This window comes from Aphidius gifuensis, linkage group LG1 (assembly GCF_014905175.1).
Source record: "Aphidius gifuensis isolate YNYX2018 linkage group LG1, ASM1490517v1, whole genome shotgun sequence".
NCBI classification, from domain to species: Eukaryota; Metazoa; Arthropoda; class Insecta; order Hymenoptera; family Braconidae; genus Aphidius; species Aphidius gifuensis.
In genome coordinates, this window is record NC_057788.1 from 22,168,100 (window position 1) to 22,446,860 (window position 278,761).

A 278,761-nucleotide genomic window follows, 5' to 3' on the forward strand; every position below is an offset into this window, starting at 1 on the left:
AATTTTTAATTAATTAAATTTTTTGTTTTTTAAATTTTATCAATCATTTTAATATTATTTTTTTTAAATATCACTTTTAAATCATAAGCCAATGTGATTTTTGTTTTTTTTTTTAAATCAAATTTTGTTGTTGCTAAACATAATTTTTTTAATTAATTTTTGTTAAATAATTTATATAGTTCCCAAGTGGATATTTTTATTAAGTTTTTAAAAAATTTTAATTTTATTATTAATACATTTTAAACGGAAAAAAAAAAATTTTGTCTTTCGAATATACATCGAAATAACATCGAATATAAATTTAAAAGTTCAAAGCTCATATTAGTTTTTTTTTTTTTATTAATAAAAATTTCAAATAATAAAAAGAAATATTTAAAATATTGAATGATAATTATTAAATTATTTATTATTTAATATTTAAATGTTATTTTGTTGAAATAATTAGTAAACAATTAATTAATTATAATAGTCATATTACTGGATGATTTTACTAATTCAAATCCCGAAAATTTCTTAATGTCAAATTATTATTATCATTCAATAAAACCTATATCACCGTAATTCATTAATATTTGCACATTACACATTGTGTCAAGTATCTGTCAATATATTTGACCATTTAAACAATTAAACAATAGCCATTAAAAAAAACTCCATACTGCAGAAATAAAAAAAAAAATAAAAAAAACAATAAAAATATATATAATAGTTAAATTACGTCTATCCGGATTAGATTATAAGTAAGTAATAATGATACGATGTTCTTAATTGATCATTGTCGTCATTAAATGTATCAAGATAAAAGAGGCACACACTAGATAAGATAAATTCGATTTAACAATACTCGGATGCGAATCTTAGGGCATACATTGAACGCTTGACGAGTCATTATATTAATTTTTTGGATAATTAATTTTATAAAATATTATTAGCTTAATCAATTTAAATGAAAAATTATTAATAAATTTAGAAGAATATAAATTAAAATTTGCTAAAAACAAAATTCATTTTTAAAAGTAAAATTCACTCTGGAAAATAAATATAAATTCATTTTGAAAATTAAAATTAATTTACAATTTATTTAAAAAAATTATCATACTTTTAAAATCTATAAAAAAAAATTTATTTAAAATTTAAAAATTTACACTTTTCAAGCGTTCAAATACATGTAATTCCAATTTTCCCAAAAAACCTAATAAATTTCTCTAAGTCATTTCTAATGTATGCAAAGACTTTTGAGTTAACTTCACTTATTATTATTTCTATACAAATACAAATTTTGCAAAAATAAAAAATAAACAAGCAGTAAAAGAAAAATTAAAAAACAAAATTATGGTTAATCAAATACAGATATACCCCAGCAGAAAGTAACGATTGACAGTTGAAGTTCATATATTTAAAAGACTAATAGAAAAGCTCGAGGAAATTTTCAACTTGACCGAGTTCACATATAATACGTAAAATAACAATATACATTTACAAGATTCAAAAAAAATAATAACACATTAATGGCATTCATTTCAACATTAAAAGGTCCAAATTAAAAACGACAATATCCAAGGAAGTTGATAAACAAAAAAAATAAATAATCTGCTATGAAAATTAAGTAAAATAATAATTTTTAATTTCGTTATTGATAAAATTTTTATACTCTGCAATACGTATAATGATTGAAAATATAAAAAAATTCTTTTTGGCCAACTTTTTGACATATCAACTTATAAATTATATTAAAAATATAATAATCAGATAAATATATCAACCACTCCTCAAAGACAAGGCCTGTTAAAAGTGAAAAAAAAAAAACTGAATTTCAAGATAAAAATAATTTGCATTAATCGAAATTTAATTCTAGTCAATAATGGTACAAAGCCAATAGAAAAAAAAAAGGCAAAATCGGTACTTATGATTTGAAGATGATTCTTCAGAAAATTTGAGATTAATAAATAACAAAAATGTGATTGTGAAATGGCAGAAATTATGATAATGCAAAATGAAAAATATAAAAATAAAAAAAAAGCTTGATGAATCAAAATTTTAAAAGAAAAACAAACAAAAAAATTTAATAGCCATAAAATTTACTATATGGACCAAATAGATTTTTAAATAATTTGGTTATTATTATTTTTGATCAATCTCTATTACGAATTAATCAATATTTAACATGACCTATGTAAAAAAAAAAATTACAGGACTTTAAAATGTAAATTAATGCCAAAATGAATCAAAGTATGATGTGCATTATTATACTGTGAGTTGGTAAAAAAATATTTAGTTGATAAACGTGTTAATAATGTGGCAATAAAGTCATATAATTAAACACGATACCAGCCAAGAATCAGTATTTAATTTCTACTCACACGCAGACTATTTCTTTGCCATTACAACAAAACGTATATGTGAAAAAGGGTTGAGTAGTTAATCCTACTTCTGTTATATTTCTTAGAAGAGCTACCAGTAATATCGAAGAGTTAACAAACTATACGTTTACTTAAAAAAAAAAAAAAAAAGTTGAGTAAACAATTGTATAGTTATAAAAAGACGGAAATTGAGTTTAATACTTTCTCAACTTTTGAACTGCAATCTACAATGATTATCAACAATTGAAATGACTCTAAAATTGTTCTAATTTTTGGTGAAAAAAAAATAAAATAGAATGATGATAAAAAAAAAAAAAAATACAAGATCAAAAGTTACAATTAAATTTTAAATTAAAAAAAATTAATAAACGAGAAGTCCCATTTAAAAAAAAATAATAAATTCATTGTTTTACAATACATATATTTTATTTATAAAAGAAAAAAAAAACAAACAAACAAACGAACAAACAAACCCTTGTGTAGACTGAAAACAAAAACAAATAATGATAATTACAAGAAGATATGAAATTATTTTCTTATGATTTTTTTTTTTGTTCAATTTTCGTTGTTTTATTTGTTTAAAATTTTTTTTTTATTATTAATAATAAGTTCTTAGGCATTTATATATTTGTTGTTGTTTTAACCTTAACCTTGAGTTATGGTTTATAATGTGGTTCTTAATAATCAAAAAAAAAATACTAACAATAATAATTTAATAATTAATGAATGAGTATGATGTAATAATTTTGAATATAATACGTTAATAATTTAAATTTATCGTTTATTATTATTAATATTATTAATTTTTATTATTAATTATTAATTAAATTCATAGAATTATGTTTGCTAGTCACAATTGGTTAAAACACGGAATAAAAGCAAGCTATTCTCATTCAAAAAAAAAAAAAAAACATTTAAACTTGTAATAATGAAGATTTTTTAATTGTAGACTTATTATTTAAAGGGAGTACAATCGTTTTTAAATATTCTATTAATTTTTTAAAAAATATTTTATGAACAATATATAGCTTCTTTTTTTTATTAATTAAATTTATTTACGATTTTTTTTTGACCTGTTGTAATGGATATTATTAAAAGTTAAAAATTGTTTTTTGTTTTTCTAATTCTATATTTTTGAATTGTGAATAGAGCTATTGAAAAATATTTTAATAAAATATTGAAAATTATTTATTTGATCAAAGGGAAATTGAAGTATAAATTGCATTTTTTTTCAATTGTTTAGAAGGTCAAACAATGGGATAAAATAATAAATAAAATATAATTAAATTCATATGAAAATTCTATTTTTTAATAAATCAAATCTTTCTTTTTTTTCTAGCTTTGTAAAATTATATGTAAAAGGGGAATATAAATTTATATTCGCGTATGTACTCCCTCAACAAAATTAAAAAACATTAAATTAACTTCATTTTTTAACTAATTTGAAATCTTTTCTATTTTTTCATTCAAATATTTATTTTTTATTATTATTTTTTGACCGATTTTAATAATTATTATCTGACCTAATTATTATTATTATTCATATTGTCATTATTACGTTTTAGAATAGAGTTCCATGTTACTTTAATCGTTTTTGTTTACATGTGATTGTCTCTTATGTTATTCATTTTTTTTTTTTGTTGTATTTTTTTTTAATTTTTGTTATCGATTGTAGTTTATTTTCGTGTTTTGTGATAATTAAAAAGAATATACATTCAATAAATTTGAAAGCATATTCAAATTGTTACATGAAATATAAAAAAAAAAAAGAAACAATCGTAACAAAAATAAAATCAAATGAAAAATAAAAAAAAAAATGAATAAACAAAGAATATTTGTTATTACGATTATCTTAGGTTCTAACATTTTTATCGTTGAGTTAATTTATATACTTCTATGAAAATGTCAATAATGTTCCATGAAATAATATTCATCTGATGAAAATAAAAAAGACAAGGGAAACATAAATTTAGTAAAAAGAGTAATAAAATTTACTAGTAAATCAGTTTATTTAAATTTCATAACGCATTTATAAATTATATTATTTTTTTTTTTTTTAAATATAAAACGGTATTTCGTAAGTTTTTATCCAGTCTTTCAAAAATATAATAAATAAATGAATTTATGCAATAATAATGGGGTAGTTCTCAGTAGTAAAAAATATGCGGATTTATAGTTAAATAACGAGAAGTAAATTTTCCAAAATCGAAATACTTATAGTTTTATTCAATTTCCGTACAAACAAGAGTTTTTTTATACTCGAATAAAATGAACAACACTACACAACAACAATACAAAATCATGATTTGATCCTTAAATTCCATTAACAAGGGGACAAATAGAATAAATAAAATAACAAAATATATAAGGTATTATCACGATCCATTTATGGATACAAAAAAAGAAAAATTAAAAATTTTCGATATAAAATAATTGCGTATAGCTCGTAATAATAATAGACTTTTCGATGTTTGGAAAGCCTTGGCGTATGTTGCAATTTGTAGATAAGTACTTGAAAATCAGAAAAAAAAAAATAATAAATCAAATAAACAATTAACATGTTAATTGATCATTTGGAAGAGAAAAAAATAAAATTCTTTATTAGAAATGTCAATAAAAAAAAAAATACTGAATTGTCAAAGCCATCCCATGACTTTATAATAAAAATTTTTGAACTAGTATGATTATGGTGTACATTGAGACTAAAATTTAGAAATAAAAAACAAAAAGTGAATCTAAGTTTTTCCAGCAATAAATCACCCGTGTGAAAAATTAATAATAAAAAATGTAATTATAAAAAATATTTCAAATGAAAAAAAAATTTTTTAAATTGACCGATTAATAATTTTGTAAATAATAAAAAAAATACTATTGGATTATAAAAAATAAACATAAAAAAAAATGTATGGTCAATTATGTGTCTGTTCGCGGAATAAATAAAAACAGGCAGTGCCTGCAAGCTGGATTGGCTTAGATTCAAAAAAAAAAATGTAAATTAAGATCTAAATTAATATGGAAGGCTACCTGTTAAGGACAATTTTTTAAATGAAAGTTTGAAACTTGGAAAAAAATAATACAAGTATATATGTGTAAAAAAAAATATTAATTATGTCCAAAAAAAAAAAATTTGTATAAGTGAGAATGAATATAAGAAAAAATGAGTCAGATGAAAAAAAAAAATTTTTACTACTAACTAAAATTGCAATCAATGGGCATTATCAGATTTAAAAAAAAAAATGAAAAAATCTAAGCAAAAAAAAAATAAATAGAAATTTTCTATACATTTTTTTTTTTGTTTTTTAAATGATGGAAAAAAAAACTAGATATCTAAAAAGTGCGTCCAAAATTGTACCTATTTTAATTTTATAAATTATTACGAGAATATATTTATGTGACAACGATAACAACCACACACGTTGCAATTAAAGGATATATATAAATATATATATTTATATATGCAATACATATATACATATATATAAATAATATATATTTAAAAAATAAAAAACTGGTAATTTAGGCATACGTATGTACTTGTAAAAAAAAAAAGAAAAATAAGGGTGTTGTATCTATATACGGAAGTGATGATATAATGTATTCGAGTCGTGATTATGTATAGTTAAAACTTATGTCGATAATTTTAAGAAATAAAAAAGATAAAAAATAATTATTATTAAAAAAAAAAAAAAAACAGACACACACAAGAGTTTGAAAGAAAAACGAAATTGTTATTATCATCAGTAACTTATAACTGAGAAAAAAATAAATCTGAAAATGATTTAATCTCAGTGTAATCATTGTAAATTGTATGTTGTCGAGAACTATTTCTTGAAAAATAAATAAATTTCTCAACAAGTTTCAGAAAGAAAGAATAGATTAATCAATAAAGTCTGATTTGAAATGAGTAGCATAAAAAGTAATGAGTAAAAAAAAAAAAAAAAACAAACAGAAAACAGAAGAATTGATTAAATAAATAAAAAAAAAAAAAAAGAATTATTGCCTGAATATCGGTAAAACTTCTGTGAGGGAAGAACCCATTATTAAAAAAAACATCCGATGACGTAACTCATTTGAAGATATGTTTTGTTCGCATTTTGTTCCATAATATATAAATATATTTTCTTTTGTAAACTGTATGAGGCGATCAAATCGTCAACATCGATGTTCCTCTTTATCCTTTTTTCGTATTACATGAAAGAAAAAATGAAAAAAAAACTACATCTAGAAAACAAAAAAAAAAAAAAAAAAAACAAAAAATACAAACGAAAAAAAATTTATGAATGAAAAATAAAGCTTTTAATATGTAAAATTTTGATTTTAATTTTGAATATCCTTGATTAAAAAATCCAAGTACAAAAAAATATAATCCTGTTTACTATGTTTAATAATTTTTTCAATTTTTAAATAATTTTTTAATTTTTCAGGCTCAAAATGAAACGAGACGAGGCAATACTTTTCGATTAATATTGTTTTGGCTACTTCGTAAAATTCGAAATATATATTTTATTTACCCTCTTATCTATTTGGATTAAAAAAAAAAATTATTACCCTTTTTTTATTAATGTTGAGTAAGTATGGTCTTTTTTATCTATCAATAATTTTCATTAAATTTTTTCAAAAATATAGAAAAATTTGTAATTAAAATCTTAAAATTAAAAAAAAACAAAATCAAAAATAGAAATGTTTTAAGAACAAATTATTATTTTAACCCAATGTTGTTCTATCTTGAATATTATTTCATATTTTAATTAGTTTTATAAAAAAAAATAATAATTTTAATGTTTATTTAATTTTTTTTGTAGTACTTTTAAAATTAATTCAAAAATTAGAAAAAATATAAATAGTCAAATTTATATTCAACAACACCTGACACCAATAATGAAGAAAAAAAAAAAAACAACACAGACTAATCACGGCGCCAAAACATTTCAAATTGAAAAAAAAAAATGGCCGACTTGTTGATTTTTTTTTTCATGCGCGAGAGATATGTGCAGTTAACTGAGACTAGCAAAAAAAAAAAAAACGACAAACCGGTAAAACTGACCATCTCACTAATATCCCTTATGATTTATCCCTCATGATTCAACCAATCCATCGAAAATTTATGTAAATTCTAAAAGCCTCAACAATGGGGAACATTATTTTCAATATATTTATGCATTGTTGTAACTAATAAATACGACAACCTACTCCAAAATTCAATATTTTTTGATGGCGTCATTTTTTTTCCTCCGAAATTTCATTAAATTTACATAAAAAAATTGACATAAATAATTATTAATTAATGATGTTTTGAAGAAAAATATAAACTTCTTACCTTGAAGCAAGCATCAGCCTCAACATGTCGTGAAGAAAGCCAAATTTTGTCACCCAATTTACTCATAATTTGCACCAAAATTGTCCAATTTTTTATCCTTTTTTTTACACAATTTTAGCCACTTTTTATTTATTTTACAACAATCACTTGTACTTATAATTATTTAATTAAATCACTGGATAAATGTCATTAAATAAAATGGAGTAAATATAAATAAATAACAGCATACACTAGACCGCGACCTTCCTCTATAGATTCACAAAAAACTCTGATGAAAAACAACCGACGACCCCCGCAAAGAGAGCAGGTTCAGTGACGCCGGGGCCCCCGCAATCTCAACATGGCGGCTGCTCTATTAGCCAATCAAAATAAATGACGTATTATGAATTTTATAAATTAATTTAAATACATTTCCACTATAAATAAATACAATATATTATTTTTTAAAAATGTTTTTTAATTAATTATTAATATTGTTATAAAAATAAACGCTAAAATTAATATTTAATCAATAAAAAAGTCAATAAATAATACCAAAAATTACCACTGATTAGAAAAGGGGGCGCATTATATTATGAATAATTACACAGATGGTGCTAATTAGCATTTCTATAGAAAAAAAAAATAAATAAACAAGCAATCAACATGGCGTTGATCTTATATGTTTATCCAGTTTTATTGACAATAAATTAATTGATCAATTAATTCACCAATTGTTTAAACAAATAAACATCTAAATAATAATTAAATTTCATTGTTTATTATATTTATAAATAAAATTGATTATCAAAAAGAACATCAACATGAGTGAAAAAGAATTGTCTCTTGAAAAAAAAGTGAACTTTGACAACATCATCAATGAATCATCAGAAACATCAACTGCTTTGATTAACAACCTTCCTTCTGAATGTCTTGCAGGAATATTTATGTGTCTTGGCATATTTGATAGAATTGAAATTAGAAAAAGTAAGTTATTATCAACTATTTGTTATGTTTATTTTAATGACACACATTATTTATTTTTTTTTTTTAAAAAACTTGACATTTTACGACAACAAATCATTTTCTTTTTATTTTTATTTGTTTCGAGTGTACATTATATTTTTTCTATTCATTTAATAAAGCATCAAATGATAACAATAAATAATCTTACTACATTAAAATTTAAAACAATAAAAATCTAATACTTTATGATTAAAAAAAACTATTTAACTTGCATCATTAATATTTTACATTTGCATTTGACAAATGATTATAAAACCATTAAATATGTTTATTGTTTAAACATTTAATACAATACATATTGGTTTTTATTTATCGCAAATAACAGAAAATTAGATCGTAAAATTTATCTTATTACTCAATAAAATCATTCATCGATAAAAATACTTATCACAATATTAATGTCTTTATTTGTAATACCTATTTTACTAAATTTTTTCAAGTCTTTCAACATTGTGTTTTGAACAATGAACAGTACATGAATAACTTTATAAAAATTAATAAACATATTGTTTTTTTCATTTGAAAATCATAACTAAATTCATTTCTTACAATATATATATAAAAAAAAAAATATCTAAAAGACTAAACAAAATAATAAAAGAGTCTCATTAAATATTGTAAATCATGAAAAATATTTTTGTTGGTATTTTTTTTATTTTTATAACAGATCATACACAAGCTCTTGACGTAGTTTCTCTAAAATTTGGTATTCCATATTTCGAGTATGGATATATACCAACTCAATTTTTAGATGAACCAATGTATGCATGTGTCGAGGCTGAATTAGAAGATGGTGAATCTCTCGGGTACTGGGTAATTATAAAATTTTAGAATTTTAAAATTAATTTTTTCATTTTAAAATAATAAAATTACTCATGGTAAATAACATAGATATTTAATTTTATTGATTGAAATTTAAAATTAATGAAAAAATTGATTTTTTACATCAATTACTTAGATTGATTATGCAGAGCATTCTGTGCTAAATCTAAGCTATGAAACATTGCGATTATTATGGACGAAAACATACCTCGATAGTGGTGTTGATGAGGCATGTTTTTCTATTCCAAAACCACAGCAACGATTTACAATGTACTTGAATGCAACAACAAATTCAATCGGTATGTAAAATTCATAAAACAAATATATATATTATTTATATCATTACTTATATCATTTAAATTGTTACAGGCGAATTAAGAAACAATAGAACTTCCGATGTATTTCATGGAATATATATTGGAGATTTAAGGTAAATTTTTCTTTTGATTATTGAATTAATAATAATAATAATTTATTTATCCATTAGAGACTTTTTCACAAGTGAAAACCATGAACAAATTTGGCCTGATCCAAATCGAGTGCCAGGATATCTTCAGAGTGATTATCAATGCAGTGACGTATATACTATTGCTGCAAATGATACAGTTACGATTCGTTATAACATCGATTATAGGCGTCATTATATTCACAAACTCACAGTATAAAATTTGACTTTATTCATTTGTATATAATTAATTTTTCAGCTAAAAAAATATAGTATCGATTTTAATTTTCAATTTTCAGGTACAAGAAGATACTGACTTATATCCACTTTCTAATTGGGAACCATTTAGTCCAGACTATATCATTAATGAAGAATTAACTAAGGATGGACCATCACTTGCCACATTTCAAGCTTCGAAAGATTTAAAAATACGAATTTTTTATTATACTTTCGCCAGTGAATGTAAGTTATTGATACGAATCTTTTTACTATTATAATATCATTTTTTCTTTATAAAAACAGATAAAGATTAATTCATTTGAGTTATTGTAAACTTTAGGTTTTGTATTTTTTGATGTTTCAGATATTCATGAACCTGTAACGTTCAATTTTCAATTTACAGTTAGTACCCACCGTATTGATGATGGATTAACAAGTCCTGAAACTATTATTGAACCAGTTTCAGGTCGTTTGTCAACTTCAATTCTTTGTCCACGTCCATAAATTAAATATTATTTTATCAGTGTCGAATATAAAATAACGATTATACTTAAAAATATTAATTTAAACATTTATTTTCATCTGAATAAAAAACAACAGTTGGTCTTTGAATTTATTCTTTATTTCAATTATTAATTAATATGTTCCAATAAATATGAATAAGTTTTTCAATTAAGAAAGAAAAATACCAATGAAGACATTTATTATTTGATACAATATAATTTTTTAAGTGAAATTATTAATTGAAATGATATGTAGTTTTGTAGAAAATTATAATAGTATATTATATAACAAGTACGTGAAGTAGGTGATTCTTGCACGATTTTGAAGGTGTCAATGACAGTTTCAAAGTTGTGGAGGACCACTTTCTTCACGTACGAGTTATATACAATATTTTTTGACACGAGGTTTGTAATATGGACGCAATTTTGCAATAGTGCAGAAGAAGATACTTTTACGCCCGATTTCTTGTTAAAAAATCGTGCGTAAAAGTATTTTTTTACGCACTATAATTGGTGCGTAATGGCGTCTTTTACAAACAGAGTGTCAAAAAAATTATTTCAATTATACAATAAAAAAAAAAAAACTTGCATCATTAATATATTACATTTGTCATTTGACAAATGATTATAAAGCCATTAAATATGTCTATTAATTGAACATTCAATTGCAACAATACATATTAATTTTTGTTTCATGAAAATAAAAGAAAATTCAATCGTAAAATTTATCTCGGTACTCAATAAAATCATTCGACGATAAAAATTCTAATCACAATAATAATGTCTCTATTTATAATACCTATTTTATTAAATTTTTTCAAGTCTTTCAACATTGTGTTTTGAACAATGAACAGTACACGAATAACTCTATAAAAATTAATAAACATTTTTTTTTTTTATTTGAAAATCATAACTAAGTTCATTTAATACAATATATATATATAAAAAAAAAAAAATCTAAAAGACTGTAAACAAAAAAAAAAATAATAAAAGAGTCTCATTAAATATTGTAAATCATGAAAAATATTTTTGTTGGTATTTTTTTTATTTTTATAACAGATCATACACAAGCTCTTGACGTAGTTTCTCTCAAAATTGGTATTCCATATTTTGAGTATGGATATATACCAACTCAATTTTTAGATAAACCAATGTATGCATGTGTCCAGGCTGATTTAGAATATGGTGAATCTCTCTGGTACTGGGTAATTATAAAATTTTAGAATTTTAAAATTAATTTTTTCATTTTAAAATAATAAAATTACTCATGGTAAATAACATAGATATTTAATTTTATTGATTGAAATTTAAAATTAATGAAACAAATTGATTTTTTACATCAATTATTTAGATTGATTTTGAACAGCGTTCTCCGCTATATCAAGACTATAACGAATGGGTATTATTATGGACGAAAGGATTTCTCCGAGATGATCTTGTTGACACATGTTTTACTATTCCAGAACCACAACAACGATTCACAATGTACTTGAATGCAACATCAAATATGACCTGTATGAAAAATTCATAAAAAAAAATTATATATCAATATTTATCATTCAAATTGTTACAGCCGAATTAAATAAACATAGAGCTTTCGATACAATTCATGGAATATATGTTGGAAATATAGAGTAAATTTTTCTTTTAATTATTGGATCAACAATAATTATAATTTATAATTTTTTATAATTTATTTTTCAATTAGAGATTTTGATGCAAGTCCAAATAATAAAAAAATTTGGCCTGATTCAAATCGAGTGCCAGGATATCTTCAGAGTGATTATCAATGCACTGACGTGTATACTATTGCTGCAAATGATATAGTTACGATTTATTATGGCATAGTTAATATAACTGGTTATATTCACAAACTCACGGTATAAAATTTGACTTTATTTAGTTGTATATAATCAACTTTTTAGCTGAACAAATATATGATGGTTTTCTAAATTTTCATTTTCAGATACAAGAAAATAGTATAGAATATCCACTTTCTAATTGGGAACAAGATCGTCCAGAATATATAGTTAATGAAGAATTAATTGCAGAAGGAGAATCAGCATTTCTCCAATTTACAGCTCCAAAAAATATGGATATACGAATTTTTTTTTATACTTTTGCTAAGGAGGGTAAGTTATCGATACGAATCTTTTTATTATTATAATATCATTTTTTTTTTATATATAAAAAGAAAAAGATAACGATTTCAATTATTGTAAACTTTATGTTTTGTATTTTTTGATGTTTTAGATTTTTTTACACCCTTAACGAAGAAATATGGATTCACAGTTACTACCCACCGAATTATTGATGCTGAATCAAAATCTGAAACTCCTAAAACTGTAATTGAACCATCTGAACGTACATATCCAGCTTCAATTCTTTGTCCACGTTAATAATATAAATATTATTTTATCAGTGTCGAATATAAAATAACGATTATACTTAAAAATATCAATTTAAACATTTTTGTCTGAATAAAAAACAACAGTTGGTCTTTAAATTTATTTTTAACTTTATTTATTAATTAATATCCCTGGTAGAAATAATCTCTCCGGATTTTCTACGTAATTGAGACTTCCGGAGATATTTACGGAGTAATCTCTAGACTATTTCTATAATATCTCCGGATTTTTTCCGGAATTTTGACTTAAAAAAACAAACACAAAAAAATGGAAAAATTAATAAGAAAAAGTAGAAATAAGAGTTCACATACGAAAAATAAAAAAGAAATTTTTTCTGAAAAAATCCGGAGAAAATCCGGAGATAACCCGAAAAAACTCCGAAATAATATCTCCGGAAGTCTCAATTGCGTAGAAAATCCGGAGAGATTCGGAGAAATCTGTAAAAATTCGGAGATAATCCGGAGAAAATCCGGAGAGACTATATCCGGGATGTTTCAATAAATATGAATGAATTTATCAATAAAGAAACAATGATACAAAGTAATTTTTTTTAGTGAAATTATTAATTTGAATGATACGTAGTATTATAGAAAATTATAAAAATTATTGTGATTATTTTTCTTCTATTATACAATGAAAAAAAAGTATATTTTAGTCTAAATTACGCCCTCAAAAGATCTTAAAAATCTCGCAAAGAACTCTGCCTTTTTCTTTTTCCAATTCTTTAAATCTATTGCTGGCAGCAACTTCTGGCATGTGAGATTTGATAAACGCTAATGTTTTATGTTTTAAATTTTGAGCATTGTATTTATCAGAAAATATAAATACGTCTGCTGCATTTTCGATATCAATAGAACGAAAAACATCAGTTGGATCATCTTAAGAACAAGTGTGAGACATTATTATTATTATTATTTATTATTATTATTATTTTTCAGCTGCAATAAGTAAATCCATTGGCATATCCTGAATATTCTTTACCTCACCTGTGTCAATGAAATACAACAGTTCTTCGAAAACATCTTCATCAATGTCGTCAATTATAATTTCATTTTTTGTATTTTCTTTAGTCTCCTTGTGAGTAAACATGGCTCTGAATACTGGGCTATGAGCAGCAAGAATTCCTTTAATTGCTTTAAATGATTTTGTTTTGACTTTAGTCATGACATCACTAAATTCACCACTTTCCAAAAGCTCAGCATAACCATCTTTTCGAGCTCTCGCAGCATTATCTGCATTTTCACAATTGGCCATAATTGGTTGATTTTCAACTGGTTCATTTGGTGTTATGACAATCGTAAGATGACACATTCAGACGTGGTTAATATATTATTTTATTGTGGTCGATATTTACGAGACTTGAATCTATCTGAGATTGTTGACCCAAGTATTATGCCAATTGTTGGTGACACCTGTAAAAATCTTACTCACTTGGAGATTAAACTGGGGAATATTTATGAGCCAATTGATGAAAATTATTATATCGAGGCATTCAACAAGTTGACTAATTTACGTAGTATTAAAATTGAATATTATCGTGAAAATGCATTACAACCAGACTTTCCAACACAAGTATTGGATAGTCTTTCAAAAGAAGCCCTGGTAGAAATAATCTCTCCGGATTTCTCCGGATTTTTCCGGACTTACTCCGGATTTTCTACGTAATTGAGATTTCCGGAGATATTTACGGAGTAATCTCCAGACTATTTCTATAATATCTCCGGATTTTTTCCGGAATTTTGACTTAAAAAAACAAACACAAAAAAATGGAAAAATTAATAAGAAAAAGTAGAAATAAGAGTTTACATACGAAAAATAAAAAAGAAATTTTTTCTGAAAAAATCCGGAGAAAATCCGGAGAAAACCCGAAAAAACTCCGGAATGATATCTCCGAAAGTCTCAATTGCGTAGAAAATCCGGAGAAATCCGGAGATAATCCGGAGAGAATCCGAAGAGATTATTTCTATCAGGGAGTTGATGAGATTAGAGATATCTCTTCTTATCTTTGATTGTCAACTACACGAATTGATTTACAGTCCATTTTATCCTGTAAGTTATAAAAATAGTTTTATAAATAACAAAATGATAAGACAATTGTAATATATACCAGATAATTAATTCATATTTGTACTTTTAGACTCTTGAAAAATTCCATAGATTTTGTACTCTTTATCTCAAAAAATTATCACTCAACAAAAATACAATGCAAGAAATTGCTAAAAAAACAACGATGGTTAAATTATCACTACATTCATGTCGTATTGATAATGAAGATGCAGCATTAATTCATAATCCAATAAATTTGGAAACTTTACATCTAAAAGACAGTCAAATTAGTAAAGAATGCGTCATTCGTACAGTAAAGAATTGTAAAACTATTAAAAGTTTAGAGATCGATTGTGATTTAATGTCATTTGCTGTTGAAAAAATTAGAGATGCACACGAGACGAGACCAGTGTCGGCACTTTCTCGTCTTGTCTCGCGAACTCGAGACGAGACCGAGACGATACTAGCATTAGTCCGAGACTTCTCGCGAGACTCTATATAATAACTATAAACAAACAAAAAAATATATAAAATGAATAAAAATTAAACTGAAATCCAGCTTAATTTAAAAAAATAATGGTAAATTATATTTTGATTTAGACGTACGAAATAAATAAAGAACATCTTCATTATATATGTTAAATCAAAGTATAAATAAGCCTTTTTTTTTTTTAATTTAAACTTGATTTATTTATTATTAATTTATATTCATTTTTTATATTTTTTTTGTTTGTTGTTCAGTACAATCGATACGTAATTTTTGAGTTAAAATAAATGCAATATTCATTGTTAATTAATAATTGAAAAAAAACTAATAAAGTACTCATACGTTATAAAAGAATAAAAAAGAAAAAAAAAATATTTTATATGCATATATTACAAGAATGTATATATTTAAAAATGTATTGATAATAAAAAAAAAATGTTTGTTTTCTTTTGTTCACTTTATATTTATACAGCCGAGACCGAGACGAGACTCTGATTTTTTCAGCCGAGACGAGACTGTTGTTTTGGTCATTTTTCGAGACCGAGACGAGACGAGATTTGATCGAGTGCATCTCTAGAAAAAATAACTCATTTGGATACATTAGAATGTCTAAATGTGCGTTATGTTGAAGATCTGTCTGTTGTTCGTATTGTAAACTCTTTGAAAAATCTAACAGGATTGTATATGAGTTGTGAAAATATATCAAATTATATTTTGCCAGATATTGGACAATTGAAAGAACTTGAATATTTATTTTTAACTGAAGGTAATAATGTTGACAATGGTGTTATTATTTCAATTTCTAATAATTACAAGAAACTTAAACGTTTCGAATTATCTGGCTGTGGTGATGCAACTTCTTCTGCTCTGCGTAAATTAGCAAAGCTTGAAAATCTCGAAGTCTTGGCTTTAGAGAATGTAGAAAATTTTCATGATCATGCAATCACTCGTATTGTAAATAAGTGCAAAAATAAAAAACTTTACAGCTATCTTCATGTTATAAATTAACAGAAGTTGGTCTTCAAAACATTGTGAAAATGGAAAATTTAGAAGCCTTGCATTTACATGGTGTTGACGATATCTCAGATACTATATTCAACGGAATTTACAAACTCAAATCATTATCATCTACGTTAGCTGTTAATTTTACTGTTCAAGGTTTGATAAAGTTGTTAAAAAATCGTTCAAATCTTGAGGAATTATCAATTTATCCACATCCATTTAATGATGAAGTTTTATCATGTGCTGTTGGAGAAACATGTCGTCGTATAAATAATAATTTGCTTACCATCAGTATGTGGGCACAACCAAATGAAGAATTAAAACATATTGCAAGTTTATCCCCTCTGCTAGAATTTATAGATTGTTAAGTTCAACATCATATGTAAACATTCAATTATTTTTTTAAAAAACTTGACATTTTACGACAACAAATCATTTTCTTTTTATTTTTATTTGTTTCGAGTGTACATTATATTTTTTCTATTCATTTAATAAAGCATCAAATGATAACAATAAATAATCTTACTACATTAAAATTTAAAACAATAAAAATCTAATACTTTATGATTAAAAAAAACTATTTAACTTGCATCATCAATATTTTACATTTGCATTTAACAAATGATTATAAAACCATTAAATATGTCTATTGTTTAAACATTTAATACAATACATATTGGTTTTTATTTATCGCAAATAACAGAAAATTAGATGGTAAAATTTATCTTATTACTCAATAAAATCATTCATCGATGAAAATACTTATCACAATATTAATGTCTTTATTTGTAATACCTATTTTACTAAATTTTTTCAAGTCTTTCAACATTGTGTTTTGAACAATGAACAGTACATGAATAACTTTATAAAAATTAATAAACATATTGTTTTTTTCGTTCGAAAATCATAACTAAATTCATTTATTACAATATATATATAAAAAAAAAAAATATCTAAAAGACTAAACGAAATAATAAAAGAGTCTCATTAAATATTGTAAATCATGAAAAATATTTTTGTTGGTATTTTTTTTATTTTTATAACAGATCATACACAAGCTCTTGACGTAGTTCCTCTAGAAATTGGTGTTCAATATTTTGAGTATGGATATATACCAACTAAATTTTTAGATAAACCATTGTATGCATGTGTCGAGGCTAATTTAGGAGATGGTGAATCTCTTTGGTACTGGGTATTTATAAATTTTAGCATTTTAAAATTAATTTATGCATTTTAAAATAATAAAATTACTCATGGTAAATAACATAGATATTTAATTTTATTGATTGAAATTTAAAATTAATTAAACAAATCGATTTTTTACATCAATTATTTAGATTGATTATGCAGAGCATTCTGTGCTAAATCTAAACTATGAAACATGGCAATCATTATGGACGAAAACACACCTCAAAAGTAATGTTGATGACTCATGTTTTTCTCTTCCAAAACCACAGCAACGATTTACAATGTACTTGAATGCAACAACAAATTTAACCGGTATGTAAAATTCATAAAAAAAATATATATATTATTTATATCATTACTTATATCATTTAAATTGTTGCAGACGAATTAAGTAAACATAGAACTTTCGATGTATTTCATGGAATATATATTGGAGATTTGAGGTAAATTTTTCTTTTAATTATTGAATTAATAATAATTATAATTTATTTATCCATTAGAGACTTTCACACAAATAAAAACAATGAACAAATTTGGCCTGATCCAAATCGAGTGCCAGGATATCTTCAGAGTGATTATCAATGCAGTGACGTATATACTATTGCTGCAAATGATATAGTTACGATTCGTTATAACATCGATTATAGGCGTGATTATATTCACAAACTCACAGTATAAAATTTGACTTTATTCAATTGTATATAATTAATTTTTCAGCTAAAAAAATATAGTATCGATTTTAAATTCTAATTTTCAGGTACAAGAAGATACTTACCTATATCCACTTTCTAATTGGGAACCATTTAGTCCAGACTATATCATTAATGAAGAATTAACTAAGGATGGACCATCACTTGCCACATTTAAAGCTTCGAAAAATTTAAAAATACGAATTTTTCATTATACTTTCGTTAGGGATTGTAAGCTATTGATACGAATCTTTTTACTATTATAATATCTTTTTTTCTTTATAAAAACAGATAAAGATTAATTCATTTGAGTTATTGTAAACTTTAGGTTTTGTATTTTTTGATGTTTCAGATAATTATGAACCTGTAACGTTCAATTTTCAATTTACAGTTAGTACCCACCGTATTGATGATGGATTAACAAGTCCTGAAACTATTATTGAACCAGTTTCAGGTCGTTTGTCAACTTCAATTCTTTGTCCACGTCCATAAATTAAATATTATTTTATCATTGTCGAATATAAAATAACGATTATACTTTAAAATATTAATTTAAACATTTATTTTTGTCTGAATAAAAAACAACAGTTGGTCTTTAAATTTATTTTTTATTTCAATTATTAATTAATATGTTCCAATAAATATGAATAAGTTTTTCAATTAAGAAAAAAATAATTCAAAAAAAAAAATATCAATGGAGACATTTATTATTTGATACAATATAATTTTTTGAATGAAATTAGTAATTTGAATGTTATGTAGTTTTGTAGAAAATTATAAAAATTATTTCAATTATACAATGAAAAAAAAAAAGGATATTTTACTTTAAAAAAAATTCTTCAATTAATACCTTCAACAGCTTGAAGTATTTCCAAAAGAACACTGCTGTTACCTTATTTTAATTCTCTAAAACTTTTGCTAGCAAGCACGTCTCGCAGATGAGATGTAATAAATATTAATGATCCATGTTTTAAGATATCAGCAAATACAAAAAATTCTGTTGCTTTTTCAATATTAATAGAACTGAGAAGAGCTTTCTCACACTGCTCTTGAGATGATCTAACTGATATTTATCAGCTGCAGTAAGTAAATCCATTGGCATTACCTGAATATTCTTTACCTCACCTGTGTAAATGTAATACAACAGTTTTTCAAAAACATCTTCATCAATATCTTCAATAATTACTTCATTTTCTTTATTTTCTTTTAGTTCATTATGATTAAACATGGCACTAAATACTGGACTATGAGCAGCAAGAATTCCTTTAATTGCTTTGAATGATTTTGTTTTGACTTTGATAATGACATCACTAGATTTACCACTTTCTAAGAGGTCAGCATAATCACCTTTCAGGTGTGTTTCAGCAATATCAACATTTTCACTAATATCGGCCATAATAGGTTGATTTACAACTGGTTTATTTTTTGATATCTCCAACTCACACGAAATTAATAAAGTGTTATTTGATGAATAACGTACCAAATCTGAACGATTATGTTAACAACTAACTTCTCTCTTATCAATTGAAAAAAACTATTTAACTTGCATCATTAATATTTTACATTTGTCATTTGAAAAATGATTATAAAGCCATTAAATATGTCTATTGTTTAAACTCTTAATTGCAACAATACATATTGATTTTTATTTATCGCAAATAAAAGAAAATTAGATCGTAAAATTTATCTCAGTACTCAATAAAATTATTCATCGATAAAAATACTTATCACAATAATAATGTCTCTATTTGTAATACCTATTTATTAAATTTTTTCAAGTCTTTCAACAAGGTGTTTTGAACAATGAACAGTAAACGAATAACTTTATAAAAATTAATAAACATATTGTTTTTGTCGATTTGAGAATCGAAATTAAATTCATTTAATACAATATAGATATATAAAAAAAAAAATATCTAAAACATTGTAAACAAAAAAATCATAATAAAAGCGGCTTATTAAATATTATAAATCATGAAAAATATTTTTGTTGGTATTTTTTTTATTTTTATAACAGATCATACACAAGCTCTTGACGTAGTTTCTCTAAAAATTGGTATTCCATATTTTGAGTATGGATATATACCAACTCAATTTTTAGATAAACCAATGTATGCATGTATCCAGCCTGAATTAAAATATGGTGAATCTCTCTGGTACTGGGTAATTATAAAACTTTATAATTTTAAAATTAATTTTTTCATTTTAAAATAATGAAATGACTCATGGTAAATAACATAGATACTCAATTGTGCCTTATTCTTTTTGATTGAAATTGGAAACTAATAAAAAAAATTAATTTTTTACATCAATTATTTAGATTGATTTTGAACAGCGTTCTCCGCTATATCAAGACTATGACAAATGGGTATTATTATGGACGAAAGAACTCCTCAAAGAAGATATTGTTGACTCATGTTTTACTATTCCAGAACCACAACAACGATTCACAATGTACATGAATGCAACATCAAATTCAACCGGTATGTAAAATTCATAAAAAAAATTATATTATTGTATATCAATATTTATCATTTAAATCGTTACAGCCGATCTAAATAAACATAGAGCTTTCGATGTATCTCATGGATTATATACTGGAACTATAGAGTAAATTTTTCTTTTAATTATTGGATTAATAATAATTATAATTTATAATTTTATATAATTTATTTTTCAATTAGCGAATTCACCGCAAGTCCAAATGATAAAAAAATTTGGCCTGATCCAAATCGAGTGCCAGGATATCTTCAGAGTGATTATCAATGCACTGACGTGTATACTGTTGCTGCAAATGATATAGTTACGGTTAATTATGGCATAGCTACAATACCTGGTTATATTCACAAACTCACGGTATAAAATTTGACATTATTTATTTGTATATAATCAATTTTTTAGCTGAAAAATTTATGATGATTTTCTAAATTTCAATTTTCAGATACAAGAAGATAGTATGGAATTTCCACTTTCTAATTGGGAACAAGATCGTCCAGAATATATAGTTAATGAAGAATTACTTGCAGAGGGAGAATCATTTCTCGAATTTACAGCTCCAAAAAATATGGATATGCGAATTTTTTTTTATACTTTTGCTAGGGAGGGTAAGTTATTGATACGAATCTTTTTATTATGATAATATCATTTTCTTTTATATAAAAAGAAAAAGATAAAGATTAATTCATTTCAATTATTGTAAACTTTATGTTTTGTAATTTTTGATGTTTCAGATCTTTTTACACCTTTAAGGAGGACATATGGATTTAATGTTACTACCCACCGAATTATTGACGCTGGAAAATCAGAAACTCCAGTAACTCTGATTAAACCATCTGAACGTACATATCCAGCTTCAATTCTTTGTCCTCGTTATTAAATTAAATATTATTTTATCAGTGTCGAATATAAAGAAACGATTATACCTAAAAATATTAATTTGAAAATTTATTTTTGTCTGAATAAAAAACAACAGTTGGTCTTTGAATTTATTTTTAATTTTGATTATTAATTAATATGTTAACATGTAATTTCAATAATTAAGGGTAAGTTTTTCAATTAAGAAAAAAATAATTCAAAACAAAAATACCAATGGAGACATTTATTGCTTGATACGATATAATTTTTTAAGTGAAATTATTAATTTGAATGATTAGTACGTAGTATTATAGAAAATTATAAAAGAAGTCAGCATAATCATCTTTTAGATGTCTTTCAGCAATATCAACATTTTCACAAATATTGGCCATAATAGGTTGATTGACAACTGGTTTATTTGTTGATATTTTCAACTCACACGAAATTAACAAAGTGTTATTTGTGTTATTTGATAAATAACGTACCAAATCTGAACGATAATGTAAACAACTAACTTCTCTCTTATCAATTGGAAAAAACTATTTAACTTGCATCATTAATATTTTACATTTGTCATTTGACAAATGATTATAAAGCCATTAAATATCTCTATTGATCAAACATTTAATTGCAACAATACATATTGACTTTTATTTCATGCAAATAAAAGAAAATTAGATCGTAAAATTTATCTCAGTACTCAATAAAATCATTCATCGATAAAAATACTTATCACAATATTAATGTCTTTATTTGTAATACCTATTTATTAAGTTTTTCAAGTCTTTCAACATTGTGTTTTGAACAATGAACAGTACACGAATAACTTTATAAAAATTAATATACATATTGTTTTTTTCATTTGAAAATCAAAATTAAATTCATTTATTACAATATATATATAAAAAAAAAAATGTCTAAAACATTGTAACCAAAAAAAAAATAATAAAAAAATCTCATTAAATATTGTAAATCATGAAAAATATTTTTGTTGGTATTTTTTTTATTTTTATAACAGATCATACACAAGCTCTTGATGTAGTTCCTCTAAAAATTGGTATTCCATATTTTGAGTATGGATATATACCAACTCAATTTTTAGATAAACCAATGTATGCATGTGTCCAGGCTAAATTAGAATATGGTGAATCTCTCTGGTACTGGGTAATTATAAAATTTTAGAATTTTAAAATTAATTTTTTCATTTTAAAATAATGAAATGACTCATGGTAAATAACATAGATATTCAATTGTGCTTTATTCTTATTGATTGAAATTTAAAATTTATGAAACAAATTGATTTTTTACATCAATTATTTAGATTGATTTTGAACAGCGTTCTCCGCTATATCAAGACTATGAAAAATGGGTATTATTATGGACGAAAGAACACCTCCGAGGTGATATGGTTGACTCATGTTTTACTATTCCAGAACCACAACAACGATTCACAATGTACTTGAATGCAACATCAAATTCAACCGGTATGTAAAATTCATAAAAAAAATTATATTATTGTATATCAATATTTATCATTTAAATTGTTACAGCCGATTTAAATAAACATAGAGCTTTCAATGTAATTCATGGAATATATGTTGGAACTATAGAGTAAATTTTTCTTTTAATTATTGGATTAATAATAATTATAATTTATAATTTTTTATAATTTATTTTTCAATTAGCGAATTTGACCCAAGTCGAAATAATAAAATAATTTGGCCTGATTCAAATCGAGTGCCAGGATATCTTCAGAGTGATTATCAATGCAGTGACGTGTATACTGTTGCTGAAAATGATATAGTTACGATTCATTATCTGATATCTAACGTATCTGGTTTTATTCACAAAATCACGGTATAAAATTTGACATTATTTATTTGTATATAATCAATTTTATAGCTGAAAAAATATATGATGGTTTTCTAAATTTCAATTTTCAGATACAAGAAGATAGTATAGAATTTCCACTTTCTAATTGGGAACAAGATCGTCCAGAATATATAGTTAATGAAGAATTAATTGCCGAAGGAAAATCGTATCTCGAATTTACAGCTGCAAAAAATATGGATATACGAATTTTTTTTTATATTTTCGCTAAGGAAGGTAAGTTATTGATACAAATCTTTTTATTATTATAATATCAATTTTTTTTTTTTATATGAAAAGATAAAGATTAATTTATTTCAATTATTGTAAACTTTGTTTTGTATTTTTTGATGTTTCAGAATTTTATTCACCTTCAGTGAGGGGCTATGGGGGAAAGTTCACAGTTACTACCCACCGAATTATTGATGCTGAATCAAATTCTGAAACTCCTAAAACTAGAATTATACCATATGAACGGACATATCCAGCTTCAATTCTTTGTCCACCTATTCATTAATTTATTCTTCAATAAATTAAATATCATTTCATCAGTGTTGAATATTAAATTAAATGTTATTAAAATAATATTTATTTTTGTGTGAATAAAAAACAACAGTTGGTCTTTAAATTCATTTTTAAATTTATTTATTCATTAATATATTCCAATAAATATGAATAAGTTTTTCAATCAAGAAGAAAAAATCCAATGAAAACATTTGTTATTTGATACAATGTAATTTTTTAAGTGAAATGATTAATTTAAATGATACGTAGTAATATAGAAAATTATAAAAATTATTTTAATTATTTTTTTTTTAATTATACAATAAACAGAAAAAAAAAGGATAATTAACTTCAAAAAATAATATTTAATCACTACCACTTCTTGCAGATGAGATTTAATAAACATTATTGCTCCATGTTTCAAGTTTTTAGCTTTATATTTATCAGCAATTATAAAAAATTCTGATGCTTTTTCAATATCAATAGAACTGTCAAGAGCTTTTTCATACTGGTTCTTGAGATATCTATTTTAACCAATCTAAAATTAATTGATACATAGAGTTTACAACATTAAAAAAAGTATTGCTCTACATTATCATTAAATAATGACCAAAAAAAGAATTATTATAATTTTTTTTTTTTAATAAGCTTAAACATGTAACAAAATGAACTTTGGTCTATTGAAAGTTAACAAGTGGAACAAACGAATCCATCAAAAATCGTTTGTCTTGTATTTTTAAATTTACAACATGAGACTTTTCAGTAGTGAAATATTGCTCATAAAAAAATTTCATATTATACAATAAAATTCGTATGTTTTAATGTTGGTAAATTTAATTTTTAATATTTAGCTTATCTTGTAACAGTAAGTAATGTTTAATATATATAAATTCATTACTATTTATTTTATAAAAATATTATCGTTGTAATTTATATTGTTTAAATAACTATCTTTCAAAGATTTTAGAAGTTTAGAGAAAATTGATAAACAAAAAAAAAAAAAATATAGTCAAGTTTACAAAATTTGCATTTAAATTTTCATACCATTTTTATTTTTTACTTGTTGTTTGATTTGTTTTTCATTTTAAATTGTAAAATAAATGACTATTTTTTCTGTTTTGTTTTATTTTCTAATGTTGTTTTATTTCTGTTGTTTAATAAAAAATAAAGCCCAAAAATTCAAAAATAATAGAAAGAAAACAGGTGTATATATCAATGAAAAATGCCAATCGATCTGTCAATATTTGAAATTGGCCCTATCGAAAATAAGAATATTAAATCTAATAAGGCCCAAAAGTGGAAACAAATATGATAATTTATTGGGAAAAAAAGAAACATAAATTTCATTTAACATCAGCAATTAATTCGGTTTGGCGGTTCAAAATATCTTGCAAAACAAATTCTGACACTACATTTTGTTTAATAAAAAATAAACGACCAAAAAATTTCAAAAATAAAATGAGTCTACAGATGAAGCGTCGTCAATTGAATCATTGCCGGTCATTGCGTCATATTTGAAATATGGCTATAGAAACATAGCACTATCACCATTGATAAGGGCCAAAATTGAAAATAAATATGATAATTTGCTTTTGGAAAAAAAAATCATAAATTTCATTTAACATCAAGTAATTCGGTTCAGCGGTTCAAAAAATATCTTGCAAAAACAAATTCTGACACTACACTTTGTTTAATAAAAAAAAAAATAAACGACCAAACAATTTCAAAAAAATATCGTAGAGTCTACAGGTGAAGCGTCGTCGATTGAATCATTGCCGGAATCGATCTGTCAATATTTGAAATTCGGCCCTATCGAAAAATGGGAATATTAAATCTGATAAGGCCTAAAAATTGAAAATAAATATGATGATTGCTTTTGGGAAAAAAAAAAAACATAAATTTCATTTAACATCAAGTAATTCGGTTCAGTTTCTAAAATATCTTTGCAAAAACATGACATTACACTTTGTTTAATAAAAAATAAACGACCAAACAATTTCAAAAATATCGTAGAGTCTACAAATTGAAGCGTCTTCGATTGGTCATACTGCCGGAATTGATCTGTCAATATTTGAAATTCGGCCCTATCGAAAAATAAGATAATGCAAATCTGATAAGGCCTAAAATTGAAAATAAATGATGATTGCTTTTTGGGAAAAAAAAAAAAAACATAAATTTCATTTAACATCAAAATAATTCGATTCAGCGGTTCAAAAATATCTTGCAAAAACAAATTTGACACTACACTTTGTTTAATAAAAAATAAACGACAAACAATTTCAAAAATATCGAGTCTACGGAAGCGTCGTCGATTGGATCATTGCCGGATCCGATCCGTCAATATTTGAATGGGCCTGTAAAACATGGCACTAACTGATAAGGGCCAAATTGAAAATAAATATGATATTGATTGCTTTTGGGAAAAATGGAACCTATGGGCTTCGTAGAAGCCAGTTCGATCATTATGTATATATGTTAACATTCAATTATTTTTTTTGAAAAACTTGACATTTTACGACAACAAATCATTTTCTTTTCATTTTTATTTGTTTCGAGTGTACATTATATTTTTTCTATTCATTTAATAAAGCATCAAATGATAACAATAAATAATCTTACTACATTAAAATTCAAAACAATAAAAATCTAATACTTTATGATTAAAAAAAACTATTTAACTTGCTGTAGCGTGTCAAAATAGATACACCCATATTGTAAATATAAAATGTATATATGTATGTATTGGTGCCTCCGTGACACCAGTATAATTGTTGTATTTATTGAGTGATGTATGTATGAGGGGAAATGTGTGTCTGCGTGTCGTAGGGACGACGTAGAAAAACTAGAAAAATATAAACGGCACTTCTTGTCCGGCCACCATCGAGTGCGTCCGAAAAACATTGAAAATATTAATTAAAAATTGTCTTTGTGATTTGGCTCTGCCATATCACAATTATTAAAATATATACATATTGTGTCTTGTTAAATTGTCATATTACATATTCTACTTGTTAAACAAATTGTTCCATTATTATTAATATTAAATATAAATCTCGTGTCTATCTTTTAAATTATTGTTTGAAATTAAATTAAATTACAAAATAAGTAAAGTGAGGAATCCACACCTTACATTGCATTATTAATATTTTACATTTGCATTTGACAAATGATTATGAAACTATAAAATATGTCTATTGTTTAAACATTTAATTGCAACAATACATATTGATTTTTATTTATCACAAATAACAGAAAATTAGATCGTAAAATTTATCTTATTACTCAATAAAATCATTTATCGATAAAAAAACTTATCACAATATTAATGTCTTTATTTGTAATACCTATTTTATTAAATTTTTTCAAGTTTTTCAACATTATGTTTTGAACCATGAACAGTACCAAATAACTTTATGAAAATTAAAAATTATAACTAAATTTGAAAGTCATAACTAAATTCATTTATTACAATATAAATATATAAAAAAAAAAAAAAATATCTAAAAGACTGTAAATAAAAACATCATAATAAAAGCGGCTTATTAAATATTATAAATCATGAAAAATATTTTTGTTGGTATTTTTTTTATTTTAATAACAAATCATACAGAAGCTCTTGACGTAGTTTCTCTAAAAATTGGTGTTCAATATTTTGAGTATGGATATATACCAACTAAGTTTTTAGATAAACCATTGTATTCATGTGTCCAGGCTAATTTAGCAGATGGTGAATCTCTTTGGTACTGGGTATTTATGAAATTTGAGCATTTTAAAATTAATTATTGCTTTTTGAAATAATAAAATTACCCATGGTAAATAACATAGATATTTAATTTTAATATTTTATTGATTGAAATTTAAGTAAGTAAGAACAAAGAAAAAATTTGGCCTGATTCAAATCGAGTGCCAGGATATCTTCAGAGTGATTATCGATGCACCGACGTGTATAAAATTTCTGAAAATGATATAGTTACGATTCGTTATAACATAGATCATATGCCTGATTATATTTACAAACTCACAGTAAAAAATTTGACTTTATATTTCTTTGTATATTAATAATTTTTCAGCTAAAAAAATATAGTATTGATTTTAAATTTTAATTTTCAGGTACAAGAAGATACTCACCTATATCCACTTTCTAATTGGGAACCATTTAGTCCAGAATATATCATTAATGAAGAATTAACTACAGATGGACCATCAGTTGCCACATTTAAATCTTGGAAAAATTTAAAAATACGAATTTTTTCATTATACTTTTGTTAAGAATCGTAAGTTATTGATACGAATCTTTTTATTATTATAATACCGTTTTTTCCATATAAAAAAAGATGAAGATTAATTCATTTGAGTTATTGTAAACTTTATGTTTTGTATTTTTTGATTTTTCAGATATTGATGAACCTGTAACGTTTAATTTTCAATTCACAGTTAGTACCCACTATATTGATGCTGGATTAACAAGTCCTGAAACTATTATTGAACCAGTTCCAGATCGTTTGTCAACTTCAATTCTTTGTCCACGTAAATAAATCAAATATTATTTTATCAGTGTCGAATATTAAATAACGATTGTACCTAAAAATATTAATTTAAACATTTATTTTTGTCTGAATAAAATCAACGGTTGGTCTTTAAATTTATTTTCAATTTCAATATTCATTGATATGTTCCAATAAATATGAATAAGTTAATCAATTGAGAAAAAAGTGATTCAAAACAAAAATACCAATGGAGACATTTATTACTCAATAAAATATAATTTTTTAAGTGAAATTATTAATTTAAATGTTATGTAGTTTTGTAGAAAATTATAAAAATTATTTCAATTAGACAAAGAAAAAAAAAGGATATTTTATATAAAAAATAATATTTAATTGCCACTTCCAACAGCATGAAGAATCTTGCAAAGTACACTGCCTTCATCTTTTTCTAATTTTCTATATGTATTGCTAGCAAGCACTTCGTGCAGATGAGATTTAATAAACATTAATGCTCAATGTTTCAAGTTTTTAGCATTATTTTTATTAGCAATTACAAAAAATTCTGTTGCTTTGTCAATATCAGTAGAACTGAGAAGAGCTTTCTCACACTGATTATTGAGATGATCCAACTGATACTTACCAGCTTGTGTACATGTAATACAACAGCTCTTAAAAAACATCTTCATCAATATCTTCAATAATAACTTCATTTTCTGTATTTTCGGCGGCAAGAATTCCTTTAATTGCTTTGAATTATTTTGTTTTGACTTTGATAATCACATCACTAGATTTACCACTTTCTAAGAGGTCAGCATAAACATCTTCCAGATGTCTTTCAGCAGTATATCAACATTTTCACAAATATTGGCCATAATAGGTTGATTTTCATCTGGTTTATTTGTTGATATCATCAACTCACACGAAATTAATAAAGTGTTATTTGATAAATAACGTACCAAATCTGAACAATAAAGTAAACAACTAACTTCTCTCTTATCAATTGAAAAAAACTATTTAACTTGCATCATTAATATTTTACATTCGTCATTTGACGAATGATTACAAAGCAATTGGAATATGTCTATTGTTTTAATTGTAACATTTAATTGCAACGATACATATTGATTTTTATTTCATGCAAATGAAATAAAATTAGATCGTTAAATTTATCTCAGTACTCAATAAAATCATTCATCGATAAAAATACTTACTTATTATCACAATAATAATGTCTCTATTTCTAATACCTATTTTATTAAATTTTTCAAGTCTTTCAACATTGTGTTTTAAACAATGAACAGTACACGAATAACTTTATAAAAATTAATTGTTTTTTTCATTTGAAAATCAGAATTAAAGTCATTTATTACAATAAAAGAAAAATATCTAAAACATTACAAACAAAAAAAAAAAATAAAAGTGGCTTATTAAATATTATAAATCATGAAAAATATTTTTGTTGGTATTTTTTTTGTTTTTATAACAGATCATACACAAGCTCTTGACGTAGTTCCTCTAAAAATTGGTATTCCATATTTTGAGTATGGATATATACCAACTCAATTTTTAGATCAACCATTGTATGCATGTGTCGAGGCTGAATTAGAATATGGTGAATCTCTCTGGTACTGGGTAATTATAAAATTTTAGCATTTTAAAATTAAATTGATCACTTCAAAATAATAAAATTACTCATGGTAAATAACATAGATATTTAATTTTATTGATTGAAATTTAAAATTAATGAAACAAATTGATTTTTTACATCAATTATTTAGATTGATTTTGAACAGCGTTCTCCGCTATATCAAGACTATAACGAATGGGTATTATTATGGACGAAAGGATTTCTCCGAGATGATCTTGTTGACACATGTTTTACTATTCCAGAACCACAACAACGATTCACAATGTACTTGAATGCAACATCAAATATGACCTGTATGAAAAATTCATAAAAAAAAATTATATATCAATATTTATCATTCAAATTGTTACAGCTGAAATAAATAAACATAGGACTTTCGATACAATTCATGGAATATATGTTGGAAATATAGAGTAAATTTTACTTTTAATTATTGGATTAATATGATAAATATAATTTATAATTTTTTATAATTTATTTTACAATTAGAGAATATAAATCTAACGAAAGTCTAATTATCGGAAAACTTTGGCCTGATTTAAATCGAGTGCCAGGATATCTTCAGAGTGATTATCAATGCACTGACGTGTATACTGTTGCTGCAAATGATATAGTTACGATTAATTATGGCATACAAAATATATCTGGTTATATTCACAAACTCACGGTATAAAATTCGACTTTATTTATTTGTTTATAATCGATTGTTTAGCTGAAAAAATTTGTGATGGTTTTCTAAATTTTTATTTTAAGATACAAGAAAATAGTTTAGAATATCCACTTTCTAATTGGGAACAAGATCGTCCAGAATATATAGTTAATGAAGAATTACTTATAGAAGGAAGATCGTATCTCCAATTTACAGCTCCAAAAAATATGGATATACGAATTTTTTTTTATACTTTTGCTAAGCAGGGTAAGTTATTGATACGAATCTTTTTATCATTATAATATAATTTTTTATTTTTATATAAAAAGAAAGAGATAAGGATTAATTTATTTCAATTATTGTAAACTTTATGTTTTTGATGTTTCAGAAATTTATACACCTTTGATGGGTTTATATTGGCATACAGTTACTACCCACCGAATTATTAAGACTGGATCACAATCTGAAACTCCTAAAACTGTAATTAAACCAACTGAACGTACATATCCAGCTTCAATTCTTTGTCCACGTTCATAAATGAAGTATTATTTTATCAGTATCGAATATAAAATAACGATTATACTAACAATATTAATTTAAACATTTATTTTTGTCTGAATAAAAAACAACAGTTAGTCTTTAAATTTATTTTTAATTTTGATTATTAATTAATATGTTAACATGTAATTTCAATAATTAAGAGTAAGTTTTTCAATTAAGAAAAAAATGATTCAAAACAAAAATACCAATGGAGACATTTATGATTTGATACAATATAATTTTTTTATTGAAATTATAAAGTCAAATAATAAGTACGTAGTAGTATATACAATTATGAAAATTACTTTTCTTTAATTAAAAAAAAAATATGTTTTATTTTTTAAAAAAATTTTCAATGAACACTTGAAAAGTAACATAAGCCAACTCCATAAGAACACTCAAGTTTTGTTTTCTCAATTTGGAAAATTTTCTGCTGCTAAGCACTGGGTGCCGATGACTTCTACGGAACTGTAACGTTCCACATTTTAATTTTTTAGTATTATTTTTATAAACAAAAACAAAAAAATCTGCTGCTTTTCCAATATCAATAGAACTGAGAAGAGTTGTCTCACACTGATTCTTGAGATAATTCAACTGATATTTATCAGCTGCAATGAGTAAATCCATTGTCATTTCCTGGATATTCTTTAACTCACCTGTGCAAATGTAATACAACAGTTTTTCAAAAACATCTTCATTAATAAATCGAATATTTCTCCGAATTTTTCCAAATTTCTCTGCGATTACTCCAAATTTCTCCACGGTTACACTGAACGGTCACTGGCCTCGGCACACACCACTTGCAAAATTCAAAAAGCAAAAATCAAAATTTATATTGCGTTGCAATATCAATTTAAAAATAAAATTCATAAAGTTTTGAATATTGTTATCAAATAAAATAATAAAATGATTTAAATTATAATTCACTAATAAATTTATTATTTAAATTTTTTTTTTCTTGGAAAAAGAAATTTTGAACAGGAACATTGAATTAACGAAGAGGTATTTTACATATTTCAAAGCTTTTCTCTTCTAAATTATAATTTCCTAAGGCACGTCGAATAAACGTATTTCAAATCGTGATAGAATGAGGTAAGTAAAATCACGATGGGCTCCATAACTATTAAATATGACTATTGTTTAAACATTAAATTGCAACAATACAAATTAATTTTTATTTCATGCAAATAAAAGAAAATTAGATCGTAAAATATTATTATCTCAGTACTCAATAAAATCGATAAATTACTTATCACAATAATAATGTCTCTATTGAACAATGAGCAGTACACTAATAACTTTATAAAAATTAATTGTAAATCGGAATTAAAGTCATTTATTACAATAAAAGAAAAATATCTAAAACATTGTGAACGAAAAAAAAAAATAATAAAAGATTCTCATTAAATATTGTAAATCATGAAAAACATTTTTGTTGGTATTTTTTTAATTTTTATAACAGATTATACACAAGCTCTTGACGTAGTTCCTTTAAAAATTGGTATTCCATATTTTGAGTATGGATATATACCAACTCAATTTTTAGATAAACCAATGTATGCATGTGTCCAGGCTCTATTAGAATATGGTGAATCTCTCTGGTACTGGGTAATTATAAAATTTTAGAATTTTAAAATTAATTTTTTCATTTTAAAATAATGAAATGACTCATGGTAAATAACATAGATATTCAATTGTGCTTTATTCTTATTGATTGAAATTTAAAATTTATGAAACAAATTGATTTTTTACATCAATTATTTAGATTGATTTTGAACAGCGTTCTCCGCTATATCAAGACTATGAAAAATGGGTATTATTATGGACGAAAGAACACCTCCGAGGTGATATGGTTGACTCATGTTTTACTATTCCAGAACCACAACAACGATTCACAATGTACTTGAATGCAACATCAAATGTGACTTGTATGTAAAATTCATAAAAAAAATTATATTATTGTATATCAATATTTATCATTTAAATTGTTACAGCCGATTTAAATAAACATAGAGCTTTCAATGTAATTCATGGAATATATGTTGGAACTATAGAGTAAATTTTTCTTTTAATTATTGGATTAATAATAATTATAATTTATAATTTTTTATAATTTATTTTTCAATTAGCGAATTTGACCCAAGTCGAAATAATAAAATAATTTGGCCTGATTCAAATCGAGTGCCAGGATATCTTCAGAGTGATTATCAATGCAGTGACGTGTATACTGTTGCTGAAAATGATATAGTTACGATTCATTATCTGATATCTAACGTATCTGGTTATATTCACAAAATCACGGTATAAAATTTGACATTATTTATTTGTATATAATCAATTTTATAGCTGAAAAAATATATGATGGTTTTCTAAATTTCAATTTTCAGATACAAGAAGATAGTATAGAATTTCCACTTTCTAATTGGGAACAAGATCGTCCAGAATATATAGTTAATGAAGAATTACTTGATGAAGGAGAATCATTTTTCCAATTTACAGCTGCAAAAAATATGGATATACGAATTTTTTTTTATACTTTTGCTAAGGAAGGTAAGTTATTGATACAAATCTTTTTATTATTATAATATCATTTTTTTTTTATATAAAAAGAAAAAGATAAAGATTAATTTATTTCAATTATTGTAAACTTTGTTTTGTATTTTTTGATGTTTCAGAATTTTATTCACCTTCAGTGGGGGAATATGGGGGAATATTCATAGTTACTACCCACCAAATTATTGATGCTGAATCAAATTCTGAAACTCCTAAAACTAGAATTGAATCATCTGAAGGGACATATCCAGCTTCAATTCTTTGTCCACCTATTTATTAATTTATTCTTCAATAAATTAAATATTATTTTATCAGTGTTGAATATTAAATAACGATTATACTTAAAAATTTTAATTTAAACTTTTGTCTGAATAAAAAACAACAGTTGGTCTTTAAATTCATTTTTAATTTTATTTATTAATTAATATGTTCCAATAAATATGAATAAGTTTTTCAATTAAGAAGAAAAAATCCAATGAAAACATTTGTTATTTGATACAATGTAATTTTTTAAGTGAAATGATTAATTTAAATGATACGTAGTAATATAGAAAATTATAAAAATTATTTTAATTATTTTTTTTTTAATTATACAATAAACAGAAAAAAAAAGGATAATTAACTTCACAAAATAATATTTAATCACTACCACATCTTGCAGATGAGATTTAATAAACATTATTGCTCCATGTTTCAAGTTTTTAGCTTTATATTTATTAGCAATTATAAAAAATTCTGATGCTTTTAATGCATACCATTTTAAATAAATAAAATAAAAAAATTAAAATTTTTTTAGACTCTTATAATGATGTATAAAAACAAGAAAAAAAAATCGATTACTTTAGTTTTTGTTTATTATCTTGGCTGGTAGTATCTCTAGTAAAAATTTTCATTGAAATATAGCCCAAAAAAATGATCGAAAAAAATAGAAAAAGAAAACCAGGTGTATATTCACCAAATAAAATTAATGTAACAATACCAATTAATTGAAATGCCAATAAAATTGGTGCAAGATAAACAGCTAATATAATAAGTAATGAATTTTCTTATGTATATATGTTAACATTCAATTATTTTTTTTGAAAAACTTGACATTTTACGACAACAAATCATTTTCTTTTCATTTTTATTTGTTTCGAGTGTACATTATATTTTTTCTATTCATTTTATAAAGCATCAAGTGATAACAATAAATAATCTTACTACATTAAAATTTAAAACAATAAAAATCTAATACTTTATGATTAAAAAAAACTATTTAACTTGCATTATTAATATTTTACATTTGCATTTGACAAATGATTATAAAACTATTAAATATGTCTATTGTTTAAACATTTAATTGCAACAATACATATTGATTTTTATTTATCGCAAATGAAAGAAAATTAGATCGTAAAATTTGTCTTATTACTCAATAAAATCATTCATCGATGAAAATACTTATCACAATATTAATGTCTTTATTTGTAATACCTATTTTATTAAATTTTTTCAAGTCTTTCAACATTATGTTTTGAACAATGAACAGTACCAAATAACTTTATGAAAATTAAAAATTATAACTAAATTTGAAAATCATAACTAAATTCATTTATTACAATATATATATAAAAAAAAAAAAAAATATCTAAAAGACTGTAAATAAAAACATCATAATAAAAGCAGCTTATTAAATATTATAAATCATGAAAAATATTTTTGTTGGTATTTTTTTTATTTTTATAACAGATCATACACAAGCTCTTGACGTAGTTTCTCTAAAAATTGGTGTTCAATATTTTGAGTATGGATATATACCAACTAAATTTTTAGATAAACCATTGTATTCATGTGTCCAGGCTAATTTAGCAGATGGTGAATCTCTTTGGTACTGGGTATTTATGAAATTTTAGCATTTTAAAATTAATTTATGCTTTTTAAAATAATAAAATTACTCATGGTAAATAACATAGATATTTAATTTTAATATTTTATTGATTGAAATTTAAAATAAATGAAACAAATACAATGAAATAATACAATTACTTACGGTAAATAACAAAAATATTTAATTGTGCTTTATTCTTATTGATTGAAATCTGAAATTAATGAAAAAATTGATTTTTTACATCAATTATTTAGATTGATTATGCAAAGCACTCTGTGCTAAATCTAAAATATGAAACATGGAAATTGTTATGGACGAAAACACACCTCGATAGTGATGTTGTTGACTCATGTTTTTCTCTTCCAGAACCACAGCAACGATTTACAATGTACTTGAATGCAACAACAAATTTAACCGGTATGTAAAATTCATTAAAAAAAAATATATTATTGTATATCAATATTTATCATTTAAATTGTTACAGCCGATTTAAATAAACATAGAGCTTTCGATGTAATTCCTGGAATATATATTGGAGATTTAAGGTAAATTTTTCTTTTAATTATTGAATTAATAAAAATTATAATTTGTTTTTCTATTAGAGACTTTCACGTAAGTAAGAACAAAGAAAAAATTTGGCCTGATTCAAATCGAGTGCCAGGATATCTTCAGAGTGATTATCGATGCACCGACGTGTATAAAATTGCTGAAAATGATATAGTTACGATTCGTTATAACATAGATCATATGCCTGATTATATTCACAAACTCACAGTAAAAAATTTGACTTTATAATTATTTGTATATAATAAATTTTTCAGCGAAAAATATATAGTATTGATTTTAAATTTTAATTTCCAGGTACAAGAAGATACCCACCTATATCCACTTTCTAATTGGGAACCATTTAGTCCAGAATATATCATTAATGAAGAATTAACTACAGATGGACCATCAGTTGCCACATTTAAAGCTTGGAAAGATTTAAAAATACGAATTTTTTATTATACTTTTGTTAAGAATCGTAAGTTATTGATACGAATCTTTTTATTATTATAATACCGTTTTTTCCATATAAAAAAAGATGAAGATTAATCCATTTGAGTTATTGTAAACTTTATGTTTTGTATTTTTTGATTTTTCAGATATTTATGAACCTGTAACGTTTAATTTTCAATTCACAGTTAGTACCCACTATATTGATACTGGATTAACAAGTCCTGAAACTATTATTGAACCAGTTGTAGATCGTTTGACAACATCAATTCTTTGTCCACGTCAATAAATCAAATATTATTTTATCAGTGTCGAATATTAAATAACGATTATACCTAAAAATATTAATTTAAACATTTATTTTTGTCTGAATAAAACCAACGGTTGGTCTTTAAATTTATTTTTAATTTCAATATTCATTGATATGTTCCAATAAATATGAATAAGTTTATCAATTGAGAAAAAAATGATTCAAAACAAAAATACCAATGGAGACATTTATTACTCAATACAATATAATTTTTTAAGTGAAATTATTAATTTAAATGATATGTGGTTTTGTAAAAAATTATAAAAATTATTCCAATTAGACAAAGAAAAAAAGAAGGATATTTTACTTTAAAACATAATATTTAATTGCCACCTCCAACAGCATGAAGAATCTTGCAAAGAACACTGCCTTCACCTTTTTCTAATTTTCTAAATGTATTGCTAGCAAGCACTTCTTGCAGATGAGATTTAATAAAAATTAATGCTCGATGTTTTAAGTTTTTAGCATTATTTTTATTAGCAAATACAAAAAATTCTGTTGCTTTCTCAATATTAATAGAACTGAGAAGAGCTTTCTCACACTGGTTCTTGAGATGATCCAACTGATACTTATAAGCTGCAGTATATCCATTGGCATTTCTTGAATATTTTTCGCCTCACCTGTATACATGTGATACAACAGTTCTTCAAAAACATCTTCATCAATATCTTCAACAATTACTTCATTTTCTGCATTTTCTTTAAGTTCATTATGATTAAACATGGCACTCAATACGAGCAGCAAGAGTTCCTTTGCTTTGAATGATTTTGTTTCAACTCTGATAATGACATCATTAGATTTACCACTTTCTAAGAGGTCAGCATAATCATCTTCCAGATGTCTTTCAGCAGTATCAACATTTTCACAAATATTGGCCATAATAGGTTGATTGACAACTGGTTTATTTTTTGATATTTTCAACTCACACGAAATTAATAAAGTGTTATTTGATAAATAACGTACCAAATCTAAACGATAACGTAAAGAACTAACTTCTCTCTTATCAACTGAAAAAAACTATTTAACTTGCATCATTAATATTTTACATTTGTCATTTGACAAATGATTATAAAGCCATTAAATATGTCTATTGTTTTAATTGTAACATTTAATTGCAACAATACATATTGATTTTTATTTCATGCAAACAAAAGAAAATTATTCAACAATCAGTCAATTCAAGCTTATTTAGAATATGGTGAATTTCTCTGGTACGTACTGGGTAATTATAAAATATTAACGATTAACGGTAATTAACGATTATACTTAAAAATATTGAATATTTATTTTCGTCTAAATAAAAAACAACAGTTGGTCTTTGAATTTATTTTTAATTTCAACGTTAATTAATATTTTCGATGTGATGATAAAACTATTTCGATTATTTTTTTTCAATTATACAATAAAAAAAAAAGGATAATTAACTTTAAAAAATAATATTTATTCACTACCATCAAAGTACTGAAGCAGCCTGCAAAGAAAACGGCTTTCTTCTTTTTGCATTTTTGTAAATGTTTTGCTAGTCATCGATTTCTGCAGATGAGATTTAATAAACTTTATCGTTCCATGTTTCAAGTTTTCAGCATTATTTTTTTCAGCAAATACAAAAAATTCTGCTGCTTTTTCAGTATCAATAGAACTGAGAAGAGTTTCCTCACACTGGTTCTTGAGATGATCCAACTGATATTTATCAGCTGCAATAAGTAAATCCATTGGCATATCCTGAATATTCTTTACCTCACCTGTGTACATGTAATACAACAGTTGTTCAAAAACATCTTCATCAATATCTTCAACAATAACTTTATTTTCTGTATTTTCTTTGACCTCATCATGATTAAACATGGCACTGAATACTGGACTATGAGCAACAAGAATTCCTTTAATTGCTTTAAATGATTTTGTCTTGACTTTGATAATGACATCACTAGATATACCACTTTTCAAAAGCTCAGCATAAGTATCTTTCAAATGTCTTTCAGCAATATCAACATTTTCACAAATATTGGCCATTATTGGTTGATTTACAACTGGTTCATTTGTTGATGTCTTCAACTCACATGAAATTAACAAAGTGTCATTTGATGAATAATCTTTTAAAGTTGAACGTTGAAATGAACAACTAACTTCTGTATAATCAATTATTGAAAATTTAACAGCCTCCGGACTTTCAAAAAAGGTGTGCTTTTTTTGCTTAGTTTCATAACTTAGAATCGACACGTTATACACGGCAAGGAAATTAGGATTATTTTCCAATGACTTGAGTTTTAACAATATTTTTACGTCATCGGTATCCGGTTGTGGACGTAAATCCATTTGAAGAGTCCATTCATCTTGAATTTCAGCCATTCCAGATGAAAAAGTTGAAGATTCTAATACTTCGTTACCATAAAAACTGTAGTCTTTAATTAACCACTCATATTTTACTGATCGTGTTTTTCGTTCAGTAACATAACGATAAATACGACCAACTGAATTAGTCATCTTGTTGAGTATATCTAAAATAGAAAACAGTTTACAAATTTTAGTTTAGGAAGTCTATTGCAACGTGGTGCCACCGTGGTGTCTTACGTGGTAACCTTACTTTTTCAAGACTATGTATTGAAACTTTAGTGCAAAATATATACCTGTGCGATAATTAAGAATTGGTTGATATGTTTGATAAGTCAAGCTTTTCTTGATATGGTGAAAAATTGAAGATCAGTGAAGATAGATTTTTGTCTAATACTCGATATGACTTCTTAGGAATCTTATTAAAAGTTAGAACAATGCAAATTGCAAACTGATTTCAACCAAGGTTTGTAGAATGACAGGAAATAGGAATGTAAACCATGTAAACTGTATATTTATAATGTATGTATTCTGTCACCAATATGCACCAATATATATGTTTTAAACACCCTCATTTGTATAAAACATGTAAAACATCATCCTCTAGCGGTAAAACTTGGAACTATCATCAAAAGTAACAATTCGGCACCCGATACGTATTCTCTCAGGGGCAGCGTTCTTTCGTCAATTTTTGAAGAAAAACAGCCAATAATAATAACAAAAATAAATATAGTATTACATATATGCTTTTCAGTATGAATAATTTAGTAGTGAAATAATCCTAACAAAATAATTTCATATTATACAATAAAATTCATATGCTTTAATGTTGGTAAATTTAATTTTTAACATTTATTTTTTCTTAGTAAGTAATAGTAAGTAATGTTTAATATACATAAAATTAGTATAAATTTAATATTACTATTTATTCTATAAAACTATTGTCGTTGTAATTTTTATTTTTTTAAATAATTATCTTTCAAAGAATTAAATGAGCTTAAAATTTATAATTTATGATATGGCATGTTTAGAGAAAATTGCTTAACATAAAAAAAATTATAATAAACACAATAAATGCTGATGAATAATGCATACTATTTTAAATGACAAATGAGCAAATTAAAATTTCTTTCAGACTCTTATAATGATGTAGAAAAAAAAATGATTATTTTAGTTTTTGTTTATTATCTTGGCTTGTAGTATCTCTAGTAAAAATTTTCATTGAAATATAGCCCAAAAAAATGATAGAAAAAAATAGAAAAAGAAAACCAGGTGTATATTCACCAAATAAAATTAATGTAACAATACCAATTAATTGAAATGCCAATAAAATTGGTGCAAGATAAACAGCTAATATAATAAGTAATGAATTTTCTTTACGTTTTTCAATTTGAAATTTTGAAAATTTTTGTATTACACATTTTTTACTACTACTTTGGCTATCTGATTGAATTTTTTTACTATCAGATATTAATCGTAAACCATATAAATTATGCTGACGTATATTGACATAAAAAAGAAATATTCTTTCACTAATTATTCGAAATAATTGACCAAAATTAAGTTGATTATTTTTGGCATTTTCAAGTGAATAAAGTAGATATGGAAATAAATTAAGATTTTGACAGCAATGACGTAATTTTTCCATTGATGAATGATTAAATAATCGTGGTGATCCACTGTTGTTTTTTTCTAAAACAAAATAATTAATAAAAAATTAATAAATTGTATTTTAAAATTATATTATTGAGAAAAAAATTAATTTACCTCTGAATAAATCAGAAACTCGACGAACTAAAGTCATTCTCGTTGACTTTTGATCACTCTTCATGATTTTCTTTTGCCCTTACTTGATTATCAAGAATAAACTTGAGTTGATAAACTCAAAAATGCAGATATGTCTTCTGAAATTAAGCAGTCATTTTTATTATAAGATTGGTAAATAAATTAATCAATGCATATAAATAAAAGTGTTATAAATGAATTAAAAAACTGACGTAAATTTTTTTTATTATTTACGATTTAAATAATATATAGAGACGTATATGGTTTTTAAATAATTAAGCTGTACTTGACAGCAAAATATTTTGCTCATTACATTGATAGTTTGAATTTTTCGATAGCCTTTTGAACTTATTTTTATATTGCAGGAGATAAATACGATACATAAACGTTAAAGTAATAAATTTTTATTTATAATATTTCCAAAATAAGTGACACCAATAAAGAACCCCTTGCTATAATTATATATTGTGTATAAACGACTCACCAAAATAGCTATAACTTAATTAAGTTCACGATAATCATACATTTTTTTTTTACTATCTTTGGATGAAGGAAAAACTCGGAGAAATATTTCCACGACCGGTCTTTAGTATATCAAATTTATTCTTTACCAGGATTTAATTTTTGAGCTCACTGGATGAAAAGTTATACCATTGAAAATTTTTGCTTACTGAGCTCAAGAATCAAGTTCCTTGATGTGTTCATTCAGGCTTCACGGTAAATGGAAACTTTTCATGGTCGTAATTATTAGCCAACAATTTATCAGTCGACAAATGACCTGTTGTACTCAATCAAGGACAAACGATGCGTACAGTTTGGAATAAAAGTTTACTACACATCAACTATTATTATTTATATAAATAAAAAAAAAAAACAGTAAATTGTTTTACTTTTTACTGGCTAATCAACTGTTATAAATCTAAACTGATGTTTAACTTTAAATTCTGTCTAGTGCAAATCAACGAACAATCTATATGACCATATACGTACTTCTTCTTAATTAATAAATATTCTGGTTCATTAAAAAATATAAAATACAATATTTATTATAATTTATAAAGTATGTTTAACAAAAAAAATATTCTTACCAAACAATATGCAGAAGTAATTTAAATTCCACCCAAATCACTTTGAAATAACATCAAATGTAAATCACAAATTAAATTAAATTTCAACGTAACGATATTTTTTTATAATAATTAAAAACAATTAAAAATTTATGAAATATTCCCATAATATATTAATATATATATTTTTTTTAATTTATTCAAAATAAAATTATTTATATGATAAATAATAAATATTGATTGACACTGATGTGAACAGAACGTCAACTACTGTCTTAATGATAATGCTACCAACAAGCACCTGACAACAACACTCAACACACTCGTCGTTACTATATTTCGATGTCGAAAAAAAAATAATAAAAATACAATATTGTCTACTGTGGTGACATCTGAGTGCATCTGAGATTATGCATTTATTTAATTAATATATATTTTAAATGTCATGATAAATATATTGACAAGTAATGAGTAATAAATTTGTCTGAATCTTATTTTTAAAAATAATTAAAATCTCACTTCAACAAGTGTAATTGAATAAATAAAAAAAAAAATGATAATAACCATGATGAAATGCTCTCAGTACATATACCAGACTTAAATAATTATTATGTTTGCAAAGCTAGGTGATCACGCAGTATACATCTTGTGTTCACGTGCTGGTATCATCATAATATTTCTGTAAAATTTTCCCTTCTCTCTCTCGCTCTTAATATAGTATTAAGTCCACAGCATGATTCCAGACGTTCATCATTCGAGAAACAGTAGGTTATCAATTGATTCTTGTCCTTTGGATTATGTTTATATAAAAATCTTGGACTATCATCGTTTGTTTTTTTTTTTTCTTTTCAAGTTAAAAAGAAACATTCGAAATCCGTCATTCAAATAATATGATATTACAACCATTTAATTATTTTTTTTTTCACAAATATTTATATACATTTGGCCTCGTAATGTTTGAAATATTTTTTATCAAATTAAATGATTATTTTTTCGCTTGCTTATCAACATTGCTCATAAACATTTCCGGGTTATCTTTTTTTTTTAACATATGCGATGTTACTATTTATATCCCATTTCATCATTTAATTTTTTTTAATATTTTTTTTTATTTTTGTAATTAGATAAATAATCAAAGAAAAAAAATTTGTACGTAATAAGCATTTATCGATTGATAACCAGTAATTTAAATATAAATAGAAAATTAATCGTATGATTTTATTTTTATGATTTAATTTAATATACATAAAAAACTAGAATGAATTGTTCATTTTTATTATGCATAAAATTAACTTTTTTAAATGCCAATTAATTATTGTGTAATTGTTTTGTTTTTTTTTTCCTATTATAATATATTAATATATAATTAGTTAACACTCTTATAGACATCTTAAATTCTTGATGAGAAAACTCTCATTGATTTTTTTATCGACGATAAAAAAATATAACTCTGACATAAAAAATGAGAGTATATTATTTTATTTACAATAGGTAACATTTTTTTTTTTTTTTTGTACAATTAAATTTAAATCACATTATTTATCAAGTGACAAAGGCACACTTTTAAATATATAAATTTTGTTGTTTTTTAAATTTTAGAAAAATAATTATGGAGATGTTACAATATTGTTTCGATAAAGCGAAAAAGAATTTCGATTGTGATTTTTAATTGTACTTTTTTAACTTTTTAACACAGGGGACATATGCTTTTTTTAATATTAACAATTTCAAAAACCCCGAGGAAGAATAGACAAGTAATTTGCCAGTTTAATGATAAAAAAAAATTCAAAAAATAATATTAAAGCTTCTTTACTTTGAGTACGACAATATGTATAATTAAATTTGAAAAAATAAAAAAAAAAGAAATGAATTATGCTTAATAGTCTTCAAGTCCCCAAGGCAGCATGTCCAGTTTGATTTTATTTTGGTATTATTGAAGACATGTAGTCATTCAAAAATCAATAGACGAGGAAAAAAAAATAAAATACTCAGCTGCTTTGAATAATTATCTTGATGATTAGCTGATTTCAGCATTGAGTTGGTGAAGAACTGACATAACGACATCTCGCAGAGTCTAATAGATATTAATAAATATTTATAAAGCACTTGTTAAATATTTAAATGATTATGTAAATAATTTAAGTTAAAAGAAAGCATAAAACAGCGAGTAGGCAAATCAACAAGGGCATTTGTAATTGTTTAAAAAATCATACAAGCAAAAAACTTGGATTAAACTTAATTAAAATTTAATTGGATCAATAAAAAGTTTTATGTTTTTTAGCTGCGAGTGGCAAATAAAAATTAGAAATCATAAAAAAATGTTCTCAATAGCTTATTACTCGATAAAACTTACCTGAGGTTTGCAATGTTCCTCTAACCAGCTGAACACACATCCAGATAATTCAGCAAAATTTGCAACTGATATACTATTAAAAGTCTGAAAAAGACGATCCATTATTGCTTGAAACTGTAATTTAAAAAAAAGAACAAAGTGTTACACAAATTCTCATAGAAAAACAAAAAAGAAATTTCGTTCTACTTGTGTGATTAAAATTACCACTTGAAATTTAGTCTCATCAGAAACTCTCATTTCAGAATGTCCAGGTTGTGTTTGATGTGCTTTAACAATTTGTTCATAATTTGTCTGCATTATTTGTAATGCAACAACTTCTTTACGTAAAGAATTTCTTTCATCTTCTTGTTTTTTTTTTTGTTGTAATAAAAATTGTATATAATCTATGGATTTTTGTAGTACAGTTGCTTTTGATAATTTATAACCAGAAGCATCAGTATGTTGACATGTTGGCACTAAATCTTGTAATGAATCATATCCTTTTTTAATAGCATCTCTACGTTTTTGTTCAGCTTGTGTATGAGCTTCACGTCGACGTTCCTTATAGCTTATAGTGGAGTTTTGATTATCACTATCGTCATCTTCTGCAATAATAGAATTATATATATTTTTTTTGTTCAATTTAAATTACTCATTGGATTACAGCTTGGAGTAATGTTTTTTTTTTTTTAATTTAAATATTATAAAAGATTCATTTGAAGAACTTGAATGCATTGTGTTTGTAAAAATTGTTGTCACAGCTGTGTAAATATAACAAGCTATCAACTCTTTGAGAGATAAATGTTTTTATTTTTCAGTTGATAAATAATATAAAAAAAAAATCCTTAAATACTTAATTTCTTTGACGACTGTGTCAACGATTTGACTATGGATTGTACCCATTCGTATCAACAATTTCTGATATTTTGATGATTTATTATGCATACCAGAATTATGCGCTGATGATCCAGGAGTATTTAATGAGCCAGTGCTGTTACATCTTGGAAATAAATATTTTTCAGTAGGACTTAATGGCTCTAGTTTCATATCATTATCGTTGATTCCACTTCGACTCAGCATGTCTACAATTAAAATATTTATTATTAAATTTTACTGAAGATAGAAATCTACTTGACTCTTTAAATATATTTTACTATTTAAAAAAACTTACGGGTTTCAGTTTTTTCGTTACTCAATAACTCAGCCATGTGAATGCAGTAATAAAACTTGACTTGTATTTTTTTAATTTTTTTTTTTTTATTATGGTTATAAACGTTATGTAAGTCACGTGATTACAACAAAGAAGACAAAAGATAATACACTTGTTCAATTTCAATTGCTATATCTTCCCATTATTTGTTTTTATTGTAAAACTTTGATATCAAATGTCAATATTGACACATCTTGAAAGAGTGCCATTGCTTAGGTGCATTTCTAAACTATCTAATAATATTTACAAATTTTAGAAAAACGACCTTGATCATGCTCTTAAATGTCAGAGTTGTACAAGTGATTTTATAGTTTTTTACAATTATTTGTAAATTACACACACAAACAGTAAATTACTGTACAAAAATTTAACAGATTATTTTTATTGTATGTCAGAATTATTAATAATTTTTCATTATTATCATAAACAAATTATTTATTTATCATTGATAATTAGTTTAAAACAATCTAGTTATATTTAATTGCATTTTTAATCAAAGAAAAATTATCTTTTGCGCATGACACTGCGCCATGTCTAAAACTCCTAATTATCGCGGTCAGTTAACTATCTTATGATGGTTAATTAACTGCATTATTATTATCACAATTTAAAGTGCATTTAACGGTATTTTGACTGACACTAGTTGACGCCTCCCCCCCCCCTCCACTTTACAGATGTTTATTTTAATTAAATTATAAACAAATTGAAATTACAATTAATTTTAAATAATTATCCATTTTTTTTCAACAACCTTATAAATTAAATGTAAAATAAATAAATTATTAAAAAAATAAAATGTGGCTTTAATGATAAATTTAAATAAATAAATCTGTGATTTAATTAATTTTCAAGTTATTATACACATATAATGCTATGCAAAATGTCAATGAATATCTATAGAAGCAACACGTACATGATAATTGGTATATGTTTAGGATTAAGCCTAAGTTTTTTATTCTCACCAGAAGATATTATTCATCAATATCATCAACAACAAATCGATAATCAATATCAACAAAATGTACAATCAGAAAAATCAACTCTATATGCAACTGGATCAATTTCAAATTCACCAGATGAATATATTCCACATCTTAATGTTGAGGAAAAACCACGTAGAGCACAAAAATTTCCAAAAACAATAGTAAGACCTAGATATTATTCAACAGAGCTTGGTATTCGTGATAAATTATTTGTTGGTATTTTAACAAGTAAAGAACGTTTATATAGTTATGGTGTTGCTTATAATAAAACAGTATCACATCTTGTTGATAAAGTTAGATATTTTATAACAATACCTGAAGGTGGTAAACCAAATGTCAGTCTTCCTGGTATTGTTGGTTTTACTGATACAAGAATTATTCTTAAACCATTTCATGTTATTAAATATATAACTGATAATTATCTTGAAGAATATGATTATTATTTTATAACAAAAGATATTAATTATATAAATGCTCGTGGACTTGTTGATTTAGTTAATAAAATTTCAATAAGTCGAGATGTACATATGGGAAATTTGATTGATAATTCAAATGAATTTTGTTCTCTTGATGGTGGAATATTACTTAGTAATGAAATTGTTAAAAAAATGAAAACAAGTTTAGATTGGTGTGTTAAAAATACATTTTCAACTTATGATGATATTAATTTTGGAAGATGTATTTATCATGCAACAAAAATACCATGTTCTTCATCAATTGACAGTACAACATTTAGATCAATTCACATTTCGACCAATGATAATTATATTGATCATTTGAGAGATATTAAAAGCTCAAATGATTTTATATCTTTATATCCAATTGATAATTATAATAATATTTATAAAATTCATGCACATTTTGCATTGAAAAAAATTCAAATGTCTGATAAACATATTGATATGATAAATAATGAAATTTTAATTAGTACAAATGATTCAACATGGCCAATTGGTAATCAACAAGAAAATAAAGCACCAGGAAGATTTGATATTCTTCAATGGAATTATTTTAATACGAGTCATATATTTATGTCAAGTGATTTACAAAATGTACGTTATTTAATTGGTAGTTTAAAAATTGAAATTGAACAAGCAATTGAAACAGCAAAATATAAAATTCATGATAAATATAATAATAAATATGAATTTGTTAAATTAGAAAATGGCTGGAGAAAATCTGATGCATCAAGAGGACTTGATTATATTTTAGATATAATATTTTTTGATAAGATAAAAAGTAAAAATATATTAAAAAGAATTCATGTTTGTAAATTATTGGGTAAAGCTGAAATATTATCAATACCATATGTCACTGAAAATACAAGAATTAATATTATTTTACCAATTAAAATTAATAAAATTGAAGAATCATTAATGTTTATAGATAATTATTCAAATGTGTGTATGAAAAATAAAGACAAAACATCACTAATGTTGGTTAGTATCAAATAGCTTAAATATAAATTTATAAAAATAATATTAATTAATGTTTTTTAATTGTTATCTAGGTTTTATTGTACAATTTCGATTCACCATCAAAAGGAGCAACTGATATTTTCTACAAAATAAAACAAATGGCATTAAGTTTAACTGAAAAGTACAAACGTAATCAATCAAAAATAACATGGCTTTCTATAAGGCTACCAACAAATTCAACATTGCTTGAAGCTGATACTGTGCCACAAGTTATTATTGGAGATTTAATAACAAAAAAATATTCACCAGAAAGTCTTATATTATTTATCGAAACAAATGTTTTATTGGAACCAGAATATTTAAATAGAGTTCGTATGAATACAATAAGTCAATGGCAAATATTTAGTCCAATTCCTTTTGTTGAATTTCAACCAAATATAACATATTTTAATAAAAAAAATAATGATAAAATTGATGTTAATAGAAAAGATGGTAGATATGATCATTTAAATTATGAAAGTATATCATTTTATGTAAAAGATTATCAAAATATTAGAAAATTAAGTCAATATGATATACCAATAATTAATAATGATAAAGATATAGTTAAAAATTATAAATTTTTACAACAAAATCATGAATCAATATTTAACCTATTTATTTTATATAGTAAATTGCATCCATTTAGAGCTGTTGAGCCAGCTTTAAAAATATTATATTCTCATTTAAATTGTCAATATTTAAATATTAAAAAAAATTCAACTTGTAATGAAAGAAAATTACAACAACTTGGTCAACGTAGACAATTAGCAAATTTAATATTAGATTATCAAAAAATATAAATACCATTATTATATTTGTAAAATATTTTATTAAAATTAATTTTAGTTTATGATTCATTTGCAATATACAATAATTTTAATAGTAATTTATTTTTTAAATAAAGTACTTTATGAATTAATTATTATTATGTATCAACAGTATAAATAAAAATTGATACAAAACAATAAAATTAACAATCATACTTTTATCTTGATCTCTCGTAAAAGGTGCCGCAAAATAATCATTGAAATTATGACAATTGAAATTTCAAGTAATATTATTTTTCAACTTTGTTAATGTGTGTAAATTTAAAAAATAATTACACATTAATTTAAGATTATGAATATAAATAAATCTCAATGAAAAAAATTCATTTCTCAATGTAGCAACAATATAATATTATAAACATAATTTTTAACACTGTAATATTTTTATCGTTTTAATTACTATCAGATTCTGATTCAGATAGTTGAAGATCTTGATTAAGAAGATTATTGTTTAATGTTGCTGATTGAATATTACCATTAGTGCGTTCTAAAAATAAAAAGAAAAAAATAAATATATTATTAATAATAATTACAGATGAAAATATAAGCTAATAGTTATATTATTGTATCTTACCATTAATAATCGTAGGATTAGATATATTTTCTTCTTCTGAATCACTGTCTGAGCTATCAGAACCTGAGCTATTTGAGCTGGATTCACTGAGATCACCAATTTTGCTAGTACTTGTTGTTTGTGTTGGAAGATTCAATGAAGTATTTATAATTGTATGTGTTGGAATATTTGATGGTGTTGTTGGAGCTGCTGATGTTGATAAAAAATCATCAAAATCACCTCCAATCATTGGTAAACTTGCAAATGATGGAGTTCCTAAATTTGTTGATTGTCTTGGTGATGAATTATTATTCATTATACTAGGTGGACTTTTACCATGATATGGTGATACACGACGTGGACTTGGTTGTTGTTTTGGAGCTGGATGAAGTTGTACAGTTGGCTCTCTTTTTTTACCACTTGTTACTTTTGTTCTACTAGATGTTCTTCCATGTGTTGGACTACGTTTTTGTTGTTCAGTTGGTTGTGTTGGTAATAATGAGTTTGTATTATTACTATTATTTGACGATGTTGAATTTGGAATATTTGATGATGAATGAATTTTTTGTTCTACTCTTGTTTTTTTAACTTGTATATTTGATGATAATTTTTCAAGTGTTATTTCACCACTTACATGATCAATTATTAAAACACATTCTTTACTATAAGGTCTTTGTGAACCTTTAAAAACTGTATGAGGTATTCCAGCTCCATCAAGATGTGGTACTGTAACAGTCATTGTATTATTTGAGCCAACTTCAACAGTCGCCATTTTAGAATCATCAACACTTGCTGGCTTAAAATCATCTGTAAAAGAAAAAACAATTAAAAAATTAATTATTAACATTTTTTATAAATATAAACAATTAAAATTCTATATAATAATAATTAATTTATTACATTTTACTGTATGATAAGCTGATCTTCTATTACTGTTAAATGTTGAGCCAAGTTTAAGTTCTTTAACTTCATTTCCTAAGCAAAGTCGTTCAGCCATATTCAAATAATTTTTTTTTCATATATTAATTATTTTATAATTATTTATTTTGTATTTTAGCTCATTTGATATTTATCCCAGTCTTTTAAGACTGTTAATATTATTAACATTAACTAATTTTTATCATAAAATCTGTTTTCATTTTTCAATTCAATTAAAAACCTTTTAACTAAGGAATTTTTGCGTTCAAGTTTACTTGAAGTTAACTTGTTATAATCAAGTTATTAATTTTGATATAATATTGTTTAAAATAATCTGATATTATGAAATTGAGCAATGACAGTTGTAGCAGCTGGTTGAACATTCGATGAATAACTGATGATATATTCCACAGTTCACAGTCCAATTTAAAGCACAATTAATACACCAATTTTTTTCAACTTAATGATAACAGTATCATTATATATTTACTATTTTTAATATCACTTAAAATCATAATATCATATGGAATCATCAATTGCAATTATGGATCTTGTAAACTGGACACCTCTGTGCAAAAACGTATACAGGTATTTACGCGCAAGCGCACATTTCAATACACCACCACTAAAAAAAAGATAAATTATTATCAGTATTTAATAAAAATATTATTATTCAACATACTGAAAATACAACTTGTCTTTATGCATAAATATTTATACGTTTATTAATGAATAATATTGTATGATAAGATTACTATCATAAAGATTTTATCATAATATTTCAGTGGACAAAAAAAATGAAAAATCAAGAGATATTTTTCTCTCAGCCAAAAATAGTCTTATTTATTTTTTGTGAAAGTTAAAATCGACGTTCGTGATCGTACTTATATTATAGTATTTTGATGACCTCGATTTAAAAAAATAATTTTTTTATATTTACGCAATCTCAGGCAACACGTTTATATATACCTATATATTTCATGACTACCACCAACCTGTACCAGGTGCACCACAAATACATAAAGGTACTGTTTCCAACTTACACACAAAAAAAAAAAATAAGTAACGTTTACAAAGTAGATGTTTATTTACATCAACAAAAATAATTTCATCGTTTATTAATCTTTTTTTGAACAAGAAAATCAATTTAAATGATAGTTTTGTTAATGATTAAATAATTAAAATAATAAATTGCATGATTGATATAAATTATTAAATATTATTTTGATTATTTTGTGACAATAATTTGTAGTGTGTAAAGAAACTTTAAGTGTCGCCATGTTGAAAAATAAAAAACATGGCTGACTTGTAATATGGCGGGAATAATTTAAACAACATATTTAATTTAAATAAAATAAAAGTTTATTTTTCTATTTATGTTTTATTCTCGAGTAATTACAGTGATGATTGTTTCAATGATTTTTCTATTATTTTGATTATTAATTAAATTTAAAAGTGGTTCTTGCATTTTTTTTTCAAGTAGCTTAACAAGTTCATCTTTCATTTGTTGTAATAATTGAGCAACAGTATGTGATTCAACAGCTAATAGGATCCATCCATCAGCTAATGATAAAATAAAATTACCATTATGTTGTTCAATATTAACACCATAACCAGAAAATAATATTAATGGTAACATTGATACCATTGATATTTCACGTATAAATGTTTTAGTTGTTTTAATTTTTTCTTGATAAACAATATATGGACTTGGAAAATGTTGTACACTAAAATTAACAGATGAAGGATGTATAAATACAAAACCATCATTTTTAGTTTGAAAACTTAATTCTTCTGGTCTTGGTTGACGTGGTATTGCACCAGTTGCTTGTATTTGAAATGATTTTTCTGGTGTAAATACTTTAACAACATTTGGATATAATGCACCACATAATAAACCTTGTAATAACTTTAAATTATCATTATTAGCATTTAAATCAAAACCAGTCATTTCTAATACTTTATCAATACCCATTTTTCTTTTATATGTATTAACTGGAACAAATCCAATTGACACAAGAAGATCTAATAATTGATGTTTAATATCAGCAAGTGTTTGAAGAATTTTAATTGATAAATAATTTTCATAAGCAAATGTTTGTCCAGCTAATGTACTTATTTGACTCATTTCAATATATTTATTATATGCTTTAAGTGTTGTTAATTGATCTGAAAATGCTGTTGTATATTCTTTTTTTTTAGATTCAATTAAATGACGTTTATCAAATATTGTTGTAAATGGACTTTTATATGATAAACATGCAGCAATTGTTAATGATGAATCAAGACAACAAAATATTGCACCATATATTATTAATTTACCAATTCTAACATCAACTGGTAATGCAGCTAAATGATGACCAAGTGGTGTTAAATTACATTCAGAATTAAATGCACCAACATCTTCAAGTCTTGATATTGAATCAAATATATTTTGATCTTCTGGTGGTTCAATTAAATTTTTTAATACTGATACTGAATCAATATTATCACCATACATCATATGAATTTTTAATAATAATGGCTCAAGTGAAATTCTAAATATTTCTGGTATTGGTTCAGCTAATAAATGATGTTGAAATCTATGTGATGTAAATAAATTTATACATACACCTGGTCTAACTCTACCAGCTCTTCCTTTTCTTTGCATTGAATTTGCACGTGATACCCAACATGTTTCTAAACTTGACATATTTTGAATTGAATTAAATCTTGTTTCTTTCATTCTTCCACTATCAATAACAAATACACAATCATCAATTGTCACTGATGTTTCAGCAATATTTGTACTTATTATTATTTTACGTACACCATTACCAAATTTTTGAAATACTAAATTTTGTTCTTCACTTGTTAATGTTGAATGTAATTGTATTATTTTATATTTTCCATTATTTGATGAAAATAATTTATTACCTTTTAATAATTCACGTAATGTTGATATTTCTGATAAACCTGGAAGAAATATTAATATTGAACCTTCATTTGGATAATTATGTTGACCATCAACAATCCATTCAAGTATTTTTTCAATTAATTCATAATTAATTTTTTCATGATCCATAAGATATAAATTTTTCCATGTTAATGTTGAATATTTTGGATATCTTCCCATTATTTGTGATAAATTAAGATTATTATCTAGTATATTTTTTTTAGGTTCAATTTCAGTTAAACATGTAACATCAGCTGTTTCTAATTCAATTTCTAATTGTTCTAATCCACCTCGTACTCTTTTTGTATATCTTGAACCTTCTTCAAATACAAAATTAATTGTTTCAATAATATCTTCAAGATATAATGATTCAACTGGAAATGTTCTACCTGGTATATTTATAATTGGTGTACCATTAAAATACGTTGAAAATGATTCAGCTTTTAATGTTGCTGACATTAATATTATTTTTAAATCATTACGTTTATATAATAATTCACGTAATAACATTAATAAAAAATCACTTTCAGCACTTCTTTCATGTACTTCATCAACAATAATATGTGTTACCATATTTAATGTTGGATCACTTGTTAAACGTTGTAATAATATACCAATTGTACAAAATGTTAATCTTGTCCAATTTGATAATTTACTTTCTAAATGTATTTGATAACCAACAGTATTACCAATACGTTCATCACGTTCAGCAGATACTCTTTCAGCAACACCAATTGCACTTATTCTTCTTGGTTGTGTACAAATTATTTCAACATGTTCTTTTTTATCTGTTCTATTTAATATCCAACTATCAAGTATAAATTGTGGTACTTGAGTAGATTTACCACATCCAGTTTCACCAGATATTATTGTTACTTGATTATCATCAATTGTATCAATTATTTCATTCATCATTGACCATGCTGGTAAATTACGTCTTGATAATTTCATATTTAAATATTGTTTATTTGTTTGTTTATCCTTAAATTTTTGATAAATCATATCATCTAATTTTTCAATTTCTTCAATTGTTATATTTTTATTATTTGAACGATTTGTTGAACCTTTTATATTATGACTTGGTAATAATTCAAATTCATTTTCAAGTTCTTTCATAAATAATGATTCATTTCTATCAATAAAATTTGGCTCTGCTGTTGTTAAATATTTCATCATTTCTTCTTCATTTTCTAGCATTGATATTATCTCAAATAAATATGGATTTCCATTCTTTGATAATTCTTTTGATGTATCATATAGCTTTTTTGCAATCATTAAATATTGTACATTTGGAATAAATGATTCTTCTTTATAAAAATAAATATATGGTGGCTCATATGGATATTTTAACTTTTCTGGAAATCTTATTTCAAGAATAAAATAACTATCTTTTTTTTTATTAGCACTATTATCATTTAGCATTGTTGTTTCTTTTTTTTCATGACGAAATTTACATTTTTCTCCATATCTACATTTTTTTCCACTTGCAAAAAAACTACAAATATTAACTTTATTTACTGGTTTTATCAATTTTTTCTTATCATTATTTTTATTTTGATCAGTTATTAAATAATCCAATCTTAATTTAATACACCATAATTGATTTTTTAGCTTTTCTTCAAATGCTTCATTATATATTGCTTCAAGTGTTAATTTTTCATCTTCAATTACTTCTAAAAGCATATCATTTGTTATTTTTTCATTGCTAAATTTTTTATCATCATCAACACAATAATATTTTTCAAATAGTATCTCAATTGCTCGTCCATAATCACCATCTGTATGTGCTAATGCTTCATTACAATGATTTGGATGAAAACTGAACAAAAAAAAACATAAATCATGACAATATAAAAAAACTAGAAAACAATAATTTATTATTATTTAATTTACCTGTAACTTTCAAGTTTTGATTTTGCAAATTGTTTTGTTATTTCTTTTTGAGTTTTTTTAGTTGGATTTTTTACTGAATAATCAAATACTCCTTTAATAACTAAATTACCTCTTTCCATCCAATATTTACTGTGTAATTGTGAATTTTTATTTTTATATTCTGATACATCACATAGTTTAAATGAAGAACCATAAATATGCTTTAAAGTATCATAAAGTAATTTTTCAGATTCTAATGATACTCGAAGTGTTTGTAATTCACTTTTTCTTTTTAATTTAGGTTTAACAGGTACAACTGATGATGATGGATTTGTTGTTTTTCGTTGATCTACTTCAGTCTTTTTATTGACATTAGATTTAACAGGCACAGCTGATGATGAATTTGTTGATTTAAATGATTCTCCTTTTTTATTCTTATTATTTGAATTTCTTCTAAATAAATAATTTTAATTAAAATTTAATTATATAAATATTAATAAATAAAAATAAAATTGAGGTTATATATTTACGATTTATTATTTTCACTATTTTTTCCAACTACTGCATAGTCTTCCATCAAATCATAGCTTCGACGATCCATTATTAATTTAACTAATTATTTTTTTTACAAAATATATTAACTATAAACTTTTAAAAAACATAAATTAAAGTTTATATACATATGGTGAAACCAGCCAAACATTTGGCAGCTGTCTCTGTCAGATGAGTTTATATAGCAAACATAATAATCATATCGAAAACATGCGCTCTAAAAACTTGATGAATTTCTATCAGCTATAACTTATAAAATTTACTCCAAAAATTAATAAATGATTTTTTTTTGAGTACACAACAAAGACAATCAACTAACAGTAAAAAAAAGTAACAATTTTTCAATAAAATCATTATTTTTTGAAATCGAAATATTGGTTTTGCTTTTCATGAATTATAAAAGTTTGAAGAAACAATTTAAATGATGTTGTGCTAAGATCCTTATTTTCGATTCTCTAAAAAATTGTAATAAAGATAAAAAAACATACATTGAGATACAAATTAGATAGAAATAAAAATGGAGCTAGACTAAAAATTTATAAGTAGCATGAAGCTGTTCTAAATTTAAAACGACAAAAATATCTTATTCATATAACGAGTCAAGTAATGTGATATGTAAAATGATAGAAAAAACATACTTCATTTTTTAATTTGATTTGAATATGTATTACACAAATTTTACATTATAATATACAATTATAATTTACAATTTGTCCATAAACCAAGGATTACCATCCTTAGTACGTCTTTTTGTAAGAATTTCACAGCCATCATTAGTTACAAGAAGAGTTTGTTCAAATTGAGCTGACCATTTACCATCTGCTGTAACTGCTGTCCAGTCATCTGGCCACGTTTCATCACGCCAAGTTCCTTGTGATATCATTGGCTCAATAGTAAAACAATGACCAGGTTTCATTATTCCAACAGCTTTATTTTCTAAAATTAAAATAATAGTATTTTAAATATAAATAATAACTTATAATAATTTAATTGTCATTTTAATTTTTTCTTACTTGCATAATGTGGAACATTTGGTGCTGTATGAAATAGTCTATGTATTCCATGACCACAATAACTTCGTACAACAGATAAACCTGCACTTTGTGCATGTTTTTGTACAACATTACCAATTTCTTTATATTTTTCACCAGGTCTAACAATGTCAATTGCTTTTGATAGGCACTCATAAGTAACTTGGACTAGTTTTTTTATTTCTGGTTGAACATCACCAACAAAAAATGTTTCATTCAAATCACCATGAAAACCTCTGTGAAACACTGTCACATCAACTGCAAATAATAATTTATTTTATAAATAATTATAAACATAAGAAAAAAAGAATTAAAAAACTCGAATTTGTTTTGAATTAATATTATGTTATTACCATTACAAAGATCTCCATTTTCTAGAGGTCTAGTGTCTGGTATACCATGACAAATAACTTCATTAACTGATGTACAACAACTTGCTGGAAATTGATGATAATTTAATGGTGATGGATAACAATCTCTATCAATGCATGCTTCATGAACAATACGATCAATTTCAGCAGTTGTCACACCAACATCACATACTTTAGCTGCTTCATCAAGTACTTCACGTCCAAGTTTACAAGCAACTCTCATTGCTTCAATTTCATCATCATCTAATATTTTAATTTGTGATGATCCACGAACTTCTTGTTCACTTAATGGTACACCTTCTGGATGATCAGCATAATCTGGACGCATTATTGATCTTGGAACATCTCTTTTTGGTACAGCTGGATATGGACGTAATTTTCCAGTATAATGATATGAAGGCCATGGATTATATTCATCTGAAATTCCTCGTTTGTTGCTTTCTCCTTCTACAAAGTAATAGTAATGGTTAATATCAATTTCTTTTTTTTTTTTCATTTAATAATATTACTTACTAGCAATTTCGTGAATCACTTTGTGAGATTTCCAGTTTCCTTTGAAGCAAGTCTAGAACAATTGAATTTATCATGATCTGGGTTTTTATTTTCTCCTCTCTTTCAGCTACTGGGAAACTACATATGAGTTTTTGATAGTTGAAAGTATTTGATAATGAATTTAAAAGTTTTTATTGTTATTTAAAAATGTATTATACCGGTTATTTATATTTATTAATAACCTAGAATTTTTTTACTCACTTGACTGCAAAAATATGAGCCTTGAATGCCAATTTTTAAACATGTTGGACATTGTAGAGTAGCAGCTACGTTACATCCAGGAGTTTCACACATTCCCAATACTGAAGACATTTTAATTTATCTACTTAAATTGTGTTGCTTTGTTTTCTTCAATTAATTGATATAAAATTTAATATCAACTTGTGGTTTTTTTTTTTTTTGTTGTTTGTCGATTAATTTCTTAGAAAACCTTTAAGGTGTAATTACATTGTACGAAAATTCACACAAATTCACAAAAAAAAAAAAATCGTCGCAGAGTTTCTGCTCATGTCGTAGTGTCATGCGCAAATTACAATTTTTTTTTTGAACTTATTCGATTTATGAGGTGGTAAGTATTAATTAATTCGCAAAATAATATTACTCATAAGTCATAACATCATTATAAAACGATTAAATTGTAATTGTGAAAATAACGCCTCAATATTGTTTTTCAGTATATAGCAAATAAACTCAACAGCAGACTGATTATGCACCTTTTTTAAAATTCAGTAAACATTTATGATTCTATATATTTATAATTTTTATCAGTAAAACAATAAAGACTGTTATCTTGTAAATTATTATCATTTTAAATTCAAAGAAATGACTTATTTTTTTATTGTTTAAATGCCAGCTTATACTGTTAAACTTTTAATTTTTTAAATCAGATTTCGATTCCATTATAGTATAATCACAGTATAGGGATTTCGATTTAGAAAATATAGTAAATTAAAATTATTTCTACCGCAACAACTATTCCAGAAAAAATTGATGTGATTATGTAATAATTAAATATACCTCTTTGTATTATTTACAATGAATATTTTAAATAATTCTTTGTAACATAAATGCAAGTTGAAATTTAATAAATATTTCGATTAATAAATGAGACATAATGTGTATTTTTTTCTATAAATTTTATAATATAAAAATAATATTATTAATATTCAAATAAAATTAAAATACTAATTATTTTATTTACATATATATTTAATAATTATTGTATTTTATTTTTTATTGTATTCAATTTTATACTTTCTAATATTGCGAATAATTAATTTCTGTTGTGTTTATTTTATTTTTAAATTAATCAATTAATTCAAATAGAATAAATTAACAGATCAAATAGAAACGTGTTACACAGTTGACAGTAAGTATTTTTTAATTTATCGTTTTATTATCTCGTAAGCGACAATTTTATTGTCACTTTATCCTCAAGATCCCCCACCTAAAGAAATCTCGTATAGAAACTACAAGCAATTACACATCATTATTATTTTATGAGCATTTAATATGTGTTTGCTTTTTTTTTTCGTAGTTTATATGAGAAATTTTTGAGTGGGAGATAAATTGCAAGACTAAAAAATTGTGACGTCAACTTGATAAAAAATTCCTTTTGCACAAACTGCACCTGCATTTACAAATTAACGTTTTATTATGCTACACGTATACAAGCATTTTTTTAAAATAAAAATAAATATAAATTTTATTATTCTTATATTATACAAAATAATTTTTTTTTTTCTCGTATTTATTTGTCAAGTAAAATTAATAAAAGTGACGTGAATGTGCATTCAAAGAGTCACATTATACTGGAATTACATTGATTGATTTTTTCATTTATCAATTGAGGATTCATAAATTAAAAAAAAAATTATCTGTAAAGTAAGTTATTATTTATTGTAAGTTATTATAAAAAGTAAGTTATTTATTAATTTTTTTGATTTTTATTTGATAAATTTATAAAAGAAAAGATAATATAAAACCTAGCCTTCGTAAAATTTGGTTTTACCCAAGAAGACTCTCTAGACCTCTAATCTTTCTGGTTTTACTCACATTAAAAATGCGTAAAAAATAATTAGATTATTAAAAGATTATTAACGAACAAGGGAAAGCTTTAATAAAGTATATCTTATCTTATCATTTATAAACGTGAAAAAATATACTTTATATTAATTTTATTTTTTAGTACTTTGTTATAAAGCAACTTGAAATGGCACCAATACAAGAAATCCGATGGACCGTGTTATTATTTATTCTATCGAGTGGTATATTTTTTAAGGCACTATTAAGTGTTCAATCATTCAAACTAAATATTATACACACGAATGATATGCACTCTAGGTATGAAAAAAAATGTTTTATTACAAATTTAATAATATAAAATTATAATAGAATATAATACCTTTTTTTTAGATTTTTAGAAACTTGTACAAATAAAAATACATCGAATGAAAAATGCTACGGTGGATTTCCCCGTCTGGCAACTCTCATAAAGCAAGAAAGGAAATCTGATAATACCACAATATTTTTAAATGCTGGTGATACATATCAAGGTACTTATTGGTTTACAAAATACAAATGGGAAATTGTCGCAAGAGGCTTGAATATTTTAAAACCCGATGCAATGGTAAGTAATTATTAAAACAATATTATTACTACAACGATTGATAATTTAAAAAAATATATTTTCAGTGTCTTGGAAATCATGAATTTGACAAAGGTCTAGAGGGACTTATTCCTTTTCTTAAAAATGCATCATACCCTGTACTTGCAGCAAACTTGGATTTAACAGAAGAACCTGAATTAGCTGCAACAGGAATAAAAAATAGTACAATCTTGACAGTAAATGGTTATAAAATTGGCATTATCGGTTATCTAACAAACGAAACAAAAATAACTTCTTTTTCTGGAAATGTCAAGTTTCTTGATGAAGTTACAGTGATTCAAGAAGAAGCTAATAAACTTAAAGCTGATGGTATAGATATCCTGATAGCATTGGGCCACTCTGGCTACGATCTGGACAAAATAATTGCTGAACAAGTTGATGGTATTGATCTTGTAATTGGTGGCCACTCACATACTTTTTTATACAGTGGAAATCAGTCAAATTATGATACACCTGAAGGACCTTATCCAACTGAAATCAAACAAAAAAGTGGTAAAATTGTTTATGTTGTCCAGGCTTCAGCTTACACCAAGTACATGGGACATGTCGTCGTTAATTATGATGAGAAAGAAAAAAAAGTAATGAATATTACAGGAAGTCCAATTTTAGTTGATGATAGCATTGAAAATGACAAAGATGCTGTGGATGAGTTTGAAGAATTTCGATTGGCATTAATAGATATAGAAGCGAAAGTTGTTGGTAATAGTCTAGTTCTACTTGATGGTGACTCTAAAAATTGTAGAGTTAAAGAGTGCAACTTTGGAAATCTTATAACCGATGCTATGATTGATTATGTACGTATTTAATGATAGTAGATTTTTTTTTCATTGAAATAAGTTTAAAGTTGATTATTTATTTTATTGATAGGCACATAGACAATTTAATTTAACTGGCAAATGGAAACAACCTTCAGTTGCTTTTGTAGGAGGTGGCAATATTCGTGGTTCAATTGATCAGCATCCAAGTTACAATGTATATATTATCGTTAATTTAATATTTAAATAATTATTCAATTGATTTAATAATAATTATCGCAATCGTTTTGTAGATAACAATGGGTGAACTTTTATCAGTTTTGCCATTTGATGACCCAGTTATACTTATTGATGTTCCTGGAAAAATACTTTTTGACGTACTTGAATGGAGTGTAAACAAGGGTAATCAATCAAGTGGTGCATTTCTGCAGTTGTCAGGCATAAAGGTAACAATTTATCCAATATTATTATTAAACGAATTATTATATCTCTGTGAAAATAAAAAAAAAATGTATATTTATTTTTCAGGTGACATATAATTTAGAAAACCCCTTTGGTTCGAGAGTCATGTCAGCACAGATTCGTTGTTCTCAATGTAGAGTTCCTCATTTTGAAGACATTAATCAGGATAAAAATTATACAGTGATGACTACTGCGTATTTTGGTGCTGGTGGTGATGGCTACACGATGTTTTATAGCTTGGAATCGATGTCATTAAATATAATAAATGCTGAAATACTTGGTCAATTCTTACGGATACACAGCCCTGTGTATCCAGGTATTGAATCGAGAATCGCTTTTGTTTCGACTCAGAAATCAACTTCATCCTCGGCTTCGTCAATTGATAATACTTACTCAAAACGATGTGTGTTCAATATTGCCATAATTACAGCATTTTTTATACGTTTAATTTTTTAAAAATGGCATAACTATATGTAAAGAAAATTATAGAAGATTAGAATGATATTAGAATATAAAATTTACAACTTATTTTTTTTAATGAGGCCTCGTTTGTGAACTTACTTAATGATAAATTGAAATTATTTCCAAAACACCGAATACCTCATTAGTCATGCTATGTTCCTGATACAATAATTCAGGTGTGTCGAAGAACTTTAGAAGGTAAAGAACCTCTTTGCCTATTATATGTTCCTAATATAAACCTATATATATTGTTCAATAAATTTTAAAGAAATTTTGAAATAACTGAAGAAACGTAAGTTATAAAATGTAAGAAATAATAAAACATAGAATTTTCTTTGGTTGTTCTATACACCTGATCGAAAGCTATTATTTTACAGAAAATTTCAAAGTGAAAACATAGAATACCTTCTTGCATGTTCTATATTCCTGATCAAAAACGATATTTAAAAAAAAAAAAAAATTTAAGTGATACATAAAATAAATCAAATAAAATAAGCAATGACAAAAATAAAAAAAAAACAACTTAAGATCCCTCCTTAAAATTCGAAATTTTCTTTCCACAAATTTTTTATAATATAGATAAAAAAAATTTTTTTGAAAATACCTCCTTGCTCATTCTATATTCCTGATACTTGAAAATTTTTTTTTCTTATAAATTTCGAAAAATTTGTGGAAAAAAATATATCGAGTATCAGGAACATAGAATGAGCAAAGAGGTATTTTTAAAAATATCGAAATACTTCTTCGGTCATTCTATGTTCCTGATACTCGGAAATTTTTTTTTTCTATCAAATTTCAAAAAATTTGTGAGAAAATCTCAGATTTGTATCAGGAACATAGAATGAGCAAGGAGGTATTTTCAAAAATATCAAAATACCTCTTCGGTCATTCTATGTTCCTGATACAAATCTTGAAAAAAATTTTCAAGTATCAGGAACATAGAATGAGCAAGGAGGTGTTTCAAAAATATCAAAATACCTCTTCGGTCATTCTATGTTCCTGATACAAATCTTGAAAAAAATTTTCAAGTATCAGGAACATAGAATGAGCAAGGAGGTATTTTCAAAAATATCAAAATACCTCTTCGGTCATTCTATGTTCCTGATACTTGAAAATTTTTTTTTCTTATAAATTTCTAAAAATTTGTGGAAAAAAAATTTTCAAGTATCAGGAATATAGAATGAGCAAGGAGGTATTTTCAAAAATATGGAATACCTCTTTGCTCATTCTAACTAAAAGATGGCGCTGAACTTGTTAACTCAAAAAATACCTCTTTGCCTGTTCTATAACCCTAATAAAACAGCCCTTTTCTAATTATTGAATTTAAATGTGTTACCCCTATAGTTCCTATTAAAAACACCAGGTGGCGCTAAACTTGTTAACTCAAAAAATACTTCTTTTCATGTTCTACAACCCTGATAAAACAGCCCTCTTCTATCTATTGAATTTAAATGTGTTACCCCTATAGTTCCTATTAAAAATACCAGGTGGCGCTAAACTTGTTAACTCAAAAAATACCTCTTTGCCTGTTCTATAACCCTGATAAAACAGCCCTTTTCTAACTATTGAATTTAAATGTGTTACCCTTATAGTTCCTATTAAAAACACCAGGTGGCGCTAAACTTGTTAACTCAAAAAATACCTCTTTTCATGTTCTACAACCCTGATAAAACAGCCCTCTTCTATCGATTGAATTTAAATGTGTTACCCCTATAGTTCCTATTGAAAACACCAGGTGGCGCTGAACTTGTCAACTCAAAAAATACCTCTTTTCTCGTTCTACAACCCTGATAAAACAGCCCTATTCTATCTATTGAATTTAAATTGTTACCCCTATAGTTCCTATTAAAAATACCAGGTGGCGCTAAACTTGTTAACTCACAAAATACTTCTTTTCATGTTCTACAACCCTGATAAAACAGCCCTCTTCTATCGATTGAATTTGAATGTGTTACCCCTATAGTTCCTATTGAAAACACCAGGTGGTGCTGGACTTGTCAACTCAAAAAATACCTCTTTTCTCGTTCTACAACCCTGATAAAACAGTCCTATTCTATCTATGATATTTCAATGTTTTTACCTTATAGTTCCAAAGAAAAATAATAGATGGCGCTGAACTTGTTAACTCAAAAAATACCTCTTTCCATGTTCTACAACCCTGATAAAACAGCCTTCTTCTATCTATAATATTTCAATGTTTTTACCATATAGTTCTTAAGAAAAACAATAGATGGCGCTGAACTTGTTAATTAAAAAAATACCTCTTTGCCTGTTCTTTAACCCTGATAAAACAGCCCCCTTCTATCTATGATATTTAATAGTGTTTATCCTATACTTTCTGAAAAAAACAATAGATGGCGCTGAACTTGTTGACTCAAAAAATACCTCTGTTCTTGTTCTATAACCCTGATAAAACAGCTTTTTGCTATCTATGATATATCAATGTGTTTACGCTATAGTTCCTTAAAAAAATAATAGATGGCGCTGAACTAGTTGACTCAAAAAATACCTCTTTGCCTGTTCTATAACCCTGATAAAACAGCCCTCTTCTATCTATTGAATTTGAGTGTGTTGCCCTTATAGTTTCTATTAAAAACACCAGATGGCGCTAAACTTGTTAACTCAAAAAATAGCTCTTTTCATGTTCTACAACCCTGATAAAACAGCCTTCTTCTATCTATAATATTTCAATGTTTTTACCATATAGTTCTAAAGAAAAACAATAGATGGCGCTGAACTTGTTAATTAAAAAAATACCTCTTTGCCTGTTCTATAACCCTGATAAAACAGCCCTTTGCTATCTATGATATTTCAATGTGTTTACGCTATAGTTCCTTAAAAAAATAATAGATGGCGCTGAACTTGTTGACTTAAAAAATACCTCTTTGCCTGTTCTATAACCCTAATAAAACAGCCCTCTCCTATCTATGATATTTAAATGTGTTTACCCTATAGTTCTTTAAAAAAATGATAGATGGCGCTACTAGTTAAAAAAATTTCAAAAAATATCAAATACCTCTTTGCTCATTCTATGTTCCTGATACTCGAAAATTTTTTTTTCTCTCAAATTTCAAAAAAAATTTCAAAATATTTGTGGAAAAATAATTTTCGAGTATCAGGAACATAGAATGAGCAAAGAGGTATTTCATATTTTTGAAAATACCTCCTTGCTCTTTCTATGTTCCGGATACTCAAAAAATTTTTTTTCTATTAAATTTCAAAAAATTTGTGAAAAAATTTTAGATTTGTATTAGGAACATAGAATGAGCAAGGAGGTATTTTCAAAAATATGAAATACCTCTTTGCTCATTCTATGTTCCTGATACTCGAAAATTAATTTTCCACAAATATTTTGAAATTTTATAGAAAAAAAAAATTTTAAATTATCAGTTTTAATAGGAACTATAGGAGTAACACATTTAAATTCAATAGATAGAAGAGGGCTGTTTTATCAGGGTTGTAGAACATGAAAAGAAGTATTTTTTGAGTTATCTAGTCCAGGGCCATCTATTATTTTTCTTAAGAACTTTAGGGTAAACACATTCAAATATAATAGATAGAAGAGGGCTGTTTTATCAGGGTTATAGAACAGGCAAAGAGGTATTTTTTGAGTTAACAATTTCAGCGCCACCTGGTGTTTTTCATAGGAACTGTAGTGTAAACACATTGAAATATCATAGATAGAAGAAGGATGTTTTATCAGGGTTATAGAACATGAAAAGAGGTATTTTTTGAGACAACAAGTTTAGCGCCATCTATTTTTTTTTTTAAGAACTATAAGGTAAACACATTGAAATATCATAGATAGAAGAGGGTTGTTTTATCAGGGTTGTAGAACAGGAAGAGAGGTATTCTTTGAGTTAACGAGTTCAGCGCCATCTATTATTTTTTTTAGGAACTATAGGGTAAACACATTGAAATATCATAGACAGAAGAGGGCTGTTTTATCAGGAGTATAGAACATGAAAAGAGGTATTTTTTGAGTTACCAAGTTTAGCGCCACCCGGTGTTTTTAATAGGAACTATAGGAGTAACACATTTAAATTCAATAGATAGAAGAGGGCTGTTTTATCAGGGTTGTAGAACATGAAAAGAAGTATTTTTTGAGTTAACAAGTTTAGCGCCACCTGGTGTTTTTAATAAGAACTATAGGGGTAACACATTTAAATATCATAGATAGAAGAGGGCTGTTTTATCAGGGTTATAGAACAGGCAAAGAGGTATTTTTTGAGTTAACAAGTTCAGCGCCACCTGGTGTTTTTCATAGGAACTGTAGTGTAAACACATTGAAATATCATAGATAGAAGAAGGCTGTTTTATCAGGGTTATAGAACAAGCAAAGAGGTATTTTTTGAGGCAACAAGTTTAGCGCCATCCATTGATTTTGAATTTGTTTTTTGAAATTAAAAAAAAAAAAAAAATTTCGAAAATACCTTCTTGCTCATTCTATGTTCCTGATACTCGAAAACTTTTATTTCCACAAATTTTTCAAAATTTTATAAAAAAAAAAATTCTTGAGTATCAGGAACATAGAATGAGCAAAGAGGTATTTGATATTTTCAAAAATACCTCTTTGCCTATTCTATGTTCTTGATACTTAAAAAATTTTTTTTTCCACAAATTTTTCTTAAGTTTATAAGAAAAAAAAAATTTCCAAGTATCAGGAACATAGAATGAGCAAGGAGGTATTCTTAATTTTTTGAAAATTAAAAAAAAAAAATTTCTGATTTTATTAGGAGTATAGAATATGCAAAGAGGTATCCTAAATATTTTGAAAAAGTTTTCGAAATAATTTAGATTTGTATTAGGAACATAAAATGAGCGAGGAGGTATTCGATCATTAACAATTTTTTTTTTTTATATTATTAACTAACGGGGACTGGGTAAATAAAAAGAAACCAAATAATTATCATTTCTTATCTAGAAATTTTTAATTTAATATTTTTAAAACTAGTACATAGCAGTCGAATATTATTTTCTTATCATCTTTCATAAACAATTTTTCTTTTTTTATATTAATATTCTTTATAGATGTAGTCGACGATTTTAAATAAGAAAACTCAATACATTTAGAATCAAAAATAAAAATTCCATTCAAATAATAATTTGTCTCCTCGTAAACTGCTTTCCGAAATATAAATAGTCTATCATATTTTTTCTTGTATTTTAATCTATTCAATTGTTATTATTGCATTAATTAATCCACATCGTTTGTTTAATAAAAAACAAAGGTATTTGTATGTTAGTAACAATAATTTCTTAAAATATTGTCACAACCCAGTTGATCGACTTGTTGCAATTCATTCGGTGAAATATTGTTACTACGCAAAACATCCATAGCCCTGTTATAATTATCTTTTGAAATCGTTTTTTCTCTCGAGAGTATCCACACAGTTAACATATATCTGTTGAGATTCAAAAAGAAAACATTTAGTTTGATATATTTAAAATTGAAACTACAATAAAATAAATAACTAACCCAGAATTTCTATCTTTTTTTTGTTGAACCAAAGTCTTAATCGCATAATTAACATAATCAGTATCTAAAATTGAAGTAATACCATTACTTTCTTGGAGATTTGCTGGGTAACGAAAATCCCATCTGGCTAAATGTTGTCCTAATGGAGTATCTGATGCAGGTAATCTACTAATCTCTCCAGTTCTAAATAATTTTTTAAAACAACAAAAAAATTGAGTTACATGATTGCCTTAATTATCCAATGTAAATATATTAATTATAACTTACGTTTTATCTTTTGAAAGAATAAAAGCAATTAGTGGTAGATTTGGAATTAATTTGTAGCCAATTATTGAACATTTTTGATTGATTTCATTTTGATTCGGAGTTCTTTCAATTTCATACCAAGTACCAAGAAACTAATGAGTATTATTTGAAAAAATTATTATCATTAAGGATACATTTTTAAAATTTTTGAAAACGATATTTACCCTTGTTGTATTGAAATTTGTTAATGCTCTCAATGAAGGATACTTTGACCGGTCAATTTGTGCCAAAGAATGAGACGCAATTGTTGATGTTAATAATAAAAATAACAGCATCATCTTCAAAAATTCAAATTCAAATTTTAAAAAGTAACGAGAAATTCGTTGATACTTTTATAATATTTATTTAGATAATTAATAATTCTTTAAATGATTTTTTTTCCTATATAAATTTAAAGATAAAAATTTCAGGATAAAATAATTTTTCTATATTTTTATCGAGACATTTAAAAGAATTATTCTTTATTGATTTTTTTTAAATAAAATTTATATTGTATTATTTTACCTTTCAATGTGCTTTACCAGACAGTCGTTGTTTTTATAAAAATGTAATTTTTGTATCTACTAAAAGTTGATGGCACTCGGCTATTTATATTACGATTTTACTAATGACTTTCCGATATTTAAAGTCAAATGGGAGAAGCTGTCCTATTTATAAAGTCATTTGGTAATCAATAATAATATTTATAATAATATATCAGGTGATATCCTCACACGAAAACAAAATTTTGTTTACGTTTACTTTTATATTTTAAACTGATAAACTAGCACCTCTTCAATTTTTTAATCTTGAATCTTTTTTAAATTGCTTGGAGAATAATTATATAAATATCACCTGATGTTTTTCTATATATTTTTAACAAAAATAAAATACAAGATAATAGCTCTATAGACAAAAAAAAAAAAAAAAAAGATAAAATGTGTCTATACATATCTATCATTAAACGTTATCTTTAAACATCGTTTTTTTAAAATAATAGTCTTATGTTCGTTTAATAATCACTCGTCATAATAAAATCAGACTTATATAAATATTTCAACTAAATTATTTTTTATTTTATCAAATACCCCAGTAAATAAAAAATAAAACTTTTTTGTTTTTATCAGAAGGTAATTTTATTTCAGTGATAATAAATTAAAAATAATTTATCACTCAAATTTAAATTGTACTAATTCATATTAATAAATGCACCAGGTTCAATAAAAATTATATTATTATATTGCAGATATAACTTTGTTATTTAAAGAATTATTTAAAAAAATATATAAGTAATTTGCCAAAAACGCTACGAAAAGCAACAAAGTTCTATTTTGTCCGGTAGATATTGCTCTGCTGCAAGTCTTGGACCATGGTAGAAGTACTATGTATACTAAGTATTTCTACCATGGTAGTTACGTACGTGTGATAATATATATGAAACCGTATCTTTACATGTATAGATTCTCTATTCTTCATGATCAAGAATTAGACGGTTAGACTTAGACTGGGTTAGACCAAAGCCTATTTTCACTAATCTTCAAGTTTTCACCATATGAGGGAAAGCTTGACTTATCAAACACATCAACCATTTCTTAATCATTACACTGGTATGTATATATTTTGCACTAAAGTTTTAATACGCATAGTCTTGAAAAAGTTAGGTTACTATTATGTAAGATATCACGTTGCAATAAAATTAATTTTGGTAAATTGCATTTTATTTTAGAAACAACAAAATGACTACTAATTCAGTTGATCAAACATATTCTTTATGTGTGACTAAAAAGATTAATACACGCTCATTAAGACATGATTGGGAAATTCGAGATTTTTATTTCATTCCGGTTGGGGTAAAATTATTGTCTTCAGTTTTTTCATCTGGTTCAACTGAAATTCAAGATATATGGACCCTTCAGATGGATCTACATCCACAACCGGATACCGATGACGTAAAAATATTGTTAAAACTTGAGTCATTTAATAGGAATTCTAATTTCCTTGCCATGTATGACGTGTCGATTCTAAATTATGAAACTAAGCAAAAAGAGTACACCTTTTTTAAAAGTCCAGTGCCTGTTAAATTTTCAAGGGATTATACAGAAGTTAGTTGTTCACTTCAACGTTCAACTTTAATAAATTATTTATCAAATGACAATTTGTTAATTTCATGTAAGTTGAAGATATCAACAAATGAACCAGTTGCAAATCAATTTGTTATGGCTACTATTAATACTACTAAACAAGTTTTGAAAAATGATTATGCTAAACTTTTAAAAAGTGGTGAATTCAGTGATGTCAATATCATAGTAAAAACAAAATCATTCAAAGCAAGCAAATTCATGCTCGCTGTACGTAGTCCAGTATTTCGTGCCATGTTTACTCACAAGGAGACTAAAGAAAATACAGAAAATGAAATTATAATTGAAGATATTGATGAAGATGTTTTTGAAAAACTGTTGTATTACATTTACACAGGTGAGGTAAAGAATATTCAGGAAATGACAATGGATTTATTTATTGCAGCTGATAAATATCAGTTGGATTATCTCAAGAACCAGTGTGAGAAAGCTCTTGTCAGTTCTATTGATATTGAAAAAGCAGCAGAACTTTATGTATTTGCTGATAAAAATAATGCTAAAGACTTGAAACATGAAACATTAATGTTCATTAAATCTCATCTGCAGGAAGTGCTTGCTAGCGAAACATTTAGAAAATTGGAAAAAGATAAAGGCAGTGTTCTTAGCAAGATTCTTCGTGCCTTTGATGGTAGTGAATAAATATTATTTTTTAAAGTGAACCATCCTTTTTTTTTTCATTGTATAATTATTAATTAAAGAAAAATAATTATAATAATTTTTATAATTACATGAAAAAATATTAATTAACATTAAAATTAACTTCGAATTTAAAGACCAACTGTTTTTTATTTTATTATTTTGATTTGCATAATCAATAATTTATTTAATGATTTTTTTTTTCTATATAATTTAAAGATAAAAATTTCAGGATAAAATAGTTTTTCTCTATTTTTATCGACCACACATAAACGAATTATTCTTCATTGATTTTTTCAACAAAAATAAAATACAAGGTAAGCTCTAGACAAAAAAAAAAAAAAGATAAAATGTGTCTATAACTATTATTAAACGTTATCTAAATACACTGCTTTAAAAAAATAAATTTATGTTCGTTTAATAATCACTCTTCAAAATAAAATCAAACTCACATAAATATTTCCACTAAGTAATTTTTTATTTTATTAAATAATGCAGTAAATAAAAAATAAAACGTTTTTTTTTTTTTGTTTTTATCAGAAGGTAATGGTATTTATTCTTTACAATAGTTTTTAAATGTTTATTATATTTATGTTCTATTTTTTATTGCTTCAAAATCCAAGAAAAAAAAAAGAATTTAATCCTGAAAATTAAACAAATTATACAATTAGTTATAAGTATATCATGTAAAAATTTATTTAGAAAAAAATAATCATAATTAGCTTTTGTATTTAGTTTGTAAACACACCTTTTTCTTTTTACTCATTTTCAATTTCCATTGGATAAAGTGTTGTTGAATTTGAAAGTTCCCATTTATCGAAATTATTTTTATTAAATATTTCTTTATCCATACATTTTCCATAGAAATTTATCGTCGAAATTGTCGAGTTTCTAAAAGCCCCATCATTAATTTTTTCAAGCAAACAATTGTTTGATAAATCAAGTCCATCATTGACACCAGTCCATTTATTTTTTCTCTGCATTATTTTCATTCCATTGAATGTTTCAATTTCAATAATTTTTAATTTATTATCACTCAAATTTAAATCGTACAAATTCATATTAATAAATGCACCAGGTTCAATGAAATTTATATTATTATATTGCAGATATAACTTTGTTATTCTTTTATTAAAAATATTGAAATGATAAATTTTTGAAATATTATTGCATGATAAATCCAGTGTGCCATTAATATCCAATCCATCGAATGCCAATTCATTTATATATTCTAATTTATTGTTACTCAAATCAAGCTCCTTAACAAAAAGTCCAAAAAATGCTTGATCTTCAATATTATAAATAAAATTATTATTTAATTTTAAACTCGATAACTTTGTGTTATTTTTAATACCAAAATTTTTTATTTCCATCAATTTATTGTGTGATAAATTTAAGCTTCCATCTATTATCATTCCTTCAAACGCTGTGTCATTAATTTTTTTAATTTCGTTAAAACTTAAATTTAAATTTTCAATTGTTACATTTTCGAAAATATTTTTTTGTATCTCTCCCAGTTTATTGTGACTTAAATCGAAATTTTTTATATTTAAATCTGCAAATGCTTCATTAATAATGTTTGTGATATAATTATTATTTAAATAAATATTTATTGAATATTTATTTGTCATTAAACCGGAGTTTCTAATAACAACAAGTTCGTTATTTGATAAATCCAAAGTTCCCTTAATATCAAGTCCAATAAATGCCTTGCTAGCAATTACAAAAATTTTGTTATTACTCAAATTTATATTTTCAATTTTTGAATTAATAAATGTTTCATTTTGAATGACATATATTTTATTATCATTCAAAGCAAGATTTTTTAAGGTCAATTCTGAGAAACTCTTTGGCTCAATTGAATAAATTGAATTGTTTTGTAAATAAATATTTGAACAATTAATTTTAAATATATTTTCATGTTCAATTTTTGCAATTTTATTTGATGATAAATTTATTGTTTTATGTACTTTTAAACCTTTGAATATATTTTCCTGAATATTTTTTATGTTATTGTTACTCAAATCGAGATTTCGTAAATTTAAACCAACAAATGTATTATTTTCAATTTCTGATATTTTATTATCTTCCAAATTTAATGTTTTCAATGTTTTATTTAGATTATTAAATATTCCATAACTAATAAGTGTTAAGTTATTATGATGCAAAGAAATTTTTGTTATATTTTTTCCTTTAAATGCAGCTAATTCAATTTTAGTAATATTTTTTCTTGCAAGATTAAGCTCAGTTACATTTTTATTCCATTGTTTTACGCTTGTTAATGTATTATTTAATATGTTTATACTATAATCTTCAGTGGCAACTATGGACACAGTATCAGTAAAAATAATTGAAATACTCAAATTAATAACACAAAGAAATATAAACTCAGTGAGTTTCATTTTTTCGACCTTAACTCAACAACGTTCAAGACAACAACTGGTGGTTTTTTTATTTTACAAGTAAAGCGTTAAATAGATAATAAAATGTATAAAAAAATGTTAATACTTCCTAGTTTTATTTTAAGCACAACTGATAAAAAATAAAAAATATTTTTTTTAAATTATCAAAGTTGGTGATAATATATTTGGGTTTTTTTCTACTCGTCACTTGAGGTCATTGTACCTTTATAAATTTTTAATTTATTTTTTTAAATAAAGTTTATTCAACCTCTAATTTACAGTGGCCTTGAAATTATTTTTAAAATATTAATTAAGACTCAGTCTATAACTAATTACTGTCTGGAAATAACTCAGTTTTTTTTCCATTGGATTATTTGAAGAAATATATTTGTTAAATTTCCATGTCCCCATGCAACTTTATTAATTAAATTATTTGCAATTACAATATACACTTAATGTAAATTAATTCGAATGATTCATTTAACTGTAACAAAGTCCAATTATTTTATATTTTTAATCATAAAAAAACAATTAGCCTGAAGCTAATTTCAATATCAATTTATATATTTTTAAAACTATTAATTTATCATTAAAACTAGGTAAAAAAAATAAACTTGACAATAAATAAATGAAAAATTATTTTTTATTAAAAATGATTTCCAACAAATAATTGTAAATAATTTTATTACAACTTTTCAAATGGTACTATTGAAACTACAATGACGTGTGAGTATGTAAATTTTTTTCTTTTAGTTTTTCTTCATCATCCTGGTTGTTTTTTTTCATGATGAAAAAATCAGCTAAAAAAAATATATATATCATATTATTAATTAACCTTTATTTAAATAGCAAAAAAAAAATTATTATTACTTAACATACCAATTAATGTGGGTATATTTCTGTTGATGTCGAAATGCCCCAAAAATCTTTATTAATTAAAACATATTTACTGACACCATACAAATTAATTGTTGTAATCATTGATCGTCTAAATGCATCATTATAAATTTTAGTGAGATTATTATTTGAAAGAGTTAAACCTTCTTCCATGTCACCTTCCCACAATCCTCTATGTAAATCAACAGTTGCAAGTCCCTCAAATGTTCCACTTTCAATTTTAGTTAATAAATTAGAACTCAAATCTAAACGACGAACTTTCATACCATAAAATGATCCCTTCTCAATAGATTTAATTTGATTATTTTGTAAAAATAGACATGATATATTTTTATTAAAAACATTCAAATGGCTAATTGTTGTAATTTTATTGAATGATAAATTTAATACTCCATTAATAATTAATCCATCAAACATATTATTATCAATATATGATAAATTATTATTGCTTAAATCAAGTTTCTTGAGTGCAAGTTTAAAAAATGCACCTTGATTAATTTGTTCAATTTCATTACTTTGTAAATTAATTATTTTTACATTGGTATTGTAAAAAGTCATATTTTTAATTATTTTTAATTTATTATTTTGTAAATTAATTTTAGTAAATGTTGTATTTTCAAATGATCTTTCTGCAATGTTTTCAATACCATTATTTCCAAGATTAATTGTATCAATATTATTGTCATGTTGAACAACATATGCCAACTCATTTTCATATTGATAAAGTGAATAATTTCCTCGATCAATTACTGTTAAATAATCATTTTTAGCTTCAACGAGTATTATTAAAATACTCAAAATAATTTTGCAAATAGCTAACAACTTGATAACTTTCATTTTCTTTTTTATTTTTACTCAGTTACATAAAATTTTTTTAAGTGCTTTTAATAACGTTTGATTTTGATGTATCGACTACTTAACGACACGAGAGATCAGTGACTAATTCTCGATCAGAATTAGTCTCACTTCAACATAACATTTTTTAAAATATTTTTTTTATCATATTTTTTATCCACGAGACGTGGATTATTTTTTTTTTTTTTTATTTTATTTTATCATTTTTAAATATAGACAAGTTTTAAAAAAAAAATTCTTTTTTCTTAGATTATTTTATTTTTTATGATAAAAATTAATAATAATTATTATTTTATAAACCTCAGTGTGTAAATGAGGCCAAATTTTGTTGGAAGAAAAAAAACTTATATTATTTTTATTATTATTACTTTATAAGATAATTTTTTTTTTATTATTTTTAATTTTTTTCATAAAACTTTTTTCAATTAATCAATTTTTTTTCTCTTATTTTGATAGCTAATATTGATTATTAATTAAAAATATATAATATTTAAATCCCTCTAAAATTTGCACATTACTTCTTGTTTTATTTGTTTGTAAAAAATTGTAAAAAAATATATGGAAATACTAAAATTTGATCATGTAAATAATTAAATTATTGAAGTTTTTTAAGAATTTAATTATGTTGATAAAATATATCTGTACTTTAATAATTAGAAATAAATTTAAAAACTTAATTTTAGTAATAATATTTATTTTCAAAAAATGCTCAATGACACTGTGATAAACTCATGATTTTTTTCTCTTGGTAAATACAAAAAAAAAAAATAATAATAAATTCATCAATGTCACTTATCTTATTAAAACACGAAATTGTTTTAATCTTACAAATTTAGCAATTAAAAAATAGAAAATATTTTATTTGTATTTTTATTGTTTTTTTTTTTTTTAATCTTTTATGAATGATGGAGTTTTACTTATGATTTCATGTAATCATAAGTGTATTCTCTAAGTGGTACAAATGTTTCTTTAATTGATTGTGGTGATGCCCAACGAAGTGCATAATGTGGTCCTCCAGCTTTATCATTAGTTCCAGACATACGACTTCCTCCAAAAGGTTGTTGTCCAACAACTGATCCAGTTGATTTATCATTGATATAAAAATTACCAGCAGTATATTTTAATTCTTCCATAGCTTTAATTGCCCATTCTTTATCATTAGCAAATATTGCACCAGTAAGTGCATAAGGAGTTGAAGTTTCAACTAATTTTAATGTATCATCTAAATCTTTATCTTTATAAACATATATAGCCAATACAGGACCAAATATTTCTTCAGTCATAATTTTATCTTTTGGATCTTTTGATACAATAATTGTTGGTTCAATAAAATATCCAACTGAATCATCATAATTACCACCACCAATAATTTCAAGTTTATCTGATGATTTAGCATGTTTAATATATCCAGTTATTCTTTTAAATGCTGCAGCATCAATAACAGCTGATGAAAATACAGTAAAATCTTTAACATCACCAATTTTTAATTGTTTTCTAATTTCCAAAAGATTATCTTTAATTTTTGGCCATAATGATTCTGGTATATACATTCTACTACATGCTGAACATTTTTGTCCATTATATTCAAATGAACTTCTTATTGTTCCCATAACAACACTATCAACATCAGCACTTGGATGTACAAAATGATAATTTTTACCACCACATTCACCAATTAATTTTGGATAATTTTTATATATATTTATATTTTTACCAACTTGACTCCATAATCTATTAAATGTTGGTACTGAACCAGTAAAATTAATACCAGCAAGATATGGTGATGATGTTATTGTATCACCAAAATCAGGACCATGGGCTGGTACAAAATTAACAACACCAGCTGGTACACCAGCTTCACGACATATTTTAAATATTATCCAATTTGATAATATTGCTGTATCAGATGGTTTCCATAATACACCATTACCCATTAATGCTGGTGTATAACTTAAATTACCACCAATTGCTGTAAAATTAAATGGTGATACTGCTGCAATAAAACCATCCATACCACGATATCTCATTGAATTTAATGTTTCATTTGGATTTGGTGATATTGGCTGATATTTTAATGCTTCTTTTATAAAATATGAATGAATTCTAAAAAAATCAACTAATTCAGCAGCACTATCAATTTCAGCTTGTATAACTGTTTTACTTTGTCCTAACATTGTTGATACATTTAATTGTTGACGATATTTATCAGCCATTAAATCAGCAGCTTTACTCCAAATTTTTAAACGTTCTTCAATTGGTACTTTTTCCCATTCACGTTGACTTTTAACTGCTGTTTTTATTGCTTTTTCAATAAGTTTAGGTGTTGCATAATAATATTTTGCTATTTTAGCTTGATGATTATGTGGCATTACTTGATATTTTACAATATCAGTACGTATTTCTTCATTACCAATAACTAATGGTACATCAACACAGTCGGATGACATTTCTGATAATACTTTTTCAAGATCAGAACGTTCTTTGCTACCTTTTTTGTATGTTAATACAGGCTCATTTATAAGTGGTAGCTCTGGAAGATTTGGAACTGGAACAATACTTCCTAGACATCTTGAGCCAACTCTGAAAAATTTAATTAATATTATCTGGTTAGTTATTTCAATCTTGGTTTCTGTTTACAATTGAGTTTGAGATAAATTTTATCTTAAAGTTGCATGAACTTTATATATCAAAATTCTTTTCAAGGTCTTTTAAAAATACTACAAGATATATCTTATCATACTACAACTTTATGAATGAACATTTTACTGTCTTTATATTAAATAAATAGAATTTATTTATCTTTCAAGAGATTGGAGTTATACAATCCATACTTAACACAAATATGACATTATCAAAATATTTTTTTAAATAGACTCTTATTTTAAAAAACACGTCATCTATTATTAGCATATTTTTCTTTTAATATTGTTGTTGATTATGATTGTTATTGAAGTTTTAAAATACAAGACAAATATGAGTATTTTTAGTTTGACAAATGGGTGATTAGATAGTTGAAAAATATTGTATTGTTTTTTTTGTTGATAAATAGACATGTAAGAAAATTAGTAAAACAAGATCATGCAAATTTACGATTGTGATTTATCAGTTTTAAAAATAACAAAAAAACAAGTGCAATATTTTTGTTTATCATTTATAACATACGGAAAATGTTTGGCGATAAGGATATAAAATAACGACAATTTTTATTTGATAAAAAAATATTTAGAAAATAATGTTGAAATAAAAATTTAACATTTATTTTCTTGGTATAAAAAAAAATCTTTTGATGTGGTTGTTTTCTTGAAACTTTAAAAAAAAAAAACGGAAACATAATATACCTATAAAAAAAAAAATATAAATATATTTTTTTTAGTATGAAATGACGACTTATTTATAGCCTATAAAATATGTTTTTAACACGTCTAAATAACAATATTTTTTTGCCTCATGTTAATTTTATATATTTTTAAAATTCTATAAATACGTCCTTGCTTTTTTAATAATTAAAATAATATATAAAATATCAAAACCAAGTTAATGGAAAAAAAAAAAACAATTAAAAACAGAAAAATTTCGTCATTTTTTTTTTTTTTTTTTTTAATACTTACTTAGGAGTGTTAGCGATGATCGCTTGCCGGCACAGACCCAACATGATGACAATTAATTTTTTGAGTTAATTGATAATATAAGTGACACAATGCTGTTTTTTAATTATAAAATATAATTTGTTGATAAAAATTTAATTAAACTGTGACCTACAAAACTATGAAAGTCAACTTAATGTGATTTTTACAACAAAAAAAATAATAAGACTGCCAAAGACTGACAAAAAAAATCTGATGATTTAGAAGCGTCAACCGGTCAACCCTGTTCGGCCATTGCACCCTCTCTTTCTCTCTCTCTTCCACCACTTTCTTATAACTCCTCTCTTTTGTGTATACTCAATTCTTTTTCCCCTCTCAAAAAATGCTCCAAAACATCCATCCATACCAACATGTAATACTCAAAAATCCCAAGTTTTTAATATGCAACAACGCGAGAAGAAAAATGTATTTATTTTTATATATAATTCAATAATTATTTTGTTATATTTACATTTAATAATACAAAATAAAAATTTATTTTTTTTATTAAATCATTTTATGTTTTTTAAACTGTTTAATTATTATTATTTATTGTATGTTTATTTAAATGAAAATAAGACAACATTGCAGTTGTCTATTGTCTATTGAATTAGGCTGATTTTTTTCATCTAAAATATATATATTTTTTCTTTTTATTTTTTAAACATCAATACTTAAAGCACATGAGCAAATGTTAAAAGTTGTGCTTTAATATTGTTGAGTGTTTAAAAAAGTATGATTAATAATCAACAAATGAAAAAAATCAGTTTAAAAAAAAAGTAAAGTATATATATATAAAATATTCAATTGTCTTCTTGTTGCATTTGTAACTCATGAAGTAGTTGAGCTCGTTGTTTTTCCAACTCATCTTCAGATAGTTCCTGTTGTTCACCAGGTTGTTCAGCATGTTGTTCACCATTTGCTGATGCTTCACTGTGTCCTGATGCACGACGATGTTTTTCTTCTTTTCTTTTTCTATCTGGTGATTCTTCTGATGATGGTAAACGTGAATCAGAATGCTAAATAAATCAAAAAAATTGTTATTTAATATTTAAAACAAAAAAACAATACATTTTTAAATAATAAATTTAATTGACTACTTACTGAATGACTACGAATACTCTTTTTTTTATTTTTTTTCTTTTTTAATTTTTTACTTTCTGATTCTGAACTTTCTGATTTACTATGAACACTTGGACTACGTGATTTATGTTTTTTTTTTCTTCCTTTATCATCAGTTTCAGAATCACTGTGTGATTTTGATCTTGATTTACGTTTTGGTTTTTTAGTTTTTTTTTTTTTACTTCTAATATGATGATGAGCACAACTTTCTTCTAAATCATGTTGATATTCTTTAAATATTTTAATTCTATCACTTTCTGATTTAATTGCTTGATAATCATTTTCATTTTCAATTTTTAATTTAACATCATCCCAATTTGCTTGATAATCAACATCAATATTTTTTAATAATTGTTTTAAGCCTGTTTCTAATTTTTTCATTTTTTTATTTTCTTCTTTAATTCTTTCTTTTTCGTTTGATTCAACACCTTAAGTAATAAATTATTTGTTAATTGATCATTACCAGTATCAAGTAAAGCTGATTTTTCATCTTTACAAATAATTGTTGCAAATTTTTCAAATGTTGTACTTCTTTTTACTTCAAATTTTATCTTTTAATATTTCACGTATTGCTTTTTTTTCATCATGAAAACGTGATTTTAAATCTTCAACATAATATTTAAATAAATCAAGTGGTGTTGAACCAGGTTGTCCAAGCATTGCTGAGAAACGTAAATCAGCTGATAACATTGGATACAATTCAACCCAAAGACTCATTGATGTTAATTTACCTTGTACATGTAATTCATCCAATAAACTACCAAAACCATCACGATTTTTACGTTCAAGTCTTTTTCGTCTTTTATTTTTACTTTTTATTGCTTCTTTATTTTTTTCAAGTTGTCTTATATGATTTTCAAATATAAATAATGCATCTTCTTTATCCATTTCTAATAAATCAGAATCTTCAGCAAATGATGAATGTTGAAGTAACAATGCTTGTGCTTCTTGCCATGTTGTTTGATATGTTACTTCAGTCATTGTATCTAATATTTGTGTTAATCTTTTTGTATTACGTTTTTTTAATTGTTTTGCATCTTCTTTTTCACGTTTAGCTAAATTAAATATAACATCTTCATATATATCACGACGATCTGGATCAGCAACAGCACGCCAAATTTCTAAATTACCATAAATTTCTTCACATTTATAATATTTTGTTGTACTTGTCATTCTATCATGATTTAATAAAAATTTTTCAAGATCTTCTTTAGCTTTTTTTAAACGTAATCTTTCTTGTTCACGTTCTTCTTTTAATTTTTGTGTTTTATATGCATTAAATGCTTGTTTACGTTCATTTAATTTTTTCATTGATGGATAACGTGGATCATTTTGTATTGTTTTAACAGCTTGTTCCCATGTTGCATTTGATGGTACATCACGTTCTTTTAATAATTCTTTAAATGCTTCAATAGCTTCTTTTTTATCTTTAAATTGTATTTTTGGTTCTGGAGTACTTGTACGACTATCATTTGCACTACCTTTACCAGAATTACTATCATCATCTGGTTTTGATGGTGGTGTTGGAATATTTATTGCTGCTAATGTTGCTGCCATAGCTTGTTCAATTGCTGATTTTCCACTATTTAATTCACTCGATTGTGTTGTTATTTGTTGTGGTGGAGGTAAAATTGTTGATGGTGGAGGATTTACTGAATTTGTTGTATTTATTTGTTGTATTATTGATGATGTTGAACCTTCAGCAATTATTTTATTTTTAAGTTGTTCAAGTTCTAATGGTACTGTCCAACGTGATTCTTTTGTATTTAAATTATGATAATATACTTTTCCATTTTCTGATTTATATTCTTTCCATGGACATTGTGATAATAATAATTCAGTTGGTGTTTTTAAATCATCTGGTTTTTCCCATAATGATTGTTTTGTTGTTATATTATAATAATATATACGTCCATCAGGTGCTTTATGTTCACTCCATTCACTTTTTTTTTCACTAATTGTTGATGATGATGAATTTTCATTTATTGGTAATGATGGACTTGATGCTGATTCAGGATTTACTGAATGTACTGCTCCAATTATTTGTGGTGGTGCCACTATAAATATATAAATATATAAATAATTTTTTTAAATACTTTAAACAATAATTAAATTCAATTATAATACTTTTAGCTTTTGGGTGTTTTTATTTAATGAGCCTTAAACCTTTTTAAATAAATAAATTAATGAATTTTCTGAAGTTTATATTTTTAAAAATGAAATATAAGACATTTCATTGTTTCAATTGTAAAAAAAATTTTTTACCAATAACTCCTGGTTCTGGAATTTGTCCAGCATTGATTGAAAATCCAAATCCTGGAGGGGGAATTGTAAATGGCTGTTGGATAATACCTGTGGGTCCTGGTGGCAATCCAGGAGGTGGTATAAATGGTGCAGTTGGAATAATTGGAGCTCCAAAAGTTGATGTTCCAGTTGGAGTTACAGGTGGATACCCGGGAACTGTTGGTTGAGGAAATCCATCAGTTGATTCCTTTAAATAAACAAACAATTAATTAATGAAAAGTATACAATCAACTTTTGATATATTTATAAACACAAATTATAAATCTTTGATGTATCAATTACAAAGTAAACAACCATTGTTGTTGTTTATAATATAAATTATGAAAGATGCATCACTTGTTTTGGTGGTACAAAAACAACAAAAAAAAAGAGATAATTAGGTTACAATTATTGCTGTCTTAAATGTTAAACTGTCATGTTTTTATTTACACACATAAATTACATACCATTATTTAAAGACAAATCAAGTATTTGTTTAACTTGTAATTAATTCATTTGAAATTAAAAATATACTCGAGATTAATTGTCAAATATATTTATTTACTAATTTATTATTAAACAAGTCTTTTTGCTAAAAAAAAAAATTTGCCGGTGTCTAGAATTACGGCCATAGACTTGAGAGAGGGAGAGACAGACAAACTCATCATCAGTAAATTTAAATTCTTTAAAAAACAATAGATGACGTAAGTTTATAAAACCGAAATAATCTAGTTTTGTTTTTTTTCTAGGGAAAATAACCACATGTTATTTTTGTTGTACAAGAGGCTTAATGTAAACAGAGAAAAGAGAAAACAAGAGAAAATATCCTTTTGTTCTTGACCCTTGGGTTTTTTCTCTTGAGTCATAGTCAATAACAATTAATAATCATTAATCAATCATTATTATGTCAATAAATTAATTATCTAAGTTTAATTGTCTATCATAAGTAACATCAGCAAAAACGAATTAAGTATGATTGATTCATCAGATATAATTTTTGATGAGGTAAATATATTGTTAAATGTCAATCAATTGTTTGTTAAAATTTGTAATTATAAAATGATTATAAAATTAAATAATACTTTCAGGACTTTTGGAGTGATATTGAGAATAAAGAAGAAACTTATTTTTCTCAAATTATTCCAACTGAAAAAGAAACTCCATTGAAGCGTAGAAAATTATCACCTGAAAAATCAGTATGTACATCATCATCATCTGGAAATACCACTACAAATATCAAAGAATTATCAAATAGAAAAAATCGAGTATTAGATATATTTGCATCAAGTGATTCACAAGGATTTGAAATGAACATTGAAAATCATAATGAACAACAACAAGTTACCAAAAAACAATACCAAACAAGTACACAAAAAAATTATGAAAAAGAATCAACAAAATTGGAATTGACATCTGAACAAAAGGCTTCAAATAAAATGAAAAATATAAAAGCAATTATAAATAATAAATCAATTACACCTCGTAAAAATTATATTAATGTCAAGAAAAATTTAGATATTAAATCTCCATTAAATAACATTGCCAAATCACCACCACAAGAATTACAAGCAATGAAACGACAATTTCCAGGACCAGCAGGCTTACTACCAGACAAACTTGATGTATCAACAAGAAATTTAAATTATCTTCATATTCGTGATGCAAATGAGACAAAAAATTCTACAACATTAAATGACAGTAGATCTAAAGATTTTTGTACACAAGATACAAAAGAATTATTTTCTCATGGTGCTTGGCAAATAATGATTAATGATTTACCAAAAAATTTATTACAAAATCATGATATTATGTCAACAAAATTATCTGGTGTTAAGACAGTATCAATTCTTGCTGGTGTTATACAAAAAATTGATTATAATACAGAAGCTCCTCGTGTTATTCTAAAAGACATAAGTGATACTATTGAAGGACTCATGAGTCGTGAAGTACCAATTAAATTTCCAAATATATTACAGCCTGGTGTTGTTATTATATTAAGAGGTGCCAATTGTTTTACATTTAAAGGAAAAAATTGGAGAAGAAATAAGCTACTTATGATAACAACAAAATCATTAATTGGAATTTATGGTGAAAATTCAAGGCTTGTTTCAACACCAATACTTGATGCAATATTAAAAGGTGATAGTATTATTGATGATGATGATAATAATAGTAATAACTTTAATGATGAAATTATTGAAAATTTTTTTGATGAAGAAGAGATGAATATTGAAGAAGATAAATTTAAAAATTCTACTCCTAATATTATGTCATTAAGTCAAAGTATCAGGAATAAACGTAAAAAAAATTCACAAGATAAATTTAATGATGATAATTTAACAAAACCAATTAAACGTGTAACTAAAAATTGTGATGACATTTGTAATTTTGAATTTAATATTGATGATTTTGATAAAAATCCACTTGATGATTGTGATATAAATCCACTTGATGATTCACAAATTATAACAAATTCTAATGATAAAAATTCACCTGATAAATTAAATGAATCAAATAATAAAAATACATCTTTATCATCTGGATCAAGTGGAGAAAAATCATCATTAAATAATTTGCCATCAAGTTTTGCAAATGATTTATTATTGAATGATGAATCTGATGATGAAATATTGTCTCAAATTGATGTTGATGCAATAGCAGAAGCTTACAACTCCAAAAGGTGACTAAATCATTCAATTTTTTTTTTTATATTTAAATATATATTTATAAATTTTTTTTGTTCATTATTAAACTTTATTTAAGTATAAACAACTAATTAAGAATTAGTTTAATGTTTTTTTTCTATATAACTTGATGCAGTAAACAAAAAAATCTGTTATGTAAATAAAATCAGTTATAATTAATTTATGATATTGTTATTTTTATTAATCTCTTATTATTTCAATTCAAAGATTTTGTTTATTTGTTCAGCTCAGTTCAACTGATGAAAGATAATTTAGTAATAACTTGATTTAAAGTAGCAGTAACTTTGCAACAGATGGTTTTTTTTTTTTTTTCTAAAATCATCTACAATTTATTGGGTACACTTGAGCCATAGATTAAAGATGAATAAAGTGTTTTGAGGCATTACTTCCTCCAAGTTCTTTAATCTATTGGGTAATTTCAATGTAAATTATTCGTATCAAGTGTGATAGTCGTCAGACACCCTCTATCTTTTTAATGCTACTCGTTATGTTTCAGTGCGTGAGACAAAAATAATACATAAATTTATTATAGAGTGTCATTAAATTAATTAATAATCAATCTACATCATATGTATTTCAAGCTGGAATCAACGTTTATCGAATAATTGGTATTTTTAACTAATTTAAATTCACAAACATTGCTTATTCATTGTCTTGATTGGTAGCCAATACTTGAAGACATAATACTTTCCAATACATTACAATTAATTAATCAATTTGTACTATTGCTTGACTCCTGTCTTGTATTTGTTTTAGTATAAAAAATAAATACAAGCAAATGGCAATACATTTAACAAAATTTTCCATATAGAACTTTTAATTACAAATCATTAATTTTGTCATAAAAAAATAAGTTGTAATATATTTATTGCCTAGTTTTTTGTGTATATCGTTGAAAATTTAATACCTCCAACTTTTAGACTCATATTTCCCTCACTTATTCGTCCCCTTATTTTTTTTTTAAATTTTATGTTTAGCTAGTAAAGCTTATTCTCAGCTTGATAAACATATGAACCTGGCACAGACAAAGCTCATTTCTCAGCAGCACTCAACAGTATGAAACGGACTCTTGATGTGGGTAGAACGTGACAAATGTCTTAATATATATTATAATTATGACAATAAAAGTATTTTTATGAAAAAAATTTATATCTATCAAACGTTAACGGAAGTTGTTATTCATAAATAATTAATATTGTTATTATAAAATGAAAAAATTTTTAAATTATATTATTATTTCATTTGTAATTTTTTGTGCAACAAAATTAGTGTATTGTTTAACAGAAGGTATTATTTTATAAATAATTAATAGTAATTTGATTATTATTTCTTTGTATTGCTGTTTATTTTTTATTTCTTAATATATAAATACATGAATATATATATATATGGAAAATAAAATTAAAAAAAAATTCATTGAACTCCGAGTCACGTTAGTGTCGTCGGAATGCATGTATAAAATGTTTCTATATATTTCTATATAACATATACACTAACGACAGCTTCCCGCCACATGTGCCGTCGCCACTTTAATGTCTATCTCACAAATATATATTATCATATATCACATGTACTTGCGGAGGCGGAGCATCCTCAATTTTTTTTTTAACATTTTCATGGTAAAATTTTACTGCATTTATATTGAAAATTTTTTCATTTTTTTAAATTTTTTTAGAGGATCAAATTGTTGCAGAAAATAGTAGAATAATAAGTTAATTTTTCAAGTAACAATATTATTATAAATTTCAAAAAATTATATTTCTTCAAGAATTTTCGTTTCGATTCATGTAATAAATTAAATTCGACAAATTCTTTTTTAAAAATTACATTAAAAATATAGCAATTATATAGAAATTTTGCTGATAGAAATTATTTGATCGTTTTTGGACTTGAAGAATGATTTTTTAAATTAATTTTTGCGCTAAATAATATTATCTACATATGCAGAAGAAAATTTCCAAAGACAAAATAAAACTTGGTATTAAAAAAAAAAAGGAAGAAAAGTTATTTTAAATTATATTCATGTAGAGAGAGAGTTTATTTATGAAAACAAAATAAAATAAAATCATCAAGAAAATGTAATTTTAAAATATTAAAAATACTTATGTTGGTGCATTTGATGCATCAAGAAATATAAAAAAATATTGTCGTTGACTGTCATCTATTAAATTATATTATTAGTTATATTAGTACCCTCATCAAAAACTCGCCATCTGATTTTAAAGACAGCCCACATACACGTATACATATATCATTTATTTATGTGTATTAAAGTGATACAATACAATTATTATCAGTGAATTGAGAAATAAAAAAAATATAATATAATCTCAATTGGGATAAACTTGGGAGTCACTATAACTTTTTAGAATTTATAACATAAATAAAACCCAGTGCATCTGCCAGTTAAGTATCAAATTTAGGCTTCAAGACCTCTGTTAATATTATGAATACAAATTTTCGAAAAGGAATAATCAATTTTTACATTTTTAAATGTTAAAATATTTTTTAAAATTTAATTTACAAATTATCCGGAAGTCACATATACATATTACCAGAAAGCTGAAGTAATTTTTTTGGATTCTTATGTAAAAAAAAAAAATATCTTCGTGATGAATTTATAATGAAAATATTATTCTTTAGTTAAAAAAATTTATCACAAAAGTAAGCTGGCTTTTTAACTTACCCAAAGAAAAAACAATCAATCGAAAAAATTAATTTGTAAATTGTTATTTTGATCATTATTTAAATATTATTATTTGTTTTATTTAAATTTAAATAGATGAAGACAAACATGATGATTGGATTGGTAGAAATTGTTGTCATCTTGCTCAATATTCAAGATGTAAAACATTTTGTCATAAATCTGAATCAACTGAGGATTTACAAGGTTTTTGTCGACTAAGTGATGAGCCAGAACTTTATACTTGTCTTGAACGTAAAGAAGATGGTGAACGTTGCTGTAGAAATATTGTCAATGAATCATGTAAAACATTGTGTCAAGATTTTTTTGATAAACCAGGAAATTCAAGTAGCACAAAGATCCACAATATTAAAGATTGTTTTCATCAAATTCCAAAATGTCTTAAAAATATTGCTGAAAATTTAGGAGCTGAAAATTCAAAACAATGTATGTAATTTATTTGATATAATTAATCAAAAACAATTTTTTTAATATAACATAATTAAACTTGATATAATATTCTATAAATTTTCATTGTATTACTAGATGTACATTGTTGCAATGAGGCAAAAACATTAGTCTGTCTTGATGCATGTAGAAAGACTTTACATTCATCAACAACAATCAAAGAAATACTTGATGAACTTGAAAATAAATGTGAACCAGTATTTCCTCATTCACCATTGTGGACTTGTATTCTTCAATCAGAACAAACTAAAACACCAAATTTACCACTTGATATTGGTAAACTTAGTTGTTGTTCTCGTGCACAAAATTCTAATTGTCAAGATATTTGTTTACGAGCATTTCAATCTGACTGGGAAGTTGCATGGAATCAATTAGAATCAATTTGTTTGTCATCACCAAATGGAGAAGAATTACGAAGATGTTTAGAAGAAGCTGATGATCCTTGTGAAATTGGATGTTCTGGTTTGTCTTATTGTGGAAAATTCAATGACAGATCAACGACATTATTTAGGTAATTATAAACATTAAAATGTCAAACAATAATACTTGTTCCATTTTTTATCTGACATTAATGATAATAATTTTTCTTTTCTAGAACTTGTTCAGCCAATGCTGATAGCATTGCAAAATGGGAATCAGAAAAATGGCTACAAGGTGGTTTAATTTCAGGATTTGGAACTTCAATACGTGTTCATCCATCATGTCCAACTGAAATTTTACAAGCTGTTGCATGTTTTTTTCAAATAAGACCTTGTGAATCAACAATACATGAATCTCGTCTTTGTCGTGATGATTGTATTCATTTAATGACAAATTGTATTGATTGGTCAATAACAAATTCATCTGAATCTGTAAATTCTTTGTGCTCAAAACTTTCACCATCACGACCAGACGTGCCTTGTGTGTCATTTAGAAATTTCATTGAATCATCTGAAACAGATATTTATTTGAAAAATGATATAACAACACCTTGTAAAAATAATCCATGTGGTAACAATGAAGTTTGTATTGTTGAGCCAAATATTGATAGTAAATTTTATTCATGTGTACCATCATGTTCACTTGGTAAAATGTCAAAATTATCTGTACCTATAAAAACTTGGATTCAAGTACCAAGAATAGATCAATTTGGTTGTTTAAGAATTTGTCAATGTACACTAAAAGGATTAGAAAAATGTCAAACTTTAAATTGTTATAATCAAAATTCATGCTGGGTTCAAGATCGTTTTGTTGCACATAGAACAAATTTTTATCTTGATTGTCAATCATGTCATTGTTTTGAAGGTGAAATTACTTGTTCTAAAAAAAATTGTTTAGAATTAAAAAATTCTGGATTACCATGTGCTTGTTCTAGTTATTATAAACCAGTTTGTGGAAGAACAGGTATAACATATGCATCAGCTTGTTTAGCTAAATGTTCTGGTCTTACACAAGATGACATAACACTTGGAAGTTGTTCATCAAAAGATCCTTGTAAGCCAAATCCTTGTAATAATAGAGAAAGATGTTTTAAAAAAACTCGTGTATGTCTTTCATCAATTTACAAACCTTGTAAACAATTTGAGTGTATACCTGAAAATTGTAAACATAAAGAAATATATTCTGGACCTGTTTGTGATAGCAACAATAAAGAGCATTCATCAATTTGTTCATTAATTAAATCACGTGCAACTTTATCATACAGAGGACATTGTCTAAAAAATTGTAGTCTTCAAGGTCCTGTTTGTGGAATTAATGGTGAAGTTTACATGTCAGAGTGTGCTGCATGGGCTGAAAAAACAGTTGTTGATTATTATGGTAATTGTGTTGCTGTTGGATTTAATAGAGATGAGACAAAACAAGTATGTGGTAATATTGTTAAATGTCCAAGCTTAAAAACATCTAGATGCATTGGAACAATACCACCTGGAGCTTGTTGTCCTGTTTGTGGTGGAGCTGGTAGAATTTCTTATTCAAAAAAACAGGTAAATTAACTTATCTTAATAATTTACAAGGTGATTATAAATTAACAATTATTATATTTTACAGTTGGATAGAATTTATTATATGATGGAAGAAGAAGCTGATAGAGATACTGTTACACTTGATGCATTATTAAGTGCTCTTGGACGTCAGCTTGAAATTCTTCAGTGTAGTTTACGTGGAAGTGTTACTATTGAAGGTGATATATTTATATTAACACAACCAACAACAATGTATCCTTCAAAACTACAGCAAAAAGCTTGTATAATTGAAATGGAAAAAATCATCACTAGAATATCAGAAAGAAGTCCAAAAATTATATCAGAAGTACCACTAAGTTCACTGAGAAGAGCAGAAAATATTCACGGTTATATTTCATCAGCAATTCATTGGAAATCAACAACACCAGTCTTGTTGTTATTGTTATTTTTTTTAGTCTTGTATAATTAGTAAAAAAAAAGAAAAAATTAGAATACAAATTGTTTGTTCAAGTCTGTGATTGAATTTTACTTAATTAATAAATTGATTTTTAGTATTTCCATATTTAGGAACAGTATTATAATCTGACTTTGACAAATCACACAGTACTTTGAATTTGAATAATTTTTTAATGATTTATCTTGTAAAAATATACAAATATTAAAAACGTGTAAATGACATTTATTGATTTAAGATAATTTGAGCACAATAATCTTGACAAGTTGATAAAACTTTTAGATTATGTTTATGAAATAATTTATACATGATTGATTGCCTTTGATAATTGCTCAAATTAATAATTTTTAGCACGTTGATAAATTGATAATAATAAAAATCTTAAAAGTTGATTAAAAAATTATTTAAAAATTCATTTTACAACGATATTAATTGAAAAATTAAATAATTACTTTACTCTTTAGTTTAATGATGCTTTGGAAAAAAAATTAATTGATTATTTTTTAAACAGTCTAATAATGTATTATGCTCAAATTTTTACTATCTAAATTGATTCACTATCAAAACGATACTACAATGACTGAACTTCTTTCTTCAATATGAACGTCAAATAAATGTAAATTGTACAAAAACTTAGCTGAATAAGGTCTCGATAGTAAGTGAAAAAAATATTTTAAAATTCGGATCAATTTATAATTTTATTAACTATACATTATGACGATTTGTTTTTTGTTTTTTTTGTTTTTGAAAAAAATATCTTTAGACCATAAAAAAGTTAAATTATTTCTAAATAATTTACAAAACTTTGTACCGTCCACGTGATCCCGAATGAGTACCAGATGATTGAAGTTTAATAAGTTCTTCTTTAATTAATCTAGATACTTCGGCTTTAGCTTTGCTAACAGCAAGTTCACTTGTTGATTCAATAGCAAGATAAAGTTTTCTTTCACCTTCTGGTGGTGCTTTACCATTAAGAATATATGTACCTCTAACAGTTAAACCAGCTTCTGAATATTCAGATATTTGTGCTAATGCTTCTTTACTTGTTACTCGCCATCTAGCTTGTTGTGGAAAATCATTAATTTCTAATTCTTCTTCATATTTTCTAAATGTTTGTTCACCAGTTTCAGAATCTCCTTCAATAAGATCTTCTTCACGTGGTTGATAATTTAATTTTGTATTTAATTTTGCTGCTAATTGTTCAGCAACTGTTTTAGCTGTTATAAGATTTGTTGGTCCAGCACCTTTTAATATAGCTTCAGCAGCTTGTTGAGTTGCACCTTTAGCTTCAGCACCTAAATTTTTAGCAATATTTATTTTAGATGCAAGTTTTTTAGCTAATTCAAGTTTATCTGTTGCACTTGCAACTGGTTGTCCTGGTATTGTTATATTAGCAGCAGCAGCAACAGGTCTTGTTATTTCTCTAACTGTTCTTTTTGGTGCAAGCATACTTTCAATTTTTTGATCAATATCATTTTCAACATCTTCATCATCAGAATCCTGTAGACCAAGTGCTGCTTTTTGAAATTTCTTTTTTTCATTTGCAAGAGCTGCTTCACTTTCATCAAATTTAAATCCTTTACCACTAAAACCACCTCCAGTATGTACTTTTTTACCATCTGCTGCTTGACGAGCTCTATAACGATCCCACAATCTTCTTAAAGCATCTGGAACAGCAACACTAGCAAGCTCATGAGCTCTAACAATTTCACCAGCATAACGTTCTTGTTCAGGTGTAATAAATGTATATGCATATCCTTTATTTCCTGCACGTCCAGTTCTACCACATCTATGAACATAATCTTCATAATGATTTGGACAATCATAATTAACAACTAATACTAATTGTTTAACATCTAATCCACGTGCAGCAACAGATGTTGCTATAAGAAGTTTTGTTCTTCCAGCTTTAAAATCTAATATTGTTGAATCACGATCACACTGATCAATTCCACCATGTAATGACATACATGAATAACTTGCTTTCATAAGATCTTTTAATAATGTATCAGCATTTTCTTGTTTATCAACAAATACAATTATTGAACCTTTAGCTTGATAATGACCAAGAATTTCTAATAATTTATAAAATTTTTGATCTTCTTCAAGTACAATAACATGTTGTTCAACTTCTTTACATACAATTGATCTACCACCAACTTGTACTTCAACTGGTCGTGTTAATATTCTTCTAGCAAGTGCTTCCATTTGTCGTGGAAATGTTGCTGAAAATAATACTGTTTGTCTATCTGGTCTAACATTTTCCATAATACGCATAACTTGTGGTTCAAAACCCATGTCAAACATTCTATCAGCTTCATCTAATACAATATATGTAACTCTTTTTAAATTTGTAACTCTTCCACTATTTGCTGCAAGCATATCAATCATTCTACCTGGTGTACATACAATAATTTCAGCTCCACGTTTAAGTTCAGCAATTTGTTTTGATATTTCAGTACCACCATATACACAAACATGACTTAATCCAAGTTGTTTTGTAAATTTTTTAGAATCTCTACCAATTTGCATACATAGTTCTCTTGTTGGTGTCATTATAACAGCAATTGGTCCATCACCATCTACTAATGATGGTTGATCTAATATATGTCTAAACATTGGTAATAAAAATGCAAGTGTTTTACCACTTCCTGTTTTTGCAATTCCAATTAAATCTCTACCTGACATTATTGCTGGTATTGCTTGACATTGAATTGGCGTTGGTTTTTCATAATTTAATTTTTTTAATATTTCTAATTCTTTTTTAGTAACACCACATTGTGCCCATGATTTAATTGGTTTTGGACAACCTTTACCTTTAACTCTAATACCTTCAAGTTCTTCTTTATAAAGATCAACTTCATCTTGTGTCATACGACTTATTTCTGGTACTTCAACATAAAATGATTTTCTAAGTGGCATATAATCAGTTGTTGAATGATCAACTTTAGCAAGTTCTCTTTTTTGTTTATTAGCAATACCAGCAGCAGTTTCATGTAGATTTTCACCTTCTTCTTCACTTGAATACTCAAGACCATCTTGATTTTGTTCAATTAATTCACCTTTTTCTTTTTGAATTTTTTTTTTAGCAACACCTGTTACAATAACAACACCACCACTTTGTGATGTACCAGCTGTACCACTACCATTACCAGTAGTTCCATTTGTTGATCCAATTTTTCCTTTACCCTCGACATTATTAAATTTTCTAACTTCTTCTTGTACACCAGCCATAAATGCATCAAGTGGATCAATTTCATTTTCTTCAGTTTCTTTATTTGTATCATTTTTTTCTTCTCCAACTTCTTCTTCTATTTCATCTTTTTCTTTATTTATTGTTGTATCATTTATTATTGATAATGGCTCTTCATCACTATCATTTTCTAATGTCCATTTTCTTGGTATTTGAAGATTAGCTAATATCATAGTTTTATTCTCATTTTTTTTTCTTTCAACTTGCCATCTTTCAATTCTTTCTTTTCTTTTTTGCATTTCTAATTCTAAACGTTTTTGTTCTTCTTCTTTATCAAGTTTTGTATGATCAAATGGTAATTCTTCATTTTCAATTTTTTCTTTTTCTTTTTTTTCACGTGATCTTGAACGTTTACGTTCTTTTCCAGATCTTGATGATTTTGATGATGATGATTCTACACGTTTTTCTTTACTATCACTAGGTTTTCTATCTCTATCACGTTCACGTTCACGTTCAGAACGTTCACTACGACGATCACGATCTCGTTCACGAGATCTACTGTGTCTATCTCGATGACGTGATATTTTTTCACGATCACGAGAACGAGATCTAGTCCTTGAACGACGTCTATGATGTCTATCTCTGAAACAATTCAAGTAAAGCTATTAGTATATCAAATTTTTATATTATCAATAGCAGAGCTATAACAAAACATAACCTTTTTTTTTATATAAATTTATATTTATTAATGATACTTACTTGTCATTGCTTCGAACCATTGTTTTGATTCTGGAGTTTGTTACTCAAGTATCCAGAAACTTAATTTAAGATAAATTATTTACAATTTATTGAGAATGAATCAATTAATTTTTATATTGATATCGTACACTCACTCGTACAGTAATTCTATTTTAATGAATGTCAACGTTGAGCATTGCAAACGTTAAACGTATTATTTACGTTGAAAAACAAGAATGCCTGTTTACACTGGCAATATTTCTGTAAACATTATTATTTATTATTCACCGGCAATTAACCGTTACTTACCGGTCAATAACTAGAAGAGAGGGAGTACTTCATACACATGCGCAGAATCATCATAGAAATAATAAATAATTATTTTAAAATATAAAACAACTAATTAATTAATACAAAAATTAAATTTTAATGTCGTTTTTATTATTATTTTTCAAGCAAAGTACAAAATATTACCAAATCAGTAATGAGGTAGTTAAATTAATATTAATAATACATTTATAGAAAAGTAACAGAGTATAAAAAAAAAAAAAGAAAAACTTAATAATTATTGTAATTACATTATTATAATAAAAAAATATTATTTCCTTTATTTTATAAAGGACTTGAAGAATAATTCATTATTCAATCTTTTTTTTTTTGTTATTTTTTTTCCAAACAAGTCGTGAATTAATATGTAAAAAAGCATTTAATGTTTTTTTTTTTTTTTTTTTGGAAAATTATCCTTATTAAATAAAAGGATACATGTATTTTGATGAATAAAAGAGAATTTAATCTACTTATTATTATTTTTTTTTTTTAAATAATCAAATTTTTTAAGAAAAAAAAAAAAAAAGTTTAACTGGCAATTTGATTTTTTAAAAATCAAAATCATTAATTATTAATATAATAATAATAATAATAATAATAATAATAATAATAATAATAAAGAAATATTATTGATACATAAATATTTAAAAAAAAAGAAAAATATGAAAATAAAAAATTGTTTGAAACCAGTCAAATATTTCAAGAGTATATATCATCATGCTTTTTTTTTTGTAATATAATTTACAAAAAGTAAAGTAATGAATCAAGATGACTGCTTGGTGCACTATGAATTGATTGTGATACCAAAAATGCAAGTTTATGAGCAAATTGTACAGGTGCAGGAACTTTAACAGTACCAGACCAATTAAAGTACATGTGCATTAATCGATATGTTAATTGTTGCATTCTATCTGGTGGAAGACCAACATTATCATCAATAACACTGAATGATGTTGGTGCAACAGAACCTTGTCTAACAGCTTGTGCAACAACAAAGAAATCATATTTTGTTGGACATGTTATAACATCATCAACAATTGTACCAGGTGGTGGATTACCAATTTGTCCACGATTATCAGCAAATAAACGTGTATTTAATCTCTTGGTAACAACAACATAAGCCATTTGAATTTCAGTTGGTCCTTTTTGATAAAAATTAGCAACACGTGAACGAATATTTTGAACTTCATGCTCAAATACATATGGTACTTGTCCTTCACCAACACCATCTCTGTAGATGACAATTTGTTGTGGAAGAGCATTATTATATTCACGATATTTATGAAGTGCTTTTGTTATATTAACAGCAAGATCATTTGATAATTCTTCATTACTTGAGTGGAATGAAACTGCTGAGAAATAACGTCCAAAGCTTGAATCAAGTGATGCTACCATTGCACCAAAATCTTTTCCTTTTTGATTTGTATCATGACAAACATCAAAACCAATAACCATCAAGCCTTTCATTGGTATTGCAATTGACCAAGGATAACCACCAATTTTACAATTCATTTGTATTGCAACTTTTGTTGCAATTGACATCATTCTTTTTGGATTAAAACATTTTGATGTTACAACTTGTGATGGTACTGGACGATCAACACAACATTTTTTTTTAATTGCTGAATAAATATCACCACGTTGTTTAAAGACAATACAAAATACAATTTGTGGATTTGATTGACTCAATACTTTGTCAAGTTCATTGGTAAATGATTGAGCTGAATCATTGCGCATTTCAATATAACGTGGATCTCGCATTTGAAAGTTTTTAAGAGAGCGTTGCATGTTTTGAACAAAACTCTGTAACAAATAATTATATTGTAATTAGATAAAGAGCAACTTGATTGAATTTTTTTTATTTTTTATTATTGTTGATGAATAATTAATTGACAAACTTACTCTTGCATCTCTTGCGAGTTTTTCAGGCACAAGTACAACCCAGTCATTCAATGGTGCAGGTTGTAATAATCCATTATTTCTAAATGCATTTGTCCAATCAGCACCTTGACCAGCACCAACAGAATTATTATTAGCAAAAATAATTTTTGCTTCATCCAAAACACGAGCTGGAACAGTGATCAATTCTTTTTCCAATTGTAAATTCCATTGACGGAATTCACTGACAACAAGTGGTTCACCATAAAGACGTTTATTAAATGCATTTAATTTTTGAACACGTTGTTGTGCATTAATACGTGTATGCTGAGCCATAGCATCCATGAGCCTAAAGTCATTTCTCATTGCATCAGTAATACCTGAATAAAAATTATCACAATTAAGCACCAAATATTTTAACTAGATTTTTAATTAAAAAAAAAAAAAAGAATGATTGATTTTTAAATCAACTGACCTGTTGCACGACAAAGTTCAGGAACTAAATAAACAATTTCAGCTTGACCAGATCGACGATCTTTATCAGTTGTACGTGTTACCAACATTGGCTGTGTCATGTTGCGAATATTGATGTTGTATTTGTTACGATAATATTCAGCATAAGAAATTTCACGATTTTCTTTTTTCAAATGGAATGTTGATGATGGTTTAGTTTGAAAATCAATATCTTCAACTCTATATGTGTTGTTGTTGTATTCTGTCAATACAGTTGTTCCAATGACATCAGCTTTACATGCAGCCTAAAAATAAATATAAAAACAAATATTAATACTATTTTAATAAATATAATATTTATAAAATTTTACAAGATTAATAAATAATTTAAATGAGAGTAATTAAAACAAGACAATGTAATAAAAATATATACCTGAAAATCTCCACCACCTTTTTCTTCTCTAATACGATTCATGATGTTAAGTAAATTTTCTTGTCTCATAACTTTGTGTGTTATTTCACAACACATCAAAAGATCTTGTTCATGCTGACGAATTGATGTTATATATCCTGGCCACAGCTCAAAATGATGTTCACGAATTTCAACTTTAGCATGTGGATCAAAAAAGTTTCTTCCAACAAGTTGTAATTTCAAATGTGACAAACATTTTCTCATTAAAACATTGTAAAATTGAAGATAATGAGGATCTCCTTTTTCCAATGTACCAGTTAATTTAACAATTATACGCATTTGTACACCATCTGATTGACGTGTACTTGTAAATTCAGAAACATCATTTGCCAAACGAGCACACAAATAAAGTGATGTTCCATCAAACATGTAACCACCCAATTTTTCTCTGTGAAGACCCAATAAACCTTTTCTAACAAATGTACGGTCTTCTTCTGGTTGAATATCAACGTGGTACTGATAAAGGCACCAGTCTGGTGCTGCTGTCAGCTTGAAATAATTTGAACGGAAATTAAAAGGTTTTCCAGATGAACCTTTTTTTGATTCCAGCCATTGTGATGGACGAGTAACTGGATCCAATTGACGTCTACCACGCATTGCACCACGTCCAGGTGGTGCTCCAGCAGCTGCACCACTATCTTCTGGTGTTCCTGACACTTGAATTGATCGTTGAGCTTCTGTTGACAATGTACTGTCAATTGAAGTTGAACGTTGATAAATTGGTGGTCCAGCTGCTCTGACTGAACGTCCAATACTAGCTCTTGGAGCCATTGCTGGATATTGTTCAGTTGATGATGCTGCTGCTGCTGCTGGTGGTTCTGCTCCTGGACGACGAGCAGCCCATTGTCCTTGAAGAGCTGGTCCTGGTGCAGCATGAGGACCTGATTGTGGTGGACCTTGTCTTGGTGCTTCGGTCTGAGGGGGACGAGTACGTGCACGTCCTCTGCTTCTACCTCTTCCAGTATCCATGTCTTTTTTTTTTACTTTTCAAGACTTGACAAAATCTATCATAAAAAAAAAAAAAATTATTGGTTGGATTTTTTTTTTTTATGTGATGCGTGAAAACAAAGGAAACACATCAAGACCATTAAATAATTTTTAATTCAAGTGTACCCCTTTTGCCTTTGTATATATTTTGTTTTGAAAAAAAAAAAAAAATAAAAAAAATAAAAGAAATAACGAAAAAATGTTTACACTAAGATAAAGTAAGAAATAAACTCTTAAAATATATATTTTTTTTTCTGAGAAATTCAAGTCTGTGAGATTAATATATATATATATTTTTTTTTTCTTTTTTTTCTCTCGAGACAAAGGAAAGAAGAAATGTGACTTATACCCAACAAAATTAAAATCAGATAAAATAGAAAAATCACTATTAAAAACAGCCTAAAATTCTACACAATGATTTTTTTTTTTAATAATAAATTAATGAGTCAATTATATAATAAATTAATTAATAAAAAATAAAAACTCTTGTTAAGACCTGTTGAAGCACGTTGTCAACCCGGCGAACCAATTTGCGCGTCACTTGTTAACCGGCTTTTTTTTGTCTTAAAACTTTTTAATTATATTAATCACACAATTTATTTTAATTCTACAATATATAATTAATTTATTATAAATAATAAAATTAATAATTATGCTGTTAAACTATTTTTTTTCTTTGATTTATTTTAATTATGACGGGGGGTTGACGCGCTCGTAGAAGACAAAAGAAATTTTATACGAAAAATTAACCATCAAACTGAATGAAAAATTATCAATAAAATAAAACAATAATAATTGATATTACTTACCAATTAATTGATGATAATTATTCAATAATTTAATTGACTTGTTTGCTATTTTTTAACCGCGATTTAATTAGATTTACGAGTGCGAAATGATAGGCGACGAAGAGCGACCATCATCGATCAAAAGCCACGGTAAAAAGAACGGGAGAGGCGATAAGGGGAAACAAAGAGGGACAAAATAATAGAGGGGGCAAGAAAGAGAAAACACGGGGAACAACGGGGAAGCTAATTATCGGAAAAATCCGTTAATCATCGACTTTATTCGGCTAATAATAATAACAGTAATATTAAAATAAATTAAATAAATAATCGTAAATAATTATTTATCATTTGATTTTTATAAAAAAATAATAATTGATAATATGTCATTTACATCAAGGTTAATATTAATCCTAGAAAATAGATTAAAAATAGCTGATAAGATTATAAGTATTTTGATAATAAAATATACCTGAATTGTTAGTTGCACTTTTAAAAAACAATAACAAAAAATATTAATAATGCAATTATTTGAATTATTTATATTTTTAATAATTTTTAAAACAACAATTTGTACTGATTGTCAAGAATCAGTAGGTGAGTTAAAAAATAAATTAATAATTTTTATTTTTTTATAATTAATGTATATATTTATTATTTTAGGTATCAATGAAAACTGCAAATGTTCAAAGTGTCTTCCAGGATTAATTTGTTCACCGGATGATATTTGTGTTATTGATAAAGGTATTTGTTAATATATAGCATCAACAAATTTATTTTTTATAAAAGAATATTGATGATGTTTTGACTTCAGGTACTTGTGAGTCACAAAAATGGGAAGAACCAAGAGGATTATGGACACCTTGCTGTGATAAGGATACAGGTGATTATTGTCCAAGACAATGTAAAGGAGAATACAGAACAGGACGTTGCTTTTGTTATAATTCAAAAGGTTCAAGAATTTTTGGATCAGCATGGTGGAAAGATGCTGCCAATATGACATGTGGTATGATAAATTAAACAACGAAAAATATAATTAAAATGCTAATGTGTTAATTATTTTATCATAAGCTTGTAGCAGAAAAAGAGAAGAGTTAAAAAATTCAAGACCAGATTTATCAATTCATTGTACTGAAAATGGTAATTATGATGAGCTCCAATGTGATAATGGATTATGCTGGTGTGTTGTACCTGAAACTGGAAAACTTGTTGAAAAAGTTTATCCAGAATCTATGATGAAATTACTTCCATGTTGTAAGCTTTAAAATATTCAAAATATTATTTAACAATTTATAAATTTTAATTGTTTTACATTTAGATAATGAGACAAAAGTTGGTAGTCAATATTTACGACAATGTGAAAGTAAAAAAATTTCAAGAGCTGAAATACTTGATAAATTAAAAAAACATGGTAGACCTTTTGCACATATTGATGATGCTTTTTGTGATGGTGATGGAAGCTATGGTGTCTACAAGCTCAGTAAAAAAGTGTAAAATATAAATTACTTATATTATTTATTACAACCCAGAAAATTATTTAATATTTTTTAAAATTAATTACAGTGTTTTTTGTACTTGGAAAGATTCAAGTAGACTTGATAATTACCAAAGTACAACTGCAAATATTCTCTCCATGAATTGTAGTAAGTATTTATTAATTTTTTTTGATAATTAATTATTAAAAATTGAATTAATTAAATTATGTATTGACAGATTGTGCACGAGACATGAGAATATATCAAGAAAATAAAATGAGCTTGTTGTTGAGCTGTGAAGGAAATGGAAATTATGAAAAATTACAAACAAGTAATGGTTATCCTTTTTGTGTGGATGACGATGGTTATGCAACAACTCCTCTTGGACCTTTTGGAGAAACATGTGACTGTAATAGAAGAAATTGTTCACTATCATAATTAAGGTACATAAATAATTTATTAACAAAATTTTAATGTTCTAGTTATTTCGATACTCGTGTCAATGTCAAGCAATGATAAATCTATATACTTTTACCTTGAATTTATAAATTTCCTTTTAAAGTAATTGCTGATACGATAATTAAAAATTAATGATGTTAAAATTTCGTTTGTTGATTTTTTTAAATATTAAAGGATCGTAATTAAGTTAGTGTATAGCATAACAAGTGCATATACAAAGAGACAAAATAAACATACGTCCTTGTTTTATAATTAGTTTATTCAGGTGATACAATACATTAACATCCTTATTTATAATTTATATATGCGTAGGAAATATAACGCAATTACTAACGTTCTTTGGCCACAAAGTGGTCTATGTACCAACATTAATTACATCAATATCACTCAAATTTTCTACAAGATAATTTAATAATCTGTAAACTATATAGAAACTCATTTTCTCTCATTTTTTTTCTAATGAAAATTTCAAGGATTTTTCGTTATACTCATGCAATTGAAATAACAAGAATTTTTCTTTTCAAGTTTTTTGATATATTGCCCATTTATTTTCCATAAATACAGATTGTTTTTTAACATTTTTCATATAATTTTTTCATTAACATACATTTATTTCATAAATATTTGATATATATTTTTATTTTGAATTAATGAATTTAAAATATAATTTCACAATAACATTTATCATAAACATTTTATATATATTTTTCTTTTAACATCAATTTTTCAACGCACATATATATTGATTAAATCATCATTAATTTTCATAATATATTTTTTAAATTACATTTATTATTAATTTCCAAAATCAGAAAAAAATAAAAATACATATAATTAATAATTTAAAAAAAATAAATAAACATAAAACAAACATATAAATAAACAAAAAATGCAAAAATTAAATAAACATAAACAACAATATAACATATATGTATCTAGTGTTAATATCAATTCTCATATGATTCAACATGAAGATCATGCATTTGTATAAAATGCATAACTTGTGATTTTAATGTTTCAGCATTACTACAATGTGCAGTTATCAATATTTTAGCAGCATTTGTTATTGTTAATTTATCTAAAATCATCATTTCACATATATATTTAAGTTCCATCAAACGATATTTATCAGCAGCAATAATTAAATCATCAAGATTATCATTGATACGAGGTGCATTATTTGTATAAATATATTCCAATAACTGATTAAATACATTGACTTTAATATCAGTTATTTGAATGACATATTCACGACTATTTTCAATCAATTGATTTTCAAAAATTTGTTGAAATATTGATGAACGTGAACCAAGAATAAATTTATGTGCATGAATAATAATACCATCAACATTAAATACAACATCAGTAAATTTTCTTTCACATTTTAGTGCATGGTTATTATTACTTGCAGCATAATGTTGTGATGTTAAAGGATGTATCATAAGTGTTTGTTGATGTATTATTGCCTTGATGACAATATTGCAATTAATAATGAGTATATTTTGTGGAAATATCTCATGTGGTGCTTCACATAAATCATACAGAGTCATGATTCTAATGTAATTATTATTGTCAGGATAACATTCTTCAATGCAAATATCATCAAGATGAATTGGTCTTCTTCTACCAATAAATACATTCATGGAAATAATACCAGATAAAAAATCCATTGGCATTTCATCGTATGATTTTTGAGTTAATTTGATAGCCATCAACATAAATGTCGGTTTATGCATATCACCACGAGGATATAATTCAAGATACCATTGGTCCTGTTGATCATCACGAAATGAAAAACGTGATGATTCAAGAATACAACCAGTACGACTGGTATTAAACATTTCACGAAAATTTAAAATTTTCCATTCGTAATGAAGATGAATTTCTTGAAATGATGTTTCACCAGATATATGCATTGAGCTTGATGGTGGATGCTCCAATTGAACAGCCATTATTACGAATAATCTTAAAAATTAAAATTTAATTTTTCTTTATATTTTTTTTATTTAAAAAATAATGACAAAATATTTTTTTTTTTTGATTAATTAGTAATTTTTAGTTTTAGAAATTTAATTATATTTTTGTAAATAAATAGTACTGCTATTAGGATTGAAAATAAATTAATAATAAAAAATTATTTACCTTCTTAGCAGGTGATGAATTACAGGAACAATTTTCACTTGATTAAATTACTAATTATTTAGCTAAATATTGATTATAATAAATAAATTATTTTAATATTGATAAATTGGTTTATTTTTAAATACTTAAATAATATTTTTAAATAAGAATTATTATTATTTTTGATAATTAACAATGCTTTTATATTTTATGTTTAATTTTAAAATCAATCTTTTAAATTGGCTATGAATTGTTAGAAGCTTGCACGAGCTTGAACGATGCTGAAGCAGATTTGAATTGAAGCCTGATGAAGCTCATCATCAAGACCGAAAATTTTTTAAATGGTTTATTATTATTATTATTTTATTATTGTTGCCAACAAGATAACAAAAAATATCTAGATGCTGCCTTTGCCAGTGTTACCAAACTGCAAACATAAAAAAACCGTTGGCTGGAGAGAAAAAGAGAGAGAGAGACGAGAAAGAGAGAACAAAAAAAGTTTACACACGAGACACGGCACACATTATTTACGTTATTATAAAATAAATAATAACAAAATAAAATATCCAATTAATTTGACAATGTCAATGATTGATGCTCAATATTTTTTAAAACAATTATTCAATCGTTGTACAAGTGTCAAATTACCAGCAATGAGTTTATCAAAATCCCAAAAGGTAAATAAATCATTTTAACAAATCTAAATAAAGGTTAGAATATAATATATTTTTTATCAACAATAGTATTTATTTATGAATGAAATAGTAATAATTATTTAATAATTTTAGATTGTTATAATATGCTTGGCAAGTGGAACATTATTGCTAAGTGGATTAGCACAATATTTAAAAAGAAAACGACGACCACCACATCCAACAAATCGTAAATTTACTCGTGATTTGAGACAACGTTTATTAAGTGCTAAACCATCAAATTTTGGTTAATATTTATAATATTAATATTGATTAATTGTCTTTTTAGTATTGTTAATTATTTTTTGTTAAATAATTTAGATGCAGTGTCACAAGTATCCTGGGCAAAAAGAAGTGAGGCAAGTTCTAGGAGTCATGTCAGTGACAGAGCCAGTCTTGCTTCATCAATATCTGGAGGACCTGATGGTGATGTAAGACTGACACCACAACAATATGGCGTTTTAGGTGAGTTAATATTTATATTTTTTAATTGACAACTTGTTATAATCATCAATTCAACATTTGCAATCATTTAACAATCGAAATAATTACTAAAACATTTTATTCAATTGAATTTAATTAAAAAAATAGTATTATTTTATTTTTTATTGACTATAAAAAGACAAGATAAACTTGAATAATTAATATCTCGGTATTGTCAATGAGAAAATTTAATTTTTTTTGATAGTTTAAAATAAAACACATGATTTATTTAGCATAGCTTTTATTATCATCAATAACATAAACGACAAATGATAAAAAAAATAATAATTTTTGAAAGCGAATATTAATTATTTTTGAATAATAACTCAGTCAATTAAATTGCATAGTAGGTACACATAGATATCATTGAAATTATTGCTGAAAAAATGATTATGTTTTTTTTTTTTTTGAAAATAATTAACTCAATTGAGTTAAATTTTTGTCATAATAATATTTAGATATTTTTTTTTCCTAAAATTTTAAGGATAAAAAGCTCGTTAGACATTCCCAGCAAATTTTTAATTAAGCACTAATTGTTAATTGTACTGGATAATGTAATTTTTTTTTTTTTTCTTTCATCGCTCCTTAACACACCCAAAATCAACATATTTATTTCAATTACAATTATCTTTTTATAATGTGCATTAGCATGGCTAACATGTCAATAATAGCTTGACATTAATTAAATAATAATTAAATACCAACAAAGAAAAAAAAAAAATTATTAATACATCAGTAAATATAATTATCAACATAAATTTAAAAAAATAATTATTCACAATAATATTACGTAAATTAAAAAAATTAATTAAATTAGGTTCACTAGCCCCAATTTAATTTTACAAATTTAATTAATTCTTTTTTTCAATCTTACATTCTAATGTTCATTATTATTTTTATTTTTTTATCTTTTCTATAAATATTACAAGTCTTGATTGTATTCCAATCTCCAAAAATATAATGTAGCATTTTTTTTTTTTCTTTTATACTTACATAGCTTTTTTTTTTTTTTTGTCTCATTATTTTTTTTTTTTTGTTAATAAATCATTTCTCTTTTACGTAGCTTTTATAATTTACATTCTTGGAAATATATATATTATACATTTTTATAATCCAAGATTAAAAATACTTGCTGGCAATAATGAGAAATTAAAAAAAAATAAATATATATATTTTTATTAATTATTATAAATGCTAAATAATTTGTCATTTTTTTTTCTTTTTAAATTGATTGATTATCGGTATTTAAAAGTACAATCAAATCGTCAATATATATTTTTTCTAAATGGAATATTTTTTTTTTTTTTTTGAATTTATATATGTTAATTTAATTCTCTTCAGTATTTTTTAAACGTGGAACATATATTATCTGGCTCTTGTACTCAACGTTCAGTAAAGACTAGCTCAATATATTATTTATTTTCTTACTGTGCTATTATTTTTTTTATTATTTTTTTCTTCTCGTCATAAAAATTGAAAATACATTAAACCATGAGAGGGCATAAATTATTTTTTAAAGAGGCCACCTTATCGAAAGGCAAGCTGGACATGACTGTGGTTATTAAATTTAATATAATCACATTTCCAATAATTATCATTGTGTCATAAACCTTGGCAATACCACGTATACAATATTATAATAATTTTTTTTATCAATCTTTCTAAATAAACAAATAGGTTTTTTTTTGGGAAAAGAAATGTCTAGACTGTCGGTTTACATCGAATAAATTTTTTCTACATTTTTTTGTTGTTTTTTTTTTTTTTTTTAATTAAATAGATAATATTCACGTAATTCTGTAAAGACTAAGAAAAATCATTGACAATAAAATAATAGGAAGACAAAGTGTCATATTATTACCAGCTGAATCATCATCATTATTTTTATATGGCGATGGAGGTTCATTGTTACTCTGGGGATTGGGATTATTGTTATGTACTGAATTTTCATCAGTATCAACTTTGAGTGTTGTTGATGATGATGATGATGATAATGGTCTTATTGTTGGTGGTGTAATAACACTTGATTGTTTAGTTGTTTTGATTGTTGTTGGTATTGTTGTTGGAATTGTTGTTGGTGGTGGTAATGTTGTTGGTACAATACTCATATTACTTAAATAATATCTTGGACCAGCTTCAGGTATAAAATTCATTAATGTTTCTTCTCTACGTATACCACTTATTTCACGTGTTGTAGTTTCACCATCTTCATAGTGTGACACTAGTTGTCCAGTATAAGGTATCTCGTAGTCTGTATAATTTGCTTTCAATGTTAAATTAACAGCTGTACCTGGTTCCAAATAAATTTCAACCCTGTTGATAAAAAAAAAAAAAAATATTATCATTATTATTATCATTTTATTTTTGTTTAAATTAAATTTTTATTATTGTTGTTTTTAATATTACTTGTAAACATCTTCACGTTCTTTTTTTTCTTCCATTCCCCATGATATTTCACCAATTTGTGTATTATTTTTTAAAAATAAATATGTATTTAATGCTTTTAACATTTCTGGACGATGTCCCCAATAACTTGAATAATTATATTTATATTCAAGTTCTTGTGCAAAATTTGCTGCTTTATGTCTTGTATTTTTAATAATTTCTTGTGCAATTATTATTTCTTTATTTTTTAATATTTTTTTTCTACCATTATTAAATACAATATCAGTTAAATTATAATAATTTGGTTCTGTTTCAGTAAGAAGTTCACCACTTTTTACTGATACTTCTTTGCCTTCCTAAAATGAAAAACAAAAATTAAATTAATCATAAATCAAACAATAAATTGAATAATAAAAATATTATTATTGTTTATTAAAACTGACATCGTCAACATATGTTATTTGTCCAAATGTTTCCTCTTTATTAAGTGTTGCAATATAGTGGGTGTATGATGATTTTTTTGTTGTATTATTATTGTTGTTATCATCATTATTTGTTGATGGATAACGTGCAACATAAAATGTATCTGTTAATACAGCACCAGCTGGTAGTAAATCAGATTTACCCCAACGTCGCCAACTTAAACGTGCTGAATTTTCAACATTTTCAAGTAAATCATAATTATTATATTTTTTTACTGATTGTAAAAATGTAACTGTACAATATTTTTCTCCTTTTAATTGACTACCAGCAACATAAACACCATTATGACGTACTCGACAAACATACATTGGTTTTTGTATTTTAACTTGATTATTATCGCTCATTTCGTTATCTAAATTTTTTAATTAAAAACAAAACAAAAATAAAATTATTTTTATCAGTTAAATTTAATAAATATTAATAAAAAAAATTTTATTATTATTATTTTTTTTCTTAAATAAATACTGTTATTATATATTATCAAAAAAATAATCATTTTTGTCATTACATTTTATCTTGAATTTAAAAATTTATTATTATTATTTTTTTTAATATACAATGATGTTATTGTTTATTTGATAGTTAAAAATAATACTACTAGAATGTTTAAATTTTTATGAATCATAAAAAAAAGATGTAAATTAATTAGTTAATTTATTTTTATTATTATTTAATCTTGAGGTTATTTAATTTTCTATAAAAAGCTAATTGATTTTTTATTTTTACTCTGTATATTTAATTATAGAATTTTATGTATAATTTTAATTAAAATTATTTACCTTGATCTTTGATGATCTCGTAAAAACCTCCAATTACTGGAACTTTTGTTTTATCATAATGTCCAATTGGTAACCAATTAAGTGTACTTGATGTTACAGTTTGTTTAAATTTACCCAAAATATGTACACTGTTGTCAGCAATTGTCATGCAAGTTGATGTTAATATAACAATTAATGACAATAATTTACGATTTATTTTATTGACCCTCATTTTAATCTGCAATTAAACAATATTTATAATATTTTAATCATGTGAAAATATTTCCTGTAAAAGAAAAAACATTAGAAAAGTTTTTCATTTTTTAATTATCATAATCATTAAACAACCGTTATTTTCAAAGTAGAAAAAAAAAAAAAAGTAACTTATTTAAATTACTTAATAATAATAATTATTACTATTAAAAAAAATTCTTTTTTATTACCAAAAAAAAAAAATGAAATACAACTAATTAATCTAGAAATCTTTGTATATTATCTGATGGATTTTTTTTGTGAAAAAATAATGTTTTTCTTGACCAACGGAAACCGGAAACGGAAGACAAGTTTTGTTGATTTGTTACGATTTGCAAATTCACTTGCCAGTGGCAATCGTAATGGTCACGGTATTGCACCCATGTCTGGTTATTCATTGTAACGGTGCTATGTTCCGTGGCACCGTTTACAACCGCAACAAACTATTTCTAACATCAATAATAATATATTCATGTTCATGTCTATATGCATATGCATAGCATCACTGACCAAACCATTGATAAACAAAAAAAAATAAATAAAATAGAAGCAAATCCTTGACCGAATATTTTGTATGTAGGTGTTGCCTAGAACAATCCTTGATTGATCATTATAAATTGCACTGATGACCCATGTGCAAATGCAATTTAATCAATGCTTAATTAAAAAAAATATTAATTAAATTTTCATCTCAAAGCAATTAAAAATTATTAATATATTTTTTTGACATCTATGTTTTATTAAAAAAATATTCATTTCTGTTTATGATATGTTTGATTGATATTCTATTAATTTAAAGCCTTGAATAAGGGATTAAATTTTATTTTACAAGTAACAGGATATATTTGATGAAGAAAAAAAAATATATATATTATGTAATATTTACTAAAGTATTGAATGAATAGATTAGAAAATAAAAAAAAAAAGGTAGATGAGGTTGTAAGAAGCAAAGCCATTCGCCAAAAGGAATATCGATTTTCATTGGGGACCCAAGCTGACTAGTAGAAAATAAAACGTCCAACGTTGCCATGATAACCCAACACAGTATGATAATCTATCTCTCTCAGTTTCAATGTCATTTTGTACCCTCTATCTTACTCATTACAATCTTGATTAATATCTTATTGCCCAGTATGTCGTATACTGACTGACGTATATTAAAATAACAAACTATCAAACAAACTGTTGATCAAATCTCAATATTATATTCAAAGATATATTGATGCTTAATTTAATATGAAATAAGATATTAAAGTTATATATTATTGTTATGAGATTTATTCATAAATTTAAATACAATTTCCTATTTCATTTGAATTTTAATTATCAATTCGAAATCAATTTCGAATTATCCATTCGTACATCTATTGTTTCCAATCGAAAAACAATTAATCCCCATGGGTGTTAGTAATATTTCGATTTAAAATTTATTTCTCAAACTGGTATACATGTTTAATATTATATTTTTTAAACTTTTTTATTTAAAAATATTTATTCATTTTGCTTATTTTAAATGACCTTCATGTTATTTCATCATGAATACAAAAAATTCTCTGTGAATATACAAAACTACTTGACTCAACTTGATTTGTATGTTGAAAAAAAAAAAAATTTGTGAAATTTTTAAGTATCACTATTTGAATGGTCGAGTTGGCATAAAAAAAATAAATATACTTTTGTATATATGAAAAAAAAAATTATGAATTTTTTAAGTATTTGAATATGGTCAAGCTGGCATAAAAAAAAAAAAAAACAAAATATACTTTTGTAAATATGATAATAAATGAAAAAGGTTAAACAAAATAAATAAATGTAAAAATAAAAAATAATTAAATTATATATTTAAATTAAAAATCAAAAAACAATTTGATATTTATATTTAAAAAATAAATTAACATATATAAAATTAAAACGTTAAAGAAAAATATATTGTTAAAATTAAAATTCCAAGTTTATTAATTATTTGACCTATGTTTAATAATTGACATTGACTATTATAAATTTAATGAGCACTAGTCATGCTGGGTCACACACATAAACATTTTTCTTTTAATTTTATATTAACACACTACTTGTCTCCCCTTGATGCTGATGTTGATGACGATCACGATGATGACAGCAGGGAAACGAGTGGCCTGGTCGATTTAACAATTTTATGTAGGCGAATATTACAACATGCAATTTTTCATAATACATTTATATATTTGCCCCTTGTTATTATACCTAGGATACTTAATTTTTTTTTTTTTATTTCTGTGTCAGTTCTATCAAGCACTATATCTCATCAAAAAAATATATATGATAAATCTAGTTGAGTTTTTTTTTAAATTGAATTTATTTTTTTAGGTAGGTCATGAATTTAATTTTTCTGATTTAAAAATGTCATTTATTTATTTGACCATTGTGTGCATGCATACTTTTTTTTTTCTTTTTTTTCGAATTCATTTCCTATGTAATTTTTTCTAGAGATTGTATTTTATCGATTTTCGTGAGGTCAATTGCGTGTTAGTTCACGAGGATGAGGTACTTCCTCTCAATCAATTTATTTATTTTTTTTTTGTTCCACTTGTTTTTATTTTTTTCTCGATAAATAAATGTAAGGTTTTCAAGTAATTTACTGATTTCTCTTGGTAAACTAGTTACTATCTATTTTTATAAATATTTATAGTAGATAATTATTCAAGTATTCAATAGTCTAGTTGATGGCAATTAATAAATTCCAGATAGTATGTAAAAGTGTTATTTTAAAATTGAAAAAAAAACAATTTTCTAGCTAGTTTTGTTGATGATAATAATTGAAGAAAAGTGAGGGTAATGGTTGGAAATGAAAAGCAAAGGTTGGTATATTATTTGTATCGATCCTTCCGGCAAAAGTACATAGCCCCAAGTTAAGGGGAATCAAACACACGGCCTCCGCACGCGCCCAACTCAAGGTCAGGCCCTGACAATCAAAAATCCAAACATCAATAAAAGCCAAAAAAAAAATTTATATAAATTATATCAATTGGTTCATCAACAATTTTAAAATTCAAATTTAAAAATTAGCCAAAATTTAAATTTGTTTTTATTTTGAGCAAATTGCAGTAAACATTTGACGTAATTTTGAGGTGTCAACTGGTTGCGCAACTTGACACATTTTTTTTTCTTTTAAATTATTTATTTTTTAAAAAATGATTTCTTCTTGACATGTTAGCCTTGATATTATCATTTCCTCATGCCATTTTAATCAGATATAAATTACAGTGGGAATTTAATTTAAATTTTATATATATTATCTCGTTAAATTGTTTTATTTTTATAAATTAATTTTTCCTGAGGGAAAAAAATATATAATCAAGGCAATACGTTGTTGTAAATATTGTAAACAAGTTAAATTATTATACTTGATTGTTTTCATAATGATGAAAATTAAATTTAACAGTTAAAATATTATTTTTATTTTAAAAATCACAATATTTTTGTTGTATTTTGACTATTATTTTTATAATAGTCAAAATAAATTCATATAAATTATTTGGAAAATTACAAGATGATATATATTTAGTGAATGATTTATATTTGTTATTCATGACTCATCTTATTTTTTAAATTACAAAAGACATCAACAGATTTGTTTTTTTTTTCTTTTTCTTTTCTTCCTGTTTGTTTTTTTTCATTTTATTTTTCATTATCATCATCATCAACAGCAGCATCATCATCACATAGCTTAATCTTATTTTCTACAAATTTTTTTAAAATTTTTAATTTCATTCAATTGACTTAGTCATTCGTCTGAAAATTCTTCAAAAGGCTCCAAGAATCTTTATTCATTAACTCTGCGTCACAATAATAAATACGAATGACAAAAAAAAAATAAATGACTAATAATAAAATAAAAATAATTTAGAAAGAATAACAAAATAATGGCCAAAATATCAAGTCAATTTTGTTGATTGAAATTTCAAGGTTTCAAAATGAAATAGCTTAAATACTCACAATTTTATAATTTTTCAATTATCCTCTTCAATAATCCATGAAATTAATAAAATTAATCAACAAAACATAATAAATAATAACAAAATTATTATCACTTGTATTAAATTAACATCAAATTAATTTTCATGTAAAACAAAATATTAACAACTTAATCATAACATAATATATAAAATAGAAAAGAAAAAAAAAAATAAGAAAAATATGTAAATTTTAAAAACTTGACACAAATTATTATTTATTTGATATTTTTAATTTATATAAAGTATATATTATTAAATAACTATTTATTGATATGTTTTAATAGTAATAAAATAAAGAGCACGATTAACATTCACTGAATGCCGAAAGCCGACTGACGCGTTTGATATTTTGTAACGAATGTGGTGGTGCGCCAGAGATTCAACTTATGAAAGCCACACAATTTTCAACTAAGAGTAGTTTATTTTTTTTTTTTTTTTCAACCGTTATTATATTATATTTTTTTTTTCTTTTTGAAAAATAAAAACTTGTATATTATATTCCCCTCTCTTATCTACCTTTTACTTTAATATATAATATATATTTTAGTTTCTTCAACCGGCACGAGTTCTCCGACCCTTTTGATTATCCTCCAAGTATTTAAATTTTTTTTTGCTCCAAAAATGAAAAATTTCATTCAAACAAAAAAACAAGTAATTGTCAATTTATAAATATTTATTTAATTTAAATAAAATAATGTCAATGTTTTTACAATGAAGCCCCAAGTGTTATAGATATATAATTTTTGTTGATTTTATTATTGCGAAAAATATAGAGACTGCGCAAAAAAAAAAAAAAAATATAATAAAAATTCACCCTCTCTTGTGTTACAACATACAGACATGTTGAGGGTTGTTGGTTTGTATGTGTGTTATCGACCCCTTCTAGGTCGCACCACTGAATGACACATCCTCCAATGCGAATTTTCAAATAATGTTACGTCAGAGAAATATATATATGTTGATGAAAATCATGTAAGTTTAAGCTTGTGTTATTGATGCCTTGACGACCAACAACTCCAACAGATAGTCTACATAGAAATTTTTATTATTTTTTTCTTCATGTATTATTGAAGTATTTAGACCAAGAAATTTTATTTCACTGCAGGGTTGGAACTTGGAAAGGTCTATTTATTTTTTTATTTCTTCTCTCCCTACTTATTTTACCACCCTTATTTTGGTTCCTTTTTCAGGTCGACCTGATTTTTTCCTATGTGCTTTTGCTACTACTTCTTCTTCTTTTTCTTTTGCTACTTGTTTTTTTTATTTTTTTTTTTTTTTTTGGGGAGAATAGGAAAAATCTTCCCTTTTTTTTTCGTGAATTGTGAGTTGTACCCTCCCAGGTACCCACCTGGGAGACTTTAAGGGGGAGGGACAGATGTTTTTTTTTTCTTTTTTGTAATTTTACCATTGTTGATGGATTTAATTCTTTTTTTTATTTTTCAATTTTATTTGTACAGTTTTGTTGAATTTAAACGTATTTGTTTGTCTCAATAAATTAATGAAAATTCGAATTTTTATAAAAGAGCAATAAAAAATAATACTTGTCATCAATTGCCATGTAGATCGATATAGCAAATAGTTTAAAATAGATTTCTATTCATAGAAAAAATATATAATAATCTTGCTATTGTTGACGAGATTATAATATATAAAAAAAACCATTAATTACAGTAAAAAAAAAATGTATTTTTTCTGTACTGAAAGTTGACATTTAAAAGAAAAAAAAGTTGGCAACAAAAACTAGATTAATTTATGAAATGTCATTAACTGTATTTTGTTTATTTTTTTGAATTTTAAAAAGCTTCTTTTTTTGATTTATTTAATTGACTAATTTTGCTTATTTTTGTTGAAGGTCTTGAAGCATTGGAAAAAGCATTATATTGTTGGGAAGATGCATTAACAGCATTCAGTTGTGCACTTGGTACCAATGCACTTGCATTACCATCAAAAGCCGATGCTGCATTTACTCGTGATGTACAAGAACTTCTCGACCTTGGTTATCAAATTCAAAGTACTGCAGAGTTACTATTTATTGATCAGGTAAAATAATAAATTTAAATTCATTAACTATTTATAAATTCAACTAAATTTATTACAACTTTATCCAATAATTTTCATTAATAAATAAATTTATAAGTATATTAAAAGTTTATACAATTTATAATGGCTTTTAAAACTTATCAAAAATTCAATTAAACAAAATTAATTGTTAAATATTATTTATACAAATAATTTTAATAATATTATCAGCAATTTTATTGTTAAATTTTGTTTTTATTTTATTTACAAATACATTAGAGTAATATAATATTTTATTGAACATTTAAATTGAAAATGTCACGTACAAAAAACGTGTGTTTAATTTTATGATTTATTTACATAAATTTATTGTTATTTGTATTTCACAGCACTCGGTATTATTTTGCAATGACAGCGATGGAAGTGAAGCAAGTTATAAGAGAGCTTCAACAGCAAGATCTGGCAAAGAAAAGGATAAAGCTGACGCAGCTTCGTCACCTGAGTCTTTTGCTTCAGCAAAGGATGGAGTAATAAAAATTTTTTTATTTTATTTTAAAACATTTTTTTTAAACACGACGCATTCATATGCTAATTATATATATTTTTTATTTATATTTTTAAACAGGTCGCAGACCTCAAGGAGTTTGAAGAATTCTCAGAATTTTTTCCACACTTTGAAAAACAAAAATTATATCATACTGCATTGCAATTACATGAAGATCAAGGTATTGAATGTAGAAAATTACACAGTGAAATGGTTAGATGTGGTTCAGATGTTGAATATTTAGCTAAGGTACATTGTTTGAGACAAGCATATTCAAGATTATTTAGTTTACCTGGTACTGCTAATTGGATATCTGATATTGGTCGTCAAGTTATAAGTGATCTTATTATATTTGCTGATCGTGTATGTATTTTAATTATTCATCAATCAATATATTCATTAAATTAATATATTATATTTTTTATGCTCAACAGGATCCAAAAGATTTTATTACTGCTTATGATAAAATGTTAATATTTCTTGCTGATACTAATAATCAAAAAGTCATGCAAGAAGAACTTGGTGGTCGTGGTGTTAAATGTATGAATTTTTATGATGTTCTTATTGATTTTATGCTTCTTGATGCATTTGATGAAGTTGAAAGACCACCAACATCAATCAAAGCTATTCTACAAAATCGTTGGATATCTGCCAGTTTTCGTGAAACTGTAATAATAAAAATCAATACTTTTTTTTATCTTAATAATTAGCTTATATTATCAAGATGATTGTTAATTATATTTTCATATTTTTTAGGCAATTGGAACAGCTGTTTGGTCAGTATTAATGGGAAAACGTCAAATGTTAAAATATAATAATGGATTTTTATCACATTTTTATTCAATATCTGAACAAATATCACCAGTACTTGTATGGGGTTTTCTTGGTCCAGATGGAAATTTAAAAACAACTTGTACATATTTTAGAGATCAAATTATTGAATTTTTAATTGATATATTTAATTTTTTTAAAGTTAGATATACTAATGTTGATAATCTTGCTGAAGATATACTAAATGAAATGAGAATTAGAGTTGAAAATATTAATCAACGTCTTTCACTAGAAGGTTGTTAGTATAATTATTTATTATATAAAGTAGAAAACGTAATTAAAATAACACACAAAAAGGGAATTTTTTATAAACTAATTCTTGATAAATTAAATCACAAAATTTTGATATATCATGCACTTGTCTTTTGTACAATTAATCTTTGTGTTTTTTATTTTTTAAACACAATTTTTTTTTTTATTCAACTGGATTATTTATTAATTGATTAAGTATTTATTATTATTTTTTTTCTCATTTGACAGTGATAAGTTTATTTAATTATTGTCTTTGTATATATCCATGTACAGAATTAATAGTAAAAATAATTTCAATACAAACAATTGAGTAATTTTTTTTTTAATTTTATGAAATTTATTTATAATTATTATTTGACAATTAACACTGTTAAATTATAGAATTTTTTAAACATAAATTCATGGCTTTTTTTATCAAATATTTAACATATTATTTGGAATTAATTTAAATATAATTAAGAACAATATAAAATATAAAAAAACAAATTAGATTTAATTATTGTTAGAAGAACAAATTAATTAATCTTCGATGAGATTGAATCTCTCGTCGTCTGATGACTCACCATCTGAAGATGGAACATCAGGCATGATATTTAAATTATTTATTCTTTTATACTCATTCCAATCAGTCCATTCTAAAATAAAAATAAAACAAGTTGATAATTATAACTAATTATTTGATGATTTTATTGGTTTTATTTATTTATTTACCATGTTTGATAGTTGGTTTTTTTAATTTCCATTGTTCAATTTCAACCTTATCAAGATCCATTGATATTTGAGGAATTTTTTCTCTGTTCAATACAAGTCTGCTCCATTTCAAGACTAAAAGCATAAAGAGTACAAGAGAATTTCAGTAACAAGTTTATAATTTATTTGATCAAGTTCAGCTTAAAATATTTTGTCAATTTGTAACTTACATCGATGAGCTTTTGGCAATTCAATTCGCAATTCTCTTCCAAGATTTTTGTGAAAAGTTTTTTCAGGTATAACAGCACCAAAGAGATTCAAAATGAGATAATAATTTTTGTTGTTGTTGATTGTGCTGAAAGAAAGCAAAAATAATATTTATTTTATAATTTATATCATGAAAAATACATTAACTATCAATGTACCGGTAATGAAAGAATATTATTATTGTTTTAATTTACCTGAATCGTAGCTGATTGTAGTCAACAGCCAAAAAATAATCATCAACATCAATCAGCATTACTCGCAAAACAACACGATCATCATTTTGATACCAAACAACATTTGGAGTGATAACATTTGAGTTTTTTAAGCTTGGCATATCCATACTTGAATAATTAATAAAACTAATTATAAATTTTATAATTTTTAGTCAACAATGGTCAACAACAATTATGAAAATTCATTAACGACAATTTCGTTTGATTTCGTTGTAAATCAACCAACAGCCTTAAGGCTGATTCAGTGTTGTTCAGTGTCCTAAAGGTTGGGTTTGTGTTTTTTTTTTTTTTCTCTGACTCAGTGTGTGAATAATCAAGTACTATCAAAACCGACACGTCAAATTGTTAAATAAAACAACAATTAATACTCAAGTTAAATTATTAAATAATTAAAAATGTCACGAATTGATGATAAAAAAGATATGGGTACGAGTTTTCGTAAATTTGACGTTGATGAATTTAGTGAAAATAATTTTAAAGAAGAAGATGGTGATGGTGGTCTTGTTGGTTCAACTGGTCCAGATGAAAATGAAATTCTAAATTTACTTAGCCAATATCCTTTACAAAATCAATATTTATTATAAATAAATTTCATTAATTTAAATGTTTATAAAATTACTATTACTTTCCTTAACAAATAGATACAGGTAAAAATGCAGAGGCTTTAATATCAGCTCTAAAATCAGCACCACTTGAATGTAAAAATCAACAAGTCAAGGTAAATATTTATAAAAAAAAAAGCCATTAATTGTTTATAAATTATTTATATTAATTATTATTATTTATTATTATTATCAGGATTATGCAAGAAACGTAACTCAAAAAATACTTTTGAGTATTAAATCAAATCAAATTGATGAAGTATTGGCACAAATGGACAGAGATATGATTGATGTACTTATGAAATATATTTATCGTGGTTTTGAAATACCAATCAAGGACAGTAGTTCACATTTATTAACATGGCATGAAAAAGTATATGGTATCAATGGAATTGGAAGTATTGTTCGAGTATTAACTGACAGCAAACGAGCATAACTGCTCCAACATCATTCATCATGATCATCAATATAATAACAATAAAATTTATTAAAACTTATTATTTCCTGTTAAAAAAAAACATAACTATTACATTTTTCTAATTAAACTAAAAGAAAAGTATATATATATAGCTGAAAAACTAAAGATACAAGGAAAGCAATAAAGTGTTCAATTTTGTTTTTTTGTTAACATCATTATTTGTATTTTTTTCTTTTTTCTTTAATTTTTATTATAGATAAATATTTATATAATTAAAACAACGATTACATAGGAAACAACGTGACAATGTTTTAAGCAAAAGTACAAATTAATTACCCTGAAAATTTAGCTTATGTTTGACTTTTTTTCTTTGAATTATTGTAAAAATTTGATGAAAAAATTTCTCCACTTTTTTTGTTATTTCTCTCGTCTTTGAGGAAGCCAGGTGACACATTAATTAACATTTTTTTTTTCTCTTGTTATTATTCAATTAATTGTGATAAAAAAATGTTACGTATGTTTCATTTTATTAATATTATATTATGATTATTTTTTTTTTGTTTAGAATTTGGGCCACTATGGTTTATCTTCTTTTTTTTTTAAATTTACTTTAATCTTAGTTTTGTTTTTTAAACTTTTTTAGTATCCTAGATAACTAGGTTGGCTGTTAATTTGTAAATAAGGCAGTTATTTATTCACACTTGCTTTTAACTGTAACCATAATCATATTTGTCTGTCGAATCAAAAACAATGCACTTATAAAAACTGCTTTTGCTCTGAAAAAAAATAATAAGTAATTAAAGTTTTTTATATTTAACAATAAATCGTTATGATTATTTATAAATTAAACTTACTGTCCTTCTTTGAAATACTCTTTTAATGTATTACTAAATCTTTTGCTGTATTTAACAAATTCTCTTTTTCTTTGATCCAATGCTTGCTTACCAGCAATACCAGGAATAAAGGCAGTTATTTCATTCACAGCATCAAGTAATTTTTTAATAGCACTTGCAATTTCCCTAAATAATAACAAAATAATTAATAAACAATTTACGAAATATCATAAATCAATTGTTAAAACATACTTAATTGTTTCTAAAAATGTTTTACGATCAGTTATTTCATCTGGAATTCTGCTGAGTATTCTTTTTAATGCAGTTGATTTACGATTTAATTCTTGAAATGCATCTTCAGATCTTGATGAACGATATTCAATTGCTGTAATTTAAATGATTTTTATATATTAATTAAATTAGACACATTGATAATCAAGATGTTTAAATAAAAGATTCATATTTACCATCACAATCAGAAGCAACACCTTGAAGACGTAGTACACTTGCATTCATATCAAGATTAAGATCAGCTTTTCTAATAATACCAGATATTAAATCATATGTTATACCAGGATGATTACTTTCAGCTTTTGAAAATGCTGATCTCAGTGTTTGTGCAGCAACCATATTATGTGACTCCAACTTTAATATAAAAATACATTGTTGACATCTTATTATTAGCAGCTACTTATTATCAATAAGTCAATAAAAAAAAAATATATAAATACCTTTGATAAAAGAGGTCTTAATATCACAGGAAGAACGAGTGATGTAACTGGTGTCTCATCTCCCATTGTCATCGTTTATTATCTTAATATTTTTTGTCAATAATTATTTGGGTTTTTTTTATTGTTAATTGATGTACAGTTTAACTGGAAGACGCTTTGATTTTTTGTTTAACAATACACACGTATTGTCAAATGATTTTAACAAATAATTTTTTTTTTCTTTTTTCTAGTAAGAATCAGCTGTTGTTGTTTAATGTTTATTATATTATTTAATAACAGTAAAAAAAAAAAAAAGCAATTTATTTAACAGACTAACGACACATTATTAATCAATTATTGTTATTTTTTTTTTTTTCTAATAAATAAATTAGAAATCTGGCAGCTGTCACAAGAAGTATAGGTGTTTACTCGTGTGTATATACAAAACTGCAAAAAATGAGGTTGCACTAGCATAGATGACTTTGTATGGGTGTGTAATAAGTTGTTTTTTTTTTTCTAACTGAATATTTTTTTTTTTTTTTTTTACTGATTAACAGGTAAACCAAGGTAAACACACGGTACAGGTAAAACAACAGTACATAATTTAACATACTGATGGCGCTTGTTGTTTCTTTTGGATTTTTATTTTTTGTTTTTGATTATAAACAATAAATATAAATAAACAATAAGTAAAATAGGATAGACAGTTGATAGATAAGATTATTATTAACAATAATGAAATATAATTTAATAATTATTAGTTTAAATGAAGAGTGAAAGGCAGCATGATAAATCATGCTCGAATCCAAAAACTCCAAAAAGTCAAAATAATTTTAAACAATAAACATTGATATATTTATAATAAAAAATATTATTCAAAAACGTATAACAACACGCAGGTATAGTTTATAATATTTACTTTAAAAAAGAGCATTAAAATAATATTAATTTCAACGTTAAACTTTGACAACAAGCCGGTGCATATCAACAAGTGTTTGACAAGATTTTAGTTGGAGTTATTTTCATTGATTGATGAAAAAGAAAATAAACATCACCAATGGATTTTGTTGTGTTATTATTTTTTGTAATATACTGCTTGTCAACATCATCAAGTGAACAACATGACAACAAAAAGATTGATCCAAGCAAGACCATTGCCTGGGGTCCAGGTTTATCACCATCAAGAATCACAATGAGAAGTAGATATTTCTTCCTTCAACTTATTCATACAGATGGAACAAAGTAAGTGCCATTTCTTCAAACACCATGAAAATTCAATTGGTCATTCATGCAGAATATGGAAGAATATTTTGGACTGCAAAGATGGAAGTTTTATTATTCGTTATCGTGTGTATGAGACGTGCTATGATCTCTCTATCAAAGTCAGGGTGAAGAATCAAATCATCCATTCAGCCTCGAGCCTTTCAAAAGGTAACTATTATCAACAAACTTACCTAAATAAATTGTCTATTTACAAAAGAAGATTGTTTGATGATTTTTAGGTCCAGTTTATGAGGAAGAGTGTTACTGTCCTGTTGCCTCAATAAGTGACTGGAAAAATCAAGCAGAATGTCAAGATAATTATCCAAAAATAATTGATGATATGAAGTCATTTGCTAGTATTGATTTTGATGTAGTTAGAAATCAAGTTATCAAGGAATTTGATAGACCAACAAGTGTCAGCATTTGTCACTATGTCATCAAAAATAATAGGGTAATTATTAAGCCAGATTATTGTGTTTAATTATTGATGTTTTTAAGACTTTTTAATGATGATGTTGATGATTGTTAATAGATTTATCGTAAATGTTATGGACAACATGTAGGATTTAAAATGTTTTCCGACTCAATTCTCTTGTCACTGGCAAGAAAAGTTGTTCTACCTGATGTGGAATTCTTCATGAACCTTGGTGATTGGCCCTTGGTCAAAAAAACAAAGACACCGTATCCAATATTTTCTTGGTGTGGATCAGAAGACACTGGTGATATTATTTTTCCAACTTATGATATCACTGAGTCATCAATTGAAAATATGGGCAGGTAAATTTATTTAATTTTTAATTTATTCTGCAATTTTATTTACTGCTATTTTATTCAGGGTAATGCTGGATATGCTATCGGTGCAGGGCAACACTAAAGTCCCTTGGGAAAAAAAAATAAACAAAGTATTTTGGCGAGGAAGAGACTCGAGAAGAGAAAGACTTGATTTGATTGATATTGCCAGGAAAAATCCAGATTTATTTAATGTTTCGATAACAAATTTCTTCTTTTTTCGTGATGAAATTGACAAGTATGGACCTGGTGAACGTCATGTGTCTTTTTTTGATTTTTTTAAGGTAATTATTATTTTTTAAAATAATTTTAGATAGATCCTTAATTTATTTTGATGTTATTTGGTGTTTTAGTATAAATATCAGCTGAATATTGATGGAACAGTTGCTGCATATCGTTTTCCTTATCTTCTTGCTGGTGATTCTCTGGTTTTTAAACAAGAGTCTGGCTACCATGAGTTTTTCTATGATCAAGTAAAACCGTACGAGCATTATGTTCCAGTCAAACATGACTTGAGTGATCTTGTTGAAAAAATAAACTGGGCTATTGATAATGATGATGAAGCTAGAAAAATTTCGAAAGCTGGAAGAGATTTGATGAGGAATATTGCTCTTCCTCGAGATATTTTTTGTTATCATTTGTCACTTCTTCATGTAAGTAGTCTCGAAGATTTATTAAATTATTAATGTTATTAATTTTCAAATTACTTGCTTAATTTTCAGGAGTGGAGTAGGAGGATTAAAAGTGAAATAAGAGTGCTGAAAGGAATGGAAGAAGTTCCTCAACCAGAACATAATTGTCCTTGTGTAAAAACTCGAGAGAGCAGTAAGGATAATGTTCAAACCAAAGATGAGTTATAGAATAGACTTTAATTCTTGTTTGTAAATTTTATTTTTTATGGGGAGGGCCAGTTATAAAAGCTGATGGATTAAGTCGTTTGAGTAATTAAATGAGGGTGTAATTATTTATAGTATAATAGAGGGAAAATACGTGTTTCCAACACCAGGTGTCGAAAGGTATTTTTTTTTTTTCAAAGGAAGTTTTATTACAAGAGTTAACATACTTGAACTTGTTAAAGATCGCGATGCAATATTCAGTGTTAATATTATCCATATTAACTAATTTTTATTGGATGCTAATTTCTATTTTATAAAGTTAGATTATAACTCATTGCAGGTCATTTAATATTTGCAGTTAAATACAAATAGTAACTTATTAAAAAGAGTTTTATTACACTGATGCAGATTAACAATATAGAATATGATGAATGATTATGATATCTCATGTATATCAAATATTAGATATTATACAATATTATCAGTTATAGCAGTGTGACTTATGTAGCAAGAATATCTATTCATTTTTATTTGTCTGATACACAAGTTAATCAACGATTAAAATATACAACATACATTCTGTCCATCACGATTAATACAAGAAAAACCAATTTATAAATACTCGTCAATGAAAACCTATTGTAAATATGAAATGCATATTCCACGTTCATCAGTGATTTGATTGTAAAGAAAATTCACCCTGTACTATCCTCTGAAAAAAATACAATTATGTAAATAGATTACAATACAGAAAAATGTCATAGACTGTTTATATTTCGGAAAGAATGATAGAAGTTTATCAGAAGACAAATTATTATTTAAATAGAATTTTTGATTCTAAATGTATTCAGTTTTCTTATTTAAAATCGTCGACTACATCTATAATGCATATTAATACAAAAAAAGAAAAATTGTTTATAAAAGATGATAAGAAAATAATATTCAACTGCTATGTACTAGTTTAAAGAATATTAAATTAAAGTTTTCTAGATTAAAAATAGTTATTAGTTGATTTCTTTTCATTTAACCAGTTCCAGTTAGTTAATAATATATAAAAAAAAAAAGTATGGTAATTGAGCGAGACCTTCTTTGCTCATTCTATATTCCTAATACAAATCTAAATTTTTTCTAAGAATTTTTCAAAATATTTAGAATACCTCTTTGCTCATTCTATACTCCTAATAAAATTGGAATTTTTTTTTTTTTAATTTTCAAAAAAATAAGAATACCTCTTTGCTCATTCTATGTTCCTGATACTCAAAATTTTTTTTTTCCACAAATATTTTGAAATTTTATAGAAAAAAAAATTTTCGAGTATCAGGAACATAGAATGAGCAAAGAGGTATTTCATATTTTTGAAAATACCTCCTTGCCAATTCTATGTTCCTGATACTCGAATATTTTTTTTTCCACAAATATTTTGAAATTTTATAGAAAAAAAAAATTTCGAGTATCAGGAACATAGAATGAGCAAGGAGGTATTTTCAAAAAAAAATTTTTTTTTTTAAATTTCAAAAAATTTTGAAGTATCAGGAACATAGAATGAGCGAAGAGGTATTTCACATTTTTTGAAAATACCTCCTCGCTTATTCTCTATTCCTGATACTCAAGAAATTTTTTTTTAGTATTTTTAAAATTTTTTTGAAATTTGATGGAAAAAAAAATTTTCGAGTATCAGGAACATAGAATGAGCGAAGAGGTATTTCATATTTCTCGAAATTTTTTCGAACAAGTGGCGCCATTTATTGATTTTTCAGAAACCATAGGGTAAAAACATTTAATTATCATAGATCGAAGAGGGCTGTTTGATCAGGGTTATAGAACAGGCAAAGAGGTATTTTTTGAGTTAACAAGTTCAGCGCATTATGTTTTTTTCCAGAACTATCCCATAAAATCATTCAAATTTCATATAAGAAAATAGTGTATTGTATCAGGAATAGAGAACAGGCAAGGAGGTATTTTGAGTTGTTTTTTTTCAATAATTATTATACAGCTTATATTATCTTGAATATTTTATGTTTTTGAAACTTTCTGGAGAATTAATGGCTTTTGATCAGGAATATAGAACAGGCAAGGAGGTATTCTGAGTTTTATTATTGAATAATTTTTATAACTTATATTATCCTTATTAATTGAGTTATCACTTCGAAAATTTCTTTAAAAATCATGGCTTTTAGACAGGAATATAGAACAGGTAAAAAGGTATCCATTATTTTATAAGACACACTTCTGATGCCTTATGCTCTCTTTAATTATCTTGAAGTTTTCCTCAAAGTTCAATAGAAAAATTGTAGTTCCCTATTAGGAACATAGAAGAGGCAATAAGGTATTCTTTATGCTATAAGACACACTTCTTTCACTTCAGATTTTAAATACAAATCGATTTTTTTTCTGGAAAATCATTAGGCAAATAGCAAATGAATTGATGAATTTACAAAATTACATATTTATTGCTATTCAATCGAAATCATTTAATAAATAAGTATATTTAAAATTTTATTAACATAACTAATGTTGTAAATTATTTCAATATAAAAAACCCTTATAAAAACTAAATCGTCAAAATAAAAAAATAGTTACTTCTTTCTAATCACCAACTTGTGCAATCAAACACAATAGCAGTTTTTCCATGTAAATCAATAAACAGTCAGCTTTAAATTCCATAGTAAATCCATTATTTAAAATGTTAATATCCATGCCTAAAACTGATACTACAAGTTGTTGAATTACTCCAACGAAATATTTCTCAAGTTTATCGATACTTATTGCAGGCTGACTCGTACCTACCTTCCATTTGTCCATCACCAACAGCTCCAATATAAAAAAAAAAAAAAAAACAATTTATAAACACTCGTCATTAAAAACCTATTGCAAATATAAAAATGAATATTTCACACTCATCAGTGATTTAATAGTTAAAACAATACACCCTGTACTATCCTCTATAAAAAACAATTAAATAAATTAAAGTACAGAAAAATATAATATAGTATTTGTATTTCGAAAAGAATAATAAAAAGTTACTTGTTCTTGTGGAGGCAAATTTTAATTTGAATGAAGTTTTAAACTTTGATTTTAAATGGTTTAATTTAATGCGAGGGTGGATTTGAATTGTCGAGGCTGTTGAAGTATATTTTGAGTTTATTGAAGTTTAAGGTTTTTATTTATGGGATTTTTTTTTTAATTGGGGAAAAAGGTCATCGTTTAAGTTGGCCGATAGATGGTGAAGGTTTAAAAATTTTTTTCGATGGTGGGTTAAGGGAGTTGTGGGGTAATAGATGAAATTGGTGGGTTCAAGTGTTGCAATATTCAGTGTTAATATTATCCATATTAACTAATTTTTGGATGATGGACATAGTGTTTGTTCCCGTTTAATTAATTAAATTATAAATACTAATGATATTAAAATAAATAACTCACAAATTGTTTACACCATATAGACATATTATTTTCCACTCATACATCGTACAATCAAATTACAAATTACTTAATCTAACTTGGACTTTTCACAAAAAAAGAAAAACAAAAAAAAAAAAATTCATTACGTTCTTATATTATTAATTAAAAAAGTACCCGCACAATTTACTATCATACATAAATCGAACTAAAAAAAAAAAAATAAAAATAAAAAATGATAATCCATTTCACACGTAATTCCAGCACAATCAGAAAATAAATTGTCATTAGAAAATTAATAAAACAATTATAAAAAAATTATTCGTCACAAAAACGGTTGTTGCTCAGTAATCTTATTATAAAAGTTCTCATAAAAAAAACTATTTCTTTATATATAAAAAAAAAAAAAATAAAAAAACAAATGGAATCTAAACTTAAAATTTCAACTTCACAATTCACATTTCTTTTTTTTTTTGTCTTCTTGAATGATTTAAATCAAAAGAGTAATTCCAATTTTTCATATTTAAATAAAATAATGTATATAAAATGAGCCAACATTTTAATTTATCATTATAATATTTAAATATCTTTGTAAGATCATTGAGGTGGTTGTTGATAGCCATAACCACCGTATTGATTGGGTTGTGGTTGTCCCTGAGGTGGTGGTGGCATATGTCCAGGTGGTCCTCTTGGCGGATACTGTGGATATCCTTGTCCAGTTGGTGGTGGTGGATGAGGTGGATAATTTTGTGGTGGATATTGAGGATGACCATAATGACCACCAGGTCCTTGACTTGATGGATGTGGTGGATAACCTTGTGGTGGTCCCTGTCCAGCTGGACCAGGTGGTGCATATGCTTGACCACTTGATGGATGATTTTGTGGTGGTCCATATCCACTTGGTGGTTGTTGAGATGGTGGTGGACCTTGTGATGGATGTCCTTGATTTTGTGGTGGAGGACCAGCCCCCGTTGGAAAATTACTTGGCACAGGACTTGGTGATTGTTGATGTGGTGGACCAGGTTGTTGGCCTTGTTGTTGTGGTGGTACTTGAGGTGGTTGCTGTGATCCAGGTGGTCCAGAATTTGGTGGTGGTGGACCTTGACCTTGTCCTTGGCCTGGTGGTGGAGGTCCCTGACCAGGTGGTGCTTGATTACCAGGTTGATTTTGATTTGGTGGAGGACCATGCTGTGGACCACCTGGTGGACCTTGATGTGGTCCTGGAGGACCTTGATGAGGACCAGGTGGACCTTGATGTGGCCCTGGTGGTCCCTGATGAGGTCCAGGTGGCCCTTGATGTGGACCTGGAGGACCTTGATGAGGGCCTGGTGGTCCTTGATGTCCTGGTGGACCTTGATGAACTTGATGTGGGCCTGAATGTGGTCCTTGATGAGGTGGACCATGTGGTGGCTGATGTGGTGGTTGATGAGGACCTTGATGTGGACCTGGATGAGGTCCTGGATGATTTTGTTGATGTCCAGGCTGATGACCAGGTTGATGACCAGGATAACCAGATGGTGTTGGTCCTGGAGGTGGATAATTACCAGCCTGTGATGTTACTGGTGGTGGTCCTGAATTTGGATAAGTTTGTGTTGATGCTGTGGGAGTACTTGATGCTTGTGAACTTTGTGGATAAGTATTAGCACCACTAACAGATGATGTATTGAATGGTGGTGATGTTGATGTTGGCCCATAGGGTGTTGGACCTCCACCAGGACTTGGCTGAGATGAATAATTTGATTGTGGTGGTCCAGAATTTGGTTGTTGAGGTGGACCTGTTTGATTTGGTTGAGGAACATTATTGGGTGTTGATGGTGGTGGATAATTTTGAGGTGGTCCATTTGGATATGCTTGAGAACCTTGTGGAGGTGGTGGATAATTACCAGGAGTTTGATTTGAGCCATATGCATTTTGTGTTGGTGGCTGAGGTTGAGGTGGTGGTTGATAATTTGGCTGAGGAGATGGACTTCCATATTGACCTGGTTGAGGCTGTTGTTGCGGTTGTTGTTGCTGTTGTTGTTGTTGCTGCTGGGGCTGAGGTTGTTGTTGTTGTGGTTGTCCTGGATTTGCATTTTGATTGAAATTTTGTTGTGCTGGTGATGGAGGAGGATAGCCTTGTTGATTTGGTGGTGGTGGACCATAATTACCACCTGGTTGAGCACTACCTGGAGGTGGATAGCCACCTGGTTGACCACCATAACTATTGACAGTTGTTGGTGGGCCATAATTTTGTTGATTAGCTGCTGGATAGCCTTGTTGTTGTGGAGTATTTGGAGGACCATATTGATTTTGATTTGGATTTGGACCATAACCAGCTGCTTGAGGATTTTGATAATTTGGTCCAGGATTCTGACCACCGTATGCAGCAGGATAGCCTTGTTGAGCAGGTTGTTGTGGATAGCCTTGTGGTCCACCTCGATATTGCTGAGGGCCTGGACCTGGACCTGAATTACCAGGGCCACCTTAATTACAAATTAATCAATTAATTTAACACTTTCTTGTTGAAGAAAATAAAAAAGTAAATATACCTATATTTTTAAACTTACGATTCATTGCTGGACCTTGAACAGGCATAGGAGGACCACGATAGCCAGGCTGACCCATTGGTTGTCCCTGAGGAAAACCTGACATTGGCAATGGCTGTTGTGCATTAGGTGGCATTTCACCAGGTGGTACAGCTGCACCAGGAGGAACTCCTGGACCACCTGGAGGTCCCTGAGGTCCCATCATTGATGGATGTTGAGGTCCATTAGCCATTGGTGGCATTCCTTGTGGAGGCTATTAATTTAATTATTAATTAAATTCAAATATATAAATAAATTGTGTTTATTTTTTTTGAATTCTTACCGGTAATAATGCTCCAATATTTTGATTAGCATCAGCAATTGATGCTAAATAAACCAAATTTCTATGCAATATTTGCTGATATTGAATACAGTCTTGAGGTTTTCCTTTATTCTGACATTCTTGAATTGTTTGTATCAGGTGGCTGTTTTCATCAAGCATCTGTTACAATAATAATAATTAAAAAAATATATATAAATTATAAAATAAAATTAAACGTCATCATGTGATTAAAATGTTTTTAAACTTTTAAAATTATATATCAAAAAGATAAACAATGTATAATTGATTTATTTAATAAATAAAAGTAAAAAACTATTAGGTGAAAACAGGAGCCGGCTTTATTAAATAATACTTAAATAAAAAAACATTAAAATAAGAGTAAGTACATAAGAAGCAACTATTAATGTATATGTAACTATTTGTTGACAAAAATATATTATTGAATGATTAAATATAAAAATAACTATACCTTTTGTATTTGAGCATGACTCGGCGGAGGCCTACTGCGTTGGGCAAAAGACACCGACATCCTGGTTGATATATTTAATTACCAAAATAACTGAGCAACAAAAATTCACTTCTCACACTGTTCACAATGATTTTTATTACTCCAAAACACCTTAAAAAAAAAACCAAATAAAATATTAAATTATCATCAAGATAACACATAAATAAATAACGACAGTATAAACAATTTAGTAACGCAGATATTAAAAAAAATTTAACACACAAAGGACCCAGACTCTAAAAATGCTTCCATTAAAAAAAAAATGAAAGTTAAACTTCAACAACACTTTAACACCAAAAAAAAAAGCAACAATTTCTTCAATAGAAAACGATTACTATTGACAAACAATTATCAAACATACCTTGATAAATATTTATGTTAATAAATTATTGCTGTAGTTTCCAAAATTAATGAAAGTGTGTGTGTGTCTCTCTCACACATGACAAACATCCACGAAAAACGACCATTTGTAATTTATTTTTCGCTTGGGAATGCAGTGCCTCTTTCCGAGCTTCATCCATGTTTCTCTCTCTAATTCTCTCTCTCTAAAAAATATCCAAAATATTTACCCCTCTTGCCCCTTGAAAAAAAAAACGTCATATATTTTTGACACATATATTTTTCATGATTAAAATTTATAAAGTTTTATACCTATATTATTATAAAACAACAATGTTAAAATTGACAAACACTGCTGACAATTATCTGTCAATTATTGTTCAATAGTTTATATTTTTTTTTTTTTACCAACAAAACGACAATAACCTGTCAAATGTATGACATAAAAAATATATAATATTTATACATATGATTGTTGATAATTTAATAAATTATAATAAAAAAAATTTCTAACAAAAAATGGATGTTTCGGAGTCAATGATAAATTGTCAATTTAATGATGAAAATAATCAAATAATGGAATATCATATTGATGATTTACCAGATGAAATATTGGAGTATATATTAAATTTAATACCACCATACAAGTGTCTCAAGGAATGTAAATTTGTTTGTAAACGTTGGAGTAATTCTGTAAAACGTAATTATATTTTTTCTATCATTAAAAATAATATATTTCTTATTTATTGATACATCATGAATAATGCAATGAATTTTATCTTTCTTTTTAGGTGTTATTGATCATAAAAATGCATATTTTAATAAATCAATATTATCTGGATCATTAGAATGGAGTAGATCATTAACATCATCAACAAATCATAAAAATGTATTAATAAGTAATCGTCATTCTCATTCAACATGTACATATGGTAATAGTATGTATGTATTTGGTGGTTGTACTGGAACAAGTACAACATTTAATGATTTATGGAGATTTGATTTAGATACACATAAATGGAATAGACCAATGCCAATTGGTAATTATCCATCACCAAAAGCATGTGCAACAATGGTTTATTATAAAGAATCATTTGTATTATTTGGTGGTTGGTCATATCCATCAACATATCCACCACATCAAAGAAGAAAATTATTTAAAGAATTACATGTTTATTGTATTAAAAATAATAGATGGAATGTTATTAATTGTTCGGGTGAACCACCACCAACATCAGCACATTCAGCAACTGTACATGGTAATACGATGATTGTATTTGGTGGTGTCAGCGTTAATTACAGGTACAATTACTTGAAGAATTTATACCTTTCTTTCTATTATTATGTAAAAACAAAATAGTTATATTATTTCTTGTTTTTAAATTTAAAATTTTAGCAGTAACAATGACGTTTGGTGTATTGATTTGGATACTTATACTTGGCATAAACAAGCAACATCTGATATTAAACCACAGCCAAGATATGGTCATTCACAAATTGAACTTGATGAAAAAAATTTAATGATTATTGGTGGTTGTACTGGGCCAAATGCAGCTATGAATGATGCCTGGTTATTAAACATGGATGGACCAATATGGACATGGAAAAATGTCACAATGAATCACTCGGAATTTGCACCAACAAGAATATGGTGTCATCAAGCTTGCAAAGTAATTTTTTATTATTAAATTATCCTTGTTTTATGTAAAAAGAAATGTTTATTTGGTTTTCTTTTTCAGGTTGGTAATCATATAATTGTATTGGGTGAAAAAAAACAAACAACTCGTCCAAAAGACATGAGTATATCAGCTAAAATATTATATCAACCAACAGCACCATTACGTGTTAATCCAGTAGCACCACAATTACGACGTAAACCAGATATAAAAATTGACAGAGATGAAAATGTTAATGGTAAACAAGGAAGATTTACAGATAAAAGTGGACCATCAAAAAATATATCTGGTCATCATAGTCGTTCACCAATGGATAATTCAATTGATCAAAAATGGAAAAATGGATTAAATCATGATAATAATCATCATAAAAATAAAATAACAAATCGTCAACGACAATTAGAATCATTACGTAGAATGGAAGAAAGAATACATAATAAAAATGCAATACAAAAATTATTAAAACGTCGTAAAGATAGATTTTCAATATTTTGTTTAAATATTAATACAATATTTGATGATAAATCAACTGCCAATTGGATTAAATATCCTGATTTTCCAAATATTGGTCCAGAAGTACGTATACTTTATTCACTTGTACTTGGTAAAGGTGAACTTATTGTATTTGGTGGTATAAGAAAAGAATTAATGTCTGTACCAGGACAAACTGATGACAACGATTCAGAAGTATACAATGAAGTACTTTTTATAAAACCACCACAATATGCAATTTAACAACAGCTTTTTTTTAATATATATATTAATTTTTTTTTAAATACTAAATCAAAATAAAATTACGTGCAAAATTATTATTTAAAAAAAAAAAAAAAAAAAAAAACAAATTCTATTTATTAACAAATAAATAAATTTCATTAGTCAAATAAAAATGATTACACAAAATACAAATTTAATTATTTAAAAAGGAAAACTTATTTATTAAATTGATATATGTATATATACATTGTATATATAAATTAATTTTCTTCTGTATTTTCTTGTGGTTCTGGTAGTTTAAGACCACCAAAAACTTTTGATGGAATTGTTTGTTTTTCAATTGGAAGTTCTTCATCATCTTCAGCTTCAGCGTCATCATCATCATCGTCATCATCCATGTCAATTTGCAATTCATCTGGATTAATAACTTGGCCATCTTTTGTCGTACCACCTTCAGTAACACCTCTGACAAAACTGATGTTTCTTTTTAATGCAGATGTTTGCGTTGGCTCAATTGGTGCTGCTCTACTATCAAGAAGTGTCATTGCATCTGGTGCATCTTGATTTGTTGTTGTACTGTTTATTATTTGTGCAGTCATCATGTCAACATGTGTATTATACATTGCTCCTACACTACGTTTTATTCTTAACATTTCTCTTACTGTATCTTCATTACCATGACGTACTTCAAATTCTTTCCATACTTGCCAGAAATTAGCAGTAACTCTTGGATCACATATTTGACTACAATGAGCATAAATTGCTCTTGCTCTATCAATTTCACCAAGTTTTGTTTCCATTTCAGCAAATCTAAGACACATTTCTCTTGTTTTTTCATCATCAAGTACTTCAATTGCTTTTTCATATATTTCTCTTGTTTTTGGTACACCATGTATACCAGCAGCTTTTGTAATATATATATTAAACATTTCGAATTTTTCTTCTGGTAGCACAGCATTTGTTGCACGTTCATAAACAGTCATTGCATGACGTGATAAACCATGTTCTTCTTCTAATTTTGCATAAAGAAGATATAATGCTTTTGCATATTTTGCTGGACATTTTTCAAGACACTGTTCAAATAAATCTCTTGTTCTTTCCAATTTACTACCACCATATCTATTAAGAAATTTAGTCAAATATGTATTCCAAATGTCATAAACATTTGGCCAATGAAATAGACTAACACCTTTTTCATATGCTCTAAATGCTTCCTCAAAGTAATTATTTTCTTCCAAAAATAATCCATAATTAATGATAATTTGTGGCGTTGCAATTTTAAGATCAATAATTTTATCATAAACAGCTTTACATGTCTGTGAAATAAAAAATAAATCAATAACAATGATAGGTTATCATAAATAAATATTTTAAATATTAAATACATGGATTTTATTTACCTGAAATGTGCCAAAACTTTCTTCTAAATCAGCATACATTGACCAAACTTTAAGAGATTTATAAAGACGCATTTGAACAGTTTCAGCATCATCATGATAAGCAACTTTTCTTGAAGGCATTGCTGTTGCACGATGCATTAATTTTAATGCATCAATACAATTACCATGACGTATTTCCATTTCTGCCCATTCACACCAAACTGATGCTAAATCTTCTGGTTTCATATAAGCAACATGAGTTGCTTTTTCAAATACAACTCTTGCATCTTGTAGTTGATCATTAACTTCATAAAATTTTGCAAACTCAACCCAAAGAGTATGTAATTTACCAACAGCTAATTGTGGTTGTACTGTTTGTACAGCTTCTGTATATGTATTTATAATTTCATGTGGTTGACCTTCATACAATTTAACACGCTTATGCCACTCTTGAACATTATGAGGATTTTGTCTAAGTAAAACTGAATTTAACAGCAACAATCTTCGTTCCATGAGATCTTCAAATCTAGCTAGTTTTAATTCAATGTCAATGTCATCATCATCAGTTGGTTTACTTTCAGCTAGTTCCATTCTTTTTTTTAAACTTAATTCTTCAAATTGTGCATAAGCATCAAAAACCTGACCAAAATCTCTAACAGTTGTAACTGTTTGAATAGCTTCTTCATAAATATCACGTGCACGTTCAAATAAACCACTACGTATATAATAATCAGCTAATGAATTCCATAATGGTCCAAGTTGATCAGTATAACGTCTTAAACCACCTCTAATAATAGCATCAACATTTAATGATTTTATTCTCATTGGATTTTTAGATATTAAATCACATAATTCATTCCAAAGTTGATGATTTGATTTACCATGTTTTGATACAAAATCATCTTGATTAACAATGTGGGCTAATTTTAGTGCTGCTTCATCAAGTCTACCAATTAATATAAGATACTCAATGTAATCCTCAGTATCTTCTGGTGCTAATTTTAAATATCTTCTAAATACTCTAACTGCTGTTTCTGGTATATCATGTGATTTAACAAAATCAAGATAAAGTGGCCAAATTCTATGATGCTGAGTTATTGGAAGAGCACGTAGAGCTCTGTCAAATACATGACGTGTTCTGGTTATCAATGATTGTTCAGTCATTAATAAACAATAATCCATCCATATTCTTGGCATTTTATGCATAAATACTAAAGCTCTTTCATATGCATTGTTGACATCATCATAAAGAGGATCATCAATACGACGTGTCTTTAATTGTTTACGACGATGACATAAATATTGATACCATAATTTATAACTTCCTGGTAATTCTTTTAATGCACGTTCGAATACAATATTTAAATTTGGACTTTTTGAAGTTTTTAAATAATCAATATAACGACTCCAGTGTTTAACTGAATATGGATTTCTCAATATCTCCTCTTCATATGGCAAATCATCATCTTTCTGTTTACAAGAAAAAAAATATTAAAATATTAAATTAAATTTATCATATTATATTTTAATTTTTATATAATTTATATACTTACAAAAACATATGTGCTACTAGGTACACATTGTTTTTCCGGCATTGTGTATTATTATTTAATTAAATTAATTATAAATATTTATTGTTAACAAGTTCTAGTTTATTGTGATTAAAAAAATTATGTTTTTGGCAACATTAATTCCTTAGCTCTAATTTTATTTTAAATAAATTGTTTATGTTTTTCAGTTGCAATTGGTTGATACAACAAAATGCTAAATCCTGAAAGACATGAAATTTGACACACTAATGTGAAGATTGGTTAAGATAAATATATAATGTATGTTTTGCACAGCAACTAATCATCTTATGCTATCACATTTTATTTATAAATTTTATATTTGTGTTCAAATGTGCAATGATGATACAACGACAGATAAGACATACGATGATAAGTAATTATTATCATTATAATGATCGTATGTGTCGGCGCGATACAGCCATTTTTGATTAATCTGCGCATCTGCGCCTACGCGTGTGCTGATGGAGATCACATACGCGTATTATACGGATAAAACCGGATAAAAATAAATAATTGGGATCAATTGGGATAAATCATGATAATAATCATCATAAAAATAAAATAACAAATCGTCAAAGACAATCAGAATTAGAATCATTACGTAGAATGGAATAAAGAACGTGCAAAATTATTATTTAAAAAAAAAACAAATTCTATTTATTAAAAATAAATAAATTTCAATGATTTAACAAAATACAACTTTAATTGATTTAAAAAGAAAAACTAATTTATTAAATTAATATATGTATATTGGATATAACTTGATTTTCTTCTGTATTTACTTCTGGTTCTGTTACTTTAAGACTACCAAAAATTTTTAAAGGAATTGTTTGTTTTTCAATTGGAAGCTCTTCATCATCTTTAGCTTCAGCTTCATCATCATCATCATCCATGTTAATTTGCATTTCATCTGGATTAATAACTTGGCCATCTTTTGTCGTGCCACCTTCAGTAACACCTCTGACAAAACTGATGTTTCTTTTTAATGCAGATGTTTGCGTTGGCTCAATTGGTGGTATTCTACTATCAACAAGTGTCATTGCATCTGGTGCATCTTGATTTGTTGTTGTACTATTTATTATTTGTGCAGTCATCATGTCAACATGTGTATTATACATTGCTTCTACACTACGTCTTATTCTTAACATTTCTAGTAATGTATCTTTATTACCATGACGTACTTCAAATTCGTTCCATACTTGCCAGAAATTAGCAGTAACTCTTGGATCACATATTTGACTACAATGAGCATAAATTGCTCTTGCTCTATCAATTTCACCAAGTTTTGTTTCCATTTCAGCAAATCTAAGACACATTTCTCTTGTTTTTTCATCATCAAGTACTTCAATTGCTTTTTCATATATTTCTCTTGTTTTTGGTACACCATGTATACCAGCAGCTTTTGTAATATATATATTAAACATTTCGAATTTTTCTTCTGGTAGCACAGCATTTGTTGCACGTTCATAAACAGTCATTGCATGACGTGATAAACCATGTTCTTCTTCTAATTTTGCATAAAGAAGATATAATGCTTTTGCATATTTTGCTGGACATTTTTCAAGACACTGTTCAAATAAATCTCTTGTTCTTTCCAATTTACTACCACCATATCTATTAAGAAATTGGGTCAAATATGTATTCCAAATGTCATAAACATTTGGCCAATGAAATAGACTAACACCCTTTTCATATGCTCTAAATGCTTCCTCAAAGTAATTATTTTCTTCCAAAAATAATCCATAATTAATGATAATTTGTGGTGTTGCAATTTTAAGATCAATAATTTTATCATAAACAGCTTTACATGTCTGTAAAATAAAAAAATAATCAATAACAATGATAGGTTATCATAAATAAATATTTTAAATATTAAATAAATGAATTTTATTTACCTGAAATGTACCAAAACTTTCTTCTAAATCAGCATACATTGACCAAACTTTAAGTGATTTATAAAGACGCATTTGAACAGTTTCAGCATCATCATGATAAGCAACTTTTCTTGAAGGCATTGCTGTTGCACGATGCATTAATTTTAATGCATCAATACAATTACCATGACGTATTTCCATTTCTGCCCATTCACACCAAACTGATGCTAAATCTTCTGGTTTTAAATAAGCAACATGAGTTGCTTTTTCAAATACAACTCTTGCATCTTGTAGTTGATCATTAACTTCATAAAATTTTGCAAATTCAACCCAAAGAGTATGTAATTTACCAACAGCTAATTGTGGTTGTACTGTTTGTACAGCTTCTGTGTATGTATTTATAATTTCATGTGGTTGACCTTCATACAGCTTAACACGTTTATGCCACTCTTGAACATTATGAGGATTTTGTCTAAGTAAAACTGAATTTAACAGCAACAATCTTCGTTCCATAAGATCTTCAAATCTAGCTAGTTTTAATTCAATGTCAATGTCATCATCATCAGTTGGTTTACTTTTAGCTAGTTTCATTCTTTCTTTTAAACTTAATTCTTCAAATTTTGCATATGCATCAAATACCTGACCAAAATCTCTAACAGTTGTAACTGTTTGAATAGCTTCTTCAAAAATATCACGTGCACGTTCAAATAAACCACTACGTATATAATAATGAGCCAATGAATTCCACAATGGTCCAAGTTGATCAGTATAACGTCTTAAACCACCTCTAATAATAGCATCAACATTTAATGATTTTATACTCATTGGATTTTTAGATATTAAATCACATAATTCATTCCAAAGTTGATGATTTGATTTACCATGTTTTGATACAAAATCATCTTGATTAACAATGTGAGCTAATTTTAATGCTGCTTCATCAAATCTTCTAATTAATCTAAGATACTTAATGTAATCCTCAGTATCTTCTGGTACTAATTTTAAATATCTTCTAAATACTCTAACTGCTGTTTCTGGTATTTTATGTGATTTAACAAAATCAAGATAAAGTGGCCAAATTCTATGATGCTGAGTTATTGGAAGAGCACGTAGAGCTCTGTCAAATACATGACGTGTTCTGGTTATCAATGATTGTTCAGTCATTAATAAACAATAGTCCATCCATATTCTTGGCATTTTATGCATAAATACTAAAGCTCTTTCATATGCATTGTTGACATCATCATAAAGAGGATCATCAATACGACGTGTCTTTAATTGTTTACGACGATGACATAAATATTGATACCATAATCTATAACTTCCTGGTAATTCTTTTAATGCACGTTCAAATACAATATTTAAATTTGGACTTTTTGAAGTTTTTAAATAATCAATATAACGACTCCAGTGTTTAACTGAATATGGATTTCTCAATATCTCCTCTTCATATGGCAAATCATCATCTTTCTGTTTACAAGAAAAAAAATATTAAAATATTAAATTAAATTTATCATATTATATTTTAATTTTTATATAATTTATATACTTACAAAAACATATGTGCTATTAGGTACACCTTGTATTTCTGGCATTGTTATTATTTAATTAAATTAATTATAAATATTTATTATCTAGTTTATTGTCTTTACAGACAATCTAACCTCAAAATAATCAAACAACTCAAAACGCAAAGGCAAATGTGTGAAAACAAGATTTGCGAGTGGGGGGGAATGAAGCTGTTCACACCGATAATATAAGCCTCTTGTTTATCAATAATGAAACAGCATTAGTTTTTCTTTGAAAAACTGTTAATCCCGCGTCATTATAAATAATAAAATTTGTAAATAAACAATATTATTTATACGTAAGTTGATCAATTAACTTGTACATAAAAAGTATTTTGCAATTTTAACAATTTATATCTCATACATTTGTTTAAAATTATATAAATTAGAGTGTTTTTATTTTTTATTTAATTTTTTTCCTATAGAAAAATCTATGGTTAGTCTATTACTACCCCCTTGCCAACAATTGAAAATAGAGAAGGAAAACAACATCCATAAATGGATAAGTGGAATATTGTGAAACGGGATTTGTAAATAAGGCACATGCCAATCTTCTTTTATTTTTATCATAATTTTTTCAATGGTCATCAATAAAAAAGGGGTAACAAACGAGGGAACATAAAAAAAAAACATCTTTATCCTTCATTCTGTTGTCCCTTTTTTATTTTGTTTATTATTATTTATTTATATATTTTTTTTTTATTTTATACATAATCGTTAAATTATATACAATATTATTTTTTTTATGTTTATTAAAAGTGTGTTGATTTATTAACTCGGTCATAATTAAACTGTAAACATCAATTTTTTTTTTTTTGCTACTGGTGGTGTGATTTTGAGTAAGAGAGAAAGATATAGAGAGGATAGAGAGAGGAAAGAGAGTAGGTTGATTTAATTATTACAATTCACTACACGTGGACAAACAATTGTATGTTTATTTATATTTAATTATTACTTGACTATATAAAAATAGTAATTTTTATAATTTACTTGTTAACTAAACTATCATTATAAATATTCAATTTTTCATTACAGGTTTATTTTTCTAATTAAATATTTAATTTGTATGATGACATTTGAGTGAAAATATATATAAAGTGATTTATTTATATAATTATTATAAAATGAGTCGTCAAGCAAGAAGCAGTAATGGGCATGTCAAGGTTAATACTTTTTTTTTACTAAATAGTTATAAATACAAATAGCATAATTTATCTATTTTTTGGACAATAATATTTAGACCAATAAATTTTTATTTATAATCTATCTAAATAATAATAATATTATCGAATTGGTCTTGACTGATTGACGGTAGGAAAAGATAAGAAATCACGAGTTGTATTTTTTTTATGAGTCATCAGTTGATTCATAATTGTTTATGATTATTTTTGATCTTTTATCATGATGTCATTAGTTATCTAGTTTGTATAACAATTGTCAAAATTAAATCATGACAATATGATGAGTAAAAAAATACTTTGATAATTATTATAAATTGTTTATGATTTCAGTTGGCTGATGAAAAGTGTAAAAATGGAAAAAGAAGAGAAATTAAAAGAAGAAAAAAAGAATCATTTGAAGATGCATCATTATTTACTGCAATTATAACTCAAATTGGTTTTTATATTCTTATGATTGTTGGATATATTAATCAGTTGTTGTTTGAGCCAAATGTTGCTCGTGAACGTAACAGAAAAGTAATTGAAATTAATCATTAATAATATTATTGTTATTGAATAATTATAATTTATATTGTCAACAGGGATATGCTCCAATGTACGAGAGTTATGAGACATTTTATCTGCGTTATGTTTATAGAAGAATAAGAGATTGTATGAATCGACCAATATGCTCAGTACCTGGTGCAATGGTTACACTTAAAGATCGTGTTTCACGTGATCATTGCTGGTCATTTGAGTATGTATTTTTTATTACTAGTATTATATTTCATCCTTTTTTTTTATTTATGCAACTTTAAACTGAGTTGAAATAACGTCATAATTTATTTATAAAACTAATCGATAATTATTATATTTTACAGTTTCAGTGGAACAAAAACACCATGTATTAATTTAGTATCATATAATTATCTTGGTTTTGCTGAATCAACAGGTAGCTGTGCTATTCAGAGTAAAGAAGCTATTAAAAAATATGGAATAACAAGTAATAGTCCACGTCTTGAACTAGGTAATGATATAGATTTTTTTTAATTAAAAATTATAATACTAAAATGAAATTTAAATATATTTCTAGGTAACATGACAATTCATAAAGAATTAGAAAAATTAACAGCTGAATTTTTGGGTGTTGAAGATGCAATTGTATTTGGCATGGGTTTTGCAACAAATTCATTAAATTTACCATCATTAATATCACCAGATTGTTTGGTACTTAGTGATGAAAGAAATCATGCATCAGTTATAGTTGGTTTAAAATTATCTGGAGCAGTATTAAGAGTATTTAAACATAATGATATGGATGATTTAGAAAAATGTTTACAAAATGCAATATATAATGGACAACCAAACAGTGGTAAAGCATGGAAAAAAATATTAATTGTTGTTGAGGGTATTTATTCAATGGAAGGATCAGTTGTACATTTACCAGAAGTTATTGAATTAAAAAAAAAATATAAAGCATATCTTTATTTAGACGAAGCACATAGTATTGGTGCAATGGGTAAATATGGACGTGGTATATGTGATTATTATAATATTGATCCAAATGACGTTGATGTTTTAATGGGTACATTTACTAAAAGTTTTGGATCAGCTGGTGGTTATATTGCTGGTAATAAAAAATTAATAAATTATTTAAGAGTTTATAGTCATGCACATGTATATGCTGTGTCAATATCACCACCAATTGCACAACAAGTTATAACATCAATGAAAATTATTATGGGTAGAGATGGTACTAATAATGGAAGATTAAGAATTAAACAATTATCAAGAAATACAAGATATTTTAGACGTAGACTTGAACAAATTGGTGTTATTATTTATGGTAATGAAGACTCACCAGTTATACCAATGCTTGGTTATTTATATTCAAAACTTACGTTAGTATATTTTATTATTTATTAATTAAAATTAATAAATGAACAATAAATAACAATAAATATTGTTTATTATTTGTAGATCAACTGTACGAACATTATTAACTAGACGAATTGCAACAGTTGGTGTTGCTTTTCCTGGCACACAAATGGGACTAGGAAGAATACGATTTTGCTTATCAGCAGCACATACTAAAGAGCAACTTGATTACGTAAGTAAAAACTTGATAATATTATTATCTATATTTTATTTTTAATAGTCATAATAAATTTACAGTTAAAGTAACATTCTAATTAGCTCATTAGTTACTCAATTAGCATACTAATTTTATCATGAATAAATTATTAAAGTAAATATTTTTATTTACAATATATAAAGTGATAATAAGCATTTAAATATTTGTTAAAAGTTTGTGTATATTTGTTGTTTAAAATTTATAAAAAAAGAAAATATTAAACAATTAAATTGATGTATTTTTAGATAGTTTTTTTTATAGTTTATGATAATTAATTTAATTTATTATAAACACAATTAGCTTGAATGAATAAATTATTAATTTTTTTTGTTGTTTGCAGGTTTTACAAAATATTGAAGAAGTGGCTGATTTAATAGGACTAAGATATTCAAGAAAACAAAGAGACCCAAATCCAATTGAGTATTACAGTGAAACTAGTGACACTGAATAATTAAAAATGTATTATTTACGGGACCAACCTCCAGGGTCATATTGCTTTATACTATATCATTTTAATTTAAAAACAAAAAACAAAAATTTTTTACAATTGCATATTTATATTAATAAGGACAATCAATTTAAAAGAATTTTTTTTATTCATATCAAATTTTATAACTAGCTAGATTATTAATTTTTATACAAATAAATAATCATATTTCTTGAAACAGTTATAAAATTTTTACAAATTATGTATAAATTTTTTACCAAAAGTAAATATATATTTTTTATCATATATTTATATTCAAGAAATATTGATGAAATATTTGTTAATTCAACTTCAAGACTTAATCGAAATACCTCTCGTTTTTTATTCTTTTGATTTTAATTTTATTTTTTTTCTTAATCTTTCCATAATACTGTGATTTATTAGCAATTTTTCTGAGCAATAATTAATGTACTTCCAAGTTTAAATAGAACACTTGGGCTTCCGTGAAAATTAACATTGTCAGTTATTATTTTTAATTAATTTTTTCAGTAAATTTTTCTTAATAGTTTAAGTTGATTTGATTGAAATTTTATTGTGCCAATTTAATCAAGTTATGCTACTTTTAATGAATACTAAAATGTTTTATAATTAACAATAATTTTTAATTGTTTATAATAATATATTTGATAATACCGAAATAATTTACTCGGGACCAATTATAGAAAAAAATTTGCATTAATCAAAGTTCCTTTAAATAGAAAGAAAAAAAAATTATAATGGAATCAAAATAATCGTTGAAACAAGCTATTATATTAATAGTAATAAATCATTTACATAAACAATAAGCAATTATTAAAAAATATTTATAAAAGAAAATAAAAATTGAAAAATCCAACAAAATGATAATAAAAAAATATTTTTAAACAATACATTTAACAATTATAGTGTCAATTTATTTAACTTTTTTTTTTTTGTATCAATTAGTCGATTAATCAACTAATAATTTTAGTTTATAGATTTATTTAAAAATCATAAATAAAAGTTATAATAATTTTTTAAAAAATAAAAAATTAAAATATATATTTAGTGTTTTTTTATATAATTTTTTTTGACCAATTGATTAAATAATAATAAATATTTATTTAATAAAATCATGTATTTTTTTTTATTTATATTTTTTAATTTAATTAAAAACAATTTATTTTAAAAAAATTTGAATGAATATGGAATCTGTAACGCTAGATGACGCTTACGCCTATTTATTAAAAAAAAATGTTAATAAAAATAATAATTTTCATATTATTTATTTATAATTAATTATTTATATTATTTATTATTTATTTATAAGTGTCAATAATTGTTATTTTATTATTTTTTTATTGTTATAAAAAATACAGTGCTGCCTCTAACGGCAATCTTGTCAACTTCAGTTTAGCTTTTTGCGTCAACGTGTAAACGTCGGGTCCGCTGCGCTCCTAAGTTTTACTAATTTTTTTTGATATAAAAATGTTTAAATAATTTCAAATTTGTGTTTTTATTGTTAAATAAACGCTTGGCTATCGATTGAGTGTATAATTGTTGCTTAAATTTACGCAAAACAATTAATATTAATGAATTTAAGAAACGACAAAGTGACACCGACAACTGAAAACTTATGTGCATAAAAAAGTTGTAATACAGTGTCTTTTTATACTCAAATTGTTTGTTTTTATTATTAGAACAATTATTTATAATATTTAGCACGATAAAAAACATCTAAAGTTATTAAATAATACAATTTTATTTGACGTTAAAACCTAACCTCACAATTCCTTTGTTAGACAAAGAAATTTTTTTTGTTAATTAAAAAATCAAATGCTATGCTATATTGTTGTGTGTCAACTCCAAAAATAACATGAATAAGATAATTGTTATTAATTTTTCATTTATTTATTTATATAATTATTAATTTATTAGTATTTTTGTTGAAAAAAAATTTCGTTGTGTGACAAAATCAGAGACAAAGAGTGTAACAAAGACAATGCTGGTGTTAAAGTGAGATCCATCATGTTATATTAATTTAAAAAAAAAAAAAAAACATTATTAACAATAACAATAGTAATAATGGGTGATATTGAGTACCATTCAATTATGAAAACATGATGTTAATACTCCAAAAATGAATAACATGTGTAAGAACAATGTAAGTTTATCAATCAAAAACAAATAGTGTTAATGTTGATGATGCTGATACATTGTTAAATAGTGAGAGTTAGTTTTTGAATGACAAATTGATCAAATTATTTTACAATCTATTATATACAATTGAATCATCAGGTAGTTAATAAAACAAAAGCTTGATATGTTGAATTTGCAAATTATGTACTTGACTTAATTGACAATTTATAATTCATGTGTTAGATATAATTATAAACTTCAAGTATGTAAATAGATTGTAAAAGATTAAACTCAGATTGATTTGTTCAATTTACATGTTGGTGTTATTAATAATTAAAAAAAAAATACATCAGATTGTGTTAAAGTGTGTTTTTAAAAATTGAAATTGAGTGTCTAGCTTGGAGTGGTTGATCAAGTGTTGCAAAATATATTTTAAATAGTGTAAAGTGTATGTTAAAGAGTGTTATTAGAGTCAGTGATTATGGTGGCTGTATGTTGGATCAACTTCTTCCTGGTACCATCTGTATGCTGGACAACAAAAGCAGCAACTTCTTGGTACCACCTGAAAACATCAGGCGTATCTTGAGGCACCAAAAGGTCAGTTGCATATATAATTAATTAAACATGGATAAATAGAATGTAAATGTTTCTTTCAGCATGATTATATCATCGAGTTTGTCATAATTATTCTCAAAATATTGACTAATATTTTTAAATATTATTCAACTTGGTCGTTTAATTAATTAAAAAACGGTCTAGCTTTGTTCTCGTGATTCAGGCGTTATTTAAATTATAGTTCTTGTCTGTTTTAAATTGTCATTATTTATCTTAGTTCTTTTTTTTTCTTTTTTTTATTTTTCTTTTAGGATTTTCTTGGGTTCGTGGGTTATTTTCAGCATAAATTATTCATAATTTAATAACAATTCATCAACAAACAAAATCCCCATCAAATGCAGATCATAGCTTATTGAGACATTAACATTGACAATGAAAATATAAAATTTTATTCATTTTATTCATGAAAGTTCAGTTAGAGTATACTCAATTTGATAAAAAAAATCATATGCTATTTTATTTTTTAATATTTTCTATTTTAAATTTATCAGTAAAAACATTTTACATTATTTGTTTTTAGTCGTAATTTTGTTATCAAAGTCATCAAAATATTTATTTTATAATTAACTTTTCATTTTAAATTTATTGAAAACATTTTTCATGATAATTTTTTGTATTTTTTTTTTCAATGTTAAAATGCTTTTTAGTTGTTATAGTTAATTACACCAGTCAATCATTTATAATTGTTTTGTTTTCAATTTAAAAAAACACATCTTCGGGCAATTTTTTAATTACTTTTTTTTGTTATATTCAATTCTCGTTAGAACAAATCAATACAAATTAATTATTTTAAAATATATGTGTTGAATGTAAATTTTACATATATACATATATGAAATTGATTATTTGTTATTATTAAATTATATATATATTATTATTATCATTTTTCAAATTTTAATTATTAAATTTGGATTGTCCTTCGGCTAACTGACAATTTCCCAGCCAAGTTTTCAAGCAATTAGGGTGTTATTGAATGTACATCACTCTCCTGATTGTTAAAATGTTGAAACAATTCCGTTTAAAAATTTTGTTGATTTGTATATACAATTATTGACAGGATTGAAATTGTTTTTGACCATGAATCCCGTTCGGTGGGAGGAGGGCTAATTCACCGAAATTTAAATTAAATATATAAAAAAAGGATGCGCATAATTACACAAGTACATATTTATATTATCCTGCCAATTCATCATTATCATCATAATCATTTTTGCTCTCGCAGCTTAAACACTTTACGTGAAAATAAAAATATTAAATATCTTTTAATAATTGTTAAAAGTATTAATTATTTTCTTTTGTGTTTGAATTATTATCTTGAAGATTGTTTTAATATACTTTAGTGTATTCAAGTGTATTATTTAAGTCTAATGGTAAGTAAATTATTTAATTATTTTATTTTATTTAAATGTATTTCGTTGAGTTTATTTTTTTTTTCCTCTAAATTTTAAATATCTTTTTTTTTTTAGAAAAAAAGATCAAAAAAAGTTGATAAGATGGAACGTATCAGTGAGTTGGAAGAACTTTCCAATCAAAAAGTTTTTCGTTCATTACATTTTCAACTTTTGATGTCGTCAACCAAACTTATTCAAATGTCAGTTAATTTATTGTATAAAAAACAATGTATCGAAAAGTATAAAGAATATCCAAAAAAAGGAATGACACCATCAATGATACGTGCTACAGAAAAACGTTCAAAAGCTATCAAGGGTTGTTGGGAAGAAGCTGGTCCTTCTTATACTTGTAATGATGCTGATGATGATGAAACTAATACTGAAAATGAACGTAATGCTGAAGTGTGGATTAAATTTCTTAAACTATTCGATAAAAGAGTTGGGGAATTACTTGATAATATAAAATTATTTGAACATAAAATTGGAGAAATTTATTGGGATTCACCTCAATATAATAAAAATAATAATTAATTTTTCTTGTAATAATTGATGTTTTAGTAATATCTTTATGAATAAATTAGACATCAAGTTATAATTTTAAATAATTTTTTTTTTTTTATTTTATTTTAAACATGCATTGACAAATTATTTTTTGACACAAATTGTTTGCTTATTTTTTTCATAGTACTTAGTTTACTCTTGCAAAACAAAACTAATATTTGTTAAAGTAAAAAAACATTATTATATTTATAGATTAATTAAAAATAGACATCACATAATAAAAATTATAAATGAAAATAATTATTTTCATTTAATAAAAAATTTTGAGCATTTATTTACATTTTACTATAACGTTAAAAGTAGAAACAAATTACATTTGTATCTAGATTATTTGTTTCATCAAAACATACGACCAAATCCTGCAATAAATAAATAAAAAAAATATATATTAATTTCAATTAAAAAAAATAAATATATAAGATAATGAAAAAATGAAAAAAACTAACTTTGATTTGGTGGCATATTTGGTCTAAATATTTGTGGGGGTAATTGAAATCTAGCTCCAAAAGGTGGTCTCATATGTCCCATCATTTGTGGTACTCTTCCTCTCATCATTGGTGGCATTGGTGCACGCATTGCCATCAGTGGATCCATAATCATTGGTCTTACAAAGTTCTAGAAATATTTAAAACAAAAAAATTAAATTACTTACTTGTTTTTAAAATATTTGATAAAATTAAAATAATTAAAATATAATTACCCCGTAATACATAGAAAGTGGTATTGGCTCAGTCATGTAGGGATGAGGATATGAAATGCCTCGATCACGAATTCTATCATCTCCGTTTCTTCGATCTCTAGAATTATCACGAGCATGATGGTAATCTCGATGAGTTGAACTTCTACTCGAATGATATCTGCTATCACGTTCATCACGTAATGGTGAACGATGATAACTGAAAACAAAAATTAAACATAAACAAATATATATTAGTTAAAATCAATATTAATTATTTAAAAAAATAATATTTTTAATATATTAACCTGCTGTGTCTTGAATTTCTGTGTTCTCTTGGACTTCCATGTCTTTCATTGTGATTACCATGATGCCTAGATGATGATTCATGCCTATGGTATTATATTTTTTAATTAGAAAATAAATTTATTTGGTCTCGTGAATTTGTCAAACAATTAATTAAAGCCATCCACTTTTTTTGTATGACATCATTGTTCAAAAAGAAAAAAAACAAATATAATTATTAACCTGGGTCCTCGATGTGGACTTCGACTTGAATGACGATACGGGGGAGGAGTTCGTGAATTCAAACGACGAGAACGACGTGAATTAGCTGAAATTGATAATAGAAAAATAAATAAATGACATATTGTTAGTTAATTAATTTAAAATAAAATTGTTACCGATTGGTTGGTCATCAAGATTTATCACTCTTCGATCTTCAGTTGACATTGAGTTAAATTCTTCACGTGAAAAAATTGGTTTTGCACCTTCCCCTGCCAGAATAGATTTTAACTTCATTGACGAATAACATTATACATGAATACAATAAAAAATTAGAGTATTTTTTAAATTAGAATATTTTTTTTTTTTTATTCTATAGCAAGTTGTGAAAATGAAAATAGTTGACTATTATTAGCCATTACTTATAAATTGAAAAATAAAAAAATCATTTAATTTTTTTAACATAAAATTTCAAACTGAAATGATAATTAAAAAGTTTAATTAATTTTTGTTTTATTTAAGAAATGATTTTTTTTTTTTTGTCTTCAGTGGTGATACTTTATCTTGATATCGTGATCTTCAGCGTTGTTTTGGTTCCACATTTAAAACATTAATTTATTTAATACAAAAAAATTATTTACAAAAAAAAAACTCAATTATGAAAATGAATTTAATTTAAGTTTAAATTTTATCTTCAAGTAAAATATTAATGATAAAAATATTTGTTCTAAATACTGTGTTAATTATGCCCAACAATAATGAAAAAATTTAAAAAGCCTTATTGAAGCATTCATTACAAAAATAATTTAAAAAAACAAAAACATATTAATTCAAGCAATTAGTTGCAAATAATAATTAAATAAAAAATTTAAAACAAAGCCAAACATCAATGCCACATTAAAAATTTATCAGAAAATTTTTGTTATTCTTACCATAACAATGCTTTATATTTACTCATTTTTAAAATTTATCTTCAAGATGATGATATTATTCTTCAATGATAATTTTAAATGTTGATTAATCTTCGAGACGATGATATATCTTTAATAATTCTTCATGTTGACGCGCGGTTTTATATTTAAAAAAGTTTAATAAATTATTTATAAATTGTTATTTTATATATTTTTTTTATGATGATTATTAATCATTCCTATTATATATAAGATTTATTTTTTCAATTAAATTACGGGATTGGTCAATCGATCCGCTCCAAAAAAAATAAACGAAAAAATGGTGTTATACACCGAATAATTGCAATAAAATATGAATCATCAATTAATGATATTTGAAAATTTCAAACATAAACACTGAATGTTAAATAAAAAATTGACTATTAGCCATCTATTGGTAAGAAAAAACATTGATTACCCTTATATCAAGGGTTAATTTTACCCCCATTTACTTATTCATTATTTAACAAAATTAATTTTTAATAAATAAAAAAAAACCCAATTGTAAATTCTAAAAATACATTTAATATACGTCAGAATGATTAAAAAAAAAATAACAAAGTTCATGCATAAAATTTAAATGTCTTGATTTATATACAACCAAGTTTGAGCTGCATTTATATTATTTACAGTAGTTGAATATCACTATGTGTATTCACGTTGATCAAAACTTGCGCCCATATTCTAAAATAACAAAATAAAATAAATATTAGTAATCAAATTTTGAGGTATTTATTATTTTATTTAATAATTAGTTATTAATAATTACTTTGTGTTGGTGGAATATTTTGTCTAAAAACTTTTGGAGGTATAAATCCTCGTGGCATAAATGGTGGACGAACAGGTGCTATTATTGGTGGCATCCTGCCTCTTCCAATTGGTAGTGGTCCTCTCATTGTCATCATTGGATTAATCATAATTGGTCTGGCAAAATTCTAGAGTAAAAAAGAAAAAAAGAATTAGTCGAATAATTAAATTAATTAATCAAATTTTTATTTTAAAAAATTAACAACAACTTACTGGATAGTAAAATGAAACTGGCATTGGTTCAATATTGTAGTACGGTGGTAAAAGTCTTCTATCTCTTAAATCATTTCTCGCATAATCACGAGCATCTAGATGCATATAATGTGTATCTCTATTGTGACTATTATTTCTGTAATTATTAATTCGTTCACGAGAATTTGAACGATGAGATTCATGTCTATGTGAACGTTCTGAACTAGATCTTCGAGAAGATCTATAATCTCTGTGACGATCACGTTTTTCTCTACTGTAAATAATAAATTTAAAGAAAATTAAAAATTTATTTACTTGAGAATGAGAATTATTGTTGAATATTTACCTATGACTTCTGTGTCTATTATTTGTCTCAAGATAGTAATTTGACGAAGAGTCATACCTAATACAAAACTAATAATCAGACAATATTCTTTTATAATTTTTGCAATATTAGCAGTGCTAATAAAATCTATTAACAACAATCAGTTTTCGTTATTTAAAGCAAAATGATAATGCATTAAAAATTACATAAGTAAAATTTTAAAAAATCTAAAATTTGTTAATTAAAAACAACTAAAATAATAATAATTTTAGTTTAATGTGATTATGAAATGTTGAATAACAAAAAAAAAAAATAATAATTTAAAAAAAAAATAAAATAAAAAATATACAATACTTCTAGTACTCTTATTGAACATCAATATAATTCAACAAAAGTTTTCCAAAAGAAAAAATAAAATAATTTTTAGGCATGCAATGATGCCAAAAATATTTTTTTTTTGTATTTGATTATTAGTTTTGGTCTCCCTGTTTGCTGTAATGAATATGAAGAAAAAAGATATTAAAAATTGAGACAAATAATAAAATGCAATACCAAGCAACATGCGCTCGTCGTGTTTGTTAGTCCAATGATGTTTGTCCATTTGTTGAATAATTACTAGAACAAAATAATCTGTTGTTATGTGAACAAAAAAAGTTATGTTAGCAATATGAAATATTACAAAAGCAATGTAAATGTATCCATCATATTTCATCCTTTTTTTTTTTTTTAATTTATCCATTTTTATGATTAAATTTTTTTTGTCTGTATAAAAAATACAGTTTTTTTTATATCCATTTGTTTTTATTTTTTTCAAAAAAAGCAATATTCAGTGAAAAAAATCTGTAAAGTTAAAAAGAGCATATACCTGGAGGTACGACGTGAAGGACTTCGACTTCGACGTGGTGGGCTCAATGAAATTGAACGTCGTCTTTTATTTTCTGTAAAAAAAAAAACAAATATAGTATAAACTATTTCTTGGTGAAAAAAAAAAAAAACAATATAGACAATAAGTTAAAATTACCATTTTTTTCATTTGTTTCAACAATAACTCGTCGCTCTTTATCTTCAGTATCTTTTGGATTTAATTCTTCACGTTCGAAAATTGGATTTGCACCTTCTCCTGCCGGAACAGATTTTAACTTCATTGACGAACGATACAAATAAAATAATTTTTTTTATAATAAATTTAAAAAAAAAAATGAAAATAGTCTACTGATAATATTAGTCATTAGATTTTAATAAAGTCTAATGTTTAAGTTTTAACTGAAAATGAAATTATTTTTTTTTGTCAATTTGTAATTGATTCTTATTTTTTTTTTTGTCTTCAGAGATGCAATATTTTTGTTCTTCAGTGTTGTTTTTTGTTTTGTGTTTGATTAAAAAAAAATTACAATAATAATAATTTTCCCCCATTAAATTGGGTTTTTTTTTTTTTAAATCTTCAAGATGATCACAAATCTTCCAGTAGTTTTCATTTGTCAAATTAAAAAAAATAATAAATAGAATAAGAGCTACATAAGTTAGGTATACTATATCATGCCAAAGCAGTTAAATTAAGCACTGTGTTAAAAAAAAAAAACAATAATAAAAGTTTTAATCATTCATAAAATAAAAAAATAAAAATAAACTAGTTATTTAAAAAAATAATAATAATAAAAATTATTAGTTGCAACAAAAAAATAATGCAAAAACAAAGCCAAACATTTATACCACAGCATAAATTCATAAGAATATTTTGTTTTTCTTACACATAAAAATGCTTCAAATCTATGGATAATTGATATTTTAATCAAAGACCAAATCCACGTTGATATCTTCGTATGAAGTTCAATCCTATATGAATATAAAATTGTTTAGATATAATATTTTATCTTCAAGATGTTGATATTAATCTTCAATGATAATGCTAAATGTTGATTAATCTTCGAGACGTTGATATATCCTTAATAATTAATCTTCATGTCGATGCACAATTTTAACAATAATTAAATAGTTTTTTTCAAAAAAAAAGTACAGAATTGAATTCTTCTTATTTTTAAAAAAGTTAAAATCGACTGATATATATTTAATATATCTTTATAAAAAAAAAAAAAAAAAGGTAAATAAAATTACTCTTGACATTACCATCTCGTCTTCTAACAATTACATCCTCTGGATTAATAATATCACGTTCAATATCAGCTGTTTTATTTGTTGATCCAATCTTCTTTTGTTTACCAATTTCAATTTTAATTTTTTTAAGTTCATCTATACTAATTTTTGTTCCTTCGGGACCTTTGAATAATTTAGTACTTGAACTTCCAGTATCACATCTTTAAAAAGTAAAAATATAGTTTAAAAAAAAAAAACAAAATATATAAATTATAATTTTGATTAAATGCTTTAAAATTAAACTCTCACTTTTCAGACATAATTGATGTTTTACATGCTATTGAATGATTACCAGACCTTGATTTATTATTATCTCTTGATCGACTTCGACTAGAATCTGGACTATGTGATGATCTATTAGTTTTAGATTTTTGCAAGGCCAGCTTGCGAGCTCTTTCTAATTCAAATTTTTCAATACGTTCTTGTTTATGTCTTTCATGTTTTTCTTTTAATTCTTGCATTTTTTTCCACTCTTTTCTTATTCTCATTAATCTTAATTCTTCCTCTCTTGATACTGGAAGTCGATGGTCATCACGATCACGTCTCGAATGATTTTGATAAGGCATTTTTTATTTTAATTCTTATTAAAGCTATAAACACCCAAAAAAAAAAATAAGTATATCAGACATAAATACAAAAAACTTGATTATGCATAAAAAAAAAAAAAATTTGAGGTTAGAATTATTTTGTGTATAAACTAAAATAGAAAAATATATATCACATGTGATTATTTAAATTAAATAATATACCTTTTTTAAAATATTAAAAATAAACAATTAAATTTTACAAGTAGAACATTTATAACAACACATTAATGTTTATTTAACAATTAATTTAAGCACCAATACAAGACACAACACAGTAAAAAATAATATTTATGCGCGACAAAAAAACGAGACAACGAGAGCGTCCTTGATGATGCGCCTAGCAACCAACCACCACCACGCCGATGCAAGCCAATATGCAAGCAAGCCGGTTTTTTTTTGTACACCATGCTTTTATGTCAAGTTCACCAATAACTAATAAGGTAGTCCCGGTTTTTCAGATATAGATGTAGTGTGATTGGTTAATATGGTGTATATAAAAATGCAAATCTCTTCTTAATTTGAATAAATACTTGAATTATTATTTTAACAAAATAATAATAAATATTATGTAAGAAATAAATAAAACCTCTTTTTTTTTTAATTTCGAAAAACTTGTTATAGTTATAATAATAATATTTAACTACTTTTACTTTTTTTTTGCCATGAGATGAGTTTTTTAAAAAAAATATTTCATTAAAAAATTAAATACACACAAGAGTTTTTGGGATTATAATAAAATAGTTTTTTTTTTTTTTTTATTTTCTTGAGGTATAAATTAAATTAGTTACAATAACTTATTTTTTATATTTATTTATAATTGACTAGTTTAATTTCTTTTTCTCCGCTTTGGTATATCTTGATATGATGTTGGTAGATTTTTATTAATTCTGAAAAATAATAAAATACAAAATTTTATTAGAGAGAATACGCATACATTGTTTTATTATTATTATTTTATTGTTTATAATAATAATTAGTGGTTTAAAAGAAAACAAAATAATTGTAAAGAGTTATTATTGTTGATTATTTATCTAATTATTTTAAAAATAATATTCAATACTTGCATATAATAATTATATAGATTCTGAAACAAAAAAAAAAAAAAAAACTATACAATAAAAAATAAAATTAATTAAACAATAATTATTAGTTGATAATATTCAAAATATTATTCATCAGAAATATTCACTGTTTTTTAATAATATCCTTTTAGCAATATTCTTTATCCATTTTTTTGAGCAATAATCAGTGTTTTAAATTGTTAAAAAAAAAAAGAATTAAAACTAATTTGCAATATTCATTGTTAATTATTATCCAGTTTGACCTAGCAGCAATATTCAGTATTTAAAAATATTCTTAAATTATAAACAAAAAATTAAAACTAATTTGCAATATTCATTGTTAATTATTATCCATTCAGAGCCTCTAGCAATATTCAGTGTTCTTTAGTATTACCCTTTTCGCAATATTCTTAATCCATTTTCTAAGCAATAATCAGTGTTTTAAATAATATAAAAAAAATTAAAACTAGTTTGCAATATTAATTATTATCCAGCTTGACCAAGCAGCAATATTCAATGTTTGTTTTTTAATATTAACCTTTTTGCAATATTTTCAATTCATTCTTAAAGTAATAATCCGTATTTTAAATTAATAAATAATAAAATTAAATCTAATTTGCAATACTCATTGTTAATTATTATTTAGTCTGAACCACCAGCAATATTCAGTGTTTCTCAATAAAATCCTCTTTGCAATACTCAATGTTAATTATTATCCAGTTTGACCCAGCTGCAATATTCAGTGTTTTCCATCATTATTAAATTATAAAAAACAATTAAAAATAATTTGCAATATTCATTGTTAATTATTATCCATTTATACCTAGTAGCAATATTCAGTTTTACAATACTCTTTTTTTTAAAATAATAAATACTAAAATTAAAACTAATTTGCAATACTCATTGTTAATTATTTTCCATTCAGAGCCTCTAGCAATATTCAGTGTTCTTTAGTATTACCCTTTTCGCAATATTCTTTATCCATTTTCTAAGCAATAATCAGTGTTTTTTAAATAATATAAAATATTAAAACTAGTTTGCAATATTAATTATTAATTATTATCCAGCCTGACCAAGCAGCAATATTCAATGTTTGTTTTTTTAATATTAACCTTTTTGCAATATTTTCAATTCATTCTTAAAATAATAATCCGTATTTTAAATTAATAAATAATAAAATTAAATCTAATTTGCAATACTCATTGTTAATTATTATCCAGTCTGAACCACCAGCAATATTCAGTGTTTCTCAATAAAATCCTCTTTGCAATACTCAATGTTAATTATTATCCAGTTTGACCCAGCTGCAATATTCAGTGTTTTCCATCATTATTAAATTATAAAAAACAATTAAAAATAATTTGCAATATTCATTGTTAATTATTATCCATCTACACTTAGCAGCAATATTCAGAGTTTTACAATACTTCTAAATTATCCATTTTTCTTTTTAAATAATAAATACTAAAATTAAAATTAATTTGCAATATTCATTGTTAATTAATATCCATCTACACCTAGTAGCAATATTCAGTTTTACAATACTCTTTTTTTTTTAAATAATAAATACTAAAATTAAAACTAATTTGCAATACTCATTGTTAATTATTTTCCATTCAGATCCACCAGCAATATTCAGTGTTCTTTAATAATATCCTTTTTTCAATAATTTCTATCTATTTTCTAAGCAATAATCAGTGTTTTAAATAATATAAAAAAAATTAAAACTAGTTTGCAATATTAATTATTATCCAGCTTGACCAAGCAGCAATATTCAATGTTTGTTTTTTTAATATTAACCTTTTTGCAATATTTTCAATTCATTCTTAAAATAATAATCCGTACTTTAATTAATAAATAATAAAATTAAATCTAATTTGCAATACTCAATGTTAATTCTTATCCAGTTCGACCAAACTGCAATATTCAGTGTTTTACATAATTCTTAAAAAAAAACAATTAAACATAATTTACAATATTCATTGTTAATTATTATCCATCTACACTTAGCAGTAATATTCAGTGTTTAATAATACCCTTTTTTTCAATATGTTTAATCCATTTTTTTAAGCAATAAACTTAATAAATACTAAAATTAAAACTAAGTTGCAATATTCAGTGTTTTTTTTTTAAATAATATATAAAAAATTAAAACTAGTTTGCAATATTCATTGTTAATAATTATCCAGTCTGAACCACCAGCAATATTCAGTGTTTTACATAATTCTTAAACTATAAAAAAAAAAAACAATTAAAAATAATTTGCAATATTCATTGTTAATTATTATCCATTTATACCTAGCAGCAATATTCAGTGTTCAATAATACCCTTTTTTTTCAATATTTTTTATCCATTTTTTTAAGCAATAAACAGTGTCTTAAATAAACACTAAAATTAAAACTAAGTTGCAATATTCATTGTTAATAATTATCCACTCTGAACCACCAGCAATATTCAGTGTTTTATAAAATTTATAAATATAATTAAACTAAAACTAATGTGCAATACTCATTGTTAATTATTATCCATTACACCTTGCTGCAATATTCAGTGTTTTTTTTAACAATATTATCTCAATTATTAATACTCAGTCAAATAATTAAAATTAACTAATATTAACTTGCAATATTCATTAGTTAATAATATCCAATTATAGACCTCTAGCAATATTCAGCATTTTTTAACAATCCATAATTATTTTTTTAGCAATACTCAGTTAATAATATCCAAATAAAAAAAGCCAATTAGCAACAATATTCAGTATCAATAATCCATATTTATTTCACCAGCAATATTCAGTAAATTAATATTCACTTGCATAATTTAGTTTTAAAAAAAAAAAACATTAAAATAATAAGTAAAATATTCTTACCTAAAATTTTTAAGATGTAATTTTTATAAAATTCACCACGTGTTATTAAAAATTTGAAGACGCCAAGCTATATGTACAGCTAACCTCCCCTTTATTCAACAACAGCATAATGAAATCCTGAAAAACAATAAATCCAGTCAGATGATAAAAAAAAATAAATATATTTCCACTTGAAAAATTTGAAAAGAATAAAAAAAATCAAGTACAAAAGAAATTGAACAATAAAGTTTTGAAAAAAACAATATACTTGGCTTATTCAGCATTTTTTTTTTTTTATTATTATACAACAACAACCCTTAATAATAAACTCACTCACCCTTTGCTGGTTTGGCCCTCAAATAAAAAAAAAAAAATTGATAAAAATGTAAAAATGGACGACTGGCTCATCGCGCATTTTAATGCGCAATTCATCACAACTAGCGCCACCAATTTCATCCATCAGAAATAATAATAAATAATAATAACAATCTTTAAAAAAAAAAAAAAATAAACACAAAAAAATGTGTCAAATTTTTAATCAAACACAATCGACTCCAATATATTTAACCCGGAATAATAAATAAATTGAGTTTTTTTTTATTGTTAAATATTGATTGTTTTAATTAATTGTAAATATTTTATCAACATAACCTATAAATTGCTAAATTTACAAGCTAAAAAGTGTGTCCAGTCGAAAAAAAAAAATTCAAGGTATATTGACGTGAAGAAAAAATAAATAAATTGTAGAGGTAACTGTTTAGTTGACAGTAGTATACTTGAAGATTAATTTTTTAAAAAACAATATAAGCCAATTTAAGAAAAGAAAAGTATTTTTTTTTTGTTTTTTTATTTTGTAATCATACTTATGCACATCCGCAGTGCATGCACTTGGTAGTGAGTAAGTAACAAGTTAGACAGTTGAATTAAATTTTTAAATAATATTTAGTTTAATTTAATTAATTTTTTTTTTTCAAGTTATTTAATCAATAGCATCAGTTTTTATTTATAAAATTAATTTTGAGTTGTTATCCTTATCTGACATTTATCTGCTGCTTTTTTTTTTTTTATTTTGTTTTGTTTTTTTCTTTAAAATAATTCACAAAGTCATCAATAAAAAAATGATTAAGATTGTCCAGACATTGTCGAGTCAACGTCAATCATTTTAACTTGTATATATTATAAATTTATTGATATATATTTTAAATATTTAAATGACAATATAAAAGAAATTTTTTTGGGTCAAGTTACAATTTGATCTATTCACTTTAGTCAACACATCCGGTTTATTTATATTTTTTTTATCTTCAAGAAAAATAATACACAAGGAACAAAAAAAAATTCATTAACTCGTTGAGTCATTTACACTTTCATCATCGTGATAATTGACTGACTAATACGTTATGTCTGTTGCATTTTTTTTTTTTTGTGCAATAATTGCAAATTTTAAATTCTTTTAATTATTAAATTAATTGGTATGCATTTTAATTAAAAAAAAAAATATTTTAAAATTATTTAAATAATGATATCAATTTTTAGTTAATTTATTTTTATTGATAATTTTATTGGATCATGTGAGAAATAAACAAACACTTCAAAAGAATTTATTTATAGAATTTAAAAATAAAAAAAAAAAATAAACAGCTAGTCTGACAGAGATTGATCAATACACCAAGTAACTTTAAATGCATTAAAAAAAAACAGAAAGAAAATATAAATTTTAATTTAAAAAAATATTCATCAAATTAATTTAGTTAATTGTTAGTTTTTCACTTTAATTTTTTCAATGTTTGGTAAATTTTTTCTTAAAAAATGCACGGCCAACGACCCATTGGTAAGGTTCAATGGTCTTGAGTACCACGTAATACATTATAATAAAATTATATACAAGAAAAAAAATAATAAATATATTTTTTAAAAGATTTATTTATTACAAAAAAATGTATAATTATCATAAATGAGTTTGTGTTTGACTATTTTTTATTTTCATGATTCATTTTTATGATAAAAAAATTGTCCTTGGGTTTTTATTTTTCTTAAAAAGTTTTTTATGTTTTTTTGATTTTACATGTTGATTAAGTGTGTTGTTGTGTATTACTGATAAGTGTTTCTATTTTTGAGTTAAAAAATATATAAAATATATTATTTTTTTTTAAGTTTATTGTTATATTTTGTTTTTATAATAGGAAAATAATATGGCGCATTTAAAAATGAATTGTAAAAAATTTACAACTGTATCAGGATTTACAAATTTATTACCTGATGATAGACCAATAACAGCAATAAGTGTTGTTGAAGATATTGATAAATGTCCACCAAATTATACAGTGGTAAGTAATATTAAATAATTAATTATTAAAAATATAGATTTATAATTTATATATTTAAATATATTATTTAATAGGTATCAAAAACATATGATCAAGATATTGATGCTGATTTATGGCGTGAAAGTGGACTTTTTATACGTAAAAAAGGACGTTACATATGTCATTCAAAAACAGAAGGTGTACCAAATTATGTTGTTCAAGAAATAACAGTTTTAAATGAAAGAGAATATCCCCCAGATGGATTCAGTATGATTCCACAAACTATAGACACTGGTATGTGTGTTATTCAATCTTTTTTTTTTTTCATTAAAAATAAAAGTAAAAATGAAATAACAATATAATGAAGAAATTTACAGTATGTGTTGAATCATTTTGCAATGTATTTTATGTTGTTTTTTTATAGACCAGAAGGCTTGGAGAAAAAAACAGGTGTGCTACAAGCTGCGAAATAGGGACTCGTGTTCAATGGCTGTGACTGATATTATCGTTTGTAGTAGAATTAAAAAAGCACCAACTGGCTTTACATACGCTGGGTTAAAAATATATATATATATAAATACATTTTATTAGATTTATTTTGGTATTTAATTTTTAAACTAATTTATGATTTTTTTATTTTTTATTTCAGTGAGGTTAATGGTGTTGTTATTTGTTATAAAACAAGTTCATTAATAAATGAAGATGCATCATCACAATCATATGAAAATATCAAGTAAATAAATAAATAAAAATAATAATAATTTTTATGTATATATTTATTAATTTATATATATTAAATTTACAGTGTATTACAAACACCATCACCAAATCCATCATCAAATGGTATTAATCGTTCAACACCACCACAAAGACCACCAAAACCAAAATTTTCACCAAAATCACAAAATGGAATATATCCAAGCTCATTAAGTGTATCACCTGGTAAAATTGAATTAAATAATTCATCATATGATTGTGATTATGAAATATTAAAACCAAATTCAAAAATAATACCAACAAGACCAGCACCACAACCACCACAAACAACACAACAAATTAATACATCAATTAATTATGGTACATTACCTGGTTCATCTGATCTTGATGGTGTTCCATTTGTTATTAATCCACTATTAAATTTTGATTCAAATTCAACTCAAGCAGTAAGACAAATATAAAAAAATAATAATTTAAATCATTTATTATATAACTTGATAATAATTTTAATTTTACTTTTTAATAGGATTATCCTGTTATTAAAATGAAAACACGTCAAGAAATTGATGAAGAATATTATTATGATTTTCGTGCTGAGAGAGAAACTTGAATAATAAAAATTTTTAAAAAAAAGGAGAAAATATTGGTTGAATAATAACGTGCCAAACGAATTGTATCACGTACCATAATTATTTAAAAATAATCATTATAATAATATTTGTTATAACAGCTCTTATACAATACAAGATAATCATCATCATCATTTTTTAAAAATATTTATCATAAGAATCATAAGTATATATAACTTTTTTTTTTTTTTCTAGCCAATTGTAATAGAGTGCCTGAATAAGTATGATTAATTTTTTTATAATTAATTATAATATAAGTATCCAAACTGTAGAGTATTATTAAAGATGTCCTTGAGCTTCATGGTATACAAAATGAAAAAACAATCCAATTTTTTTTTTTTTTTTTTTATAAAATTTGAATATAAAAATAATAAAATTGATATGAATCTTCCAATTGTGACATAGTTGTCATGATTTTTTATCGAAAATAATATGTGTCACGTAAAAAAAAAAAAGAAATGTGATTTTAATACCTGAAACATTGTTATAATAAAAAAAAATGTATAAAATTATTTGTAAAAATATTGATGAGATAATAGTAATTTTTATTAAGTAGAATAAATCCATAACAAGTTATTATTTATTATGATTATTATTATTTTTTTTTTTGTCGAATAATATTACAATACTATTCGGTAATGCAGACATTTATTATTTATCAATATTTTTATAATAAAAAAAAAAATGCTTTGAACATATATCAACTTTTACAAAACACAAATATTTACAATATTTTTTTTAAAACTATTTTTTTATGATATTTGTTTATATTTTTTTAAAAAAATTTATACTTATAGTTATTAAAAATTTATTGCAAATTATATTTATATATATATATATTTTTTTTTTAGATTAAATTATTTATAAAGCCAAAAATATTTAAACAACAATAACAAAAACAGAAAAAAAAACGACAAGATAAATTTGAAGAAATTTTTTTTTTTTTTTTATATAAATTAAATTAATGACATTTATTAAATAATGTCAATTATTATTTATTTATTTTTCCATGCAGTTAAATTTTTAATTGATAAATCGGTTATGGAAGTAATTTTTTTTTGACTTTTTTTTGGACTTCCAAAAACCGAGGCTGCTAATCATCATACAAATGGACCAGTCCAATGTTTAACATGTGTTTGTGATGATGATGATGATGATGTTCCACTTGTTGTTGAACAATTATTTTTATCATTAATTGTATTTGATTTAATTTTATTTTTATATTTTATATCCTTGGGTTTAAGCATATCTCTGTGATTGCTTATAAGTCTTGATGGTGTTAATATTGATTTTGTGCTTAAACCAGTTGCTTCAAGAAAATGATCATAAATACCACTTGAATGATTATTATTATCATCATTATTATTTATTGTTGTTTTTGTTGGTGATGATGGTGATGATGGTGTTGATGATGTTGATGTATCATTATTAATAATATTATTAACAAGTTTATCTGAACCATCACCATCAAGACGATCTGGATCATCTGATAAATCACAATCATCAAAATTAAATTCTTCAAAATTTTGTCGTATATCAATTTCATCAATTTTTTGTATTATTTTATGATCTTTGGTTTTATTAATACGTATATCAGTATCACTACCAATTTTAAATTCTTCAAAATGACGTACAATATTTCCAACACGTGGTATTAATGATAAATCATTATTACTATTATTTTTATTTAATATATCATAATTTATATTATCAATATCATTTAATGATTTTTTACGAAATACAAGACTTCTTGCTGTTGTTGTACCAGTTGTTTTATTAATTTGTTTATTTGTTTTATAATAATTTCTAATATATGTATCACGATTTGGTGAATTTTTATTTTTATTTTCATCAATAAAAAATGATGGACTTGGTATTTTTTTTAATATCAATGTATTTGTTCTAAATTTTGGTTTTGGTGGTAATGCTGGTGGTGTTTTTAATGTTAAATCTGGTAGTGATTCAATATCTTCATAATCTAAATTTTTAGCAATTGTTAAATTTTTTGTTGACATTGATAAACATGTTTTTTCTTCAATACTTTCAAGACGTATTAGTGAATTATTATTTGATGAATTACATGTTTTTATTGATAAATTTGGTGATGATGATAATTTTCTATTTATATCATTAATATCTGGTTCAATAATAACAATTGGTATTGCTCTTGCTAAACCATTATTATCAATTATTTCTTCATCAATACCAGATTCAGAATCAATACATTCAGATGATGTTATTGTTGATGATAAATTATTATTATTATTATTATTTATTATAATATAATCATCTTCTGAATTATTTGATTCAAAATTTTGTGATTCTTTATCATTATTAACTTCTTCAGAATTTCTTCTTTCCATTTCTGAACCAACTGATTCAATATCAGATAATCTTGCTGGTTGAAAACTAACAATTCTACCACGATGTTTAAATTTTTTAGATACAGATTGTATATTTTCTTCATCTTCCATATCACGTAATAATATTTGATTAACACATTCAAGTACAGAATTATGTTTACTATTTGTACGATATGTATTATGACGTGAAAATTCTTCACTAATACGATCTTCATCTGGATCACTGTACCAATTACCACTTGTTTCTTCAATTGATTTATCTTGAGGTTGTAATGATCTGTAAATAAAAAAAATTATTTATTTTATAAAGTTACAAAATTTATTAAATGCTAATATTTACCTATTTTTATTATTATTTTTATCTTCATTATTGTTGCTATTGAATTGTTTGTCATTTAAAATTTTTACATCATTGTCATCAATATTTTTCGTAGAATTATTATCATTACTACAAGCATTAACGTAAATTGGTTCAGCATTATTATCTTCTTTTTCTTCTCCATCATCGTCATCATCTTCTTCTTCTCCTGATATAAAATTACAATCCATTCCATCATCTTTACTGTCACTTCTTGATATTTTACAAATTTGATTATTAAATATTTCCATTGGTTCTGTTCTTGATACACCCAATCTTCTTTTAGAATATTTATCAACATCATCATCATCATTATTATTATCATGACAATCCAATATTTTTATACACATATCAGTCTCAATATTTAAATTTTTATATCTAGATGATTTATTAAGTGTTGAACCAGGTGATACATCAGTACTTTCACCTTCACAAAAACCTTCAGTACTTAAAACAGATAAACTACCCTCAGTTGTTGTTGTTAATATTGATGCATCAGTATTTTCACTACCAATACTTTCTTTTGATACATCAGAACCAGCAAAACTATCAGTTTTTTTAACACCAAATTCATAATTATTATTATTAACATTATCATATGAACCAATTTTATTAACAAGTTCAAGTTTTAATCTGTTTATATGATTACGTAAATTATTATTATTTAAACCAGTTATACCAATGTCATTAATATAATTACAATTATCACTTTCTTTAACATTATTTAAATCACCAGGATTAATAATATTAATATTATTATTATTATTATTTTCTCTATTATTAATTTTAATATAATTTTTTGTTTGACGTCGTAATCTTGATATTTCCATTTGTTGTGTACGTATTGTATTATCTTTTTCAATTAATTGTTGACGTATTGTTTTTTGTTCTTGACGTAAACGTGATTCAAGTACTAATAATGCACGTAATATTTTTGTTAATTGTTTATCACGTAAATTATATTCTGATTGATGATATATTTTTTGATTATCAAGATTTTTAATTAATTCATGACATTTTTTTTTTGATATTTTTAAATCATTACGTGTATGATTTAATTCTTTTTTTAAATTTTGTACTTCAGTCTCCATCTGTAATCATAGCAAAAAAATAAACAAATAATTAGTATTTTTTTAATATATTGAAGAGAGAATAAAAAATAAAATTATAATTTTTAAAAAGACCGTTAAAACAAGTGGGCGTTATTTTTTTTTATGATATTCAAGTTGAAGAGAAAAAAAAAAAAGTGTTGACCGGGCTCTCCAAATACAGAAAAAAATTTTTTAAAAAAAGTTCGAACTCGTTTTGCTTCTGATCTTCCATGTCCCGAAAACTCGTCTCATGTGTGGCCTTGGTGCTATCGTCAATGTATGTTACAGACGCCTTAAGGAGCATTCATCTATATATCAAGAATTATTATATATTCTTGATAATAAACCAATGGAATTTTAAAATAATAGATATACACAGCTAAAAAACAGGTTCATACTTGTTGTTACTTGCAATAATCAATTGACAGCATGTATTTTTGCTTAGACTAAATAATTTTTTTTACCTGTGCTAGTAAAAAATCAACATGAGACAGAAAAAAAAAAACGTGTTGTCTTGCTAGTAGAATTTTTTTGTTTCCTCTATTATTTATTTTCTTTTTTTTTTTTCAATTCAACTTTGAACAGGTAGATACATACATAGACGAGGGTCTTTAAGTTCCGGAAAAAAAAGGGAGCCCTGGGGAGGGTTGCAGGTTGCAAGGTGTTTCTTGATAAATCCATGTGTGTATATATAAAAATCTAACACACTAAATTTAAAAAAATAATATTTTAAGACAATTTAAAAGGGAAAAAAAAAATATATTAAATAAATCAATAAACTTTCACCGGAATTATTTAGTAGATATATTTTTTTTATTTTTTCATTATTTTTTTTAAACTGATAAGATATCATGATGATGAATAATAACTGTTCATGACATTAGACTCAATGACTCAGAAAAAAAAAATAACATAAAAAATACCAAGGGCAATATAGTTAAATGTAAAAAAATAATTTTCTATATTTTCTCTTTTTGATTGTTTAAATAATAACATGGTATTTCATAACAATAAACATTTAAATTTCACCAGAAATAATATTATTTAATTAAAATAATCTAAAGACACAAAACATTAGTATTATGTATTTAAAACTCGTTACACTTTCTCCAATTTTTTTTTTAAAAATATACTTTGTTTTATTTTGTAATGAAAAAGCTTCTGCTTTGCAAAAAATTATAATTTACAACATTCACTTTATATGTGTATTATTATTTTTCTCTTGTAATAAATATTAACATATATTTAAGAGAAAAAAAACAAACAACAAATTTCTAATTAAAATAAATTAGAAAATTAATGATAATTAAATTTTAAAATTTAATAATCTACCTTGTTTTTAAATCAGCTTGATAATATTTTTAATTAACTTAATCAAACACTGATATATATTAAATCCTTTTATACACAAAATCACAGTGTAGATTTTAAAACTTTTTTTCTATTTTTAAAAATAATATACTTTTGAGTTGAGCTGAATATTAATAATAATTCGTAAATTTAAATTTAAATATTTTATATGTATATTTTTTTTACGGTAAAGTTTGCAAAATATGGTTTGGTTCCCGGTGACTGGTGGGATTAAACTGGTCAAGTATTTCTTTTCTGTTGGCGCACAAGAAGGTGAAGTGAGGTGAGAGAGTTGCTCTTGCAGTAAAATCAAGCAAAAGTAACAGAGGTAAAAATAAGAGGGAGGTATTTTTGTCTCACATTGTACTCATGATATAAAGTGAATAAAAAGATAAATATAAGATCTTGTTGTATATAGAAAAAGGGTCCATAAAAAGTGAGATAGAAAATATTTCTATCAACAGGTAAAAAAAAAAATATATATGTATAGTCAAGTTTGTGCTTTATATCCAGTGAATACAACTCACATATTATAGTATACATGTATTTTATATCATTTGGTATATAAATTATATATTAAAACACAATTTAACATTTAAAATTTATTATTATTTTTATATGAAATACTTCAATGACCGAGTAATAATTTATTAATTGAATATATGTTGAAAATATTATCAGCTGATTTGTTTATTTTAATTAACATTATATATATTTTTTTTTTTTCTTTAACATCTGTTAATTTATTAAATACAAAAAATTGTAGAGGTCAAGATTATTGACTCTAATATATATGAAAGAAAAAAAAATTAATTAATTAAAAAGTTCTTGTAAAAGTTTATTGTAAATATTTATTATTATTTTTTATTTTTCTTTGAAATTAACTTGAATAATTATTTTTTTTTTTTTTCTCAATAAACAAATAATTTTAATTGTCCATATTGACGTCATATACATATTGTTAAATAAAATAAAATTATTATCTAAACAAGTCTATTTAAAGCAAAAAAATAATAATTAAAATTTAATTGTGACGTACTTTCTATATCATCTTTTATAATAATAAATAATAATAATTTTTTTTTTTCAATTTACCGTGACATAATCAAGCCATATTTTTGAATCAATTTTTTTTCGACAAGACATTTTTTTTTTTTTTTCTTCTTCTTTTAAAAAATATATTCCTTTGACTCCAAACTTTGTTGATTTTGAGTCAACAAAAAAAAACACACACACACACTTGGTCTATTCAAAAACTCACATGTTCATTGACCCAATTTTTTTTTTTTAAATAATTTTATTATTATTAATTTTAACTGTATATAAGACAACATGTACTTTGCCCTGTATAAAATAATAGTCCCTTTGCATTTACGCTTAAATTAGCAAAAAATAAAATAATAATCACGAGATGATAAAAAAAGGAAAAACACGTTTCATTAACTTCATCGTTCAATATAACTTTGTTCTTATTTTTTTTTCACTTTAATAATTTTTGTCTTTTCACTTGCTATATTTAATTTTCTTTTTATAAAACAGTCAACATTTTTTTTTTCTTAATTATTAGTATTAAAAATTTCACTTAATAAATATTGTGGATAATAATATTAATCGCAATTCACGTCTTGATATGCTGATAATAACTCGTGACAAGTCACGCGACATTACTCGACAATAGCCGAACGTGATATGAGTATTGAAAGAACATATTAATTTGATGTAGTCAATTATTAATTGTGTGTATATATGTGTACATCAACTTATCACGTTATATATACCAATAAAAAAATATATAAAATATAAATCATTAAAAATAATAATTATATATGTATATAAGAGATGACAGATTATAAGGCGACAAGTTATACTACTGATTTAAAATTTAATAATGTAAAAATGGAAAATAAAAAAAAGGCTTTCCCCGCACAGACAAGTATATAGGAAATAAAAAACTTTTCTATTAACATTTTTGAAAATAGAATCAAGCCAGTTGGAAATTTCTTGACTTCCGGTAAATATATAAAAGAAAAAAAAAAAAGTCAGTTAAATAAACCGCATGAAATAATACACGTATATATAAATTGCGTCATGACATAACAGACAAAATAGTAAAAAATAATAAAAAATAGTTTTTTTTTAAAAAAAAACGGTTCTTTGCTCATACAAGAGTTTTAAATTTATATATGATATGAAAATATACATTAAATTGAACGCATGCGAGTAAATAGTAAAATAAAAGAAAAAAAAATAGAACAGAAAAAAATTTTTTAAAAAACTTCAAGCATGAAAGACAATAAGAGAAATATAGAAAAAAAAAAAAAAAATGAATAATAATATTTTGAAATAGACAAGAGTTTAAAAGAAAATAAAATAAAAAAAATTATATATAAATTTATAAAACAAAGAGATAGATATTGATAATTAAAATAAAAAAAAATGTATAATCATAGATAAGCTGTACTATTTTTTTCTTTTATTGAAAACAATGATGAAAAATTAATTTTTTTGCTAGATTAATTGACTTTTTTCTTTTATTTTTTTCATTTGATTTTTATTTAAGGAAAAAAATAATTTTACAAAAATTTATATATATGATATTTGTCTTTGTTAATAAAAGCTGATGAAATAAGACACCTGGTGCTTTGACAAATACATAATATATATTGAATAATATTATAAGAATTTATATTATATAGGTATATAATAATGTGACCTGATCGAGGTCATATTTAGTCGATGAAATGAAAATTTATAATTCAATGATAAACAAAATAATGTTTATATATTATTTCGTCACATTTACTTGAATTTATATGAATGATTGAGTATTTTTATTATCATTCAGTATATTATTTAGATAAAAAAATATATATATTTTGAAAAAAATATTTTTAAAATTGATTAAAAATAGGTTTTATATCATGATTGATTAATTTTTGATAATGATTTGAATTATTTATATTTTTTTGTTATTTAATGTATGTATTATTTTTTTAACCTTGGTTTTTGTCAGTAATAATTTGTTGTCAATATATAAACATGTCATTTTATTTGGCTTATTTTTCGAAAAACATTAAAATGCTAAGGAAAAATTTTGGAGTAATTTTTTAAATTATTTTTTTTGTCAATCCTTTTTTGATGTTATTTTAACTTCAAGGTCACTGAGCATTCGTAATGATCAAAGGATTTATAAAAATATATTATTAAAAAATTATTTTTCATATTTTAATTTTAAACACAAAAATCAATGAATCGTGTGTTATTTGAGGTGAAAAATATAACTCTTTTTTTTATTTTTAACCTTCAAGTTTTTTTTTTTTTTTTTTGTCATTAAAAATATTATATAGTGGAGTTGACACAGGAAAATAAAATATGCGTGATAAGAAAAATTAATATTCTAATTTTAAGTGGTAAAAAAAAAATATATATTCATCAAGAAATTTTATTATTTTACTGAAAAAAACAAATTTAAAAAAGCGAAATATAAATGAATGAAAAGAAAAAAAAAAAACCAATTTTAATTTTTTCAAACTGACGAATATTAGTCGAAAAATCAATTGATTAATATTATTATTTGACAAAGAAAATAATTTATTATTTTAATTGATAAATTAAATATATAATTTTTATAATTTTTTTTTTCTTTGAGTTATTGACACTTGAAAATGATCATGTGTTCCTGATAATCCTACCAAAGATCAATCAAAATAATTGCGTATATATTAACATGATAAAAAATTAAAATAAAAAATATAAACACCGACAATCGAGAAAATATAAAAAAGCCAAAGCTTATTATGTATAAAATCGGATTAAAAAATTATAAAAAAAAAAAAAAATTATCACAGAAAAAAACATTGATGATAAATAGTATTTAATATTTTTGATAAATGTTTATGTTTTATTTATTTATTTATTTATCTATTTATTTCCGTATTTATTTATTTAAATATTTATTTATCTGTTTAAAAACAAAATATAAATATACAATGTATTGTTAAGTGCGCGCGTAAAGCAGTGGTCATTCAAGAAGCGCATGTCAGCAAAAACTTTGCTTTTAAATTTCCTTCATTATTTCACAATGTACATATATAAGTTTTATATGTACATATGTATAATCTATACACACGAATGAATATATATTTAAAATTGCACTTATGTTCTCCGGTTAGATACATGAGATACACGACTGCGCAGCCTATTGATATATATTTTTTTTTAAATGACAAAAAAAGTTATTTAAAAAAACGCAAAATTTATAATTAACATAAGAGTTTAATAATAAAAAAAAAAATCAAATTATCAGACTACTAGATAAAAAGGCTAGAGTCTGTCTAACTTTTTATTTTTATATTTTTTTTCTCAAATAAAAATGAAAAATAGATGAAATTATAGTTGTCCAAGTGAGATGTAATTACCTTCGAGTTATACTGAAGATGATATTTGACATAAATGAGATATAAAATTACCAACAATCATGCGACAAAATTATATATTATTAAATTGTATATATGTTAGAATATATATAGTTTATTATAATTTTAAATTCATGTATATATTTAGTATTTAAATTTGTGTGTAGGTGTTTTTAATATGCGCCTATGGATATATTTATTAAATGGTATACTTGTGATGTTTTTTTTATTTGTTTATACATATATATGAAGGTGATTTTTCAAATGTTGGTTAGTGTGCTAATCATGTTTTACCGTTATTTATACATCAGCTGATACACCTCTTATTTTATTTATCATCAGTATATATATGCCTATTGGCTATTTTGCATTTAAACTATCATAACACACAAATATTACAATATGATATTGCACGAAAGCCTCAGGTTAATAATTATCAAATAATATAATTAATATTTTAAAAAATTTAAAATACAAATTTTAATAGTAATTATATTTTAAATATATTATTTATTTATTTGAAATTATTTTACTTTATGGTACTGCATCGTTAAATAATAATGCGGAGCTTTTATTATATTATTTTTTTTTTCATTTTTTTTTCAACTTTTTATATATAAAATAATTAGCAATAGTAAAAATAATTATGTTGACTTTATTTTAATTATATAAATTTGTTTTTTTTATTGTTGCAGATGATAGAAACTTCAATGGAGAAAAGCCAATGACATGCGACAATTGAAATTGAGACATGAACTTCAATAATGGTGAGTTTAGAAATTTTTTTAAAAATATTTTTTTGATTTTTTTAGAGTAGAAATTTAATATAAAATATAAATATACCGTTTTGAATGATATTTATGTACTTACTACATGACAATTGCAAATGAATAAAATATTTAAAAATATATATTAATTATATTTAAACGATATATATATAACGGGTTTGAATAATTATATTTTAACGCTCAAGTTATTGCATGACGAATATTCAAAATAACAATAAAAATATTTTAGGTTTTTTTTTTTTTTTTCAGCTAAACAAGCAAAAATTAATTTTATTTATTTGTAAATATAACGGGGATTTTTTTTATTGTATAATTTTATTATATTTTTTTTACGGAGGCGAAGCCTTACGTATTGAAATCACTGGCAAAAAATAAATAATGTTCATATCTTCTAAACTATTTAAGATAGAGAGTTTGAAATAGGCTTAAATTAAAGGTTTTGAAAAGATCTACAGCCAAGGATATGAAAGAAAAAATTTGGATTATTAGTTAATTAATTGTTGATAAAAATAGATAATGAAAAAATTTTAAACTCGATATATTAAGAAAACTATGAACAAATCATGGATGCAATTTTTTGCCAGGATGGTTTTTTTTTAAAACTCTACAAAATTACGATTTTTTTTTTTTTTTATTGTTGCTAGAAATTTGTTAATTAACAGAATATCAGAATTTGTGTTTTTTTAGACACTTCATAACTTTTTTAAAAATTATCTCACAGAGTTATATTTGGTCTTAAAATTTTCCTCATCAAAATCTCTACAGCCAAGGCTATATTTAGAAATATCAAAACCACCCATTTTCAGTTGTAAGACGATTGTTTATAATAATAGGTGTCATCGCGAACTTTGTAATGAATAAAGGGCCTTTAAAAAGTTGTACTTGGAAGTTCTATCATATCCTTGGCTGTGGCAATTTTTATAACGAATTTTTTGAATGCAACATAATTTTTTTGCGTTTATTTATTCAAAAGTTATCGGTTGTCCAAACAATTACCAATTTATTATTTACAACAATTTCTTCTAAATAAAAAGTTTGTACGCATGCGCCAATCAAAAAATATATTTCGATCGGTAAGTCGGTATTTCTTTTCATCGATCTTTCATTTAAATAGTAAGAATAAAATTAAAAAAAATTAAAATAGTAAAAGTTTTTGATCTAAGTAGAAAAATAAGATAACTGTTAACTTTTTTAAAATTTTTTAAAAATTAAATTACAACTAGAAAAGACACAACAAATATATATATGTATATAGTTAAAAATATATACATGTTATATTGAGGTTAGGTTCAAATGTTATCATTGTTATTATTGTGTACAATATTTATATTCAAATAAATATTAAAAAAAAAAATATATTATGTATAATAATAATAATAATGATAAATATGGTTCCGTAATTAAAAAACCCATATTCGCCGGAGTTTTGAAAATTTTCAATTTTCAACGGGAAACGATTTCGTTAACAACATTTTTTTTAAACATAAATCTAGCCAAGTGTATATATACACAATCAAAATAGCAAATTGTCTTTTAAAATTTTTTATATATTATTAAAAAAAAATTCAAGATGATGATCAAAGTAGGTTAAATGTCTTGATAAAAAAATAAATAAAAAATATAAATGAACAAAAGATTGAAGCTTCTGTTTGCTTGGGTTTTTTTTTTGTCTTGAATTTTTTTTTTATCTCGACAATTTAGTTGATTTATTTTTTATATGATTTTTTATTTCACCTGGGGCATGATAAAATACATAGTCATTAGCAAGAGCAAGCTTGTCGTATATTTTTTATTTTTTAAACAAATAAACGAACAAAGTGACAAAATATACGTAGATTCATTGTTTGATTTGTTTAAATTTTTTTTTCATTGTACATAAGCTTAATTAATTGGAGAAAAAAATAAAAACAAAAAACTTTTTAAATTTTATATTTTATGTTAGACTATTTTATATTTTAGAATTAAAATTATATCGCGAACATATAAATAATAATAGGTACTTTACACGCGCGCGCAAAATAATATATATAGATGCGCGCACATTTTGCACTTCTAATATAATACAAAAAATGTTATGTTTGCCTGGTTAAAATTATTAAGACGTTTGCGCAAATCGACAATACATAAAATTTACATATAAAAATAAATTTCAAATAAAAAAAAAAAAGTATTAATATATAATAAAATTATCCACAACAAAAGCAGCAGTCAAACAATATGTTTAATAAAATTGTGGATAGAATATTTGATATTAATTTTTTTTTATAAATAAATAATATAAAGCATTGTTATTTAAAAAAAAAAAAATAAAAAAAAATAAATAAAAATAAAATTCAATTCAGACAATGAGCAGGAAGTGTCAATAGTCTTGCACGCGATTTGAATTTGCGATTTGATCAATACCGGATATATGATCCTTAGACTGATCCCTATACAAATATAAATTAATTCAATTGAAATATATATATATTTCAAATAAAGAATAATATAAACAATAAAATATAAAAATTTTGAATAGCAGAAAAAATGAAACGTAAATTATAAGAAAATTAAAAAAAAAAATATTAAATAACTGAAAAATATTTGATTTAAAACTCGGTCGATTCGTTTTGCTCAATAATAAATATATAAATAAATTTTATATATGGATGGCTATGAGGAAAAGAAAAAAAAAAAATAATTCAGAAAGAATTTGAGTTGTTCAACTTCTCACGGTATTTTCTTGTGGTCTTTTTGTTACGTCAAACATAAAACGAGCACTCTTTGGCTCTTTGGTATATCTTCCTCGGAAGCTGCGCCTCTCTGTACTCTTTATCTATCTACTCTCATTTTAAAACTATTTATCAAGTTTGTATATACATATTTTATGTTTGTATATATGTATATAATATAACATTGGTTATGGTATTGTGGTTTGTTTGGCACGTCCACAAAGTGCTTTTTCTCGTTTCAATTCATAAACAAGATATTATAACTCTGTAACAGTATACTCATATAGATACATTTTTTTCTTTTATTTATTTTTCATAAATTTATTGCTATTTAAATTGTTTATAATAATATTAATATTATAACAAAAAAAAAACATTAAATTGTATTTTTAAAAAATTGATGAAAATTAAATGAATATTAGTAGGGAAAAAAAACGGAAACATAAATTTGAATATGAAAAAAAATATATAAGGGAAAATAAAGAGTTAAAAAAAAAATTACAGAAGCAATTGTTGTCAAAAATTTTATTTTATTATTAACAATAAAATTTGTATAGTAGTAAAAAAGAAAAAAAATTATTTGGAAGAATATATAATACGACAGGCATATTTAAAATTAAAAAAAAAAAAAAATTTGACAATAACTTAAAAGCAAAATTTAACAATAAAAAAAAAAAAGAAAAACATGTTACAGGCGTCAATTGAAAGGCACTCTTGTCTCTGAGCTCATTGCATATACAATTATACATTTTAGTCCCCCTTTTATTTTAATTGTTCTTAAACATAAAAAAAAAAAAAAAATATTTCTTCAGGCCATTAACTCTTCTCCTCACATACAGTGACAATGAATAACGGTCAACATTCTCAAACAAAACGACAGTGCTTTTACAACTTAAAAAAAAATAATAACAAATTAAACTTTCATTATAAAAATATATAAATTTTATAAATAAAAATTCCAATGTCATTGTGAAAAAAAATTTTTAAAACAACAGTGTTAAAAAATATGTATATTTTTTTTTTAAATGAAATGTCATTTTATATTTTTATGATTGATAATTTAATGATTAACAATCATTCATCATCAATGTCTTGACTTGATATGTATCATGAAAAATAATCAATTTTTTAATGCCTTTGGCGTATTGATTTTTCATCTTGTATAATTTTTCTATATGATTTTTTCTAAATTAAAAACAAAAATTAAACTATGCGTATTTTAATTTTTTTTAACACTATTTTTAATTTTTTTTTCTTCTTCTTTGTTTTTTTTGATTAAAATAAAAATCATTAAATAAAAACAATGTCATGGATGAGTATACAGGTGCAAGTTAGTTTGGCATTTGTGATAAACCCCTGGTGTTTAATAACTCACCAGGAAGTATGTAATTTGTTTGTTGGTACGTGATGTTGTTTCTTGTCGAAGATTACTGATTTTTATCAATTTTATATCTCTGGCATATTTTACAATATAACAATAATTTTATAACGGTCAAAGTCAAGTCTAAAACCGTGTCTAAGTCTATCAAAAAAAAAAAAATAAATATAAAATAATGTTATTTATTCTAGTTTATACGTTCTTTTATTCTATTTTAATTTTTTTTTTTTATATATATATTACATTCTCTTTGTTGTTGTTATTATTATGATTAATTTTTTTTTTTTATTTTATTAAATTCTTTAGAAGTAATATACAAAATTTCTTTGATCTATGTGTGTGCTTTATGATTGCCAATGATAAAAATAATACTTTGATATTTGCATGGTGTTATATTAATATATATAAAATATTATTTCCGGATGAATTAAATTTATTTTAAGTATATAATATCTTATGGGATTTATTCACTCTTGCAAAAATAAAAAGTATATTGGTATTTTATTTTTTTTTTTTTATTATTAAATTGCGGTAAGTTGTATTGGTCTCGTTGGTGATCATGTCATGACTTGGCGTGAATGTTCGACCCTTGACATTAAAACCTTCAATCGAACACTCAGTTTAACTAACAATAAATTTAAACTTTGGCCTGGAATTTAATTACATTCAATTTATATATTTATTTTTTTATATTTTTTTTTAATGTATGATAAAAATAAATAGACTTTTATTTATATAAAAATATAAAATTGAATTTTATTATAATTTTTCTTTTTTTTTTTTAAATTGCATATGTTTTTTTGTATATATTTTCAAGACACGTTTCAATAAATTTACTATGATGCAAACAGAGGGTAAAAAGACAGTAGAAAAAAAAATTAAAAAATTTTTATCTTGACATTATGCGATTATCATCATGAGTCTTGCATTCCTCTGGTTATTTAAATTTTTTTTTATTTCTTTTCAATCGTTCAAATATAGTTTTTTTGTAATATCTTCTTATTTTTTTTTCATTTGAAATGCAAAAAATTGTAATGTCCATGAAGTAAATGATTTTGAAAGAATTAGATGAATAAATAAATAATAATGGATGACAAATTCATAATATTTTTTTTTCAATTTATATTTAAATTTTCTTCATTTTTTTAAATATATTTTTAGTATACTATAGTAATAATGATAATAATAATTTCAGATTAAATATTGACCTAATAAATAAGTGATTAAACGCAGGAAATTTAAAAAACCCTTGAGGGAAATTTCACAGAGAAAAAAATATAAACTGAATTTTTTGTAATAAAGACAAAATCAGAAATCCCCAGATTATTTAGTTATTCATACAAAAAAAAAAATTTTTTTATTATAAATGTTGTTCGGTTTGACCAGACTATAATAATGACCATCCACGCCCACTGAAGATTCACCAAGCTAATCTTTTTTTTTTATATTTTATTTTCTGTAACAAAATTATTAATTATATTTTTCAATCTTTTTTTTTTTTTTTTTAAATAAAAAATATTTACACGGTCAAAATGTTAATGCAATTTTTTGTATATATATATTTTTTTTCCTTTTTCTTTTTTGGCTACAGTTATTAGATTATTTTTTTTTTTGACACGTTAAATTACTGGGTTATTTTTTTGTTTAAATTTTATATCCTCATATAATAATTAAAAAAAATTAATTTTGTTTTTTTGAATATTTAACTATACACAACAAGTTTGTATCTATATGATTTATTATTTATGAATGTGATAAATTCTTGGAGATATATTGAGGTCAACTTTGACCGCATTCCACTATGAAAAACTATATGAATTATGATGCACAATTAAAACAAAATTAATCATAAAATCGTGTGTATAATGAAATACTATAGGTATACGCACGTAAAAACGTAATATTAAATATAAACATATACTTTTTTTTAAATATAATTCAAGTTTATATATGTAAATTTGAGAATTAAAGCAAAAAAAAAATGAATATATTTTTAGGATAATTTTAAATTCAACAGGATAATGCAGTATATGCAAAAAATAAAAATAAAAGTGCAGTTTAAACTCTGACTAAAAAAATGGCTAAGGAGAAAAAAAATAGTAATAAAAAATTTGCATATATATATATTTACAGGATGCATATGTTGTTGACATATTTAAAAAAAAATTAAAAATAACAAAATTTATTATTAAAATAAATAAATCAATGATGACATTGTGAATGTTTATTTTTAAAAAAAGATTGAAATATAATTATCAATGAAAATTGAATATATAAAATTATTAAATGTTCATCACCAAGATGATAAATAGATGATAGCCAATGGGTGGGTTACTTGTCACTTGTACATTTGCAAATTTAGCCTGAGGGATCTTGACAGAATCTCAGAAAGACCGCAAGGTATTTGACCCAGTGGCCCCAACTGCACTTCCAAGTCAAATATACTTCCTTCATTACAATATTTCTATATACCGTCAAAATCTATTTCTCATTTTATATTCATATTTTTTTTTTTTTCTAAAATATCTTATCGACAAAAAAAAACAATTTATTTGCAGTATATTATATATACATTTGCAAATCAAGAAATACTTTAAAGAGAAACTAAGTTTCAACTGGAATTTAGAAACTTGAATAAAGGTGTTTATCAAATTTTGAAAAATAATTTAATTAATTATATAGTCTCGCATAAATATTATTAAATACCGGATTTTTTTTTTTGAAATTTTATTTGCGACAAGTTAAAATTTATTTAAAATATATATAAAAATATAGATTGATTAAAAAAAAAATTAGGTAAAGATAAAATTTGAGACACACACAGCAGCTGTTAAACTTTGGTCGATATAAATTTATCAGCTTTTTTTAATCTAAAATTTATTATTATATTTAAAAATAAATAAATAAAATAATATGAGATTTATTTTGATAAAGTATATATATACTCATTTAGATAATTGATAAAAAATTTATATTAAATATTTTTATTTATATTTTAAATATATATTAACAAGATAATCAAAAAGTCGCCAGGTTTACAAAGTTTCATTATATGAATATACACGTGGTTTAAAACGACAAAATAAATATATGAAAAAAAAAAAAAAAGACATGTACATGTATATATACCTTGCACGATGAGTCAGTTTTAACAATAATAATAAATATTATTTAAAAAAAAAAATTTATATAAAGGGAAATATATTTAACATTGCGGGATTCGTGATGGCCATCCCTCTGGCGCTTATGTTATTCCGCCTTCTTTATAGCATCATGATGATGATCATCATCATCATCATCACAATGCACAACAGCAACAGTTTTTTTTTTTTTGAATACAATGAAAGACAAGATACACAGGTGAATTTATCAGTCATGAAATTTTATTATTTATCATATTATTATGATGATAAAAAATTTAAACAAATATTATTATTTAAAAAAATAATTTTTTTAATTTAATTTTTTATATAGATTATTTTATTTATAATATAAAAACAATCAATATGGAATTTTTTTAAGAAATTTTTTTCATCATTTATTATTGTATATATTTCAATATAATAATATTTATATTTGTTTTTATTTTTTTTTAAATAAATATGATGGCATTAAAAAAAAAAAAAAAAAAATGCGGGGGTTTTTTATTCATTGAATTAAATGCGGATAAATGTCAAGGAAAAATGGAAAATAAAAAAATAAAAAAGAGTATATTAGATGGTAGAGAGAATTTATTATATACTTGTATTTTTTTTTTTTTTTTTATATATAAAGTATATAATTGCGTGTGTGATATTTAATATGTATAAGCTATGTTTGGCCCCTATGACAATACATGCATGCCACCAACCAACCAACCAGCTAACCACCCACCGGACGTCAAATAACACCTGGTGGTATACCTCACCCCCTTCACTCAAACCTCCGATAAAAAAAAAAAAAAAACCTTTTATATATATCGCAAGATATGAAAAAAATACTTTTAAAGTTGAAAAAAAAAAAAAAACAATTACAGTGATTAATTAGCGTTAAAAATATTTGATTAAAATTATTTCTAACGGTTGAAAATATAAAATGATTTAATCAATCTTATTTACCAGGTATTTAACTATTATTTTTAATTAATTGAATTGAATTTTTTTAATAATATTGTTAGTTGATTATAATTTATATAAGATTTAAAAAAATTTTTTTTCTATCTATATTGGAGTAAAATTTGTATAATCGAAACGCGCAAAAACAAAATGATTTTATTCATTGTTAATAGAAACACGTTATTATGAATTTCCTTTCTGGTATAATGTAGACGCCTTTGCAATATTATTTTTATTATTATTGTTTTTTTTTTTTTTCTAAGCCAATGTCGTTGGCTTGTATAGCAAGTTTAACGAAGCGTTATAATGTTGAACAACTTGGATTTTCACTTTTAATATATTGTATTATTTTAAATTTTAAAAATTATATTATTATCAAGACAGGAAAATATATTTTTATAAATAATTTTAATAATTCATTTCATGTATATATTAATGTAATTTAACAAAGGAGAAATTTTGCAATTAATAATTATACAGTCAAAAAAAAAAGAAAAGAAATTTTATCCATCAGGAAAAAAAATTAAACTTGTGTCGACAGTTGTAACTTATAAAATTATACAATTAAATTTTTATTAATTTTGTTTTTTTTTTTTTATTATTAACAAGCATAATAATAAACTGATTATAATATTTTAAAATTCAAGTAGAACAAACAATAATAAAAGTAGCTCAATAAAAGTTAAAAAAAAAAAAAAAAAAAGATTGTGATAAGTTTAATTATAGCTGACTCTCGTGATACAATCATGTTTGAAAAAATAAAATAATCAAAATAATATTTGTGGTATATTTTTAAATTGTGTATTTAACATGATAACATTACGAGATTATAAAAGTTTTTTTTTTTTTTTTTTTTATCCCATTTAGATTGCCAAAAAAAAAAAAAAAAGAAATATTTAATATTATTATTACCTTTTTGTCATTGCAATTTATATTTTCGTAATTTGAATTCACATAAAACTTGGAATTCATTTCCTTGTGAAACCACATTTTTTTCATTGACATAAGTAAATTTTTTTAATTTTCTTTTTTATCACATTTAACAATTATTATTATTACACCAAAATACACTTTTTATTTATTTGTCAATAATATATCAATTAAATAAAACCAATTAATAAAAATAATTTTCATAGCTAATATTAAAAACTAAACTTTTGTTTTGTTTTTTTTTATACATGAGCGCATGTTAGCTTGCCGGTGTACTTTTTAAAACTGAATTTATAAAATGTATATGTTAATATTCCCCCAAGTATACTTAAGTCTGCTTTTAGCCTCTACCTGACTATATTTTTTTACAGGTATTCAAACTCAAACGTGGCTATTTAATCCCCCACCTCGACCCTGAAACACACTACTCATTTTATACTTGATTTTTTTTGTTTCTTTGTATATGTATATACATAAAATCCCACACGCGATGATTATATATATATATAAAATAATAATTAAATGTTTAAATTAATTCATTTGTTTATCTTGGAAATGTCAAAACCATGCGCCCAATCAATAGGAAAGAAAAAAAAAAAAAAAAAAAGAAAACATGTCTTGAATTAGAAAAAAAAAGCTTATAAAACATGAAATTTTAGTAATTAATTTTTTTTTTATACATATTTTTATATAATATAGTATTTTTTTTTTTTTTATATAAATTATTTGTTAATATAATAATAACAGAAATAATGGCATCAGTATCTTTGTTAATGACAGCAGAACCTCACCTGGTACCCGGGTATAAATTCGCATCTTGATAATGAACAAAAAAAAAAAGAAAATATTCAACTGATAAGTATATTATTATTTTTTTCATTATCTTTTAGGTATGCGGGTTTTTGTCCACAGTTTCGTTATAGATGTGGTGAAACATACGGTAATGTTACACATAAACTTCTTCTTGATCCATGCGTTAATCATGCTGAGACACTTGTGTTGACAAATAGAGTAGCTGGTGATTATGATGTAAATAAAATATTAATAATATTTAATAAATATATGATAATAATATATTTATCAATAGAGATTACAAATTGTTTTTTTTTTCTTTTTGTTACAGGTAATGAGACCAGCCAAAGATGATATTGATATTGTTAATAGACGTTTTAAAGTGAGAGATTCAACTTATAAATATCCAATGGTTGAAGGCTATCAAGGTTTTTAAAAATTATATATTTTTTGTATTTTTTATTTTAGTTTAAATTAGTAATGAGTAATGATTATTTTGTTTTCAATGTAGGATTTGTACCAAGATTAAATGGTAAATTAGGACAAAAACAAACAATTTTAGCAATTGAAGGTTTAGCTGATTTTGAACGTCAACAAATACGTGAAAGAGCTACATTAAATCATTTAAATAAAGTTATTGGCCTTCAGGATAAACGAATGCATCCATTAAGTCTTCAAGAGCGTCAAGTAATTATTATTATATATATTATTTTATATTTTAATAATTAATTTATTATTTGATTAATAGCTAATCAAGAGTAATAATCAATTACCACTTTCAACTGTCAGACCTGATTATACTAGAACATTACGTAATTTACCAGTTGAAGAACCTTGTGAACAGCCAAGAAATCAAAATCCTTCTCCATATTTTATGGACAATACAAATGAACAAAAATACTTTGTTAGTGGTAAGTTGTTTTTTATTTTTTTTAAATTTAATCTTTCAATTGTTTTTGTTTTTAATTTGAAATTTTATTGTCTTTTATTTTCTATTTATTTTTTCTTTCATTGATATTTTTCTTTTTGTATTTTTTTAAATAAATATTTTAAAAATGAGTGATACTGTTAGTCGAATGAAAGAATCATTTTGTCGTGAAAGAATAAAAAGTTTGTTTATCAATGAAATATATTTTAAAAAATATTATTAAATTTAATTTTTTAAATTATTCAGGGTATTCAGGTCACATACCATACGGTTATGCACACTTTGGTGCTTCACATTTACCAGTAACAAATAGTGCATTATGTGATTTTACAACAAATTATAAATCAAGACAAAGTACTGAATGGGCACCAGTAACAATGTCACAACCAGAACCACCAGTTCTTATTAGATCAACTGATATTCATCATAAAAATATTGGTTTAATACCAAATTATCTTGGTCATGTACCAGGTGCTAGATTCAGGTATATTATATAATTGATTTAATTTAATTTATTAATAATATTTTTTAATTTTTGTTCAATTTTATTTATTTTATAGATATGGAAAAACATTTGGCAATGATACACGTGATGGTAAACGTTGGCTTCGTGGTGATTTTTCGAATTAATTATTTCGATAATATATAAAATACAAAATTTTTATAAAAAATATATTTATCAAATAATTGGCAATACAAAAAATTAATTACTTTGATCGGATTTCCATTTACGTAATATTTTTTCGGCAATCTGAAGATTTTCATCTTTCTAAAATATAAAAATTGAATTTATTTTTTAATAATATGATAAGAATAATGTTTTTTTTTATTGTTAATTAAGTATATTAATATTATTTTTTTTATTTACCTTTATAAAACAATATCTAACATATTCTTCACCCAATTTTTTATGATCTAAACTGTAAAAAGCAGATGGTGGTATACCTTGTACACCAACATTTTTAATCATCCATTTTGTAAATTTATAATCTTTATATTCATCTGGTTCATTTTCAAGTTGTACATTATTTTCAAGTGTTTTCCAATTAGCCATCATAAAATAACCACCTTCTGGAATTGTTGGTACCATACCAATGTCTGTTAAAAAGTTTGCCATAAAATTACGTTTTGGTAGTAATTCTCTGGCTAAACTTTTAAAATAACAATCATCTTGATCGAATCTTTTTAATTCTTCTTCAAAACCAATTGCAATTGCTTCCTAATTATTTGAAATTCATTGTTATTTAATTTTGTTGATGTATTTTGTATATATTTTTATTTACCTGAATTGGTGTATTACAAGTGTAAACACTATTTTGATGAATTACTTTTAAATTAAAAAGTAAATTTTCTGGACCAATTGCCCATCCAGTTTTCCATCCAGTAACACTAAATGTTTTACCAGCTGAACCAATTGTTATAGTACGTTCATACATGTCTGGTAGTGTAGCTATAATTAAAAAATATTAATTTAATATTATTTTTAATTGAATTTTAAGAATATTAATTACCAATTCTAATGTGTTTAACTGGTTCATAAACCATCCATTCATAAACTTCATCAGAAATAACTAAAACATCCCATTTTTTGGCTAAATTTGCAATAAATTCAAGTTCTTTTAATGTAAAAACTTTTCCAACTGGATTATGAGGTGTATTTATGATAATTCCTTTAGTTTTTTTGTTAAATAAACTTTCCATTTCTTTTTCATCAAATACCCAATCAGCAGATGTTACAGTACCACTTGTTTTTGTCTAAAAAAATATTATCAAAATAATTAGAATAAATGATTTATTAATGAGACAATTTGATAGTTGAAATAAAAAATTAATACTAACTGGTTTTAGAGGAATAAATCTTGGTACACCACCAGCTGTTCTAACCATTGGTTCATAACAATCAAAAAATGGTTCAATAATAATCCATTCATCATCAGGATTTGTATGACCTTGAATTGAAGCAAAAAGTGCTTCATATGCACCAGCTGTTACTAATATTTCTTTATTTGAATCAATATTTCGATTTAAAACTTTTGAATATACTTGTCCAAGTGCATTTACAAGTCTTGGATGACCCTGAAATTATTGTTGAATAATATAATAACAGTTGATTGTTTTGTTGAATAGTGTAACTTACAAATCCTCGTGTATATTGATTAAATAGTGGATTAACATCAGTTGTTATTTTTGCTAAAGCATTTGTGACATTTTCTGGTGCATGAAAATCAGGAAAACCTTGACCAAGATTTGCTAATGGTTTGTATTGTTGAGCAAGTGCAACATATTCAACCCTGAAATATTAATTTACATTGAAAATATTAGCTAATAATTATTATCAAGTGTTTTTTTTTATTTTTTTATTTACCAAACTGATTTGTCGTTGCCCTTTAGTCTTTCTGGTAAATCAAACTTTGACATTACTGATGAATGAATATGAAGTTTTTTTGATAAAACTGATAAACCACTGGTTAATTTTTTTACCAATGATAAACTGCTTAACATCTACAACAATATTTTAATGAAAAATAATTATTTTTTTTTAACAGTAAAATATTATTAAAAACCTACTTTAAGAGGAAATAATTATTTTTCTTTCTTCGTATTAATTTTAATAAATTATTTTGAACTGATAAGCACCAGTTGTGCTAATCATATACAATCATAAAATTGTTCGTCAAAGAATATATTGTCATTCAAACAGAAAAAAAAAAATATATAATAATGATAAACAAAACTTACGTAAACACTGCTGCGTCGTTGTAAATTAATAATAATTAGTTATTATTAATTTTCTTTTATAGGACAAAAATTAGTTTAATTATTTTTATAAAAAAATGATAAAAAGTTGATAATCTTTATTCAGCAATGAACTTTAGTGAGTGAATAAAAACATATGATCCATATGATCATAATGTTTGTCACTTTGATAAAAAAAAATAATTAAAAAATGGCATATTTTCATGAAAGTTTTCTACTTTACCAAGGACTGTCAAAAGAAAGAAAGTAAACAAATACTTTGTTGACACTTGAATATTTATTATTAAAATAATTTTAATAGTTATTAGTTGTCTTGTTAATTGTTAAAATATTATTATGAATTATTTGGAAGAATCAGATAGTGAAGATGAACTACCACCAGGTTGGGAAGAGAGAGTAACATTAGATGGAAATGTTTATTATGCAAAGTAATAACAAAAACAAATATAATTATTTATACTTAATTGATAATGAAATATAATTCTATTTGTTAATTAATTATATATTATTTTACAGTCATTACAAACAAGCAACACAATGGATACATCCACGTTCTGGTAGAAAAAAAATTGTATCAGGAGGTGAGTTTAAAAAAACAAAAGATAAACATAAATATAAATAAATTTTAAATAAAATATTGAAGATTTAATTTGTTGAATTATTTGTTTGTTTAAAGATTTACCTGCTGACTGGGAAAAACAAATTTCTGATGATGGAAAAATAATTTATATTAATCATACAAATAACATAACAACATATACTGATCCACGTTTAGCATTTGCAAGTGAATACATGGAAACATCACAACCAACAAGACAAAGATTTGATGGAAGTAGTACTGCAATGAGTGTATTACATGGACAAGATTTACGTGGAAAATATGCACTTATTACTGGAGCTAATTCTGGAATAGGTAAATTAATATAAATTGCCATAATTTAAATTTAATAATAATTAAATTAAATGTTATTTAAGGTTTTGAAACAGCAAGATCACTTGCATTACATGGCTGTACAGTTATTTTAGCATGTAGAGATATAAAAAAAGCTAAAGATGCTATTAAAAAAATTAAAAATGAAAATAACACAACAATTTGTGAAATACTTGAATGTGATTTATCATCACTTAATAGTGTTAAAAATGCTGCTGATAATTTTAAATATCGTTTTAAAACACTTGATATATTAATATTAAATGCTGGTGTATTTTATCCACCTTATACATTAACTGTTGATGGTTATGAATTGACATATCAAGTTAATTATTTATCACAATTTTACTTGACACTATTACTTGATCATCCACTTAGAAATTCTGATAAACCAAGAATTGTTATTGTTTCAAGTGAATCACACAGGTATGTATTATTAATTATTAATCATTATCAAAAAATTGATAGTTGATTAATTTAATTTTGCTTTTTTAATAGATTTTCATCAATAACAAGTGTTGATGATTTACAACAATTTAAATTATCACCAACAGCATCAAATTATTGGCCAATGAGTGCTTATAATAATTCAAAACATATGAATTTATTATTCTGCCATGAATTATCAAGACGTTGGCAACACATAACAGTATTATGTTGTCATCCAGGAAATTTAGTTTATTCAAATATTGCAAGATACTCATGGTTATTAAAATTATTATTTTTAATAGTTAAACCATTTACAAAAAGTCTTCAACAAGCAGCAAGTACAAGTGTTTATTGTGCAACAGCTCAAGAATTAGAAGGAAATAGTGGTTTGTATTTTAATAATTGTCATCAATGTGATCCATCAAATTATGCACTTGATAATTTATTATCAACAAAATTATGGACAATTAGTCAAGAAATGATTTTAAATATTATGAAAAAAGATAAATATACAAATGAACTTGATTTTAATTAATGAAACATTTTTAATATTTGATTTTTTGTTGATACTAATTTATTTATACAATTAATTAATAATAATGATAATTAATATTTAAAAAAAAAAAATACCAAGAATGTATTTTTTATTAATTTGCATAATATTCTTTTAGATAATCAGCTGTTGGTTTTAATATTGATTTATCTTTCATACTAATAACCCAACCAGGTTCAAGTCCATAAAAAATTTGTCTTGGATCTTTTTTTTCAGTGACAATATCATAATTTGGATCATCTTCAATTTTTGGTAATGTATAACCATATTTTTGTGCTAAAACAAGTCTTTCATATGATATTTTATCTGGATCAGCAAGATAGCCTCTTGTTGCTGGACTTGAATAATATTCAAGACAATCTGTTGGTGGTAACATACGTCTTGGTATTGGTTTACCAGTTTGAAAATATTTTTCAGCATCTTGAAGTGCACGTAAACTTGGTACATCATAATATGCTGTTGTTATTGTACCACCATTTTTTTCAATAGCAGCAATAACTGCTTCACTTGCCCATTGTACTTCAATGTGTACTTTAGCTTGAAATATATTTGATCCTTCATCAGTTAAATGTACACCAGAATGCATTAAGGTTGTATCAATTTTAAACAAACCAGTATTAAATAATGCACAAAGATCAATTGGTTTTGTTGTATCTAATCTATTAGTGTCAACCATCATTTGAAGTTGTTGAAGACTCAAAGGTGGATATTGTCTTCTGACACTATTTAAATAATATAATAATTAAATTAGTACAATTATTTAATTGATTAATTAATTTTTTATGTTACTTACTGATGACCTTTGTAGTATGGCTCGTAACCAAATCTAACCATGAATGGTACATTACCAGTTTCATAACCCAATCTCATGTAATTTTGACGTTGTCCAGAACCTTTGTTACCAGCACCATGTTTATCACCACCATGTTGACCTCTTCCTCGTTTACTTCTTTTCATATCACCAGGATTTGGACGTAAATTTGCAAGACATACTCTTGGTAATGATTTTAACATCATCAAGGCATAATCCCTACTGTGCTTTGCAATATTATTCATTATTTAAATTTATAATTGTTGTTATTTATAAAAAATTTATTTAATATTATTATTAATGATGATGATTAAGTATTGTTATTATTTTTTTTTTTTTTGTTATAAATTGACACATAACCTGAAAATTTAAATGCCAGAGTAAATTGCTAGTAGTATTAAAGGTACTAGAAAAAGCTGCCTCGGTCGACAAGAATACAACTTAATAAATCAAAAACTCGCTATGAAAAAAAAACCTACACACAGTTAAAGTAAGTTAAAGTAGTATTTATATTGTTGATAAATGAATATTAAAAATAACAACATCAATAAAAATTACTATTAAATTATCAATAGATAATTTATATTAATCAACAGATGTTTTTTACAAATCCATGATGTAAATATTTCTCCAGCTTTCTCTGGCTAATGCCTCATTTCTTGAGAAATTACTCTGGCATGAGATTAATGACGGAGAAAAAACTCCGGCATGAGAGATCAATGCAGACCAATGCTGGATGATGCTGGATTTTTATCTCATTCATTGATCTCATGCCGGAATAATTTTGACGGTACTAATTTCATGGCGGAGTAATTTCTCCGACAATGGGCTAAAGCCAGAGTAGCACGGAGAAATATTTCCACCAGGGATAAAATTAAATTATCATCATATATGTGAATTGTTTAAACAATTAACATATTAACAAAATCTTTTATTAGTTTTTATTAACGACATTTAATATGGTATTATTACATATAAAGTTGGTGGAATTGGATATTCATTTATTATTCGGGCTGTTGAAAATATGAGTACCTTCCATGTCGGAAGGTAATAGTAATATTACTATTTCTATAGCGCTCATATTTTCACCCTGTGATGAAATAATATTTTGTTGGAATGTACAGAAGTAAATTATACCTCTAAGTTTTTCAGCGGTTTTTATATATATTATACACTCATTACCCCAAAAATCTGGATACCTTGCGTAAAACATTATCAGGCCGTAAAAAAAACTTATTCTGATGTTAAAAATAAAAAGCCCTGTTTTTTTCATTTTTGGGTCTTTGCTTGATAATAAATTATAGCAATTTCAGGTAGGCCAAATAGAACTGGTATGATTATAATCATTATGCTAGTTCTACTTGGCTTACCTGAAATTACTGTATAGTAAATGCTTGTTCGGATTTTTTGAAGCTGTCCATGTTGATAATGAGACAGTAAATCACTCCGGCCATTGAAAATACATACAGCACCAGCTCTGTTTGATAAGGCACATTATCGGGAGAATTTTAATCTCTTTTTTTTTTTTTCAATAGAATTTGTTTTTAATTATAAAATAATTGTTTGATTTCAGAAGTTTCGTCGTTCATGATGCTATCTCACTCATTCATTAAGGATAATTGTATATTAATCTGGTGATCCGCAAAAAAAAAAAAAGTCAGTATGATCATAAATCATCATCGTACCAGAAGACAATGTTGCAACAATGATTCTTTTTCAACTGGATAATTACTTGGAATAATTGGTGAGTTTTGACTTTATTTTTTAGTATTTTTGTTGTTAAGCCCTGGTGGAGAAAATCTCTCAGAATTTCTCCGTATTTCTACGCAATTGAGAATTTTGGATATATTTACGGAGTAATCTCCAAACTATTTTCATAATATCTCCGGATTCTCTCGGGTATTTCCGTTTAAAAAAAACCAACAAAAAAAAATAGAAAAATTAATATATAAATATAAACCAGAAATAAGAATAAACATACTACATAGAAAAATAAAAAAATTTTTTTTCAAAAAAATCCGGAGAAATTCCGAAAAAACTTAGGAAAAGTATCTTTGGAAGTCTCAATTGCGTAGAAAATCCGGAGAAATTATTTCTACCAGGGAGGATTCAATTTTACATCGAATTAACGATTAACTGAATTGATTCGAATCCGAAATTATAAATTTTTAATGTTATAATTGTACCATTTTTTTTTTTTTATAGTTTCCAACAAACATTGAAATTTTCTCTCTAATTTATTTACATTTTGTAAGAACGTTTAAATCTGGGGAAAATGACTGCGTGCGTAACACTAACACGACGACTTTCTGTGACTTCCAGTGGACTTCCAGCACCCGTATTCACAGGGTATTCCAATTTAGGGCTTTTTCCTCCACTGGCAGCGCTTGTGATGCTTCTGTATGTGAAATCTATATAAAAAAAAACTTGAAAAGCGCTATCAGTGGCAAAAAAAAGCCCTAAATTGTATAAAATTTGCCCTGTGAATACGTGGATGTACCTTACAGTCGTGTTGGTCGTTTTGTCACGTGTCTTGCTCTCAATCCGCTAAGCGCATATAAATTATAAATATAAAAAATTTTCTATCGATACGTAGTTTTGTTATTTTTAATGAATTATTAAGCTCAACTTGCTGTAGTTGTATAATTATCAGTCTTTGATTTTTAGATTGATACCAAGAAAATTTAAATTGAAAAAATTTGAAGTGAAAAAAATTAAGTGAAAAAAAATTTGATATTGTCACAACACAAACTATCCGTAGATAACGTAGAAACGATATCTTTTAGATGGCAGTGTGTTACTTGGAGATGATGCCATTGGAAAAGGTTCGTTAAAAAAATCAATTCAAACTCAAATTAACACATGTAAAATAAAAAAATATCTAAGATCTTGCATTCATCAACAAGCTTTTCATGATTTTATTTATTTTTCTATAGCAAGCAACGACAAATCGTCGTCGTGTTGCTGCCTGGTGCCCTGATTTTTATTGGCCTGCTATGTGTGTCTCATTTTATAATGTTGTAAGTATATAAAATATATAATATTCTTTCAACTAAATTTAAAATTGTATTCACAATCAACACCATATACTAAGAAATTAATTTTTTTTGATATTTAGATTTTAATTATGTCGTTACCATTTACGGCACGAGGTCTATATGGTAATTTGAGTTTTCCAGGCGGTCAATCCAAGGACGATGGCATTATAGGAGATGTCGCAAATATGCCTGTTGTACTTGAGGTGTTTCTGATAAGCTTGTTCTTTCTTGCCAATTTATTTGGTTTTATTAATGTGATTAAGGTTTGTTGAAATAACAGTAAAATTATGATAGTTCCATTTTTTTTAATTTATGAATCATGATAAATTATGATACAGATTATTTTTTTAATTGATAATTTGTTTTTTTTTTTCAATTCTAGAGATCGGGTCTTGGCGTGGCATTTTATGAAATCGTCCATTATGTCCAATTGCTCATAGCTTTTATTTGGTGCTCGAGTGCCGATATCAAGTCTCATGTTATGTCACAATATGTATTAGGATGGTGTGCTATCATTGGTATCGGTATGTTAAATTATTATTTTTTCTTTTTGTTTTTACTATTAAAACTCAGCCGTTTGGTTTAAATATGTTTTTTTCTTTTCTTTTAGTTATGCAATTGACCTCTACAGTTGTAATGACGGTGTTTACTCTACAATTGGCAGATCTCATCGAGGATTAAGTGATCATCGTTCATACAGAAAAACATTTAAAACGTAACAAAAGTAAAAAAAAATATAAGGGAGAGTGGTCCAAATGAACACCTTTTTCTCTATCTCAATACATGTAAACAGAGTGTTCGTTTTAGGCTACTCTCTCCTATATATATTTTTTTAAATTATAAAAAGTATTTAGTATTTTATAATGACAATATAGTGATTTAATTATTGTATTGTAATTATAAATCACAATAGAAAAAAAAAACAATGAAATATAATTATTATTGTATTATGTACTTCTTTCCACGAGAAATCAATTAATTTTTTTTAATATGTCTTAAGTAATTAAGTAATAAATATTTCATTTTTTAAAAGTCATTTCACAATTTTATGATTTTTATAATAATTATTATTAATAATTATATTTCAAATTATTATTATTATTATTATTATAAATTTAGTTGAACGATTTTTTTTAATTGTACAATAATGAATCATTATTTTTATTTCTACATTTGCCTATATTGAGGTTGTATGTAAGTCCCATCGGTGGACGAAATTTGAGCCCGAGAGGTTGCGCATTTACACACGATTATAAAAAATATTTTCCGTGCCCCTCTGTCCAAAATATATTCACTATAGTGGCAGGTTCTTGGCAGTATGTGTGTATGTAGTCTATCTGGATAGACACACACATACTACCATAGCCAAGAAACATGAGACAGAACGACGAATAAAAGAAAGGGAATGACCGCTAATGATAGATAATTTTGATTCTAATAATTGAATATATTCTAAAGTCCGAGGTAGAAAATGATCATTAAGGGCTTTAAAAATCCGTATTGTAAAGAAGTAAAAATACTGATAGTAAATTGAGAAAAATCGTATAGAAACTTTTTGGGCTAGAGCGGAAAATATGTGTTCCGTCCCTATACCTATGTATTAAAGTTGTCGACTTTGACATTAATTATCTAAAAAAAACCGAAGTACAAAATTCTGAAAAAAATCGATAAAACAATGGTAGAAATATTTCTCCGTCATTACTCCAGCTTTCTTCGGCATTACTTCATTTTTGGCCCATTTCCGGAGAAATTACTCCGGCACAAGGGTGGTGGCGGCGGAGAAATTACTCCGACATGGGATTAATGTCGGAAAAATTAATCTGCCACTGCTTTTATGCTGGAATAATTTCTCCGCCATCAACCTCATGCCGTAGTAATTTCTCCGGAAATAGGCTTAAAACGGAGAAATGCCGGAGTATTGCCGGAGTAATATTTCCACCAGAACATAGCTTTCAAACAATATTTAGCTTTTAAAACAAGTTTGATGAATCTTTTTTTTTTTTTTTTCAATTGCACAGAACAAAATAATGATTTAATTAAATAATTCACAAAAAGGATTTGATTTGTTTTCATTTAATTAATATTTTTTCGGTCTAAATTTAACGATACGAAACTGATTTTGTTCCTTTTCTGTTAACACGTGGTCAGCACGTGTATTCACTGGGCATTACAATTTAGAGCTTTTTTCTTCCACCGGTGGCGCTCGTGAAGTTTTTGTTTATATAAAAAAAATTAGATTTTATATAAAGATAATTCGATTTTAAAAATTTTTGCCAGGGTATATAGGATAAAATTTTTTAATTATAATTTTTTAATTTTATCTGTATAAATTGCATGTAAATTTTGTATAAATTGCTCCAAAAAATTTTGAAATTTGACCGTAAATATTTTGGGCCAGTTACAAAAAAATCCGCAAGAAGGAGATATCTATTTAGCAATATTTATAGATAGTCCCTGCACAATCGCACAGTAGTTCCACAGTCGTGTAAAGTACTTTGACGGGAGCACATCTATTTTACTTCAACTTTTAATTAAAATCAAAATATTTTAAATTTTTATTACTTTTTAAAATGGAAAAATCATCGGTAAATATAAAAGCAATATTATATATTTTTTAAATTCTTTTATCGTTTGTTTAAAATTATTAGCAAAAATTAATTAAATTTTTATTATTAATTATTAATTTTAATTTTTTTTTTTTCTTTTTTGTTATATAGAATAAACGTATTTCATCAGGTGGTTTTTGGCATGAATCGCTTGAAGTTTATTTTGAACAATTGCCTGTAATCTGGGGTACCGTCGCAAAATTCTATGCCACAAAAGAACACTACAATGAAGTTCGGGAAAATAGAATCAATGGGACAATATCAACGTTGGAACAAGAACTGACACATAAAATAGGCTCATTACACCAGTCAATTGTAACGAGATCAAAACAAGCTGATCAAAATTTTGAAGAATTTCGTTATAATTACAATCATGATTATATTTTCTCCGAACAAGCACCAATTCGGACTGCATTCAAATCATCATTTTCAACAAAAGTAAGTTATACATAAATTGAAAAAAAAAATTATTATTATAAAAAATTTCATGTATACATGTATATTAACTAATTTTTTTTTGTGATTTCAATTTTTGTTATAGGATATAAAAAATTTTAATCCTGATGGTGAAATTGGTACAGAATTATTCATGGAATCAATCAAAGGAGCAGCATGTTTTATATTTCAAAAAAAACAAAATACTTTTATTGATGGATTACTTGAATTAAAAAAACTACATGAAAAATTGATACGCGATTTTCAAAATAAGCAAAAAAATCGAAAATTATTAAAATTTATACAAGACCTATTTTGTCGAATTGAAATTATTGGATTGGATTTAAATTTGCTTTTTTTTCAACCTGATATTTATTTATTTACTGCATCTACAATGTTGAAATCTTGCAAAAATATTTCAATTTGTAATATACAACCATCACGTTATTTTTTAAAATATTTGCCAAAAATTGTAAGTATAAAAAAATTAAAATTAATATAAATTAATAATTAAAAAATATTATATATATTTATATAAACTAATTAATTTCTTTAATTAATTTTTACAGTTTCTTTTTGAGGAAGATAAAACTTGGTACAAATATAATGAAACGTTTAAAGATTTGCCAAAAAACGAATATGCAGAATTCGATGAATACCTTCGAAATTATACTCATCAAAGAAACATCAAAGAAAAAAAATCAACAGCTTTAAATTATATTGATAAATTACCACTGAATGACGTGGAATTTGATGAAGAAAAATTAAATTTTGCTTTGGAGTATATTGAAGATATATCAATGGAGGATTAAAATTTTTTATAGCCATCTATGATCATTATTTAACGTAGTACTCAAACGTACTTTAAACGTACTTGTTTTGAATAATTTTTAAGAGTACTGTTATTAATTAATTGACTGTCAAAATTCATCATTGAATAGTACTACATCAAATTTTCTTTTGTACATAATAAAAAAAAAAAATCTACGCATTAATATGTATTGTAATTTTTAGAGATTAAGCAAAATTTTTAAAATATTTTAATTTTTCATTTTACTGGATTAATAATTTAAATTATTGACTTTTTTTTTTTTCATCTCACGTTCATATTGAATAGATAATTTCGGTCCCAGGTTGTCTGGTTTTTTTTTTTTTTTTTCTTATCTTAAACTCGGTGCATACATATACTGTGAGGGAAAAGAAAGGGAGGTACAGCATATTTACGAATTACGACGGGACATTAAACGTAGATTTACCGGCTAGTTTTGTTTTGCTCATTTTAATATATTTATATTTTTTTTCAAAGAATAGTTTAAATTTAATAATAATATTTGTTTATAATAATTATTTTTAATATTTATATATATTATTGTGAAAAAAAAAAAGTACTGATAATTGTTTAATTATTGGTAAATTTTTTTTGGTCAGTTTACTAAAATTAAATGGTAAATTCAGTTGCCGGACACCCCATGGCTATTTCTCTCGGTCATTGTATATTTTTTTGCCATGTGGTCACTGCATTTATTTCCGACTGAATTTACCGTTTTTCTATATTAAATAAATAGCAAAGAAATTTAGTTAATTAAAATAAAATAATTTATACAAATTTATATGGAAATAATTTATTGTCAATGAAAAAATAGATGCATATTATTCATAATAATTGATAAATTTTAAATTAATTTAAATTAAATTTTATTCTACAATTTTCATTAAATGTATTATTTTTTTTTAATTTTAACTCTCTTAAATTTTACTTTGTTGTAAATTTTGTAAATTAAAAAAAAAATAAACATATTTTTTTTTTTTTTCTACTGTTTATAACAATGCAAAATATGTAATGTCTCTAAATAGAAACACATCTTGATCAGTAGGTGGGCCGAATAATTTGGCATGACTTTGCGGACAACAGGTGTTAGTTTGTCAAATCTTGTTTTTGCCTGTTTATATTGTTAAATGAATAAACTTTTATTTTCTACAAGTGATCAAAGTTTTTAAATGTATACAGTGCAAATGTGTTAGTTTTTGTAAAAGTTTCTATTGATAATTTATATTTTAGCCTTTTATTTTTCTATACCACTTAATCCTCGAACAATATGTTTCAAAAAAAAAGACAAGAAACTGCAAGAAATACATGTAGTTTTCCGTGCTAGTGTATAGTGCATCATATTGTCATAGATGAGCTTCGAAATAATGTTTATACATGTATATTCCGAATATTATATGTGTAAGACAAAGTAGAGATGTCAAGGGAGTTTTTCCCTTCCACTCTTTTTTTTCCATTTAAATGAAAAGTGGAGGGATTGGGCAACCTCTGTCGCCTATATATAAGAAACCAATTTTTTTTTTTTTTTTCGTTGTCACATGGCAAGTCCAACCTTGCACATGAAACTCCGTTATTAGTTTTTTTTTTTTTTTCATTCTTTTTTAATTAATAACAATTATAAATTATTTATAATTTTTTATTAATCATATTAAAATGTATAAGTACTAAACAACAAAAAAAAAGACAAAAGTGATTTGGTGAGTTTTTTTTTTTAATTTTTTTTATATTGTTGTTAATTAATGACTCAAAATTAAATAGTGAAAAGTGTTATTTTTTTTTATAAATTATTAAATAAATTATCGGTTATTAGTTTTGTAGTTTATACATGGTTTTATTTAGGTAAATTAAAAATATATTTATTCAGAGTTGTGACCCGAAAAAACACGTTAAAACCTGTGAAAATTAAAACTTGTGTTGCAACAACTAAAGTTCCACGTTTTTTTTTAACTATAGTGAATTGACTATTTTATAAAATAAAAACTTTTTCAAATTTATTTAAAAAAAAAAAATATATATATATTAACAATGTTTATTAAATTAATAATGAATTTTTGTTATTGTTTTTTGTCAACAGTAACAAATAAATTTAAAAATCTTGAATTATTAACAAGAAAAAAAAATAGTGATAATATTATTTATAAATTAATAATGAGTGATGATAAAAATACATCACGTTATGAAAATGATTTTATTGATATGGGATTAATAGCAAGTGGTGGATTTGGAAATGTTTATTTGGCTGAAAATAAATTAACTGGTGTTAAATATGCAGTTAAATGTGTTATTATGAAAAAAAAAAGTAGTATTAAACATTGTGTTAATGAAGTTAAAATAATATCAAGATATAATCATCCAAATATTGTTGCATTTAATAGTGCCTGGATTGAGGGTGATTATCTTGATGAAGAACATGTTGATGATAATGAAACTGACATTGAAACTGATGATGATTATTGTGATGATGATACAACTATTAATAATGACAACAATAGTAATAATAGTTACAACAATTCAACAGAGGATGATTCAGGAAATGTGTACTTTGAAAAAAATAGTTTTGATGTAAATTTTTGTAAAAATGATATTAATATTAAGATAGATAGTGAGGAAGAAGTCAATGATGATGATGATGATGATGATGAATCACGTACTTCAGACAGTGATTCTGTTGTTCAATATGAAGCTCCAAAACCAAAGGTAATTTATTTTTTTTTAATTATATTATTTATTTTATTGTTAATTTGTTTTTTCTATTTTATAGAAAAATTATTTAAAGCTTTATATACAAATGGAACTTTGTAAAAATACCCTGGAAGAATGGATGAATAAAAGAACAGAACAAACATCACCAATTGTTATTGAAGAAATTTTATTACAATTACTTAATGCACTTGATTATATTCATAAAAAAGATGCTGTTCATCATGATATAAAGGTAAAACATTTTTAATATTTATTTATCATAATAAAATTTGTTTTGTTTTTACATTATTAATTAACAATTGTTTTGTCTTTTTAGCCAAGTAATATATTTATTGACACAACTGAAGGTATACAAATTAAACTTGGTGATTTTGGTTTGGCATGTTTTGAACGACAAAAAAATCATCCTGCAATGGGAACTCAAGTATATGCTGCACCTGAACAACTTCAAGGACAATGTGATCCAAAAGTAAGACATATTTTTAATAATAAACAATTGTTTTATTTATAAAAATAAATGTTAATTTAATTTTTTTTTTTTTTGTTTTTAGAGTGATATTTATAGTGTTGGTATTATATTGTTTGAACTTTTATTTCACATACCAACTGCCATGGAACGTAGTAATTATATAACACTATTAAAACAGGGTAAATTTGATGATGATCATCATAAAAAATATCCAGAATGGGTAAGAATATAATAATAATTATTTATTTATTTATTTACTATATGAAAATATAATTAATTTGATTATTTTATTATTTTATTTCAGTGTGATTTAATCAAATTAATTTTACAAAATGATCCAACAAAACGACCATCAGCCAAAAAATTGTTACAACAAATTGATAATAATAATAAAAATAAATTAATACAAAATTTAAGAATTGATAATTTAGAAAAAACAAATATAATTACAAAATTTAATTTAAATGTTGATAATTTAATTGAAAAATATCGTAAACTTGAAAGTAGTTTAAATAATTTTGTGATGTAATTTAAAATAGAAGACTGAATATTGCTCAATTAATATTTATTATATATAGTCATATTTTTGATAATAAATAAGGCTGATTTGAATTTGATTAAACTCATTTTCAAATTTATTTTTATTATTTAACAATAAAAAAATATTATAAATATGTAACAATATTCAGTGTCTTATTTGGTATAATTAATTTAATGATTTTATCAAAGCAAATTTTGATAATTATCTTTAATTTTTTTTTATACTTTTAATTATCACTTAATAATTATTGTGTTTTTTAATGATTAATAATTATTTAAGGCTTTGATAAATAGTTACAATATTTTTGTTTTAAAACAGTTTTTGGAAAATTGATTTTTCACTGTTTAAAGACAAAATCGAAATAATGATTGTATGTCATTTTTACATATTGTTTGAAGACACAATGATAATGTAATTATTTTGCATCGGATTAACTCAATGAATTGTTTGTTGTTAAAAAATAATTTTTAATAATATTTTGACCGGTAAAATGTAAACTAAATTATATGGTTATTGTGTATATAAGTTCAAAAGAGACCTTGGAGTCATTGGATTCATTGGAGTCATCACTCATACTTTCCCAGCTCATATTTGATTGTTCACTGGGTGAAGAACAATATACATCAACTGTTGTTGAATCAATTTTTCCTTTGATGTATTTACCACGTTTTTTAATAATCAATTCATGGATCAACAATGTGTATCTGGATAATTAAACATTCAATATTAATATAACTTAGCATGAGGTAGATTGTATATAATTATGGAATTTTTGTAAACATACTTTGTGTCATACTTGGCCCAGCATGATTCGTATTCAACCAATTCAATGATTGAGTATCGATCAACTTTAATTTTGTATGTTTCTGGATCTACAATTAATTTTGCAAATGATGTCATTTCTCCATCAGATACAACGAGTAAGTAAACTGATGATTTGATTCTTGATACATCCTGTGGATATATATTTTCTTATTGTAAATTAAATTATATTTATTACATTAATTAATATTGTTTGTTTAAATACGTTTAACAACTTACCAATACTTGAAGAATTGGTGTAACTTTTCCTGCTGCATAATCTTTTTTTTTTAACTTCTGAAAATTGTTATTGAAAATATATAAATGAATTTAAATATTTTAATTGTTTTATAGAGTCACAAAATTACCATTAATATTCCAAATGTTAATAGCCCAGATGTTGCCATTGTTTTATTAATATAATGTTGTTATTTTTTATGTTACAGTTTTGATTTGTGATGAATAAAGCTGTCATTCACTGCCAAGGCTTTTGTTTGAGTGAGATATGTACACAGGGGTCTAATTCTCAAAGTCACCTAACAGACAAAGTGGAAGACTGAAATCAAAAACAAAGGGTAGATACAGAGTAAATCTGTTAGTCGATTTTTTATTGGTTACGCCATTATGCATCTGCTTTTGGCAGTCGGAGAAGAAGGACATTTAAATTAAAAAAATAATGACTTATATTTAAATGTTTATAATTAACTTTTTATATTAAAAAAAATAACGTTTTAATAATGAGCTAAAAAAATAAAAAAGTATGCTATGATTAGTTTTAATTATATCGAAAAGATAAAAAAGATTTTAATAAAAAATTTAATGATTAAGTATGGAAACACGTCGATGTAACATTACATCTGTAAAGTAGACAATAAATGATTTGTTAAAAAAATAATCCTAATAATTGTGTCATATTTTATTTAATAAACCTCGAAAAATAATTTTAAGAAATACCTCTTTTCATATTCTATATTCCTAATACAAATTAGAAAAATTTTAAAAATATTGAAAATACCTCTTTCATTAATCTATATTCCTAATACAAATTCATGATTTTCCACAAATATTTTGAAATTTTATAGAAAAAAAAATATACGAGTATCAGGAACATAGAATGAGCAAAGAGGTATTTTGATATTTTTGAAAATACCTCCTTGCTCATTCTATATTCCTAATACAAACTTATGATTTTTCTACAAATATTTTGAAATTTTATAGAAAAAAAAATATTTGAGTATCAGGAACATAGAATGACCGAAGAGGTATTTTGATATTTTTGAAAATACCTCCTTGCTCATTCTATGTTCCTGATACTCGAATAATTTTTTTTCTATCAAATTTCAAAAAATTTGTGGAAAAATCTTGGATTTGTATTAGGAACATAGAATGAGCAAGGAGGTATTTCATATTTTTGAAAATACCTCCTTGCTCATTCTATGTTCCGGATACTCAAAAAATTTTTTTCCCATCAAATTTCAAAAAATTTGTGGAAAAATCTTATTTTATGTATGGGAACATAGAATAAGCTGGAAAGGTATTCCATATTACAGAAAATATATGGCCATTCTATGTTCCTGATACTCGAATATTTTTTTTTTCACAAATTTTTTGAAATTTTATAGAAAAAAAAATTTTTAAGTATCAGGAACATAGAATAAGCGAGGAGGTATTTTCAAAAAAAAATTTTTTTTTTTAAATTTCAGAAATTTGTGGGAAAAAATTTTCGAGTATCAGGATCATAGAATGAGCAAAGAGGTATTTGATATTTTTTGAAATTTTATTGAACAAGTGGCGCCATCTATTGATTTTTTTGGGAACTATATAGGTAAACACATTGAAATATTATAGATAGAGGAAGGCTGTTTTATCAGGGTTATAGAACAGGAAAAGAGGTATTTTTTGCGCCACACTACGAAGCGCCATCTATTGTTTTTCTTTAGAACTATATGGTAAAAACATTGAAAATTAATAGATAGAAGAGGGCTGTTTTATCAGGGTTGTAGAACAGGAAAAGAGGTATTTTTTGCGCCACACTACGAAGCGCCATCTATTGTTTTTCTTTAGAACTATATGGTAAAAACATTAAAATATCATAGTTAGAGGAAGGCTGTTTTATCAGGGTTGTAGAACAGAAAAAGAGGTATTTTTTGCGCCACACTATGAAGCGCCATCTATTGTTTTTCTTTAGAACTATAGGGTAAACACATTGAAAGATCATTGATAGAAGAGGGCTGTTTTATCAGGGTTATAGAACAGGCAAAGAGGTATTTCTTGAGTTAACAAGTTCAGCGCCATCTATTATTTTTTTTAGGAACTATATGGTAAACACATTGAAATATCATAGATAGAAGAGGTCTGTTTTATCAGGGTTGTAGAACATGAAAAGAGGTGTTTTTTTAGATAACAAGCTTGGCGCCATCTGGTGGTTTTAATAGAAATTATAGAGGAAACACATTTAAATTCAATAGATAGAAAAGGGCTGTTTTATCAGGGTTGTAGAACATGAAAAGAGGTATTTTTTTAGATAACAAGTTTGGCGCCACCTGGTGTTTTTAATAGGAACTATAGGGTAAACACATATAAATTTAATAGATAGAAGAGGGTTGTTTTATCAGGGTTGTAGAACATAAAAAGAGGTATTTTTTGAGTTAACAAGTTTAGCGCCATCTGGCCTTTCTCATAGGAACTATAGAGACAACATATTTAAATTTCATAGATAGAAGAGGGCTGTTTTATCAGGGTTGTAAAACAGGCAAAGAGGTATTTTTTGAGTTAACAAGTTCAGCGCTATTTATTATTTTTTTTAGGAACTATAGAGGTAAACTATTTGCATTTAATAATAAAAAATAAAGTGTTGTATTGGGGTAATAGAACAGGAAAAGAGGTATTCAATTTCGTTTATGGTTTACCTCCTGTCTTTCTTGTTTTCCTAATACTTTGAAAATAAACTTGATATCGTTAAAAAAAATGAGAAAGAATAAAGATAAAAGATTTCTTTTCGAACAGGAATATAGAACAGGGAAAGAGGTATTTCTTTTCATTCATGGTTCACCTCCTGTCTTCCCTGTTTTCCTAATACTTTTAAAATAACATTATTATTTTCAAAAGTAATAAGAAAAAAAAAAGATAAAAATTACTTTTTGATCAGGAATGTAGAACAGGCAAAGAGGTATTCCGTATTTTATTTGACTTACCTCTTTTTATTTATAATTCCCCAATTTTATTTAATTATTTTTAAAATTTCTTTAGAAAAAATGAAGATTTTGAACAGGAATATAGAACAGGCAAAGAGGTATTTCGTATTTCATTTGACTTACCTCTTTTTATTTATAATTCCCTAATTTTATTTAATTATTTTTAAAATTTCTTTAGAAAAAATGAAGATTTTGAACAGGAATATAGAACAGGCAAAGAGGTATTTTGTTTTTCATTTGACTATCTCTTTTTATTTATATTTTCTTAATTTTATTTAATTATTTTTAAAATTTCTGTAAAAAAAATAAAGAATATGAACAGGAATACATAACAGGCAAAGAGGTATTTTGTATTTTGGGAATTATGCGCTTATCGTTTATGTTTTTTTTACTATTTTCAAAAATCTTTTAAAATTAAAAAAAAAAATTGATTCTTTATATCAGGAATGTAGAATAATCAAAGAGGTAATACAGAATATACAAGGAGGTATTTTGTTTTTAGATTATTATTTTTTTCCTATTTTACAAGAAGATTTTAGGAGGATATTTATTAAAATAGCATATAATACGAGTAAAAAAAAGTGGCGTCTCTTAGCGTCAACTATGAATACTAACGTAGCACTAGTCCAGCACTAGTCCAAACTCCAAGCATGAGTTTAAGAATGATCCAGATTATCCAGAACAACAAACCAAAACAAAACAAACTAGTAAAAGTGATGTAAAAATACTAAAATAAAACTCATTTTAATTAACATTAAAATAATTATTAAAAATGAATGAAAGTTGTGCTTCTACTGCTGCTGATGATGATGATGATGTCTGGTCAGAGTTATCAACAATAGCCACAGTTGATCAAGGTATGTCTATAATGAATAACCTTAATTTAAAAATAAAATATAACATCTATCTCTTAACAACAATTAAAAAAATGTAATTATGACAATAATATTATGTTATTTTAATGACAGGTAATGATTCTTGGAAACTAGAACGTATTGAAGCATCTCGCTCTAGACCTAGAGCAATTGGTCGAGTTGATACATCAACAAGTTTACTTATTGAATCTCTTCTTACACTGATCTGTTCCATGTGGGAAAATGAGCCAGCTCTTAAGAATAAACTCTACAGAGGTTGGTTAATAAATAAATAATTACATAAAATTGATTTAAAGTAAGACAATATATTGATTTAATAACTTTAATATGTCATTACAGCTTATTGTGATTTATTGTTTGATATGAATTTGATTAATAAGTCATACATACAACCTGAGTTTGATACATTACGTGGACAACATCAAAAAGCTCTATTTGGTCTTCTCATGGTTGCTAAGCAAGCAATTGGAAGTGATGACATAGTTAAATTACCAGAGTACATATTAATTTTATATTTTATTTTCTTTAATAATTCTAATATTTAATATAAAAATTGTTTATTAAATTTCAGCCCAAGAATTATGATGTCAGATTACTTAATTCAATTTGATGAAATTGGTTTTATAGCATCTGGTGGTTTTGGTAGTGTTTACAGAGCACGTAATAAAGTTGATGGAAATGAGTATGCTATTAAAAAAATTACTGTTAGATCAGGAAGAGTTAAATCAATAATAAAACATTTAAAAGAAGTTAAAATATTAGCTAAATTTAATCATACAAATATTGTTGCTTATAAAGGTGCATGGATTGAAAAAAATCTACCAACATTTGTTCGACATGATTATTATTCATGTAGTCAAAATAAATTGACTAATAGTCAGGATGACTCTTGTCAAGATAGTACAAATAATGAAAATAGTTCAAATAATATTAAACAAAATAGTAATAAATCTAATTCAATAAATTATAATAGTAATAAAAATAACAAGACTGGTATGTATTTTTAATTTATACTTGTGATTAATATTTTTATACTTGAAGAATATATTTTTCTTTTAGGTAAAAAAATTAAGGATCAAAGTAGTGCCTCTATTAGTAATAATAAAGATGAAGAATTAGAAGAATTAGAACTAGAAGAACTAGAAGAAGAGGAAGAAGAAGAAGAAGAAGATGAAGATGATGATATTTCTTTTAGAGATAGTAGTTCAGATCTCGTTTCTTTTAGAGCTTCTACTGATAGCAATAAACAAAATGTAAAAGAAGAAGAAGAACCAGAAGAAGATGATGAAGATGATGATATTTCTTTTAGAGATGGTAGTAATTCAAATCTTGTTTCTTTTAAAGCTTCTACTGATAACAATAAAAAAAATGTAAAAGAAGAAGGAGAACCAGAAGATGAAGATGATGATATTTCTTTTAGATATAACAGTTCAGATGTTATAAATAATAGTTCAGTTGAAAGTCCTTCAAATAACAATGAGACTAGTGAGACTAGTGAGACTGGTTCCAGTAATGATCAGTCACCAACAAGCCAAAATCACGTTACACGATATAATTCATCAAAAAGAGTAATTATTTAATTAACTCTATTTTTTAATTTATTATTATGTTAATAAATTTTATATTATTTTTAGGATAGTTTTGCAACGTTGTATATACAAATGGCTTTATGTGAAGAAACTTTAAGAGAGTGGATGGATAAAAGGCAAGAGCCAACACCAATATCATTTATAATTGAAATATCAAAACAAACACTTGAAGGTCTTCATTACATGCATTCTCTTGGTGCTGTTCATCACGACATTAAAGTAATTTTTTTTTTCTTTCCTTTTTTTCTTTTTTTTTGATTAATGTATCTTGATTTATTTCATTTATTTTTATACCAGCCAAGTAATATATTCATTGATACATCTGGAAGTCTTCGTATTCAACTTGGTGATTTTGGATTGACATGTCCATTACAACGAGAAAGTCATCCAGCAATGGGAACTCAAGTTTATGCTGCACCTGAACAGCTTCAAGGACAGTGTGATCCAAAAGTACGTTAATTTATTATTTAATATTTGTTATATTAAATATATAATCCATTTTAATGAATTTAATTTCCAGAGTGATGTATATAGCTTTGGTATTATATTTTTTGAACTCCTATTTCCAATGTCAACTGCTATGGAACGTAGTCAATTAATCAGTCAAGCTAAAGAAGGAAAATTTAGTGATAGCCATTATCAACAATATCCAGAATGGGTAAATATATATTACTATTATTTTAAATTTAACTTACCAATTTATCATTAAATTTTTAATGTTAAATTTCAGTGTGAATTTATAAAACGTCTTATTGAAAAAGATCCAAAAAAACGTCCATCAACAAAAAGCTTGCTTCATGAATTAACACCTGATATTAGTAAAAAAAATGATACAGAAATTGAAAAATTAAAAAAAGAAAATAACAAATTAAAAGTACAAAATAAAGAGTTAAATGATGAATTAACAAAATTAAAAAATGAATTAGAGCAGTTAAAATTAAAACTGCTATAATATTTACAGTATACTTTTTCTAAAATAATATTTACAATATACTTTTTCTAAAAATAATATTTTTACTGAGTTTTTTAATAACATGCACAAAATTAAAATTAAATTCTTTGAGTCCTCTTCTTATATGATGCTGTTGAATTTTTTCATCTGTATGAATTTGTAAAATAAATAGATGAATTTCACAGAGTCCGTTGAGCATTTATTTTATAACTTTTACATCAAATTTGAAATATATAATTTTTTTCCATTGAGAATACATATATTTTTTAGCCATTTATTACCATTCATATTTATTTATTTATTATATATTAATAATTGATATTTGTTATTTATTTTTGTAATTATTTGATCAAATTTTTACGAATTTTAATACTTTCATTTTTGATGAGGTAAATCATTGTAATTTTTTCTTTGTATTTATAATAAATAAATACAAAGTAAATTTTGAAAATGTAAATAACAATATAATGAAAATAAATATTTTTTTTAATTTATCAATCTAAAACAATTTATTTTTTTTGTTTGTTAAAATTACCATAAGCTTTTTTTAATTTTTTTCGTTGATAACTTTTTTTAAATTTTTTCATACATCAATATTTTTTTTTTAATTCCACCGATAAATAAACTATTTAATGTAAACATCTTATATTTTTTTTTGTTTTTTTTTTTTAATTTTTTTATAAACATTTAGTTACTGTTAATAAATATAATATTTTTGAGAATATTTAATTTTAAAGATATTAGTAGAATAATTGTTTTATTCTTTGTAGATATATATTTAATTTATAGAATTGACAAGTATAGGTGAATATAATATTTATGGACGAGTTTAAAATTTATTTTTTCAAATATTTTTATCTTTTAAATAGATTTAGAATAAAGACGCTATAGCAGAATTTAAAAAGAAAAAGAGATAATAAATAGATCAATACAATTACATAAAAAACACTTAAATATATCTGTTGATGTTAATTATTCAAATATTGACTCGATATTTATACCAATTTTAAAGTCACCAATTTGTATTTTATAATTGATAAACAAAATAATATAAAAAAAAAAAAAAAAAAAAAAGAACGTTACTGATACGTTGTGTAGCTAAATTTTCTGAAAAATAAAATTTAAAAAAATTAGTAAAATGATAAATTTTTATATTAAAATATATTTGATATTTCTAATTTATGTAAATTAAATTAATTAAAAAAAATAAACTTACTTCAAGCTCAGTCGTTTCCTCCAAAAAAATTAATAATCTTTTATAAAATAATATAAAAGAAATTTAAAGAATAAATAAATTCTAATTACAAATTAAAAAACAAATTGTAGATAAAAATAAATTAATAAATAAAACAAAAATGTAGAACATAGTTTAAAATAAAATTTGTGAAGCTGATGATTGTCCTGACCTGGCAAAATATTACTAATTCAAGTGACATGAAAAATTTTTAAGTTAAATTCGATTAAAATCAAAAATAAACTGACCTCATTTCAAACATAATAAAATATTAAATTTACTAATTTTTTTTCAGCATTCTGTTCTTGTCATCAAGTGTAATATTATACATCAAGTCTAGCAGTTTTTTTTTACATTGAAATGTCAAAAATCGATTAAATCGCTTCGACATTTCTCTAAGAATTAATTCAATAAATTATTTAAAGAGTTAGACACTGATAACAAAATTATTTTTAAAATCATAATAAAATCTAAAAGTTTACAATCTTATTTCCAATTATTGCTTAAAGATAATATTATTATATTGCTTAATTTTATTATAATTTATTATTTATTATTATAATTTATTAATTATTTAAAATAAATTAATTTAATTTTGAAATTACATAAATACTCAAATGACCAGTGTCCAACTCTTTGTTTAAAATCTAACACTTATAAGGCACTAATTACAAAGTTGTACTATTTTTTTGTTGAAGGACGGATTATTTTAAGCGAGGTATTATTTTCTTTTTTTAAATAAAAAAAAAAAAAAACTCAATTTTTAAATTTTTTAAAATTTAAAAAAAGAAAATAAGTAAAGTATATTTTTAAAAATTTTCTTAGAAGATAACTGTCTTTTTTTCTCTGAATAAAAAAAGTACGAAATTTGGTGTTCTCGTCCTTACGGGCAGTGACACGTTTCGTTTATAAAAATGAAAAAATTTTCAATTAAAAAAAAACTAATCTATTTCGTTTTATCTCTCTGTGATTCATTATTTCTGCTTTGGGATTGTCGCTAATTCATCGGCTTAACTTTGGCAGTGAACAAAAATTAATTGCTTAAAAGACAGTCATTTCGTTACAATATTTATCTTCACATCTTGCATGAAAAATAAATTTTACAATTCAGGTAAGATATGAAGAAAAATACTTTTTGTTTTTTCTAATAAATAATTATGATTTCTAATGAAAAATAATTAAATAAAAAAAAATTGTTATGAAATATGATAAACTATGTTAAAATTAATTTCTAACATTTGAAAACATTTATTACTACTGGTGAACAGCCAAGTTTATTACTAACAACAAAGTTTTATTATATTTTATCTATTATTTAATTAAAAAATAATTATTAGAGTAAGTTTGTTTATAGCCCATCGGCTTTTCATAATATATACTAATTTATCGAACTACGAGTAAAAAACTATCTGTGAATATCAAAAAAAAAAAAAAAATGTAAAAAAAATTAATATAAAATATTGCCTGTTTTATTTTTAATTAAAAAATTAAATTAATAAAAAGTTTTAAATAAAGGCAAATTTAAATAATAGTTTGATTTAATTTATATACTATAAAAAAAAAAAAAAGAAAATAATATTATTTTAGGACTGTGACATTCACCAGAAGTAAATGAATAAATAAAAAAAATATGTACCTATAACTTACTTATCATTAATAATGACTCATTATTAATAAGCCATATTTAAAAATATTTATTCTATTTAATATTAGAACTGCTAGACTTGTTGCATCAATATTACCCAAGAAATCATCATCAGTGATTCATTACTCATACTCTTTGGCTCTAATTCATCACACTTGCACTAACAAGCATCAGAAATTCTGAAAGAAAATAAGTAAATAATTAATTTGTTATTGCTATAAATATATCATTGAAACGATACATATTGTTGTTTTAAACTATTTTCATATTAAAATTTAAATTAATTATTTTGCTTATATACACATAATATTTTTGTTTCCAAAAATTATATAAAATTATAAGTGAGTTTAGTTAAACTTTAATTAGTTACTAAGATGATGATGATAAACTCAAACATCTAACGACAATATTTTTTTTATAAATAAATTTTCTTTGAAATGTTAATTAACAAAATACATGAATTATTTCAAAGAAAGTTATTTTATAACACTTGAATAAATTTGATAATTATTATGAGAAAATTAATGTGAATATTAGCAAAAATAACTCTTGTTAAAATAAATAAAAATAATATCAAGAAAATATATATATTAATTAAGTTTTTTTTCTTTTTTTTTTAATTAAAAAATAAATTAAAAAAAAAAAAAAAATACTACGACTGACTTTGACATACCTTTTTTTTGATGTTGAAATAAAAAATAAATAAAATGATATAAGAAAAATTGTTTGTGTTCTTAATTTTGATGTTAATAATTTTTTTTTTTTTTGTTTACAAATTTAAAATTTATATTGAATTATTATTTTTTATTTTTTTTTTTTTTCCAATTACTAATTAATCAAATATTAATTAAATGATTTTGATTTTAATACTTAACATCAAAGATTTTTTTTTTTTTTTTACATCAAGCTCTTGACTCTGTGATTTTAAAATATACCAATTTATTATTGAGGATGTTTGATCAAAAACTACTGACACAATAGAAAAGAAAAAAAAAAAGATATTCCTTTTCATTTGTTCTAATTTTAAATTAATTGCCTAGTGTTTAACCAATTTTCACATGAAAATTATTTTCATAAATTCATAAATAACACAATATTAATAATAATAAATTAATTAATTTAAAAAAAATCCTGCTAATAAACTGCCAACGTCACAAAAAATATTGTCAAATAATATAAATAGCTTTTTTTTTTTTTTTCATACAAAAAACGAAAAAAAAAAAAAATAGAACGATGATACTTGTTTTCAAACAATAAAAATATATAAAGATTATATACCTGGCTGTAGTTTGCGCTTCAAACATCCTCTCAATATTACATTCACTTAATTACACATATATAATAAAAATTAAATAAATTTACATAATTTTAAATATTCATCAAAATTCAATAAATTCATTTATACATTAACATTAAATCAATTTTGTCAATTACAATTAATAAATCGTTTTTCAATTATAAATAATTAATTGAATGAAAATAATAAAACATAAAAAAAAACATTTTTTAAATCTTGATCAACTCATTGAATCAAGGGAAGCATTCGAGCAAATTATATCAATCGCTAAAAATAATATTTTAATTGCTCAAACGATACGGCGAACAATGAAATTTATTCATAATTATTTTCATTTTTTTTTTTTTTTTTACTTTCATTATTTTAACACAAATATTAATTGTCACTTATTATTATTATTATCATTATATATATAAAAAAAAAACAAACAATACTTGATAATACTTTTTATCTAATATTTGCTGATTAAATATCAAACAACAATAATAATAAACAATTATAATTATATATCCTGTATGATAATAATAATTATATTATAATTGTAAGTTATTTACAAATGATATAAAAAAATATCTTGTGTATTATTATTAAATTATAATACGGTTTAAATAAATTGTCTTTATACCGCAAAAAAAAAAAAAAAAAAAATGAAAAAAAAAAAAGATATTAATTTTATTTCTAAATATTTGACACATTTATTTAAACATTTATCATTGTCGTTATTATTATTATTATTATTTTTCATCATAATTATTAATTATTTATGATATATAATTAATTACAACAAATTGCTAAATATTTGTTTATATATATTTTGATAATTTTAATTATTTATTAGTAATTTTATTTTATTTCGAAATAATTAATTTCAACTTTTATAGTTGTTATTATTGTTGTTGATATTATTATTATTATTGTTGGGACTTAGTGGACTACCAATATTATCAATTTCTCTTTGTGCACGAGATATTTTAACTTTATCTCGTGGTGTACCATCTTCACCAGTTTCTTTAGCAAACATTTTCATTTTTTCTTTAAAACTAAGTTTTTCTGGTACTTCACCTGGCTGTGCATTCATCATTAGTCGTTGTTTTTCAGCTAATCGTTTGTGTCTTGGATCACTATAATATTTACACACAAAAAAATTAAATAAATTAAATAAATAATAAATAAACAAATAGAGACTTAAAATTTAATAAAAATTAAACATACTTGTATACTTCTTGGGCACCAATAACACCCGGTGTCGAGTTATTAAATTGTCCAGGTCCTTCAGGTGTTTTTGGAGATGCCAAGAAAATTTCTGCGTCATTAATGAAATTCTGAAATAATTAAAAATAAAAAAAAAATTTATATTTATACATATTTAACAAGTCTTTAACATTATATAAGTATTATTCTAAATTCGTAATATAAATGTCTACTAATTAATTAAATCAAATTATATATTAAATAAAAAACAATATGCAAAAAATTAAAAACAAAATAAATTCCATGCACATTGTCAATTTTAATTAAATCAACTACAAAAATAATTAAAAAATATATACACACACACATATTTTAAAGTTCCTAAAAAAATTTATAATAGTGATACCTTACTCAGGACATCTGCCAAAAGGATGTGTGTATTTGTGAATGTGCATTTATCCAAAAAAATATATTATTAAATATTGTGATAAGTGTTTGAATTAAAATAATTAAAATCTATTAGTTTAATTTATTTAATTAGCCAATATTCATTGTATATTAACTTGATAAAAAAAAAATATTTTTATTTTTTTATTATTAATTAATTAATAAGCTATCAAAGACAAAATAAAAAAAATATAATACTATGTAAACACAATGAATATGAGCCAATAGAAATTGCATTATTGCGAGAAATTTACATCATTATTTTGGAATTAAATATCAAAGCATGGATTATTATAATAATAAGATTAATCTGTAAATGTAATATTTTAATAAAATAAGATACTTACATTTGGATCTTCACGAATAGTATCCATGATTGAAGACTGATTATTTGAAATAACATTTGAATTTGACGTTGTTGTTGTTTTAGATATTTGTTCATTATTTGCATTTACATCATGAAATGAAACTCTTTTAGTTGTTGATATTGCTGGTGTTATTGTTGGTGTTATTGTTGGTGTTATTTGTGATTGATTAATTGGTGTATTTGGTGTTAATGATCCAGTATTTGATCGTAATGCAGATTGTTGTGACATAACAGTATAACTTGATCCTCTTTCAGGTGGTGGTGGTGCAATATCATTTCCATTTTGTGATGCTGTTGGTGATACTGGTCTATTTATAACGAGATTATCCAATCTTAACATATTTGGATTTGATTGTTGTTGATTTTTATTATGATACATTTGTTGTTGTTGCTGTTGTTGAAGAAGCAAGAGTTTAATATCATCATCTCGTCTTTTTTGATTATCATCATAATCAATTTGTTGTTGTTTTCTTTTGTAATCATCAATTTTACGCTGACGTTCACGTTCATCTTGTATAATTTGCATATTTGTTTTATTATTATTGTTATTATTATGAATAATATTATTGTTATTGTTATTATTATTATTAATTAATTGACCAGATTGATTATAATTTTGTTGTTGTATAATACTTGGTGATTGTCCAATTAAATTTGTATTTTGTTGTTGTAATTGTGTCATATGTATATTATTATTATTATTATTATTAATTGTATCATTATTTTGTTGATTTTGTCCAATACCAAGTTGACTACTTGCTGTATGTAATGGTACAATTGTTGATTGTAATTGACTTGCAACTGGTTGTGGATAGTTTTGTCCACGTAATGATTGATTATTAATAGTATTTCTAATTAATGTATTATTATTATTATTATTATTATTATTTGTATGATTAATTTTATTATCTTGATTATTAGCAGCCATTCTTAATAAACCTTGTACACGTTGTGTACTTTCATTATCAATATCAGTATTATCATCATCTTCATCTTGTTGATTTGCTGCTTCTTCAGCACGTTTTTGAAAATCACGTTCAAGTTGTAATGCACGTAATTGTTCATCTTGTTGTGATGTACGATGATTTTGTGAACTTAATTCAATAATTTGTTGATCACGCCATAAACGTGCTGCTTCACGACGACGTGCTTGTTCTTTTTCACGTTCTTCACGTTGCCATGGATTTGTTGCATTATATTGATATTGACGTGTTTGTTGTGTTGTTGTTGGTGTTGTTGTTGTTGTTGTTGTTATTGCTGCTGCTGGTGTTGTATTACCAGAATTTGGATAATAACTACCACGTGGAAGATCTTGCATACTTGCTGTATAACCAATATCTGTTTGTTTACTATATAATGGATGTGTTGTTGTATTTAATGGTGGTGGTGGTGGACTTTCTCTATATCCAACATCATCTGGTAATAATGGTCTAATTGGTGGTGATATATCATCATTATTAATATCATTATTACCATTATGATTAATTTGATATTGTCCATTTGAATATTGACTACCAACAAATTGACGATTATGTTCCATAATTTGACGATTGCTATCACAATTATAATCTCTTGTTATTGTTGTATCAATTTGATGATTACCAATACGTGCTGGATCACCTTTTTTTGGTACAACTGCATATTGATTTGATATTTGTTGTGGTTTTATATTATTATTATTATTTATACTATTAACATTATTATTATTAACACTATTAACATTATTATTATTTATATTATTGTTATTATTAAATTGTCCATATTGATTAGCAGCAAATTGTTGTTGTTGTTGTTGTTGATAACCATAATAATTTGGTGAATTTGGTGATGCAAGATTTGGAGTTGAACCAATAACTGGTGGTCTTGTTGGTCTCATTAAATTAGCAACTTGTGCAGCTGTTGTTGGACGTTGATTATATGCATTTGGTCTATATTGATTAATAATTGATGGACCATTTGGCATACCACCACGTAATTCACGACGTCTTACTTCTTCTTGCATTTCTTGTAATTTTGCTTCTTGTCTTATTATATCTTTTGATGATTGTGATCTTGGTGGTTGTTGCAATTGATGTGTCATTTGATTTAAACCATATCCTTGTTGTCCTATTCCTCCTCCTCCACCACCAATGATATTTTGTTGTTGTGGTATATAAGCTGATATTGGACGATCACGTGATAATGTTTGATGTTGAACCATATCATTTGTTGGACGATTTAATGAATTTTGTGAACCACGTAAATTTTTTTGTTGTGTATAAAGAGTATTATTATTATTACGTTCATCAATTGGTTGAGGTGGACTTGGTTGTTGTTTCATTGGTGGTATTATTTGATCTTGATGACGATATACACTTAAATTTTGATAATGCCTTTCGGCATCAATACTTTGTGAATTAACTTGTGGATTATTATTACCATGTGATGATTGTGTTGGTGTAAGATTTGGTGATGATTGTTGACGACTTACTAAACCTGATGGAGGTAAAGTACCTGTTGTTCTCATTGTATCATGTAAATTATGACTTGATCTAAATAAATAAATAAATATAAAATCATAAAATAATAATAATAATAATAATAATATATAAAGAAAATATATAAAATTATTTTTAAATTAAATTTAATACCGTGAACGAAGTGATGTTGCTCCATTCATTGCTGGCATTGGTGGTGGTTGTACTGGTGGTGTAACACTATTACTTGATGATGCCCTACTAAATCCAGGATTAAATACTTCATGCTGTTGTTTACCCTCACTTGTTCCTACATCTAAAAAAAAATTATAAAAAAATAATAATAACAATAAAATTATGAAGGAAAAAAAAAAAGGAATAATAGTAATTTTTTGGTGATGTACATAATGAATATAATATCACATTTATGCATATCCAGTGACGCGGGTTTTTTTTTTTTGGATATTGATGTTAGTTAGGTAAGCAGCTTTGAGGAAAAAAAAAAAAGCAGCTTGTACATTTATTACTTACTGTGCAGTGCTGGTACAGATTTGCTGCTATGAATTTGTTGATGACCTGGTTCATGGCCGAGGCGTGATGGAAGATCGCGTTCACTCATGCGACGTGATCCTGCATTTTCACAAGATGCAAAATAAAAAAGAAAAAAAAAAAACACAAAAATTTGGTTAATAATCATGCTTTTTGCATATTAATATATGTAAAAAAAATAAATAAATAATAATGTATATAGCAGTGATAATTAAATATATATTAAACATTAAATTAAAATACTAATAATCATGCAATTAACAATAATTTAACATGCACATAATGTTTAATAAAATTAAGCGAGCATTTTGTTGATAATTAATAAATTATTATAAATAAAACAAGACCATTAATATGAGCAAATAATGAAAACTCATAAATAATAAAAACATTTAAACTGAACCAGGCTGTGCATTCAATTTTTGATAATTAGCAACAGCTTACGATAATATGGATTATTATCCAACGTTGGACAATTGCAAACAATCCAATCATTTTTTGTTGGTCGTCGTGGTGGTAGTGTTGGTGGTGATGATGATGATGATGATGATGGTTTTGTTGTCATCATCGTCGTTATCATTGTCTTTGTTGGGGTATTTTTTTTTATATATTTAATTATCGGTAATGACTGGCTACATGGTAATTTATTATTTTTAGGTTTTTCAATATTCCAATCATTGTAATATTCAATTACATTATCATTTAATATATTATCACTTGTTGAAAATGACAATTTACTATTATAAGCTAATGAATTAATATCATTATCAAAATCACAAGGAAAAATCCAATCACCATTTACAAATTGTGGTTTTATTTTTTTACAATTTGATAAATCATTATCACTTTTTGATTTTTTTTCTTTATTTTTATTTATTAATAATCTCATATTTATTAAATAATTATTATTATTATTAATACGAGATTTTTTATTGAAATTTAATTGTTTATTTATCAGATGAGGATTTGAATTATATTTTTTTATTTTTTTAAAATCGTTGCTAACTGTTTCATTGATAACATCATCATCACCATTGTTTTTTTTTTTAATTATTTTTTTTTTATTCAATATATTTTCACTTTTTGATAACTTTTTTGTTCGTATAAATGAATTTGGAAATTTTATTATTTTATTATTATTTTTATTTAATTTTGATTCACTACTCGTTGATTTTTTAATTATTTTATTTTCATTATTTATTGATGAAAATTCTTTTGTTGTCATATTATAAATTTCTTTATTTTTTTCAAATTTAAATTTATTATTATTATTATTCATTGAAGATGATAATATTGGTAATGATTTACTATGATAATTTTTTGTAATAATATTAGTTGTTAATTTTTGTTTGTGACATGATGATGATGATACTTCAATGACACTTTGTTTACTATTTGAAGTGCTTTCATCAGTTGACACTTCTTCTGGTGATTGACATTTTTCTTGTTTTGTTATTATTTCTGATATAAAATATTTTGTACTTAAATCATGATTACTATTCTCTTCATTACTATTATTATTATATTTACAATCTGATGATGCATTTTCATGTGGTAAACTAAATGGAGCATCAATATTATCAAGATCAAAAAAATCATCAACTTGTTGTAATAATATTTCTTGTTCTTCCAATGATAATTTTGAGCTACTTTTATTACTCAATTCTTTATAATTTTTATCATTAAAATTACTTGAATTTTCAATAATAAAATCTTCATTTATCTCAACAAAATTCTTACTATATTTATTATTTTTATCACAATTAAATAAATCATCTTCAGATTTACATTCTCTATAATTTAAATTACTATTATTCATTGGTAAATTAATATCTGGTTCAGATAAAAATTGACGTAATGAATTATTATTATTATTATTATTATAATTTATATTATCATTAAATAATTGAGTAAAATGTTGTGCTAATGCAACAACACGTCCACATCCAAATGGTACATCATCATTTGTTATTTCATGTTTATCCATATTTAATATATCATCACATGATGTATCACAATTTAAGTCACTCAAATCAATATTTAAATCTGGAATTATTTTATGCATTAATGATGTTGATACAGCTGTTTGGCTGTTGCTTTTTATTTCATATTTATAATCAATAAAATCACCACCTCCAATAGCATTATCTTCTTCCTCTTCTACTTCATTTTTATCAAAAATATTATTTTTAATTGGTTCATTGTGAAAATATATTTCTTTTCTACTTTCTTTTTCTTTTTCTTCATAATTTTTATAATTTAAAATATTTTTATTTACATTTATATTCTTATTATGATCATCATCTTCATCATCATCATCATTATCATCACTTGGTGGATCATAATGAAACGTAGCAATTGGACGAAATCTATTTGTCTCTAAAAGTGGTCTTGATGATGACGATGTTGATGATGATGGTAAAGCATCTTGTACTTTTGGCAATGGCCGTGAGTAATAGCAAGAATACTCAATATTATTTTGAGGTAAAATTAGCGCTGGTTTATGTAATTTTATATCGGAATATAAATAATTAGTATTATTTTGTGTTTTTATAATAAAATTATTCATTGAATTAATTTTACGAGTATTTGAAATTAAATATTCTGGTTTGTTTATAAATTTATAATAATAATCATCATCATCTTCATTTGATGATGTTGAATATGATGGATATTTTAATAAGTTATTATTACCGCTAGTATTTTTTGTCATTATATTATGATTATTTTTATCATCACCTGTATAATTTTGTCCAGATTGGTTATCTAAATATGCTTGTCGATATTGTTGATGTTGTTGTTGTTGTTGGTGGTGTAAGTTGTTTGTTGATACATGTACTAAATTACCCATAGAACGTGATGATGTTGGTGGAATGTTATTTGCCTGTTCCGCATTTAATTGGACAGATTTTGGACGTGCTGGACGGTCTGTGTCTTAAAAGGACAAAATTTTTTGTTTTTTTTTTTTTTGTTAGAAAGCAGTTGTTAATTGCAAATTGATTTTAAACTAATTTTTCTTTAAATTTTAATTTCAAAGCAAATGTTATATGTTAAATTGATTAGATGTTATTTACAATAATTTTATTTTTACTAAAGCAATTATTTTATTAGTCACATTATTATTGATTATTTGTTAATTAAAAATTTGGAATGTTTTTTTTTTGTGATAAAGGAGGATATAACGTCACCGTATTTTGTGTATTAAAATTATCCCTTTTCCAATTATTGATTGTTTTGATAAATGTATATTTATAAAAAAAAAAAAAAAATGTATTTATTTATTTATGACTCACCACGACCCATGACTGGTGATGGCTGAGATAAAAGACCACCAAGTCCATGATATTTAGCAGCTTGCTTGGCAATTTCAAGTACCACTAGGTCACCAGTTCGTACAAGATACTCAGCAGCTCTGTATAATTTAATTTAAAACAAAAAAACAAAAATAAATAACAAATTTATAATTCATTTAGGATATATTTATTTTATTATTTTTAACTTTTAAATATGTTTAAAAATAAAATATTTATATTCATATATTTTTTACATACCTTTCTTGAGTTATTCCAACAAGACTTTGTCCATCAACAGAAAGAATTTGATCTCCCGCTTTCAAACGTTTATCCTAAATAAAAATATAAGAAAACAAAAAAAAAAAAAAACATAGAATAACACGAATCATGCTTCTTGCACATAGAATAACAATACAATAAAATTTGATTGAGATCCATTGATTGACAAGATGATAAATGATAATTTGGATTAAAAAAAAAAAAGTAAAAAGTTTTAAACTTACCGCATCAGCAGCACCTCCAGGAACGACACTTTTAATATAAACACCTTGATGCTCTTGATCAGTACCCTGTGTAAACAAACATCAACAAAATAAATCTCAACAGTAATTTAAATATATCTATATATTAACTGTAAAGCTTTCAAGTATAACGGAAAAAAAAAGCATGTATTTTTAAAACATGTAAGAAGAGAAAAGAGAAAATCAAAAAAATAAAATAAAATAAAAGGACATTAAAAGAAAGGAAAGAAAGAAACGGGAAGAAGGAAGTTCGCATTTGAACATAAAAATATTTCAAGCATGACAAGCATTACTTTACGGTCTACTGACTTCATAGGTAAAAAAAAAAAAAAAAAAAAAAATTAAAATCAGTATAACTGTCGCTTTCATTTGAAAAGTTAATAAAATTACGAGATATATATATAAAAATATATAAAAAATTTTAAGATGATAAACTTACTCGAGCAGCAACAATACTAAGTCCCATGCCATTTGTTGATTTATGTAATTTAATTGTTTGGATAACTGGTTGACTAGAATAACGTGTTACTTGATTAGCTGAATAACCAGCTGATTTATTACTCATAGCACTTGGACTTCTAATATTATGATGATGTAAATCAACCATATATATAGTCCAAAAACCTCGACTATTTGCTTGTCCAGCAAATCTACATAATCCTTCTTTTTGTAATGGTGCTAAAAATTCAGCTAAACCAGGTGGTATACCACGTATTAATTCACAATTATAACCATCATCTGGGAATAATAAATCAAGTGGTAATGATGGTTCTTCTTCAAGTCTAATTTCAATACGTTGTGCACGTAAAGTTGTATCAGTTGATTGTTCAGCCATACGTACAACATTTTCAATTAAATCAGATGTTAATCTTGGTTCATCATTTGCAGATTGATATTTTTGTAATAATGCACGTACTTGAAGTGAATTTAATTTTGAACAATTCGATTGTAGGACTGATAAATCACGAGAATTATATTTTGCTGCTTGTAATAAATGTGCAGCTTCTTTTATTGTTGCTAAATGACATTGTCCAGCATGTTCAAGACCTTGATCTTCAATCCATGCTTCTAATACACAAATACGTGATTTTAAACGTCTACCAAACCATCTTGCACATAATTTATTATTAGCAACAAGTGAATTAAAGCATATTGCATTTATTGAATGAAATAAATGATTAAATAATTGTATTGTAAATGATGGATTAACACGACATACACGTAATAAACCCATAATATTTGTAAATATTTGTATGAGTGGTTCTTCTTTACCAGCCTCATCAACATCTGACATAAAATGTCGTAATGGTGTATTAAGTTCAATTGATACGCAATGTATCAATGATGTAAATGCCATTATTACTGAATTACGAAGTGTATTTTGTGCATTTACTGAAAATGGTCCAATATGACGATCACTTTGTAAAAAATGCAATAATTCAGATGCATTTGCAAGCCATAGCGATAACGATGGTCCATCCATAGATCTTTCACATATAACTTGCTGAATCATTGTTGCAACATTCATTAACATTACTGTTAATCTATGAGCTCTTGCTGTTGGTGTTAACTCAGGTTTATAATGAGTACTTGCACGATATCTTGCTGCCAAATATAAAGTAAATGTTGGTGATAATTTAAATGATGGACTCATTGGACCAATTGGATCAACATCTGTTATTATTGCATGGAAAAATACATCTTCAGTATCTTCAACAAAATCCAATATTGCTGGTAAAATTGGATCAGCACCATGTGTCTGAATATGATCAGATTGATGAGATAATCTGTAATTAAAAAACAAAAAAAATTTAATTATTATATTAAAAATAAATTAATGAATGATAATTTATTTTTAAATTAAACAAAAAAAAAATAATACAAGTTTACTTAAAATTGCAATTACTGTGCTTGAAAGGTATTTTAAAAAAGTTTTAAATGACATTTGTTATGTGTTAATTATTTTTTAAATATAAATAATACAAAATTAACATTCAACTAAATTTTTATCTTTAGTTTTTTTTAATATTTATTTTTACCTTTAATTTTCACAAGTGACTTACTTTTTTCGTCTCTTTCTTTATTTGTTTGTTATTTTATTTTAATTAATTTATAAAATAACATTGTCAATAGTTAAATTAAATTATTAATTAATATTAAAACAATGATAAAAATAATAATAACTTACCTGTTGCCTTCACGACTACTAGTTAAACTTGCTGTTTCAATATTTCCATCCAAGTCAAATGTTGTTTCATAATTATGCATTGCTTCTGTTGGTGTTTGTTGTTGTTGTTGCTGTTGTTGTTGTGGATGTTGTTGTATTTGCTGTTGTTGTTGTTGTTGTTGTTGTTGTTGTTGTTGTTGTTGTTGTTGTTGTTGTTGTTGTTGTGTATTGTGAATTGAATTACGTGGACTTGTTGCTGTAGATGATTTTGTTGGACTTGATTGATTTGAATTTGGTGGTGGTTGTGCATCAGTTGGTGTTGATGGACGTATTTTATCAGAATTAACATCCTGATTATTTATGTCAGGTGTACGTCTTTATGATACATACGTGCAATAAATTAAATGTAAAAAAAAAAATGAAAACAAATAAATAACAATGAATTAATAATAAAACAATAAAATAATAATAAACTTATAATAAATTATAAATTAATTAATTAAAATTATGAATATAAAATTTTTTAATTTATAAATATGAATGTTTACAAGAGTGTAGATGAATAATTTAATTGTATATTAAATTAGGGCTTATTTAATATGCTCAAATATACATATGACATTCAAACAAGCAGTTAAATAATAAGCAAATTATTATTATAATAATAATTTACATACAAATACATTTAAACAAATTAATTATTTATTATATCAACTCACCTGTCGTATTCATAATTTGCCTGACGATTGATGTCTTGACGTCTAACACGATCCTCTGGAATTGGATCGATGAATTTAAAAGTATAAGATGGTCCAAATTTCACGATTGCACCATTCTAAAAATAAACAAATAAAAATTCAATAAAAAAAAAAATATTCAATGTCAAATATAAAATAAAAATTTAAAATGATAATAAGTATATAAACATTTGCAATTGACATTATTGATATTTTAAATTTACAGTAACAAGTTACATAAAAAAACAAAAAATAGTACAAGGAAATATTAGATATTTTTTTTTTCTCATTTTTACTATTATTTATTTTTTTTATATTTTATTTTTGTAAGCCTTGAACATCAAACATACTTAATTTATAGGGTAAATCAATAATAATAAAATAAAAATAAAAAGTCGGTGAACTTGTTACGCTGTTCATTGAACAGAAAAAAAAAAAAACGTAAGGTAAAATCAATCAATCGATAATAAAGTTAAGTAATGGCTCTTTGATGTCAAGAGACAATAGAAAATATATTACTTAATGATATTTAATCATCATCATTATCATCATCAAAGTATCAAATATTAAGTTTTAAAAATAAAAATATATTTAAAAAAAAAAAATTATAACAAAATAATTTAATAATAATAGTATACCTGTATAATTGTTGTATGTTGTATACGTTGATTGTCAACGTAAGTATGTGCATCACGTGAACATGGTGTTAGTGTTATAATATTATCAGTAAATGCAATAACACAATGTTTTGGCATAACTGTTGGACCATTTAAAGTTATGGTTTGGGCTTGTACAGCCTGTGGACCATATGGTCTTTCAGTACCAACTTCAGTTACATTTGGACCAATTTTATATCTTGTTCCACCACTACTGATTTCTGTACCATCTGGATTTAATTCCAATAAAAATGGTACTCTTTCATCATCATAACGATGATCATATTCACTTGATTTATTAGTTGGTTTCTTTTTTTTCTTACGTGGTACATGATCAGATGGACGTCGCTTCACATGAAACATAATTGAACCTGAAATAAAAATAAATAAATATCATTAGTTTAATTCAAATATATATTTTTTTACTTGTTGATATTTTTTTTTAATTTAAAATTTAATTAATTTATTTATTTTTTGTTATTTTAACTTTGATCTAGTTGGGATGTTTCCGGCAAAAGAATACGAGTAACTTGATACTGATGACAATGATAATATACACTGTGACACAAGTCACCGGATAATAAAATAAAATATATATATATAAAAATATATAAAAATGATGTGATGCGCTCTCATAAACTATCTAACAGTCAGTTTATTTGAATCGTAACTATGATAATTTATGAATTGACTATTATCATTTTCGTTTCGGTTAAATAATTTTTCTTTATGACAAACGAAGCATTACGATAACATAGTAATTTTATTATTTTTCTTTTTATTTCTATTATCTTGTTATTTATTATTATTTTTTCAACATATTTATTATGTCAAATGACAACATTAAAATGAACATAAAAATGTTATATATTTTAAAAATTATTATTAAATTACCACAGCAATTAATTTTATTAACCCAACCCATTTAACTATATTATCCAATTTTAAATCACTTTTATTATCTTGTTAATGTCAGTAGAAAAATAAAAGATTTTAATTATTTAAATTACTGATTATGTGAATGAAATTTAGATACACTGATCAATTTTACAGTGCCAACTGAGATATTTAAAATAAAGAAATAGAAACTGTTACTTGGTGGTCTGACATCAGGGGAAGAAGGTATGCAATGCAACTAAAAATACATTCAGTTGACTTTGAGAATCATTTAACGAATAAAATTCCAAAAAAAAAAAAAAAGTAATATAAATTTACAAGGTCAATTGTGGTTTTTTTCTCTATAGAAATAATACATTAAATATTTTATTAAACAATTATTGATCACATTAAATTTATATATACAATGGAAAATTAAATTTTCCAATTGATTTATAAAATCAAACTTTAAAACCACAAATTAAATTGAACATGTTCAGTTTGAAATAACATTTAAATTTGATTTTTTTTTTATTTCACATTTTAACGAAAAACTCACGTACACATATTCAAAGTTTTCTTGTGGTTATTGACAGTTTATTTTTTAAATATCCTCACAGTATATTTAACACAAAAACTTTATTTTATTTACCACTATATACTAAACTTTTCATTTCTCGCTAAAAATAAAATAAATCAAATTATATGAAATGAAAAACATTTACAAATAAATATTAAAAAATATATTTTTAGTATATCCTTTCACCATTTAGCTTCAAGTTAAACTGAGAGTTTCAATTGTACTGGCATATTCAAGGATCCCATCAAGAAATTGCTCTAGCATAACGAAAATAAAAAAAAAAACGTCGACCATGTAAATGTGTACATGTATACTATAGTATTTTTTTATATATATATCAACTGTGGTGCAGGTGGTGCATTAATAAATATTAAAAAAAAAAAATTATATGACTATGTATATATGGGGGTTCTGGTGTTCAAGTGCATAAGTATAGTAAATATACACATGTGAAATGTGCGTGAGAAGTTGTAAAACGTCTTGAAGAAAATATTTAAAAAAAATACTACTAAAAAAGTGGGAATCTACCGGAAATCTATCGATATAATTGGAACGCCCTGTTGGGTTTGAAACTCCAAACGAAGGCCGTCACACTCTGTGGCATGAGAAAATTTGTCATATAGATTTATTCCCACGTAAAATATTGATTGATTATAAATATTAAAAATAAATAATATTAATATATTTAATTAAGAAATAATTTAACTGTATTTTTTACAATTTATTAAACAAATAAACCCTTTGAAATGTCATATTACAATTAAATTCAAATGTTCAAACTAAATTCAAAACAAAGTTCTAAGAAAAACAATGTATGACGACTATGAATGACTAACTTGTAGATCTAAGTTTTATCAAAAAAGCCCACTCACTTGTATAAAAGTTTTGTTAAATAAAAAATACAACTGTATATCATAAAATAATTAAATTATCAACATAAAATTAAATTTAATTGACATTTGACATATAAATTTATTAAATTGTCATTTGTAAATTAAAAGTTTTTAGCTAATTTTGAAATAGAGATATATATTTAATCAGTAAAATTTGAGTTGATGTTATAGCTTACTAATTATAATGACACATATTTTAACAAAAGGTAAATTGATCTTTAAATAGATATACGTAGCTTGAAGGCAATAATTTATTTATTTTTATTTAAAAAAGACTAAAATTTTTTAATTACTTTTACTTATTAAAATATTAATTTAAAAATAAAAGCTTATATATAAGTTTTAAAAGCTTTTTTTTTTTTTTTTTTAATTCAATGAAATAGAATTCTAAACTTTCAATGTCTGAAATACTTTTTTAAAATACTTTTTATTATGTTTTTTGATTTTAAAATTAAAGAATAGATAATAATAAATTAATATATATACCTATCAAGTAAAAATAGATACTGTTTTTATAAAATTTAAAATTTATTGTACTAGTTCTATAGGCGATAATACATAAAGACAAATGAATAATATAAATAATATTTCGAGATAATCAATATACAAAAGAGAGCTAGGTCAAGGATAAACTAATTATATAAAAAAAAAAAAAAAATAAATCAAAATCTTGATATGAAATAAAATCAAATGTTAAGTTTTGATAAAAATTATTCATTATTAAAAAATAAATTTAAATTTAGATAGTTATAATATAAAGATTATAATGAAAAGAGTTAATTTTTTTTTTTCCAATGATATGAGAGACTTTCATTACAATATCCAATTAAAGTATTCCCTAGATGAATTTTTTTTTTGTAATTTTATTTGACATGATATATAATTAAAATTATTTTTATCATTTTATTAGCGTATATGAGTTTACTTATCATTCGTTAATTTACTTGGAAAAAAAAATCATTATTATTATATTTATTATGTCAAAGTATTCGGTTTTTTTAAAAATTTTTTTTTTTTTTTAATTCTCATTCAATCGATAAATTATTAAACTCAGTAAACATTGTTCAGTTGATGAAATTTATGTAGCATCGATTAATTCGTAAATGGTTTGTAAAAAAAAAAAAAAAAAAAAAATTAATTTTTTTTTCTTGCAATATCTTGAGGGCTTAATTATAACGAATTGAGGACAAAAAAATGAAGTTATAATTCATTTAGAATTATTTTTTTGACACGCGGTTTTTTTGTGTGATTAGAGTTTTGTTTTGTTTAATTAATTTAACTAAATGTGATATGAAAAAAATAAATAAAAGTTCATCAAACACACGTGTTAATAAACAAATTTTTTTTCAAGACAGTTGAATGACATGAACTTATATTTATCAAAATTTACAGCAAAGTTTGAATATTGTTGTTCACTAAAAAATATAAAAAAATTCCATGACAATTTTTTATCTAAATAAAAATTGTTATTAACTTGACGCCCCGAAAAAAATTTGTCGTATAAAATTAATGTAAATACACGTTATCATAAATAAGAAAAGATAAAATCCTCTAAAATTTGATAGAGAATGATATAAATAGGCTTACTTTAAAATTACGACAATAAAAATAAGATCTGGAACAAAAGTTATATAATTTGAAAAAAAATATGAGCTACTTAATTGTAAGTTTAGTAATGTTAATCTGCACATTATTGGTCATCACAACAATGGTAAAGTATAATAAATATATTATTAATATAATAACAATAAAATAATAATTTTTTTCTCAAAATAATAAAGGCAAATGCAGATGTAAAAAATTTAAATTTGCAAATAAAAGTGAATGAAAATTTATCAAGTTTGTATGAAAAAAAAAACGATATATTTAATAATATTAGGACAAAACAACAAAATTATTTACATCGTTTATTTTCAACTTCAATGACTAATGCTCTAACCAATGTAAATAATTCAGAATATGATGAATTCATATATGAAAATTGTCTGGAAATATCAAAAAATATTGCAATTAAAACAATTTTTGCCGGTACCAATAAATTAAACAATTGTTATAATAATTACGAAAATAAATTTTACAACTATATACAATCATTGATAAAGGTGAGAAAAATTTTTAATATATTTTTATTTCATTTTAAACTAATAATTATAATTCATGAATTTTTATAGTCGGAAAATTTAGTAGCTGCTATTCCATATTGTTATATTCAAAATTACATACCAATTGATATGATTAATTGCTTAAATCAACAAGTTAAAACAAAAACAAATAAAATTAAAGAATTTTACAATAATTTAACAAGTCTTTTTATAAATAAAAAAGAATATCTGGCAAATGAAATGAATGCATGTATTGATAATTATAATTTTGTTATTGAAAAATCAATGATTATTGCTGAAGATCAAATGGTTACATGTGTTCATAATGAATTGATTAATCCAAAAACAAATGATGATAAAAAAAAAATTATAGTTGTTGATAATTCAATGGTTAATCGTAATTTAAGTAATTTATATTACGAACAAAAATCATATTTAGAAACAATGAAAATTGAAGGTTGGTATTTAATAAAAAGAACTGAATTTATGTATACACAAAATAATATTACAGTAGACAATAAAAAAAATAATGATCATTGTTTGAATCATAATTTTAATATGAAAACTGATGAATTAATAAAACAAAATGAAGATTGTTTTAATAATCAATTGGCAACATTCAAAAATTTTACCGTTTCAATTGTTCAGGTATAAAAATTCTTCATATTATATAACTGTTTATTTTATTCAAACAGTTATTAATATATATTTATTTTTCATTTCAGAATAATGATTTAAAAAATTCATTTTTTAATTGTTATAAAAATGAAATACCAATTATAATATTGAAATGTATTGATCAGGCAGTATTAAATGAATCTGCGATAATTAAAAATTATTATAAAATTGCTGAAAATAAATTTTTAAACAATATGAATTCAATAATGTTATTATCTAACAATTGTTTAAGTATATCAAAAGTTTTTTTTGATAATTTTATCAACAATCAAAAGACACAGTTGGAATATTATAAACAAAAATGTCAAAGTAATTAAATATTTTCTTTTACTTGATATAAAATTTTATGTATAATGATTTGATGAAATAATGGCTTGTTAATGGATTTGATTATGATTTATATATAAGTAATAAAACAATTATATTGTTCATGTTTAAATAAATAAATAAAAAAAATTCAACATTTAATTATTTAATGATTAATATTAAATATATATATATATATATATATATACTTGAAATTGGAAATACTTTAACTGTATTTTTTACAATTTATTAAAAAAATTAATCCCTTTGAAATGTCATATGTCATAATTAAATTAAAATGTTCGAACTAAATTCAAAACAAAATGCTAAGAAAAACAATGTATGACGACGATGAATGACTAACTTGTAAATCTAAGTTTTATCAAAAAGTTTTGTTAAATAAAAAATACAACTGTATATCATAAAATATTAATTATCAACATAAAATTAAATTTAATTGACATTTGACATATAAATTTATCAAATTGTCATTTGTAAATTAAAAGTTTTTAGCTAATTTTGAAATAGAGATATATTTAATCAGTAAAATTTGAGTTGACGTGAGCTTACTAATTATAATGACATATTTTAACAAAAGGTAAATTGATAATATACGTGTAAATAAGGAAATTACGTTTTAATTTTTTTTCAAGAAAGATTTATCTGTACATAATTATTCAAAGTTGAATGACATGAGCTTAAATTTATCAAAATTTACAGCGAAGTTTGAATATTTTTTTTTGCTAAAAAATATAAAAAAATTCCATGACATTTCTTTATCTAAATAAAAATTGTTATTAACTTAACGCCCCGAAAAAAATTTGTCGTATAAAATTAATGTAAATACACGTTATCATAAATAAGAAAAGATAAAATCATCTAAAATTTGATGGAGAATGATATAAATAGGCTTGCTTTAAAATTACAACAATAAAATTAAAGATTCGGAACAAAATTTATATAATTTGAAAAAAAAAATGAGTTACTCAATTATAAATTCAGTAATATTAATCTGCACATTATTGGTCATTACAACAATGGTAAAGTATAATAAATATATTATTAATAAAATAACAATTAAAATAATAATTTTTTTCTCAAAAAAAATAAAGGCAAATGCAGATGTAAAAAATTTAAATTTACAAATAAAAGTAAATGAAAATTTATCGAGTTTGTATGAAAAAAAAAATGATATATTTAATAATATTAGTACAAAACAACGCAATTATTTAGATCATTTATTTTCAACTTCAATGAATAATGCTCTAACCAATGTAAATAATTCAGAAATTGATGAATTTATATTTGAAAATTGTCTGGATATATCAAAAAATATTGCAATTAAAACAATTTTTGCCGGTACCAAAAAATTAGACTATTGTTATGATAATTATTATGCAGATAAATTTTACAACTATGTACAATCATTGATAAGGGTAAGAAAAATTTTAAATATAATTTTGTTTTATTTAAAAATAATAATTATAATTTATAAATTTTTTTTTTTTTATTTTAAATAAATTTATAGTCTGAAAGTTTAATAGCTGCTATTCCATATTGTTATAATCAAGATTACCTACCAATTGAAATTATTAATTGCTTAAATCGTCAAGTTAAAACAAGAACAAATGAAATTAAAGAATTTTACAATAATTTAACGAGTTTATTTATAAATCAAAAAGAATATCTAGCTAATGAAATGAAAGCATGTATTGATAATTATAATTTTGTTATTGAAAAATCAATGATTATTGTTCAAGATCAAATGATTACATGTGTTCATGATAAATCAATTGATAAAAAAAAAAATATAGTTGTTGATAATACAATGATTAATCGTAATTTAAGTAATTTATATTACATACAAAAATCATATTTAGAAACAATGAAGATTCAAGGTTGGTATTTAATTAAAAAAAATAATTTTTCTATAATAAAGAAAGATCATTTAAATATAAAAACTGATGAATTAATAAAACAAAATAATGATTGTTTTAATAATCAATTGGCAACACTTAAAAGTTTTGCTTTTTCCATTGTTCAGGTATAAAAATTCTTTATTTTATATAAATATTTATTTTATTTAAACAATTATTAATATATATTTATTTTTCATTTCAGAATAATGATTTAAAAAATTCATTTTTTAATTGTTATAAAAATGAAATACCAATTATAATATTAAAATGTATTGATCAAGCAGTATTAAATGAATCTGCGATAATTAAAAATTATTATAAAATTGCTGAAAATAAATTTTTAAACAATATGAATTCAATAATATTATCATCTAAAAATTGTTTAAGTATATCAAAGGTTTTTTTTTGATAATTTTATTAACAATCAAAAGACACAGTTGGAATGTTATAAACAAAAATGTAAAAGTCATTAAATATTTTCTTTTACTTGATATAAAATTTTATGTATAATGATTTGATGAAATAATGGCTTGTTAATGGATTTGATTATGATTTATATAAGTAAGAAAACATTTATATTGTTAATGTTTAAATAAATAAATTAAAAAAATTCAACATTTAATTAGTTGTTTTTATTTAATAAATTATAACTTTTATTTTTATTATTATTTTCATATAATAAAACAATGATTAATATTACAAAATTAAACTTGAGAATAATATATATCTCGAATTCTATGAATAAATAAATAGATGAAAGTTTAAATAGATGCACGAAATTTTCATATACCGAGAAAATTACATATTGACATAATATAAAGAAAAATCATTTGAACTTGAAAAAAAAAAAAAAAAAAATACTTTATACACGTTGTTATGCAAAGAGGGAAGTAAAATGTGAAAATATTTTAATTTTAATTATTTTTATATGAGCACAAATATTCAAATATGAATAAAATTTATTTTAATATAGATAAAGTAATTTATTTAGTTGAGAAAACATAATTTTCTGTATCCTCCTTTGCCCAAGAAAAAAAAAAAAAAAAAAACCCACTATATTAGCTTTTGAAATAAATATTTAATTTAAATATATCTAAAAATGGATAAACTAGGTCGTAGATTTATTCATAAAATAAAAACTGATAATTTCTTTTTACAATTACTATAAACTCTTCAAAAAAAAAAAGTATTAAAAACTTTATTATAATAAAAGCAAACAAAGCAAAATGAAAAAAAAAAAATGTAATACTTGAAAATAAATTAAATTTAAAAATTAATCATCAAAAAAAAGAGCTAAATTTATCTAAAACAATTTCATATACTAATTTCAATTTCAAATCAAATTTAATATTAATTAATGAATTAATAATTGATATATCCAATCAAACAGACATTGTCTGAGGTATAAAATTAATTTAAACTGTCAATCTATCTGCAATAATATTATTTATGTAAATAATAAAATTTATACAACGAAATATATAAATGACATTAACCTCTGATAATATCAATTTGTATTTATAGTTTATCTATGACCTATATTCAGGTGTACATATATTTGTTTGTGATATTGATAAAAGTAATTGTCAAATCAATTTCATATATGCACAATGACAATATCTTGTTTTTTAAATCACAACAATATATTATTTATAAAAACTATTTTATTATTTATATTAAATAAAGTAATATTTAAAAAAAATAATAAATAAATATAATTTTTATTTTATTTATTATTTTTTTCAAGTATACTCTGTGAATATTGAACCACAATAATTCGGTTTTGTGGTATTGGGCAGTTGTGTGTGCAAACAACATCTGACAATCATCACAGGATTTATGTCATATTTAAATCCCCTAGGCAAATCAGCTGTTGTTGTGTTATACATACACTATGTATATATAAAGATATATTTAAATTTTACTTCATCTACTCTCTATTCAATATTTATCTTTTATTTACTGTTTTTTATTTTTTTTTTCTCCCCTTGTGTATTAACAATTCAACAAACTACTTTGTGAATTTTAAATTCTATATATTTTATATAAAATTTTATTTTTATATATGATTTTAAAAAATATCAATTGATAGATAAATATTCAAACAAATAAATAAATAAATAAATAATTTTTATATCTATTTTTTGCATTTAAAAAAAAAATATTTCTCTTTTATTTATTTATTTTTTTTTTTCTAAGAAAAAATAATATTTAAAATTATATCAAAGGAAAAAAATCTATGGTAATATTGTTATTATTATTATTTTATTTATTTTAAAATAATTTTTAAATATTTCAAGTATTTTAAATTTAAAGTGGATAATATAAATTATATAATAAAGAAAAGAAAAAAAAAAAAAATCTAATTAAGTTAAGTGCGCTTTAAAGTATATATATTGAGAAAAATGTTTTTAGATAATTTGACATATTGTATCAAAAATAAAATACATAAAAAATTAATTGTTTTTTAAATGTCATGTTTTTGTATATATATATACAACATCTATACATATATACAGAAAACAACAAAGTACCAAAATAATAATTCAACATGTACTATTAATCAAATTATCTACATGTCTCAAATTTTACTCCTATCATCATGTATATAAATTGCATGGTTCTCCTTTATTGGGTATCAATTTTACTTGTACGCGGAAACCAGCCTCTAATAGCAAATTTTAAATCAATTATATATCTTATAAAATATTTTACTAATTTTATGAAAATAAAACTGTTATTGGCTCAATGTAGCTTGTTTATTTTTTTATTTTAAATTTGAATAGTTAAAAAAAAAAAAAAAGGCAAATTGTATTGGACATTATTTAAGATAAAAATTCAAGCGACAAAATTAGAAAGGCATAATTCTAAACATTTAACAGAATAAATATAGAAAAAAAAACAACCAATTAGTCAATAAAATTACTCACCACCGAGAATTGGTACCGGCTCAGCATATTTTTTACTTTTTAAAAACGAAAAAGAACTCAACATTTTGTTAAAATTATTTAAAATATATTATTTATATTTAGTTAAACATAAACAAATTAAAAAAAATTCTATTGATGTCATTATAAAGAAAACGATACTATTTTATCGACATATAGTGTTTTATATATATATATATAGTTTTACTTCTGTAAAACGAGACTATTACATAGTCATAAAAACATATACAATAAATCTAAAAAGTTTAATTTAAACAACAAAGATTTTACATTGTTTATGTTTCAATTTTATCTATCATAAAATAGTTAATCGAATTTTCTAGCCACGACATTGCGTCGTTTTAGGTAGTTAATATGTCGATTTAAACAAAAAACAAGTCTATTAAAAATAAAAAATAATAAATAATAATAAAGAAAATGATTTATATCATCATTTGAATTTTTCATTTTGTACATTTTATAAACTTTTTAAATAAACTCACAAAACTTCAAATTTATAATAAAATCAAACAAACAATTAATTAATTTTTTTTTTTTTTTTCAAATTAATGAGGAGTTAAAATTTTAAATAGTTCAATAATAACAGTTTTAATACAATACAATTCGAATTCAATGAGTGGGATAAGCTTTTCACGATTATTATTAGTTTTTATTCTCGAAACATAAACCGGTCGTGGATATAACATAATTAAAAGAAAAAATAATATTATTAATAAATTAATAAGAAACGCGCGAATTATTTCAATCACGATGTCAAGCGTTTGTTATCACTGCGACAACTAATATCAACAAGTTGGCTATGGATAACGTTCACTATTCAAAATGTTATGCGCAAGATATATATTCCAGCTGTTGCTTTTATACACAGTTTTTAAAAAAAAAAAAACAAATCTCAGGGGTAAAATGACGCGTTCAATTGTTGCGCAAACGCATCCCCCCAACACAATAATGTGAAGCTTTGATTTTAACCCTGCTGTCGTATGTCCACTTCCACTTCCACTTTTCCAATTGAATTTTTATCCTCACTTTATCACTCTCTCTCTCTTTCTCCTAACACCCTAACTATCAATATATATATAAATTCAATTTTTTTTAAACTCCAAAAATACATACGATAAAAATTTTTTAAATCTCTTTTGATTCTGAATATATAAAGGTAGATTAAAAGAAATTGGGTCAGTGGATCATTGAATAGTCAGAATTATTATATCAAAACAAAGCAAAAAAAAAAAAAGGATAAATAAAAATTTAAAATAAAATAAAAAGGTTATTTCAATATTTGATAATCAATTTGATATGAAAGACATTTTTTTGTTTTTTCACTTTGTGAACATGTGGAAAATTGGTAGAAAGTAATAAAAAAAAATATATATATACGTTGTTTAAATTTTTAGGACAAACGAAAAGGTCACGATCAATATTTTGCTGTCCAACATTGAACAAATATTTTTATGACACGTATATAAAAAAAAAAATAATATTACCTGGTTAGTTGAGATATTAAATTTTTTTTTTTTTTTTACTATATAATATCAATTTGACAATGTATTGTACTATTTTCGAAAAATAAAAAAAAAATAAAATTTTTACTTTTATATGTTGTAATATATAAGAAAACTTTATATTCTTTTTATTGAAGTATTAAAATTTTAGATAGTAATAAAATTATATTTAAAAAAAAAAATACATTACTAATAAAATGAAAAATAAAATTTTTTAAATTTATGTCAATTAGTTTAATGGTTTGAAAATTTATGTGTGTAATATTAAAAATTTAAAAGTACCTTTTAAACGAGATGAAAACATGATGATACAATATTTCGTTTAAAATTGTTAATAGTTTATAACCAAGTAAATTCAAATTGACAAATCAATGAAATAAAAATTATTACGACTGACGAAATCGAAATGAAAGCTTCAATGTGCGTTCAGTTAATTTTTGATAACTAAATAACGATTTTCAAAAGTTTAGATAATTCAAAAAAATAAAATAAAAAAATGACACAAGTTCATTTAATGACATTGAAGTTGATTTATACATTTGAAGATATAAATTTGTATTTTAATTACCACTAAAATGCATAAAAGATTTTTAAAAAATATTCTTGAATATGTCTGCATTTATTTTATTGCAAGAGACATGTACTTTCTTTTTTTTTTATCTATGATTTCTGATTGTTACATTGTGCGGAATCGATTGGCCTTGTTTTTATAGTCAAAAACAAAACAATAATAAATCATATATACTTTTGAAAAATAAAAGTTTTTATAGATATAAAAAACTTTAAGAATCTTTTGACCCTCTTTTTTATTTTATACTGTATAGTTATTTTACACATAAACACATTGAATAACCACTAGATAAAGATGATGATGATGATAGTGCATGTGTATAAAAGTACTTGAAATAAAAGACTTTCTTATGATTTTTTAATAAAAACAAATGAGGTCTTTACCTTATCGACATTGTATGAAAGACTAGTATAGTTTTCTTTTGAAATGACTTTTCTGAAGAATAAATAATCTTCATAAAATAAATACTGTAAATTTCGATACAGACACTTTATCGTCATACAAAGTGCATGTATTTTAAAATAAAAAAAAACATACAATACTTGTGAATGAAAAAAAAAAAAGGCCAATTATTGTAAGATTTAAAAATTTTATCACCACAAACCATAATAAAAAATAAAATAAATAAATAAAAGTATCAAGTTAGATGTGATGAAATTGACCTCACATTGAACCTATCAATTGACCCGAAATAAAAAAAAAATTAAAAAAAATAGATCCAAGAACATTGAGTCATCTTATTAATCATCATTGCAATTTGCACTTCCCTATGTTTGAGCTCAATGACTTATGAATTATTATTATTATTATTTATAAGATCCAGACTTGTATAAATTTTCAAATTCAAATGGGCCATGATAGACATGATGACTTTTTTTTTCATTTAAATAAACTCTTAATGTCGATAATTTTCGTACTTGTTTGACAAGTAAATTGCATCTTTTTAAACAATGCTTTAATGAGAACAAAAAAAAAAAATTTATACAGTGAATGAGCATTACTAATACACAGCATCAGTATGATCACATGTGCTGATGAATTAGTCAAACAGGAAGTTTATTGTTAAGAGCAATAAACATGTGTTGTACGCAAAATAATCACACTAAGCTGTCTGGCTTGATAATTATTATAAAACATATTTAACGCCAAAAAAGAAAAAAATAATTAAAAAAAATTCTTTAGTAATTTTTCTACTTAATAATATTCATGTAAAAATGTTATTAACAGATTATTTAATATTTTTTTTTTTCTTTAATTTTATAAACTCACGTAAAAAAAAAAAAGAAAAAAAATATGCAAATCTTCTTTAGCCTGTAGGTTGGCATTGAACATAATATTAAACAAAAATAAAAGGGTTAAAAAAGAAAAAAAATAAAAGAATCTTTGAGACAAGTTGAAGAGATTTCTGGAGGCAAAAATGGACTAATTGGTAGTGATGGTGAATAACAAGAACTTTGTCACGTTTAAAAAAAAAGAAAAATAATAGTCTATTTTAAAAATAAAAAAAATTCATAGATGCACCAAATCAGTATGGTATTTTAAATAATAAAAAAATATATAAAAAAATATATATTGATGAAGTGAAACTTACCTCGTGTTGACGGGTGATTCATCAAAATTGCTAATGGGCATTCATCGTCATCGAGAATGTACTCTGGTTGGGTAGTACCATGTGAGCTGTCATTGTTGACCTTAAAAAAAGAATTATAATTATTATCAATAAATTAATAAATTTTAAATTTTAATATTACAAAAAAAAAGCTAGGATAAAATGAAATTAAATAGTATCATGCGTGTCTGTGACACTGTCACGTAAATCCGGTGAATAAAGAGACACACAAAAAAAAAAAAAGAAAAAAATCAAAAAAGGCTTTCCTGAAATTCTATATCAGTATCTTTTTAAAATTCTCGTTTGGGACACACACAAAAGAATATTATATTTTCTGGATGGTGTGGAATTACACGGATGATTCAAATGCTTCATTCAAATATCATTACAATAATGTCTATTTTTTGACTTGAATTATTTAAGCACGTGCTAATAATAAATATAAATATCATTTATTGTTAATCAACTAACATTATTATTTGATTAACTTTTTAAATAATAATTTTTTTAAAATCAATATATAAAAAGAAAGCTCAACTGTTGGTACATGTATTCTATATGAAATGACAAATGATTTTCTCGTACCGCCAGTTGATGTATATGAATCATAAGAAATTCATGCAGTCGGTAATATCAACTCTCAGTACAAATGAAATCTCAGTATTCAATAAAATTTTGCTGATACAATCACTTTCTTTTAATTCAATAGAAAAATATAATATAAATTCAAAAGAATAATAAAAAAAATACCAACAAAAGAATAGACAAATAGATAAATAAAATTTGAAAAAAAAGAGGTATACAAAAGTAGGATAAACGAATCATTAAATTGAAATATAAAAGAATAAAAATATATATAAAAATTTAGAATTAGTAAAAAAAAAAAGATTCTCACCTGCACGAGACAATACTGTTGAGGATCAACCTTGTCAAGACCATACTTTGCAAGCATTTCTCTGACTACCTGAGCTGCTGAATCTCTGACACTTAATAAAAGTGTTTTGTATGGTACATCTTTGCACAATGCTTCACCATATATTTTTAATGTACCACCAGTATCTGGACCACCATCTTTACTACGAAATTGTATTAATTTACGTTCTAATTTTTGTTGACGTCGACGACGCATAACTGCTTCAGGATTTGATATACTTCTTGTAAAACTAGTTTCTGGTAATTCTAAAAATAGAAAAAAATTAATTTCAAGGTGAAAAACAAATTAATTGATAAAAAATTTTAAAACTATTTGATATGATTTATGACAGGTATATATGATTGTTGCCAAGACAATAAGATTTATAATAGACAAAATATCGATCTGTTATATAAAATAGCAGCTTGGCAACGACTAACATTTTGTTAATCAATATAGATAATGTGTATATTTATTCAAAGGTTAAATTATCATGATGATAAGAAAGTTGTAAAAAAAAAAAATTATAATTTATACCTGTATAAAGCATTTCAGCAACACCATTTTGATCAACAGTAGTAACTGAACTTTGATCATCAGTATCGGAAGTTTTTAAACGACTTAATTTTTCTTGTTTTTTCATTTGTTTTTTTTCACGTTTACTCAATTTCCTACGGAAGCTAGTACCATCAGCAAAACCAACTCCTTTAGCATTTGTCTTGTCATCAATTCTTCTCAATAAAAAACGACCCTCTCTATCGTCAATATGCCAATTTAGTTGTACAAGTAATGGTTTTTCTTCAAGTCCTAATTTCCTTTCCTCTGAAATTGAAAATAACAAAAAAAAAAAAAAGCAATTAATAACTATACTCAAAAGTATCGAATACTTAATTATTTTAATAATAGTAATTTTTATGTATTAAATAATTTAACAACATACCACCATTTTCATGAATTTCGTAAAGTGCATACTCGGGTACAGACAACATTCGCATGTCTGGGCGGAACTTTTCAATTAGTGTCTCGATAACAGCTTGACTCGTTGCATCCGATGCAACTCTGATACATTTTGTTGAAAATTTATGTCCACTGTCTTGAAAATAAAATCTCATAACACCATGAAATTCTAAATCCTATATATTAAACAAAATCAAAACAAAATTATTATTTTAAAATTAACCATTAAAATATTTCAAATAGAAAAAAAAAAAAACAAATTAAACTTACTTCATTTGGCTCGGAAAGTTCAAACAAATCAAGTCGATTATTATTCCATTGTTTAACAACATTACGAAGAGCTTCACGCTCTTCCTTCTTTTTTGCTGCATCTGCTGCCATTCTGGAAAAAAGAAAAAAACAACAAAATCCATTAGAAAATATTACTGCACATTTTTTGTATAGAAAATATAATTATGGATTTTAATAAAATGTTGACAATAAAAATTAAAAAAAACAAAACGATGAAGCATAACATTGTTATTATCAAATAAATAATTTCCCACGTCGCTTTGTTCATGATATTATTATTATTATTATTACTATAATCATAATTATTCTCATGGATGATTGAATCTTGTCACCTTGTTGTTGTCATTTCATGATGATGCGCACGCACATAATCAGGACTTACTGTCCCATTAGCACACAATGACAGATACCAAAAGTGCCACACCCGTTATGTTAATATTTATTTATGACCGAGTCTAGGCATGGCCCAAAAAAAAAAAAACAGTAAATTTTCAAAATTAACATGGATTATCAAACAACAACAAACCCACAAATGATTTTGATAAACTGAAAACTAGATTTGAGGTGATAAAAAAAAAAAAGGGCTTTGATTACATAAAAAAATACTCATGTTACTTTTCTCTATTATTTTTTTTTTTTTCTATTCCTGAGCATGAATAAATTTTTTTGTTAATAATTTCATAGTAATCATTACAGTCTCTCTGCAGAATTTTATTATTTTTTTTCAAATAAATTGTACGATTGATAGATATTAAATATAAATACAAGAGAAATGATGATGAGTAGGTTTTAACATTTGTAACAACGGAATGTCAATTACATCCTGTCGGCATGTAGACATGTATTTTTTTTTTTAACATGCTTACACAGGTTGAATTACAAATAATTAAAAACTAACTGACATTCCACAATTTCAATTTTATTCATACATGCAATGGATATATATATATTTATATATTATTGTTCATATTTAAATAACATATAAAAAAAAAAATAAAACAATTATATATTTTTGAAAAAAAAATATTAATATAAATAATAATTTCTAATAATAACAAAAAAAATATGAAAAAGAATTTTAAAATAATCAAGTATCCATGTGAAAATATATATAATTTTTTTTCTCTTATATATTTTCAAGTCTTGGGATTTTATTCAGAGTATTTTATATCCAGATTGCATTGTCTATAAAAATTTTAAAAAAAATAAAATTAATTCTACAGGGATGATCCCTTTAAAACGTCATATCCGGACTTGGCAGATCATTTACCCAAGTCAAACTTTTGTCTGTTATTTATTATTATTATTATTATTATTATTCTTTTCTTGACACTATGATGAACACGTTATGAAATAAAATAAGTGAGTTAAAAAAAAAGAGAAAGAGTGTATATATAACAAAAAGCCCTTATTCCACTTTTATTTTGTACACCTGTTGCTTCCGTGCAATTTTCCAATCCACATCCGCCAGTACAATATTCATCAGTGCCAAAAAAAAAAAAAGAAACCAAACCAAACCAACCAACCAACGCAATTTTGAATATTATAATAAAAAAAAAATATAAAATTTAATATCCGATTTTACGTATGAAAAAAAAATAAAAAAAGAAAAAGCAAATATTTGGAAAATTAATTGAAGAGAAATTATACATATAATTTAAAAAAATATTAATAAATAATGTAATTTGTCTGTTCAGGAAATGATGAAAAAAAAAAAAAAAATACTAAGGGAGAAAATGAAGAATGAAGAGCAAAAAAATGAGTTATTTTAACATTGGGTTTGATGAACCGAGTTGTTGTTAAAATAATAAAAATACCAAAAATTTTATGAGCCATTTAAAATTAAATATTGTAAGGTATGTTTATTAAAGTGACATTAAAAGGACTACGTAATTATTTACCATTAAGTATACTAATATAATTATTGTAGTTAACAAATGTCTCGTTACAATTGAATAACCCAAAAAAAAAAAAAAAAAAGCCACTGTGCAAAATTTTTATTTTAATTTGGAATATAATAATAAACGAAAATAAATATAAATGAGATATTTAAAATATTTTAAAAGTTGTGTTTATATTCATTATCTGTATCCACTTGAGACGATGATATTTAAAAAAAATTATAAACATTGAGATTTAATAAGTTTAAAATAAATTCAACACAGAGATAATGAGTGTAAAATGAAAGAGGAAATTGAAATAAAAAAAAAAAAAATGTTAATGATAAAAACACGTGGAAAAAAAAACACAGTTTGCAAATGGTCGGGAAAATGTTGTAGCAGTGTAGATGAGATTTTTTTTTTTTTCAAGTACCTCTTATATATACCTTTTCTCTTTAATGCAATTTATATTTTTTATTTTTTAAAAACAGGATGGATGATTGCAAATGGTATTTACTTGAAAAAAACACGTACCTTGATATAAATATATTTTTAATTCCAAGAAAAAACCCAAAAATCGAAAAGAATCAGTGAATTTTTTATTATAAAAATCCAAACGTATATTATTATTTATTTTTTAGATTTATATTTTTTTTTTATATCCCATTTATTTCTGTGATTTATGCGAGCAAATATAGTCAAGGTTGAAGAGTGTTTAATGAAACAAGAAAATAAAAAATAATTTGTTAAATATTATAATAGTAAAATTATAAAAAAAAAAAAAAAAGGCGTTGGTTTTTGTTATCTAATTGATCAATTTTAATAATTGAATGAATCAGAGCATAAAACTTTCATCGTATGAAATGCATGAAAAATTATTTGAGTCATCAATTTAAAAGTGTCTTAAAGACTTAATAAATATGAAAAAAAAAAAAAAAAATTATTTATTTATATATTTAAAATTTATGTATTCAATTTGGAGTTACTATTTTTAAATTTATTTATTCAATCGATATGAAATCTGGCTTTAATCTCAGATGATAGAAAAAAAAATTACTCACTCTTCAGGAACAGTCATTCTTGCTCCAAAAAAATACAAAAATATAAAAAAAAAAAAATCACAGTTTTACGTCACAGGATCACAATTTACACTCAACAGAAAAAAAATAATCAAAACAAAAGTCAAAATAATCTAATCTTGGATATCCATTAGTCCAGAAGAAAACAACACACAAATAAAGTATTAAATGAAAGATGGTCACAGTGTCGTCTCATCTTCCAAGAATTTAAAGGTCTTTTTTTTTTTTTTTTAAGTTTTTATTTGCTAATTTTTAATTATTATCATCATCACATTCTTTGCAAAAAATTATTCAGATTTATATAAAATATTTTATTCATCACCAAATAAAAAGAAAGCATTGATTCACAATATTTTTATCATCATTCAAATACAAAACTCACTTGTATGAATTTTAATTTCAAATTAACACACACTTGATTAAAACAATCAACGAAACAACGAAACTCATACAAATATTAATTAAATTTTAAAATTCAAACTTAATAATTTATCTGATATGTTTTATGCTACCACAATTTTAAGGCGTCTTAATAAAATTCCTTATAAACTCTTTTTTACATATAAAAAAAATTTATGCGCGCGCAAGAAAATATACGTGTGTTCACTGTATAAAACCGCCCGCGTCACTGACGGGCCCAAAAAAAAAAACACAAGCCAAACACAACAATGCCAAGTTAAAAATAATAAAAACTTGTCAAAAAATAAATGTAATAAAATTTTTTTTAGTGGGTGATTTATGTAAATTTCCGGCGCCGTATGTTCACAAATAAAAAACAAATAATAATAAAAAAAAAAAAAAAAACAAAGATTATGTTTCTTTTATTGGAGTAATATGTTGAATATGCACTTGATATTTTAAGTCGAGTGTGTTTTAACCCATTGAAATTAGTCGCACAACATTAGACGAATATATTTTTAGTTTAAATAACAATAATAATATTAATAATAATAATATTTAGTTAGGGGGCAACTGACACGTTGGAATGTCCCTCTGATCCTTGTGCTAGTAGGTAGATTGTTTAGTTGGTTGTATGGGGAGAGTACACTTTGAAAAAAAAAAATGAAAAAAACGAGGGGTACAATGCGATCAACCGGTATTCGATGAGAGATCTACCTAGTGGCTTTGGTACTTTGCCAGGTACTACAGTGCGTGTTGACGATATACTACAACCTGGTGATGATGATGATGATAGTGGTGGTGGTAGTAGTGGGCCTTGATATTATAGTGGGGGAGAATGAAGAGAAACGAACATCAGGGAAAATGAAGGACTCGTGCTTCGGCAAAATACGCTGACGTTGGGTCTCAGCAGGCCCAACAAACATAAACTTGTATATATATAGCCAAAAGAATTTTAAAAATAATTATAAAGAAAAAAAAAACATTCAACAAAAATTCCCCATAATACTATTTTCCCTTTCATGAAAATTCTAATTTTTGCATTCATGACTTTGTTATTCGAAGAATTTAAAAACTACATAGAAAAAAAGTATAGTCTTTTTTAAACTCGGGTATATATAAGTATATATTTTTTTACAAATTAGTAGCATTGACATTGGGCCTTATGTATATTGAGAAGATCGAAGGACTCTTTCTTTTTTTTTTCTTGACAGAAGAGGAGAAAGTTCAAGTCAAGTCAAAAAGTAAAACGATAAAAAATTTTTGCAATAATAAATTTTAGTACGTAAAATACTTTTAAAAAAAAGTATGGAGTTTTAAATATAAATGTTAATATTTTTTAGATATAATAGTATTTAAATTTTTTTTATAATTTTTTCATTTTTAACCTAAATAAATGCATCAATATATATAGAAAAATACTTGTGGTTATATTGAAGTATTATATAAAAAGGGATACTGTTCGACTTTAATAGTATAGGGAATAATATAATCTTGGGAGGAAGAGACTTTTCAAGGGGGAAAATTATTTTTATGGACGATCCCTATGTACTGTCATGGAATTCATGGGTGAGGCTTTTACAAACTGTCAAAGTTTAGAGAAATCGCTTGAGCATGAAAGAAAAGATTTTTTTTTTTTCTTTTTTTAAATGTATCTTGTTAGGAGGGGATTATGAAATTCCTTAAGGGGGTTGGCCTCGTAAGTTGAGGTGTCTCTTCAAGCCAAAATTGTTCAAGCCACATTTTTCTAATCATTAATTTTGTTTTTTTTTTTTTTAATTTTGCAAGAATTTTAATTTACTGTTTAAAGAATAATAGAGATATGATGATGTAGTTTATGTGGGAATGCAACGATCGAGCTTTGTAATTATGCATATTATCATTTTTTTTTTTTTCAGGAAATAATAAGAGCTACAATTGCACAATTGTTCAAGGGACAGTATAAAAAAAAAAAAAATATAAAAGAATGAATCATGAATATATATTTTATTCATTTTTAAACTTGATTTTATAATACTTAAAAATTATTTTCGCATATTTCCGGCATTCAAATTCATATTTTATGTATTATATATATTTGAATTAGATATTTTGATATTAAATCAGGGGATGCTGATTGGTTGATACGCTCCTGTAAATATACAAATGGCGTCACCAATAAGCTCCGATCCCGTGCCGGTAGTTTCCCGGCCAGGTGCGCGCGAGATATATACCGTCACAATTTAGCCACGCTTTACTGCATGAGAATTTGCACAATAAAATATTTCCTGTTTAAATTTATTTATATATACTATATATTTATAACAAGTGCATTATCATAAATCCCAATTACTGATTTTTTTTTCATTTATAATATATAAAAAAAGTTCCATTCCAATAACCAATTTCCCAACAAAAAAAAAAAATAATAAATAATCCCCAAAACATCCCTTTAAAAATAAAATTAAAAAAAAAAAAAATTATAATTTCTATTTCAAGCCCAACAATAGGAGGATTATTATTATCATTCTCATTGATAATATGTTAAATTTTTTTAAGGGTTCTAAAACAAGATTGACACAATGAAAAAAAAAAAAAAAACAGTCAAACGATTAATGACAATATAATTACATGAAAACTATCATCAACAATACTTCAGATAAATTAATCAAAATTATTTTGGCATACTGACTGAAACATTCCATCATCATCATGTACATTTATGATAAATACATTTTTATTTATACTTAAACCGGTATATATAAAGAATGAACAATACTTTTATATCAAATGGAAATATAATATGATATTCAATATATAAAGTATAAAACAAGGGGGGTGAGGAGCCAAAAATATATATGTATGATGGGGGTCTCTCATTCTCTCTCTCAATAAAGTTGTTGGGACCCTCAGTATTATTATTGCATTGTTGTCCTGGTGACAAGAGTATAAAAGTGGATGATATCAAATGTACCTTATACTACCACACAATATTCACTCACCCTCTGTAACCCCCCCTCCCCCTCTTTTGTATTGTCCATTAACCATTTCCGTATTTATATAATAAAAAAATATACATATCATAGAAAAAAAAAAACAATATAAAATATGTTTTTTTTTCTATAAAAAAGAATTTCAATTAAATTCAAAATCAAGGGGCTTATGGTTGGTTTTTTCGGAGTAAAATTGATGAAATTTTATATATTATTTATTTGTTTTTAAATATTGTATAAATTAATTATTTTAGGTCTAAATCTTGCTCTAAATTTTTTTTATCAAAGCCATAGAGAGTATCATAAACAACAACCGAAAAATTATATAATTTAAAAAATAGAAAAAAAAAATACAAGTTCAAGATGACAAAAAAAAAAAAATGATAAACCCTCTTAATGTTCAAGTGTGTATGCGTGTATATAGGTATTTATATTTATATATTTTCGTTATATTTCACAATCTCACCCCAATAATTTTTGAATCTAGCTTGTTACGTCATAATACGTTGAGCTCTCTAAACAACAGCCGGTGAATGTCGATCGACCCCTTAAAAGTCTGACTGTATATTCAATAAAAAAAAAAAAAATAATACATCCACCAATAAGGCACATATATATTTTTTTTTTACCTTAATACAGGTAACAAAAAAAAAAAAATTGTATAACCAAAACGTATGATTTTTATTTTACATTTTTTTTTTTTGCATATTATTTTCCATGATAATATGTAAAATCAATTCTCGATATGAAATATATTTCATTTATACTTAAACAATTGTTTTACACGCATACAATATATACATTTTTTTTTTTTTTTCTACAAAAGGTAAAGTAAAGTAAAAAAAAAAAAAACACATATATAAAAAAGAAGTCTTAGAAAATGATGTTGGGGCTTCTATCACACGACCATATAATAATTTAATGTTTATATTTGCGGCTGATATATAACTCTTGTATGTCAGTAAAATAATAATTATAATAAATAAATAAATAAAAATTATAATGATAATTTAATCGTACTTAAACGCACTCAGCTCGTTGAACTACATATCAAAAAATTTATGATATTATTACTACAAGGAAACAAGACACTTTTTGATATAATACAATTGGTTAACCAACAAAAAAAAAAAATAAATAAAAAAAAAACAAATGTATAATGTAAATAAAAAACAAAATAAGTCATTATTACTCCAAATTAAAAAAAATATATTTATGACAACGTGGGAATGGTAATTTAAATATGGAGAGAAATCATAGAATATTGTGTTGATGATGTACAAGCAACATATATTTGTACTGCCTAGATACATTTATTTATTTATTATTTATTTATTATTATATGTACTCTCTCTAAATGTAAAAATTGATGGTTGAATGAAAAAAAAATAATTCATTGAAACTACTTTCTTTTACTTTTCATGGATAAACATCTTTAACATTAAATCTATAATGTTTTTTCTATTTATGATGATTTTTTTAAATAAAATAAAATTATATACTTGTTGATTATTATTAAAATATATATTATAAAAAAAATATAATAATTATAGTTGAAATAATAATGATAATACTAAATTCAATATTAATGAAAATAAAATTACAATTGCTAAATCAAATAATGTCGACATACTATTTTTCTCTGTGTATTTACTTATGCAATATATCTTTAGAGATTACAGTCTTAAAGTTGTAATTTTTTTGTTCTTAATTTATAATGAGATTTTAATTTTTTTTTTTAGGTGATCTAAATAACTGAGAATAAAGAAAAATAAAATTAAGATAATAAAATTAGCTTAAAGATGATAAATATAAAAAAGAAATAATTCAATATTAATTTTCAAAGTCAACTTGACAATAATAATTGAAGAAAAAAAAATATCAAAGAACAATGATAATTAGATTAATATCATGAAAATAAACACGTGATAATAATGATGATAATATTTTTGTTTTTTATCAAAAGACATTCCACAGTCGTAATAAAATTACGTGGTGTAAAAAAAAAAAACATATATATTTCAAATAAATCATAATAAATGTGTTGTAAAAATTATATTATTTTTTAAATGTATCAAATATTACATCTTTAAATGGACTTGTTTAGACGAGCCCCCTCCTAACATATAGTCTATTCATCATCATTTCTTTCATTTTTTTTTCATTTTAAAATTATTTATGTTTTTTTTTTTTTTTTTTTCTAGCAAAATATACGTTAAAAATATATAAGCACCTGGTCATCTTTATATTATTTCACATACATGAGACTAGAAAACAAGTTTTGCATTAGCATTTATTTTAATTCAATATTTGCAACTATCCAAACAAGAAATTTGACTAAGCATTGAAAAGAAAAAAAAAAAAAAAATACATACGTATACAACTGTGAAGAAAAAAAATGAATATATATATTTGACTATTTCGTAATGAATTAATTAAATAAATTAAATAAATAAATAACGACCTTGCGGATAAAAATCGCATGGAAAAAAAATTTAAAAAAGTCTGGATCTTGAGTCGACTGTAGAAGAAAATGAGCTAAGATAAGAAAAAGATGATGATGAGTATGAAAGGGTACATAAAAAGGCAAAAGAGGGGGAGTTATATGTATAAAAAAAAGGGGGGCATGTAGAAATCGACGAGAGAAGATGGTATTTTATTTGAAGAATGGATGCCAGCCACCAAAGAGACGAGATGAGAAAAAAAATCAAGACCTTGTGTAGTAAACTACAGTGTTGTAAAGCAAAATAGTGGTAGAGCATATAAAAGAGATATGAAAAAATGAAAAAAAAAAATTACAAGAGAAAAAAAGAGGGAGGTAAATGGAGTAAGTAACCGAGACGTACGTATATATGCAAAGTTAAGTTGAATATATATCGAGTAACGATCTTTGTACTCGATACGCACGATTGTATATTTATATAAAAATTTTTTTTTTATTATAAATAATATATAAACAAGACTATAAAATCATTATTTTATAGATATAATAATAATTATTATTATAAAGTAATTTAATATTATTTTTCACATTAGCATGCGAATACTAAATTTGATATAAATAATTTTTAAAAATTATATTTACGATGAATTGATGATTGTTAATTAAAAATATTAATTAATTATCAAAAATTAATGTTTATTCAATCGACAAGATTGATGGGTTAATTAATTTGTTGAATTTTTTAATAGTAAAATTGTTTTTTAATTTGAAAAATAATATAACTAAAAAATTTAACTAAGAACGTTATAATTTTTTGTTGCTATTCTTCAGGGTCAATTATCAAAATTTATCACTCTATTTATTATATAAAAATTAAATTAAATCATTTAATTTTTTTTTTTAACATTCTTAATGTTATTATTTTATTTTTTTCTCAAATAATAATTATGGAATTTTATTTCAGTTGGGAAGTTGTTTGTATAAAAACGTATTGTATTTCGTTGATGATAAAATATATTCTCACACCTATTATTATTCTTCTTGAAAAAATATATTACACTAAAAATACAGATACAGTTTTAAAACAAAAAAAAAAAAAAAAAAAATTACTTGAGACATCAGTGTGTTTAAACGAAAGATTAAATTCCATATATCGTTATCAAAAACATAAATAAATGAAGAAAAAAAAAGAGGGCGTTTATGCTCTGTATTTGTTTAAAAAAAAATAAAAAAAATTTATTTTGCGACTTTGATGTTTTTTGTTATCTTGCCCACTTAGTGTACCGTATGATAAACTCAATTTTTATTTAACCCTTCTCACACCTAACTATTTTGTAAGTTGATTTTTTATTTTATTTTATTTTTTTTTGGTTCACTGCAGAAATTTAAATGTAAAATTTGTTTTTAAAATTAACGGTAAAAACACCTGACAATTCTTGTGATTTTAATTATAAATTTTAAATATATATATTTTCAATTTTACTCAATGTATTTATTTATTTAATTCATGTATACTATCTCAACACATACAAAGTTTCATCATACAAGAAAATCATTTAGTCACGTCAACTAAAGATAAATAAATAAATAAAAAAAAAAAAATTAAATAATCTTATTATGAGTCATATTTTGATGACTAAATATCTTAAAGACACACACATTTTACCAGTACGCAGTTGACAAATGAAAAATATTTTATATCATAAATAAATAGCTGATTCTAAATTCAACAAAAAAAACAAAAAAATTACTCCAAAAAATATAGAAAAATTTTATCGAAAAAAAAAGCCAAATTATTATTATTTTTTCATCGATAAAATATAAAAATAAAATTTTTATTTTTAACAAATACAATTGATTATTAAATTTATCATTTTTTTATTTTTTTAAATAATAGAAAAAGATAAAAATAAAATTCTTGTTTTCATCAGAGGAAAAAAATGTCTCCATGACGGAAAGCAATGACGACGACCCATGTGAGTGAATTGCAACCAACACACACACAACACAGGTAAATTTAAAAAGAAAAAAAAAAAAACCAGGTATACATGCTGAGCTAAGTCATACCTGATGATTTGGCAACACTGTAAAACTCAACTGTGCAGTATACAGGTAAAAACACAGAAGCAACAAATAAACAATAATAATAATATTAAAAACAATAAAAATAGCTTAAAAAAATATTAAATTTTTCAAGAAAAAAAGATGAATAATATTTAAACAATATTATTTTACTAATATTGTTTAAACAATATAAAAAAAAAACCAAACAAATTGACATTTAGAAAAAAAAAAAAAAAACCACCGATTCGATTAATTTTTGGCAGAATGAAATAGAATAAAAAAAAAAAAAAAATAGAAAATAATTCCATTTCCTGTGTTGGTAAAGTAAAGTATTTTTTTTTTTTTTATATTTCCTGATTCATAAATATGTACACTGACCAATATAAAAATTGGAAAGTTTTACGAGACAGAAAATCGGCCAAATGCCGTCCATTCACTCAAAGAATTCCTCATCCAAGGTAAAAAAAAACATAAAATAATGCTTCATCAACAGGTTAAGAAACATTATACAAAATAAATGATAAATTATTTTAATAATATATATAAATACTCACTTGATTTATTGTATTTTGTTGCCAATAATAATTTATGATGATAAAAGCTCCAAAATTGATAATATAATTTTTAAAAAATTGTCTTTTTCAGTGTAAAATCCAAATATCTTGGAGTAAAATAATCGAGGATAAATTTCTCCTTGAAAATCAACACGCCATAATGGTTATTTATTTATTTTTTTTTTCAAAAAAATATTTGTAATTCTTTCAACTGCACGTCGTCACACCTTTCCCACTTGGGGCAATTCATATTCAAAATAAAAATAAATTATTATTTAAACAAATAATAATATAAACATCACAAAATTAATAGTTTTTTTTTTTTTTCACAATAAAATTAACCACCGATAAACAAATGACAACACCACAATAATCAACAGAAAAAAAAACAAAAACTTTAAAACGAAAAAAAAAAAAATAATAATGGAGTATTCAAATAATAAAAAAAATATTTGTTATTTATATAAAAAAAAAAACTATTTTATATATGTCGCTATTGAATATGATAATTATATTAATTAATTTTAATAAAGCATGTATAAATTTTTACATGCGGAGCTTGATGTATACGGTACGCGTCACGATTAAACACTGACCAATGCTTTTGGTTGGTACGCTTACTACGGGGAACAACAGTCAACACACACACACACACACATACACAGCCGACAGGTCGTCTGCAGTACCCTCTCCCTTTTTTTCCTTCACTTCTTTCTTTTGTTTTTTTTTTTTTTTACATCGGTGCCCCGCGGTTCTCATCGTCATTCTCTCTTTCTATTTTTCGCTTCATTCTTTTGTACAATTCTCTGAATTCTCTCTGAAGTTGTACACATACACACACACACACACACATAAATAAGTAACTTTTTTTTTAAATTTATTTTCAAAGGCCCCATGTTTTCCTGATGTCACCCACCGGCACTGAGTGTAAATGTGTACTTTTTGTATATATATATATATATAACTATCATGCATTTATATACGATATTCATGATGTACAAGTGTTTTTTTTCTCTCTCTCTTTGTTTGTATAGTATTTTTTTTCATTGAACTGAAAGAGACAGACTCTATATTTTTTTTTGTAAAATATGGAGGCGCCACTGTTGCCCTAAATGTGGTTTTTTTTGTTTTATTTTTTTTTATGCATTTTGAAAGTGAATTTTTAAAAATGCATTTACTCCATTAAGCTAGTTTTTTTAATAGAAAAATAATCAAGATATTTATGGTCATTTAAGTTTAAAATTAAAAATAACAAACATATATTATTTATTTATTTAAAAAATCAGTTTTATTAAGTATTGCATTAACAATTTTGTAACATTAAATTAAAATTAGGTACATCTTATATATTTTTAAACTTTTGAATTAAAAATTTCAGCAAGAATATCTTCATTATTGTCAAATAATTCAACCAATTCTTGATAAACAAATCTTATATTTCTTGGATATCTATTTTTTGGATATTTTATATATCTGCCATTTTAAAATTTTAATTATATATTATTGTTATTATTATATATTATATTTTGATTAATCAATTCTAATTAAATTAAATAATAATACCATTTGTTATTAATTGACCTTCTCATTACGTACATTTGGATCATTTCTTATATGATCATGGTGTTTTTTACAAACAAAAAATTCTTTTGAAAAAGGTTTTTTAATGACACCATATCGAGGAAGAATTGATATCCATTTACTCAAAAGCTTTATATCCTGTTGATTTATAAAAAAAATTTTAAAGATAAAAATAAAATATATAAATAATTATTGAGGAAAAAATAACAATAAAAATATACGAAGAATTGAAAAATATTTTTAAAAAAAACCCAGAGTATCATTGAAAAAAAAAGATAAGAAAAAAAAAAAAAAATTATCATGATATATTAATAGAATATTGAAAAAAATAAAATGATTATCTTTACACATACCTTTGGTGATTTGAATAATATTTTTTGTGATCCATCATTTTGACATTTATTTCTTGATGAACAATCAATATAAACACAATAATCTACCATTTTTATTTATTTATAAACCTCAAAATGATAAATTAAAATTTGATAATAAATACACAAAAATAATTTAAAATAAAAATTATTCAATATTTTCAATTAAATTTAGCAAATAAATAATAATAGTGTAATTAATTATTTATAATTATTAAAGAGTGCTTTTAATGTTACTAAAAACTTAAAATCTTGGTTGGTTAATTAAAAAATAATAAAAGTTTCAACGTGTTCGAGCACAATCGGGGCTAATGACTAATTGATAAGGAAACACAATTTTGTCTAGCTTTTTTATTTTTATTTTTTTTCAACAGTAGTGCATTTAGTTTTCTCGATTATCATCGAACATAATATTTTAAAAATAAAATAGGTAGTTGAAAAAAATAAATAGATAAAAGAGTCATTCTGGTCAAGGCCATAAAAGTATTATAATAAAATATGATGTTGCGCTTGAAGCAGCAAATTTTGATGGATTTAATAATAAACTACTTGGTGTTTCTATATACACTGATGTATATGATAACGATAACGATATGTGTCATCTAATCAATATCATAAAACTTAAATTATCACATAATACATGGATTAAAGTATAAAAAAAGCAGAATAACCTTATGAATATATCTCCGAATTGCTACGATTATCTCCGACTTGTTCCGATTTTTGTCTGCATTTTCTCCGATTCTTTCCGAATTACTATACGATTTTCAAAAATCGGAGAAAATCTGAGAAAATCGGAGAAATCATTTTCACCAGGGTAAAAGCATTTATGTTGTTCATTATTTATTTATTTATTTTATTTTATTCAAATAAATATATACAAATCAATTAATTTTACTCCAGCTTATAATTGTTTTTTTTCTTTATTTTTGAAAATGATTCTATGTGGAGATGCTAATATAATAGAGGTTTTTAAATCAGGTTTTTACGTAGATAAAACTGAATATATTTATAATTTGATAAAATTTCCGAGACGTGTGTGGGAAATCTCTCTGCAAAGATACGATTGAACTAATATTTAGTGGAGGGAAAGATATATTTAAAAAATACAATTGCTGCATCTCGAAAGTTAAATATGACGGGAAAATACATCCAGTAATTAAATTTGATTTTTCAAATCTACAAAACCAATCTGTGGAATTATTTGAGAAACCATTGACCCACCGAATCGAACGCAATACAAAAAAAAATCGTGTTAAACTAGAATTAGATGGAAATAATTCAATACTATTATTTACTCAATTGATGGAAGAACTTGAAAACAAAAACCCTGTAGTTCTCATTGATGAGTATGACGCACCAATCAATAGCTGACAACCAAATTTCAAATTGAGCGATTCAATGGTAGAAACAATAAAAGCTTTCTTTACTACATTGAAAAGTTGTAAAAGTAGATTTGTTTTTGTTACTGGTGTATGTAAAGTTGCCTTAGCAAGAATTGGCTCAGAATTCAACGATTTAACAGACATGTCAATGTTTAACGAAATATCAACATCGTTTGAATTTACTGAAGCAGAGCTTAAATCTACATATAAAGATAAACTCTGTAAACTACAGCTTAATACATCCACTTTATCAGACCCTGTTGAAAATGATTTCTCCGGTTTTCAAAATAGAATTTTCTTTTTTAAATTCGGAAAGAATCGGAGAAAATCGGAGAAAATGCGGACAAAAATCGGAACAAGTCAGAGATAATCGAAGATAATTGGAAAACATGACTTTTCGTTTTACTCCGATTTTTCTACGAAATTTTCATTCAACAATATACGGAAAAAATCGGAGTAAATCGCATAAATTCGTAGAAAACCGGAGAAATATCGGAGAAAAACGGAAAAAAATAATATGAATATACTCTAGAGGATCGTGGAGTTTTGAACGAGATCATAAATGCAAATATATACAAATAAATTAATTAATTATTAATTAAATAAAATCCTACCTTTCGAGTGGATGTTTATCTTTCCAAGCAAGTCATCAAAATGCTCCAAGGCCATGTAGTTTATGATGATTTTCTTTGATCAGCAACGTCATGTAGTGGTTGATGATGATTTTATCTGATCAGCACTACAGGTTCAATGATCACACTAGATCACACACAACACAAGCACTACAATGATCACTTTTCACCACCATCATCATTACTTTTACACCACAGAAGTTTATAAACTAGTTTAATTATGTTTTTTTATATCAACCGATTTTTGTAATAAATTATTTTTAATAGTTTATTCTTATTGTCTTGATGATTCACTTTTTAATAATATTATAAAAAGTTTATTATTGTTATTATTATTTCAGAACGATTTATTACTTTGAAAAGAGGATCTCTCAAGCTAGCTGTTCATAAAATTTTTAGCATTCTTTCTAGTAGAGGCACAATTTTCTTCAAACTCTGAACAGCAACAGCGGTTCTACTGTGCGCAACTTCAGCGGCTAACATCAATACATACATGCATACACACTGATAAAGCTCAACCTAAACAAGTTAATGTTTACCAACAACAATAATAAGTGGTGGTACATTGGAAAGAGCATAGAAATTAATAACACTAGCACCATGTCATCAATTTTTTCAATTTTGTTGTAAAAAAAAAACATGTGTTGAGATTCAATTTAACTTAATTATTCGTAAATCCAATTAAAGTTGAAATTCATAATAATTAAGGATTAATTTTTCATTATCAAAGATTCATCATTGTTGAAGCATAATATGATGTGGATGGTCTTGATGCATTTTGTTGGGGGATTCAAGTGTACCAGTATTTCATAATTGTTTAATTATCAAAAAGTTTATAAACAATTCACTCAATTTTTGAAGCACTGGGTAAAACAAACTAAAGTCGACGTACGTTATAATACTTTTAGCATTAACATCATTCACTTGGTATTTTTCATGTTATATTTTAGCATAAAAACAGCCTCAGTTGTCTAAATTAGTTTAAACAGTGCAGTGACTCTCTTTGCACGTTCTCCTTTTTTTATTATCTGCATCATTAAAGCTTTTTTAAATTTTATTCCACATAAATTAGCAATATCAATGCTTTTGCCATGGATGAATGTGGTGCAACTGTAACAATAAACTATTAAGTTATTATTGGATAAGTTTGAGTCTATATTTCAATTTTTAAAAATAATATAAATTAACTAACTGTACTCAAAAATGATTTTGTCTCCAATGACAAACCGACTTGGTCATTTTTTTTTATCCTAGTTTTAATTATTGTATTTTATGAATTTCATAAACACATTAGAGGTTTCAGCTACACTTTTTTGTATCTGTAAACATTAAAAATATTAAATAAACATTATGTTACAAATTTTTATCAAACTGGAGTAATTATTGACAACAAAGAAAAGTGATGAAAGTGATATTATTAAACTTATGGTAAATAAACAAATAGATAAATAGTAAATTATTAAAAAATAGATAAATAAATAATAAATCAATAAATAGACAGTAAAAAATTAAATCTCAAAGTGAATAAATGGATATTAAAGATTGACAATAAAAACTGACAAAGGCATCATACAAAACAAAATGAATATTAAAATATTTTACAATGTTTTGATTGTTATTAATAAACAAAAACGATTATTATACAACAAGGATACTACAACAATGCTATATATAACAAATATTTATAAAAAAAATTTAAATAAATTGATAAATTCATTGTCTTTATAACAAATGACAATGTAATCTCGAATGATTAATTAATTTTGGGCTTAATAATTAATAAAAATTACGTAATTATGTTTGGTTATGCGTTAAATAATTAATAACAGTAAAAAAACACAATATTTACATACCATTTGTCTATTTTTTGATGAATTAAGATTTGACTTTGTCAGCTCCAACGCCATTGACAAGTTCCTTGATTTTTGACAAAAATCACAAATATCTGCAACAATTTATATCCCAATGAGTTTAGAAAAATTTATTTAATCGATTTAATAACAATTTATAATTGTTTAACATTTATTATTGCAAAACAAAAGACTTTAACTTTGTATCAAAATGACAATCTAACCTCAAATAATTAATTCTTTTTTTTTGCTTAATTATTGATAAAAATAACGTAATTATGTTTGTTTATGCACTAAAAAACTAATAACAATGAAAACACACAATATTTACATACCATTTGTCCATTATTTAACAAATTAAGATTGTCCTTTGTCAGCTCCGACGCTATTGACATGTCCATTAATTTTTGCCAAATTTCACAAAAGTTTGTTATAATTTATATCAAATTTTGTTCAGAAAAAATTAATTAACCGATTTAACAACAATTTATAATTGTTTAACAATTATTATTGTAATACTAAGTGTAAAAAGTCACAACACTTGACGACACACATTTTCTCTCTAACAAAGGCGCGGCCATCTTGAATTTCGTCGCGCCACCTAGCTGGACAATTACCGACTATTATTTGTGGATAAGTAGAAATTTACTTTAAAATGGTAATAATTATAAATAATTATAAAAAATTAAATAAACTAACTCAATTATAAATTTATTGCCATAAACAGATGCAGTCACCTGGAGTTTCAGGTAAAGATTTTGCTCCGAATTGCGCAAAGAGAGAGCAAGAGAGAAACAAAAAGAGAGAGAGAGAGAAGTCATTCTATTTTTTGCTATTTTTTTTTACCAATCATTTTTAATCGAATGTCAATTACTTATTGTACTAATTATAAATTACTTTATTATTATTTTTCATGTTAACTCTGGCTTTATCATAAATATCATTTTTAAAACTCAAATATTATAAACAAAAAACATAATTTACATTCATTTCTGCAAGTCGTTGGAGCAAAAAAAGACTAATGATTGCTTCAGTCATTAAAAAAATTGTTAATATGTATTTTAAAATTAACATTGAATAATGTTTATTAAATAATTGTTTAATAAATTTAATACAAAAATGGATTGTGATGATGTTGATTTGTATGGAGATTTGGGAACTTTTGAAAAAGAAACCAATCAACAAGATGTGAGTATCAATTTCTATTTATTTTTTACTACTATTATTAAAATAAAATGTAACAATCATAATTTATTAATAAATATACCTAAATATTATTCATCTAATTTTTTTATTTATTATTCAACAACAACATTATTAATAGTGTTTTTTTGGCTTTTATTTTTATTTTAATTTTTGAGGTTATTCCATTGTTATTTTAGCGGGAATTAATTGTATATAATAATTAACATGTCTTAATTAAAGCTTATAATAATAATGATAATCTATTTTTAAATTTATATCTAGTATCAAGCTGAGAATGAATTATTAAAAACAAAATGTGAAGAATTAAAGAAACAATTGTCAGAGACAGAAACAAGACTTAAAAAATTGGAGGAAGCTCATGTTGTATTGTCAACAAATTTATCATCATTGTTGAAAACAGCAAGACTTGAAGTATCAAGAAAAGATCGAATGATATCTGAGCTTCGTCAAACGTAAGTTTAAAAAAATATTTATTAAAAGAAAAAACAAGAATAATAATATTTTAACTTTGTTATTGTTAAATTTATAGAATTGACAATGCAGCATTTCGTCGACCAAATTATAAAATACCTAAAAGAAATGAACAAACTCATGATACTAATTCAAGAACAACATCTAGCTTTCATCGAAATAATGATCGTGATGATAAATTTACATCAAAACATGCTAATGATTCAACTCGACATAATGATAGCAAAAAAGATAACAATAAATATGAAAACATACCTGAAGTTGTTGATCATCAAATAAAACATGAATCAGATTATATTGATGAAGAAATAAAAATAGAACCTGAAAATAGAGATTTTAAATATGAAAAATATGAAGAAGATATAGATGAAGAAGAAATTTATCAACCAGATAAAGTATGTACAACTGTTTTTGGTGAAAGATTACAAAAAAAACTTCAACAACAAATGTTAGATGAAGCAGCAGCTGATAAAGCAAGAAAAGAAAAAGAAATTGATATAAAACCAGAAATTGAAAATAAAAAAAATTCGCTAACAACAGATTTAAAAGTAAATAATAAAGAAAATTATTATCGTCTTATTCCATTGGATTTAAAATACGAAGATAAAACAAGACCAGATGAATTATTGGATAAAATAAAATCTTATGATGTTAAAAGTCAAAATAACAACAAAAGAAATCGTGAAAATTCACCAAATGAATATGACAAAAGAAGAAAAATAAATGATGCTGATTATAACCAAAGAGAAACAGTTGATCGTCGTCGTTCTCGTGATGGATCATCATCAAGTTATGACGATAGAAGAACCATCAAAGATGAAACTGAATATTTTTGTCCTGCAAAATCAAATGACATTGATTTACGTCCAAGAAAATCAGCCAGAAATGAAAGAGAACAAAGACACCAAACGAATGAAAATAGTACAAGTAGCTCTAGAGGTAGCAGAAAAAATACACGATCAAATGATAGATTTGATAGAAATTCTAGCCAAACCAGGTCTCGTAAACATCTAAAAGAACCAATATGTAGTAAAAGAATAGATCAAAGATCAAGAAGTAGATCAGTAAATAGAAAACAAAATACAATCAATAGCAAAAATAATTGGCGTAGAAATATTAAAAATAGTCCTAGACGTAACAAACGTTTTGAAAAAACTAATGATAGGTATAGAGATAAAAATTATGAACGTGAAAATCCAAGATCAAGATCAAGAGACGATAGAAAATTTAATGAACGTGAAAGAGATGATGGAAAATTTAATGAACGTGAAAGAGATGAAAAAAAAAAAAACTATGATAATGAAAAATATAATGAAAGAGAAAATATAAAATCATGTGATAAAGAAAAAGAAAAATTTGATGAAAAAAAAAAACAACAATCACCAATTTTAGATACAAATAAATCAACTGATCTTCGTGATCTTTTAAAAAAACGTAATCAATCTAATACAAATGATAATATTCCAACAAGTCCAAGTTCACCAGTATTAAAAAATAATCCACAAATTGAAAAAGAAAAAACTCCAGAAAAAATTGTAAAAGAAATTAAAGATTCTCGTGTTATTGAAACATCAATGAAAACTATCAATGAAAAAATAAAAAATACAAATAATAATAGCAAAGAAAAAGATAATAAAAAAATTAATAATATTAAAGATATTTTAAATACACTTGAAGAAGGTGAAATAATTGAAAGTCCATTATCTAGTCCAGTTAAAAAACAAACGAATAATAATGATGCTGATAATGGATCATTGAATGATTCATTGAAAGAGGAAAAAATTGAAAATATTGAAAAATTTATATTAAATTCAATGAGTGTTGATAGGAAATTAATGGACATTTCTCCAATTAAAAATAATAATGAAAAAAATCAAGATAAAAATTCAATTAATGATGTTTTATCAGATGATAATAAATCTACAGAAAAAACATGTGTAACAAGTGTAAAAAAATCAGATGATAAACTCACAAAATCAAGTGATAATGTTGAAAAATTAATTGACAAAACAGATCAAGATGACAACAATGCAGTTAAGTTAAAAGATTCGACAATTAAATTAATATCAAAAACACCATTGACATCCAAAGATGAAAATGATTTATCAGCTGAAAATGAAAAGTTACTTAATTTACTTGACGATGCACCAGATCAAGTGATAATAAAACCAAGCACAACAAATGATTCTAGTAATAATATTGTTGATGAAGCTCAATTGATTGATAAAGCTAAAACAAGTGACAATGTTAAGGAGACATCAAATTTGGATAAAGAAAAAATAACTGAAGAAAATTTAAAACAAGATGAAAATAATAAAAATACATCGAATTCCGATGTATCAGAAGAATTACTTGTAATATCTCCAATATCTTCATCACCAGAAAAGCCAATTGATCAAGAATGTCATGAAAAAATAAATCCGATTGTCAGTGAAAAAATTGTAATAATAAATAAAATTGAAAAAATTACAACAACTAGTATTGAATCTAAAATTGAAATAAAACCAATTGATAATAATAAAAAAAATATAGCAAAACCGCCAATTAAAAATTCAACAGAAACAACACAAAAAAAAGATTTAAAAGAAAATGATAAAGATAAAAAAAAAGTTATTACTGTACTTAGACGTCGACGTGGTCCAGTAAAATTATCAGATTCATCAAAATGTATGACTCTCGTACGAAGTGATCCAAAAAAAATATAAACTAGCTAAACTAAGCTGAGCTTTACACAGTGTTTATAATATGTTTAATAATCATTATGTAAATATATTAATATCTTTTTTGTTAAAAATTAAAAAAGAAGACAAGTTTAATCATTATTTATGTAAAATAATTAACAAAAAAAAAAAAAAAATAATGTGATAATAAACAAAAGAACAACAACAAAGTTTATTAAATTATTTATAAATAGTAAAATTTTCTAAAAAATAAAATCGTTAAAAATGAAAAGATAAGAATAGAAAAATAAAAAAAAAAAAAAAAAACAACCCCACAATCTGAAATAAATAAGGGATCAAAGAATATAATTTTTATATAAAATTTATCTACGAGCATGTGTTTCAACTATAAGTCCAATAATAACGATTTTTTTCATCCCCTCTTAGTGATTTAGTATCCCTTCTAAAATTACCCCTCGAAAAATTTACCAAGTGGTGGTTGACTAGTTGTATCAAATTTTTCATCTAAAGAAAAATCGAAAAATCTACAGTAACACGTTGAGCTGACGTCATAATACTTTGTAAAAGAGGAGAGAAAAAAATAAAATAAAAAAATAAAATTTCGATCTCACTGTTTAATGTGTTCTCTGCGCTGTCGCCAAATAAAAAAAATAAAAAAACATGGACGTTATTATCAATAGCATCAAGCTCAACATTCTATAATCATATTAGACAACACCATCAAGTATTACTATTTATTTATAATTTTAACTTAATTATTAAATAATCATAGCTCGACGTAAATATCATCACTTTGTTTCGAAATTAAATTAAATTTATTTATTACTATCAAATAATAATTATATATTAAATATTAATTGTTGGCAATGATTATTTTTTATTATTATTGTTAAATTTTTTACTTGAAAAAAAAACATTGAGTTATTTTTTTAACGTTTCTATCTTAGACAAATTTTTGAAATATTTATTTTAGCAAGTTTAGTTGTTGTCGTGAGTGTCGTTGGGTGTGGGAGCGGATGTTTATTTAATAACAATAATAAATATTAATAATTAAGTGCATAATGGGTAAATCATCAATTGTTTTAAAGTCATTATCTATTTTACTTGGTATTTTTTTTATATTTGTGGGAACAACCAAGGTGACTCCCCAATTGAGTCAAGAACTTCACAAAGATTTGGTGAGTTTTTTTTATCATTAATATTATTTACAAAAATAATTAATTATATTATTTATTAAACTCTATTGTTTGTTATTTTATTTTTTACATATAGTATTTATTTTTATTTTTTTAAATTCATGAGGGCTTGTTGGGCTTTAATGTTTTTATTATATTATTTTGTTATATAAGGGTAGCGTGGGATGTTTGAGCTTGAGCTTGATGACACAATTTTTAAATAATTTTTCAAGTTTATTTATTTTATAAAAATAAACATAAACTGTTTATGAGTATTAAAAAAAAATATATTAATTAATCAAAAGTGTGTGTTGACTTACTTTTGCTTGTTTTTTTTTGTTTATGTAAATAAAGAATTTTTTAAAAAATATTTCTAATGAAGAAATTAAAATTAAAAGTAAAATAATAATGTTGGCTTGATTGCAAAATTGACTTTGAATATTCATTGAATTTTAATAAATACCAATGACAGAATCATAGAGTCATACAGGTAGCCAAAAAAATAATTTCTATTTTAGTAGTTCATTGCCATGTAACAAGATTCATGTCAGCTGGTAATATTTTTATTTTTCAACTTGGCATAACTCCAATATTATGTTTTATTGTATTTTTTTGTTAAACTTTGATTATACTGTATGTCATCAAAATTATAAAATTTTGTTATTATTGATAATTACAGCGTAAAGAGTATGTCAAATATACAAAAGTATTTCCATTATCAGAATTACTTAATTTTAAAATACCAAGCAAATGGTACAGACGTACTGTTGGATCATTGGAGATAATTTGTGGTTTGGCTATGGCAACAATACCAAATAGTAAGTAGCTATTTAAATATTAATTAATCAATTTAGATGTTAATTAATATTATATTTTACATTTAGGAATTGTTAAAAATACATCAAATGCTATTTTATTGTTGTTGATGCTAATGGCAGTTTATTCACATTATCAAGTCAGTGATAAACTTGAACGTACAGCACCAGCATTGGTAAAAAAAAAATTAAAAAAATTAATAAATATTAATTTGAAATGTTTTAATTAACTTTCTTAATATTGTAAATTTTTTTATTTTTTTTTTCAAGGTATTCTTGTTTATGCTGTCAGGAAGACTTGTTATTGATTATCAATTAAATCGTCAAGCTAAAGAAGCAGTTACAGCAAATGGAGTTGATGATAAAGCCAAAAAACAAGACTGAACAAAATTTAATTTAAATAAAATATTATAAATTAATAACTAAAATAATTAGTTAATGAAAATAATATAACAATTAATAGTCATTATTTATAGCTTATTTATTAAATTTAGATTTTAAAAAAAATATATATTCATAAGCAATATAAGCACACTGTTTTTTTAGATAATTTTTTGAGCAGATTGCCAAGTAATGTGAGAGTAAATTATTAATTTTTTTTTTTTTTAAATAGTTACTTTGAAAAATTAGCTAGTATTAATAAATAAATTAGAAGAATTTTAAGTTGATGAAAAAAGAGCATTAAGTAACTGCCATAATTAAAATTAGAAATATTTAAATGTGTATATAATATTTACAAAGAAAAAAAAAACTAGTCACATGCAGAAAAAAATAATATAAGTAACTACGAGGGATTGATTTTAGCTGATAAATTTAACTAAAAAATTTTTGAAATAAATTTACTAAAATTCACGTAAATAAAATAGGAATGTTTTTAAAAATTTACAAAACAAATAAAAAATAATGTAAAACCTGAATATAAATAAATATGATTATAAATAATTATCAACTATTTGATATAATAATTTTTTTGTGAAAAAACAATTGGTAAGTATTTTAATAAATAAACTTTCAACATTATTACATGGACAGATTTTTAATGTATTAATTATCATTGATAAAACATATAATTATTAATATTATTAATTGAGTTTTTAATTTCTATCAACAATCAGAAAATTACTTTTTAATATATATTTTTGTTTTTTTTATTTTGCATTTGTAAAAAAAAAAAAAGAAGCATATCAATTTATATTTAACAGTACTATTTTTTATACAGTAGAAATTACATTCATATTTTTTTAAGAAAATATTATGCTTTAAAATTAATATAATGAAATTCATGTGTTGCATTTTCTTCATTTTTTCTTAACCAGAATCTTGACCAGTTGTTAAAAGATGTAATGCTTTACGAAGATTATCAACAGCAGTTGGAATGTCATCATAGTTGATAGCACTACCTGCCCATTTGATATATTTTTGAGCTTTATTCATCTGTTCAGCATCCAGATTAACATTTCCTATGTGAATAAAATAAATTATGTTAAAGTTGATAAAAAAATATATGTAAAAATTAATTATTTACCTGTTTGTTCATGTGTTGAATAATCAGGAAGTGGTTGATGTTTTGGAGCAGGTGAATAACCAGCATTTGGAGTACTTGGTGAAGCTGGAAATGATGGATACGATGGTGTGCTTGATGGTGCTGGGTTACCTGGTGTAACATTTGAATTTGACGTTGGAACAGCAGGAAAACCATATGCATCATTGTTTGGTGGTACTTGTGGTGGAGCTATAAACAAAATACCAAATAAAAAAAACTCTTTATACATTTTAAAGAACAATAATTATTAAATTATGAATTTGCACGAAATGTCACCAGCTGTAATGATAGCAAACAACAAAAAAAAAACACACAAACAAATAATGATAAATAACAATAATAATTAGCTAAACAGTGCATGATGATGAAGACAGATGTGCTGAATATCAGTAAATACCTTCCACCTCATCACCATCGTTGGCTATTCAAGAAAATAAAAATAATACAATAATTTTGTTTAGTTTAATGTCAATGATAAGCATTTATAACACAATGAAAGAATCGAACAATGACGATGGTATTGTACCTGGACCAGGAAGCTCATCAGTATCATCAGAAACAACAGATTTTGTTTTGTCATTATCCTCTTCAATGACATCATCAGGCCACTGTTCTTCATTCATTTTTTTTTCTATCATAATTTAATTATTAATAAATAACACTAACAAAATTAACTTATTTTTTTCTAAATCATTAAATATCAATTTTTACCTTCATTATCAATTTCATCAGCTACATAGATTTAAATTAAATTGTTGAAAAATATATTTTAAATAAATAGAATTTTGTAAAATAATAAATACCTTGATTACGTGGAGCAGGTGAACCACCTTCCCCATTTTCAATTGGACCAGCAATTGGTGTTTGTCCATTTTTAAGACAATTATGAATATAAGTTGCTTTCCATTTAGCATATTTTCTATTTTGAATTACTTCCTCAGTTAATTCACCAAATGTACTCATAATATCATACAATATACCAGCAGTATAAAAACCTTGTACAAGTGACATACTAAAATTACCAGCTCTATCTTGTTCATCAGCATGTGTAAATATTGTTAATATCCAATTTTCAAGATGTGCTTGTGCAGCAATTTCATTTGTTATTGCTTCATTATCAGAATGTTCTTTTTTAAATTTTTCCAACCAATCCATAAGTTTCATTAGATAAGAACGTTCTTCTGGACTTTTGCCAATTTTAATACCAGTCTGGAGTGCATATAAACGTGCTAAAAAAATTATAATTTAAATTATTATCAAAATATTTTTATTATTTAACAAAATATACTAACCCCAATAGCTGACAACTGGATCACGAACTTCATGTTCATTTGATGTTTTTAAATAAGGTTTTATGCTTTTTAATGTTGCTGGTAAATCTGATAAATCAAAACTTGACATTTTTGATAATTTATTTGTTGATATTGTTGATGTCAATTGTGTTATTATATTTAAATAACGTTGTTGAAGATTTGATTTGTCTGAATTATTAGACATTCACATAAACACTATGAAATTTAGTATTTATTTTAAAAAGAAAAACACCCTGAATGACTAATAAATTTCTAATCACTTCTAACGCAATTGACAACACACATACATGTTTATTGTTTACCAACACGTAAGCAAAACATTAGTACATTGATAATGTAGTTTACTATTACAGAAATCAATCACAGCGCTACTGGGTGGTGTTTTTCTGTAGCTTATTACCCCTGGCGGTAGCTTGGCTAAGCATCAGTCTTGCATCGTTTGTACATCTATACGCTGTGTCCGTCGAAACCGCTACTTTTTATCAATTTCACCTGTATTTGAATCTTCAATATACCTGTTAATTATTGTCTCAATTATTATATAAAACACCAGGTAATTGATTGAGTATATTTTTGTTACTTATTTTTAGTTTAAACAATTGATAATATCTTCATGAATATATTGGCGAAATTTGCTGTCCACAAAATGGCGTCGTTTGGCATGACTCGCTAATTTTGGAGCATTTTGGAGCATCATCAAGTTGAAAAAATTATTTGTATCAATTGTTATGATGTTAAAAACAAATAAATATGCAATATTGTTGAAAATAACAACAAAGCTTGATATTAACAACAATTATTTATATTGTTGTTTAAATAAAAGGTTTGTAGATTGGCGTTATATGCCTTCTCTCTCTCTCTCTTTTTTTTTTATCTTGCCAATATTCTAAATAATTATTTTTTATATTTTTAGATCCCAATTGTCACAAAAATAATAAAGACACAATTTTAATTGTTGATGAATCAATAAACACAACATTGTTGAACAACATAGCATTCAATTTGTCATTAAAGTAAGGAAATTTACTCATTTATTTATAAATAATAATAATAATGAATAAATAACCATGTAATAATTGATAAATTATTTAAGTGTTGCTGAATCTATGAATGTCAAATAAACATTTAATTAAAAAATTGCAACAACAGCAACTAGAGTTGGTGTTATGGAGCGACTTGTGAAGTTGAATGCTCCAAAAATGTTGGACTTGGCAGACTTGGTCAATATGCTGATACAATAATAGTTACATGGTATGTTAGTTTTGGTTTATCAATGTTGATTGAATGTTGATGCTGCAAATAATGCACTTGAATTAATTAACATTATTACTGTTACAGATAGACAGTGTTTTTGAAATTGTATTAAAGTCAGTTTAATTAGAGTCAGTGTTGTTGTTGACTGAGAGTCATTATTAAAGTCAGTGTTAGAGTCATTATTAAAGTAGTAGTTTGTTAAAGTCATTGATTGTATTGATGGTGTCTGTACATTGGGTCCGTTAGAGAACAAATGAATCAACTATTTGAGTCTACTTAAAAAACATTTAGACATGAGACTCCAAAAGGTTAGTGGTTTTTAATCTTTTAAATCAATTTTAAATTTACAAAAAAAAAAAATCCATCACTAGATTAGCTATTTATTAGTCAACGGTAGATTAATAAAAAGTATTTTATTTGTAATTAATTTATACATCAAAAGAGTGCTAGAATATATTATTTTTTCTTTAGATGAAATTATAAATTAAGCTTTGTGTTAGTTGTAATTAGCAACAACAATTATAGTAATTGAAAAATGAAAAAATTCCAATATTTTAACATGTCCATAAATAGCGAATTATCAATTTTTATAATATTTTAATTATTAAGATTCTTGTAGAGAGCGTAACAGGAAAAAATATGACAATGAGCCATTTAACATCTAGCAAAATAAAAAAGATACATAAGTAAGCATTAAAATTGGCTGGAAAATTAAAAAATAGTCAAATAAACTTCACTGATGTGAAGAGTGTTGCATTGATCGGTAATATTCCACATGCTTTGAGATTTACTGGTCTTTGATTCATCATGATGATCAGACTCTTGGCGCTCGAATGATAATCCATTTTTTCCCAGTTACACGCGTATACTGAAACTCTAAATTGTTCACTCTAAAAAAAACATATTAAATGAATATTTTGCTTACAATATACCATATCATATAAAATATATAAAAAAAAAAATCAACCTCGCTGGTTATTTTTTCACCCGACCAAGCATAAATTAACGTTTGAAATAATTTAAAAGAAATATAAACTGTTAGCCAAATAAGTTGACCAAATAATATATTTTTCATCTAAAATAATATAATAAAAATAAAAAAATAATTAAATATATTTATTATGTTTAAAATAAATAATACCTGACTTATTTGAAATAACAAAGTACAAAGTATAACTGCTGTTGTTAATGATAATATCAAAACAATTGGACCATTTGCATTTTGTAATAAAACACAACAATGAATTAATTGTTTATGTCGTACAATTAATGATTTAATTTTTTCATCAAATGCTACTTTTTCATTATTATTAATATTTTCAATTTCATAATTTAACGTACGAAATTGTGCCATAATATGAGATGAATAATAACCAAATGTATTATCAGTACTTGTTCCAACAGTACAAAAAAAAATACTAACAAATGATTCAAATATAAAATGTGCTATCCATGTTAAATCATTATTAATTTTATAAGGATATACCAATGGATAATGTAACATGTATTTAAATGGTTGCACATTATTTATCAATTCTTTAAACATAAAAATTATTGGTTTTGAAAATAATACAGACATAATACCATAGCCAGAAAAAAATATAAACCATGATACTTTTGTTGAAAAATAAACAATTGGATCTAGCATTATTTTTATAATATTTTCTTTAGTTAATTGTTCAGCCATTATTTCATTTAGAATATCCTCAATTTCAAGATATAATTTTCGATAATAAATATAAGATCCAATCTTAAATATTAAAACAAAAAATAAATTTAAACAATGATTTAATTTTTTTTTTGGTTTTTTTAAACTTACTTTAATCATAACAGCTGTAAGACTTAATGCCAAACCTACACCTCTCAGTGCAATTGTTAAAATATGAGAATTATGATAAATAAAATTACAAAGACCAAGAAATACCAAAAATATTGAACATCCAACAATATATGGTCGTATTCGATAAATAATTGTTGGATTTTTTACTGGCCATAGTCCCATTGCAAGCATTAACGTTTTAATTCTTTTTTTACAACGATTAATTTGCACAAGTTGTTTAGCCCCAGACATGATTCAAACTAATAATATATTAAAAAACAATTGAGGTTTTATTTTTTTGCTTCAAATTGAGGCTAGTTATTTATTTATTTATACCCTATTATAGTCACGTATGTCCAATTATTATTTGGTACTTGTGATATGAAATTATTTCTTTTTAAGAATTTTAAAATTTAAATACAATTGATTTTTTATAATTTTATTATTTTTTATAAACTGTAAAAAAGTTTAACACGAATATATCCAATTGTTTCTTTTTTTTTACAGTTGCAAATGTAGAAAGTATCATATATTTTTTTTTTTCATAAATTGAGGGTAGTTTTACTGTGTTTCAATTTTTTTTTTTTCCGTAATTTGCAGTTAGCCTTCTTGGTAGACGAAAAAAAATTTAAGCCTTTTGTTTTAAGCAAATTATCTTATAGCTATCAATTGTTTCACAGTTCTGAAAACGACATTGTCTTTTTTATTTGAAAAAAAAAAAAAAAAAAGAACTCGTAACTAAGGGTTAATACAATCGATATGAGCTTCAGTCGCTCTCCAACTTTCAAAAGCTTCACATCTATTTAGCTCTAGCTTGTAGTAAATTAAGCTCGAAGACAGACTTGTAGTAAATAAAAATAACAACTTTGATAGATAGTAACTTGATTATTTTATATCGTGTTAAAGTGTAACATCATTTTGTTTTTTTTTTTTTCAAGTAAAAAATATAACTCGTGATAATACATCAAGTGTTTATTTATTAATTTTAATTTTATTTTTCTTAAAAATTAAATTTCAATGATAAATTAATAATTAATCTTGGTATTGCTTTGTCTCACAATTTTTTTTCTTAAAAAAATAATCTATGTGATTAATAAATTATAAGTTTTATAACATGATTTATATATATTTTTAAAATTGATATATTTCTCAACTAAATAGTTGAAAATAAATTATTAGAAAAATCTTAATTATTATTTTTTAAATACTAATTAAATACTTATTAATTAATTTTAATATATATTTTCATCTTTAAATTCAACAAGATAATTAATTGGAAATATTGGATAATTTTTAATCAATGAAATTTTAGCATTACCATTAAATTGAAATTTTCTTTTCATAGCTTTAACAATTTCATTAACAGTTGATTTATCATTAAATATTTCAACTTCAATTAAATTTTCTTCTCCATTTTTAGTAACAATTAAAAATCTAACAATATTATTTTTTTTTTTATGAACAAGTGTATTACGTGGATCTCTAATGAATTTTTTTTCAAATATTATTTGAGTTTTTTCAACAACAAGATATTTATCATCACGTTTATAATTAAATGATAAATTATTATTCTCATCGTTATTATGATAAATTTTTTTAAACTGTTCTTCTTTTGTTGATAAAAATTTGACAAAACGCGAGGGTAAATTTTTATTTGATTTATCAAATTCAATACGACGACGTTGTTGTTCTGAATCAAGTTGAAACTCCGAAATAATATTTAAATTATTATTAACATCATCTGAATTATTAACAATATCTTGATGTTCAACAATATAATTAATTGACGAGTGTGGAAATTTAATAAGTTCAACTTTTATTAAATTTTTCATTGAAATACCAATACCAAGTAGAAGATCATAAACAGTACATGTCTCATCATAAATATCAATATTATAAAGTGTTTGTATTCCACTTTTCGAAACACCAAGAATTTGTATTTTTCCATTTTTACCATCAATGACAATTGTATTTTTTGGATAATCAATAACAATTTCCTTAGCTTCATTTATACTTTTTTCATTAAATAAAAAATCAGTTTCATTTGATTCATCAGTAAAATCATAATCAAATGTATTTTCAATTTTTATTTTTACTTTATTATTATTATCATCTGTATCATAATCATCATTATCAATTTCGATTTTATCTTTTTCAAAAAGACATTCAGTTTCGATAATATAATTTATTGCCAATAATGGATCATTGACATATGATACTTTTGTATTTTTATTATTTGTTATACCAGATTTTTTCAATAAATCACTAATCATCAAATCATTTGCATCACGTGTATCAAATGTTAATACTTTACGTTTCTTATCAGCTGTAGTTATAATCAGTACTTTAATTTTATTATTATCATTTGTTTTTATTTTTGTTTCCGATGGTTTATCAATTATCTTTCCAACATAATCATATGAATAATTGACTTCATCTTTGTTTAAATAATAATTTTTATTATTAGTTTTCAAAAATGGACAAGCTGATGTATCTGTTATCTTTGAGCTTGAGTTGTTGTAGTTATTATTTTCTTTATCAAGCCATAATCCATCCCATGGTTTTTTTCCTGTTGTATTTTGACTACGAGTCATTAATGTTGGATCAACATAAGGATATGTTCTTCTAAGACGAACAACAAATGGCTAATTCATGAAAAATAAAAATATATAAATTGTTTATCAATAAAATTAAACAAACGTTGTTGTTGTTGTTAATGAATTTGCATTATTTAATTATTGCAAACTAACCTTTGAACACATTTGTGACATGATTCTTAATCGAAATTTTATTATAAATAAGTTATTTAAAAAAAAATAACTATTATTAAAATTGATGATATTTAAACAATTTTTATTAAAATAAACAATAATTATTACTGTAAAATATTGTTTAATGATTTTTTAGAAATTAATTTACTTTGAAAAATTTGCTGCACATGTTTACATATTGAAATTTTCTTTATTTGTGGTCAGCTGTTGGCATTGTCATCGGCCATTTTGTCTTACCACCATAATAATGATAATAATAATCACAAAATATCCGTTTATTAATTCTAATTTAATTTCACAAATGTGAGAGACATTAACAAAGCTCTAAATTAATTTTTATTATTTGAAATTTTGTTAATAATCACGAGAAAGTTTTTGTTTTTTTGATGATACATTGGATTGAGCATCATGGGCTGTTCTTTTATTGAAATTTTTTGGAAGTCTTATCACATTAACAACTGGATAAATATCATCTTGTCTAATTAAACTGAAAAAAAATATAATTATTATTTAATTTTAAAATATAAATAACAATTTACATACTTTGTTTTTAAATTAGCCAACATGTTGGTTGTTTTTTTATTGATCTTCTTTGGTAATTTATCAACAACAACAATTGGATCCAAACTTTGAGGTATAATTGATCTAAAAATTATCATAAAAATTAATTTTAATATAAAAAAAAAAGAAAGCTCATCAACTTACTCGTAAGAATTCACTAAATTTTCAATAATTTTAACATTTACTTTTTGTAAATTATTTATTGATCTTAGCTTTTTTTTCATTGGAGATATATTTATAATTTTTTTATCAAAATTACATTTATCAACAGCTTGAGCTTGTCTTTCAAAAATACATAATTCTTTAATTTCCTCAAAATTCATTTTAAATATATTTTTCAATGTTATTTTTTCATTATCAGTCAGTTCATTTGGTAATAATGTTATTGTTATTTGGTTTTTATCATCTTTTATTCCCAATGATTTTTTAATTTTACTACAATATTGTTTGTTTGTATCGAAAAATAAAATTGTTGGTTTACTCAAATACAAACGAACTTTAATAATGTCATTATATTTGATATGAATTTTTATAAAATCATTTGGATTATCAACAAGTGGTACATTCTTCAGTGTCAAGCCTGATTTATTGATGATAATATTTTTTCTATTAGAAATAAATTTATAACTACCAATTTTAATATATTTACAAGTTAATAAAATTTCATAATTATTTATTGGTAATTTGTTATTAACATTTGACACTGTCTGAGTGTCATCATCTTCATCATCATCAGATAAATTATTATTAATTGTACTAGTTGATTTTTTACTTGTTTTTTTATTTTTTTTCGATAAAGATTTTTGATTGTTCAGTTTGTTTTTCGATTTAGATGTTAATAAATTTGAATTATCAATGTCATACTGAGTTGATTCATCAACATAGTTTGATTTTTTATGAACATCTAAATGTTGACAAGACTCGAGAACGTTTGATGGTGATGATTTCACTGAACGTATTGGTAATCTTGGTGAAGGACAATATAATTTAGAATTTGAATTAACAGGATTTTTATTATTAAAAAAATTACTTACTCCTAACCAAGACCACCAAGTATTTATATTTTTTTTATTATTTTGATAAACTGTTTTATTATTATTAATAACTTCACTACACTCACTTGTAGATGACTTGAGTATATTTCCCATTTTTATGTTGTTAACATTTGTAACAACATGTGTGTGAGTGTTATGATGATCAAAGAAAATATGACAACATTTTAACACCAGTCTTTACTGTAGAATAAAAAATGTACAGTTTTTATCAGTATGACTAAAATATGGTAATATAATCATAATATTGAGTTAGCAAGGTGTGTGTCCCAAGCTCAACAATACAATAGTAAATACCAAGAGATAAGAAATAATTAAAAAAACATATTTTCGTTTGACCTCAATTTTATTATGTTTATTGATAAATTTTAAAGCAGTATATTATTAAAATTAATTTTTATAAATGAATAAAATATTATTTTTTGTTATATTAATGTTGTTCATCATCAAATATAATAATTGTCAAAATTTATATATAAAATTCTCAAAGTCACTTTTTTTTTATTAGCCAAGCCAACGTTTCAAATAGTTAGACATAATTTCTATTATTTATTCTAACATTATATTAACAAATTTTCTTTTCTTTCATTCGGTTGAAATTGTATACGATTTTCATCTATAATAAATCTTTACGAAAATGCTCCATGGTTGGAGAAATGGCGGAGAAATTTACTCCAATTTTTTTCACTGTACCTCTAACTTTTCTCCGCCATTTCTCCAACTTTTTCACTTGATGAACCTGCTGATGAAAATAATTTAGCTGGTTGTCCAGGTGGTCCTGGTTGTTCAGATGGTTCTGGTTGTCCAGATGGTCCTGGCTAAAATAAAAAAAACAGAAAGAAAATTAAAAATTATAATTGATTTTAAATATTTATCGATTGATCAGTCCACGTAATAAACTATGAATTTTTATAAGTTATAATATTAGTTTAATTAAAATGAAATAATTTTTAAGAGTTTTGGACTTGTAATTCATTTTAATAATATTAAACGTATCTAAGTTTTTAATAATTGAAGATCTTTTAGTCCGTGTAACTAGATGGAATTGAGAGCCCAGATTCTAAAAGAACTTAAGTGCTTGGATCTTGATCATAGCTCTCAAGTCTTTTTAGAATCCGGTCCTTCAATTATCAATTGAAAAAAAAATAGAACTGTCCCTTTTTTTTTTTATAATCAATCCCTAAATAATGATAGAAAAAAGCGATAGCCACCTTTACTTTGATGATTATTAATGACATGTAATATTTCGATACTCTCGTGGTGTTACTCATCGAGGTCTTGAGTGACACCACAACTGCAAAATTTATTAATACTAGTATTTATTTATATTTTTATAATGCTAGTTCACAAATTTTAATGTTTCGTTGTAAGTATAATTAAATCAATTACACCAAGAAGAAATTTTTTATTATTATTTGTTGTTATTAATGTGGGGGAAATCGGTGAATTTAGTTCCACTAGATGTGGTATCATCAAATAATAATTGTCAAAATTTATTTATAAAATTTTAACAGTCTTTTTTTTCATTAGTCAATACAATGTTTTAAATAATCAGACATAATTTCTAGTTCGAATTATTGAGAATTGAATTTAACATGAATTGTTCATATTTTTAAGTAAATCAAATTCGGTGATGGATCATAAACTCGATGATTATTCTTCTTATTAAGTTATTATTTATTTTTTAATCAAATTTCAGTTGAAATTGTATACGATTTTCATCTATGATAAATGTTTACGAAAATGCTCCGCATGGTTGGAAAAATGGCGGAAAAATTTACTCCAATTTTTTTCCACTGTACCTCTAACTTTTCTTCAAGCTTTCTTCAACTTTTCTCCGCCATTTCTCCAACTTTTTCACTTGATAAACCTGTTGATGAAAATAATTTAGCTGGTTGTCCAGGTGGTTCTGGTTGTTTAAATGGCTCTGGTTGTCCAAATGGTCCTGGCTAAAATAAAAAAAACAGAAAGAAAATTAAAAATTATAATTGATTTTAAATATTTATCGGTTAATTTGTCCACGTAATGAACTATGAATTTTTATAAGTTATAAAATTAGTTTAATTAAAATAAAATAATTTAAAAAATTCTGTTGCAACCTGATTCATTTTTAAATAAATGAATATTTCACAGTATTTTGACACATACAGTTCAATTATGGTAAATTTATTGCTTTGATGATTTCATATTCGTCAATGAAAATACATAGCATTGAAGCTCCGGATTCTAAAAGGACTTGAGTGTTTGGATCTTGAACATAGCCCAAAAGTCTTTTTAAAATCCGGACCCTCAATTGTCAATTGGAAAAAAAAATAGTACTGTCTCTTTTTTTTAATAATTACTATACGAAATAATAAATTGATTACAATATAAGCTGGAATATTTAGATACTTGTAAATTATACCTGAAAACAAATTATATCAATCCCTAAATGATGATAGAAAAAAGATGGCCACCTTTATTTTGATGATTAATGATTATTGATTACATGTAGTACTTCGATACTCTTGTGGTGTTATTCATCGAGGTCTTAAGTGACACCACAATTGCAAAATAATTTAATAATAATTATTTATTAATACTAGCTGTATTCATTTATATTTCCACAATGTTAATTTACAAATTTTAATGTTTTGTAGTAAATACAATACCAATACAATTAGAAATAATAGAGCAAAAATTTTAATAGAAAAATTTAATGAAGAAAAAAATTCAAGAAAGTTCTGGAGTAAAATTGATAACATCGGTATAACTAAACGTTCAATAAATAGTTTAAAGCATTTAATTCCACCTCAGATTACTCCAAATAGTTTAAATGACTATTTTGTAAACTCCATACGTATAAAAAATAATAATGTTTCTTTGAGATGGTCTTTATATACACCAAAAGTAACAAGTAATTTCTTCAGATTCAAGAACATAATGTTTAAAGACATTAAAAAAGTATTGTCAAAAGTCTCAACATCATCAGTTGGTTCAGATGGTGTGTCACTTAAACACCTTAAAGCATTTGGTCCAGGGCTCATAAACTATCTTGTTTGTATTTTCAATGTTTCATTAATCAAGTCTGAATTTCCAAATTCTTGGAAAAAAGCAATAGTAATTCCACTTGCAAAGATTTCTAATCCTCAAGACGAGTCTAATTTTCGTGGCATTGTCTTATTACCAATAGTATCAAAGTTGCTAGAAAGATTGGTGCATGATCAAATTACTTTGTATCTTAACAAGTCGTCATTATTAGATAAATATCAGACTGGCTTTAAGGAACACTCAAATACTCTATCGGCAGTCACGTATCTTCTTGATGATATTCGTTTATGTATGAATAATCATGAGGTTATGGTGGCAGTGTTCTTTGATTTCAGTAAGGCATTTGATACAGTAAATCATGAGTACTTGTTGAATGGTTTAACTCATTATGGTATTAATGATGATGCATTACTCTGGTTTAGGTCATATTTAACTAATAGATTTCAACAGACAAATATAAATGGTGTTCTATCTACTCCATTAAAAGTTAATTCAGGATAGCTATTCTCGACATAATTATCCCCTGTACCGGGGATAACATGAAAATGCTCGAAAGCGATATAGTCGTTTGATGGAAACCATTGAAGAAGATACAAATAAAGCCATAAATTAAGGTAAATTTCCACAAAATAGTTATCCCTGTCGCCGGGAATAACTGAGGGGATAATTATGTCGAGAATAGCTATCCAGGTGTACCTCAAGGATCAGTACTTGGTCCACTACTATATTCAATGTGTATGTTTACGAAAATGCTCGGCATGGTTGGAAAAATGGCGGAGAAATTTACTCCAATTTTTTTCCACTGTACCTTTAACTTTTCTTCGAGCTTTCTTCAACTTTTCTTCGTCATTTCTCCAACTTGATGAATCTGCTGATGAAAATAATTTAGCTGGTTGTCCAGGTGGTCCTGGTTGTTTAGATGGTTCTGGTTGTCCAGATGGTCCTCGTTAAAATAAAATAAACAGAAAGAAAATTAAAAATTATGATTGATTTTAAATATTTATCGGTTAATTTGTCCACGTAATGAACTATGAATTTTTATAAGTTATAAAATTATTAGTTTAATTAAAATGAAATAATTAGAAGAATATAAATATTACTGTTCACTACAACAAATATTACCGTTGACCATATTTAAGTATACATGATTATTATAGTTTATTATTCAAATTATGAGTGTCATTATTTTTATTCGTTAATGTATACATAAAATTGAGGGCCTGGATTCTAAAAGAACTTGAAGGCTATGATCGAGATCCAAGCACTCAAGTTCTTTCAGAATCTGGACCCTCAATATTATCAATTGAAAAAAAAATAGCAATTTCTTTATTTTGGATAATTATTAATTTTAAAAAATTCTCATTCACAAAAAAATATAAAATTGATTAAAATATATAAGCTGGAATATTTAGATATTTGTAAATTACATCTGAAAAAATATTATCAATCTTTAAATGATGACAGAAAATAAGATATATTATTAAAATTAATTTTTATAAATTGAAATTGATAAAATATTATTTTTTGTAATTAATGTGGTGGAAATCAGTGAATCCAGTTTCACCAGATGTGGTATCATCAAATAATAATTGTCAAAATTTATTTATGAAATTTTAACAGTCTTTTTTTTTATTAGTCAATCCAATATTTTAAATAATCAGACATAATTTCTAGTTCGAATTAAAAATTGAAATCAACATAAATTATTAATAGTTTAAAGTACATCAACTCCGATGATGAATCATGAACTCGTTAATTATTTATTCTTACATTATTAAGTAATTCTTTAATCAAATTTGATTTTCTTTCATTCATTTGAAATTATGTACGATTTGTATCTATGATAAATGTTTCTTTAATATAATATCATTTTTGTGTATTTTAAATGGCATAAATAATTCTGTATATGAGTTTACAATTAAATCTTTATTTTCATTATTAAATATTAAAGATGATAAATAATTGATAATTCATCATTAAAATATTTTAAAATAAATCATCACCAGTATATTGATTAATCATTGTTGGTGGAATGAAACTTTTATTGTTTTAAGATCATAGTGTGTTTCATATTCTCTGTCGTTAGTTTCAATAATAAAATGTGAAAATGTTTTATCATAAAAATGAATAATGTAACGTCTCATTAAACTATCTAGAATGTTGGCACAGCTTCGGTAGAATTTCTCCGCAACATTTATCCACCATTTTTCTCCAACCATAGGTCATTTTTTGAAAGACAATATGGAGAAAAGTCGAAGAAAGATGGAGAAATATTTCCACCAGGGAGCTTATTAATAAAATTTTCAAAGTAGCTTTTTTTTTTATTAGCCAAGCCAACGTTTCAAATAATTAGACATAATTTCTATTATTTATTCAAAATTACAATTGGGGCATACTTTAAAAGGTATTTTTTTCATTCCAAATATAATACACTTGATTGTATGTTAATCAACTAATTGTTAATTTTTCAAATAATCGCGTAAAGAGTACATGTGTGAATAATTACGTAGGTCTAACGACATGGTGTAAAAAACCAGGGAGCTTAAAATATCAATTAATCAATTTGAAGAACTTTTATGAATATCAATGAAAAGAAACATCCAAGTTTTATTTGAAAAAATACTTAATATAATCAGTACGCCTGATTTTGATTTTGATGGAATAACTTTAACCTTTGCTGGATTATTAATAAGTTTACCAATAACTTTATAATTTGTATAGTCATACCCGTTGCCATTTCTTTGAGTATTAAAACCCAAAACATTTAAAAAATAGAAAATTGAGTGTACTATAAATTTAAAAAAAAACTATGAAAAAGTTAAAAATAACTGAAAACATATTAATAATGTTACTTATCAATTAATAATATCCAATATTATCAATCTCTAAATAATGATAGAAAAAAAGATATTTTTTCTATCATCATTTAGGGATTGATAATTTTTCCATCGATGGCTACCTTCATTTCGATGATTATTAATTACATGTAATATTTCGATACTCTCGTGATGCTACTCATCGAGGTTTCAGGTGACACCACAACTAGAATATTATTACAATGTTAATTTACAAATTTTAATGTTTCGTATTGAATATAATTAAATCAATTACACCAAGAAGAAATTCTTTAAATGTATTTTTTATTATTTATTTTTTATTATAAACATTGCAAAGCGTATGAAAAATTTTCTTGTTGATAAATATATATTGACAATTCCATTATAAGCAGTTAAATATTTTAAAGCTTTTGATTAACCCGCTGATGCTACTGTTGTTGTTGTTGTTGCTGCTGTTGTTGTTGTTGTTGTCGTTGGTGTTGGTGTAGTAACACTGGCAATAGTTGTAGCTCTCATTGTAGGAAACTGATCTGCATTTTTTTCAATATTTTTTGCTTGATTAACACTTGCCTCAGCTTGTTCTATAATTTCGTCAATTCTAATTAATAAACCATTGCTTTCTTCTATCATTGCTTTTGTTGATGAACTCAATTCACTGTCACTTGCTGCTCTTAGTGCATCAGATATCTCCGACTTGGCTTTATTTGCTACAATATCAGTATTTTTTTTGTAAGTCTTTGTTAAATCTGATTGTTTTTTAATATCTTTTTGTAATGTTTTAATAGAGTTAAATGAACTATCTGAAACTTTTCCTGGATTTGATTTGTCTGATTCAATTATTAAATTTGCAATCATTTCAAATTTTTCTGCTGATTTTACTGCACGTTCAGCTTTTAAAGAATAAAGTTCAGCTTCATCAATAAATCTTCTAGCATTTGTCATTTTT

At 24.5% G+C, this 278,761-nt stretch overlaps 55 protein-coding genes and 1 long non-coding RNA gene across 89 annotated transcripts in view; 27 read left to right on the plus strand and 29 right to left on the minus strand.

The window, feature by feature from the left end:
• Positions 1-8,383: 8,383 nt before the first annotated feature.
• LOC122852466 lies at positions 8,384-10,780 on the plus strand. The gene is made up of 7 exons (XM_044152288.1): positions 8,384-8,643; positions 9,350-9,495; positions 9,641-9,803; positions 9,874-9,934; positions 9,992-10,163; positions 10,249-10,411; positions 10,533-10,780. The coding sequence occupies exons 1-7, from the start codon at positions 8,481-8,483 to the stop codon at positions 10,670-10,672; spliced, it is 1,008 nt and encodes a 335-aa protein (XP_044008223.1). The 5' UTR covers positions 8,384-8,480; the 3' UTR covers positions 10,673-10,780.
• A 737-nt stretch (positions 10,781-11,517) lies between these two features.
• On the plus strand, positions 11,518-12,293 carry LOC122860705. The gene is made up of 3 exons (XM_044164629.1): positions 11,518-11,524; positions 11,731-11,876; positions 12,023-12,293. The coding sequence occupies exons 1-3, from the start codon at positions 11,518-11,520 to the stop codon at positions 12,200-12,202; spliced, it is 333 nt and encodes a 110-aa protein (XP_044020564.1). The 3' UTR covers positions 12,203-12,293.
• LOC122860712 lies at positions 12,281-13,070 on the plus strand. The gene is made up of 4 exons (XM_044164641.1): positions 12,281-12,291; positions 12,380-12,551; positions 12,638-12,803; positions 12,925-13,070. The coding sequence occupies exons 1-4, from the start codon at positions 12,281-12,283 to the stop codon at positions 13,068-13,070; spliced, it is 495 nt and encodes a 164-aa protein (XP_044020576.1).
• Positions 13,071-17,429: 4,359 nt separating this feature from the next.
• Positions 17,430-19,095, plus strand: LOC122852638. Its single transcript, XM_044152549.1, has 6 exons — positions 17,430-17,806; positions 17,952-18,114; positions 18,185-18,245; positions 18,303-18,474; positions 18,560-18,722; positions 18,844-19,095. The coding sequence occupies exons 1-6, from the start codon at positions 17,618-17,620 to the stop codon at positions 18,981-18,983; spliced, it is 888 nt and encodes a 295-aa protein (XP_044008484.1). The 5' UTR covers positions 17,430-17,617; the 3' UTR covers positions 18,984-19,095.
• Positions 19,096-20,181: 1,086 nt separating this feature from the next.
• On the plus strand, positions 20,182-22,828 carry LOC122852654. Its single transcript, XM_044152574.1, has 6 exons — positions 20,182-20,654; positions 20,812-20,974; positions 21,041-21,101; positions 21,176-21,347; positions 21,433-21,595; positions 21,722-22,828. Exons 1-6 carry the CDS (start codon positions 20,466-20,468, stop codon positions 21,865-21,867), a joined length of 894 nt encoding a protein of 297 aa, XP_044008509.1. The 5' UTR covers positions 20,182-20,465; the 3' UTR covers positions 21,868-22,828.
• On the plus strand, positions 22,653-24,231 carry LOC122860720. Its single transcript, XM_044164656.1, has 7 exons — positions 22,653-22,659; positions 22,864-23,009; positions 23,167-23,329; positions 23,396-23,456; positions 23,531-23,702; positions 23,789-23,951; positions 24,074-24,231. The coding sequence occupies exons 1-7, from the start codon at positions 22,653-22,655 to the stop codon at positions 24,229-24,231; spliced, it is 870 nt and encodes a 289-aa protein (XP_044020591.1).
• Positions 24,232-29,971: 5,740 nt separating this feature from the next.
• Positions 29,972-31,646, plus strand: LOC122852647. The gene is made up of 6 exons (XM_044152560.1): positions 29,972-30,337; positions 30,484-30,646; positions 30,706-30,766; positions 30,843-31,020; positions 31,107-31,269; positions 31,391-31,646. Exons 1-6 carry the CDS (start codon positions 30,149-30,151, stop codon positions 31,537-31,539), a joined length of 903 nt encoding a protein of 300 aa, XP_044008495.1. The 5' UTR covers positions 29,972-30,148; the 3' UTR covers positions 31,540-31,646.
• A 1,175-nt stretch (positions 31,647-32,821) lies between these two features.
• Positions 32,822-34,492, plus strand: LOC122860729. Its single transcript, XM_044164668.1, has 7 exons — positions 32,822-32,828; positions 33,005-33,150; positions 33,308-33,470; positions 33,537-33,597; positions 33,672-33,843; positions 33,930-34,092; positions 34,218-34,492. Exons 1-7 carry the CDS (start codon positions 32,822-32,824, stop codon positions 34,373-34,375), a joined length of 870 nt encoding a protein of 289 aa, XP_044020603.1. The 3' UTR covers positions 34,376-34,492.
• Positions 34,493-35,540: 1,048 nt separating this feature from the next.
• Positions 35,541-37,728, plus strand: LOC122852661. The gene is made up of 6 exons (XM_044152586.1): positions 35,541-35,972; positions 36,220-36,382; positions 36,450-36,510; positions 36,568-36,739; positions 36,827-36,989; positions 37,111-37,728. Exons 1-6 carry the CDS (start codon positions 35,784-35,786, stop codon positions 37,248-37,250), a joined length of 888 nt encoding a protein of 295 aa, XP_044008521.1. The 5' UTR covers positions 35,541-35,783; the 3' UTR covers positions 37,251-37,728.
• On the minus strand, positions 37,594-38,150 carry LOC122860736 (TD and POZ domain-containing protein 3-like). Its single transcript, XM_044164681.1, has 2 exons — positions 37,892-38,150; positions 37,594-37,847 (listed from the first exon to the last, which is right to left on the minus strand). The coding sequence occupies exons 1-2, from the start codon at positions 38,148-38,150 to the stop codon at positions 37,594-37,596; spliced, it is 513 nt and encodes a 170-aa protein (XP_044020616.1).
• A 561-nt stretch (positions 38,151-38,711) lies between these two features.
• Positions 38,712-39,755, minus strand: LOC122860745 (speckle-type POZ protein B-like). The gene has a single exon (XM_044164693.1). It carries the CDS (start codon positions 39,753-39,755, stop codon positions 38,712-38,714), a length of 1,044 nt encoding a protein of 347 aa, XP_044020628.1.
• A 702-nt stretch (positions 39,756-40,457) lies between these two features.
• Positions 40,458-41,479, minus strand: LOC122852737. The gene is made up of 2 exons (XM_044152695.1): positions 41,370-41,479; positions 40,458-41,294 (listed from the first exon to the last, which is right to left on the minus strand). Exons 1-2 carry the CDS (start codon positions 41,431-41,433, stop codon positions 40,768-40,770), a joined length of 591 nt encoding a protein of 196 aa, XP_044008630.1. The 5' UTR covers positions 41,434-41,479; the 3' UTR covers positions 40,458-40,767.
• On the minus strand, positions 41,370-46,355 carry LOC122852715 (max-like protein X). 3 transcript variants are annotated; one of them, XM_044152676.1, is made up of 5 exons: positions 45,958-46,355; positions 45,644-45,868; positions 45,012-45,391; positions 44,808-44,921; positions 41,370-41,506 (listed from the first exon to the last, which is right to left on the minus strand). In XM_044152676.1, the coding sequence occupies exons 1-5, from the start codon at positions 45,992-45,994 to the stop codon at positions 41,486-41,488; spliced, it is 777 nt and encodes a 258-aa protein (XP_044008611.1). In that variant the 5' UTR covers positions 45,995-46,355; the 3' UTR covers positions 41,370-41,485. The 3 variants fall into 3 exon arrangements, with proteins under 3 accessions (XP_044008611.1, XP_044008619.1, XP_044008603.1); XM_044152684.1 differs by lacking the exon at positions 41,370-41,506 and adding an exon at positions 43,243-44,528 and having other exon boundaries at positions 45,734-45,868; positions 45,958-46,326; XM_044152668.1 differs by lacking the exon at positions 41,370-41,506 and adding an exon at positions 44,137-44,528 and having other exon boundaries at positions 45,958-46,350.
• A 264-nt stretch (positions 46,356-46,619) lies between these two features.
• LOC122852671 (chondroitin sulfate glucuronyltransferase) lies at positions 46,620-49,428 on the plus strand. The gene is made up of 2 exons (XM_044152597.1): positions 46,620-48,418; positions 48,490-49,428. Exons 1-2 carry the CDS (start codon positions 46,865-46,867, stop codon positions 49,237-49,239), a joined length of 2,304 nt encoding a protein of 767 aa, XP_044008532.1. The 5' UTR covers positions 46,620-46,864; the 3' UTR covers positions 49,240-49,428.
• Positions 49,429-49,635: 207 nt separating this feature from the next.
• On the minus strand, positions 49,636-51,959 carry LOC122852681 (ell-associated factor Eaf). 7 transcript variants are annotated; one of them, XM_044152657.1, is made up of 4 exons: positions 51,707-51,758; positions 50,720-51,362; positions 49,841-50,626; positions 49,636-49,753 (listed from the first exon to the last, which is right to left on the minus strand). In XM_044152657.1, the coding sequence occupies exons 2-4, from the start codon at positions 50,814-50,816 to the stop codon at positions 49,659-49,661; spliced, it is 978 nt and encodes a 325-aa protein (XP_044008592.1). In that variant the 5' UTR covers positions 50,817-51,362; positions 51,707-51,758; the 3' UTR covers positions 49,636-49,658. The 7 variants fall into 7 exon arrangements, with proteins under 7 accessions (XP_044008592.1, XP_044008568.1, XP_044008554.1 ...); XM_044152633.1 differs by having other exon boundaries at positions 51,458-51,745; XM_044152619.1 differs by having other exon boundaries at positions 51,444-51,745.
• Positions 51,960-52,076: 117 nt separating this feature from the next.
• LOC122852744 (putative ATP-dependent RNA helicase DHX57) lies at positions 52,077-56,300 on the minus strand. Of its 2 annotated transcripts, none has more exons than XM_044152707.1 (3): positions 56,075-56,299; positions 55,566-55,997; positions 52,077-55,491 (listed from the first exon to the last, which is right to left on the minus strand). In XM_044152707.1, the coding sequence occupies exons 1-3, from the start codon at positions 56,143-56,145 to the stop codon at positions 52,119-52,121; spliced, it is 3,876 nt and encodes a 1,291-aa protein (XP_044008642.1). In that variant the 5' UTR covers positions 56,146-56,299; the 3' UTR covers positions 52,077-52,118. The 2 variants fall into 2 exon arrangements, with proteins under 2 accessions (XP_044008642.1, XP_044008649.1); XM_044152714.1 differs by having other exon boundaries at positions 52,113-55,491; positions 55,566-55,994; positions 56,075-56,300.
• A 440-nt stretch (positions 56,301-56,740) lies between these two features.
• Positions 56,741-58,481, minus strand: LOC122852759 (methionine aminopeptidase 1). The gene is made up of 5 exons (XM_044152727.1): positions 58,252-58,481; positions 58,012-58,063; positions 57,481-57,945; positions 57,110-57,385; positions 56,741-57,032 (listed from the first exon to the last, which is right to left on the minus strand). Exons 1-5 carry the CDS (start codon positions 58,360-58,362, stop codon positions 56,800-56,802), a joined length of 1,137 nt encoding a protein of 378 aa, XP_044008662.1. The 5' UTR covers positions 58,363-58,481; the 3' UTR covers positions 56,741-56,799.
• A 1,108-nt stretch (positions 58,482-59,589) lies between these two features.
• On the plus strand, positions 59,590-62,862 carry LOC122852762 (protein 5NUC-like). The gene is made up of 7 exons (XM_044152742.1): positions 59,590-59,934; positions 60,239-60,393; positions 60,466-60,679; positions 60,745-61,512; positions 61,586-61,690; positions 61,767-61,919; positions 62,002-62,862. Exons 2-7 carry the CDS (start codon positions 60,263-60,265, stop codon positions 62,389-62,391), a joined length of 1,761 nt encoding a protein of 586 aa, XP_044008677.1. The 5' UTR covers positions 59,590-59,934; positions 60,239-60,262; the 3' UTR covers positions 62,392-62,862.
• A 4,777-nt stretch (positions 62,863-67,639) lies between these two features.
• Positions 67,640-69,637, minus strand: LOC122860753 (apolipoprotein D-like). Its single transcript, XM_044164706.1, has 4 exons — positions 69,614-69,637; positions 68,144-68,274; positions 67,877-68,059; positions 67,640-67,802 (listed from the first exon to the last, which is right to left on the minus strand). Exons 1-4 carry the CDS (start codon positions 69,635-69,637, stop codon positions 67,640-67,642), a joined length of 501 nt encoding a protein of 166 aa, XP_044020641.1.
• Positions 69,408-71,074, plus strand: LOC122852765 (speckle-type POZ protein B-like). The gene is made up of 2 exons (XM_044152756.1): positions 69,408-69,768; positions 69,888-71,074. The coding sequence occupies exon 2, from the start codon at positions 69,898-69,900 to the stop codon at positions 70,936-70,938; it is 1,041 nt and encodes a 346-aa protein (XP_044008691.1). The 5' UTR covers positions 69,408-69,768; positions 69,888-69,897; the 3' UTR covers positions 70,939-71,074.
• Positions 71,075-73,962: 2,888 nt separating this feature from the next.
• On the minus strand, positions 73,963-79,135 carry LOC122852780 (delta-1-pyrroline-5-carboxylate dehydrogenase, mitochondrial). The gene is made up of 3 exons (XM_044152782.1): positions 78,698-79,135; positions 74,217-77,669; positions 73,963-74,137 (listed from the first exon to the last, which is right to left on the minus strand). The coding sequence occupies exons 1-2, from the start codon at positions 78,739-78,741 to the stop codon at positions 76,007-76,009; spliced, it is 1,707 nt and encodes a 568-aa protein (XP_044008717.1). The 5' UTR covers positions 78,742-79,135; the 3' UTR covers positions 73,963-74,137; positions 74,217-76,006.
• Positions 79,136-79,255: 120 nt separating this feature from the next.
• LOC122852775 (pre-mRNA-processing factor 40 homolog A) lies at positions 79,256-82,771 on the minus strand. The gene is given in 6 exon segments (XM_044152768.1): positions 79,256-79,731; positions 79,817-80,262; positions 80,265-80,380; positions 80,382-81,891; positions 82,100-82,325; positions 82,585-82,771. Coding segments are annotated over 6 exon segments (2,517 nt in total). The 5' UTR covers positions 82,588-82,771; the 3' UTR covers positions 79,256-79,515.
• Positions 82,772-85,170: 2,399 nt separating this feature from the next.
• Positions 85,171-90,427, plus strand: LOC122852810 (reversion-inducing cysteine-rich protein with Kazal motifs). The gene is made up of 5 exons (XM_044152879.1): positions 85,171-86,109; positions 87,605-87,952; positions 88,052-88,484; positions 88,569-89,937; positions 90,002-90,427. Exons 1-5 carry the CDS (start codon positions 86,031-86,033, stop codon positions 90,383-90,385), a joined length of 2,613 nt encoding a protein of 870 aa, XP_044008814.1. The 5' UTR covers positions 85,171-86,030; the 3' UTR covers positions 90,386-90,427.
• A 698-nt stretch (positions 90,428-91,125) lies between these two features.
• LOC122852786 (probable ATP-dependent RNA helicase DDX46) lies at positions 91,126-94,534 on the minus strand. Its single transcript, XM_044152795.1, has 2 exons — positions 94,323-94,534; positions 91,126-94,205 (listed from the first exon to the last, which is right to left on the minus strand). The coding sequence occupies exons 1-2, from the start codon at positions 94,340-94,342 to the stop codon at positions 91,166-91,168; spliced, it is 3,060 nt and encodes a 1,019-aa protein (XP_044008730.1). The 5' UTR covers positions 94,343-94,534; the 3' UTR covers positions 91,126-91,165.
• Positions 94,535-95,006: 472 nt separating this feature from the next.
• LOC122852801 (piwi-like protein Siwi) lies at positions 95,007-99,364 on the minus strand. The gene is made up of 5 exons (XM_044152867.1): positions 99,228-99,364; positions 97,393-98,435; positions 96,982-97,264; positions 96,531-96,886; positions 95,007-96,431 (listed from the first exon to the last, which is right to left on the minus strand). The coding sequence occupies exons 2-5, from the start codon at positions 98,398-98,400 to the stop codon at positions 95,370-95,372; spliced, it is 2,709 nt and encodes a 902-aa protein (XP_044008802.1). The 5' UTR covers positions 98,401-98,435; positions 99,228-99,364; the 3' UTR covers positions 95,007-95,369.
• A 43-nt stretch (positions 99,365-99,407) lies between these two features.
• Positions 99,408-101,243, plus strand: LOC122860759. Its single transcript, XM_044164719.1, has 8 exons — positions 99,408-99,800; positions 99,867-99,947; positions 100,018-100,209; positions 100,275-100,457; positions 100,522-100,693; positions 100,767-100,846; positions 100,917-101,087; positions 101,161-101,243. Exons 1-8 carry the CDS (start codon positions 99,725-99,727, stop codon positions 101,241-101,243), a joined length of 1,038 nt encoding a protein of 345 aa, XP_044020654.1. The 5' UTR covers positions 99,408-99,724.
• Positions 101,244-101,492: 249 nt separating this feature from the next.
• Positions 101,493-103,089, minus strand: LOC122860763 (speckle-type POZ protein-like). The gene is made up of 2 exons (XM_044164734.1): positions 102,258-103,089; positions 101,493-101,533 (listed from the first exon to the last, which is right to left on the minus strand). The coding sequence occupies exons 1-2, from the start codon at positions 103,087-103,089 to the stop codon at positions 101,493-101,495; spliced, it is 873 nt and encodes a 290-aa protein (XP_044020669.1).
• Positions 103,090-103,747: 658 nt separating this feature from the next.
• LOC122852868 (mitoguardin) lies at positions 103,748-116,255 on the plus strand. Its single transcript, XM_044152959.1, has 8 exons — positions 103,748-103,935; positions 104,047-104,197; positions 104,272-104,415; positions 114,156-114,343; positions 114,712-114,849; positions 114,948-115,229; positions 115,301-115,534; positions 115,623-116,255. Exons 1-8 carry the CDS (start codon positions 103,840-103,842, stop codon positions 115,938-115,940), a joined length of 1,551 nt encoding a protein of 516 aa, XP_044008894.1. The 5' UTR covers positions 103,748-103,839; the 3' UTR covers positions 115,941-116,255.
• LOC122852885 (protein unzipped) lies at positions 104,926-113,081 on the minus strand. 2 transcript variants are annotated; one of them, XM_044152982.1, is made up of 5 exons: positions 112,284-113,081; positions 108,078-108,294; positions 107,259-107,650; positions 106,837-107,171; positions 104,926-106,743 (listed from the first exon to the last, which is right to left on the minus strand). In XM_044152982.1, exons 2-5 carry the CDS (start codon positions 108,286-108,288, stop codon positions 106,218-106,220), a joined length of 1,464 nt encoding a protein of 487 aa, XP_044008917.1. In that variant the 5' UTR covers positions 108,289-108,294; positions 112,284-113,081; the 3' UTR covers positions 104,926-106,217. The 2 variants fall into 2 exon arrangements, with proteins under 2 accessions (XP_044008917.1, XP_044008926.1); XM_044152991.1 differs by having other exon boundaries at positions 112,820-112,836.
• A 127-nt stretch (positions 116,256-116,382) lies between the features above and the next one.
• Positions 116,383-117,346, minus strand: LOC122852941. Its single transcript, XM_044153082.1, has 4 exons — positions 117,101-117,346; positions 116,870-116,994; positions 116,661-116,774; positions 116,383-116,584 (listed from the first exon to the last, which is right to left on the minus strand). The coding sequence occupies exons 1-4, from the start codon at positions 117,244-117,246 to the stop codon at positions 116,469-116,471; spliced, it is 501 nt and encodes a 166-aa protein (XP_044009017.1). The 5' UTR covers positions 117,247-117,346; the 3' UTR covers positions 116,383-116,468.
• A 71-nt stretch (positions 117,347-117,417) lies between these two features.
• On the plus strand, positions 117,418-118,893 carry LOC122852946 (actin-related protein 2/3 complex subunit 5-A). Its single transcript, XM_044153096.1, has 3 exons — positions 117,418-117,692; positions 117,785-117,857; positions 117,938-118,893. The coding sequence occupies exons 1-3, from the start codon at positions 117,535-117,537 to the stop codon at positions 118,175-118,177; spliced, it is 471 nt and encodes a 156-aa protein (XP_044009031.1). The 5' UTR covers positions 117,418-117,534; the 3' UTR covers positions 118,178-118,893.
• Positions 118,764-120,263, minus strand: LOC122852931 (programmed cell death protein 10). The gene is made up of 5 exons (XM_044153069.1): positions 119,724-120,263; positions 119,460-119,637; positions 119,245-119,377; positions 119,014-119,178; positions 118,764-118,935 (listed from the first exon to the last, which is right to left on the minus strand). Exons 1-5 carry the CDS (start codon positions 119,793-119,795, stop codon positions 118,851-118,853), a joined length of 633 nt encoding a protein of 210 aa, XP_044009004.1. The 5' UTR covers positions 119,796-120,263; the 3' UTR covers positions 118,764-118,850.
• Positions 120,264-120,368: 105 nt separating this feature from the next.
• Positions 120,369-122,876, plus strand: LOC122852875 (protein O-glucosyltransferase 2-like). The gene is given in 7 exon segments (XM_044152972.1): positions 120,369-120,968; positions 120,970-121,133; positions 121,205-121,416; positions 121,498-121,742; positions 121,801-122,038; positions 122,108-122,407; positions 122,477-122,876. Coding segments are annotated over 7 exon segments (1,506 nt in total). The 5' UTR covers positions 120,369-120,759; the 3' UTR covers positions 122,615-122,876.
• Positions 122,877-126,013: 3,137 nt separating this feature from the next.
• Positions 126,014-129,813, minus strand: LOC122852836 (basic proline-rich protein). The gene is made up of 5 exons (XM_044152915.1): positions 129,703-129,813; positions 129,303-129,452; positions 128,834-128,992; positions 128,533-128,764; positions 126,014-128,448 (listed from the first exon to the last, which is right to left on the minus strand). Exons 2-5 carry the CDS (start codon positions 129,360-129,362, stop codon positions 126,584-126,586), a joined length of 2,316 nt encoding a protein of 771 aa, XP_044008850.1. The 5' UTR covers positions 129,363-129,452; positions 129,703-129,813; the 3' UTR covers positions 126,014-126,583.
• A 21-nt stretch (positions 129,814-129,834) lies between these two features.
• On the plus strand, positions 129,835-132,262 carry LOC122852845 (F-box only protein 42-like). Its single transcript, XM_044152926.1, has 4 exons — positions 129,835-130,380; positions 130,472-130,982; positions 131,077-131,350; positions 131,420-132,262. The coding sequence occupies exons 1-4, from the start codon at positions 130,200-130,202 to the stop codon at positions 132,089-132,091; spliced, it is 1,638 nt and encodes a 545-aa protein (XP_044008861.1). The 5' UTR covers positions 129,835-130,199; the 3' UTR covers positions 132,092-132,262.
• On the minus strand, positions 132,263-135,265 carry LOC122852825 (pre-mRNA-splicing factor syf1 homolog). Its single transcript, XM_044152904.1, has 3 exons — positions 135,003-135,265; positions 133,471-134,919; positions 132,263-133,386 (listed from the first exon to the last, which is right to left on the minus strand). Exons 1-3 carry the CDS (start codon positions 135,042-135,044, stop codon positions 132,331-132,333), a joined length of 2,547 nt encoding a protein of 848 aa, XP_044008839.1. The 5' UTR covers positions 135,045-135,265; the 3' UTR covers positions 132,263-132,330.
• Positions 135,266-135,647: 382 nt separating this feature from the next.
• Positions 135,648-138,601, minus strand: LOC122852817 (pre-mRNA-splicing factor syf1 homolog). The gene is made up of 3 exons (XM_044152892.1): positions 138,448-138,601; positions 136,916-138,364; positions 135,648-136,831 (listed from the first exon to the last, which is right to left on the minus strand). The coding sequence occupies exons 1-3, from the start codon at positions 138,487-138,489 to the stop codon at positions 135,752-135,754; spliced, it is 2,571 nt and encodes an 856-aa protein (XP_044008827.1). The 5' UTR covers positions 138,490-138,601; the 3' UTR covers positions 135,648-135,751.
• A 530-nt stretch (positions 138,602-139,131) lies between these two features.
• LOC122852855 (serine palmitoyltransferase 2) lies at positions 139,132-143,099 on the plus strand. 2 transcript variants are annotated; one of them, XM_044152938.1, is made up of 8 exons: positions 139,132-139,390; positions 139,498-139,625; positions 139,974-140,159; positions 140,225-140,379; positions 140,504-140,649; positions 140,716-141,523; positions 141,603-141,732; positions 142,097-143,099. In XM_044152938.1, exons 2-8 carry the CDS (start codon positions 139,587-139,589, stop codon positions 142,205-142,207), a joined length of 1,575 nt encoding a protein of 524 aa, XP_044008873.1. In that variant the 5' UTR covers positions 139,132-139,390; positions 139,498-139,586; the 3' UTR covers positions 142,208-143,099. The 2 variants fall into 2 exon arrangements, with proteins under 2 accessions (XP_044008873.1, XP_044008881.1); XM_044152946.1 differs by having other exon boundaries at positions 139,132-139,343; positions 142,097-142,339.
• Positions 143,100-147,099: 4,000 nt separating this feature from the next.
• Positions 147,100-153,407, minus strand: LOC122860772 (uncharacterized protein DDB_G0283697-like). Its single transcript, XM_044164746.1, has 14 exons — positions 153,262-153,407; positions 152,762-153,102; positions 152,486-152,673; positions 151,383-151,481; positions 151,227-151,299; positions 150,383-150,439; positions 150,058-150,310; positions 149,807-149,972; positions 148,267-148,395; positions 148,112-148,196; positions 147,892-147,975; positions 147,608-147,803; positions 147,354-147,522; positions 147,100-147,266 (listed from the first exon to the last, which is right to left on the minus strand). Exons 2-14 carry the CDS (start codon positions 153,076-153,078, stop codon positions 147,247-147,249), a joined length of 1,836 nt encoding a protein of 611 aa, XP_044020681.1. The 5' UTR covers positions 153,079-153,102; positions 153,262-153,407; the 3' UTR covers positions 147,100-147,246.
• Positions 153,408-153,882: 475 nt separating this feature from the next.
• Positions 153,883-180,660, minus strand: LOC122852793 (probable serine/threonine-protein kinase DDB_G0282963). 8 transcript variants are annotated; one of them, XR_006373868.1, is made up of 4 exons: positions 157,350-157,482; positions 157,034-157,150; positions 155,360-155,464; positions 153,918-153,986 (listed from the first exon to the last, which is right to left on the minus strand). XR_006373868.1 is itself a non-coding variant. In XM_044152808.1 (3 exons), exons 1-3 carry the CDS (start codon positions 180,215-180,217, stop codon positions 161,765-161,767), a joined length of 2,742 nt encoding a protein of 913 aa, XP_044008743.1. In that variant the 5' UTR covers positions 180,218-180,660; the 3' UTR covers positions 161,237-161,764. The 8 variants fall into 8 exon arrangements, 3 of the variants coding, with proteins under 3 accessions (XP_044008743.1, XP_044008753.1, XP_044008764.1); XR_006373870.1 differs by lacking the exons at positions 155,360-155,464; positions 157,350-157,482 and adding an exon at positions 180,125-180,294 and having other exon boundaries at positions 153,883-153,986; XR_006373866.1 differs by lacking the exon at positions 155,360-155,464 and having other exon boundaries at positions 153,883-153,986; positions 157,350-157,477.
• Positions 157,540-161,192, plus strand: LOC122852906 (multivesicular body subunit 12B). Of its 3 annotated transcripts, none has more exons than XM_044153044.1 (7): positions 157,540-157,761; positions 159,196-159,339; positions 159,414-159,612; positions 159,743-159,872; positions 159,968-160,051; positions 160,124-160,481; positions 160,562-161,186. In XM_044153044.1, the coding sequence occupies exons 2-7, from the start codon at positions 159,205-159,207 to the stop codon at positions 160,643-160,645; spliced, it is 990 nt and encodes a 329-aa protein (XP_044008979.1). In that variant the 5' UTR covers positions 157,540-157,761; positions 159,196-159,204; the 3' UTR covers positions 160,646-161,186. The 3 variants fall into 3 exon arrangements, with proteins under 3 accessions (XP_044008979.1, XP_044008971.1, XP_044008961.1); XM_044153036.1 differs by having other exon boundaries at positions 157,540-157,723; XM_044153026.1 differs by lacking the exon at positions 157,540-157,761 and adding an exon at positions 158,745-158,843 and having other exon boundaries at positions 160,562-161,192.
• Positions 180,661-180,722: 62 nt separating the features above from the next.
• On the plus strand, positions 180,723-182,667 carry LOC122852924 (UPF0605 protein CG18335-like). The gene is made up of 7 exons (XM_044153056.1): positions 180,723-180,944; positions 181,033-181,171; positions 181,266-181,362; positions 181,446-181,621; positions 181,683-181,845; positions 182,109-182,346; positions 182,423-182,667. Exons 1-7 carry the CDS (start codon positions 180,895-180,897, stop codon positions 182,490-182,492), a joined length of 933 nt encoding a protein of 310 aa, XP_044008991.1. The 5' UTR covers positions 180,723-180,894; the 3' UTR covers positions 182,493-182,667.
• On the minus strand, positions 182,515-184,791 carry LOC122852898 (kynurenine aminotransferase). 2 transcript variants are annotated; one of them, XM_044153003.1, is made up of 8 exons: positions 184,602-184,791; positions 184,228-184,364; positions 184,000-184,153; positions 183,702-183,938; positions 183,374-183,617; positions 183,146-183,312; positions 182,731-183,081; positions 182,515-182,631 (listed from the first exon to the last, which is right to left on the minus strand). In XM_044153003.1, exons 2-8 carry the CDS (start codon positions 184,362-184,364, stop codon positions 182,566-182,568), a joined length of 1,356 nt encoding a protein of 451 aa, XP_044008938.1. In that variant the 5' UTR covers positions 184,602-184,791; the 3' UTR covers positions 182,515-182,565. The 2 variants fall into 2 exon arrangements, with proteins under 2 accessions (XP_044008938.1, XP_044008949.1); XM_044153014.1 differs by lacking the exon at positions 184,602-184,791 and adding an exon at positions 184,431-184,561.
• A 53-nt stretch (positions 184,792-184,844) lies between these two features.
• LOC122852952 (WW domain-containing oxidoreductase) lies at positions 184,845-186,514 on the plus strand. Its single transcript, XM_044153108.1, has 5 exons — positions 184,845-185,047; positions 185,136-185,200; positions 185,296-185,532; positions 185,595-185,976; positions 186,049-186,514. The coding sequence occupies exons 1-5, from the start codon at positions 184,956-184,958 to the stop codon at positions 186,512-186,514; spliced, it is 1,242 nt and encodes a 413-aa protein (XP_044009043.1). The 5' UTR covers positions 184,845-184,955.
• An 86-nt stretch (positions 186,515-186,600) lies between these two features.
• On the minus strand, positions 186,601-187,732 carry LOC122852962 (39S ribosomal protein L15, mitochondrial). Its single transcript, XM_044153120.1, has 2 exons — positions 187,326-187,732; positions 186,601-187,254 (listed from the first exon to the last, which is right to left on the minus strand). Exons 1-2 carry the CDS (start codon positions 187,586-187,588, stop codon positions 186,627-186,629), a joined length of 891 nt encoding a protein of 296 aa, XP_044009055.1. The 5' UTR covers positions 187,589-187,732; the 3' UTR covers positions 186,601-186,626.
• A 2,548-nt stretch (positions 187,733-190,280) lies between these two features.
• Positions 190,281-193,621, plus strand: LOC122852968. Its single transcript, XR_006373879.1, has 6 exons — positions 190,281-190,363; positions 190,462-190,644; positions 190,764-190,905; positions 190,992-191,096; positions 193,099-193,425; positions 193,529-193,621. It is a non-coding gene; the product is annotated as an uncharacterized LOC122852968 (long non-coding RNA).
• A 2,802-nt stretch (positions 193,622-196,423) lies between these two features.
• On the plus strand, positions 196,424-198,247 carry LOC122860779 (eukaryotic translation initiation factor 2-alpha kinase 3-like; the record flags this gene model as incomplete). Its single annotated transcript, XM_044164759.1, has 7 exons — positions 196,424-196,703; positions 196,848-196,945; positions 197,010-197,183; positions 197,268-197,420; positions 197,503-197,640; positions 197,725-197,786; positions 198,241-198,247. Coding segments are annotated over 7 exons (912 nt in total), but the record flags the coding sequence as incomplete, so codon positions are not given.
• Positions 198,248-198,309: 62 nt separating this feature from the next.
• On the minus strand, positions 198,310-199,280 carry LOC122852972. The gene is made up of 4 exons (XM_044153142.1): positions 199,131-199,280; positions 199,003-199,059; positions 198,746-198,915; positions 198,310-198,665 (listed from the first exon to the last, which is right to left on the minus strand). The coding sequence occupies exons 1-4, from the start codon at positions 199,167-199,169 to the stop codon at positions 198,464-198,466; spliced, it is 468 nt and encodes a 155-aa protein (XP_044009077.1). The 5' UTR covers positions 199,170-199,280; the 3' UTR covers positions 198,310-198,463.
• Positions 199,281-202,582: 3,302 nt separating this feature from the next.
• On the plus strand, positions 202,583-205,880 carry LOC122853030 (eukaryotic translation initiation factor 2-alpha kinase 1-like). Its single transcript, XM_044153235.1, has 9 exons — positions 202,583-202,813; positions 202,925-203,086; positions 203,171-203,327; positions 203,403-203,824; positions 203,891-204,399; positions 204,466-204,639; positions 204,718-204,870; positions 204,941-205,078; positions 205,151-205,880. Exons 1-9 carry the CDS (start codon positions 202,729-202,731, stop codon positions 205,370-205,372), a joined length of 2,022 nt encoding a protein of 673 aa, XP_044009170.1. The 5' UTR covers positions 202,583-202,728; the 3' UTR covers positions 205,373-205,880.
• A 3,407-nt stretch (positions 205,881-209,287) lies between these two features.
• LOC122852983 (afadin) lies at positions 209,288-255,871 on the minus strand. 9 transcript variants are annotated; one of them, XM_044153170.1, is made up of 22 exons: positions 255,623-255,871; positions 255,291-255,382; positions 254,630-254,756; positions 253,420-254,547; positions 238,057-238,168; positions 237,770-237,962; positions 237,367-237,651; positions 236,812-237,095; positions 235,899-235,998; positions 221,915-222,303; positions 221,259-221,374; positions 220,561-220,914; positions 218,812-220,159; positions 218,355-218,420; positions 218,110-218,183; positions 217,852-217,970; positions 217,298-217,492; positions 214,541-214,639; positions 214,184-214,325; positions 211,534-214,084; positions 210,761-210,870; positions 209,288-210,669 (listed from the first exon to the last, which is right to left on the minus strand). In XM_044153170.1, exons 5-22 carry the CDS (start codon positions 238,165-238,167, stop codon positions 210,417-210,419), a joined length of 6,789 nt encoding a protein of 2,262 aa, XP_044009105.1. In that variant the 5' UTR covers position 238,168; positions 253,420-254,547; positions 254,630-254,756; positions 255,291-255,382; positions 255,623-255,871; the 3' UTR covers positions 209,288-210,416. The 9 variants fall into 9 exon arrangements, with proteins under 9 accessions (XP_044009105.1, XP_044009098.1, XP_044009089.1 ...); XM_044153163.1 differs by lacking the exons at positions 253,420-254,547; positions 254,630-254,756; positions 255,291-255,382; positions 255,623-255,871 and adding an exon at positions 249,469-250,040; XM_044153154.1 differs by lacking the exons at positions 253,420-254,547; positions 254,630-254,756; positions 255,291-255,382; positions 255,623-255,871 and adding an exon at positions 241,019-241,268.
• A 74-nt stretch (positions 255,872-255,945) lies between these two features.
• On the plus strand, positions 255,946-259,824 carry LOC122853037 (uncharacterized protein PF11_0213-like). Its single transcript, XM_044153247.1, has 3 exons — positions 255,946-256,475; positions 256,755-256,945; positions 257,023-259,824. Exons 1-3 carry the CDS (start codon positions 256,407-256,409, stop codon positions 259,667-259,669), a joined length of 2,907 nt encoding a protein of 968 aa, XP_044009182.1. The 5' UTR covers positions 255,946-256,406; the 3' UTR covers positions 259,670-259,824.
• Positions 259,825-259,960: 136 nt separating this feature from the next.
• Positions 259,961-263,043, plus strand: LOC122853069 (novel acetylcholine receptor chaperone). The gene is made up of 4 exons (XM_044153307.1): positions 259,961-260,823; positions 261,500-261,638; positions 261,705-261,811; positions 261,906-263,043. The coding sequence occupies exons 1-4, from the start codon at positions 260,707-260,709 to the stop codon at positions 262,017-262,019; spliced, it is 477 nt and encodes a 158-aa protein (XP_044009242.1). The 5' UTR covers positions 259,961-260,706; the 3' UTR covers positions 262,020-263,043.
• Positions 262,848-264,789, minus strand: LOC122853046 (vacuolar protein sorting-associated protein VTA1 homolog). Of its 5 annotated transcripts, XM_044153260.1 has the most exons (7): positions 264,471-264,789; positions 263,982-264,407; positions 263,890-263,910; positions 263,705-263,809; positions 263,576-263,599; positions 263,161-263,367; positions 262,944-263,095 (listed from the first exon to the last, which is right to left on the minus strand). In XM_044153260.1, the coding sequence occupies exons 1-7, from the start codon at positions 264,673-264,675 to the stop codon at positions 262,944-262,946; spliced, it is 1,140 nt and encodes a 379-aa protein (XP_044009195.1). In that variant the 5' UTR covers positions 264,676-264,789. The 5 variants fall into 5 exon arrangements, with proteins under 5 accessions (XP_044009230.1, XP_044009195.1, XP_044009205.1 ...); XM_044153270.1 differs by lacking the exon at positions 263,890-263,910; XM_044153278.1 differs by lacking the exon at positions 263,576-263,599.
• A 1,528-nt stretch (positions 264,790-266,317) lies between these two features.
• LOC122853086 lies at positions 266,318-267,816 on the minus strand. Its single transcript, XM_044153342.1, has 5 exons — positions 267,565-267,816; positions 266,887-267,495; positions 266,713-266,820; positions 266,483-266,635; positions 266,318-266,406 (listed from the first exon to the last, which is right to left on the minus strand). The coding sequence occupies exons 1-5, from the start codon at positions 267,814-267,816 to the stop codon at positions 266,350-266,352; spliced, it is 1,179 nt and encodes a 392-aa protein (XP_044009277.1). The 3' UTR covers positions 266,318-266,349.
• Positions 267,817-268,006: 190 nt separating this feature from the next.
• On the minus strand, positions 268,007-270,378 carry LOC122860787. The gene is made up of 3 exons (XM_044164772.1): positions 270,315-270,378; positions 269,810-270,209; positions 268,007-268,020 (listed from the first exon to the last, which is right to left on the minus strand). The coding sequence occupies exons 1-3, from the start codon at positions 270,333-270,335 to the stop codon at positions 268,007-268,009; spliced, it is 435 nt and encodes a 144-aa protein (XP_044020707.1). The 5' UTR covers positions 270,336-270,378.
• A 7,785-nt stretch (positions 270,379-278,163) lies between these two features.
• LOC122853093 overlaps positions 278,164-278,761 on the minus strand; it is a 1,037-nt gene continuing 439 nt past the window's right edge. Inside the window, exon 2 of the mRNA XM_044153354.1 lies at positions 278,164-278,761. This exon is cut by the window's right edge and continues 257 nt beyond it. Within this exon, the coding sequence (XP_044009289.1) occupies positions 278,230-278,761 (532 nt within the window). The 3' untranslated portion in view covers positions 278,164-278,229.

What these genes read in the sequence shown, in the direction of transcription:
- LOC122852466 (XM_044152288.1), top strand. Translation starts at nt 8,481, where the DNA reads ATGAGTGAAAAAGAATTGTCTCTTGAAAAAAAAGTGAACTTTGACAAC. An exon ending in GTGAATCTCTCGGGTACTGG is followed by an intron (nt 9,496 to 9,640) that starts GTAATTATAAAA and finishes TCAATTACTTAG; the next exon opens with ATTGATTATGCAGAGCATTC. An exon ending in TTATACTTTCGCCAGTGAAT is followed by an intron (nt 10,412 to 10,532) that starts GTAAGTTATTGA and finishes TTGATGTTTCAG; the next exon opens with ATATTCATGAACCTGTAACG.
- LOC122860705 (XM_044164629.1), top strand. An exon ending in GTGAATCTCTCTGGTACTGG is followed by an intron (nt 11,877 to 12,022) that starts GTAATTATAAAA and finishes TCAATTATTTAG; the next exon opens with ATTGATTTTGAACAGCGTTC.
- LOC122860712 (XM_044164641.1), top strand. An exon ending in GTTATATTCACAAACTCACG is followed by an intron (nt 12,552 to 12,637) that starts GTATAAAATTTG and finishes TTTCATTTTCAG; the next exon opens with ATACAAGAAAATAGTATAGA. An exon ending in TTATACTTTTGCTAAGGAGG is followed by an intron (nt 12,804 to 12,924) that starts GTAAGTTATCGA and finishes TTGATGTTTTAG; the next exon opens with ATTTTTTTACACCCTTAACG.
- LOC122852638 (XM_044152549.1), top strand. Translation starts at nt 17,618, where the DNA reads ATGAAAAATATTTTTGTTGGTATTTTTTTTATTTTTATAACAGATCAT. An exon ending in TGCAACAACAAATTTAACCG is followed by an intron (nt 18,115 to 18,184) that starts GTATGTAAAATT and finishes AAATTGTTGCAG; the next exon opens with ACGAATTAAGTAAACATAGA. An exon ending in ATATATATTGGAGATTTGAG is followed by an intron (nt 18,246 to 18,302) that starts GTAAATTTTTCT and finishes TTTATCCATTAG; the next exon opens with AGACTTTCACACAAATAAAA.
- LOC122852654 (XM_044152574.1), top strand. Translation starts at nt 20,466, where the DNA reads ATGAAAAATATTTTTGTTGGTATTTTTTTTATTTTTATAACAGATCAT. An exon ending in GTTATATTCACAAACTCACG is followed by an intron (nt 21,348 to 21,432) that starts GTATAAAATTTG and finishes TTCAATTTTCAG; the next exon opens with ATACAAGAAGATAGTATGGA. An exon ending in TTATACTTTTGCTAGGGAGG is followed by an intron (nt 21,596 to 21,721) that starts GTAAGTTATTGA and finishes TTGATGTTTCAG; the next exon opens with ATCTTTTTACACCTTTAAGG.
- LOC122860720 (XM_044164656.1), top strand. An exon ending in GTGAATCTCTCTGGTACTGG is followed by an intron (nt 23,010 to 23,166) that starts GTAATTATAAAA and finishes TCAATTATTTAG; the next exon opens with ATTGATTTTGAACAGCGTTC. An exon ending in GTTTTATTCACAAAATCACG is followed by an intron (nt 23,703 to 23,788) that starts GTATAAAATTTG and finishes TTCAATTTTCAG; the next exon opens with ATACAAGAAGATAGTATAGA.
- LOC122852647 (XM_044152560.1), top strand. Translation starts at nt 30,149, where the DNA reads ATGAAAAATATTTTTGTTGGTATTTTTTTTGTTTTTATAACAGATCAT. An exon ending in TGCAACATCAAATATGACCT is followed by an intron (nt 30,647 to 30,705) that starts GTATGAAAAATT and finishes AAATTGTTACAG; the next exon opens with CTGAAATAAATAAACATAGG. An exon ending in GTTATATTCACAAACTCACG is followed by an intron (nt 31,021 to 31,106) that starts GTATAAAATTCG and finishes TTTTATTTTAAG; the next exon opens with ATACAAGAAAATAGTTTAGA.
- LOC122860729 (XM_044164668.1), top strand. An exon ending in ATATATGTTGGAACTATAGA is followed by an intron (nt 33,598 to 33,671) that starts GTAAATTTTTCT and finishes TTTTTCAATTAG; the next exon opens with CGAATTTGACCCAAGTCGAA. An exon ending in GTTATATTCACAAAATCACG is followed by an intron (nt 33,844 to 33,929) that starts GTATAAAATTTG and finishes TTCAATTTTCAG; the next exon opens with ATACAAGAAGATAGTATAGA.
- LOC122852661 (XM_044152586.1), top strand. Translation starts at nt 35,784, where the DNA reads ATGAAAAATATTTTTGTTGGTATTTTTTTTATTTTTATAACAGATCAT. An exon ending in ATATATATTGGAGATTTAAG is followed by an intron (nt 36,511 to 36,567) that starts GTAAATTTTTCT and finishes TTTTTCTATTAG; the next exon opens with AGACTTTCACGTAAGTAAGA. An exon ending in ATTATATTCACAAACTCACA is followed by an intron (nt 36,740 to 36,826) that starts GTAAAAAATTTG and finishes TTTAATTTCCAG; the next exon opens with GTACAAGAAGATACCCACCT.
- LOC122860736 (XM_044164681.1), bottom strand. Translation starts at nt 38,150, where the DNA reads ATGGCCAATATTTGTGAAAATGTTGATACTGCTGAAAGACATCTGGAA. An exon ending in GTTGTATCACATGTATACAG is followed by an intron (nt 37,848 to 37,891) that starts GTGAGGCGAAAA and finishes GATATACTGCAG; the next exon opens with CTTATAAGTATCAGTTGGAT.
- LOC122860745 (XM_044164693.1), bottom strand. Translation starts at nt 39,755, where the DNA reads ATGACTAATTCAGTTGGTCGTATTTATCGTTATGTTACTGAACGAAAA.
- LOC122852737 (XM_044152695.1), bottom strand. Translation starts at nt 41,433, where the DNA reads ATGAAGAGTGATCAAAAGTCAACGAGAATGACTTTAGTTCGTCGAGTT. An exon ending in AGTTTCTGATTTATTCAGAG is followed by an intron (nt 41,295 to 41,369) that starts GTAAATTAATTT and finishes ATTTTGTTTTAG; the next exon opens with AAAAAAACAACAGTGGATCA.
- LOC122852715 (XM_044152668.1), bottom strand. Translation starts at nt 45,994, where the DNA reads ATGGCTGAGTTATTGAGTAACGAAAAAACTGAAACCC. An exon ending in TGACACAGTCGTCAAAGAAA is followed by an intron (nt 45,392 to 45,643) that starts TTAAGTATTTAA and finishes CTATTATTGCAG; the next exon opens with AAGATGACGATAGTGATAAT. An exon ending in AGGAACATTGCAAACCTCAG is followed by an intron (nt 44,529 to 44,807) that starts GTAAGTTTTATC and finishes AATATCTATTAG; the next exon opens with ACTCTGCGAGATGTCGTTAT.
- LOC122852671 (XM_044152597.1), top strand. Translation starts at nt 46,865, where the DNA reads ATGCTATGCAAAATGTCAATGAATATCTATAGAAGCAACACGTACATG. An exon ending in ACAAAACATCACTAATGTTG is followed by an intron (nt 48,419 to 48,489) that starts GTTAGTATCAAA and finishes ATTGTTATCTAG; the next exon opens with GTTTTATTGTACAATTTCGA.
- LOC122852681 (XM_044152650.1), bottom strand. Translation starts at nt 50,816, where the DNA reads ATGGCTGAACGACTTTGCTTAGGAAATGAAGTTAAAGAACTTAAACTT. An exon ending in AGCTTATCATACAGTAAAAT is followed by an intron (nt 50,627 to 50,719) that starts GTAATAAATTAA and finishes TTTCTTTTACAG; the next exon opens with ATGATTTTAAGCCAGCAAGT. An exon ending in TAATCCTACGATTATTAATG is followed by an intron (nt 49,754 to 49,840) that starts GTAAGATACAAT and finishes TTTTATTTTTAG; the next exon opens with AACGCACTAATGGTAATATT.
- LOC122852744 (XM_044152707.1), bottom strand. Translation starts at nt 56,145, where the DNA reads ATGGATCGTCGAAGCTATGATTTGATGGAAGACTATGCAGTAGTTGGA. An exon ending in AATAGTGAAAATAATAAATC is followed by an intron (nt 55,998 to 56,074) that starts GTAAATATATAA and finishes TTATTTATTTAG; the next exon opens with AAGAAATTCAAATAATAAGA. An exon ending in TCAAAACTTGAAAGTTACAG is followed by an intron (nt 55,492 to 55,565) that starts GTAAATTAAATA and finishes TTTTTTGTTCAG; the next exon opens with TTTTCATCCAAATCATTGTA.
- LOC122852759 (XM_044152727.1), bottom strand. Translation starts at nt 58,362, where the DNA reads ATGTCTTCAGTATTGGGAATGTGTGAAACTCCTGGATGTAACGTAGCT. An exon ending in GCTCATATTTTTGCAGTCAA is followed by an intron (nt 58,064 to 58,251) that starts GTGAGTAAAAAA and finishes CAATTGTTCTAG; the next exon opens with ACTTGCTTCAAAGGAAACTG. An exon ending in AAATGTTCCACATTATGCAA is followed by an intron (nt 57,033 to 57,109) that starts GTAAGAAAAAAT and finishes TTTTAATTTTAG; the next exon opens with AAAATAAAGCTGTTGGAATA.
- LOC122852762 (XM_044152742.1), top strand. Translation starts at nt 60,263, where the DNA reads ATGGCACCAATACAAGAAATCCGATGGACCGTGTTATTATTTATTCTA. An exon ending in TTTTAAAACCCGATGCAATG is followed by an intron (nt 60,680 to 60,744) that starts GTAAGTAATTAT and finishes ATATATTTTCAG; the next exon opens with TGTCTTGGAAATCATGAATT. An exon ending in ATCAGCATCCAAGTTACAAT is followed by an intron (nt 61,691 to 61,766) that starts GTATATATTATC and finishes ATCGTTTTGTAG; the next exon opens with ATAACAATGGGTGAACTTTT.
- LOC122860753 (XM_044164706.1), bottom strand. Translation starts at nt 69,637, where the DNA reads ATGAAGAATAGAGAATCTATACAT. An exon ending in AGAATAGAGAATCTATACAT is followed by an intron (nt 68,275 to 69,613) that starts GTAAAGATACGG and finishes AATACTCATTAG; the next exon opens with TTTCTTGGTACTTGGTATGA. An exon ending in AAAAAAGATAGAAATTCTGG is followed by an intron (nt 67,803 to 67,876) that starts GTTAGTTATTTA and finishes GAATCTCAACAG; the next exon opens with ATATATGTTAACTGTGTGGA.
- LOC122852765 (XM_044152756.1), top strand. Translation starts at nt 69,898, where the DNA reads ATGACTACTAATTCAGTTGATCAAACATATTCTTTATGTGTGACTAAA.
- LOC122852780 (XM_044152782.1), bottom strand. Translation starts at nt 78,741, where the DNA reads ATGTTGGGTCTGTGCCGGCAAGCGATCATCGCTAACACTCCTAA. An exon ending in ATCATCGCTAACACTCCTAA is followed by an intron (nt 77,670 to 78,697) that starts GTAAGTATTAAA and finishes TAAATTTTTCAG; the next exon opens with AGTTGGCTCAAGATGTCTAG.
- LOC122852810 (XM_044152879.1), top strand. Translation starts at nt 86,031, where the DNA reads ATGAAAAAATTTTTAAATTATATTATTATTTCATTTGTAATTTTTTGT. An exon ending in AGCTGAAAATTCAAAACAAT is followed by an intron (nt 87,953 to 88,051) that starts GTATGTAATTTA and finishes TTGTATTACTAG; the next exon opens with ATGTACATTGTTGCAATGAG. An exon ending in TTTCTTATTCAAAAAAACAG is followed by an intron (nt 89,938 to 90,001) that starts GTAAATTAACTT and finishes TATATTTTACAG; the next exon opens with TTGGATAGAATTTATTATAT.
- LOC122852786 (XM_044152795.1), bottom strand. Translation starts at nt 94,342, where the DNA reads ATGGTTCGAAGCAATGACAA. An exon ending in ATGGTTCGAAGCAATGACAA is followed by an intron (nt 94,206 to 94,322) that starts GTAAGTATCATT and finishes GAATTGTTTCAG; the next exon opens with AGATAGACATCATAGACGTC.
- LOC122852801 (XM_044152867.1), bottom strand. Translation starts at nt 98,400, where the DNA reads ATGGATACTGGAAGAGGTAGAAGCAGAGGACGTGCACGTACTCGTCCC. An exon ending in AAGGTGGTGGAGATTTTCAG is followed by an intron (nt 97,265 to 97,392) that starts GTATATATTTTT and finishes ATTTATTTTTAG; the next exon opens with GCTGCATGTAAAGCTGATGT. An exon ending in AACTCGCAAGAGATGCAAGA is followed by an intron (nt 96,432 to 96,530) that starts GTAAGTTTGTCA and finishes TATTTGTTACAG; the next exon opens with AGTTTTGTTCAAAACATGCA.
- LOC122860759 (XM_044164719.1), top strand. Translation starts at nt 99,725, where the DNA reads ATGCAATTATTTGAATTATTTATATTTTTAATAATTTTTAAAACAACA. An exon ending in TGCTGCCAATATGACATGTG is followed by an intron (nt 100,210 to 100,274) that starts GTATGATAAATT and finishes TTTTATCATAAG; the next exon opens with CTTGTAGCAGAAAAAGAGAA. An exon ending in TACAAGCTCAGTAAAAAAGT is followed by an intron (nt 100,694 to 100,766) that starts GTAAAATATAAA and finishes AATTAATTACAG; the next exon opens with TGTTTTTTGTACTTGGAAAG.
- LOC122860763 (XM_044164734.1), bottom strand. Translation starts at nt 103,089, where the DNA reads ATGGCTGTTCAATTGGAGCATCCACCATCAAGCTCAATGCATATATCT. An exon ending in TATTGCTGCTGATAAATATC is followed by an intron (nt 101,534 to 102,257) that starts GTTTGATGGAAC and finishes ATTATCTTGTAG; the next exon opens with AAAATTTGAGTGATATTGAT.
- LOC122852868 (XM_044152959.1), top strand. Translation starts at nt 103,840, where the DNA reads ATGTCAATGATTGATGCTCAATATTTTTTAAAACAATTATTCAATCGT. An exon ending in AGTTACTATTTATTGATCAG is followed by an intron (nt 114,344 to 114,711) that starts GTAAAATAATAA and finishes TGTATTTCACAG; the next exon opens with CACTCGGTATTATTTTGCAA. An exon ending in CTGCCAGTTTTCGTGAAACT is followed by an intron (nt 115,535 to 115,622) that starts GTAATAATAAAA and finishes CATATTTTTTAG; the next exon opens with GCAATTGGAACAGCTGTTTG.
- LOC122852885 (XM_044152982.1), bottom strand. Translation starts at nt 108,288, where the DNA reads ATGAGGGTCAATAAAATAAATCGTAAATTATTGTCATTAATTGTTATA. An exon ending in AAATAACATATGTTGACGAT is followed by an intron (nt 107,172 to 107,258) that starts GTCAGTTTTAAT and finishes TTTTCATTTTAG; the next exon opens with GAAGGCAAAGAAGTATCAGT. An exon ending in GAACGTGAAGATGTTTACAA is followed by an intron (nt 106,744 to 106,836) that starts GTAATATTAAAA and finishes TTTTATCAACAG; the next exon opens with GGTTGAAATTTATTTGGAAC.
- LOC122852941 (XM_044153082.1), bottom strand. Translation starts at nt 117,246, where the DNA reads ATGGATATGCCAAGCTTAAAAAACTCAAATGTTATCACTCCAAATGTT. An exon ending in TACAATCAGCTACGATTCAG is followed by an intron (nt 116,995 to 117,100) that starts GTAAATTAAAAC and finishes GCTTTCTTTCAG; the next exon opens with CACAATCAACAACAACAAAA. An exon ending in ATTGCCAAAAGCTCATCGAT is followed by an intron (nt 116,775 to 116,869) that starts GTAAGTTACAAA and finishes TTATGCTTTTAG; the next exon opens with TCTTGAAATGGAGCAGACTT.
- LOC122852946 (XM_044153096.1), top strand. Translation starts at nt 117,535, where the DNA reads ATGTCACGAATTGATGATAAAAAAGATATGGGTACGAGTTTTCGTAAA. An exon ending in ATTCTAAATTTACTTAGCCA is followed by an intron (nt 117,693 to 117,784) that starts ATATCCTTTACA and finishes ACAAATAGATAC; the next exon opens with AGGTAAAAATGCAGAGGCTT. An exon ending in GTAAAAATCAACAAGTCAAG is followed by an intron (nt 117,858 to 117,937) that starts GTAAATATTTAT and finishes TATTATTATCAG; the next exon opens with GATTATGCAAGAAACGTAAC.
- LOC122852931 (XM_044153069.1), bottom strand. Translation starts at nt 119,795, where the DNA reads ATGACAATGGGAGATGAGACACCAGTTACATCACTCGTTCTTCCTGTG. An exon ending in TGTTGCTTCTGATTGTGATG is followed by an intron (nt 119,378 to 119,459) that starts GTAAATATGAAT and finishes TTTAAATTACAG; the next exon opens with CAATTGAATATCGTTCATCA. An exon ending in GAGTATTTCAAAGAAGGACA is followed by an intron (nt 118,936 to 119,013) that starts GTAAGTTTAATT and finishes ATTTTTTTTCAG; the next exon opens with AGCAAAAGCAGTTTTTATAA.
- LOC122852836 (XM_044152915.1), bottom strand. Translation starts at nt 129,362, where the DNA reads ATGTCGGTGTCTTTTGCCCAACGCAGTAGGCCTCCGCCGAGTCATGCT. An exon ending in ATATTGGAGCATTATTACCG is followed by an intron (nt 128,765 to 128,833) that starts GTAAGAATTCAA and finishes TTAAATTAATAG; the next exon opens with CCTCCACAAGGAATGCCACC. An exon ending in TCAAGGTCCAGCAATGAATC is followed by an intron (nt 128,449 to 128,532) that starts GTAAGTTTAAAA and finishes TTTGTAATTAAG; the next exon opens with GTGGCCCTGGTAATTCAGGT.
- LOC122852845 (XM_044152926.1), top strand. Translation starts at nt 130,200, where the DNA reads ATGGATGTTTCGGAGTCAATGATAAATTGTCAATTTAATGATGAAAAT. An exon ending in TTGGAGTAATTCTGTAAAAC is followed by an intron (nt 130,381 to 130,471) that starts GTAATTATATTT and finishes CTTTCTTTTTAG; the next exon opens with GTGTTATTGATCATAAAAAT. An exon ending in GGTGTCATCAAGCTTGCAAA is followed by an intron (nt 131,351 to 131,419) that starts GTAATTTTTTAT and finishes TTTCTTTTTCAG; the next exon opens with GTTGGTAATCATATAATTGT.
- LOC122852825 (XM_044152904.1), bottom strand. Translation starts at nt 135,044, where the DNA reads ATGCCGGAAAAACAATGTGTACCTAGTAGCACATATGTTTTT. An exon ending in CTAGTAGCACATATGTTTTT is followed by an intron (nt 134,920 to 135,002) that starts GTAAGTATATAA and finishes TCTTGTAAACAG; the next exon opens with AAAGATGATGATTTGCCATA. An exon ending in AAAGTTTTGGCACATTTCAG is followed by an intron (nt 133,387 to 133,470) that starts GTAAATAAAATC and finishes TTTATTTCACAG; the next exon opens with ACATGTAAAGCTGTTTATGA.
- LOC122852817 (XM_044152892.1), bottom strand. Translation starts at nt 138,489, where the DNA reads ATGCCAGAAATACAAGGTGTACCTAATAGCACATATGTTTTT. An exon ending in CTAATAGCACATATGTTTTT is followed by an intron (nt 138,365 to 138,447) that starts GTAAGTATATAA and finishes TCTTGTAAACAG; the next exon opens with AAAGATGATGATTTGCCATA. An exon ending in AAAGTTTTGGTACATTTCAG is followed by an intron (nt 136,832 to 136,915) that starts GTAAATAAAATT and finishes TTTATTTTACAG; the next exon opens with ACATGTAAAGCTGTTTATGA.
- LOC122852855 (XM_044152938.1), top strand. Translation starts at nt 139,587, where the DNA reads ATGAGTCGTCAAGCAAGAAGCAGTAATGGGCATGTCAAG. An exon ending in CTCGTGAACGTAACAGAAAA is followed by an intron (nt 140,160 to 140,224) that starts GTAATTGAAATT and finishes TATTGTCAACAG; the next exon opens with GGATATGCTCCAATGTACGA. An exon ending in CTAAAGAGCAACTTGATTAC is followed by an intron (nt 141,733 to 142,096) that starts GTAAGTAAAAAC and finishes TGTTGTTTGCAG; the next exon opens with GTTTTACAAAATATTGAAGA.
- LOC122860772 (XM_044164746.1), bottom strand. Translation starts at nt 153,078, where the DNA reads ATGCCTTATCAAAATCATTCGAGACGTGATCGTGATGACCATCGACTT. An exon ending in ACATCAATTATGTCTGAAAA is followed by an intron (nt 152,674 to 152,761) that starts GTGAGAGTTTAA and finishes TACTTTTTAAAG; the next exon opens with ATGTGATACTGGAAGTTCAA. An exon ending in CACTTTCTATGTATTACGGG is followed by an intron (nt 147,523 to 147,607) that starts GTAATTATATTT and finishes AAATATTTCTAG; the next exon opens with AACTTTGTAAGACCAATGAT.
- LOC122852906 (XM_044153026.1), top strand. Translation starts at nt 158,796, where the DNA reads ATGTTTGGTAAATTTTTTCTTAAAAAATGCACGGCCAACGACCCATTG. An exon ending in GCACGGCCAACGACCCATTG is followed by an intron (nt 158,844 to 159,195) that starts GTAAGGTTCAAT and finishes TTTTTATAATAG; the next exon opens with GAAAATAATATGGCGCATTT. An exon ending in CAATCATATGAAAATATCAA is followed by an intron (nt 160,052 to 160,123) that starts GTAAATAAATAA and finishes TTAAATTTACAG; the next exon opens with TGTATTACAAACACCATCAC.
- LOC122852793 (XM_044152808.1), bottom strand. Translation starts at nt 180,217, where the DNA reads ATGTCAATGAAAAAAATGTGGTTTCACAAGGAAATGAATTCCAAGTTT. An exon ending in TAAATTGCAATGACAAAAAG is followed by an intron (nt 164,477 to 180,124) that starts GTAATAATAATA and finishes CTATGATTACAG; the next exon opens with ATGGAGACTGAAGTACAAAA. An exon ending in AAAAATAATAATAAAAATAG is followed by an intron (nt 163,305 to 163,367) that starts GTAAATATTAGC and finishes TTTTATTTACAG; the next exon opens with ATCATTACAACCTCAAGATA.
- LOC122852924 (XM_044153056.1), top strand. Translation starts at nt 180,895, where the DNA reads ATGGCATCAGTATCTTTGTTAATGACAGCAGAACCTCACCTGGTACCC. An exon ending in GAACCTCACCTGGTACCCGG is followed by an intron (nt 180,945 to 181,032) that starts GTATAAATTCGC and finishes ATTATCTTTTAG; the next exon opens with GTATGCGGGTTTTTGTCCAC. An exon ending in GAGTAGCTGGTGATTATGAT is followed by an intron (nt 181,172 to 181,265) that starts GTAAATAAAATA and finishes TTTTTGTTACAG; the next exon opens with GTAATGAGACCAGCCAAAGA.
- LOC122852898 (XM_044153003.1), bottom strand. Translation starts at nt 184,364, where the DNA reads ATGTTAAGCAGTTTATCATTGGTAAAAAAATTAACCAGTGGTTTATCA. An exon ending in GGCAACGACAAATCAGTTTG is followed by an intron (nt 184,154 to 184,227) that starts GTAAATAAAAAA and finishes TTAATATTTCAG; the next exon opens with GGTTGAATATGTTGCACTTG. An exon ending in GATTTATTCCTCTAAAACCA is followed by an intron (nt 183,618 to 183,701) that starts GTTAGTATTAAT and finishes ATATTTTTTTAG; the next exon opens with ACAAAAACAAGTGGTACTGT.
- LOC122852952 (XM_044153108.1), top strand. Translation starts at nt 184,956, where the DNA reads ATGAATTATTTGGAAGAATCAGATAGTGAAGATGAACTACCACCAGGT. An exon ending in GGAAATGTTTATTATGCAAA is followed by an intron (nt 185,048 to 185,135) that starts GTAATAACAAAA and finishes ATTATTTTACAG; the next exon opens with TCATTACAAACAAGCAACAC. An exon ending in TGGAGCTAATTCTGGAATAG is followed by an intron (nt 185,533 to 185,594) that starts GTAAATTAATAT and finishes ATGTTATTTAAG; the next exon opens with GTTTTGAAACAGCAAGATCA.
- LOC122852962 (XM_044153120.1), bottom strand. Translation starts at nt 187,588, where the DNA reads ATGAATAATATTGCAAAGCACAGTAGGGATTATGCCTTGATGATGTTA. An exon ending in CCATACTACAAAGGTCATCA is followed by an intron (nt 187,255 to 187,325) that starts GTAAGTAACATA and finishes TTATTTAAATAG; the next exon opens with TGTCAGAAGACAATATCCAC.
- LOC122852972 (XM_044153142.1), bottom strand. Translation starts at nt 199,169, where the DNA reads ATGGCAACATCTGGGCTATTAACATTTGGAATATTAATG. An exon ending in TAACATTTGGAATATTAATG is followed by an intron (nt 199,060 to 199,130) that starts GTAATTTTGTGA and finishes AACAATTTTCAG; the next exon opens with AAGTTAAAAAAAAAAGATTA. An exon ending in TGGGCCAAGTATGACACAAA is followed by an intron (nt 198,666 to 198,745) that starts GTATGTTTACAA and finishes TTAATTATCCAG; the next exon opens with ATACACATTGTTGATCCATG.
- LOC122853030 (XM_044153235.1), top strand. Translation starts at nt 202,729, where the DNA reads ATGAATGAAAGTTGTGCTTCTACTGCTGCTGATGATGATGATGATGTC. An exon ending in TAATAAAAATAACAAGACTG is followed by an intron (nt 203,825 to 203,890) that starts GTATGTATTTTT and finishes TTTTTCTTTTAG; the next exon opens with GTAAAAAAATTAAGGATCAA. An exon ending in CTGTTCATCACGACATTAAA is followed by an intron (nt 204,640 to 204,717) that starts GTAATTTTTTTT and finishes TTTTTATACCAG; the next exon opens with CCAAGTAATATATTCATTGA.
- LOC122852983 (XM_044153154.1), bottom strand. An exon ending in AACAGTATTGTCTCGTGCAG is followed by an intron (nt 235,999 to 236,811) that starts GTGAGAATCTTT and finishes TCTTTTTTTAAG; the next exon opens with GTCAACAATGACAGCTCACA. An exon ending in AGTAGTCGTGAAGGCAACAG is followed by an intron (nt 220,160 to 220,560) that starts GTAAGTTATTAT and finishes TTTTAATTACAG; the next exon opens with ATTATCTCATCAATCTGATC.
- LOC122853037 (XM_044153247.1), top strand. Translation starts at nt 256,407, where the DNA reads ATGGATTGTGATGATGTTGATTTGTATGGAGATTTGGGAACTTTTGAA. An exon ending in AAGAAACCAATCAACAAGAT is followed by an intron (nt 256,476 to 256,754) that starts GTGAGTATCAAT and finishes ATTTATATCTAG; the next exon opens with TATCAAGCTGAGAATGAATT. An exon ending in ATATCTGAGCTTCGTCAAAC is followed by an intron (nt 256,946 to 257,022) that starts GTAAGTTTAAAA and finishes TTAAATTTATAG; the next exon opens with AATTGACAATGCAGCATTTC.
- LOC122853069 (XM_044153307.1), top strand. Translation starts at nt 260,707, where the DNA reads ATGGGTAAATCATCAATTGTTTTAAAGTCATTATCTATTTTACTTGGT. An exon ending in TATGGCAACAATACCAAATA is followed by an intron (nt 261,639 to 261,704) that starts GTAAGTAGCTAT and finishes TTTTACATTTAG; the next exon opens with GAATTGTTAAAAATACATCA. An exon ending in AACGTACAGCACCAGCATTG is followed by an intron (nt 261,812 to 261,905) that starts GTAAAAAAAAAA and finishes TTTTTTTTCAAG; the next exon opens with GTATTCTTGTTTATGCTGTC.
- LOC122853046 (XM_044153260.1), bottom strand. Translation starts at nt 264,675, where the DNA reads ATGTCTAATAATTCAGACAAATCAAATCTTCAACAACGTTATTTAAAT. An exon ending in TGATGAGCTTCCTGGTCCAG is followed by an intron (nt 263,600 to 263,704) that starts GTACAATACCAT and finishes TTTCTTGAATAG; the next exon opens with CCAACGATGGTGATGAGGTG. An exon ending in CGATGGTGATGAGGTGGAAG is followed by an intron (nt 263,368 to 263,575) that starts GTATTTACTGAT and finishes TTTTGTTTATAG; the next exon opens with CTCCACCACAAGTACCACCA.
- LOC122853086 (XM_044153342.1), bottom strand. Translation starts at nt 267,816, where the DNA reads ATGTCTGGGGCTAAACAACTTGTGCAAATTAATCGTTGTAAAAAAAGA. An exon ending in TTACAGCTGTTATGATTAAA is followed by an intron (nt 267,496 to 267,564) that starts GTAAGTTTAAAA and finishes TTAATATTTAAG; the next exon opens with ATTGGATCTTATATTTATTA. An exon ending in ATGCAACACTCTTCACATCA is followed by an intron (nt 266,407 to 266,482) that starts GTGAAGTTTATT and finishes TTATTTTGCTAG; the next exon opens with ATGTTAAATGGCTCATTGTC.
- LOC122860787 (XM_044164772.1), bottom strand. Translation starts at nt 270,335, where the DNA reads ATGTCACAAATGTGTTCAAAG. An exon ending in TGTCACAAATGTGTTCAAAG is followed by an intron (nt 270,210 to 270,314) that starts GTTAGTTTGCAA and finishes TTCATGAATTAG; the next exon opens with CCATTTGTTGTTCGTCTTAG.